This window comes from Podarcis raffonei, chromosome 17 (genome assembly GCF_027172205.1).
Source record: "Podarcis raffonei isolate rPodRaf1 chromosome 17, rPodRaf1.pri, whole genome shotgun sequence".
NCBI lineage: Eukaryota > Metazoa > Chordata > Lepidosauria > Squamata > Lacertidae > Podarcis > Podarcis raffonei.
In genome coordinates this window covers 22,540,672-22,829,029 of record NC_070618.1, presented here as the reverse complement: position 1 = coordinate 22,829,029, position 288,358 = coordinate 22,540,672, and the positions used below count along the sequence as shown (strand labels likewise).

The window sequence follows — 288,358 nt, the reverse complement described above, 5'->3', positions numbered from 1 at the left end:
CCATACAAGTTCTTGGGTCTCAACCACAGTCTATTAGTCTATGATGCAATGATAATAAGTGTTAATAACTGGAAAACTAAACATAGCATTGTTAAAATGCCATCAACCATAAAAATACCCACCCTAAACTTACTTGCGTACACTCTGCCCATTTCATTATACAGTGGTACCTCGGGTTACAGATACTTCAGGTTACATACGCTTCAGGTTACAGACTCCGCTAACCCAGAAATATTACCTCGGGTTAAGAACTTTGCTTCAGGATGAGAATAGAAATCGCGCAGCAGCGGCGCGGTGGCGGCAGCGGGAGGCCCCATTAGCTAAAGTGGTGCTTCAGGTTAAGAACAGTTTCAGGTTAAGAATGGACCTCCGGAACGAATTAAGTTCTTAACCCGAGGTACCACTGCACTGGGGAAGGAAAGCAGTCCGTGTGTATTTGACGAATTCTTCATGCTTTGCAAAACTGCAGATAAGTTCAGCTGGGAAATGTTCCAAAAAGAGAGCCAAACTCTTTCAAAATAAAAAAGGTTTCAAAATAGTTTTCTATTTTCTTCACTTACAAGGGGCAAAAGTGTTGTCTTTTGTCTTTTTTTTTTTTTTAAGGAAACGCAGCAAGACTTCAGAAAGATTAAGTCATGTTTACAAGGAAAAATGAAATCCCCCCGGCTAAATGTTATGATGTGTGTGCAGAGTTTCAGCTGAGTTCTCTCCAATAGGCACATGCAAAGCAGATGGCAAACCATCACGTGCTTCGTATAATATATGCTACCTTTTAAAAATGTCTACTTGCTGATGCATTGCTGATGTTCTTACAAAAAGCAACAACATCTGCCAAACGCACTCTTAAAAACCTTATGGTTCTGGATCTTGCAAGTCCAAAACCAGATGATATTTGCATATACAGACTGTGCTGAATGTAAGGATGAATGTGTTTCGACTATTATAAGCTCCAGAGTGGCCACAAGTAAAATTTTCATTTAGCTTGTGAAGTCAGATAAAGGCACAAATTTCACATTAGAAAATTCAATTTGCATTAATCAACCATCTTCACTCTACAGCCTATGGTGTAACAGATGTGCTTTTAGGTCTTTTTTACAATGAGCGAAAACAATCAACTGACAAAACTGCTGAAAAAGATATGCGTAGCAATCACATTTGGCTAAGAAGAGTCTTCAGAATGCATTCAAATAGACTGATAGTTCTGATGCCTATAAATGGACAAAAATGGAAGCTTTTCGGAAAGCTCTTCTGTCATACATCTGTCAAGAACGTTGGATTGTAGCACAATATGAACACCAAATTGTTCATATCCTTCCCTGGTCTTCTTCCAGTTAGTTCCACCACCAACCTGCCTCGTTATCTCCTTAATTGAATCTGTCTTTCCTTCAGGCTTTTGACTTTGGATCATAGCGAGTCTTATATCCCAGTGAATGCTGGGCAAGATCCAACATCACACCAGTAGATACAACAGGACTTCCAACCTTCCAGAACAGATTTTGGTACATGCAAGGGGCTGAAGTAAAAATGGTTTGTGCAAGCAGAAGGTTGTTGTGCAAGTGGGATTGCCCTTCTAACCTGGTGTTGTCTAGTTTGACCAACAATGGTTCAGAATGATTGCAGTCACACCTGCAGCAACCTAATCCTTTTGACTCAGGTGTGGGGAACCTTTGGCCCACCAGATGTTGATGAACTGCAACCCTAATAATAATAATAATAATAATAATAATAATAATAATAATAATTTATTTATACCCCGCCCATCTGGCTGGGTTTCCCCAGCCACTCTGAGCAGCTTCCAACAAAATATTAAAATACAATAGTCTATTAAACATTAAAAGCTTCCCTAAACAGGGCTGCCTTCAGATGTCTTGTAAAAGTCTGATAGTTGTTGTTCTCTTTGACAGCTGGTGGGAGGGCATTCCACAGGGCGGGTGCCACTACCGAGAAGGCCCTCTGCCTGGTTCCCTGTAACTTGGCTTCTCGCAGCGAGGGAACCACCAGAAGGCCCTCGGCGCTGGACCTCAGTGTCTGGGTTGAATGATGGGGGTGGAGACACTCCTTAAGGTATAGTGGGCCAAGGCCATTTAGGGCTTTAAAGGTCAGCACCAGCACCGTGAATTGTGCTCGGAAACATACTGGGAGCCAATGTAGGTCTTTCAAGACCGGTGTTATGTGGTCTCGGCGGCCACTCCCAGTCACCAATCTAGCTGCCGCATTCTGGATTAGTTGTAGTTTCCGGGTCACCTTCAAAGGTAGCCCCACATATAGCGCATTGCAGTAGTCCAAGCAAGAGATAACTAGAGCACCAGACCTAGCAATGTCCTGGGATGATGGAGGTTGCAGTTCAGCAACAGGTGCAGGGCTGAGTCAAACACATCATCACCATCGTTTAGTTGTATACTACCTTTCCATAGTTCAATCCATGCTCAAGGTGGATTACAGCATGAAAAGATTTACATAATCAACAAACACAAAATGTGCAAACAGTAAATAAAACGCATCGGAAAGTACGCAACCCAATGGAACAATTGCCACATAAATTATAGTAAGATCTAAAAATAATGAATGAATATCAATAACAACAACAAAACACCCTAAATAATGCCACAGCCCATGAATATGTTCAGCCATCCACCTGTCCTCCTAGGCCAGGCGGAAAAAGGCCTGCAAGGCAGAGATAATAATAATAATAATAATAATAATAATAATAATAATTCATTCATTCATTTATTTCCCTCCCATCTGGCTGGGTTTCCCAGGACTCACAGCCAAGATGGTCTCTGGTCTCTTAAGCAGCCTTCGCTTCTGTAGCTGGAGCCAGTCAGTCAGTCAAACAGCCAGTTAACTAGTGAATTTTGCACTGAGAAGGTGGGGAATTTATTAAAACAGCCCCTTTAAGCTCAGTCCTTTTATGTCACCCCTTGGACATGAACAGCTGATAAGGCCATTCATTCTGTTTGTTATATGGGCAGCCCCCTCCCCTGTTTACACAGGTTCGATATTGGTGCTACATCGCACTGAAGTCGGAAGTGACCTGGAAATGTCATAAAGACGTCACTGAAAGGTCACTAAGAGGGCGAAAGGGGGGCGGGGTGGGGGTGAAACAGGGTGTTTGCAGTCTTCTTCAATGGGTTTCAATTATACATGATTTCAATGATGTGTGCGGTGCCCTTGGAACGTAACCGCTGCATAAACGGGGGGCTGCCCATACTATTGGGTGAAGAAGACCCCACTGAAACTTCAAAAGCAGCCACCCCCAAACTTGGCCCTCCAGCTGTTTTGGGACTACAATTCCCATCATTCCTGACCACTGGTCCCATTACCTAGGGATGATGGGAGTTGTAGTCCCAAAACATCTGGAGGGCCGAGTTTGCGGATGCCTGCTCAAAAGGGTTCGGCAAAACAGAAGAGGCCACCTCAATCCATGCTTATATCCGTAGTCATATTCACACCCAAGAAGAAGATAACAGAGACTGACCTGTACATTCATGTTGCAGCCCTTTGCCATAGTATCCTTTTTCACAGATGCACTCAAACTGGCCCGTGTGGGTCCCACATTTGCAGCTCGCCATGATATCGCAGCAGCTTTCGCTCCCTTCGCAAAGGTAGGAACAGTAAGATATGTCTTCTTGGATGTAGCTACCAGAAGGCAAATCTATAACCGCACAGAGGGTGGGTTGGGAAGGAAACAGGGTTCCAAACAAACAAGTGAGTTAAGAGGTAATACTCGTAACTATAGTGAAAATAGTTTTTTAATCAGGGACATTTTAACTTGGGGTGCAAAACCTGAAACGAACCGTAAGGATTTGCTTTGAATTTAATCCACATTCTTTGCTCAACTCTTAATGAGGCAAATATTTCATTGGCTACAAAGGAGAAATTTGGCGGCAGGTTGGGGAGAAGAGCTCATTAGTTCCTCAGCGATGCAACGATCCATTCATACATTTCCTCCTCTGCCCTTAAGCACCTACAACTGTATGTTGATTTATAAGGACCTGACTCACTGGATAATTCTTCTACATGAGACTCAATTAAATAAATATAAGCTGCAGAAGAACAGAGCAGAAATATAACTTGTTCTTGGTTGCACCATATGCTGGTGTATAAAATTAAGACATCTCCATTCTAGATAGCCTCTCCTCCTTCCGGAGGGGAGGGGTTGTGAGCGGGAGCTGTTTCCCGCGTTGGCAGGGGGTGTTCCGGCCCCCTGCGTCAGCTGTCCCAGCTGCCACGCCACACCTCCTGGCAGCCAACCAACCGGGTGGAAGCTGAGGGGGCGGGGTTTAGCCGCTCATATGTGGTTGCACTTGTGGTTGGTTGCCTTGGTTGTCCAAGGGGCCTGGTAGGAATTTTTATCCAACTTGCAAATTGGCACCAGCCATTTGGTTTTTCGCCTACCTCATAGGTAATCGTCACAACTTTCTGGGTATTGGCGGTTAGGCATTGGAATATGTTTGTGTATTGGAGGGCAGGGTGTGGCCATTGCCTACCCCTCCACTTTATGGGTATTCCGTTAAAGGAATCTGGCAGTTGTGGATCCTGTCCAATGCCCTTGCTGGTGGCTAAGGCCATGGCACGACCCCCAGTGACATCAGGGGAAGCTTCCAGTTGTATTTGCATCAACAAGCTCCTCCTACCGGTGGTTAACCCTTGATAGACTCCCCCCTTCCTGAGGGGGTGGAGTCACGCTCTGTTGTTTTATCCAGTGCCTAAGCCAATACCACTCACATGCTGTAATCAATAAAGTTGTGGCCTTTTTTTTAGCCCATTAACCTAATATACGGCGTCCTTGTGTCTTTCTTATCCTTAAGCGGGTGGCCAGTCCTCGACTCACAAACTTATTCTGAGGCTCTTAGGGGTGTCTGGTTTGACAATTTGCAAAACTGATGCAATTTAAGATGCTTCATGTTTCAAAGCATTATTTAGAAAGCACTGCCTGATTCTTAGAAGGTGTGATCAACTTTGATATCAGCTTATTAAACAGTAATTCTTTTCCTGGCAGACAGTACATTGTAAAGTACTTAATAACATTTGCAGGTTGAAGTAGTCCATAGACTATTCATGAAGTGTTTGAATTTGCACAGGAAGTCAAAGAGTTACCCCTCTGAATATCTTACCAAGTTAATCAGATAAAGCCCTTTTTAGTCAAGTGGCCCAACAGGAACATCATAGGCAGTGCTCTAAATGTTTGTTGTGGCTTAATAATGATTTCGGTGGTCGGAGAGGCAATCCCAGGAGTGTTTGTTTTTATAAAATATATTTCAAGACTGCGCAATTCCAAAAGCACCCAAAGGCTTGAATTTGAGCCTTGTGCAGATGCTCATTTCATAGACCGCAGGGGTTGGGCTAGATGGCCGTCCCAACTCTACAATTCTATGATTCTATATGTAGAAAGAAACGTGTGGAGGAGGAGTAAAGTGTGTTCTCCTTCATGGAGAGCATGTGTTGCGGTGGGGGCTAACAAGACACCCACTGTTGCTGGGCAGGAAAAGGGTTGGCCACCATTTTAATTGAGTCCTTCTTGTTGCTGGAGAGATTTATATGTTGCCATTTTGTGATTGACAGTCATAGTCTTTATATGCCCTGTGCGCAGCGTTGAGCTTCCTCTTTTCACTGCGCACATTGGATCATCCGCCCACCCTCCCTAATTTTAGGGCGTTTTTTTGCGTTTGACCTTGCTATGCCTGTCATGGGGTTGTCTGCTCTTGGGGCAGGGGCCCGGTAGGAATTTTGTCCATTTGGCTGATTGGCTGGAGCCATTTGGTTTTTGCCTACTGCGTAGCAAATCGTCACAACTTGTAAGGATGCGGTTAGGCATTGGTTTTATGAATTGGTTGGTGGAGGGGTATGGATTGGCTGTGCCTGCCCCTCCAATGCTGCTGCTGCAATGGTATTCCATTAAAGGAATCCAGGTGCTCACCACGCTCTTGTCCGAACCCCTGTCAAGGGGCTAGAGCCCCTGGGAGCATTTGGGGAGAGGTGAGGTCATGGTACCCAGCTCTGTCTCTCTCCCCAAAATGTTTTCCCTTTCTGACTTCACAGGCCTACGAATGTCAATCTGACCCCGTGTGGGGTCAGATAGTCGCAACCAATGCCTAAGCAACCACTCACATTTCATGTATTTTAATAAAGTTGTGGCCAAAATTATGCCAAAAACCTCAAACAAAAATCATGTATCAATTGTGTGTTATTTGTGGGGTGGCTTGGGGACCTTGACATGCAACTAGGATTGCATCGGCTGTCCCCAGCTCCTGACCTATGGACATTAGTATACCACCCAGAGTATTTGGTTTTGTGAGCACTGTACAGACGTCGTTGTTGTTTTGAATTATAATTATTATTCAAGGTGCTGATTACACAAGAGCACGCATAGACCTGAATGCTAAAGCAAGTGGAATCTAAATGTGTGATGTGCACAGAAGTGGCTCACTAGGCAGGGAGAAGATGCAACACTAATTTCTCCACAGGTGGAAGTAATAATAATAATAATAATAATAATAATAATAATAATAATATATTAATTATATTATTTATACCCCACCCATCTGGCTGGGTTTTACCAGCCACTCTGGACAGCTCCCAACAGAATAATAATAATAATAATAATAATAATAATAATAATAATAATGTGATAAAACATCAAACATTAAAAGCTTCCCTAAACAGGGCTGCCTTCAGATGTCTTCTAAAAGTCAGATAGTTGTTTATTTCCTTGCCATCTGATGTGAGGGCGTTCCACAGGGCGGGCGCCACCACCGAGAAGGCCCTCTGCCTGGTTCCCTGTAACCTCACTTCTTGCAGTGAAGGAACTGCCAGAAGACCCTCGGAGCTGGACCTCAGTGTCCGGGCTGAACGATGGGGGTGGAGACACTCCTTCAGGTATACTGGACCGAGGCTGTTTAGGGCTTTAAAGGTCAGCACCAACACTTTGAATTGTGCTCGGAAAGAGTGTAGATGGCATGTTAATGCACTAGCAGAGACAATTTGGTGTCCCTGCCAGCATCTTTGCACTACATCGACCTCCCCAGCCCCTCGCGCTCCACTCCTTCCCCCTCCCAGTAAGCAACAGCGACCCACCTGCCTGGGAGGTATCATAGCAGCTTCACTTTATCTGGCAAGTGGCTTCTACACATGCATAAATGTGAACTGGCCACACCCGTTGCTGGCATGTGGTCTTCAGAGGGATACTTAATTGTCTGACCCAAAAAAAGAGCTAGCCACCCCAGAGTTAAGGTAAATCTTACGCTCAGAATGGCATTCACAGGCCTCACGCTTGTTTTCTGTATGTTTGGGTTTAGCATTACTGCATTTGTGTATCTAAAAGGATGGTTTCCTTCAGCGCCAGAATTTTTAGTTGATCAACGATTTGATCAGGATTTCCTTATTAATGTAGAATTCAAATAAATAACAGAAGTTCAGTGCGGTGACAATATTTCTGAATGCCATGAAAGTATTCTACGTGAAGTGGAAGGTGTTCCATTTTATCAAAATTCAACTGGAAGGCAAGTACCTTCGTGGAGGGCTCTGCGAGCCAATGCTTCAAACTCTGCAAAACTATGAAGCAGGTAGCAATGTTCCTCCTTCGGGTGAGACGCCATGTCGTTCAGCTCCCGAATGTTGCCTTGCCATATCCCAAACGTGAAGATCTCGACTCCAAATTCACGCAAGGACGCTGCAATGGGCCTGGGGTCTCCTCCATTGGAATAGCCGTCGGTAATAAGTAATATCACCTTGGAAGCATTTGCACGGGAGTGAAGCAGTATTTGCTGGAAGAAAGGGGGGAGGGGAATAGCATCTCAAGGCCAAGTGCAAGCAAACTGGTGACCTACTCATGGTCTTTTCAGCCAGGGGGGCACTCCCTTTAGTTACACTGTTTAACTGCAGCTTTTGCAGGACCACCCAGCAGTAAGACCGTAAGATCAACAAGCTTTCAGCAGCCAGCGTGGTTAAAAAGCCAAGTACTACTGACTCACAGTTCACACACTTATACTCAGCCTTAATACAGATGCTATTATAGCTTAATACAGATGCAATTATAGCATAATACAGATGCTATCAACAGGTCTTACAGGCAGTTTCTTATAATGAGAAGTCACCCACTTTTGTAAAAAAGCAAACCCAGACACAATGATCTGACATTCACCACTAGCTGAAATTGCAAATATTTTTTATCAGTCCTTAAAAAACTCTGACTTGAAATATTAGATTACCGTAGATGGCATAAGAGCATCACACTAGATTAGCTTGGTGAAGTATCAAGTGAAGTTGCATGACTGTTGCTGATGCCAGCTGAGTTAGATCTGTTCTCTGAACAAATGCACTGCATTATGGGGTAGAATCATAGAACTGTAGGGTTGGAAGGGACCCCTGAGGATCATCTAGTCCAGCCCCCTGCAATGCAGGAAGATGCAGCTGTCCATTACGGGGATCAAACTTGCAACCTTAGGCATTATCAGCACCATGCTCTAGCCAACTGAGCTATCCAGAAAAAGGACAACTTGATGCAATATAACTGTGATTTGTGTATATATGTAGGAAAACATTTGGGGACCATACAAGCCCTCTTCAGGAGGTCTACTTATGTGTAAAGCCAAAACAGGAGCATACAGAGTTGCAGTGGAAACCTCTGAAGGGGCGGCGGCGCTCCTGTGGTTGTGGAGATTCCTATAGTATTCAGAACTGTAATAGGAATTTTATGGTCTTAGAAATATGGCAATGTTCATAACTGCACATACATAGATCACTGCAGGAAGGCCAACCTGGAACCATTTTGATTCCTAAACTGAGCAAATGTTTCTCTGCATGGTCAAAGTGGAAAAGCCTCCCCATTGTCTTTTCCTTCACAAATCCTGCCTTAAGGGTGTTTGAATAAGTATTTATTACTACAAAAGAATGGCCAGGCTCCTCAGGCAATCCAATCAAGTAACCTGCCAGACAGGAAATAAACAAGGATAAGAGAAAAACAATATTGAACTTTCTGTTTTAAGACCACCTTTTCTGTGATGTATCTGAGGGGTGGTCTTAGGTTACACCCCTTCTGTGATGTATGCATAAAGTTTCTGGGGGTGGTCTTGATCTAAAGGATGGGAATTTCAAAAGTCTTTATAAGCCCTTGCACAGCATTTCCTGCATGTGATGGGAGCACCCTGTTGCAACAGATTAATAAAGATCAAGCTTACTAGCTGCTTTGCTTCTTAATATTCTCTGGTTGGCCTCTGTTATTTTCTCCTACCAATAGGGAACCTATGTAAGGACTCTATATGGGCTCTTGGATACCCCATAAGGGAAAAGGGCATATTTTTTATTTACAACAGAACCCATATCTAAACTGTGCACAGAGCTTTCATGAGTTCCCTCCCACTTCAGAAGTTTGCTCTCCAACTCGTGGAGGGTGACTGAGCTAAGTTGCTCATTCCCACTCTCTCCCCTTGTGTACTGGTTTTACACAGAAGGAGAGGTAAAAAAGGTAAAGGTTAAGTCCAGTCAAAGGCGACTATGGGGTTGCGGCACTCATCTCGCTTTTCAGGCCAAGGGAGCCGACGTTTGTCCACAGACAGCTTTCCGGGTAATGTGGCCAGCAGGACTAAACTGCTTCTGGCGCAACGAGACACCGTAACGGAAACCAGAGCACCCGGAAACGCTGTTTACCTTCCCATCACAGTGGTACCTATTTATCTACTTGTACTGGTGTGCTTTCGATCTGCTAGGTTGGCAGGAGCTGGGACAGAGCAACAGGAGCTCACCCCGTCACCAGGATTCGAACTGCCAAACTTCCGATCGGCAAGTCCAAGAGGCTCAGTGGTTTAGACCACAGCGTCACCCGCGTCCTTCCTACAGAAGGAGAACCTAAGGAGGGCCACACACACAAATGCTCCCCCCCCCACTGGAGGTCATTTTCAGTGATGCTGCTCAGCTGTGGAGAAAGGAAATAGCAAGTTGGAATGTGGGGAGACAATTTGATAGGAAACAGAATAATTTATCACCTTCTGCTCTAAGAAACAGGCCACCTTTGCTTTGGGAGGACAGAACCAGGTTAAAACATAAGTTCTCCTCCTCTGTTTTGGCCCCACGTAGTTTATGCCCCCTGAAATTCTGATACACAAAATTTCTCTTTATCCTAAGTTTTGCCCAGAAGTTCATTTAGGAGTCACCTGTGGGCAACCTCGTTGTGGGGCCTAATTATGCCTCTCATAAACAACAGAGATTACATATATGCACTGCATTTTTAAACTTTCGGGTCATGTTCACATGTTTTGTTACTTCCTCAGCTGAAAATTCCAATATAGCCCCAGCTGCCTCAGAGTCAGACAGTCCTGGCCGTCCTCCATTGGCTCCAAACAATGGACCCACAAGGTGGGTGGGGTGGGGGGTGTCGAAGGAAAACAAGAGACTGTGGTTTCATTCCAAGCATTGCAATATTGCAGCTGAAACTACTATGTCCAAAACACATAAAACACAAGCAAGACCTTAGGGTGTGACGAACCTCTGCTAATCTTCATATTGTACTAGAAGTACAGAATATTAGAATACGTTCTTAGTTACTCCTTTTTCATATACCAGAAAGTCCTACCTTTGCCATTAAACCTGAACGGCGCCTATATTTTATATGGTGTTTCTTTCTTTTCTTTTCTTTTAAATAATTTTTATTAAATTTTCCATTTTAACAATCCAATCAAATCACATTAAATATTCCAAATTATACAAATACATATCATATAGTCCGAATAGTCTGCCAAATTATAATTTTTTATTGGGACTTCCCATGCTTCAAGTTCAGTGGGGCTCTGATCATCTTATGTCTCTACTGCCTTGAGTTTCCAATAGTTCCTTTAAATTATCCTGTTGTTACCCTTATATGGTGTTTCTTTCTTTCCTTTTTTAATTAAAACAATGCATTTTTTAAAACAACATCTAGAAGGCCACAGGTTTACCAACCCCATTTTTTTCCTGTTGAGAAGATCAGCCATCATTTCATACACCCCTTCCCTTAAATTTCATGTCATTTTTTCCAAGGACATGTCAGCAACATGAAATGTGTTTGGTGTGAAGGAATGTTCCAAGGGGAAGAAATGTTTATTTACATGTCCACAGTAACTAAGGACCCACATTAGAGTGGCTCTGGTTAACACAATGAATATATTTACATTGTGGCAATGTGGGACAAAGTATTTTTGTACCTGAATCCAGTGAGATAACAAGGATATGCAAGATAATACAATTACTAACATATTTTTGAGTTTATCTGGCTAAGTATTCGATCTCTTACAACTGGAAGAAAACACACTCCACGGTAGAAGAATTTAGGGTGAATGTGCCCCATAAATCTTAAATAGTAAAATGCTGAAGCAAACTTTGAAATCTGGTCCAAAGTGATTGTAAAAAATTCCTTAAACTCTCTTAGAATTAACCGTGCAATTAGGTCTCTTAACACTTTGTAATTGATTAACCTGTCAGTTCAAAGTCTGCTTTTTCAGTAAATGTTTTTCTTCACTCCACTAGGAAAAACTTAGCTATTTTTCTTTCTCGCACCGCTAAGTAAAGATAACTAATTGCATTCCTTCCTTCAGCACAGCCAGCAACAGTAATATGACTGCCTTTGTTTCTTCTATCACAGGGAGTAATTGCACGTCCCAGAGAGCAGGAGATAAAACAACTCAGTGGCTATTCTTGATCTCTAGCAAGAGATCTCTTGAAAGAGCAACACCAAGGAGTCTTCAAATTAAAATTGTATTTTAAAACAAAGGTGGATAACTAAGCACAGAAAACTAGGCTGTAACTGTATCATAAATCACAGAGCAGTGACTAACCTGAATACTCATTTGCATTAATTAATTTTCATCTCCTTTGCTCTACCTTACAAATACAGTGCTACCCTGGTTCTCAAACGCCTTGGTACTCAAACAACTTGGAACCCAAACACTGCAAACCTGGAAGTAAGCGTTCCAGTTTGCGAACTATTTTCGGAAGCTGAACGTGCTACAGTTTGAGTGTTACGCTTCTGTTTTGAGTGCCACACTTCCATTTTGAGAGTTCCGCTGAGGTCAGTCTGTTTTTGCTATTTATTTTATGTTTTTGTTTTTGTTTTTGCGGCTTTTTTGTTTTGTTTTTGCGACTGTGTGGAACCCAGTTCAGCTACTGATTGATTGACTCTGTGACTGCAGTACTTTGTTTATCGCTTTCATTTTATGGAACAATGGTCTCGTTAGATAGTAAAATTCATGTTAAATTGCTGTTTGAGGGCTTGTTTTTAAAAGTCTGGAATGGATTGATCCATTTTGCATTACTTTCTATGGGAAAGCATGCCTTGGTTTTGGAATGCTTTGGTTTTGGAATGGACTTCCCGAACAGATTAAGTTTGAGAACCAAGGTACCACGGTATTGAACTTGGGTAGTTAAGACAGCCAAAAGCTTGTCCTTCCTTCTAACGTCTGGATGGAATAACTTTGCATTGTTGATTTCAGCTAAGATCAAAGAGCAGGTGCCAGCAAAAATCAAAATGCAGGAAAAACCATGCAGCCAGCCAATGCCTCTCCATAGCTCCATCCTTATTTCAGTTCAGCTGGTGATATATCACGAATGCTAAAAACCAAATATTGACCAGCCCTAATGTATTATCACCTTAAACATAGCACTACTGCATTGGCATTACCCCAGGTGGACATGCAGTGTAGTGGACGGAATATTGGACTTGGCCCAGGAAGTCTGGGTTGAAAGTTCCATTCAGCCACAAAGCTCCTGCTCAATCTTGGGTGAGTGACTATCAGGGGCTATTCAAACTGGCTGACTCGGCTTTATAAAATGCAAGACATCCATTAAACGTAGAATATGCGTTCTAAACTTTGCAGGCCAGGAATAAGGCCTTCTGCAGCAGAATTCTATTCATTTCTAGTCAGAAGACTTGTGGGTCTCCTATGACCACTTTTCTGAGAGAAAGCTCCTTTAAATTCAATGGGGCTTGGATTGATTTGTGGCCTTTTGACCATAAGTCAATGGGTTACGGCTACAATACTCCAGAGCTCCTACCACACCAGTTGTCCTTTTGTTCCAGAGGAACAACAGTTTACATATCAATAGTCTATAATGCACTCCCATAAAGATTTCGGGTATATTTCGGAGAGCCTCTTGAAAAAAAGGATTTGAGTCTTTCTGTGTAAAAGTAATGAAATAATTATTTTTAGATTTGGGGAAGCAAGTGAAGATGAGTGAATAATTAAAGTTAGGCGTAAAGGATAAATATCACAAAGGAACCACAAGGAGCATAGGTGTAATACAATGGTGTTTAAAAATAGAGGACAGTGGCATAATAGCTCACAAGAAGAGAAAAAAGGTGGTTGTTACATTGAAGTGCAAGTTCCTCTATTCTTTCCAGTAATGGCATTTCAACATAATAGAAGTCTTCTATAATCCCTACCAGGACAGGACAGTAATGTTTGTATCTCCAAGTTGCAATTTGTCTGGCAAGAAGATTCACAAGGTAAGAGCCCCTTAGAAAACGGAAGAGATAGATTAAATATCAAGAGAGAACCAATTATATCTGGCTGAGTCAATCTACAGCACACAATACTTCATTATGAGAAGATGGTGATTCTAGCATCCTCATTTTAGTGGATCAATGGATTATGTTGGGAGGAATTGTATCATGATAACAAATCACATTTAAAATAAGTAGTGGTCCAAATCAGGACAAAATTATTTGTGCTTATGGTCCACTGAATTCAACAGGCCAGCTTAGTTGCAGCTACCGTATTTTTTTCTCTATAAGACTCACTTTTTCCCTCCTAAAAAGTAAGGGGAAATGTGTGTGCGTCTTATGGAGCGAATGCAGGCTGCGCAGCTATCCCAGAAGCCAGAACAGCAAGAGGGATTGCTGCTTTCACTGCGCAGCGATGCCTCTTGCTGTTTTGGCTTCTGAGATTCAGAATATATTTTTTCTTGTTTTCCTCCTCCAAAAACTATGTGTGTCATATGGTCTGGTGTGTCTTATAGAGCGAAATATACGGTAGTTTCTGCCCCATTAATTTCAATGGGGCTTTAGTGAGACTAATCTGTCTTGGATTTGGGCCAGTGTGTTGAACTTTGTGACACTGAAATCAGTGGCAATTCCTCCAAGTTCTCTTTTTGAGAGATCTATGACCATGGGTGTCAGGATGAAATGAGTAGATTATATACCTCTGGAGATACTGTTCTAGACTGCAAAGGCTCTATCTAGCTCTAAAGATGTTGTACTGCAATTGCTAATGTTTATACCGATGTTCTGTGTGATTATTGAAATGGAATTTGTGAAACAGTAACTAAAACGAATTTAAAAAGAATCAGTGGCAAAATATCCTAGAGATAATGCTATACCTTATGATAATATACCAAACGGATTCAGACCAATTCCTTGCTCCTAACCACACTGGGCAAAGAACACTTGGGATATTCCTAACTGGATTTGAAATCTATTTAGATACACCGAGCATTGAACAAGATCAATGATATACAGTGGGGTTGCTGTCTCTGGTACCCTGGAAGATGCTTTCTGATATGCTGATAAGTCAACGTAGTTCTATGAAGAATGAATTACCCTTTGCTCCTAAAAACCAACAGAAATTCCCAAAGAAATAAAGGTTACTGAAAAATAATTCCAGAGGAATAGTTGGGTTAAGTCTGCTGCAGTTATAACTACGGAATGTTAAAGCAACGGAAACTAACAAATTTATTGTGATATAGCCTTAAAGGTAAAGGGACCCCTGACCATTAGGTCCAGTCATGGCCGACTCTGGGGTTGCAGCGCTCATCTCGCTTTATTGGCCAAGGGAACCGGCGTACAGCTTCCGGGTCATGTGGCCAGCATGACTAAGCCGCTTCTGGCGAACCAGAGCAGCGCACGGAAACGCTGTTTACCTTCCCGCCGGAGTGGTATCTATTTATCTACTTGCACTTTGATGTGCTTTTGAACTGCTAGGTTGGCAGGAGCAGGAACTGAGCAACGGGAGCTCACCCCATCACGGGGATTCGAACCGCTGACCTTCTGATCGGCAAGTCCTAGACTCTGTGGTTTAACCCACAGCACCACCCGCGTAATGAGGCTTAAAGAGGTAAAGGGACCACTGACCATTAGGTCCAGTCGTGGCCGACTCTGGGATTGCGGCTCTCATCTCGCTTTATTGGCCGAGGGAGCCGGCATACAGCTTCCGGGTCATGTGGCCAGCAGGACTAAGCCGCTTCTGGCGAACCAGAGCAGTGCACGAAAACACCGTTTACCTTCCCACCAGAGCGGTACCTATTTATCTACTTGCACTTTGACGTGCTTTCAAACTGCTAGGTTGGCAGGAGCAGGGACCGAGCAATGGGAGCTCACCCCGTCATGGGGATTCGAACCCCTGAGTTTCTGATCGGCAAGTCCTAGGCTCTGTGGTTTAACCCACAGCGCCACCCGCGTCCATATAGCCTTATGTCATAATAAATTTGTCAGTCTTCAAAAAAAACTTTTTTGGGGTGTGTGTGTTTTTATTTTAAAAATTAGCCACTTAGCCACTTCGTGAATTGCATGCACTCCTTTGCATCAAGAACTGCAGAGCTGTATGGGTGGAATTGGACCATTTTGAACCATTGTGAATACAAGCAGCAGAATCCTATGCACGTTCACTCAGAAGTAAGGAGCACAGTGTTCAAGCATGTGGCTTACTCCCAGGAAAGTGTGCACAGAATTTCAGCATAAGAGAAATAAGCAGACAAGATAGTGGTGTCATAAATGCTCTTATGCAGCACTACTGAGCATATTCACGTAGAATTAGACCCCACAGACCTCAACAGGACTGACTCCCTACTAAGCTCGCATTCAATGGCAGCCATACCCACCTGAAATTTGTGGATTTACTTGCAAATTTTGTTAGTGTTAAGGTAGAAAGCAAGAAAGACATTTTACAAGTAGATCTATATTCAAGTAAGTGATGATTTTTATATTTGAACCACCCTGAGACCTGCGGGTACAGGACGGCATGCAAATTTAATAAATAATAACAATAATAATATATATTTGAATTGGGAAATGCATCATTCAAACATAAATTATAAAAAAAAAATTCATTACCTCTTACTTATTCCTGCTTAAATAAAAAAAAGTTCCTACGTTAACATAAACAATTTTTTTTTTACCTTTTTCATACAAAACTCCCTGGACCTGATCCAGGCAACATTAAGCAACAGTGCAATCCATGTTTACTCAGAAGTAAGCCCCTCTGAGTTCAATGGGACTTGCTCCCAGTTAAGTGTGTGGGATATGCAGCTAGGTTAAGCTCTACTGATTTGAGTGAGACATGAAAGTATTTAACTTTGCCCTATATTTTATGCACATCGTTAATAATAAATGTATTTGTGTAGGACATGTTACAGAGGATATTTTTTTTAAAGGAACATGATTAAGTTGCCGCATAAAAATAGGATAATTTTAATGCCCCCAAGCAAGAGACTGTGAATAATTTCTGTCTCACAGAGCAAATAAAAGCCTTAGCTTTACCTTACACTTTTGAGATGACAGAACAGTATCAAGATTGCTACTGAACCCTGATTCAATTTCTTCACCTGCTTAGTGGATTGTTGTATTTTTTATGTTTGAGCCACCTTGGGATGTTACATGAAAGGCGTTATACAAATACCTAAAGAGTCATTTCTTAAATAAAAGCTGCCACATTCCACTTTACCACATGACAAATGCCATGCAGATTTCCAGAGATCTTCTATGATATACACTGTGTATATTATATATGTGATGAAGTAGGCTCCAGGCCACAAAAGCATACACCATAATGAATTTGTTATTCTTTATAGTACCACAAGCTGTCAGGAAAATGGTTACAGTCAAACCTTGGTTCCCGAACGCCTCCATTTTGGAACGTTTCCGTTCCCGAACGCTGAAAACCCGGAAGTAACTCCTGTGGTTTTCAGAAGCCGAACATGCTACGCGGCTTCCATTTTGAATTTCTCTATTGTATCGAGGCTTCCACTTTCAGTTTTCGGTTGACGAACGTTTCGGAAGTCGAATGGTCTTCCGGAATGGATTACGTTCGACAACCGAGGTTTGACTGTAGTACATGTGATCATAGCTTTCCTCAATAAATAAAGGCTCTTACGAAGTGGTTAACGTGTGTTGAATTATTACAGCTGTTAACGCGTTAGGCAAGAGAAATGCATCTAAACATAGAAATAATATTACATGCTAAAACAGGTAACTCTCATTACTATGGTGAAAATGACAATTTGACAACTCTGAGGCTCAAAAAACGGGTTAGATGCTGTCCTAAGTATGTATCGATGTAATTTCATGATCTGAGTGTTTTAACCGATTCCTATTCATTCAGTGTTGATAATCCTGGGAATCATTTTCTTAACCCCCCTCCCCCCAAAAAACCTTGATGCAGCAAGGACTTTATTAGCCCAGAAGTGGAAGCAACAGTAACTACCAACAACTGAAGAGCGGCAGACGAAGAGGATGGAATATGCAGAGCTGGCGAAGCTGACCGGGAAAATCTGAAAACAGTGCGATCAAGCTTTCCAAAAAGACTGGGGTAAATTTATACAATTGCAAACAATTAAAAACACTAGCAGGATTGGCTTAAGAATACTTGTAATGATGATGGCTCTACCTCTTTACATATTCTTTTAAAAATATGAAATGGTGCATTCTAAACAGGAAGAAACACAACAGCGATGACAAAGTAAAGAATTACAGTGGTGTCCAAACTTTTTTCAAAAAGGGCCAGATTTGATGAAGTGAAGGGCCGTGAGGGCCGACCAAAGGGCCAACCACAGTTGTTGACCTTTTTTTAGGAAATAAACTGCCACGGGGGCCACTTTTCAATATCGCAATGTAACACTATACAGTGGAACCTTAGTTCTCAAATGGCTTAGTTGATGAACAAATCGGCTCCCGGATGCTGAAAACCCGGAAGTAGGTGTTCCGGTTTTCGAACGCTTTTTGGAAGCTGAACATCCGACGCGGCTTCCACTTGCATGCAGGAAGCTCCTGCAGCCAATAGGAAGCTGCGCCTTGGTTTTCGAACGTTTCAGAAGTTGAGTGGACTTCCAGAACAGATTATGTTCGAGAACCAAGGTACCACTGTATATCAAGAGGGTGAATTGGCATTTGAACCAAGGGACGCGGGTGGCACTGTGGGTCAAACCACAAAGCCTAGGACTTGCCGATCAGAAGGTTGGCGGTTCGAATCCCCGCAACAGGGTGAGCTCCTGTTGCTCGGTCCCTGCTCCTGCCAACCTAGCAGTTCGAAAGCATGTCAAAGTGCAAGTACATAAATAGGTACTGCTCCGGCGGGAAGGTAAACGGCATTTCCGTGCGCTGCTCTGGTTTGCCAGAAGCAGCTTAGTCATGCTGCCCACATGACCTGGAAGCTGTACGCCGGCTCCGTCGGCCAATAAAGCGAGATGAGCGCCGCAATCCCAGAGTCAGCCACGACTGGACCTAACAGTCAGGGGTCCCTTTACCTTTACCACTATATCACAATGTTTGGGTGGCAATACATTGTGGTGTTGAAAAGCTGGTATCACCCAGCCCCACATCAGTGCCCTAGCTACCGGGGGTGGGGAGGCGGGAAGAGAGCTAGTTGGTTTTTGCCCAGGTGAAGCCTCCAGAGGGGCGCCATTGAGGCCCCCATCCTGTATTCGTGTGTATGCAAATGCGCAAGGCGGGTGCCACACTGGGTCTTTGACCTGGGTGAAATGAAGCCTAGTTTCACCCTGAAATTGCATGTGACACTACATCTCTATGTACATATCAAAGCTACATAGGTGTTTGGTAGTGTAGATGTGTTTATTTGCCTATGTGTGCTGAAAGTATTCATTTTGGAGGTAACAATGTTTCCCGTTGGAAGTCAGCAAATTTCACTGACACAAGTTTTGTTCAAAACTTATTGCTGTTACTTGAGTACCTTCTGTAAGCAACTTGGCTTTGCCTGCTAAAAGGCTTCTGCAACTGAATTGGTGCCAGAGTGAGCTGTATGTTCAGTACCAGTCGCCACCACAAATATAGAATGAAGGTAATATACGCAATTCCTGGTGTGCATGTTGCTCAGATTTTGTGGTGTGTGCATTCTGAAGATACGTGTCCCAAATTTGGAAATCGTTGGGACTCAACTTCAAAAAAATTTGAAATTCAAGATTTTTGAAGGTCTTGGGGGGCCCATAATGCAAGCATCAGAGAACTAAACACTTACGGTACTTTTGTCAAATTTAATGTATCCCTATAAAAATGTTTACGTGGAGGGAACATAAAGGTAAGGCCCACCCCATAAAATCAGTCATATGATGTAGCACATGCACACCATTTTAATGTCCATCAACCTTGGCCCCCCCTCCCTCAAATATTTTATGGGGAGGGGGGCAAAGGGACCTCAGACCCTAAGGGCTGTCTCCTATGCATGAGGGTCATGTATTCCAACCCCTCCTGCAATGCAGGAATCTTTTGTCCAATGTGCGGCTCCAACACACAACTCTGAGCTTAAGAGTCTCGCGCTCTAACCCCTTTAGAAATATGGGGAGCTGCCTTGTACCGAATAAGACCATTGGCCTGCCCAATCTCATTGGCCTATTCTACCCTTGACCGTAGCTCAGTCGGTAGAGTCTGAGACTCTTAATCTCAGGGGCGTGGGTTTGAGCCCCACCAGTGCCGGATTTATGTATAAGCTAAGCAAGCCATAGCTTCTTGGGGGCCCCAAAAAAAAATTAAAGGGAAAAAAACACCTGGATGTACATTTCCAAAATAGAAGATAAAAAACAAATAAAATAAAGCCTGCATACAACAAGAGTGTTTTGTGTTGTGTAGGCTCCTATGATGTAAGTCATGGGCCCCGTCTGCTAGCCTGCTCCCTAAAATATCTCAGGTTTGCTCATTTCATTGGGTGGACGTGGGTGGCGCTGTGGGTTAAACCACAGAGCCTAGGGCTTGCCGATCAGAAGGTCAGTGGTTCGAATCCCCGCGACAGGGTGAGCTCCCGTTGCTGGGTCCCTGGCTCCTGCCAACCTAGCAGTTCGAAAGCACATCAAGTTCAAGTAGATAAATAGGTACCGCTCTGGCGGGAAGGTAAATGGCGTTTCCGTGCGCTGCTCTGGTTTTGCCAGAAGTGGCTTAGTCATGCTGGCCACATGACCCGGAAGCTGTACGCCGGCTCCCTTGGCCAATAAAGTGAGATGAGCGCTGCAACCCCAGTGTTGTCTGCGACTGGACCTAATGGTCAGGGGTCCCTTTACCTTTTATATATAGGGTGCCTACATTCTGGTTGCATGGCAACATGTGCAAATGGCTTGAGATACCTATTAGGTCCATAAATTACCATATAGCATATATTCAACACAAAAAACAGCGACAATTTGTTTTTGACAAAGGACAGCTGGACATATAAAGGGCCCCATTACCTTCAGTAGCTTAGGGCCTCATCAAACCGAAATCTGGCCCTGAGCCCCACACTGAGCAAAAGTTTCCTGCATTGCAGGGTTTGGGGCTAGATGATCCTTGTGGCCTCTTCCAACTCTACAGTTCTCATGCTCCACCAGCTGAGCTATCTGCACTGGAGATGTCAGGGACTGACCCTGGACTCTTCTGCTTGCAATGCAGATGCTTTGTCTTTGAGCAGAACATCTAACTCCAAGGAGCCAAGGTCTCTTCGCTGCATCTAAAATATTTGAGGGCTCCCTCCTTCCCTCAAGTTGATGGGCATCGGCAGTGCTATTTTTCTAGAAAAATAGGTGCCACACTTCTTCTAACAACAAAAAAGGAGGTTCCAGTCCCGGGTACCATTGAGTACCCCCTGGGGCAAAAAGCACCAGGTATCGCCATTCAAAGAGTGGTCAAGAATGCTGCCGGGGCTTACTTGGGCCTCCCAATATTTTACTCAAGTTGGCACCTCTGGGGCCCCCAATGAAATCTTTGATGGGGCCAAAAAATGTATATTAAATCAATTATGGGCATTGTCATTCAAATGGTGTGGTGTGCCGGACATGTGATTGATTACGCAGGAGGGGGTCTTGTTGTTGTTTAGTCGTTTAGTCGTGTCCGACTCTTCGTGACCCCCTGGACCAGAGCACGCCAGGCACTCCTGTCTTCCACTGCCTCCCGCAGTTTGGTCAAACTCATGCTGGTAGCTTCCAGAACACTGTCCAACCAACTCGCCCTCTGTCGTCCCCTTCTCCTTGTGCCCTCCATCTTTCCCAAAGGACGGGGCTTACCTGCCCCCTAACATTACATTCAAGTCACCCTCCCTGCTGGAGGGCACCACGTTGGCACCCACCCTGCGCGTTCCGACGTTACGCCCGCCACTCACCGCCGCTTGCTGGAAGGCGCCCTTGGTGTAGGTGCCGCCCCCTCGGTAGCCGATGGCCGGGATCTCCCTGCCGAGCAAGGCGCACTTGTGCTGCTGCCGAGCCCGCGCCGTCGCGGGCGAGATGTAGTCGACTCTCGGCACCACGTTGTTCTTGGACGAGAAGGTGACGAGGGCGACGCGCGTGGCCGTGGGCACCACGGGGAAGTCGGACAGCAGCTTCTTGACGAAGCGCAGCTCGCTGCGGAAGTTGGCCTGGCCCACGCTCGACGACTCGTCCACGAGGAAGACCAGCTCCAGGCTCCCGCTCCGCTCCCTCAGGCGCCGCACTTGTCGCTTGAAAGCCCGGCCCAGCTTCTCCACTTTGCCCTCCGTCGTCGCCGGCGAGGGCGACGCAGAGCGCGCAGCCAGGGAGCTCAAGTCGACGGGGCGGGAGAGGCTGAGCGGCTGCGGCGGCGCCCAGCCCCACACCAGCGACGCGCCGCCCCACAAGTACACTGCCAGCAGGGGCCACATCCCCCCGGGTCCAACTCGGATCGCCTCCCCCCCCCCAGCTGCGCGCGTCGGACGCCCCCTCGAGTTTCTCCCCTCTCTCGCGCGCGAAGCCCTTTCTTTTTTGAGAGCGCACGTGGAGAGATAGAGAGCCCTGGGCGCGCTCGGCAGCGGCGTCTAGCCTCTGACTGCGAGGAAGAAGGAAAGCGCTGCCGTCCCTCAAGCCCTTCCCCGACGTGTTTCTGAAAAGGAGGAAGAAGGGGGCACCGGCGAGAAAGAGAGAGGAAGCTCGGTCCTCCTCCTGCTCCTCCCCTTCGCTCAAGTCGCGGCTGACTCCGGATTCCTTGTCACCCGAGCGCCGTCGGTGTCTGCCAGGCTGTCAACATTCCCGGCGGCGCAAACACATCGGCACCGAGGCTTAAGCTCTGATTGATCCCATATGTCTGGCAGGCAGCGCCGGACGGAGGGGAGGGAGGGAGGGAGAGAGAGAGGGGCGGCGAGAGGATGCCGGGCTCGAGGGATGCATCCAGATACCACGAGTGCCACGGTAATTGGAAACACTTTGTAGCAGCAGGCGCAGCGGGAGACCCGGGAGGGGGGGTGGCCGGTTGGGGGGGGGAGTGTGTGCTTGGCTGGAGCGGGGGACGCCACCTCCCGCTTCCAGGAAGCCTCCTATCTCGCCCAGTGTTTTCCCAGGTCCCTTATTTCAAAGGAAGGCAAGTCCCAGAACATTGGGTTGTAGAGCTGGAACGGTCTAGTCCAATTCCCCCCTGCAAGGCAGGAATCTCGGCTAAAGCATCCAGGACAGATGGCCAGCCAACATCTCCTCGAAAACCTCCAAGGAATCATCAAATCATAGAGTTGGGAGGGACCCCTGATGCTCATTTAGTCCAACCCCAAACAAGGCAGGAATCTCAGCCACAGCATCCAGGTCAGATGGCCATCCAATCTCTGCTTAAAACCCTCCAAGGAAGGAGAGTCCACAACTTCCCGAGGGAAGTCCGTTCCAAAGTCAAACAGCCCTTACTGTCAGAAAATTCTTCCTGGTGTTTAGTCAGAATCTCCTCTCTTGTAACTTGAAGCCATGGGTTCGAGTCCTACCCTCCAGAGCTGGTCTCCTATCTCCTCTGAGTCTCCTCTTTTCCAGGCTAAACATACCCAGCTCCTTCGACCATTCCTCATAAGGCCCTTGATCATCTTGGTTGCCCTCATCTGCACACTTTCCAGCTTGTCAACATCCTTCTTCAATTGTGGTGCCCATATAAATGGATACAGTATTCCAGGTGTGGTCTGACCAAGGCAGAATAGAGTGGGACTATAACTTCCCTTGATCTGGGCACTAGATCAGTTCAGTGATCAGCCAAAAAGAAATAAACCCCAGTGCAGCTTGAACTGCTCCTATAAGGGTTTCTCAAACTTCAAAAAAGTTGCATTTGAGCCAGAGTCATAGAATTGTATAGTTGGAAAGGAGCCCAAGGGTTATCTAGTCCAACCCCCCAAGGTACCGCCTTCAGCTGTTTTCTAAAAGGCAGATACAATCAAATCTTGGTTGTCGAACGTACTCCATTCCGGAAGCCCGTTCGGCTTCCGAAATTTTCGACAACCGAGGCATGGCTTCTGATTGGCTGCAGGAGCTTCCTGCAATCAAGCAGAAGCTGCGTCAGACTCTCAGCTTCCGAAAAACTTTCAAAAACCAGAACACTTGCTTCCGGGTTTGCTGCGTTTGGGAGATGAAACGTTCCAAAACGGAAGCATTTGGAAACCAAGGTTTGACTGTAGTTTTTATTTCCTTGACATCTGATGGGAGGGTGTTCCACAGGGTGGGTGCCACTACTGAGAAGGCCCTCTGTCTGGTTCCCTGTTCCCTGTTCCCTTCACTTTTTGCAGTGAGGGAACCACCAAAAGGCCCTTGGAGCTGGGCTTCAGTGTCCAGGCTGGACGACGAGGGTGGAGATACTCCTTGACTGATTTCTCAGTGATAACTTGTTTATCCATCTTCCTTAACCTACTGCCCTCCAGATGTTTTGGCCTGTAACTCTCAGCCCAAAGTCTAAGGCTGGTATATGCAGTGAGGGAAAGGATTTTGGGTGGAAGGAAAGCGTGGCCTAAACGCAGCCTCTTTCTTTAGTCTCAGACATATGATAGAATGGCAAAATTGACTGGACCAGATTGTAAGCAGCTTTGGGTCTAGATAATTTCTGTAGAAAATATTTATTTTCTTTTAAAGGCGTGTTTGTTGGTATGTCTCCATCCTTTTACACGTTCTAAACCAGCAAAATGTTTAATCTTACCTAAAAGTATATGCAGGGATATGCAGTATATGTGCTAAAAGAAAAAAGGGGGGGAAAGGTAAAGGACCCCTTGATGATTAAGTCCAGTCAAAGGTGACTATGGGGTTGCGGCACTCATTTCAGTTTCAGGCCAAGGAAGCCAGCGTTTGCCTGCAGACAGCTTCTCTGGGTCATGTGGCCAGCATGACTAAATCACTTCTGGAGCAACGGAACACCGTGACGAGAACCAGAGTGCATGGAAATGCTTTTACCTTCCCGCTGGAGTGGTACCTATTGATCTACTTGCACTTTGACATGCTTTTGAACTGCTAGGTTGGCAGGAGCAGGGACTGAACAACAGGAGCTCACCCCGTTGCGGGGATTCGAACCGCCAGCCTTCCAATCAGCAAGCCCAAGAGGCTCAGTGGTTTAGACCACAGCGCCACCCACATCCCATACCTGGGCACTCATAGGCAGCAGTGAACATCACACCAAAATGCACATGTCTGTTGCCAGAGTACTTACTGATCAAGCCTCTGGACTTTTTCCCCTGTTTAATGAATTAAGAAAACCTGCGCAACCACTATGAAGATGGCATGAGACACACACACACAGAGGAATTAATGTTTTCTTCTACAGACAATGGCTGCTGTACAATACAGCCTCCAGGTCTCTGAAAAGCTATCATCTGTATTCAGCCTTAAGATGCTTTTCTACAACTGCATTTTTGCAGAGGTTGCTCAGGAGTTCCCAGTTGACTAGGCCATTTTATTAGCCAGATGAAATACATGTTGCCCTACAACATTATTAAACTGTTTCACTCATTATAACTACATGTTCTGAAACCGCTTACTGTCAGGACGTGACAGTTCTAGTGCTGAGAACCGCTAACTGTGAAAATGTGGCAGTTTATTTTAATCTCAGCAACCTCCGCACATGTGCAAAGCTGAAAAATCTAGGAGACAATTATACATTAATCCTCCTCATACAGAGATTAATGAAAATTCACATTTTGCCGAGTGACGGGATTCTCGCCCCGCTGATCCTACTGTCATCGCACATCCAGTTCTTCCCTTTTCAGCCCAATAGGACGCTGTGTGTCAAAAGGTTGATGGCTCAGTGGGCCGTAAGACAAAATATAATTTATATGTATATGCATGATTAGTTAGGGCAAAGGCAATTTATCCTTTAAAAATAGATTCAATTGCAAAACAGAACGCATGATTCCGGAGGATTAAGGAAGGAGGAATTCCACTAAGATTGTCAACTTCAGTGTCACAAAGGCATGGCTTGGAAACAAAGAAAACGCCAAGGCAGTTAAAAGAGAAGAGGGAGAAATGTTGCTTTTTTAAGGGAGGAATTCGTGTGCCTGGCCTTCTTCTTGACGGTGTTTGAAAATGTGCCGATACCCCTGTTGGTCACTATTTCAAACAACACTCCGGTGATTTACATTAGTTCAGCATGGGTGGTATACTCAAAGATGCAGATCTTTGTGTTTGTAAATCTACCCTGTTCACATTGAAATTGGGGAATGAGTGATGAGGGAATGAGCCCTTAACTTTCCCATGACTTACTTTATTGCTCATTGTCTAATGACGTCACTTTTCCTGCAGCTGCCAGAAGTTAGCAAGGAGGTAAGTTGTGGGTGGAAGGAGGTACTGTGGTCTAAACCACTGAGCCTCTTGGGCTTGCTGATCAGAAGGTCGGTGGTTTGAATCCCCACGACGGGGTGAGCTCCTGTTGCTCTGTCTCAGCTTCTGCCAACCTAGCAGTTCGAAAGCACACCAGCACAAGTAGATAAATAGGTACCACTGCGACGGGAAGGTAAACGGCGTTTCTGTGCACTCTGTTTTCTGCCATGGTGTCCCGTTGCACCACAAGTGGTTTAGTCATGCTGGCCACATGACCCAGAAAGCTGTCTGTGGACAAACGCCGGCTCCCTCAGCCTGAAAGCAGAGATGAGTGCCACAACCCCATAGTTGCCTTTGACTGCACTTAACCATCCAGGGATCCTTTACCTTGACCTTTTCCTCTGTATCCTTCATCCATGTGCCCATTTTGCTCTTTAAGTATAACTTGCTTCAGTTACTCATGTGCTAATAAGATCCAGACTAGGCTACTACAGTGCACTTCATGTTCAACTGGTACAAAATGTTTGCCATCTAAATGTTGGTGGGAGACAGGAGGTCTGAATATGTAATGCCGATATTGTAGCAATTGCACTGGTTACTGGTGTGGCGATCACACAGGGTCCCCGGACGTTTCAACGTCTATTGATCCCTGTGCCACCACTTTATTTCTCACTGCCACCACCCAGGCCCTACCTGGTACCATACTGAGTCCAGTCAGATTTAAATTGGAACATAAACTTCTGTTTATTTATTGCAGTTTAACAAGCGGGTGGTTTCATAAACGGTATCGGTCAATTACAATCATGGGGTGCCTATCCAGACCTATAACTTCCGCTACCTGCTCTCACTCACTAAACCACCTCTCAGATATTTACTTGTCTTCCTAGCTCCTAACTGTTCCTGACTCAGCTTATTTCGCTACACTAACTCAACCTCCCCACAGACTCTATCCCCATTCACTCCCACTCTAACCAACCACCCAACTGCCTATGAACTCCCCCTTTGCCCCCCCCAAGCTGGTTTTATAGTCCCTCTGACTCCACCCCCCAGGTTCTGATTGGGTAACTTGTTTAACTATTTCACCTCCAGCACTCTCATATGTTAACGTCACAACTGGCGTATTTTTTTGCACTCAACTTAAAGAGCTGGTCCCCCCCCCCCACTTCAGGACCCGGTTACTGGAAGGACTACTTACACCTACATCAAGTTGCCCTTGTATTGAAATCCACTGCAGAGACCATCTTTGAATGCCCACAAATAACATCAATTAGGATGGCACTCACTAGAGAGGGCCTTTTCGGTGATGGCTCCACATCTTTAGAACGCTACACATTGAGATATGGTCTTTCCTTTCAATTCAAGTTTTTAAGTGGACTATAAAAGCTCAAGTATTCTACCTTGCTTTTTCTTGATGGTGTTAGGATGCTTCAGCTGAAATTATTTTTTAAATTTTTTTATAGCTGGGCATAATGATACGGTTTTATCTAATGACAATTTGTTTTGTCTAAAATGACTTGATTTTATCTTACACATTTTAATGATATTTTCTATATTACAATCAGCCTTGAGAGGGTAATTACTGTGAAAGGCGACCCAAAATACTTTTAATAAATAAACCCCCCTGGTTTCTTAGTGATTGGCTCAGAATCAGATTTAAACACACAGATCTACCCCCATCATTTGCAATTTGACTTCAGCAATAGTGTCATTGTCAAACTTTGCCAACGTCATTCAGGCACACCGATTTAGTTACACATGTTTAGGCACTCAACTGTTTAATATCAGATTTTTGTACAGCAGTATACTTTGGCTCTATGCATTTTGGAAAAAAGCCAAACTAGAAGTTGGGAGAGGATAATGATATGAAAAAATAATGACTTTTAACCCACTGGACGTACATCTAAATAACAGATCTTGAATACTTTATTTTCTAAATTCTTCCAATTGCACTGAATTCTCCCCCCCACCACTCCAATCATGCTTTGCATTAAATTCCAGATTCCCTTGCATATCTTGGGTGCAATAAATCAGTATGGTGACACTAGAAAAATCCTCAATCCAGAAAGTAATCTTAAAAGCTAAGTTCCAGAGCTCACTTAAAGGTAAAGGACCCCTGACAGTTAATTCCAGTTGCAGACGACTCAGGTTGCGGCACTCATCTTGCTTTACAGGCCGAGGGTACCGGTGTTTGTCCGCAGGCAGCTTTCCAGGTCATGTGGCCAGCATGACTAAGCCGCTTCTGGCAAAACCAGAGCAGCGCTAGGAAATGCCGTTTACCTTCCCACCGGAGCGGTACCTATTTATCTACTTGCACTTTTTGGCGTGCTTTCAAACTGCTAGGTTGGCAGGAGCTGGGACCGAGCAATGGGAGCTCACCCTGTCACGGGGATTTGAACCGCCACCTTCTGATAGGCAAGCCCAAGAGGCTCACTGGTTTTAGACCGCAGCACCACCCGCGTCCCACCTACATAGAAGCAAATTTCACTAGAAGCCATGGGACCTACTTCCAATCAGAAACATTTAGGGTTGGCATACTGTGTTACTCTATATTTGGAGACTGGCATGTCTAAGCCAGAGTGCTGTAGTAGTTAGTGTGGTAGACTAAGTCCTGGGAGACCACTGGCTGAAATCCCCACTCAGCCCTTAAGCTCACTGGGTGACCTTGGGCCAGTCAACATCTTTCAGGCTAATCTACCATATTATAAGGTTGTTTTTGAAAAGAGAAAGTGGGGTGTCAGGGACTTAAAGCATGAAGAACTTGAGCTCCTTGGGAGAAAAGGTGGGATATTAGGGTTGCCATACATCTGGAATTTCAGGGACATAGCCAGGATTCACCCACCAAAAACCCAGGCATGCGACAAGCCATGTCAGAAGTGTAGATTTTTTGGCGAATTTCAAAAAATTCGGGGGGGGGGGGGAGGTTGCAAACAAAGCTGAACAACTACTTGGCAGCTTGGTCAAACTCATGTTTGTAGCTTCGAGAACACTGTCCAACCTTCTCGTCCTCTGTCGTCCCCCTCTCCTTGTGCCCTCCATCTTTCCCAGCATCAGGGTCTTTTCCAGGGAGTCTACTCTTCTCATGAGGTGGCCAAAGTCTTGGAGCCTCAGCTTCAGGATCTATCCTTCCAGTGAGCACTCAGGGCTGATTTCCTTCAGAATGGATAGGTCTGATCTTCTTGCAGTCCATGGGACTCTCAAGAGTCTCCTCCAGCACCATAATTCAAAAGCATCAATTCTTCGGTGATCAGCCTTCTTTATGGTCCAGCTCTCACTTCCATACATCACTACTGGGAAAACCATAGTTTAACTAGACGGACCTTTGTTGGCAAGGTGATGTCTCTGCTTTTTAAGATGCTGTCTAGGTTTGTTATTGCTTTGTAATTTAATTAAAGTAAAGGTAAAGGTAAACCATTAGATCCAGTCGTGGCCGAATCTGGGGTTGTGGCGCTCGTCTCGCTTTATTGGCCGAGGGAGCTGGCGTACAGCTTCCGGGTCATGTCGCCAGCATGACTAAGCCACTTCTGACGAACCAGAGCAGCGCACGGAAACGCCATTTATCTTCCCGCCGGAGCAGTACCTATTTATCTACTTGCACTTTGACGTGCTTTCAAACTGCTAGGTTGGCAGGAGCAGGGACTGTGCCACGGGAGCTCACCCCGTCAGGGGGATTCGAACCGCCGACCTTCTGATCAGCAAGTCCTAGGCTCTGTGGGCACCAGTCCTTCTGTGGCCACCCGCGTCCCTTTAATTAAAGTAGTCATCAAATTAACCGGAGACCTCCCATTTCCTTTCTATGCCAATGAAAATTGCATAACTGCAAGCTTGTTCTTGCATGCGAGGAGAGGTTATTTTCAGTCACGATATCAAGTGCATTTATCTGGAGCTTAATTTTACAGTGGGGGGGGGGGGAATGGACTTGATGTGTTCAAAGCCACAAAAAGTAGTACAGACCTTAAAATACCAGTTTGTTCTGGGTTGCAAAGAGGATGTCGAATCTGTTTTGAAACGGCACTCCAGAGAAATTATGGAGTGTAATTCCTAAAATGCAAATGAGTTTGTGACTCACTTCCCCGGTACCAGAATTGCTATGGGTTGCTTTTCACATCTTCATACTTAGTGCCTAAACATGGCAATGCCTATTAAAATGGTGCCATCTGGCTTCAGTTAACTGCGGGGGGGGGGGGGGGGAGTGAATGAGGATCACTTCAGAATGGCAAAAACAACAACAACCCACCACCCATGGGGGGGGGCACATTTAAAATACTTGTACCAATCCAAATCCAGGCATTTCTTAATGCTGTTCAGTGCTTCTAAAGGGACATAGGCTAGGGGCTGCCAACCTCTTTGAACTAGTGGGCACATTCCAAATTTTGACAGAGTACTATGGGCACCAATCACAAAATGGGGGACAGGGCATACCACAAAATGGTTTCTGTGAGGAGGCATGGCATAATGCAAAATTAGAGTCTGCCCATTCTACCTCATATTTTCCTTGTGAAGTCACACATGTCCTGCTAGAAGAGAAGAAGAGTTTGGATTTGACATCCCGCTTTATCACTACCCAAGGAGTCTCAAAGCGGCTAACATTCTCCTTTCCCTTCCTCCCCCACAACAAACACTCTGTGAGGTAAGTGAGGCTGAGAGACTTCAGAGAAGTGTGACTAGCCCAAGGTCACCCAGCAGCTGCATGTGGAGGAGCGGGGAAGCGAACCCGATTCACCAGATTACGAGTCCACTGCTCTTAACCACTACAAGAGACTTAGGGTCATGGGTTTGAGCCCCATGTTGGGCAAAAGATTCTTACATTGCAGGGGGTTGGTCTAAATGACCTTCACGGTCCCTTCCAACTCTAGAGTTCTTTGATTCTAACCCTCTTTTCCCCAGTGCAAATCCTTAACCATAGCTTAGGCTGCCATCTTATACTCAACAGACCCGCTTTGCATATGTTTTACGTTTTGCATTTGCTATTTTTTGGGGTGGGGAGAAAATTTGTTAACATTGTGTTGTGCTCTTTGCAGGAAAGTAAGTTCTAGGGAGTACTTGATGTAAGGCGAACACACCTCTGGAAAGATGCAGGGGGGAAGTTGGTTGCAAGGGGGGAAAGGAAGGCCAAACTCGGAAGAGTCCACAGACTACTAGAGCATGGGTAGGCAAACTAAGGCCCAGGGGCTGGATCCGGCCCAATCACCTTCTAAATCTGGCCCGTGGACGGTCCGGGAATCAGCATGCTTTTACATGAGTAGAATGTGTGCTTTTATTTAAAATGCATCTCTGGGTTATTTGTGGGGCATAGGAATACATTCATTTCCCCCCCACAAATATAGTCCTGCCCCCCACAAGGTCTGAGGGGCAGTGGACTGGCCCCCTGCTGAAAAAGTTTGCTGATCCCTGTACTAGAGAATAAGACAGAAGCAGAAAAAGTATGGTACAGGAGATGGAAAAGAAGCAGCTATTTAGGACCTCAGGGATTCCCATTGCCTGGTGTTCAAACAACTCAATTATCAGTCACAGTTCTGACTTCACTCCTTGGCTAAAAATACTGACAGGTGGGAGCAGCCAGGCTGACTGCTCAGAAGGGGTTGCCTGCACATTTTGATTCCTAACTTTCTAGGAGGGCTAGAGATTATTTTTCTCAATGAAAGCTCAAAGCCCTTGCCTGTGGGCACCAACAAAGGCCTTCATGGATGACCTGGGGGGTGCCAGGTTGCCAACTCCTGCCGTAGACACATACACAATCTTTCCTATGGAGCATTTGTACGCATCTTAAAAGCAACTTCAGAAGTGGTCCTGAGTCATGCTGTCGCCTAGACCGATAAACCACACATGAAATTAACAGGATGCTCTTATTGCCAGGCTCTTAAAATGGAACCGGAGCATGGCTGCATAGCATTTGACATAGTTGAAGCCGTTCTTCATGCCAAATGTGGGTTTTTGGATTATTCCATTTCCCTGACATGTTTACAGTTTGACTGGCTTCATAATTTCTGTCAAATTCTGTTTGACTGGCTTCATAATTTGTATCAAACCCATTTACTGTTCACATAATATATATATATTATGGATTTTTTTAAAAAAAATATTTATACTTTTCAGATACATACATTTCATGGATTTTACAATCATTTCTACATTTCAAAACTTGACTTCCTTCCTCCTCTTTCTGCGGTTCCTTACATTTATTTTTAATATATTCTGCATCTCTAAATTAACTTATTTATTTATCTTCTTTATATATATATACTCTTATGTAGCTGCAGCTTATTACAATAATCCTACCACTGTTTACAATTTATCTGTAAATATTCAATAAACCATTTACATTCTTTTATAAAAATTTGTTATCTTGATTTCTTATTCTTCTGGTAAGTTTCCCCATTTCTACATCTTCCATTGGTTTTTTGGATCCATTTTTCCTTTTCTGGGACTGCTGCTTCTTTCCATTTTGGGGCAAGTAACATTCTTAATGCTGTAGTTGCATAAATGAATAAATTTCTATACAATTTAGGTAGTTCTATCCCTATAATTCCCAAGAGAAAGGCTTCTGGGTTGTTGTTTTTTTACAAACATTATTTTAAACATCATTTTCATTTCATTGTATATCATTTCCCAGTAAGCCGTAAAGGTAAAGGTAAAGGACCCCTGGCAGTTAAGTCCAGTTGCAAACGACTCTAGGGTTGTGACACTCATCTAGCTTTACTGGCCCAGGGAGCCAACATTTGTCCGCAGACAGTTTTCCCGGGTCATGTGGCCAGCATGACTAAGACGCTTCTGGCAAAACCAGAGCAGCGCACAGAAACATCGTTTACCTTCCCACCAGAGCAGTACCTATTAATCTACTTGCACTTTGACATGCTTTCGAATTCTAGGTTGGCAGGAGCAGGGACCAAACAACGGGAGCTCACCCCGTCGCGGGGATTTGAACCACCGACCTTCCGATCGGCAAGCCCAAGGCTCAGTAGTTTACCTTAACCTTCTTACAAGGCTCAGTGCTAAGCCTTAACCTTACTACAAATAATAAATTGTATTGGGAAAAAGAAAACCTATGTAATGTAACAACTGCAAAATCTCATGACTCCAATTAAGGTCACCGGAATGCGGAATCATTGCCTTGTCAGTTGGTTAACTCGCTATAAAAGTGAGCCTGTGTGAGTCTTCAGTAGGGATAGGAGGATTGGCTGGTTGTTTTGCCATCGTTTTGCTCAGTGTGGAGATGCTGTGTCTGGAGGATTGGGTGAAGACAGACAAGCTATAATGTATCGACTGTTTTGAAGGACTTTTAGAAGCTAGAAGAACCTCTCTTGGGCTCAAGGGAGAGAAACGCATTGTATTGGACTTGATATGCATCAATGCTACTGCTTGTTAATAGTTGCCATCCTGAAAGTAAAGAGTTATCTTCAAAGTCTTGTGCATGGCGTGGGATGTAATCCATTGGTACAATCAAGTGCAACATTCCTTATTCCCCTAGAGTGGGCACAGGCAGGGGGACATCCGGTCAGTGTAACTTCCTGTTCCTCTGGTCTGGAGCATCTTCCCCCTGCATGTGACCTGGGAGATGGGCGTGGCTCTGGCTGACTCCATAAAAGAGCCGAGTCACACAGCTATTTTCTCACTTATTGTTTTTCTCATCTTGCTTGCTGATCTTTTGCTACTATGCTGCTCTCCTGCAGCCATTTGTTGTCTTAATGCAATTTTGCTGTATGCTGGCTCTCAGACAGCACATGAGTTCAGTCTCCATACGAAATGAACTCACAGTTTGTGTAACCACTAAGTAAAGCCTGCCTTTCACGGATCAAACCGTGAACTGAAATGTGAGTAAACTTTTTGCTACTTGACTCAGAAAGACTCTTGTGTCTTTATTCCATTAAGAGGGATCAAAAGGGGACACCAGGTAAAAGGCGAAAGATTTATACGATCTGAAGAGAAACCAGAACTTGGGGGCCACCAGGGGGCGCATTGGAAGATGGCCGACAATAACATCTCTCCGACCCACACGAGGTAATTAAGAGGCTGATATGGGAGTATGCAGCCTCCCTTGCCCCCCCAAGGGAATGGGGGGGGGACTGCCTTGCCAGCTGTGTCCATAATTCACCCCTGGATTCGAAAGAAGGGGGTGTGGGCACTTGGCACGAAGCCCTCGGGTGAGGTCAGCTTTCCCTGACGCTGTCTCTAATCGCGCACTGGTTCGCATTAGCTCGAAACATATAATTGGAAATATATAATTGGAAAGAAGCTAATGCACATACATCAAGTGAAGATCGGGAGTAAAGACTGCTGATTAATGGGATCTCTGTGAGCGGAGCGACGGGCTGGACAATAAATCAAGTGAAGAATCATCATTAAAAGATTGGTATGTTGGAGTGAAACGGAAAGGGGGGGAGGAAAAAACTTTTCTTTTTTTGGTCTTACGTGAGTACCAATAACCCTCCCCTCCAGAGAGAAGAATCATTGCAAATTACTAATCACAAGCAGGAGATCAAGAACTGTGTGGAAATGAATTACTGATCAAAGAAAGGACTGGTGGAAACATCGGGGAATGGAAATAAAGTTTTATGACGCAGTTACAAATGGAGTTTCGTTAAGACAGGCTTGCCTATAGGAGGACAAGGGGGAGGAGGACCAGGGTCATCGGAATGTGAATGTATGGCTATCGGAATGTGATCTTGACCTGGCAGGGCCCCCTGAGATATAGATTGGCAAGCCTGTGGAAATCAATGGACAGACTGTGGAAATGTTTTTTACGGAGGTGTGGAAATGGCGTCTGTCCTTTATGTGATATGACTCTTGGAGAGTGTAAAACCCACACAGGAGATGTTTGTTTTCAACCCGCTTGTGAAGATTATCAGAGATCACAAAGAAAGGAATATATGATAACAACAAGAAGATGAGGAAAATAACAAAGAGACTATCTGGACAGAACTGGATAGAACTGTTTAATTAAAGCAGCAGCAAGAGTGATGTTTGGATCCCTTTCGGAGCTTGAAGTTTGGGTACCCCCAACAAAATTTTAAAAATCTGGCTGTATAATTTGGAACTAATGTGATTTGGAATTAATGTGATTTGATTGGCCTGTTAATAAAAATTATATTTTAAAAAAACAAACAAAAGGGGACACCAGGAATAAACTTAACTGAGAGATACAAACGAATCTGCAAACTAGCTTCCAGCTATATTGAGGGGAATTTGCTCTGCTACATCACTTACTAGCGTGAGTGAAGGTGTGCTGGTCCCGGGGAGGGGGGTGTTACCGTGCGGTGTGGTCTGTGTCCGGTCCAAGGCTGAAGTGGGGTCCAAGGCAGGGAGTCGGGCGTGGTCAGGAACTCTGGCAGAAAGCAGGACAGGGTGCCGGCAGGAACAGGTAACAAACGATGTTGCTCCCGCAACCTGGGACTGGGTGGCTGGCCTTTATCTCCTCTGAGGCATAGGGCGGCCCCGGTCCATAGGTGACTCGCCTCTCCTGGCCTGGAGGCGAGCACTCCTCCTGCGAGAACTTAGTTCCCTCCGCCTCTCTGCCCTGAGCCTCTGCAGCTCCGGAGAGGCTGGAGGGTTACTGGACCCAGAGGCAACCTCACCTTCCCCTGACAGGGCTGGGAGAGGAGCACCTGCAGGCAATGGGTCCTCCATCACCCCAGGAGCCAGAGCGGATTCAGGTGGTGTCTGCTCCTGAGGATCCGGCACAGGGCCCTTCAGGTTCAAGCCCCTGCCCTGGCTCAGCCGGCCCTGGAGGAGGGGACTCCAGTGCAGGATGGGATTCCTCAGGTTCAGCCTCTGAATCAGATTCCCAGGCCATCACAGAAGGAAGGATAATGCTTATCCAATATACGCTTTCCTACTATCTTTAACATTCCCACACATGGAGTCTACTTCATCACTAGGGCTTTGAGCATGAAGCTACTGCATTGCTCTGCACGACTCAGAAAAATAGCCATCCCTCAGAACCAGGAGATCTCATTTATCCTGCAAAATAGAAACGTATGCCTTCCCTGATGCAGATGGATAACAGCTTGCCGATAGTGAGGTCCTGATTGAAGGGAAATTGGAACTTTGGCCTGTAGCTCGTGCTCTTAAAACCGACGCAGTCCTGCTTGTAAGAAAAATGGGGGACGGGGAGTAAAGCCAGAGTTTGGAGTTCTATCTATTTTGGCTGCAGCACAGCTGCTCTAAGTGCATGGGCTGGGGTCTATGACACACACATGGACCGCCACGAGAGTTCAAGGCTGCTGTGCTTTAATCGGTGGCGATGGATGCTCTGGACACATGCATTGCAAGCTCCTGACGTGGGAGACAACAGCTGCCTCCACTCATGGAGTAAAAAATCATAACATTTTGTACAATTGTTTTAGAAGCCCCTGACAGGCATCCAAACAGAACAAGGGGGTGATACTGTGTCCCATAACCTTATCCACTCAAGTTTGAAAACGAATGGGCTTTCCGTGTAAGTCCACAAGACAGACAGTGTGGCCTAGTGGATGATGTCAGGCTTGACCCGTAAGGCCAAATGTGAAGCTCACTGGGTTTCTTTGGGCCAGTCACCACTTCTTCTTCTTCTTCTTCTTCTTCTTCTTCTTCTTCTTCTTCTTCTTCTTCTTCTTCGGTGATCTCTCATAGCCAAGTAAGATTGTCTTCCACAAACACTGTTTTAACTGTGAGTCCTTGGGTGACTTTGGAGGCCAATTCTGGATCCACACATCCTTCCACAGTGGGGACATAGGTTTCCGGGCAGGAGTTGATTATGGTGAGGGTTTGCCAAATATGCCTTCCTCTTAGCACATTTCTTCATTTCGTCCTGAGTTCGAGCGTCTTCAAAGCCCATGACACCTTTGGTAAAGGCTGTTCTCTAATTGGAGCACTTGCAGGCCAGTGTTTCCCAGTTGTTGGTGTTTATACTACATTTTTAAAGATTTGCCTTGAGAGACCTTTTTAAACCTCTTTTGTTGACCACCAGCATTATGCTTTCCATTTTTAAGTTCAGAATAGAGTAGTTGCTTTGGGAAACGATAATCAGGCATCCGCACAACATGACCGGTCCAACAAAATTGATGTTAGAGAATCATTGCTTTGACACTGGTGATCTTTGCTTCTTCCAGTACACTGACATTAATTCGCCTGTCTTCCCAAGTGATGTGTAAAATTTTCTGGAGACACCATTGATGGACTCTTCCATCAATGAAAGGATAAAATGGGGAAGCCCATGTATCCTGTCCTAGTGACTGGACTAGGGGCTATCTAGTGTGCTGCCCACCGGATGTTGTTAGGGCTTTTCCACACTTGTGCTTGTCCCGCACCTATAAAGCACAGGTCTGAGATGTTTCCCTTTTGTCGCGCCAATTTCCCCAGAAAAACTCAATTGGAGCAAATGTCAATCTGCAGAAAACCTGATCGGTGTTTGCTCCGATTCAGTGGTAAAGAGCAAGTTTGGGGACAACAGGTGGGACAAGTGGTAAAAAGGTAAAGGTAAAGGACCCCTGGACCGTTAAGTCCAGTCAAAGGCGACTATGGGGTTGTGGTGCTCATCTCGCTTCCAGCCCAAGGGAGCCGGCGTTTGTTCACAGTTTTCCAGGTCATGTGGTCAACAGGACTAAACCACTTCTAGTGCAACAGGACACCGTGACAGAAGCCAGAGCGCACAGAAATGCCATTTACCTTCCTGCCACAGTGGTACCTATTCATCTACTTACACTGGTGTGCTTTCAAACTGCTATGTTAGCAGGAACTGGGACAGAGCAAGGGGAGCTCACCCCGTCACGGGGATTCGAACTGCCAACCTTATGATCTGCAAGCCCAAGAGGCTCAGTGGTTTAGACCACAGTGCCACCCGCTCTTGGGACAAGTGGGTGTGTGGACGAGCACTGAGACCCCAACTCCCATTAACCAAGCCTATTTAGGATGGGGATGCATTTAAACCTGAAGAAATAATGAAATTACCCCTTGCTTGTGACAATCAGGCAGCCAGAAAAAGCCTGCTCTATGTTTACATAAATGGTAAGTTCCTTGTTTTCTCTCCTCAAATTTATTTTATGTTTCTTTTCTTTTTTAACTTCGTAAAATAACATTTCCCCCCTTGCCTGGTGTGCAGCTGCCCTGGCTTCTTTTGTTGTTGCTATGTTGTCTGTTTGGTGTCCGGTTTCTGGTTCACGTTGCCAGGCCAAGATTGTCTTTACTTCGTTACTACTTTGCTCGTGTGAGTCACGGCAAAAATAAAAAAAGCCGCTTCTGTCGAACCAGAGCAGCGCATGGAAACACCGTTTACCTTCCTGCCAGAGCAGTACATATTTATCTACTTGTACTCTGACATGCTTTCGAACTGCTAGGTTGGCAGGAGCAGGGACTGAGCAACGGGAGCTCACCCCGTTGCGGGGATTCGAACTGCTGACCTTCTGATCGGCAAGTCCTAGGCTCTGTGGTTTAACCCACAGCGCCACTCGCGTCCCTTATTCAGGTATAGGCAGCCTTGAAATCTTAATCCATTCTAAAATTGTTCACTAATTCAGTAACTAAAGATCTTATCAGAAGCTTTCAAAGATCCTAGAAAAGGCTTGGTGGCTTTAAACCAGTGAGTCCACCCTGTAAGAATCAGCAAAGACGATCAAGTGCTGAGATTTTGCTGCCCTCCAGTGGCGCTGCAGTGCAAATATACAAGCTGTAACAATTTTACTACAGTAGTACCTCGGGTTAAGTACTTAATTTGTTTCGGAGGTCCGTTCTTAACCTGAAACTGTTCTTAACCTGAAGTACCACTTTAACTAATGGGGCCTCCCACTGCCGCCGCGCCTCCGGAGCACGATTTTTGTTCTCACCCTGAAGCAAAGTTGTTAACCCGAGGTACTATTTCTGGGTTAGCGAAGTCTTTAACCTGAAGCGTATGTAACCTGAAGCGTATGTAACCCGAGGTACCACTGTACTACATGTTTAAAGATTTGCCTTGAGATAGTCTTTAAACCTCTTTTGTTGACCACCAGTGTTATGCTTCCCATTTTTAAGTTTGGAATAGAGTAGTTGCTTTGGAAAACGATAATCAGGCATCCAAACAACATGACCAGTCCAATGAAGTTGGTGTTGAAGAATCATTGCCAACACTGGTGATCTTTGCTTCTTCCAGTACACTGATATTAGTTTGCCTGTCTTCCCAAGTGATGTGTAAAATTTTCTGGAGACACCGTTGATGGAATCTTTCAAGGAGTTGGAGATGGCGTTTATAAGTCGTCCATGTTTCACAAGCATATAGTAAGTTTGGTAGTACAATAGCTTTGTAAACAAGCATTTTGGTTTCCCTGTGAATGTCCCAGTCCTCAAACACTCTGCACTTCAATTGGGAGAAAGCCGCACTCGCAGAGCTCAGGTGATGCTGGATTTCGGCATCAGTGTTGGCCCTTGTGGAAAGGCAGGAGAAGTGATTGACATTTTCCAACGTTGCGCCATTGAGTTGGATTTGTGGTGCTGCAGAGGGGGTTTTTTGTACTTGTTGGTGCAGCACTTTGTTTTTTTGGATGTTGAGTGATAGGCCAAGCTTTTTGTAAGCTTCTGCAAAGATATTTAGGATGGTTTGGAGGTCATCCTCTGAGCATGCACACACTACGTTGTCATCAGCATACTGAAGCTCTATGATGGAAGTTACGGTAACCTTACTCTTTGCTTTCAGCCTGCTCAGAGTGAAGAGCATTATAGCCCAGTAATGATAGTGAAAAATAGATGCAAACTTAAATTATTTTGTAGGAATACTATTATTATTTTTTGAGAGAGTAATTTGACTAGGGCCTTCTTGGTGGTGGCACCTGCTGTGATGGCCTGGGAATCCGATTCAGAGGCTGAACCGGAGGAATCCCAGCCTGCACAGGAGTCCCCGCCTCCAGGGCCGGCTGAACTGGGGCAGGGCCTTGATTCTGAAGCGCCTGCACCTGTGCCGGATCCTCAGGAGCAGGCACCAGGTGAATCCACTCTGGCTCCAGAGGTGATTGAGGACTCAGTGCCTACAGGTGAGTCTCTCCCTGGGCCCAGTAACCCTTCAGCCTCTCCTGAACTGCAGAGGCTCAGGGCAGAGAGGCGAAGGGAACTGGTTTCTCCCAGGAGGAGTGCTCCCCTTAAGGCCAGGAGAGGCGGGTCTCCTGGGGGCCGGGGTCACCCCTGGCCTCAGAGAAGATAAAGGCCAGTCAGCCCGGTCCCAGGTTGCGGGAGCAACGTCGTTGTTGAGTACCTGTTCCTGCCCGGACCCAGACCTGACCCTCCAGTGTTCCTGTCCCCGCCCGGCTTCCTGCTTCGGACCTCGCCCCGCTCCTTGTGAACTGTTTCCAGGCTAGTGACCCAGGACTGGACTTTGACTACGCCAACGGTAACCTTCCCCCTGGGACCAGCACAGTTTGCTCCCGCCCCACCCGCACTCCCCCTTCGTTGGGGTGCGTTCGGGAAAAGCCAGAAGCCATGGCCGACCAGGCAGCTGCGCTGGTGGCATTGGCCCAGGAGAACCAGGCCTTGACTCACACCGTGCAGCAGCTCAGCGATGCGGTTACGGCACTTCAGCAGCGGTTGGACGCCCTACCGGTTCCTGTGGCCGACGCCCCAGCTCCAGGCAAGTACCCAGTGGCTTTGCCAGAAAAATTTGATGGGGCCCCGGCCAGCTTTCCCATGTTCCTCGCCCAGGCCAAGTTGTATATTCAGGGACGAGCCCGGAACTTCCCTGACGACCGCACCAAGGTGCACTTTTTGATCAGTTTGTTAAAGGACCAGGCGGCCAAGTGGGCATTGCCGCTGCTCAGGCAAGACTCCCCCTTGCTGACAGACTATATGGGGTTTTGCAACCATTTGGAGGCTGCATTCGGCAACCCCCAGAAGGATAGTCAAGCCAACCGGGCAATTAGGCGTTTGAAACAGGGCAAGTCCACTGCGGCTGCCTACACCATGGAATTTCGGCTGTTGGCGCAAGACTTGTCTTGGAATGACTCTGCACTTCGGGACCAGTATCTTGAGGGACTGTCAGACGAGATACTGGACCAGTTGGCCATGATGGATCGTCCCACCACGCTGGACGCCCTTGTCTCAGCAGTACGGACCTGATGCGCCACTCTTACCCTGCACCTTCTATTCCCGCCACCTTCTTCCGGCGGAGCGTAACTATACCGTGTGGGAGCGGGAACTACTGGCCATCAAGGTGGCCTTTGACATCTGTCGCCACCATCTTGAGGGGGCACGACACCCGGTGGAGGTGAGAACCGATCACTGGAACCTGGAGTACCTCCAGACCACCCGCAAGCTGAACCAAAGGCAGATCCGGTGGGCGTTGTTCTTTTCCCGGTTCCAGTTCCGGATCCGCTACATCCCTAGCTCCCAAAACCAGAAGGCGGATGCCCTGTCCCGGAAACCTGAAGACAACGCAGACACGGTACAGCAAGCAGTACCCACCACGATCCTACCACCGGCTGCGTTCCTGGCCACCCAGGAAGCTGAGCCACTGCAGGCTCGGGTGCGGGAACAGCAGCGGGTCGACGCTTGGGCACAGGAACGACTCCGGGAACTGGCCAAAGGGTCATGCCCTCAGTATCCGGGGCTGGTCTTGCATCAGGGCCTTCTGCTGCACCACGGTCGCCTGTACATCCCGCCAGGGCCACTGCGGGCTGAGGTTCTCCGGATGACCCATGATGCCCTGGCAGCAGGACACTTTGGGCGGTATCGGACCACCCATCTGGTAAGCCGTGAGTTTTGGTGGCCCCGCCTGAAGGCTGACGTGGCTCGCTACGTCGCTGGTTGTGATGTCTGCCGGCGGGCCAAGGGCCCTACCGGGCGACCCCCCGGCCTACTTCAGCCATTGCCAGTCCCACCACGTCCTTGGCACACGGTTTCGCTGGACTTTGTAGTGGACTTACCCCCGTCTCGTGGCTGTACCTGCCTTCTAGTTTTCTCCGACCATTTCACTAAGATGGTGCACTGTGCCCATCCGTACCCACAGCTAAGGAAACCGCTCAGCTGTACCTTCAGCATGTCTTCCGCCTGCATGGCCTACCTGAGCGTGTGGTGTCCGACCGGGGCGTTCAGTTCACATCCCGGTTCTGGCGAGCATTGCACCAGACCCTCGGGACAGAAGTCTGTCTCTCATCAGCCTACCACCCACAGACCGATGGCCAGACGGAACGGGCGAACGCGGTGCTGGAGCAGTACCTCCGGTGTTACTGCAGCTACCAGCAGGATGACTGGGTCGACCACCTAGCATTGGCGGAGTTCGCCTACAACAATGCTGTGAATGTGTCCACCCAGCAGACCCCGTTCCAGGCCAGTTACGGTTATCATCCACGGCTGTTTCCGGATGTGCTGCCGGCATCCGTGGTCCCTGCAGTGACGGAGTGGCTTCAGGAGCTCCAGTCCCAGCAACAGCTATTGATGGAGCAACTGCACCAGGCCAAGGAGGCGTACAAGGCCCAGGCCGACCGCCACCGCCAGGTGGGGCCGGAACTCCATGTCGGTGACCTGGTATGGCTCTCCACTCGCCACCTCCACCCCTCTCGACCTTCGCAGAAGCTGGACACCCGTTTCACCGGCCCGTTTCCTATTGTGGACCAGGTCTCGTCTGTGGCATTCCGTCTCCGGTTGCCCGCAATCCTGAAGGTTCACCCGGTCTTCCACAGGTCCCTTCTGAGTCCGGTGGCCCCACCCGACGAGTTCCACCCGAACCATCCCCGACCGCAGCCAGTTTTGGTTCAGGGGGAGCCTGAGTATGAGGTGGAACGCATTCTGGATTCCCGATACCGCAGGGGAAAGCTACAGTATCTCATAGACTGGAAGGGGTATGGACCGGAGGACCGTTCCTGGGAACCAGCAGCCAACGTCCTCGCGCCTGCCTGCCTCCAAGATTTCCATGCGGCGTACCCCAGCAAGCCGGGTCCAGACCCTCGATTGAGGGGGGGGCCTGGGAGGGGGGGATGGTGTGATGGCCTGGGAATCCGATTCAGAGGCTGAACCGGAGGAATCCCAGCGTGCACAGGAGTCCCCGCCTCCATGGCTGGCTGAACTGGGGCAAGGCCTTGATTCTGAAGCGCCTGCACCTGTGCCGGATCCTCAGGAGCAGGCACCAGGTGAATCCACTCTGGCTCCAGAGGTGATTGAGGACTCAGTGCCTACAGGTGAGTCTCCCCCTGGGCCCAGTAACCCTTCAGCCTCTCCTGAACTGCAGAGGCTCAGGGCAGAGAGGCGAAGGGAACTGGTTTCTCCCAGGAGGAGTGCTCGCCTTAAGGCCAGGAGAGGCGGGTCTCCTGGGGGCCAAAGGGGAGAGATTGAAGGGCAGTTGTGTTACAGGGAGCCTCCGAAAATCTTGCAAAGCAGTTCCTCTTCCGGCAAGGAGGAAAGCCCCACCTCCAGTGGAGAAGAGGTGAAAGGACCAGAGGATGCTAGGAAGAGCCTTAACACCGAGCCTGAGCAAGCCGGAGAGGCGGGAAGCACACCCTTGCCAGCACCCATCCTGCAAAGTAGTCTGAGGTGCAGGGAGGGGCGGAAAAGGCTGGGGGTGATGTGACTTTTATGTTGGGGGAGGTACAAAAACAGACCACTCCCGGATACTACTAGCAATTGAGCCAGATATGAACTTATGACACTCTTCAGTGTAAATAGTTTGCACCCAAATAAAGCCTGTAAAAGACAGGTTGGAGTCTTGCCTGGTTACTCTCCAGCAACCGCAACAGCACCTGACAGGTTGTTTTAAACATTTTTTTTCAACTCATTATATATCATTTCCCAAAATCATTTTCTACCTTATAATTCCACCACATATGATAAAAGGTGCCTTATTTTCCCTTACATTTCCAGCGTACATTTGAGCATGTTTTGTACATTTTTGCTAATTTACTAGGAGTTAAATACCACCAGTACATCATTTTCATATAATTTTCTTTCAGCTTATAACATGCCTGTGAATCCCAGTTTCTGGAGACCACAGGAAGGGAGAGATGCTCTTGCACTCAGATCTTGCTTGCAGGTTTCCCATGGACATCTGCTTGGCCACTTTGAGAAGAGGATGCAGGAATGGATGGACCACTGACCTGATCCTACACGCTCTTCTTAAGTTCAACTTATGATCCATTTGTGGCTGGCTAAACCTCACATTATATTCTTAGCTTGCTCCTAGTGACCAGGTCATATGAGGTTCCATCATCGCAGGGTGTGTCCCTCCACAAATGAGTGATGGTGCATCCAAACATGATCCAGGGCCATGGGAGACCACCCATTCTCCATTTGGAAATGCATACCAAAGAAAAACAGCCAAACATAGACTCAGTGGTAATATCAATCCACACTTAGTTCTTAATTGAGTACAGATGCACAAACAAACTCTACCCAGGACCTTCCCTTGCCAGGCCATTCCTGAAAATCCTAACCCATCTTTCAAAACGTCTCCCCATGGTTGTTATGGGACCTGCCCGAGAATTCACAAGAACTGGTGAAGCTTCCAGAAGGCTTGTATCTGGGGCCTTATCAATCAAAAGTTCAAACTGAACCCAGCCTTCTGTTAGCAGCAATTTTCTCTTGCAACGTAGGGACTCACCCTTTCAATGAAAAGCTTTGTGGATCACAAAGTCAACCAGCAGATGTCAGCGTCGGTATAGAGATTTCAGCTGGGAGTTCCAGCAAGGAAGAGAGGTTTAATATTCAGTGTGTCGCTTTTACTGTTTAGCCTGAACTCAAGGAATCAATTGTTTGGTGAAAGACAACATGTCAGTACTGATGGAGTTGGGAAATCAAAGCTAGAAAAAGAAAAAGAAAACATATACATCCAGCAGACTGTGCGATGCAGGGGTGAAATGAGGCAAGAAGAATCCACTGGGATTTCTGCTTATGATTGCTAAATGATAAATGTTCTGGAAGAGTAGGCCATAGTTCAGAGGTGTGTCTCATATTTTGCAAGCATAAGGTTGCAGGTTCAACCTACAGCATCTCCACGTGTAAAAGGATCTTGGGTATCAGGGCTAGGAGAGACTTTGGGGCCTTTGGAGAGATTCTGCCCCAGGCAGTATAACTTCAGATACCAGATGCTGGACAAAATCAGCAGAGAAGGGTAAGAAGAGCTCAAGGAGCCCTGATTTGCATGCAGAAGGTCTCAAGTTCAATCTGTGGCATATGCAGTTGAGAGGTTCAGGTAGCAAATGTAAAAAAGTAAAGAACTTCTGGGAAATGATATATAATGAGATGAAAAAGATGTTGAAATACACATTCTTAAAAAAACCAGAAGCATTTTTACTTGGTATTATAGGTCAGGACATTAATAGGTAAGATGTTAAATTGTTTTTATATGCAACAACTACGGCAAGAGTATTGTTGGCCCAGAAATGGAAACAAGAGGAAATTCCAACGAAAGAAGAATGGCAGATGAAATTAATGGACTACGCAGAATTGGACAAAATGACAGGAAGGATTCGAAACCTGCGGGACCAGAGATTTACAGAAGATTGGAAGAAGTATATGAATTATTTGAAGAGCAACTGTAATCAACAAATTATGCTAGTAGGATTACAAGAAGTTTTGTAAGGAGAAATATACGAAGTGTTACAAAGTATAAAAAGATAGAGATATTGGTTATGAGTTTGAAATGTAATAGGGAGGATAAGAAATGCATACTGAGAGATTAGATTGGAAAATTTCCAGACAGGATTGATGGAAGTCAAAAATTTGAATAAGATGTAAAAGTATGTTTAATTACTGTTGAAAATGATATGTTAAAAAAACTAATAAAAATTATATTTTTTAAAAAAGAGAGGTTCAGGTAGCAGGTGATGGGAAAGACCTCTGCCCCCAATTCTAGAGAGGTGTTGTCTACCATCAGCAAAGAGCAGTGCTGGCCGAAATGGACCCAAGGTCTGCGTCAGCTTTGTATGTTCGGAGAAATCGAAGTGTTCTGTTTCACTTTCATTACAGCAAAGAGAGATTCAGGAAAGCTCGGGCTGGCTATAAAAAGACCTAACACTTGTGTCACTTCGAGATTGCTCTTTGGACTTGGCAGAGGTCTCCTTAGCTACTCAAAGCCTAGCAGCTGGCTCATGGCCTTTGTTAGTGGCTGATCTCATTGTACTCGCTCCCAGGCAGGTGTCCGCATAACATAAGCCAGCCTCGCTGCCAACAGCCTTCTTAAAATGCTTCTGTGGCAATGGCTTGATGAGAAAAGTAACTCCTGCTGGAAAAACAGAGGCAGACAAAGAAAGTTGTTTTGTTGATGGGAGAAATAAATGGCTTTGCGGTCAGAGAAGATGGGAGATGATCACAAATGGTGGATTGGAAGCCAATCTTCCTTCCTTCCTTCCTTCCTTCCTTCCTTCCTTCCTTCCTTCCTTCCTTCCTTCCTTCCTTTTATTTAGTTGTTTTTATTAGTAACTCTTAGAAATAATCTATCTTGTAATTAATGTAATGACACCTGTAATGTGGAATTAACTGTGGTAACTATGGATATATAACAGATGGATTATGGTAAAAGATGGAGAAAATTTAATCTTAAATATGAAATTCATAGCGCGAAGGAGTTCCGAAGGTTCAAAAGAACCTTTTACTTTAATGTTTGAAATGGTCAAAGTTAAATGTATAAAATTGTGTAAAACCAATTACAAAATTATTTAAAAAAGAAATAATCTATTTTGGATTGATAGATCAAACTGTTAGCTGTTTTTCAAAGGGAATCTTCAATCCACGCAGAGCACCCGCCAGCAGTCTGGTGGAAGTGTACAGTGGTACCTTGGTTGTCAAACTTAATCTGTTCTGGGAGTCCGTTCGACTCCCAGAATGGTTCAAAAACCAAGATACAGCTTCTGATTGACTGCAGGAGCTTCCTGCACTCAAGTGGAAGCCGCGTTGGACGTTCAGCCTCCGGAAAACGTTCGAAGACCGGAACACTCACTTCCAGGTTTGCGGTGTTCGGGAGCCAATTTGTTCGGGAACCAAGCCGTTCGACAACCAAGGTACCACTAAACATGAACAGACAGCCATTTGAGGCTCTTTTCCTTTTAAAATACGAGTGAATTTGGCAGAATCTACAATATCCTGGTCACATTGTGTTCCTTGCTTTCCTAATTGTGACAGGTCTGTGGACAGTTTCCCCTTTGAAAGAACATATTTCTGTTGTGCAATCTCCCTGCTCTCCGCCCCCCCCCCCAAAGCTCAACAACTGAAGAAATATTGGTTTCTTAATTTTGGGTCCAAAAAAAGGTGTCATTTTATACACAGAAAAATACAGTACTCCCAATTCTATTATCCTGTAAACATTTGGGCCAGATTCTGCCTAGGCGCTGCTGGTCCCCAGAGTAAGGGCAGGGTTAGATACAGCGAGGAAGCTGACCCCCCCCCCCTTTGGAACAGATTTCAGTGGGACATGACAGTCTGTTGTTATCTGCTTTCTCAGAGCAAAACAGCTTGTCCTTTCTAAGTATTTGTATTTGCTTCAGCAATGCTCACCATCCCAGGCAATGATGATTTATTAGCGTCCAGAAAGAGCAAGGTCCATCAAAGGCTGGGAACACAGCCCAGCACAACACACCCTTCAATCTGGTCATCAAACTCCCCTTTGCAAAATATATAAATTTTGGAGTGACTGCAGCACACTCGAAAGCAAGCAAGATCTGGTCCTGCCAGGCCCGTCAGTTTCAGCTGCAGTTGCATCCTGACTCTCTTTATAGCCAGTTCCACGTAGACGCGCTTGTGGGTGTTTCGTTAAGATTCCTGTTTGGCAACTCGCACAAACCCTTAAAGCAGAGACAGCCAATGTGGCACCCTGCAGATGTTGCGTGGCGAGTTCCCGCCCCCCACCAGGATAAATAAAGACACGAGACACCATAATTTAAGGTTAATTGGGCGAATTAGGCCACAACTTTATTGAATTTCAGGAATGAGAGGCATTGGCTTAGGCATTGGTCCTAACGACTATCCGGCTCCAGCCCATTTGCTGGAGACACGGGGAAGGGTTAACCTTATATCGGGGGAGTCTCCTGCCGAGGCACGTCGACTAGGAGCTCCCCCGGGTCACCGCTCTGGGGCGTGCCTTTGGCCCTCACCTCCATAGGCTTCGGGACAGGGCCACGCCCCCCGGAGTCCTTTAACGGACCACCCTAATAAATGCTGGGGGGAGGTGATGGCGTTCCTCCCCCCCACATCCTCTTAACCCCTTCTTACCAATGCCTACCGCCAATGCCGAGAAGTTGTGACGAGTTGCTACGAGGTAGGCGAAAAACCAAAAGGCCAGAAATCGCCAATTGGGAAAAATTCCTACCATGCCCCTTGCGGCGACAGGCCGAAGTCCATAGCAAAGTCAAAGACCTACCTAAGCCTAGTTAAAGGGAGGGAGGGTGGGAAAACGTGGGGGCGAGCCGGCGAAAAGAGGGTGAGCCCCCTCTGCGCCGGCCCTAAATAGGGCAGGCCACGCCCCCCAGCCAGCCAGCTGATTGGCTGGCAGGGGGGGGCAGACCCGACCGGGATTCCCCTGCTCTCGCGGGGGCTGGGACCAGCCCCCGCTCATGTGGGGTGGGCGTGAAGCCCGCAACCCCACCTCCTGGGCAGGCCGGAAGTGGCTTTGTTGAACAACAACTCCCATCACCCTTGGCTGTGCTGGCCGGGGCTGATGGTGTCATGTGACAAAGGTATTTGCGAGCAGAAGCAGTAAAGGAGTCTAGAAATGTTGCGAAATGCTGAAAAGCTGCAGAATCATTTAGCATGCTGAATCACTGTCAGGGGCATCTTACCCGCAGGGCGCCAAGGTGCCAAATTCTGAAGGGTGCCAGGGAAGAGGCGGAGGCTGGACGTGGCGCCTCCCGGCATCAGCTCGCCACCCGCGCCCGCCTCCGTCATGCCGCGCCGAAGCAGCGCAGCGCCTGGAGCCTCCGCCTGCCATGGCCAACCTGGCACAAAGTGTCCAGCTGAGCCAGCAGGTGCAGCGTCCAGCCTCTTTCTCTTCCCCGCCAGAGAAGCTGCCCTCCAGCCGCTGCCTGCCTCCTCCAGCCCCGCAAAGCTGGGCGCATCGCCGGCAGCGCCGTCCTTCCTAAAAAACGTTGGCAACTCTTGGAAAGGGGAGTGGGCGCCAGATATGCTTATGTTATGTACTGAGTTGAATAGGATCCAAACTGCAGCAGTCTGATTGGTCCTAGAACAATAGGATCCAAAAGGCAGCAGTCTGATTGGTCCTAGAACAATAGGATTCAGAATGCAGCAGTCTGATTGGTCCTAGAACAATGCAGCAGTATGATTGGTTGGCAGGAACTACCCAATCATGCTCCAGATAGAAGTGAATCCACAACCTGATTGGCTTACAGTAGAATTCCGGAATTAGCCAATCATGTGCAGCCCATTGTGTAAATAATGTATATAAAGCAGATACTTTGAGGGGACTTTCATTCATTCCTCCTCACCACTATGAGCTGAATAAAGAGCATGAAATCACTTTGCGACTCTGAGTATATTTCAGCTTAAGACGGCCCTGATTACTGTGACTCATCTTGAGGATGACTCATTCTCTGTATAAGTATTGTATCTGCTTGCAGTCAGACACAGTGTCTCTCTCTGTGTGGTGGAGCCTGTGATCCGTGAAGCCAGTGCCCAATGGAAACTCTGTGTATGCTCTGAAGATAGTTTAATCTTCTGTTCACTATGCTGTTATTTGCAAACAAGTTTATTTTAACTCAGTAAAGCTTTTATTCTTTTACTGAAGAAAACTCTGCATTATTCATTTACGCTGCACGTCAGATGGGATCTGTAGTCTAACAGTCACCTTGGCTACCTCTGCTCTAAGGCACAGGTGGGCAACGTGTGGCCCATCCCACCCAAAATCTCCTTAAATTGCCTCATTCTTTCACCCCATCAGAATGCCTTTCTTCCTGTTCGTATCCTCCTTATTTTTCACATATTTTAATTTGTGTGTCCCCCCCCCCCTTCCCCAGCCCTTTCTATATAGTTTCAGAAGAATTTTGATTGTTTGGGCATTTTGTCTGATAAAAAATGCATTAAAAAACATTTTCTTGATTGCAAAAATAAGAAAGCTTTTGTACCAGCTGTCTGAGAATGGCCGCTTACACGTTTTTGAACATTTTGGAACATTTTGGAAGCTTCTGGAATGGATTTCGTTTGAGAACCGAGGTACCACTGTATAGCGGACCTGAGTTATCTCAATTTGTATGACTGTTGCTGGCATCATAACAAAATATGCTCTTGCTCCCTGGGCAGCAGTTTCTGACCAGCAGGTTTTTTTTACAGCTATCAATCTTCTAGTTGCATGACTCATTTCTCTTTTTTGGGTTGGGGGATGGAGTTACAAACTTGGTGGATCAGGGGAATGGTGCGGACATAGTGTATCTTGATTTCAGTAAGGCTCTTGATGAAGTCCCCCATGATATTCTTGTGAGGAAGCTGGTAAAATGTGGGTTGAATGAGGTAACTGTTAGGCAGATTTGTAGCTGCTTGACTGGCGGAACCCAAAGAGTACTTATTAATGGTTTCTCATCATCCTGGAAAAAGTGACAATTGGGGTGCCGCAGCGTTCTGCCAAACTGGGAGGGGTAGCTAATGCTGCAGAAGACAGAATCAGAATTCAAAATGATCTTAACAGATGGAAAAACTGGGCCCAAGCTAAGAAAATGAATTTCAATAGGGAAAAATGTAAGGTTTTGCACTTAGACCGGAAGAACCAGCTGCACAAATATAAGATGGGGGACATCTGGCTTACTAGCAGTACATGTGAAAAGGTTCTAGGGGTCTTGATGGACCACAAGCTTAACAAAAGTCAACAGTGTGATGCAGCAGCAAAAAATGCCAATGCTTCAATAGAAGTTTAGCTTCCAGATCCAGGGAAGTAATTGTACCACTAATACCACTCTATTCTGCCTTGGTCAGAATACCACTCTTAGATCCGTCAAGTGTCCCTATTTTCCAGGGATGTCCCTGATTTAGAGAAGCCGTTCCAGTTTCTGATTTGATCCTGGAATGTCCCACTTTTCATTAGGATGTCCCTGTTTTCACTGGAGAAATGTTGGAGGGTATGAAGAAGAAGAGAAGAAGAGTTTGGATTTGATATCCCACTTTATCACTACCCGAAGGAGTCTCAAAGCGGCTAACCTTCTCCTTTCCCTTCCTCCCCCACAACAAACACTCTGTGAGGTGAGTGGGGCTGAGAGACTTCAAAGAAGTGTGACTAGCCCAAGGTCACCCAGCAGCTGCATGTGGAGGAGTGGAGATGCGAACCCGGTTCCCCAGATTACGAGACTACCGCTCTTAACCACTACACCACACTGGCTGACTGGTTATCCAACCCCCAAGCCATCTGAAGACAATTCTGTATAGGGAAGGAAGGTTTTTTAAAAAAAAGTTTCATGTTTTATTATGTTTCTATATATGTTGGAAGCTGCCCAGAGTTGCTTGGGCAACCCAGTTAGACGTGGGGGTATGAACAGTAAAATTATCATTATGGAATGGGACTTCTTTATTTTAATCAGAGTAATGTTGGAGAGTATGCACTCTATTCTGCCTCTGCGTAAGTAAGGTGGCACCACGAGAGAGGGCCTTTTCTGCAGTGGCTCCCCATTTGTGGAATGCTCTCCCCAAGGAGGCTCACCGGGTGCCATATTTTTAGGCGCCAGGCAAAAATGTTTCTCTGTAACCAGGACTTTGACTGATTAACAGCCTTTTAAATCTACACGGGTGGCGCTGTGGGTTAAACCACAGAGCCTAGGGCTTGCCGATCAGAAGGTTGGTGGTTTGAATCCCCATGACAGGGTGAGCTCCTGTTGCTCGGTCCCAGCTCCTGCCAACCTAGCAGTTCGAAAGCACGTCAAAGTGCAAGTAGATAAATAGGTACTGCTCCGGCGGGAAGGTAAAAGGCGTTTCCATGCTCTGCTCTGGTTTGCCAGAAGCAGCTTAGTCATGCTGGCCACATGACCCGGAAGCTGTACGCCGGCTCCCTCGGCCAATAAAGTGAGATGAGCGCCGCAACCCCAGAGTCGGCCACGACTGGACCTAATGGTCAGGGTTCCCTTTACCTTTTATGAGTTATGGGTCTGTTTTTGTTTCATTATGTATTTCGTGTTCTCGTTTTGCATTTTCATGTTGCGAACTGCCCTGGATGAAAGGCCGAGACTTTTTCCTTTTTGTTCAGCCAAAACTTGCTGGAATTCAGTTCTGGCACCTCTCAGGTGGGCGCCATTGCCCTTCTAAGAGAACAAGGGCGCGTTCCGGCACCTCTTTTTCTAGAAAAAACAGCACTGTGAAAGGCGGTATACAAATTTAATAAATACAAATGAAACGTGAAAGAAGAACGCTGCGTTGGTTGGCTCTTGGCCACAGCAGAGGCCGGGCATTTTCTGTTGCCCTGGCTCCAGCTATTATATTAGAAAGGCATCGAGGGCATTGTCTGCTGCCGAATGTTTGCTTAGAAGGAATTCTAAAGGGATTTGTGTTCTCTTGTTTCATGAGCCCCCACGTTTTGATACTGACCTAAGTGGAAGCACAGCAGCTGGTCTTGTCCATCACTGCAAGCAAGTGCAAGGATTCCTGATTATACTTAGTACCCACAGCAGGGACAGTGGCTGAGAGGGACGTTGCAGCAATCCGTGCTTCAACGGGAAGCCGCCACGAAGGAATATGCCTGCCTTTGGCTGAAGAAGACATATCCCTTTCTCCCTCCTGGATTAATCATGAAAGACGCTCTCAACATTCCACTGGTCCATTTCTTCACTCTTGCGGCCTTCAGCTTGGCTGAGAAATCTCCTAAAGGTTGGTGTAAACAAATGTCCATCTTCTGTTTTCTTTGCCTCCAGTTTTATACTTGCTCCAAAGCCTGTGATCGATATACAAGCCGCAGAAATTTTCACGAGGGAACTCCTTTCTCCCAGCACTGTACCTGTGATTGCCTTCAAAGGAGAACCGGTGTCTCTTTTGTGTTTGCAAAACTGCCGTATCAGTGGCGCTGTGATGGAGGAAGGAATTTCTCTGGGCTGTTTGCGTGGGAAGGCTGCTTATCCTCCGTATCGTGTTAAACACAAGTGATAAGACAGAAACCTTTTTCCTGTGCTGGAATATGCTCCAGCTAGCAATCCTTTGAGACTAAGTCCCACTGAACTCTGTGCGACTTGCAAGTAAATAGATAAGACTATCGGGCTGCATGAGATAAATCTTCAGAAGTGTGCCAGATAGGAAGATATAGGGATGCTTGAGGAATTTGATCTTTGCCCATTCAGTGCAAGCTAACTGATGTGATTTGTATCTCCCAGACCAAGGTGTGGATTAGAATTTAACAGTGCAATTCTCTGCGTGTTTGTAAGCCCTACTGTGTTCAACAGGGCTTTCCTCTACTTAAGTTTGCATGGGACTGTAGCCTCATCTGTTTATCCACTGACTTTGGCACTCCTTGCATGATTCAGCTACAGAATACGTCAAATATTTATTCTGAAAGCCCATATAGAAATCACATTCAGAGAGAATACACATTTTAAAAGATGCATTGAAATACAGATCGATAGACAGATCTTCTCATATGGCTATATATGTTTCATACACACAGATCCAAATATTCATTGCAGCCTTGTGAACAGTTAAAAGCATTCAATTTCAGTCGGACCTATTCCTGCTTTATACCGTATTTTTCCATGTATAAGACGCCCCCATGTATAAGATGCACCCTATTTTGGGGGACTCCAAGATTAAGAAAACACCCCTCAGCTCTGCCCATGTATAAGACGAGCCCCAATTTTAAACCAAGTTTTTTGGTAAAAAACCTAGTCTTATGCATGGAAAAATATGGTATGTTTTATATCTACCTATGCATTTGAAGATGTGTAACTATATCTCTTAAATATATGCAATTGCATAGAGTTTCATACCTCTATGGTGCATGATCCAGTTTAAACTTTGACGGACTTCATTTTTTAATTTTCAGACTTCAGTTTGTAAATGATGACTTCAGCTGACATTTTACAGATCTGTTTAGGGCCCAATTGACACATTTCTGGAAGTTTGGTGATCCTCCCCCCATTGTTCTCTTTTTTTAAAAGGCAACTCTGAGAGAGGTTGACATTGAAGAAGGAGGGCAAGTTGTAGAAAAGGAGGCTGCTTAACTTTCTGTCTGTTCAGCACCTTTTGCATGTCGAGGACTCCCAAGACACCCCCGAATAAAAACACGGTTCACACATCCTTTTTGTTTTGGTTTTTGGCATAATTTTGGCCACAACTTTATTGAATTACAGTATGTGAGTGGTTGCTTAGGCATTGGTTAGCGACTATCTGTTACCACTTGGAGGTAGGAACAGAACTGACAACCGCACCCCTGAGGAAGTCAGTAAGGGAAAACAATTTTGGGGAGAAAATAAAGCTGGGCGCCAGGCTCTCCCTTCTCCCCAAATGCTCCCAGGGGCTCTTGCGTGGCCCTAGCCCCTTGCCAGGGGTTCGGACAAAAGCATGGTGAGCCCCTGGATTCCTTTAATGGAATACCATTGCAGCAGCAGCATTGGAGGGGCAGGCACAGCCAACCATACCCCTTCCACCAACCAAAAATTAACCAATGCCTAACCACAACCTTGTAAGGACGCGGGTGATGCTGTGGGTTAAACGACAGAACCTAGGACTTGCCGATCAGAAGGTCGGCGGTTCGAATCCCCGCGACAGGGTGAGCTCCCGTTGCTTGGTCGCTGCTCCTGCCAACCTAGCAGTTCGAAAGCACCTCAAAGTGCAAGTAGATAAATAGATACCACTCTGGCGGGAAGGTAAACGGCGTTTCCGTGCGCTGCTCTGGTTCGCCAGAAGCAGCTTAGTCATGCTGGCCACATGACCCGGAAGCTGCATGCCGGCTCCCTCGGCCAATAAAGCGAGATGAGCGCCGCAACCCCAGAGTCGGTCACGACTGGACCTAATGGTCAGGGGTCCCTTTACCTTTACCTTTAACCGCAACCTTACAAGTTGTGATGATTTGCTACACAGTAGGCAAAACCGAAATGGCACCAGCCAATCAGCCAAATGGTAAAATTCCTACCAGGCCCCTGCTCCAAAGCAAATGACCCCATGACAGGCATAGCAAGGTCAGCGCGAACAAACCCTAAATAAAGTGAGGTTGGGCAGTAATCTGATGTGTGCAGCAAAAAGAGGAAGCTCAACGCTGCGCGCAGGGAACATATATAGCACCCCCATCAATCAAATAAAATTGCAACAATAAATTTCCCACAGCAACAATTGAAGGTGTCCAATCAAATTCCTGGCCATCCAAACTAAGCCGCTCAGCAACAGGGGATGTCATGGTTGCTCCCACCACAACACGTGCTTTCCATGAAGGAGAACCCGCTTTGTCTGTTCAACACTGTCCCCATATTCAACCCCCCATGGCTTTCTCCCCTGTGAGAGAGAAATTTGGAGAGCCTGTACCTTTCCCTACTTAGCTGAGAAAGCAGATTGACAGGTGAACTTTTGGGTGGACATATAGCAGAAAGGGGACGCGGGTGGCGCTGTGGGTTTAACCACAGAGCCTAGGGCTTGCCAATCAGAATGTCAGCGGTTCGAATCCCCACGACGGGGTGAGTGCCCGTTGCTCGGTCCTTGCTCCTGCCAACCTAGCAGTTCAAAAGCACGTCAAAGTGCAAGTAGATAAATAGGTACCGCTCCGGTGGGAAGGTAAAAGGCGTTTCCATGCGCTGCTCTGGTTTGCCAGAAGCGGCTTAGTCATGCTGGCCACATGACCCGGAAGCTGTATGACGGCTCCCTCAGCCAGTAAAGCGAGATGAGCACCACAACCCCAGAGTTGGTCACGACTGGACCTAATGGTCAGGGGTCCCTTTACCTTTACCTATAGCAGAAAGGGAAAGAGTTAGCAGCCACTTTTCTGCTCTTGGTTACTGCCTGCCAAGCTATGATTTTCATTTAAAAATTCCCCAAAGCAGTGGATGAAGCAGATACTCAATTGCACGTAGCACAGAGGTTGGCCGCTAAGACCATGGGTTGTGCAAACAGTTTTTATCAGTTCAGGATGAACACTACTTATAAATTATTTTTCACATGGTGGTGGTGGTGGGGAAATGTGCTGGGAGGAAGATTTACACAAATATTTCAAAGAAGTGTTTGTATGAACTTAATTAAAATACTGGCGGTAAGATTGTGCCCACAATCCAACTGCATAATGCTGTCAACAGCTTTTGTAAATAGAACAGGCTGAGTCACAAGTTGAAAACATTAACTCCTAATTAGCTGCCTGGCCCACAAAAACTGGTGCCATGGCAGATTTTGTTGTCTAAGTGCGAAGAAAGAAAGAGTTGTATCCAGCTAAATCATTGTGCATAAGGAACAACTTCCATGGGTACAGCAGAAGAGAAAATCCACTTTGAGTGTGGAAATGATTTAGTAGCTGGATGCAACCCCCCAAAATGGATGGCATTCTTTCCTTAACTATGCACGAAGGAATCGTGATCTCTCAAAGAAACACCCACACTTGAATGATTATTTTTCTTGAGAAAGCAAAAGGATGTCAGGCTTATGTGGATCATCATGTGTCACACAAGACTTTTAAGATGCAAACAAGCTGTCAAGAAAACCCTAGGAATGTCTTTTTTTGCAAAAAATTGGCTCAGTACAGAGCTCCAGTGAGAGAATGAATATTAGATCCCACATACCCTCCAACATTTATCCGATGAAAATAGGAACAGCCTATTCTATAATAATAATAATAATAATAATAATAATAATAATAATAATAATAAAATAATAATAATAATAATAATAATAATAATAATAATAATAATACAGTCAGACCTCGGAACTTGAACGTAATCCATTCTGGAAGACCGTTCGACTTCCAAAATGTTCGAGTTCCAAGGCACGGCTTCCGATTGGTTGCAAGAGCTTCTGCACTCAAGCGGAAGCTGCATCAGACGTTCGAGTTCTGAGGAATGTTTGAAAACTAGAACACTTATTTCTGGCTTTTCGGGGTTCGGGAACTGAAACGTTTGGCAACGGAGGCGTTCAAGTTACGAGGTTTGACTGTAATAATAATACAGTGATACCTCTACTTACAAACTTAATTCGTTCCGGAGGTCCGTTCTTGACCTGAAACTGTCCTTAACTAGAGGAGCGCTTTCGCTAATGGGGCTTCTTGCTGCCGCTGTGCCGCCGGCACACGATTTCCATTCTTATCCTGGGGCAAAGTTCTCAACTCGAGGTAACTCTTCCAGGTTAGCGGAGTTTGTAACCTGAGGTATTTGTAACTTGAGGTACAGTGCCACTGTAATAATAATAATAATAATAATAATAATAATAATAATAATAATAATAATAGTAACACCCCCACCCACCTAACTGGGTTGCCCCAGCCACTCTGGGAGGCTTTCAACATATATAAAAACATAATAAAACATTAAACAGTAAAAAAACCAGTTCCCTCTGCATGGCTGCTTCAGATGTCTTCTGAAGGTTGAATAGTTACATATCTCCTTGGCTTGGGGGCTGCGTAACTCCATACTCTCTAACATTGATGAAAATTGGGACGTCCTAAGGGAAAAGGTCATTCTAGGATCAGATCAGAAAGTGAGACGGTTTCTGTAAATCTGGGACTGTCCCTGGAAAATAAGGACACTTGGAAGGTCTGGATCTCAAGGACCGCAGGGATCCCAAAGGATCCTTCCTCTTACCATCATGTGATCTGTTCCCTATGGCTGAAAACCTGAGTAGCGGTGGGTCGATCTCACCCACCGCAGCCCCTGCTGAGTGGCGCTTAGAAAACCAAGCAACCGTCCCCCAAAATAATAAATAAATTCCAAAATTGCTCAGTCAGTTTCAAGGCATTTCCAGACCCAGTTCAGATGACATCTTGTTTCTAAAGGATGTTCATCAGGATTGTGGCAGGATCTGGCTTCCTGACCAAGTGTGCCCTGAAACACCCTTCCCTGACTGCTGCTGTATTGTCAGCTGATGCCGAGACTTTGGTGACGATGGTGGCAGCAAAGGAGCGTCTCTCTTCTCCCTTTTTGCCCACTCGCTCTCATTTTTAATGGTGGCAGGGAGACAGGAAGAGGCAGCCCCCCTGCCATTGCATAAATAAATGGGTGGGAGGAGAAGGGACATTCAAAGGGGAAGGGCATTCTCCAGCTTGGATTACAATCCAAGCCAGAGAAGAACTTTCAAGGGGGAAGGTGACGCAGTTCAGAATATTGGTGCGCTTTATGGTGCGCTATATTTGTATCCTGAACTAGGTCTCTGGCAGGGCCGTCTTAAGCATATCTGGCGCCGTGGTGCAAAGCTCCCTCCAATGCCCCCCCCCGTTTCCCAGAGTTGTTGACCTTCTTTTTAAGGACAGCGCTGCCGGTGGGGCTGGAGGAGGCGGGCAGCGGCTGGAGGGTTGCGGGCAGGGACTAGATGCGGCGGCTCCCAGTTCAGCTGGCTGCTTCGTGCCACGGTGGCCATGGCAGACGGAGGCTCCGGGCGTGGTGCTGCTTCGGCACAGCATGGCAGAGGTGGGCAAGTGTGGCAAGCCGATGCCAGGAGGCACCACGTCCAGCCTCCACCTCTTCCCTGGCGCCCTCCAGAACTTGGTGCCCTGGTGCCCCACGCCACTAGCCTTTATGGGTAAGATGCCCCTGGTCCCTGGGACATTTTGCAACAACATCCCTGGCAATGACAAGGAGCTGCAGTTCCCAGCCTACTCCTGCTGAGCAAACCTGCAAGTTATGCCTTTGCAATCACATATTTTGCTCTCTTCTTTTATATATACATATAATTTTTTATTGGTTTTACATAAACTTTATACATTTTAACTTTAACCATTTCAAAACATTAAAATAAAATGGTTATATCGAACCTTCGGACCTCCCCCCCCATCGGAATCTCCGTTACGACTGAGCTGATAAAGCTCGTCCTCCAGTCGAGTCCTTCGGAATCCCCTCCGACAATAATTAACGACCTGAGCCTTTGATGAGGCCTCCAGGCATGTTCCCATTACGCAGGAAAACAAAGCAGCAGAAGTGATGAGATTTATGGCTACATCGCTAAGAGTTTTATGGCTAGCTACGCAGACAGAAAAGCAATCATCCTCTCTCTGTGAGAGCAGAGAGCAACCGAAACAAACAAAGGAACAGGAAACCAGTAACGTCACATCCGTCTCCTGTCTTCCATGAGACTTCCAGCAGTCTGGAATGTGTGGAATACAAAACAGAGTCTTGTGACTCCAAAGCACTGCACAGTGGCAAACAAACTAACACCTCCATGGGTTTCCTTTTCCAAAGAAAATATATTCTTTCTCCTTTTTCTGCACCTTTTACCATTATCTATCTGTTACATATTCAAAGTTTCCAAAGTTCATTTCACATTACAAGTGTCATTATATCCCTGCCAATGATTTTAACTGTTTACGATATACGATATACGATATACAATATCTTTATTGTCATTGTCCCATGCAGAACAATGAAATTGAAAAACTACATAAAACTACATAAAAACTACATAAAACATTCAAAAATGTTTACAGTGGTCTTTTAAGTATATTAAAAATTATTCTAGTCTTTTAAAAATACTTGATCTTCCTGGTTTCTGATCTTTCCCATCAGTCTCTCCATTTCTGCATACTCCATCAGTTTAGTCTGCCATTCTTCTCTGGTCAGCACTTCTCTCTCCTTCCATCTCTGTTCTAGAAGCATTCTCGCTGCTGTCGTTGCATACATAAACAGTCTCTTGTCTTCTTTTGGTATCTCTTCACCTATTATACCTAACAAAAAAGCTTCTGGGGTTTTTTAAACAAAAGTTTTATTTCTTTTTCTAAAAAAAAACAACTATTGACAATTTTCACATAACAAATTATTCAAACAAATCATCTTCATTATCCCCCCCATTTCCCCCCTCCCACCTCCCCAACAAACCCTCCCTCCCTCCCTCCCTCCCCACTACGACTTCCCTCAGCTCCTCTTTCTGATTTCTCAACCAATTTTAACTTCTGCATATTATAAAATTGTATACATCCTTATCTTATCTATCTACTATGTTAACCCTCAATAAATTTGTGTACGTTTATTCAAAACCTGCCAAGGAGTCCAACTAAACAAGTTTTCTTAAACATTTTCTTTAACTCATTGTGTATCATTTCCCAGAAGCCTTTTACCACTCCACAAGACCACCACATATGGTAAAAGGTACCCTCTTTCCCTTTACATTTCCAACACAGATTTGAACTAGTTCTATACATTTTCACAATTTTACTCGGTGTTAGGTACCAACGGTACATCATTTTCATATAGTTTTCCTTCAACGAACAGCCTGCTATATTCATATGTTACTTTTTTAGTGGCAATCTTTAAAAACAAATCCTCATTGTTATGTACTGAAGTTCTCACCCTGGGTCAGCAGGGGAATACTATAGATAGTTTTCACTCAGGTCCACATATGCAAATAAGGGATCAAAAGTGACGTTCAGTGATTGGATAGTTACAGAAAGTTGTTACAGTTATGTTGTACTGGAGCTCTATATAAGCAGGCTGGCTGAACCCTTCAGTTCAGTTCGGTTCTGGCCTGTGAATAAACAAGAGCTGTTTGAAGAATTGCTGTGTCGTCTGATATGTTCACCCACAATTTAGCACTCATTACTGAGGATTTCATTAGTGGGATCTCAGGTGGAAGCTGGAGACCCAAACCAGTATGTTACTAGACCCATTTGAATGCATGCCAGGGAACAGATAAAACTGAGAAAAAATCCAACCGTTAGGTTCGACCATCCCTGATCCAGGTCTCATCCATGCTTAGGGCTTTCTAAGAGACAGATGTTTTGACTCTCAAGCGTAAACTTGCCTCACTCATGATGCCCATTTGGTAATTTATCTGTAAGGAGGGCAGTGTTTTAGCATCCTTGGATGGTCAGGGGATTCTCCCAGCTGCTTGTAGCATTCTCTGTTGTGTGCTGTAGAGAAAGTGCAAAACGGATCTGTCAGCAATATCTAATTTGCCCGGCACTGGTTGGATGTCTTTGGCAAACATACATTGAAAGAATTGTTTGCTGTGTGCCTTCGTACGCCAAGAAAAGGAAAAAGAATTCACAGGAGGCGCCCTTTTGATCTCCATTAATCATAACTTTGTGACAAGATATAAAAGTATTTACAGTTCTCCAAGGCCTTGGATTAAACAGGGTGTTATATATATATGTGTGTGTTTGTCAGCTGTCTCACAAAATCTGCTACACCTCCAAAGAAAAAGAAGCGAAGTATGCCCTGTATTTGGGAAAGGGGGGAGAAAGTCAACTTTGTTTTCATTTTAACGAGAAAGTACCTCATTCGAACCTTGCAAAATGGAATACAACTACCTGTCAAGTAAGAAATTCTCCTAATTTTCTGGTGCAGTTCTCTGACCAAATAATGTAAATACAGGAAGGTTTACATAAAATTGCCCCCATTCAAGGAAATATCACTAGAGCGCATCGTATTAGGGAAAAACACTAGGCAAAAAATGTGCATATTATTAGTCAAAACAGCATAAAATGGATTATTAGGAGATGTTTGCATCAAAATGCTGATGCCAGTTCTTATCTCTGAAGTTCTAAATGGCCTAGGCCTAGGGGGCATCTTCTGCCGCAGTAGATTCATCTTCTACACTTAATATTTTTTAAATGAGGTCTTGCTCATTTCTACCATTTTAGGTTTTGCACACATCAGCAATTAACTGAGAATGGCATTGCAAAATTTGGAGGAGTGCCAGTTTCAGAGAAGTGTGGTTTTTGAAGGATGGCTGTCTTTCAATTCATACATTGCTTTGTAAAGTGTACATTGGGTAGGATTGCCTTTAAAACTGAACTGAACGGGGGGGGCACCAGGGGCGCATTGGAAGATGGCCGACAATACCGTCTCTCTGGCTCACACAAGGTAATTAAGAGGCTGATATGGGAGTATGCAGCTTCCCTTGTTGCCCCAAGGACATGGGGAACACTGCCTTGCCTGCTGTGGCCATAAATCACCCCCGGATTCGAAAGAAGAGGGTGAGGCTACTAAGCACAAAGCCCTTGTGTGGGTCCGGCTCTTCCGGACGCTGTCTCTGATCGCGCACTGGCTGCAGCAGCTCGAAATAAACAATTAGAAAGAAGCAAATGCACATATTTCAAGTGAAGAACGGGAGTGAAGACTGCTAATTGAAGTGACCTCTGTGAAAGTAGAGCGATGGGTTGGATTTAACGGAATATAGCATGAAGAAGATACATCAAAGGTTCAGTATGTCGGAGCAGGACTGGATGGGGGGGGGAAACTTTTTTACTTTTCTTCTATGTGATTAACCAATAACCCCTCCCCAGGAAAGAACCGTCGCATAACTGACCTAAGCAGGATGATTAAAAACTGTGTGGAAATGAATTACTAACCAAAAGTTTGGCTTATGGAGATCGAGAAAAGAACAAGGGCTTTTGATGACGCAGCAATAAAAAGGGAGTCACCATCTTGGCAGGTTCTGTCGAAAGATTGATGATCGGGAGGAGGAAGCTTTGTTTTCATATTGGCTTCCTGGCAGAACCTCCTTAGAGGACTGAGAAAGGGAGTGACAGACCTGTGAAAATTTAACGAGTAGACGGTAAGAGTGTTTTTCTTTATGGAAGTGATGAAATACGGTAGCCGTCTGAATATAACTCTTGGACGAATAGAAAAACCCACACAGGATTATAAATTTGTTTCAACCCGCTTGTGGAGACTATCAGAGGTCACAAAGACAAAGAGAAAGGAAAAATATATGAAAACAACAAGAAGAGATGTGAAAAACAACAAGAAAGGACTGGATAGAATTGTGAACATTATTTGGACAGATTTGTGGACATTAAAGCAGCAGCGACAAGAGGATTGGATCCCTTTCGGAACTTGAAATATGGGTACCCCCAACAAAAAAATTAAAATTCGGCTTTGTAATTTGGAATCTATGTGATTTGATTTGATTGGTCTGTTAATAAAAATTATTTTTTAAAAAATAAAATAAAACTGAACTGAACGGAATTTCTCCCTCATCCCAAATTACCTGATTGTCTCTTCATTGTCCTTCATCTTGATAACTTTCAGTTGGGTGTAACTGGTTTTGTCTTCTAATTTTCCCTGAGGGCTTGCTTTGTGCATAAAAGACAGGTATATTTCTTTTGAGTGAACTCAAGAGTCTACCATGAACGTGACTAGTGTTCTTAAGCCATCTTTCTTTTTCCTCCTTCTGTTTGCAGCGCCCATCATCGCCGCTTCTCTTGAAACAGTGGATGCCCAAGTCGAAGAGGTGGCCATCTTTGAGTGTGTAGTCGAGGCTTATCCTCAGGCAGAGATCACATGGACTCGCAATAACATTCCCATCAGGTAAAAATTACGTGGGCAAAAGATGTTGGCATCGCCACAAATGAATTAGCGAAAACCGATGCAAAAATACTGTTATAGATTTAAGGAGGGGACCCCTCCCTAAATCCTAGAAATTAATAAATGCTAGGATTCGGGTTATTTGGGATATGAAAGCAGAATGCAAGCTGCAGAGGAAATCCTGGCCTAGCTTATGCAAAACAACATGACTGAGCTACAGTGATCAAAAGAACAATCCATTAACAATACGAGAGAACTCCTTCTCCCTTGCCCGGAGCATAGCTGTCAACTTTTTCCTTTTTTTGTGAGGAATCCTATTCGGAATAAGGGAATTTCCCTTAAAAAGGGGGGAAAGTTGATAGCTATAGCCCTGAGGTGTGAACAGAGAGTGGGGATTGGAAGGTTGCCAGGGTAACTGCTCTGGGAGCAAGGGTGGCTGAGAGGAAGGAGGAGGAAGAAGAGCTGAGATCCATCTTGGGCAGGTTGGCTGAAGGGTGCCTGCACTGCTTTGCGGGTTACCAGCACCTCTTGAAAGGACTATGGTGTAAGATCTGGACTCCTTCCAAATAAAATAAATATTTTATTCATTCATTCAATTTATACACCATCCTATGCCCAGAGGTCTCAGGGCGGTTCACAAACAAGACCACAACATATAACATCAAACCAAAAACAATAACTCAATTAACGCCCCCCCCCAAAAGAGCCACATTCTAAAAGGAGATTTGATGTCAATAAGATCAACCACAGGCCTGGTTAAAAAGGAATGTTTTTGCCTGGCGCCTAAAGGTGTGTATTGAAGGTGCCAGGCGAACTTCCCTGGGGAGAGCATTCCACAGCCGGGGAGCCACTGCAGAGAAGGCCCCGTTCTCGTGTTGCCACCCTCTGGACATCTCGAGGAGGAGGCACACGAAGGAGGGTCTCAGAAGGCGATCTCAGGGTCCAGGTAGGTTCACATGGAAACAGGCGGTCCTTGAGGTATTGCGGTCCTGAGCCATTTAAGGTTTCATAGGTCAAAGCCAGCACTTTGAATTGGGTGAATAAACCATTTTTTCTTCATGCCACGACGGTCTCTGCCGTGTCTTCAGTTCTTCAAAGGAGCACAGATCCAGTGTGATTACCTGGGACCCCATGGGTTCTTGCCACTGCAAGAGAGAGGGGCAGGCACCCAACATTTGTAACCAACTTAAGCTCCACAGCTATTTTTCTGCCAGTTATTACTCCCCATCCTAAGTTTGTATTTGCTGGTGCCGCACATTAATTTCCACACATTTTTGAAAAAAAGAAAATAGGTGTATGCCTATTTCACATATCTGAATGTGATAAGCCCACATTTCACAAGTGAATAAGCTCAGGTCTGTAATGTGCATCTTTTAAAATGCCCCCTTTAATGCACTTAAATGTATTTTCCAGGTTCTTTGACACACGGTATAGCATAGAGAAAAATGGGCAGCTCCTGACCATTCTGAGTGTGGAGGAAAGTGATGATGGAGTCTATTGCTGCACCGCAAACAATGGCGTAGGGGTACCGGCAGAAAGATGTGGGGCATTGCAGGTGAAAATGAGTGAGTATATACCCGCCATACTGAACGTATAGTTGGCTTTGTCCTCACATGAAAAAGAAATGGCGCTGTGAAATTTTCCATTGTGAACTTTAAAACGTTTTTCCCCCAGAGCGTTTTTTTATAGCTGTGTAGATGCAGCCTATGTTTCAGTCTATTTCTGCCCTTGGGATGCATCTGTGATTTGGGACATGGTTATGAATTGCTCATAGCTGTGGCAGTTGCTTCATGAGACACCCAACTTCGGGGATGTGTAGTCAGGATAACTTACAGTGAGCCAGTGTAGTGTAGTGGTTAAGAGCGGTAGCCTCATAATCTGGTGAACCGGGTTCGATTTCCCGCTCCTCCACATGCAGCTGCTGGGTGACCTTGGGCTAGTCACACTTCTCTGCAGTCTCTCAGCCTCACTCACCTCACAGAGTGTTTGTTGTGGGGGAGGAAGGGAAAGCAGGGTATAGAATGCTTTCTAAAGGCACCGTGTCAGCCAGCTGCCATTCCGGTTCTGCCTCCCCGTCTCCCATTATTTCCCAACTTTTCCCTCATCTGCCTCTGAGCTGCGACCTCCCTCAAACCCCTGTTGTAAATCTATACTGTCTCCCTCTTCCTCCTCCCTGGAAGGTTCAGCCTGGGGAGACGGTCTCCACCATTCCTCCCCTGCCCAGTCCCTGACAGGGGTTTAGGGAAAGCTTTGTTTCTGATCTGAACTATAAGAAAGTGAATGTACCTAAATAGTGAGAGTAAAACAGGGCTGTTGTCTCCCCTACCCTCCTTTTTATAGTCTTACTTGACTTTTGATTATGTGTCAGCTATCGCTATCTCCATCTCATTTTGACCTTTTTCGTTTTAGAACCCAAAATAACCCGCCCACCTTCCAATGTGAAAGTAATAGAAGGCCTGAAGGCTGTTCTTCCATGCACCACGATGGGAAACCCCAAACCTTCAGTATCGTGGATCAAAGGAGAAAATGCTATAAAGGTGAGCAACCCGTTTCAGGTGTGAGTGGTGGCTCTGGGTTCAAAATACCCTTATTGACCCATCGTCTGAAAGCTCCTTAGCCCTGGAGTAAAGCAAATCCCTTCCTTTCTCTCTCTGGGCCTTTTTTTTTTTTTGTGGCAGGAAAATGCTCGGATTGCTATTCTTGAATCAGGCAACTTGAGGATTCATAATGTTCGAAGAGAAGACAGTGGTCACTATTGGTGTATGGCAAAGAACAGCCTTGGGACGGCGTACTCAAAGCCTGTAACTTTGGAAGTGGAAGGTGAGTGATCCATAATAATAATAACGTCACTAACATGCCACATAATCATATTAGCAATGATATGTAATCACACGGTCTGAAAAGAACTGAATATGCTGTGAGATGCGGGTGGCGCTGAGGTCTAAACCACAGAGCCTAGAACTTGCCAATCAGAAGATTGGCGGTTTGAATCCCTGCAACGGGGTGAGCTCCCATTGTTCGGTCCCAGCTCCAGCCAACCTTGCAGTTCGAAAGCACATCAAGTGCCAGTAGATAAAAAGGTACCGCTCCAGCAGGAAGGTAAATGGTGTTTCCATGCGCTGCTCTGGTTCCCCAGAAGCAGCTTTGTCATGCTGGCCACATGACCTGGAAGCTGTCTGCAGACAAACGCCAGTTCCCTTGGCCAGTAAAGCAAGATGAGCGCTGCAACCCCAGAGTTGTCCACGACTGGACCTAACGGTCAGGGGTCCCTTTACCTTTTATGCTGTGAGAACAATGACAGAGATAGAAGCAAACACACCTTATGGGTAATGTATAAGTGGAACCAGAATCAGCAATTTCTAGGCAGTAGCCATTGGCTTTTGTCTCTCTAAATGAGCCTTCATGTCCTCAATCCAATATTAATTGGCAGAACTTTCTGACTGTAGCTGGGGAGGAAGCATTTTGAGGTCCATCTTGGGCACTCTGCCATGTTGGACCCCTGGTGACTACAGTGGTACCTTGGTTATCAAACTTAATCCATTCTGGGAGTCCGTTCAACTCCTGAAACCATTCAAAAACCAAGGTTGGGCTTCCGATTGGCTGCAGGAACTTCCTGCACTCAAGCGGAAGCTACATCGGACCACTGCAGAGAGGCCTGGCGTCGTTCAGCCCCTCACAATTAGGGGGCTCAGCTCCTTTCCCCCATACTTTGGGGGGAGGTGAAGTAAGGTGTCTCCAGCCCCATAGGAGCTGGAGCCTATGATCACCACCCAACCAACCACGACTGCTCTCAGTCTTCTCTTCTTCAGGCTTAACATAAATATGCCTACATTTACAAAAATAAGAATTTTTTTATTTTTATGGTACTTCCAGCTGTGACTACTTTCCCCTGTGCACAATCATCCATATTTGATAATGAGTATACTAACTAACCTTGCCCATCTCTTTTTAATACTTTCCTATAGATTATTATTATTTGAAGTTGGCAGCACTTTTACAAGAATTTATTTGCTTCTAAATGTCCAAAATATTCAAATTCTGAACACTATGTCCTTGATACATTCCTCCCCCGCACTTAAATGATTTCTTAATTTATAAAACTGCCACTAATGGGGACGGTCTGCTTCAAAATAATCTCTTTAATTCGCTCCGACTAATGCACAGACTGTTCTGCACTATGTTGCAAAATCGTACAAATACAACACTTCACCCGAAGGGTTTATCTGCTTGCAGTACTGGAATGCTCATTCTAAATAAACAATGATGAAAGGGATACAGACTAAAGGCCTTAAAAGTCTTCTGCAGATGTTCCAAACTTGCATTGCTTCCCCCCTTAAGGAATTATGATATTTTAACACAGCTCCTGCTTTAATTCTCCCTCCTATCAAAATTAAGCATTGCACTTAAGATGCGGTCGTGGTAGTAAGTAATTTGGTAGGTTATTTAAAAATAAAAATTAATAAATTGTGGCATATGTAGGGCTTGTTTGTTTGGAGAACTTGGAACATTCATCTCTTTTATCAATTTCTTTGTTGTGCAGTTCTTAATGAGAGAAATGCAACAGACGGAGGTATTTTCAGACCATGTGTGCTGTGTTTTAGTGATTATAGCATTAATGATCTTTGCAGTGGCAATATTCCAACCCGTCAACTCTGTTTGGTTGATGACACTAACAACAGCTCAATGGAACTGATGGAGGAAAGAGAACATATGAGAAATTTGGCATGGGCGAATCTTGCAAGCCACTGTATACTCGGTAGAGCCCCATTAATCAAACACGATTTAATCTAAACACCACGTTGCACAAGTTCATTCTGTGCGTTCACTATGTATTCACCGCACAGAGCAGTATAAATGTAACCTCGCGTGGCTGGCATACCCATTTATCCAAATTTCCAATTATCTGAATGATTTGGAAGTCAGCCAGGATAAATGGCTGCGCGTACCTCATTGGGAAATGGCTCCCCCTCGCATACGCAATCTGCATGGTTTAACAAAGTGCACGTCTTAAACAGGGGGCTTTGTAACAATTATGAAGATGCATGTGGGTGTCACAAAGCTGTGGCAGTCTCAGAACCTCACGGTCATCTGCAGGACTGTGCTTTCCACATTACAAAATCCAGAGAAACTAGAGAACTCGTTGGGCTCAGTCCAGCGTGTAACAAAAAGCAAAGTCTGTGTGAGAAGGACTTGATATGTGGGCATGAATGATGGCACCTAAATGACTTCAGCAGATCTATTCTGGAAAACAGCCATGCAAGAAATATGTAAAATAACTAAGCAAGTATTAGACATCACCCCAGAATTGTCCCTACTAAACATCTTCCAAGACAACGATGCCCATTTACACCACAAAGAACTCATAACCCACCTACTTTCAGCAGCCAGAAACACCATAACCAGACATTGGAGAGACCTGTCAGGAGTAAGCATGGACCAATGGTACCAAATAGTATGGGAAACAGCCCTACTAGAAAAATTAACCAATAAACTGAAACTGACACGGGGACAAACAGAAGATGGCTCTCCTTTATCACATACACAGCCCAACAAGACAAAGACAATAATCCACCAACAGCATACAAATCAATATGGCTAACCTGATCCAAAACACCCACCCACCCCACTCACACACGAAAACAAAGAAACAATCACACCCTAGGCCAACCCCAACCTCTCTCACCACCAAAAGAACACAAGTGAGCAGCACAAGCAACGCTGACACCAAACCCTACATACATTAAGCATAACAGAAACATCGCCACCCAACCCAACCCCCACCCATCTTCCCTCCCTCCACCCCTTCTTCCCCCCCTCCCCCTAATGTCTCAACAAATGAAACGGATTTGTAAAAACGTTACACAGAAAAAATATGAGAGAAAAGGTAGCACCCTGCTTGTGGTTAACGCTTAGCTGGAATGAAATATTCAACGCAGCAATAGAGAAATTAAAATAATAATTTATTTGTCGGACAAATAAATAAGAGGCACAGTGGTATATGGTTACCAAGCTCTGGCCTGCCCTCCTGCCATTATGGCCAGCACTTATATTTCCTCAGTCCAGCCCCCTTTCTCCTCCTTTGTCCAATCAGCCTGGTTGAAATTCCTATTGGCTGTTTGCTAGAACCAATCATAAAAGATACACCCATTTCCTATTACCTTTTATGGGAGACAGAGAGCTATATTTTCTTCTACTTATAAATGGCAAACAAGTAGCCATACATCTTACATTAGCCTCGACAAGGCACCTTAATTACCAGATCACCTTTGCCCCCTTCATTCTAAAATAGAGCAGATGGCTAAAACAGATGGTGGGGTATTTTTATCTGAACAGATCTTTTGTTCACCTTTTCACACACAGCATCAATGAAATAAGTATCTAACATAAGAATCTAACATTTATCACTTTCCTTTGCTTACTGCATTTAGACAACAAAATATCATACATAACATAAGATAAATAACTTTTTAAAAGGAAAAGACCTTTGCAGAGTAAAAAGTCTCAAGTTTAAAAGGAACAAGGAACAGCTTAAAAAACGGCTCTTTACTCCCCCTCTTGCCAGCCAGATGCTTTGACCTTTTGGCTCTATATCTGATGAGAGGCCAAATGGTATTATTTTCTGTTAAACAATAAACCTTACTATTTACCAACTCTTAATTTAGCAGCTTTTATTACAGCTTAATTATATTCTGTAATATGTAGGGTCAGTGACCTTTTGCTCTCAGCCTTTTTATGACCGCAATAAACCAGAGGGGCCCTCTGTCTAAGAGCTGCCAGCTGCCTGCTGGTTTCCTGCCTCGAAAGAAACATTTTGTGAATTTTTAAGCTCATTTTTAAAATACAGGAATCTGATAAAAAAATATAAAGCTTGATCAAGAATACAGGCTTTGATCAGATGCCTCAACATTACACTTACTTCTGTAAAACAAGAAAATCTTTAATAAAAAAAATTAAAAAAAGAAAAAGAAAAAAGCAGATCTCGAAAGCTAACCCCCCCCCCCCGCTTAATCATTAGTCCTTGGCAGGGGACATGCAAGAACTGCAACCTTCACAATGAAGCTCAGAGAAAGGAGAAGGTCCTTCAGCTTCCTGGTCTCTTCTCTGGACCACGTAATGTCTCTTGACTGTCGTGTTTCTTCTCATGCACGCAAGTTGGCCCCGAATTCCTTGCTTAATTTGTTGTTGTTTAGTCGTTTAGTCGTGTCCGACTCTTCGTGACCCCATGGACCAGAGCACGCCAGGCACCTGTGTCCTCCACTACCTCCCGCAGTTTGGTCAAACTCATGCTGGTAACCTCGAAAACACTATCCAACCATCTCATCCTCTGTCGCCCCCTTCTCCTTGTGCCCTCCATCTTTCCCAGCATCAGTGTCTTCTCCAGGGAGTCTTCTCTTCTCATGAGGTGGCCAAAGTACTGGAGCCTCAGCTTCACGATCTGTCCCTCCAGTGAGCACCCAGGGCTGATTTCCTTAAGAATGGATGCGTTTGATCTTCTTGCAGTCCATGGGACGCTCAAGAGTCTTCTCCAGCAACATAATTCAAAAGCATCAATTCTTCGGCGATCAGCCCTCTTTATGGTCCAGCTCTCACTTCCATACATCACTACTGGGAAAACCATGGCTTTAACTATAGGGACCTTTGTTGTCAAGGTGACGTCTCTACTTCTCAAGATGCTATCTAGGCCTGTCATTGCCCTTCTCCCAAGAAGCAGGCGTCTTTTAATTTCGTGGCTGCTGTCACCATCTGCAGTGATCATGGAGCCCAAGAAAGTAAAATCTCTCACTGCCTCCATTTCTTCCCCTTCTATTTGCCAGGAGGTGATGGGACCAGTGGCCATGATCTTCGTTTTTTTGATGTTGAGCTTCAGACCATATTTTGCGCTCTCCTCTTTCACCCTCATTAAAAGGTTCTTTAATACCTCCTCACTTTCTGCCATCAAGGTTGTGTCATCTGCATATCTGAGGTTGTTGATATTTCTTCCGGCAATCTTAATTCCAGCTTGGGATTCATCCAGCCCAGCCTTTCGCATGATGTATTCTGCATATAAATTAAATAAGCAGGGAGATAAAACACAGCCTTGTCGTACTCCTTTCCCAATTTTGAACCAATCAGTTGTTCCATATCCAGTTCTAACTGTAGCTTCTTGTCCCACATAGAGATTTCTCAGGAGACAGATGAGGTGATCAGGCACTCCCATTTCTTTAAGAACTTGCCATAGTTTGCTGTGGTCGACACAGTCAAAGGCTTTTGCATAGTCAATGAAGCAGAAGTAGATGTCTTTCTGGAACTCTCTAGCTTTCTCCATAATCCAGCGCTTAATCCTTGCTTAATGGAGTTAGATAAATGTCCGCAATAAACTTGAGGGCAAGTCGCTTCTCAAGTTGTCTAATGTGCATCTCCAAACCCTCATTTGCTGTGTTAACAGAATGTTGGGCTTGGAACGGGGGAGGTTTTTTGTATGTGGAAATTGGCAGTGAGAGGGTACTTAATATTTCCCACGCGAGCCAGTTCTCCCCCCGAAAGGGCTGCATCTGGTTATTTTTGCCCCCTCAGCTGGGCTTGATTTCAGTGCTGGAGACCAGCAAGGAAAAATAAATCCATACAGCCTGGGGTGCATTTGCAGGGGAGAATAATTAGTGTTGGTGGAAACTGGTATCCCCTAATGTGCACTGGTTCTTTCTTTGTCCAAGGAGATCCTTGGAAGACTATGGTGGTATATAAATGTCATAAATAAATTAAATGTTATTGGAGAGACGAAGAAAACACAGTGCTTGGTTCATCTCCTTTTGTTGCTGTGTTTGCGGGAACCTTGGGAACAAATGAATTTTTGGTTTCGATCAGAGCGAGATTTCATTTAGTTCGCTGCCCAGCCTGTGTCTTTGGCCTCCAACAGATGATGGGCCCAATCCACCGAGCCCTTCTTTTACGAAAGCCTTTCTCTGCCTCCACTTCTTTTAGCAGGAGGCTTCCAGATTGACCGTGTGAACTTCACAACAAGTTGCTAGGCAATAACTTGACCTCCTGTCCTGATTCACTTAAGACTTTGGGGCCCCATCAAAACTTTGCAGTGATGGTTGTTGTTATTGTTGTTGCCATTTTAATTATTCTTTACTATTTCCCTGAAGCATATTATCAAACTTTAATGGATATGCAGAACGCTGTTGGGGTTTTTTAGTCAGCACTGTAATATTTGCCGTGGCAAACTTTACAGAGGACAGAGTGCGGAGAATTAAACAAACGGATTTTAAAGCTTTGTGTCTGAGCATTATTTGTGGGATGTGAAACACAAGAGCAGTCAAGTACAACATTCCTAGAGTGAACATGTTTACACATGGGGAGGAATGTTTGTCCAGCCAGCAGGTAAACTTCCTGTTTCCTTCTGGGCTGGGACAGACTTCCTCTGCATGTGACTAGAGGTGGGCGTGGCCTCACCTGTGCAGGTAATGACAAAAGCACAGGGCAGGGCAGCCATCTCTCTCTTTTGACTACATGCATCGAAGAAGCAACATCTGCTTAGCCAAAGATGCCCTCTTGGCTTCCAGCCAAGAGAGGACAGAGGGACTGTCTCCTTATGAGATAGTTTCTAGGTATATGTTACTTTTCTAAGCTAAGTCTGCCTTCTGCCTTCTGGGATCCTATTGTGAACAGAATGATATGTGAGTAAACTCTTTTTATACTTTTGTAGAAGACTGTGTCGTGTCTTATCTTTTATGAGGGAATAAGGGGAAAATACCAGAACAGTTATTATAGAGGCTTTAGCGAGCCTGAGCAAACGCATCCGCTGCAAGTTTAAAAAGGGGAATGTTACTCTGCTAAATTGTGGAACTTGTTAACACAAGTTGGAAAAGGATATAATCAGACAATATATCCTCTCCTTCATCCCTGAACATTCCCACATTATTATTATTATTATTATTATTATTATTATTATTATTATTTGTCCCAGCGTGGTGTATTGGTTAGAGCAGGGGTAGTCAACCTTTTTATACCTACCGCCCACTAATGCATCTTTCTTGATGGTAAAATTTCCTTACCGCCCACCAGTGCTGGATGGAAGGAGGATTCAGCTTGTGCCATAGAACCCCCTACCGCCCACCTAGAATCCTGAAACGCCCACTAGTGGGCAGTAGGGACCAGGTTGACAACCTCTGGGTTAGAGTGTTGGACCAGGACCTGGGAAAGCAGGGTTCGAATCCCTGCTCAACCATGAAGCTCACTGGGTCACCTTGGGCCAGTGGCCATCTCTCAGCCTAACGCACCTCACAAGGTTGTTGTGAGGATGGAATGGGGAAGAGGAGAACCATGTATCCCACCTTGAGATCCTTGGAAGACTATGGTGGCATATAAATGTCATAAATAAATTAAATGATAATAATAACTTCCCCATGGAAGCCCGCTCTTTAATGCTTAATCGGAGCAAATAGCAATCCATGAAAACCCGAATTGCTACAGCGTTAAAGAGTAGGTTTTCCTAGGGGAAGGTGCAGGGCAAAACAAACAAGCAACCAACCAACCAACCAACCAACCAACCAACCAACAGCAATGCTTGGACTCAGAGCTTTAAAGTGCAAACCTGTACCTAGAAACTGCAGGGCAAAAGGGATGAATGGAGAAGCCCACAGTCTTGAGACATCTTTATAACAATTATTACGGTGTATTATTTCCTGCACTTGAGTCATCAGATGCTCTCGACAGCTGAGCCAACATACTTGGCTTACCTTTAACTTTATACATGCGGCTAAAGGCTCCTTTACGTGCGCGGAACAAGGTCTGGCATGAAAAGAACTTCCTCCCTCATTTCCTTAGGAAGGTAATTCGAACACATCTTATCCTTCCATGCACTTGCCTTTAGGGATTTGCTGCTGCGAATATAGAAATGAGTCGTTGTATTACATGGATTTTCTACAGGGACGCCAGACAAAAATTCTTCACATGTTGTTTCAGTCTCTGTATTATGGATGTGTCTGCAAAGGTTTCTTCTGATAATCCACTGGTGGAATACATGCAGTATGATTCCCCACAACCACCACAGCTAAATGAATCTGCAACCTATTTGATTTACAGGGGCTGGCTTGATTCTGTAAGGCAGGGAAGGGGAACATCTGTTCCTCCAGATCAGGGCAGTCCAACACACATCCCGAGGGCCACATGTGGCCCTTGGGGCCTTTTCTGGCAGTCCTCTTTGCCTGCTCAAGCAGTAAAAGATGTAAAAAGAAGAATAGAATCATAGAGTTAGATGACCCCGAGAATCATCGAGTCCAACCGCTTGCAATGCAGCAATACGCAGCTGTCCCATATGGAAATCAAACTTGCAACCTTATCAACACCAGGCTCTCACTGGCTGAGTTATCCAGGCATGATCGGGGATGCAATTTTGTATAATTTATTCATGCAACAGAAGCCAGCTTTTTGACACAAACCTTTATTTTAGCATGATAGATAGTTTTGGTATTTCTTTTGTAGGGTATGCATAATTCTGTGTACATAATTCTGTGTACAGGACTGTAGAAAAAACACACACACACACACGAGTGGACCCTCTGGTTACATACTGCTCTGGTTACGTAACTTTCAGGCTACGAATGCAGCAAACCTGGAAGTGTATTCTTCTGGGCTTTGCCACGTGTGTGCAGAAGCAGGCCTTTGGTTATTGATTTTTCAGGGTGTGCACGGACCCCCGGAATGAATTAAATCCGTAACCAGAGGGTCCACTGTATATGCGCAAAAGTACAACAAACTGAGGGACGTGGGTGGCGCTGTGGGTTAAATCACAGAGCCTAGGATTTGCTGATCAGAAGGTCGGTGGTTCAAATCCCTGGGACGGGGTGAGCTCCCGTTGCTCAGTCCCTGCTCCTGCCAACCTAGCAGTTCGAAACCACACCAGTGCAAGTAGATAAATAGGTACTACTCCGGCGGGAAGGTAAACGCCGTTTCCATGCACTGCTCTGGTTTGCCAGAAGCGGCTTAGTCATGCTGGCCACATGACCCAGAAGCTGTACGCCGGCTCCCTCGGCCAGTGAAGTGAGATGAGCGCCGCAACCCCAGAGTCGGCCACGACTGGACCTAATGGTCAGGGGTCCCTTTACCTTTTACAACAAACTGACACGTTGGTAGTGACGCCCTCCTTAAGATGAATACCCTATCAGATGTCAAAAAGATAAGCAACTGTTTAACTTTTAGAAGACATCTGAAGGCAACTCTGTTTTAATGGTTGATATTGTATTGTGTTTTTAATATTTTGTTTGGAACTGCCCACAATAGCTTGGGCAACCCAGTCAGATGGGCAGCATATAAATATTATGATTATGCTTGTTTTTTGCTTTCAGTAATGATTTGGTTTTACCTTGGATTAGCTTGACTTTCATCTGTTTGATGAGCTTTCCGACAGAGAAATCCCCTGAGTTTTGACCAGTGGCTGACCATGAATATTAACCACAACTTTGTCTTCTTCCATATACAGTTTTCGCCCGAATCCTGAAAGCTCCCGAATCCTACAACGTCAGCTTTGGCTCTGTGGTGACGCTGCGATGTGCAGCAACAGGCATTCCAACCCCTACGGTGACATGGCTTGAAAATGGAAAAGCCGTAAGTGTCTTTGCAGTTGGTGGGAACATGTGTGATTCTTCAGCTGAGGTCTGCAGGCCACATGCTGTCAGCTGGACCTTGAGGAGGCTGGGGAATGAAAAGGAAACATGCAAGAAAATGCCAAAGGCTTTTGCAAAGTACCGTAAATAGCGATGCTGAATGAAAACTCAACTCTTTCTACCTTCCGACGGAGCTAGACTGAATGACTTATCAGTCTTGTATCAGTTTTGACTGACACGTAACTAGTTGATGTGAAGCGTGCACAAAACTTGGAAGAATAATAATAATACTAATTATTAAAAAATTGTCCAGTAGCACCTTAGAGACCAGCTAAGTTTGTTCTGGGTATAAGCATGCACACGAAAGCTTATACCCAGAACAAACTTAGTTGGTCTCTAAGGTGCTACTGAACAATTTTTTTTATTTATTTTGACTGCGTCAGACCAACACAGCTACCTATGAGAATCTATAATACTTATTAATTATTATTATTATTATTATTATTATTATTATTATTATTATTATTATTATTATTATATCCCACCCATCTGCCTGGGTTTCCCCAGCCTCTCTGGGCAGCTTACAGCATATATAAAAACACAGCAAAATATCAAACAATAAAAACTTCCTGATACAGGGCTGCCTTCAGATGTCTTCTAAAAGTTTTGTAGCTCTTTATCTCCTTGACATCTGAATGTCTCTCACACTTTCATTCTTTTTCATTCATCTTGCTTGTTCAGTGCAGCCGCATACCCTCCAACATTTCTCCAATGAAAACTTGGGATGTCCTATTTCATAATAAGAATAATTTTATTATTTATACCTCGCCCATCTGACTGGGTTTCCCCAGCCACCCTGGGCGGCTTCCAGCATATATAAAAATTTTTTTTTTAAAATAAAATTTAAAAAACTTCCCTATACTGGGCTGCCTTCAGATGGCTTCTAAAGGTATTCTATAAGAATACCATGTGTCTATAGGAGGTGGGGAAATAGAAAATGAGATTGATGGGGATTGAATGGAATGAAAGCGAACATGGCTGGCTGGAACTCTGAAAAGGAGCACTTTGCCCTGCAACCTTCTGTTGCAGGCCCCACTTGCACTTCCTTAATTTTGTTGAACTTTGTTATCAGTTACAAGGCATTGCTCTCTCTCTCTCGAAGGAATGCTACGAACTGAGTGCATGGGGACCCACGATAGGGAAGTATCAGCTTTCCTGCCAAAGTACCGCTCTCTACACCCATTGTCAGTGCAATGGGTGTAAAACTGGATCTGAATTTGTAGCCTAAATATATACTTGATCTTGTCTCAAGTTTAATTCCTAAATTGATTTATTTTTTTAAGGATTAAAAAAAAGCGATTTCTTGAGAGTGAGTGACAGGATTTTTGTACGAAATAAATTGTCATAATTTACAAGGGTCTCACATTTCAAGTTGAAAAGCTGCCCGGACTTAAAAATGCAGTCCCTTGCAATGTTCACGAGGTTTCCTGCAGCTATTTTCTCCTCGTTTCCACGGTGCAAATGGCAAAGAGTGCAGTGCTTAACTGTCTTTCAAGCTGGTCTGAAGTTAGCTGTGCCAAGGCAGTAAGGGATTGTTATTACCTAATGGGAGCTTGGCGACAGCTTGCCCCTAGAACTGAAGCTCTTTTCAATTCTCCCTGCGTTTATTTCCCTGTCCCTGTGAGTTCTATCAGCGAACGTGGCAAGGGAAGTCTCCTTGGCTGTGTGGTCCAGGCTGAGAGCGAAGCCTTCTGACTCAGCCTTCCGAGTTCTCACATTTCCTTTCCAAAATCTGCAGCCAGGATGGAAAGCCACACACACAAAAATTTCCCTGACTTGACAGGGTCCCTTTAAGACGAAGAGGAACAGAAGGGAAAGGAAGTTTGAGGGGCCATGTTGGCGCTACCAACGGCCCATTCTTAGGTGTTAAAAAAAAGAAGGGCCAAAGCCCAGAAATTATCACACTGCAGAATAGAGGTTTTAAAGGTCAGAAGTAAAATCTCTCACTGCCTCCATCTCTTCCCCTTCTATTTGCCAGGAGGTGATGGGACCAGTGGCCATGATGTTAGTTTTTTTGATGTTGAGCTTCAGACCATATTTTGCACTCTCCTCTTTCACCCTCAATAAAAGGTTCTTTAATTCCTCCTCACTTTCTGCCATCAAGGTTGTGTCATCTGCACATCTGAGGTTGTTGATGTTTCTTCCGGCAATCTTAATTCCGGACTGGGATTCATCCAGTCCAGCCTTTCGCATGAAGAATTCTGCATATAGGTTAAATAAGCAGGGAGACAATATACAGCCTTGTCGTACTCCTTTCCCAATTTTGAACCAATCAGTTGGCATGACTAAACGACTAAACAACAACAACAAGGTCAGAAGGCCTATACCTCCATTGCTCCCTCTGATTATTCTATACCCAATTCTCCCCCCCTCATCATTTTTGTTTGATTTTACAATGACCACTCTCCACATTAAATGGGGGGCACCCTTTGCTTTTCCGGGTCACCCTCAAAGGTAGCCCCACATAGAGCACATTGCAGTAGTCCAAGCGGGAGATAACCAGAGCATGCACCACTCTGGCATGCACCCAAAGATATGAGGGCCATCTTCAAATATCTTAAGAGCTGTCACATGGAAGATGGAGCAAGCTTGTTTTCTCCTGCTCTGGAGGATAGAACTTGAACCCATGGCTTCAAGTTGCAAAAAAGGAGATTCTGACTAAACATCAGGAAGAACTTTCTGACAGTAAGAGCTGTTTGACAGAGGAACGGTCTCCCTTGGGAGGTGGTGGGCTCTCCTTCCTTGAAGGTTTTTAAGTAGCAGTTGGATGGACATCTGTCCTGGATGCTTTATCTGATATTTCTGCATTGCAGGGGGTTGGACTAGATGATCCTTGGTGTCCCTTCCAACTCTATGATTCTGTAAATCTGGATCTGGTCCACATTGTCATATGTTGTCATACGTGTGGAGGAAAACCTTAAACGCATTGCAGAGTTCAGCAAAGTTCCAAAAAATAGACCAGAGGCAATAGTCATAGCTGTCAACGTTTCCCTTTTTTAAACGCTTCCCTTAATCCGAATAGGATTCCTTGCAGGAAAAGGGAAAAGTTGACAGCTATGGCAATAGTACTTCATTCAACAGAGCTTTACTTGTGCTGAAGGCAAATGTAGTGTAATGGTTATCAAATCCAATACAATGAGGTTTGGCTCAGTCCATACAAAATCCAGTCGCAGCATTTATAAACTTAACTCACAATAAGACTAAACCTTAGCACTAAGCATCCTATGTACAGAAACAGAAACACCACACCAGAAAGGAGAGAGAGAGAAGAGAAAAGGTAAAAACCCAGGCTCCTTCTGGCCTATATTTATAGTCACCATGACCTCACTTGGGAGAAAACTAATTCAAAGCAGCTATACTCAGCTTCTCTGAAGGTATAACCCAAACAATCATTAGCCCTTCTGCCCCTGCTTCTCTCATACAGAGAAACTTCTAGTAGCTTCTAGAATTAATCAGAATAGGAAAGCATCAGAAAGATCTTTACACATGAGATCAATACTTTCTGCACTAAGAAATGCAATCTGACACACATGTCTTGCTGAAAGCGCATCATTGACCTCCTCCTTGACTGCAGGGAAATCTGCCTTTATCCTATGGCAAATAAGGAAAAAACAGTTTAAACCTGGGACTTTATTAAATCTGGTGCATTTGCCTCTGACACTATAGCACCTCAATGAACTCAATCAGAACTGGGTTCATGCCCTTGAGGAAATTGCTTCTGCACACTAAATCCAGAGAAGTGATTTCTGACTAAAAGAACGACCTGGTTAAATATTTCGCTCAATGAAATATTTGGACAGAAACGGGAAACCTGACAACCTGTGGATTAATTGACACCGGCCCTTTGTCACCAGACCAACTTCTGGCTTGTTCCCAGTATTTGTACAAGCATGCCTATTAATGTAGGAAATATGTGCTCCTTATGAAAGCGAACAAGTGGCTCTAAATGCTGGTGTGAATCAGGGCAGGGTATAAAATATTAGCGTTAAATCACTGGCTCTTCAACACCTTCTCCCTTATTCGTTTCCTAGGCAAGAGAGCCACATTAATGTACTAATATTACAGGTTTAAATCATTGGTCCTAACCTCACAGTCCATGTCCCCCCTTTGCAAGCAGGTTGGTTATTTATAATTAAAAACAGTCGTAGTCTACCATGCTACATATGAAGGGACTATGAGAGTAATCTAGTCCGACCCCCGGCAATGGAGGAATCTTTTACCCAACACGGGACTCAAACCCACGACCTTGAGATTAAGAGTCTTGTGCCCTATTGACGTTTTAAGTTGCTAATAATAATAATAATAATAATAATAATAATAATAATAATTTATTATTTATACCCTGCGCATCTGGTTGGGTTTCCCTAGCCACTCTTGGCGGTCTTAAACAAAATATTAAAAATACAATAAAACATCAAACTTTAAAAACTTCCCTAAACAGGGCTGCCTTCAGATGTCTTCTAAAAGTCAGATAGCTGTCTATTTTCTTGACATCTGGTGGGAGGGCGTTCCACAGTGTGGGTGCCACTACCAAGAAGGCCCTCTGCCTGGTTCCCTGTAACTTCACTTCTTGCACTGAGGGAACCACCAGAAGGCCCTCAGTGCTGGACCTCAGTGTCCGGGCTGAATGATGGGGATGGAGACACTCCAGGTCTACTGGGCCGAGGCTGTTTAGGGCTTTAAAGGTCAGCACCAACACCTTGAATTGTGCTCGGAAATGCACCTGGAGCCAATGTAGGTCTTTCAGGACCTCAGAAGATGATCTCAGGGACCGCGTAGGTTCATAGGGGAAGAGGCGGTCCTTGAGGTATTGTGGTCCTGAGCCATTTAAGACTTCATAGGTCAAAACCAGCACTTTGAATTGGGCCCGGAATCTAACTGGCAGCCAGTGCAGTCGGACCAGGATCGGTGTAATATGCTGAAACCGTCTTGCTCCGGTGAGCAACCTGGCTGCTGAATTCTGCACCAGCTACACTTGTTTTGCTTCTATATTCTGATGACCTGCGGTTTTTACTCAATACATCTGAACCGTCGCTCATTTGTTTTAGGTCTCAGCAGGATCCATCGTAGAAACTGTCAAAGACCGAGTGATCGATTCCAGGTTGCAAGTCTACGTCACCCGGCCGGGTTTGTTCACCTGCATAGCAACGAATAAGCACAGCGAGACTTATGGCACAGCAAAAGCCGCAGCCACTATCAACGTATCAGGTATGCTTTTAGAGAAAGAGGCACTTGTGGGGGAATCAAATGTCCTTTAACTTCTGCCTGGGGTTTCGCTCGCACACAGAGAGAGACCTCATAGAAAGTTGAAGGGCTTGGCTTCCTTGTAATTTGCAGCAGGATAAATTTGATCTAGGAGTGCACCTCATTCCCGGCTGTTTCTTCCTATATTATTACACTTCAGAGGTTGGCACAGCTATAATTTCCGACATATTTGCTGCCGTCCTGGTTACGGTGTCCCAAGACACTCTGTAAACTCATCCAGGAGAAGGAAGTAACTGTGAGGAAGCACTATATTAATATCACCTAACAGCCATGTGAAAATAGTTCAGGGAGGCATGAACATCTTGAGTATTAATTACTTACATGAAGCGGGGACAGGTTGGTCCCAAAGGAAAGTACAGTGGTACCTCAGGTTAAGTACTTAATTCGTTCCGGAGGTCTGTTCTTAATCTGAAACTGTTCTTAACCTGAAGCACCACTTTAGCTAATGGGGCCTCCTGCTGCTGCCGCGCCACCGGAGCATGATTTCTGTTCTCATCCTGAAGCAAAGTTCTTAACATGAGGTAATATTTCTGGGTTAGCGGAGGCTGTAACCTGAAGCGTATGTAACCTGAAGCGTATGTAACCTGAGGTACCACTGTATATGGAATACCAAAGTGTTCAGGAAAAATGTTGTGGTTTCTCCCCCCCCCCCCCGGCCGTTTCCCATTCTGCTCACAATGTGTACAACACGACAAGGTGCAAAAATCACGCCGAGATTACTTTGATCTTGTGTGTGGTCTTCATTTATTTGTTATTTGTCCTTCGCCAAATGCTCCCAGTAATACCCATCCACCCTTGCCCCCCCCCGCAAATGCCACAATTCAAGTTAAGGCCGAATAAAATAATGAAATAAAACCAACATCAGAATGACCAGGCAGAGCTGCAGAGGACAGCAATGCGGGGGCAGAGAGGATATCCGCTTGACCAAAGGCCTGGCTAAAGAGGTGTGTCTTGACCAGTCCCTGAAAAGCATGCAGTGATGGTGCAAGACACACCTCAGAGGGAAGGGCAGTCTACAACTTGGAGGGGCCACCACAGAGAAGGCTGCGCCTGCTCAAACCCACAGAGCGTGGCAGCGTCAATAACTGGGCCTCCTCTGCTGACCCATGCAGCTCAGTGTAGAAGGGGGCGCCACTTCAGATATTTTTCTGAACAGTGATAAAACACGACGACTTGTATAGCTCCTCTAACTTCCGCTGGGAGCAGTGAGGCAGCAGAGAGGTGGGCAAGGTGCAAATGTATCGCCCTGACCTCCCTGCTGGTGAGGAACGGGAAGGTAGCATAGTGCCAGGGTCGTCTTAAGCATATCTGGTGCTATGGTTCAAAGCCCCCTCCCCCCGCCTCCCCCCCCCCGTTTCCCAGAATTGTCGACCTTTTCCTAAGCCTTTGCTGGTATCACTTTCCTCCCGCAGAGGCAAGCTGCACACCCGCCAGCCATATGGTTGATGGGGCACATCTGGCAGGCATGCAGGGAAAGGGGAGACTGCTGGCAAAGCCGCACAGCTTCCCCACTCGCTGGGGAGCCCCTGAGAGGCCAGCGCCCTGGCACAACGTGCCAGTAAGCCCAATAGGAAAGATGGCTCGGCATAGTGCCTTCACCGCCCATGGCAGGCTGCAACCCTAGACACATTTACTTGGGACATGGGTGGCGCTGTGGGTTAAACCACAGAGCCTAGGACTTTCCGATCAGAAGGTCGGTGGTTCGAATCCCCGCGACGGGGTGAGCTCCCAGTGTGGTGTAGTGGTTAAGAGCGGAAGTCTTTTAATCTGGGGAACCGGGTTCGCGTCTCCGCTCCTCCACATGCAGCTGCTGGGTGACCTTGGGCTAGTCACACTTCTTTGAAGTCTCTCAGCCCCACACACCTCACAGAGTGTTTGTTGTGGGGGAGGAAGGGAAAGGAGAATGTTAGCCGCTTTGTTTTTTTTTTTTTATAAAATTTTTATTGGCTTTTCAACACATATTATAAAACATTACAAACAACAAACACAAACAAACAAACATATAAACATGTATAATTTCATGAATTTTTTTCTTATACCCAATTTCAACGACTTCCCCATGCCTCCCTTTTCTGCATCCCTGTTTTAAACTTTTTCAGCAACCCCTGATCTAAATTACTTATAAATTCCTTTCTTCAACCCTTTTCTTTCCTCTTGTCCAATCATTTATCGCTGCAAATCTGCTATGCTTTACCCATGACATTTTATCACTCACTAATTTTGCAACAATTTTTAAGATAAAATTTAAATTTCTTCCAATCTTCTTCCACCATCTCTTTCCCTTGGTCACGGATTCTGCCCGTCATCTCTGCCAGTCCCATGTAGTCAATCACCTTCGTCTGCCACTCTTCCAGCGTGGGTAGTTCTTGTGTCTTCCAATACTTTGCTAGTAAAACTCTTGCTGCTGTTGTAGCATACATAAAAAACGTCCTATCTTTCTTTGACACCGATTGGCCTACCATGCCCAGGAGAAAAGCCTCTGGTTTCTTATGAAAGGTACACTTAAGCACCTTCTTAATTTCATTATAAATCATTTCCCAGAAGACCTTAATCCTTGGGCACGTCCACCAAAGGTGATAGAAAGTACCTTCAGTTTCATTACATTTCCAGCATTTATTATTGGGCAAATGGTAGATTTTTGCAAGCTTGACTGGGGTCATGTACCACCTATAAATCATTTTCATAATATTCTCTCTTAGAGCATTACATGCCGTAAACTTCATTCCGGTGGTCCATAACTGTTCCCAGTCAGCAAACATAATATCATGTCCAATGTCCTGTGCCCATTTAATCATAGCTGATTTAACCGTTTCATCCTGTGTATTCCATTTCAACAGCAAGTTGTACATCCTTGACAGATTCTTAGTATTGGGTTCTAACAATTCTGTTTCTAACTTTGACTTTTCCACCTGGAAGCCAATTTTCCTGTCCTGTTTAAATACTTCATTTATCTGGTAATAATGAAGCCAATCTCTTACTTTAGACTTCAGTTTCTCATAGCTCTGTAATTTCACATTTCCACCTTCTTGTTCTATAATTTCCCAATATTTTGGCCATTTAGATTCCATATTAAGTTTTTTGACTTCCTTAGCCTCCATTGGTGATAACCACCTAGGGGTTTTATTTTCCAACAAATCTTTATAGCGAATCCAAACATTGTATAATGCTTTCCTAACAATATGGTTTTTGAAACCTTTGTGAGTTTTTACCTTGTCATACCATATATATGCATGCCAACCAAACCTATTATTGAACCCTTCTAAGTCCAAAATGTCTGTGTTCTCAAGAAGTAGCCAGTCTTTCAGCCAGCAAAAAGCTGCTGCTTCATAGTACAGTTTTAAGTCCAGCAGGGCAAACCCCCCTCTTTCTTTTGCATCAGTTAATATCTTAAATTTTATTCTGGGCTTTTTGCCCTGCCAGACAAATCTAGATATCTCTTTCTGCCACTTCTTGAAACAGTCCATTCTGTCCACAATCTGCAATGTTTGAAACAAAAACAGCATTCTTGGCAAAACATTCATCTTAATAACAGCAATTCGGCCTAACAAGGAAAGTCTCAGATTTGACCATATTTCGAATGTTAGCCGCTTTGAGACTCCTTAAAGGGAGTGAAAGGCGGGATATCAAATCCAAACTCTTCTTCTTCTTCTCCCGTTGCTCGGTCCCTGCTCCTGCCAACCTAGCAGTTCGAAAGCACACCAAAGTGCAAGTAGATAAATAGGTACCGCTTCAGCGGGAAGGTAAACAATGTTTCCATGCGCTGCTCTGGTTCGCCAGAAGCAGCATAGTCCTGCTGGCCACGTGACCCGGAAGCTATACACCGGCTCCCTCGGCCAATAAAGCGAGATGAGCACCACAACCCCAGAGTCGGTCACGACTGGACCTTTACCTTAAGTACCATCAAACTTAACGTGGAGTTACTTCTGAGTAGATGTGGAGAGAACCGGGCTGTTTAAAGCCTTGTTGATGTCCAGTACCACCCCTTATCTGGTCTGCTTTAAACCAGGCAAGGCTAATAATGTCTGTATTCTCTGCCCCTTTCTTCCAAAACTGATGTGGGAGACAGACAATCGGATCCCTTTGTGGATTTTCCGATTTGCTCAGCGGGCATCACACAAACTGTTGTGGAAGTGAACTGAAGGGGGAAATAGACATACAGAAAATGCTTTGGGAGGATTTTTTGTTTTTGCCTCTATGGGACTCCTCATCCAGCTAGATACCTGTTTCGGAAGCTTGCTTCTGTGCCTCTATGCCTGTAACCAAATCAGGAGAACAACTTCTTCAGAGGGCAGGAGTAAAACTAGGCTTCATTTCACCCAAGTGGAAGACCCAGTTTGACTCATGATTTATGTATAAGCTAAGCAAGCTATAGCTTAGGGAGTATAAGCTAAGCAAGCTATAGCTTTTTGGGAGGACCAAAAAAATTTAAAGGAAAAAAACCTGGATGTATATTTCCAAAATATAAGATAAAAAAACAAATGAAAGAAAACCTACAGACAGCCACAGTGTTTTGTGTTGTTTAGGCTCCTATGATGTAAGTCAGGCATAGGCAAACTCCGGCCCTCCAGATGTTTGGGACTCCAATTCCCATCATCCATGACCACTGGTCCTGTTAGCTAGGGATGATGGGAATTGTAGTCCCAAACACCTGGAGAGCTGGAGTTTGCCTATGCCTGATGTAAGTCATGGGCCCCGCCTGCTAGCCCGCTCCCTAGAATATCACTGGTTTGCTCATTTCTATATATAGGGTGCCTACATTCTGCATGGACTGGTTGCAGGGCAACATGGGCAAATGGCTTGAGATAACTATTAGGTCCATAAATTACCATATAGCATATATTCAACACAAGAAACAGCAACAATTTGTTGCTGACAAAGGACAGCTGGACACATAATGGGCCCCATTACCTTCAGTAGCTTTGGGCCTCATCAAACCGAAATCCGGCCCTGCTCACATACACTGCACATTTGTGTACACAGGCAGGAGCCTCAGTGGTGCCCCTCTGAAGTCTTCACCCAGGCCATAAAAACCTGGCTAGCCCCCCTGCCCTCCCCCTCCCCAGCTATGGCACTATCCGAAGGTATTTTTTATTCTCTTCCCTCTCCTTAGAAACTTAAAAGAAAAACACTACGGAGCTCTTCCAAGCTTTATTTGTGTAAAGATGCAAATCTATTTTGCACTGGCCGTTTCACCTCTCTTTCTCTCTCTTTCCTCCTCTCACTCCCTCCAACGCAACTGCTTCTTCGGATGGACCTCACTCTTGCGCTATTAGAATGGAGGTAAGGGTAACCTGGAGATGGATTTTGTGTGACAAAAGATTGTGTGACACGAACAGGGCACATGGAACCACCTGCCAAGCAGGTCACAGACCCTTTCCTGCTGGGGTAGAAATTAAGGATATCGGAACAGAGTCAGACCTTTGGTTCCTCTAGCACATGGGTAGGCAAACTAAGGCCTGGGGGCCGGATCTGGCCCAACCGCCTTCTAAATCTGGCCTGCAGATGGTCCAGGAATCAGCGTGTTTTTACATGAGTAGAATGTGTGCTTTTATTTAAAATGCATTTCTGGGTTATTTGTGGGGCATAGGAATTCATTCATTCCCCCCCCCCAAATATAGGCTGGCCCCCAGCAAGGTCTGAGGGACAGTGGACCGGCCTCCTGCTGAAAAGGTTTGCTGACCCCTGCCACATCATTGGGTCCATTGACAGGCTCACCATGATTTCAGACAGGTTCTCCTCCTTGGATGATGCTAGGAGTGCTCTACCCATTAGATGGGAAATGTGCAGCTGCTCTTAAAGCAACAGCCACAATCTTCTTCTCGTCTCCCGTCTGAAATGCCTGATGTGAAACCATCCCATTGTGAGTTACCCCACTCAGGGGCATAGCAAGGGGGATGCAGTAGGTGCGCCCCCCCCTAGTTGTCAACTTTTCCCTTTACTTGCAAGGAATCCTTTTCAGAATAAGGGAATTTCCCCTTAAAAAAAAGGGAAACGTTGACAGCTATGGGCCCACCCCAGATGTCCCCACTGAGGGGGGTGACAAAATGGTGGGCGGCACAAACCGCTGGGCCTGTGCAGCGCACCCGAGCCAAGCGTCTTGGGCACCCCCAGGCTCCACTCTGTCTGTCCGCTGCCTCCCCACCAGCTGTAGGGCGGCTGAGGCCCTGTGGCGTGCCCCGTCCCTATGGGCACCACACACCCTATCCCTGCGGGTGCCATGTGCCCCACGCCGCCCCTCCCTAAGGGCACCGCATGCCCCATCCCTATGGGTGCTGTGTGCCCCACCCTGCCCCTATGGGCGGTTTGCCCTGGCCCTGGGTGCGCCACCACAGATGCCAGAGAGGATTCCTCCACCACTGGCCCCACTCTTGCTAACAGCAGTCTGTGGAGTGAAGGGTTTTAGGGTGTGACGAATTATAGGAAGCAGCGGAAAGGTGAAATTCCCATCACCACTTGGCAAAGGGAGGAAACGAGAAGCTTGCAAAGTGGTAACAATGCACGAGATTGTAAGTTACCATTTGGTATTCGCTCATTTGCAAACTCCTAAGCCTCTTAAACCAACAGCGTTTGAAGGATGGAAGGGATTAGGCTCCCTTTGGTTTCGAGCTAATATGTTTTAATTGTTATAGCAACCCATTGCTGTTGTTGGAGAATACAAGTCAAGTCAGCGTCAAATGTATTTGTTTTTAGCCGTAAGCTATTGCAGAGCTCTGGATAAAAGCAGAGGTAAGAATCAAAGTAAAACAAATACATAATCCGACCAAAATAAAAACGAAAACACCAGCATTGCAAGACCTACTCTTGATACAGAGACCCAAAATGAAATGGCACCAGATTAATCAAACCATATGGATCTTGACAATATCTAAGCACATTTCAGTCACAGCCAGGGCAAAAGTTGTGGATTGTGTGCCTCTTTTCAGTGCAAAGATTGTATGGGATCTCCTAGCAACGACTGTATGAAGAATTTGACTGGATCTAAAAAAAGGGAAACACATTTTTCAGTCTCAGGTTGATAATGTCAGAAAAGATTAAGATGCAACCTTAGTGTTGGCCAAAATAAACTAATTATGCATCTCTTACCTTTTTTAAAAAAATCCAGTTTTGTAATTGCTGCCCTAAAACTGATAGAACAAAAGCAAATAATTCATGGAAAAGCCTTCAGGATGAATCATTTTTCTAATCTTCTGAAACCATGTCATTTGCTTAACTGAACTTGATTGGATCTGTTCCATTAAACAAACATTTGGGAGCATGTCTTCAGGAATTTTCAGTTACATAAACCAACAGTTGAAAAAACTATTGAGTACACACTTTGTTCTGCCTGAAATATGCTGACTTGAAGCCTTAAATAAAACCCAAGACATGCTCTTCAGAATACTTAGGATGGTTGTAAAGATCTTATTCTGAAAAGATTCAAAGTTGATAGATCCATGTTGTTTTACCAGCACACCATTCTTGTTGGCATTTAAAATTTAGGCGACATATTGATACAATGATTTTTTATATTATTATTAAACCACACTTCTATAACAGAACAAGGTACTACAGTGTAAAAGGGATGTTCAAAACCAGGCAGAGACATCAGTAAAATTAATTCAATGAATGCAAGCGCTGCAGTTGTGTGCATGTATCATTCATGAAAAGGGACTGAGCTACACACAGGAGAAACATTAATCTTGGCTCGTCTGCTATGTCCACGGGGACATTGCACTGCTATCAGGTTACTGTCGTGATGAATCACTTCCTTTTCTGCAAACACGAGCAAAATTTTTTAATCCAACCCTGATCGTATCCCAGAAGAAATGGAGTCAAGGGAGAAAGTTGCAACCTTGGTATGGAATGCTGAAAAAGAGAGAGGGAGAAAAAGAAATCTGTCCCTACAGATGGAAAGCATATTTACACATATTGAGTGCTGGGGAAACTTTGAGTCATCTTGTCAATGGCAGGCAGCTCACATGCTTCAAGCTAATAAGTTGGTGATGGAAGTCAGCCGAGGGAAGGAAATATTTTAACAGAGGTGCAGATAGCTCCTTTGGCATTTCCTAATAATAATAATAATAATAATAATAATAATAATAATAATAATTTATTTATACCCTGCCCATCTGGCTGGGCTTCCCCAGCCACTCTGGTCGGCATCCAACAAATATTAAAATACAGTAATGCATCAAACATTAAAAGCTTCGCTAAACTGGGCTGCCTTCAAATCTCTTCTAAAAGTCTGGTACAGTGGTACCTCGGGTTAAGAACTTAATTTGTTCTGGAGGTCTGTTCTTAACCTGAAACTGTTCTTAACCTGAAGACCACTTTAGCTAATGGGGCCTCCCACTGCCGCCGCACTGCCAGAGCACGATTTCTGCTCTTATCCTGAAGCAAAGTTCTTAACCCGAGGTACTATTTCTGGGTTAACTGAATCTGTAACCTGAAGCGTCTGTAACCCGAGGTACCACAGTAGTTGTTTTTCTCTTTGACATCTGCTGGGAGGGCGTTCCACAGGGCAGGCGCCACTACCGGGAAGGCCTGGTTCCCTGTAACTTGGCTTCTCACAGTGAGGGAACCGCCAGAAGGCCCTCAGCGCTGGACCTCAGTGTCTGGGCAGAATGATCGGGGTCAAGACAGAATGAACAGCAATCATGCTTCTAGTTAGGTATGATCCTCCTGGCTTTTCTTTCATGTTGAGTTGGCGAGGCAATGAAGAGACCCATCTTTGAATTTCCATCTTCAACACTCCCTTGCTCTATAACCGGTTAGGCTTCAGAATGCCTTTTCTCTTCCTCTTTGTCTTAGAAACAGCCTCTCCCATTAGCCTTCACACATACAGGTAACATGCAGAGAGTGGAAGGGGCTTACCTGTGCTGGCCCCGCCCACTCCCAAAATCACTGTCCTTGCTGGCTTCACCATCAGCAATAAAATAAAATAAAATGTTCCGAAGATAGAGGTAAAAACGTAACCATAGAAAATACATTTGGGGGGTTTACATCAATAATCAAATAATAGATCTTATTCTAATTGCCCCTGCTAAAAACTTTGCAGTTTTTGCTGTCACCTGATCATCTTGATCTGCCAAGAGAAAGGACACCGTAACAGTGGTTGAGCAACCCAGCATGGACCACAGTAGAGGGGTAATAGCCTCACTCCTCAAATCTTTATAAAGACTGCAAGCCAGAAGGACATTAGCCACAGACTCAGTACTGCCAGCTCCACAGGGACATAACCGTTTTTCCAGTGGAATTTTTTGAAATTCCCTCAAGTACAGCCGAAGGCAGAATATTCAATCTTGCAAAAGTGAAAACGCGTCTGTATTTTGGAATTGTTAAATATTGCAAATAGGGCGCCAAAGTGTCAAAATGACTAGGTGGAAAATAATCATACCATGGACAAAATTTCCTTATTGTGGCCAGATTATTCTGTCACTCGATATCATAGACATAGGCTCTGTCTGGTTAAATTATTTGCTTTACGGAAGCCCAGTGTTAATAACTGTTGTGGTGATAAACCAGAAAAGTAAAGCTTTCGGCTGACAATTTTAGTCCAAGTGCTCTCATGACAATCTTGCAATACTAAGGGTGGTAGGCCAGTGGGGTTTAAATTTAGGCGAAGCCAATAATTAAATGTCCTACGCCAAGTCTGTAATTCAACAGAGGTGAGATTAGTCTCCAAGTGCAAGAAAGCATTTAGAATGGAACAGAAGCATCTGGATGGAACAGGGAAAAATTGCCTTAGGAACTTAGACTAAACCCATGAGACCAGGATTTAATTTCCTTCCTCAGGGCCTGTAAGACAGTGCTATTCTGCCTGGCTTTCAATTTTGATTTAGCCTGATCTTTTATTCCCCTTCCTTCCCTTCCCTCCCCTCCCCTTTTTATGAAGATTACCCGCTCTGGGATCCCACAGCTAATTCTCCCCTGGTCTCCTCACTGGCCCAAATAGGACTAATTTAGCCAGCTAGCCCTGGTGATCATCTACTATTTATTGGATGGATTTTCCCCCTAATTGATTTTTGAATTCTGAATTTATTGTTATTCACGTTTTATACTGTATTTTGTTGTTGTTGCATCAATTAAGTGTTTTAAAGTTGTTGTTAGCCGCCCTGGGCCCGGTTTTCTGAACTGGGAAGGGTGGGGTATAATATTAAAAAATATTATTATTTATTATTAAACAGCTTCTGTAGATCCAAAGGGAATGCCTGCCCAGATCTGAGCCCCATATAATAACTGTTCTAGGGGTTTAGCTTTAAACACTTCAAATGCTGATGGTATAGTCTGCAGATTTTTCTGCACGATTTGTCAACACTCAGAAATCCCCCCGTGTGTGTTTTTCTCTTCCCCATCAGACTCTACAAGGGTGATACAGGCTACTGCAGCACATACAGAGGAGAGGTGTGTAGCTCTCTGTTGGCCAAGGACGCCTTTGTTTTCTTCAACGCCTCCTATGGAGACCCAGAGGAGACCCAAGAACTGCTTGTCCGCACAGCGTGGGCTGAGTTGAAAACAGTGAGTCCTTTTTGCCGCCCAGCCGCTGAGTCCCTGCTGTGTCATTACATCTTCCAGGAGTGCAATCCCTCCAGGATCGGAGCTGCTCCAAAACCTGTTTGCAGGTAACACAAGTGAGCAAAACAAACAAACCTGATCCTCATCCCGCCCCCCACAATTTCACCACATCCTGCAGGAAAGGGTAGGGTACGCATGGAGAAATACAAAGAAAAATGTCGTATTTTTGGAATTACATTCCAGATTATATTTTGGAATTCCAATTATATTTTTCCCCAATGCGAGTTGGGGAAAATTTCCCCCCTCAAATATGAGTTGCTTTGAAATCAGATTATTTATTAATTGGCTATTGGCATTCACGATGACTGCTGTGTATAAATATTGCTGATTGTGCCTAAGTAGATGTGGAACAGGAAGTTAAGTTTAAATCATTAGTACCATCCATTATTGGAGACAAATTGCAGACGTTGTATGCTAGACATTCCTGAGTGTTTGGCAAGGCTTGGCTTGGTGTTTGTTTCATTCCCACCACCCACCACCCCTGACTGGAATGCTGCAAGTATCCTCAGCTAATTAGGGGATCAGTCCCAACGAACCGCATTGGGTTACTTTGGTCATTATTCCAGATCAAATGCGCATTTCATGACTGCATTTATGATGGCATTGATCCAAAGTGTCATTTCAGGTGTGCTCAAAAGGTCGAATCTGCTCTGTGGCATTTCTAGCTACTTTCCTCTGGGCCTCCCCGTCCACAACTGCTGTCATGTCATATCACAGACTGCTTTTGCCAGTCCCCAGGGGTTCCCAAAGCTATTTGCTATTCAGGAACCATCCCGAAGCGAGAGCCTTGCTGGGCATGCCGTACTTGGAACCAATCAGAGAGCTCCTTGGATCCCAGCCAGCAAACCCTTTCATCCAATGAATATATGCATTGACTCATAGGTCATTCTGAAAACGTTAAGCCTTCCCAAATCCATCCTAAAGCAGGGCTTTCTCCCCAGAGGCTTGCATGGGGCTGACCAGCCGCCGCTACCACCACCTGTTACTTCAAGTGAGAAGTGTGGCTTTGTGTTTTGTTTATAAGAGCATTTATCGGGTCATTTTTAGATGTGACCTCCAATAAATAAATAAACAGTCCTGTGCAATTCATTCTTTCCATATGACTCTGATTTCCCCACATAAAATGGGCAACCAGCAAGCCCATGTTTTCATAGGAAAGCAATGAAACCTGCCAGTGCTCCTTGCTATCGATGGAATACAACCTATATTCTTTCGTTGTTGTTAGTCAATGATTGGTGCATAGCTATTGCCTGGTAGGGAGCTAGTCGCTAGCATGTAGTGAGGAACCAGAAGCTGTTCTCTTGGATGAACTTCCTGAGTCATAACAGCCATGGGGCTTGTACCTGACTGTTTGCTATAAAGTGGGGATGGGATGGGTTGGGAGAGTGGGAAAGGAGGGAGTAAGTTGAGTAAATCCAGATATGGGCTCTTCCATACTGTTCCATAGTGACTACCCATGGAGGACTGGTTCACTTGCTACTTTCAACCATGGTTAACATCTAGCCATGGTTGGCTTCCGGTTCCTGTCTGCCTTAATAGAGGCACCTCCCACGACAGCGGGAGATCATTGGCAAAGAAAAAACAAGGATGATTGAGGGTAATTATCCTTGCAAATTCCCCCCAGGGACAGGGGGGATGGGCGGTTCGTCTCAGTACCTGGCTCTCGCTCTGGCATGGAATGCGAGAGGCAGGGAGGCACTGAGTGCAAAAGGATTTCACCTGCCGATAACCCCCCAACTCTGCCATTAAGAAGCCGAGTTTCTTCTGTTAATTAGAGATTAATTTAGCCATGGTTTAACATGAAGGATGCTGGTGCATTCAGCTGAAAAATCCCTGCTTCACTCCTTCACTGACCCAAACCTGGGTTGGCGGTTTGTGACTTTCCAAACAAAATCGCGAGTAATAGCCAAGGTTTGTTGTAGCCTAACGCTCATGGTTTGTTGCTGGCAATAAACCCGAAAGCTGGGTTTGGACCAAGTGACATCCCGATGCTTCTGGTTTGCTGCTCCCAGTTCATCAGGACCAAGAACACAGAGGGGACTTTTGAGCAGTGCTCACCAGCCTGCTCATTCTCATTTATAATTTCTCATGTCAACATGCTAGAGACTGTTCTGGAAACCAGATGGTCTCAACCAAAGCCACACTGTCTCTCCCACTCCCTCTGCTTTAGCCAGATACTTTCTCAGGGACTGTCTAAACGGGCTTTGTTTTTGAACTTTTTTAAAAAAATGTCAAACCAGAATTTCAGGAAAAACACCAGTGTGTTCTGTGCTACTGCCATGCCTTATCCTGAGAATGGAATTTTAATTTCTTTAAAGAAGGAAGTCCTATGTGAATATGCTTGCAAAATCACAGGACAAAACCTGTTAAACTTACTTGGGAGAGAAAGAGAAAGAAGCGCAGAAAACCAAGGAAATATTCAAACTATATTCTTGTCTGATCTGTGGAGAGGGCCTGGTGGCGTCAAATGCTTCTGGTAACATTTCAATGACACATAGAGTACCCGAATGCATCGCATGCCAGAAGCAACTTCCATTGAAATCAATGGTAAAAGAGTAGGGCAATGGCAGTGTCTGGCCAGATACTTAGCTAGCATTAAAAAAATCAGAATCAATGTAATCTGTACTGATTTACGCCACATGACGACTTTCTTGTATGCTGCTGGCTGTCCATAGTTAGGGTAATATTGTCGCCGTCACATCATTGACTGTGCATTCTGCTGTTGTTTGTGAAACACTCTAGAGAGCACTGTCTTGCTGTAAAGGATCTCTACTGCTTTAAAGAATGGCTTTCGATGGAAGAAAATGCCCGCAAAGGAATCTATAAGCCTGGATTGATGTTGCTTACCCTTCCCAAGTGCAACAGTCTCCCCAGCATACAGCAGGACCCCAATACTTGCACGAGGATCCCACAGTTTGGTAAGCAGTTCAATATGCAGCCTGTTGCGTGGCGAGTTCCCGCCTCCCCCCTCAGAAATAAAGACACGAGACACAAGAATTCGAGTTAATGGGTCAAATTAGGCCACAACTTTATTGATTACAGGAATTGAGTGGTATTGGCTTAGGCATTGGTCCTAACAACTAACCGGCTTCAGCCTGCTTGCTTGAAGACCGGTAAGGGTTAACCACCACTAGGGGGAGTCCCGCTGATGCACGTCAACTAGGACCTCCCCTGGGGTTACCGCTCGGGGGTGTGCCATGGGCCCACACCTCCATAGGCTTAGGACAAGGCCACGCCCCCCGGAATCCTTTACCGCACTACCCTTTTGTTTTGGGAGAAGGTGATGGCGCTTCCTTCCCCCCCTCATCTGCATAACAATACCCCTACCAATGCCTAACCGCCAATACAGGAGTTGTGACGGGTTGCTACGAGGTAGGCGAAAACCAAGTGGCTGGTGCCAAATGGAAATCCATTTGCCAAATGGAAAAATTCCTACCAGGCCCCTTGACGGCGACCAACTGAAGTCCATAGCAACGTCAGAGAGCCTAGCCTAATGGGTGGGAGGGGAGGGAAAACCTGGACAGCTGCAGCGCGGGAAAGAGGGAGACCCTCAGCCACGCCAGACCTAAGTACAGCAAGGCCACGCCCCCCAGGCCAGCCGATTGGCCGGCCCAGGGATGACGCGTCCGAGGATTCCCTGGTATCGTGGGGGCTGAAGCCAGCCCCCGCGAGTGTGGGGAGGAGCGTGAAGGCCGCGACCCCACCTCCTCCCTAGCTCGGAAGTGGCTTTGTCTCAACAAATTTATGTGGTGTAAACTTTATATTTTTTTTCCCCCTGAAGTTTTCCTCCCCCTGAAATTTCACACAAACATTTCAATACATAATAAAAACTTTTTTTTTACTTCCCCTTTCTCATCGTGTTTTAATATATGCCTTCTATCTATTAAACCTTAACAAATTTCCTATCATCTTCAATCCCTTTTGTTGCTCATAGTTCAAATCCTGCTCGCTTGTTCATCATATAATAATATTTCTTTAAATAATCCGAAAAGGGTTTCCATTCTTCCACAAAACCTTCGCCATTAGGTTCTCTTATTTTAGCAGCTAACTTTGCCAGTTCTGCATAATCCTTTGACTTGCTTGTCCAGTCTTCTTTAGTGGGTATTTCTGTTTCTTTCCATTTTTGTGCGTAGAGATTCTCCTTCCTGCACTTGTAACATACATAAACAGCTTAATCATCTTTTGGGGAACTTCTCTCCCTATAATCCCCCCCCCCAAAAAAAACTTCAGGATAGTTGTTGTTGTTTACCTCATCATATATAATCTCCTGCGATGTCCTTGTTTTCTTACAAGTCCACCACATATGAAAATAGGATCCATCTATCTGGATGACAAAGGAGATGGTGTTGGACTTTCGGAGGAAGAGAGGGGAACTTGCTCTGTTGTATATCGGGGGGCTGTGTGGAGACAGTCTCTTCCTTTAAATTTCTGGGAGTTTACCTTAGTGAGGGCCTCATTTGGAGAAACAATATAACTCAGGTGGTCAGAAAGGCCCAACAGAGACTCCATTTCCTCAAGGTCTTGTGAAAGAACAATGTTAAACAACAACTGATGACCTCTTTCTACCGGTCCACAACAGAAAGTGTTCTCTCATATTGTATCACAGTGTGGTATGCTGGCCTGACAGCCACGGACAGAAAGTCTCTACAGAGGGTGGTGAACACAGCACATGATCTCATGGGCTGTCCCTTGACATCACAAGGGATCGTTGCCTTAGGAGAGCGAGAAAAATTCTCAGGGACGATTCACACCCTAGCCAGCACTTCTTTAATCTTCTACCCTTGGGCAGGAGATATAGAAGTATAATCAGTCGTACCAAAAGGCTAAAAAACAGTTTCTTTCCGTGGGCTGTTAGGCTGCTGAACGGAAAATAATATAGTGCAACTGACTTTCGGGGTTGGTGTGTTTTCGACAAGCACACAGGGTGCAATGAGATTGTTTTCTGGGTGGGGAGGCTCAATTAATTTCATTGTACACAGGTTGTACATTGATAATAAAGGTATTATTATTATTATTATTATTATTATTATTATTATACTTCCAGCAGTTATTAGGAACCCCCTTATACCTTTTAGCTAATTTATTAGGTGTTCATGGGGTGTAAACTTTAAACTGAAGATAAATGCTGCAAGCCCTCTAGGGTTGCTATCTTAGCTATCGTCCTGGAGAGCTTGCCTGGCCTTCCTTCCCAGTTTGCTTTGGGAAGCAAGACTCTACTTTTGCTCCAGAGCAGGCAGGAAGCGCAGGAGTGTCAGGATCTCAATGCCTTTATAAAAGCATTGCTTGCTAACTCTTCTGGGCCAGGAACCTGTCACAACTAGCTCTGCTCCGCCGTCCTGTGAAATAAGCTAAATTTCAGCATGTAGCATGTGAACATGTTTGAACCACCTTTAATCTAGGGGCTCTGTGACCCTTAGCAACAGCTTGACACACAGAAAGCAGAAAATATTCATGACATGGAAATGTACATCAGTTTTTGCAAATGTCTTCAGCCTTAGCTGAAGGCACAGCTGTAGCAAGTGGCTGAAAACTGCTGAAATTGGCAACCCTCTAATCAGAGCATGGGGGGGAGGGACAGTGCTAACACCACCAGAGAGCGACATTTCAAAATCTTTCTGATGCAAATTGATGACATCTTTGTGTCTTTTTCCTTCCTCAGAGCTTAAAAAGGAGGATATAACAAGTGAGTGGCTCTCTTTGGAATCTGCGCTTTACCGGAAATGTTTTGTGGTTGTTGCTGTTCTTTTAATTTATCAGATTTTCTGCAGTAACGGTAAATCGGGATGAAACAGGACAATAACAGGGGAATGGCGTTTTGATGATGATGTGGTACAAAAAAAATGCAAGCCTCGACAGTGCCAAGCACTTTATAAGCTGCTTTGTGGAAGCACCCAGCGTTGCACTAATATAATAAGAATTATTATATAGCTTGGTGTTTTGTTATATTCATATTTATTAAATTTGTGTACCACCCTATACCCACAGATTGCATATGACTGTAGGGCATTAAATTTGATTCCATGCCAGCAGTCATGTTTCTGTGCTATATTTTTGGATGCGGTCGAAGACTTAAAGGGTGATAAGAAGGCTGCTGAAATGGGTATCACGGCATTTAGAGTGGGCAGGGGAACAGAACATACCGTAAGCAGAGCTTTGCTGGATCAGGCCAAAGGTTCATGTAGACCATCTTCTCACAGTGGCCAACCTTGTGCCTGTGGGAACCCTGCGAGCAGGAGCTGAATACTAAAGCACTCACCTTTACCAGACTCATGCTGACATTTCCCGACTCGGCTACTCCTAAAAAGCTCCTGAAATATAGGGCCCTCTTACAGGGCTGTGGGTTAAACCACAGAGCCTAGGACTTGCCGATCAGAAGGTCAGCGGTTCAAATCCCCGCGACTGGGTGAGTTCCCGTTGCACGGTCCCTGCTCCTGCCAACCTAGCAGTTCGAAAGCACGTCAAAGTGCAAGTAGATAAATAGGTATCGCTCAGGCAGGAAGGTAAACGGTGTTTCCGTGCGCTGCTCTGGTTCACCAGAAGCGGCTTAGTCATGCTGGCCACATGACCCGGAAGCTGTACGCTGGCTCCCTTGTCCAATAAAGCGAGATGAGCGCCGCAACCCCAGAGTCGGTCACGACTGGACCTAATGGTCAGGGGTCCCTTTACCTTTACCTTACAGGACTATAATATTGAGTTGAGGCGAGTTTTTAAAGACACAGAACGAAAACAACTACTGCCAAATTTGTCGTATTGCCGGACTGACCCCGGGCAATCAATGTCCTCTTTGTCAGAGGGCCCTTGCCCTAGGCCCGTGGTCCATTCGGCAGGGCCGTTAAGGATGGATACGCGTGGTGCACCCAGCCATAACACTCCCTCCGAGTGGAAAACCTTAGAGCAAAAAGGCCAGCTACATAAAGAATGCCAGCCCAATCTAGATAAGTCAAAGACAGGACACTCCAGTAGCCCCTTGGCTGATCTCGAAATTCACCATCCATTACCCCGGCTGGAACCCCATCAGCCATCGCCAAGTGACGCTCCTCCCAAGGGAAATGTGACACACCTTGACCTGTGATTTCCAGTGACTGGTAAAAGGACATTCTAAGAGGTTCGGCCCAGCTGTTGTTCGTCAGGAGGGCATTGAGATAGGGGCAAGCCTTCTGTTCAGCCCAGTGGGATGTGGCACCTTGCTTTACGATTCCGTTTTCCTCTGTTTCTCTTCAGCAACTTGTTACAAAGGCAATGGGTTAACCTATGAGGGTCCTGTCAATGTCACCACCTCTGGGATTCCCTGTCAGAAGTGGAATGAACAGGTAAGAAGGTTTATTTGAAGCTGGAGGGCGGTGATGGTTTAAAGCAGATGAGGCAGGGATTTGTCCAGTTGGAACTCATCAGAGCTCACCAGTTCTGGCATCTGTCAAGTGGACGCCATTATAAGAGAACAAGGAAGGCGTTCATGGTGAGTTCTGGCACCTCTTTTTCTAGAAAAACAGCACTGACTTGAGGTATACCTGGGAGCCAGTGGTACAAATCACTTCCATGGAAGCAGGTCCCATCACCAACCAGTCCGTCAGACGTTTAATTATTGTTTTTCAAGATGCCAACAGAATTTAACACACTCTGATAAAGCATTCGTTTTCATTATTCCTTGTCACCAGGTACCCCATTCACACCGGAAAACCCCTCTAGCTTTCCCGGAGTTGTCCAATGCAGAAAACTATTGCCGCAATCCAGGGGGTGAAAATGCACAGCCCTGGTGTTACACGAGGGACTCATCTGTGAAATGGGAATACTGCAACGTGCCTCATTGTGGAGATGGTGAGAAACCATAATGTACAGTTTATAGCAAAAGGTGCTGCTTGGGTGTTGATCTTATTACGCGTTGGCTCTAGTCTAGTCGTTTTCATTTCATTTTATTTATTGAAATGCATTTCTGAACCACTTAATGTTGAGAAATCTTTAAACCGTTAGCCCCGGAAGCTGCAGATGCGTTACTTCAGAATGTTTAGCGCTGCATTTTTTATTTATTTTTTACAATATGTGGTGCATCCAGTTTTAGCTGGCTTGTTTTGAATCAATAAATTGTGCTGAGAGATGTGGCAGGCATGCCGTAGATCTGAGCTGCGTAGCGCTATTGATAGCTTTGAGCCAGTCTGCCAGATATCGGAATGCAGAACCACGAATCTATCTCCCCGTCTATTTCTGATGTTGAGGCTGTCAGCACCGTTACTCATGTCGCCAAAATTGCACCACCTGCATGCACACTCTGGAGCCCTCAGCAGGCTTAGGGGAACTCCAGAGTTTGCAGAAGTACAGAAAATCTATAAGAGGGCAAATACCTAAGTGGGGGAGAACCCCCAAAACAGCCCAGTGAGCATTCAGTGTGCTCAGTGATCATGGAATGTTGACTGACTCAGTGACCCTCGTGGTCCCTTCTAACTCTACAATTTTATGATTCTATGACAGCTGCAGCTGGAAAACTGATGGGTTTTAGTTTTGTTTTTTTAAGAATGGAATGGTGTGTAGTTTCTGGGACCCTGAACATTAACATTTACACACTGCAACATTTCAGTTTGCAAGAAAAGATACCGTAAAGGACAAACTGCTCGGTTTCCAACGGTTTCCAACATATATAAAAACTTAATAATACATTTTTTAAAAACTTCCCTATACAGAGCTGTCTTCAGATGTCTTCTAAAGGTCGTAAAGTTACTTATCTCCTTGGCTCAAGGGTTGCTTAACTCTATACCCTCCAACATTTCTCCGATGAAAATAGGGATATCCTAAGGAAAAGTGGGACATTCCAGGATCAAATCAGATACCAGGATGGCTTCTGTAAATCTGGGACTGTCCCTGGGAAATAGGGACACTTGGAGAGTCTGTATTCAGGGTTCCCTGAGAAGAGGGATTAAGCATTAAACCACCCTGAGAATTGTCACTCTTTGATGGGAGTAGGGGTCTCCTCATTGATAGAATACATCTATAAAAGCTATGTCTGTGCTAACTTAAAGGTAAAGGTAAAGGGACCCCTGACCATTAGGTCCAGTCGTGGACGACTCTGGGGTTGCGGCGCTCATTTCACTTTATTGGCCGAGGGAGCCGGCGTACAGCTTCTGGGTCATGTGGCCAGCACGACTAAGCCGCTTCTGGCGAACCAGAGCAGCGCACGGAAACGCCGTTTACCTTCCCGCCAGACTTATCTACTTGCACTTTGTGCTTTCGAACTGCTAGGTTGGCAGGAGCAGGGACCAAGCAGCGGGAGCTCACCCCTTCACGGGGATTCAAACCCGACCTTCTGATTGGCAAGTCCTGGGCTCTGTGGTTTAACCCACTGTGTCCCACTGTGCTAAGTTAACATTTATCAGATAAATAAATGGCAAGCAAGCGCTCTCAAATTCCCTGTTTCCCTTTCAGCATCTTTGACCCAGGAAACGACAAAGTTGAGTGCGGCTCCTCCACGTTTCCCCTTTCCCCCCTCTTCCTCCCCGACATACTCTATGACTGTCATTATCTCCATCATCTCCAGTTTTGCGATGCTGATCATCCTTGTGATCCTCGCTCTCGTTTGTTGCCGGAGGCGCAAGCAGCTGAAGAACAAAACAAGGTAAGATCTGGGGTTTCCTTGGATGTAGCCTCCTTCAGAGAGAGATGCCTTTAAGTAAAACTCCTGGAGAGGGAGAGGGAGAGAGAGAGGGAGGGAGCTTCACGAATCATGAATTGTGCAGGATGTTTATGTTAGCCAGATTTAATATTTTTCCCTCAATGATAGTGAGAGGAAGATATTTAGCTCTCCCAAAATCAGAGCGTCTCTGCAAATGTAGTAAACAGGAACCTGATACTTTGGAGCATATTTTCTTTTCTTGTGATTTTGGCATTTATGCCAGAAGCCAATTATTAGAGGCCTTACAACTCAATAGGCTGACTTCTACGCTACCAACGGTTCAGAACCTGCTTTCAGACAGTAATGATCAAATTACTTTAATAGTGGCTGAATTTTTGAGTGCTGTCCATGTAGAAAGACTGGGCCATTATAAAGAGATTTAGTGGTTGTATTGTATTATTTATGCAAATTGATTTTCTTTGGAGTTAAAGATCTGACTGGGTCAAACCTTGTTATGTTGAGTTAATATTTTCCATAATTTGTATACGGTGCCTATTTGATGTGTGGTTTGCTATGCCTATTAAAGGATATTTGATTTGATTTGAGAGCGCTTCATTCCATTAATTTCAGCTTTGAAACGGTGCTTACAGTTGAAACTGCAGCGCTGATTTATTTTAATACAAACGAGGGGTAATTTTCTTCCATCACTTTTCTGTGCCAAGTAGAGCACTTGCTGTTTCCATTGTGAATATGAACTCAAGATGTCATTGCAAGTCATTGTTCTCATGACGGGCGATTGGTTGCAGCAGCCAACAGAAGATTGGCAGTGGCAATTGGCCGTGTGATTCGTTGCTGCGCCAAGGCCTGCTTATGATTGGCTGCGCCAATTGGAGGTTGATGCCTCGGCAGCATCAAGGCATGCTTGCAATTGGCTGTGGGCAGTTGGGCTTTTTGCGGCGAGCGTTCAGACAATTGATGCCCGGGGAAATGAGTGCGATTTGCATTGGTGGGCAGGCTGTAGAGCGATTGGCGGTGGTGACCCTCCCAAAAAGAAGCTCTATAACACTTGGCGATCTCCCCACCCCCAAAAAAGCTCAAGAACTTTAGGCAATTCTCCCCACCCCAATCTTTGTTGCGGTCCAAAAAATTAGGGGTCATCTTATACATGGGGAGTGTTATACACGGAAAAATATGGTATTTGGGTTAAAACGCATACAAAAATTCATATTTTAGGATAAATGCATGAGCTGTGTCTATTGTGAAAAAGTGCGTTTAGAGGGTAATGTGAACATTATACACTTCTTTTTTGTTAAAAAAATCAGATTGAAGCAGAAATTGGTTGGAAAGGATTTATGAATCAGCACATGCGAAACGATTGTGGACTAGAAATAGTCAGGCCTATCTATGCCTAGTTGAGGCTGGGTCACAACAATTGCTCATATTAAAAACAGACTCGTGTCATTGGCTGAGGTAATGCACATTTTGACCCTTGACCTTGAAACCCTTCTCTCCCCATTTTGGTTACCACCTGTCTAACAGACATACTGAAGGCATCTTGCCTTCGTACAAGAACTTCTCCAGTAACCATTTTCTATGTTTGTTCATGAACGATTCTCTTAAATGTGGTAAAAATAGGGTTTAAAAATTTGCTCAAGAAGCTAGCTAAGCAGAATAGTCAAGGGGTCGCGCCAGCCCTACCATTAGGCAGAGGGATAAAGATATTTCAGGGATGGGGAGATTCTCAGTAAGATGTAGAAGGGCATTGGATATGGGCAAGGTTAGATTACAATAGAGCAGTGTATTTTAGGAGCAGTTGTTGTAGTTACCTTTTTATAACTCATAATAACTATAGCAGTCTTCCCAACACGAGGCCACATAGCTGCCCTTTGCTGAAGTAAAGGGAAAGTATTTTTGGCACATTTGACTTATGTATATAGGCCAGTTTAATTGTCACTCAGTGTGAAGAACTAGGAATACAGATGTTTCTGGGGACCAAAGGGAAGGGATGGCACTTTTTCCTACATAAATTGTACCCCTGTCAACTCTTGGAATAAAAATAGCTTCATACAGATATCCCATCCTTTATATATTTTTCATGCACTAATTATTTCCACATACACCTCTCTGCAGACTGACTACTACAGTTGATGTTTTTGAAAAGTTGCCTGCTGGTGCTATTTGATCTCTCAACGAGGGTCCCCTATTTTAATTGTTGCTGTTTCAAAGGCATTGCTTTATTGCATATTTTAATTATGGATGCTTACGTTTTGATGTTTTAATAGGATTGTTTCTTGTGTTTCTTTTTACTTGTGGATGCATTCAATTACTGAAGTTTATTTTTAATACTTGTGTAATTGATTATTATTTTTACTGGTAAACTGCTTAATATCCACAGCAACATCATCATCAACGTTATGCTTGCTCTAATCTTGCAACAAATCTTCCATCCATTGTTTCAGGGAGTCAGCACCCCCAGCCCTGACAACACTTCCTTCTGAGCTCTTATTGGACAGATTGCACCCAAATCCCATGTACCAGCGCATGCCTCTACTTTTGAACCCAAAGTTATTCAGTCTGGAGTATCCACGGAACAATATCGAATATGTGAGAGATATTGGAGAAGGCGCTTTCGGCCGGGTCTTCCAAGCAAGGTAAATGACCAGCTGTCATCTCTGGTCGTTTCTGTTTACATGAACCCCAATGTTAGACACGTTTTCGGTCTTCGTTTTTCTATGTTTTGATGAACTAGCTAAGCAAGGAATAGCCATTGCCCCCAAAGGCAGAGGTCAAAAAGGCATTTAACTTGAGCTGAGGCATGTGCAGAAAACGGTGTCGCTCGTGGTTGCCAAACCACATGGGCCAGCCTTGCAGCTGTGTTGCTCTCCTGGAAGATTTGTTTTCAGATGGGCAGGAGGCCATTCTCAGGCATTTGACAATGATGTGACATTTACTGTATCCACACTGCAGCTGTCACACTGCCACATGTCCGGAGCGGGCGATAAGAGAACTGGAAGTTTGCTTTGGAGACTGGGACTTCCTATAGCTACTGGGTAGTAAAACACCCTGACGTTTCAGCAACAGCTGGGCAAGTTGGCTTTGGGATGGCTGCTACATCTCCCCAGGCAGGCGTCTCCTCCTATATAATGCCATACATAGGGACAGCACGGAGATGGCATCCCCATAGGCGTGGCCATGGGCCAGCTCAGACATAAATAATCTCAGCTGAATAAAGGGAGGGTTATTAAGGCAAGAGGGAGTGCAGGTGCCACTCTGAGGCTGTCAGTTTCCCATCTCCTTCTGAGCCCCATCTTGAGGCCAGATACACTCAGATCATGCTAGGACGTGGGAAAGGGATTTCTAAGCAGGGCTCCTGAGCCTAGTTTGGGAATATTCAGGGTGCCAGGAGAGGATATATTGTTTATAACTTGCGCTAGCAAGTTTCTTTATGTGGCAGAGTTAGTTCCCCTTTCTTACATGCACAGCAGATAGCTGGTTGCAGGCTTGTGTAAGCCTCTCACTATTAAACAATTCAGTCTGTCTAAGATTGAATTAGGAGGGACGTGGGTGGCGCTGTGGTCTAAACCACAGAGCCTAGGGCTTGCCAATCAGAAGGTCAGCAGTTTGAATCCCCGCGACGTGATGAGCTCCTGTTGCTCGGTCCCTGCTCCTGCCAACCTAGCAGTTCGAAAGCTCGTCAAAGTGCAAGCAGATAAATAGGTACCGCTCCAGTGGGAAGGTAAACGGTGTTTCCGTGCACAGCTCTGGTTCACCAGAAGCTGCTTAGTCATGCTGGCCACATGACCCGGAAGCTGTACGCCGGCTCCCTCGGCCAGTAAAGCAAGATGAGCGCCGCAACCCCAGAGTCGTCCACGATCAGGGGTCCCTTTACCTTTAAGATTGAATTGTGCATTCCTGGTAAGTTCCCTTTAACCCCTCTTAAAAGAATAAAGACACAACAATCTTATTTAAAGTCAATAAAAGAAGTTTACTCAACATCATCAGTTCACAGTTGGATTCCTGAAGGCAGACTTAGTTACAAATATGTACATGTGGATCTACCCCATATGGGGAATAGTCCCAGTGCTTCTGCTAGCTAGCAGAGCACTCGTAGCTAAAAAGCTGGTCCAACGAAGAAGAGAGAGAAAAAGAGAGAAGGGAGAGAGTGCTGCATGACTCGTCCTTTTGTTACCTGGACAGGTAAGGTCACGCCCACCTCTAGTCACATGCAAGGGAAGGATGCTCCAGCCCAAGAGGAACAGGAAGTTTATACTGGCTGGACCAACATCCCCTTGCATGTCCATTCTAGGAAAACAAGGAATGTTGTATTTGACTGCTCCCAGTGGATTACATCCCACACCTCGGATGGTGGCTAGACAAGCAGCAGAGGAGCAGGCACAGTGCCCGTTCTGGCACCAGCTCCATGGTAGGAACCCCTTCGCTTGTTGCCCAACTGTCTTGTGATGGGGACTGCAAGGGTGCAGGAACCTGCTGCCACTGGTAGGTTAACAAGCTAGCATCCTTGTTGCTGCCACAGAACTGGTGCGGCACAAAGAAGGCTGAAGGTTTGGCAGGCTGGGAATTTATCCTGGCCCTGGTTGCAGTGCCAAGCGCCGCTATTGGGCAGTTGGCCTCGCACCCAGGGGACGATCTCCAAATCCTGCCACCATTGGGCGATTTGGCGGCAGGAGGATGATCTAGCATGCGATATGCCATTTCACAAGGGAGGCCCGGGGCCCTCCCACAAAACCACCCACCCCAAAAGGGGCAAACAGACATATTTGAAATACCATTGGAAAAGTCTGCAAACACCCCATTCTGCCCTGCCTCTGCCCTGCCCCATTCCGCCCCCTTTTGTGACGTTTTCCTGACCTTTTCACTTCCAGGTTTGGCACGATGGGCATGTGCGCAGTCACACACATATTGAATGTGCGTAAATGGGGAGTTGCCTGTACATTATCTGCTGCAGCACCGCAGCAAGCGAAATAATGTAGTTAGCGTCAGAAGCTGAACCGCAGCAGAATGGAAACAGCACAGCGCTGCAAGCAATGAACCTGGTTCAGAAAGGAAATGGGTGCCTCCTTCTATTCATACCTGTTCCTCTGCGGTTGCAGCCTGTGGACATCAAAGGGAGGCAGAGGCAGAGACAGTTATGTACAATAGCCAGCAGCTGACACACAAAGTCCTCAGAGCTAGATGCACAATTGGTGTTTATGAGGAAGTGAGAGAGAAAAGTGAATGGTGTCACCAGCCAGCAACTTATCCCTTAGGTTATATATGGGAGATGCTGCTCTCTGCTGTCGGGGACAAAGAATGTCGCACCAGAATGGGATGGGCAAGATCCTAGATATCAGCTGAGCAGCTCATTCCACCCCATTCTGGTTTCACTGTCACACAATCCTGAATCCTTTCTCTCCCTTTCTCTCCCGTTGCATGCCATTATGGCAAGCATTTGTACACATTTTGTGTGCATGTCTTCCATAAAACATGCACTTTTATTTATAGCACACACTTCTAAATACTTTTCTGTGTAATCACCAGTAACTGATGCGTTTTGTATGCATATTTTGCATTTTTCATGTGGGTGCACGTTTGCTCACTGAAAATGCATAGCAAAAGGGATGCTCTCGTTTTCTGCAGCTGCGCGTGACTTTTCTCTCTGCCTCGTTCCCTTTTGTTCTCCTCCTCTCTTAGGGCCCCTGGACTGCTTCCTTACGAGCCATTCACGATGGTGGCTGTGAAGATGCTCAAAGAAGAAGCCTCAGCAGACATGCAGGCAGACTTCCAGAGAGAGGCGGCCCTCATGGCTGAATTTGATAATCCAAACATTGTGAAACTTTTAGGTACCAAATCTGACTTCTTCTTCTTCTTCTTAAAACCATCAATATGCATTTTTTATTGTTATGGACCCCCACACACACACCTTATCCCACACCAATGGCTCAAAGACTGGACTTAACCATCCAGGAGTCCGTTACCTTTTTATCTTTTATCTCATCAACTGCATGCCATAAGGTAAAGGTACCCCTGCCCGTACGGGCCAGTCTTGACAGACTCTGGGGTTGTGCGCCCATCTCACTTAAGAGGCCGGGGGCCAGCGCTGTCCGGAGACACTTCCGGGTCACGTGGCCAGCGTGACAAAGCTGCATCTGGCGAGCCAGCGCAGCACACGGAAACGCCGTTTACCTTCCCGCCAGTAAGCGGTCCCTATTTATCTACTTGCACCCGGGGGTGCTTTCGAACTGCTAGGTTGGCAGGCGCTGGGACCGAGCAATGGGAGCGCACCCCGCCGCGGGGATTCGAACCGCCGACCTTTCGATCGGCAAGCCCTAGGCGCTGAGGCTTTTACCCACAGCGCCACCCGCGTACCTACTGCATGCCATAGCCAAGAACAAAACAGCGTTGTGCAAACCAGGCCTCTGACACACCTGGATGCATGTGTGAAACTGATAAATTAATTAATAGAATTATTGAATTGGAAGGGACCCTGAGGAGCATCTAGTCCAACCCCCTGCAAGGCAGGAATATGCAGTTGTCCCACAAGGGAATCGAACCTGCAACCTTGGCGTTATCAGCACCATGCTCTAACCAATTGAGCTATTGGTTTAAAAGAGGTTAAAACTCATTGAAACTCAATTAAAATTGTGCTATCTGTAGAGCTCCGGAGCCAACTGCCTAACCTGTCGCCATGTTAACCGGAAGTCCTTGATCTATCTGTCCGTGTGTGAACTGAGTGTTCTCCCAGAATCCTTTGCAAAAGCAGAGCTGCCTCTCCTTCCTTCTTTCTGATAATGCCTAGCGTAACACAATGCATGATTTGATGTTATCATGCTATGCCTCCTTTCTCCCCGTCAACATCATAGGTCATTGGGCTGGTCAGCTGCAAATCTCTCCAAATGAATATGACTGGTTCTAGTAATCAATCCAAACAAAGTTTATTTTGCTAGCAATATTGTCAAGCCAGAAGGTTTTTTTCGGGGGGCAGGGGGAGGTGTTACAGAGGGGTTTGAAGTTAGTTCCTCGGGCCCAAGTGACTGTGTACATTTCAGCAGGAGAAAGGGGAAACAGGAAGTGGACACTCAGTTGGAGAGATCCCTTTGTTTATTATCACCATGTTGGATAAATTAGGAAAGGCCAAAGGAATCCATCAGTTTCATGTTGCGGGGGTGTGGGACTGTTGAACATCACTTGACCCGAGAACCCTTTTACGTGCATACTTCTTTTTTAGCTTGGACCAGCTGTTTTGGAAATGCGAAATGTCTGTCTCTGTCCCGTCCCGTCCCCCGTCCCCCAATGGCGAGAAGGAGCGAAAATCCAGCCTCAGTGACTAAATGGGGCAGAAATGTCCATCAGAACATCAGAGGCTTAAATGTACTTGCACTCTTTGTTCACTTTTCATACTCCAATTTTTAGGTTGAATACGAGCTGTATAAGGCTGTATACTTCAGCAATTCATATTTCAAAAGCTGCACAATTGCACAATGTAATCATTTAGCTCATTCCAGTGGTTAATGCTCCAGCAGCTGAAATCTGTAAAAATCCTGAACAGCTATTAGCTGGCATTAAAACAAGAGATTTGAACATGTGGGAGAAAACCATAAATGCAGCCAGAGATCTGTTAGCAGGAGCACCTATTGTACGAAAGAGGCAAACCACTTTTAAAATAGAACAGTGGTTAGGCTGTTTGGCCATAGAAGCCAAAAGAGCAGTAAATTCCCCTACTTTATGTATTGCTCTCACCAAGGTGCACAGACCCTTTGGATCCTAAACATTAATCTTCCAGATGAAATGAATCAATTGCTTCCTTTTGGGGTTTTTTGGGGGGTATGTGTGTGTTATGGTGAGACATTGCATTTTACATGTTGTGTTTCTGTGCTTCAAGCGCTGGCCTTTTCTACAATTCTGTTTTGCTTTCTTGCTCGTTTCTTTGCACATGTTAGCAAATTCAGGACCTCTAGGGCTCGACCTCCATGCAATAGGAAGGAGCAGGCATTGTTTCATCACAGCTTTAGCATTCCTTATCTTCCTTTTATGTATTTGTAATTTTGGGAATTGTCAGTGCCGAAGAGCCTTCATGCACAGCCTTCAAAGGAAAAACAACGAGGGTACAGTGTTGTGAGCAAGGCTGCACATTTGAGAGGGCCCAGGCAGGAAGGGACTGGTGGTTCTCTTCCCAGCAATGGTACTAACACAATTAGTACATACATTGGTGCCATGGTTATTCGAACAACACTAACACATTTATTGAACCATGCAGTGGCTTTGTACGACGCAACTTGCCCTTCCAGTAACTCAGTATCATAACATGAGTTATCATTGATCTTGTTAACAACAGAAGCAATAAAACTCCTAAAACCCAGAGTTTGAGTGTTAGTAGTTGCAATTCCAAGTTGCAATTGCAATTAACCAGTTGAGGAAGCATTTTATGGACTTCCTTTATTAAATAGCTAACTGCTGGACATCCTCTGTAGGGGTGAAAGAACCTATAAGATTATTATTATTTTATTATTATTTTTTTAAAATAATATTTTTATTAAGTTTAACAATAGAAAAATAGGACAATAAAAACACAGGAAAACAATATAAAACACAACAATACAAACTTTCACAATACATAAAATACAAACATTTAACAAGAGGGGGAAAAAACAGTCAACACACAAAAAATAGAATAGGAAAAAACACAAATCACTCTTTTCTAGTTATTTATCTTCAATTAACTTATTTTCCTGACTTCCTCATGCCTCCCTTTTTTATATCCCTTTTTAACAATTAGTTCAGCAAATTCATATCCTACTACTTTGTCCTTATATATTTTACCTCCCAAATTTCAAGTTTTTATCTCTTATTACTAGAACCCCTTCATTTTAAGATTATTATTATTTTAATGCCTGCATATCATGGCACGTTAAATAGCACCTTGCTATTGCCGACAAGCTTGTTGGCCTGCAAGCAAGCAAATATTTATTGCATGTCTATCCTTGATTTCAGGGGTGTGTGCTGTTGGAAAGCCCATGTGCCTACTTTTCGAATACATGGCCTTCGGGGACCTCAACGAATACCTGCGCAACCGATCGCCACGCAACCTCTGTAGCCTAAGCAACAATAACCTTGACATGCGGATCAGGCCCTCGAGCCCCAGCACGCTCGGCCTCTCGTGCACCGACCAGCTCTGCATTGCCAAACAGGTGGCAGCTGGCATGGCCTACCTCTCGGAACGCAAGTTTGTGCACCGCGACTTGGCCACCAGGAACTGTTTGGTGGGAGAAAACATGGTGGTCAAAATTGCAGACTTTGGTCTCTCCAGGAACATGTACTCGGCAGACTATTACAAAGCCAACGAGAACGACGCCATTCCCATACGATGGATGCCCCCTGAGTCCATCTTCTACAATCGCTATACGACTGAGTCTGACGTCTGGGCCTACGGCGTGGTCCTGTGGGAGATCTTTGCCTTTGGCCTGCAGCCCTATTATGGGATGGCTCACGAGGAAGTCATCTATTACGTGAGAGATGGAAATGTCCTCTCTTGCCCAGATAACTGCCCTCTGGAACTGTACAACCTCATGCGCCTGTGTTGGAGCAAGCTCCCTTCTGACAGGCCGAGCTTTGCGAGCATCTATCGCATTCTGGAGCGCATGTATGAGAGGGCAGTGGCAGCTGATCACGCATGAACTGTGCAATGAGGGCAGCTTTTCATGGCCTCCTCTCTTGAATGACTAAGCTTGGGTGAAAGAAGGAGCCTGGACCTCAATATATCAGCAGGATCAATTGTGCCAACACAGGCTTTGTAGTTGCTGCTTAGGCAACATTCCCAATAGGAAACTGAAGCAAGTGTGGTTGTTGACTTGAGTGAAGGCCGCAACTTCAGGAAGTGTCACAAGTGTATTTTGAAAATAACCAGCAAGGACACTGTTCTTGAAATGTCATTTTTCTTTTCTGTTTTCTTTTAAAACTTTTTTTTATCACGACTTTCTGTTATGCCAAAAACCACGGCGTTCAAAAATAAAATCCACTACTACTAAAACAAGATCAGAGAATAAGCTAAACGCAGCAGCAGAATTTCAAATACAATCAATTGAAAGAGGAAACGAAGAGTTTGGAGGGGGGGCATGTTGGATATTATAGCAGGAGCATTCAGAACAATTCTAAAAACCCAACTCCTTCCAGAGCAGGAAGTTCTTCACAGGTCATTTTGAACATGTGTCTATATCTCATGTCTTGATTTATCCTGAGTCACAACATTGCTCAATCTGATCAGGCGGGCAAGAGTACAGGGTTTCATCTTGTATGTATTTTATTGGAAAATTGCTTCCAAAATGTGTTTATTAGAAGAAATTCGCACAGATGCAAGGGTTGTTGTTTTTAATTGCAAATTTGCTGCAGAAATATGGAGAACTGAATTTAAGAATGGAGAAATCAATTCCTTGTATACACCTTGTTCCATGAGGGACCATTTTAGATGTGTGGGTTAAGAACAGAAAAGCACTGATCGGTGTCCTGCAATTCTAACCCCCTTTAAAACCTCGTTCATTTATTTTGTCTGAAAATGGAATACACTGTATGTACTGACTGGCTGCAAATCAAATGAACATGCACGTATATTTCTGTGCATCCATCACAGGAGACACAGAATTTTCGGGAACTTTAGATGTGGGGAGGGGGAGCGATGTCTTGTGTAAACAAACAACTTGGTGGTGAATGAGCAGAGCTATACACCGCACGAAGCCAGCAGGGTTATGTGAATGAAAAGAGCGTCATTCACTCTCCTTGGCGGTGAGATCATTGCCTTCTAAATTTATCAGTTTTCGTTGGGGGAGTTGGATTCAGTTCACAAGACGGGGATGCCAGGGAATAAGGCAGTCGGAGTTGGGTTACAGCGAAGGGGACTTGGAAGTCTTTGGTACCCTGCCGATCATTAGCAGGATGATACAGCATGTCTCCCAGAAAGGAATAGCAGGGGAACGGGAAGTTCTTAACATCCAGACATGTGACAGTCTGTTGAGCGATATGCCAAGTGCACTTGACCCCTAGAGAGAAAAGCCTGCAGAACTATGGAGGACCTTGGGCTCCTCTTAGCTGCCGTTTGCAACCGCCACAAAGTCCCAAGGCACATACTGACAAATGGTCAGGGACCGCAGCTGCCCTGGTTGCAAGGCCTTGAGCAAACACGCAGTCACCCAGACAAGAATGCCTTTGCACATATTCAGATAAATGTGTAAACTTCCTGAGCTGAAGTTTAGGGCCCTGCCCAGGACTGGAAACTTCATGCTCCCATCTCTGTTAGTCATTTCTCTCTGTTCCTCCACCATTCTAGTTTACATAATCAGCTGTCAGCCAGCACTCAATCACGCCGTTCAAAGTTTGAGTTAACTCTTCATTAGCAAAAGCACAATCTCCACACACTTAGCTGAGGCTCAGGCCTAATGTAGGTCTGGCCCCATGAATCAGCTGCCAAGACTGAAAGTTCCTGCCTCCCCACCTCTCTGTCCCCTCCTCTCCAGGGCTTTCCCCAAGCAATTGGAGACTGCGTCTGCATGCAGTCTGCCTCTGCTCTGCCCTTTTCAGCTCTCTTCTGGTTCTGTGAGACAAGGTGGGAGGGAAGCTTGTTACAGCAGGAGGGGGAGACCCCTGTGACTCTTCACCAGCCTGACTCATCTCTGCCTCTTGGCTTTCCTCCTCCCACCCTCTTGCTTCCATCTCCCCCAGTTCACAAAGCTCTGTTATCTCTTCATCTTCTGACACCTTCTCTTCCCAGTCTTCTCCCTCTGGCCACTCATCATCGTCCCCCCACCAGTTCCCAGACTCTGAGCCTTCTTCTCTTCGGGGTTCCCCAGCTGGTTCCTCCCACCCATTCCTCCAGTTTTTGACATCAGATGTGATATGGAATCTCTCAGCCCTTCTGCATGGTGTGGAGGAAAGAGATTTTTTCCCCTTCCTCTCTCATAATTCTAGAACTTGGAGGCATTTACTGAAGCTGAAGGTTGTAAGATTCGGGAGAGATGGAGGATAAGTCAATCAATGGCTTGGTGGCTATATTTTCACCTCCACTTCTCTGAATATTAGTTGATGGGAAGCCCAAATGAGGACAGTGCTGTGCTCAGGTCCTGATTTCAGGTTTCCGGGAGAACTGAATGGAGCAATGCGTGAATTAGAAACAATTTCTTTGATTGACACCTTTCCTTATCCTTTGTTCATCTGCAAGCCCTTGGACTCTTGGGATCATCTCCCACCCCTTTCTCTGATGAAGAGTTAACATGTGAATATTACTGAGATTTCCAGGCACTTCCATCCCTGATCTCAGCCTTTCCCGCCCTTCCAGTTGCTGCTTTTAACTTCCACCTTCCCTGAGAGTTGCTCATGCTGGCTGGAGCTGATGGGAGTTGTGTTTCCCAGGTTGGGAAAAAATGGCCTTTCCAATCTGGCACCCTGTGTCCAAAAGCAGACCTCTCTAGGTGCTATCTGGAAGCTCAGAAGCAGGGTCCAAAGGCAACAGTTGCCTTGCCTTCTGGGTCCCAGTACGGATGAGGGCAACACATAAGGTTGAACATCTTCTGCATCTGGAATGGAAAACCTGATGTTGTAGAACTCCCAACTCCCATCAGCCTCAGTGAGCTTGTCCAATGGTCAAGGATGGAGAGAATGTTAAGCTAACTTTGGAGGCCACAAGTTCCACAGCCCTGTTTGGCATCCTTCCAAACTGGCTGCTCTACATATATCTTTAAAAAATCCAGCTGGGTCTATACACCAGCGACAAAGCCTTTATCTCAATGTTATCTCATAAACACAGTGCTATAAACACTCTCTTGGATCCCGGAGGAGGACAAGCTGCAGCATCTCAGTGGCCATCATGTCTTGCCAGTGACCTTCCATGACACAAACCATTGCGCCAAGCAAAACGAGTGCGTTGTTTATTCTGAACCATATGTTGACTCAGCACGAAGCAGCACAAATATTTTTCTTGGCGAGCTCGCTGCACTATGAAGCAGATGCTTCAAAACAATGTTCCTTTTTCCACACCAGCCTATGTCGAACAAGCCCAAGGGTTTACTTATTGGACGGCAGTGTTTAAAAAGCGTTGGATAAAATATTATGGCATACTACATACTAGACGGTTTAGGTTTTGGATATGAAAACAAGAATATATGGTTCAAACGATAATGAGCTCAGAACAAGATTCTGATTCAGGGCAGAGGAGTTTGTTTTGTTCTGTAATGGGGAATCTCAGGCACAGGAACTGAGTGCGGCCCCCCAGGCCTCTCTGCCTGGCCCTTGCAACTCTTCCCAGGCTTCACCCCTCTGTGGCTGTGCTCTTCCCCCTCCTCAAATGTTTATTCCTGGCTGGAAGTGTGCTAATGATTTTTGCTTGTGTAAGGTTAGGTGTAAGTGTCTGGAGGCAATTGGAGGGTGGAGGGTGGCTAATAGATTGAGGTTGAATCCCAACAAGACAGAAGTATTGTTTCTGGGTTACAAGGGATGGGCAGGTATGGGGGATTCCCTGGTCCTGAACGGGGTAACTGTGCCCCTAAAGGACCAGGTGTGCAGCTTGGGAGTCATTTTGAACTCATAGATGTCCATGGAGGTGCAGGTCAATTCTGTGTCCAGGGCAGCTGTCTACCAGTTCCATCTGGTACGCAGGCTGAGATCCTACCTGCCTGCAGACTGTCTTGCTAGAGTGGTGCATGTTCTGATTATCTCCTGCTTGGACTACTGCAACGCGCTCTATGTGGGGCTACCTTTGAAGGTGACTTGGAAACCACAACTAATCCAGAATGAGGCAGCTAGACTGGTGACTGGGAGTGGCCACTGAGAACATATAACACCGGTCCTAAAAGACCTACATTGGCTCCTAGTACGTTTTTGAGCACAATTCAAAGTGTTGGTCTGATCTTTAAAGCCCTAAATGACCTCAGCCCAGTATACCTGAAGGAGTGTCTTCACCCCCATCGTTCTGCCTGGACACTGAGGTCCTCCTCCAAGGGTCTTCTGCTGGTTCCCTTACTACGAGAAGTGAAGTTACAAGGAACCAGGCAGAGGGCCTTCTCGGTAGTGGTGCCCTCCCTGTGGAATGCCTTCCCATCAGATGTCAAGAAGATACGTAACCATACAACCTTTAGAAGACATCTGAAGGCAACCCTGTATAGGGAAGTTTTTTATGTTTAATGTTTTGTTATGTTTTTGTGTATTCTGGAAGCTGCCCAGAGTGGCTGGGGCAACCCAGTCAGATGGGCAGGGTACAAATAATAAAATGATTATCATTATTAGGCAGGGAGATAGCTGTTCCAGACTATTCAATGAACTTCCTGGCTAAGCAAGGATTTGATCCTCAGTTAGCCACATCTGCTGCCAACTATCCAAACACTACAGTAATCAGTATTTCCACTCACAACTTTCTCCTGTTGTATATATTTGTATTCAGACTTGGTGATGAAGGCCAAGATTCTATCTCCTACAGTATAAACACTGCAGCCAATAATCTGTGCCACTGGCTACTTGACCTCCTCTGGGGGCAAGGGTTTTGCTCCATGATTCAGCCACAGATGTCTGTTTGGATGGGAAGGTGGTTAGATTGCCATTCAGAGTATAGCCAATCCTAGCACACTGTCGAATTACACCCAGGAATGAGAAGGCCCCTTCGCTTTCCTTCACTCTCATGTTCCAGAGAGTGTCCCATCCATTAATACTTTTAGTTAGTTCAAAAATATACTGGTTCTGCATCTCATTGCTTTGTTTCTAATGATTAGGCATTTATTCCAGAAAAATGCCTGGCTACGATAAGAAAAGATGTTTAAAGTGATTATACCTTTTAAAAAAACAAAAAACCTGAAGCTTTTCTCTTAGGCATTATAGCGATATAAGTTCCAAAAAGATTATTAAGCTGTTTATGTATGCAACTAGGATTCCGCATGGAAGGAAGAAGAAGCTCCCACCAAAGAAAAATGGATAAGTAAAGCCATGGACTATGTGGAATCAGCAAAGCTAACAGCTAAATTAAGGGTGTATCTACACACAGGGGGAAAACCCCCACTATTAATAAGTCAGAAATTAAATTGTTGTAACAAAAGAAAAAAAATACTATGGAAAATTGCTAAGAATTCTTTTTTGCTTTACTGTGCCATCTGGTGTTGCACGTTTACAACGCATTCAAAACACTGTTTTTTTACTAATGTAGCTGAGTCCTAAGAAAACCTAATGATGATTGTTTTGCGGAAGAATGGAAGCCTTTTTCGGACTGCTTAAAGAAATATTATAGTATGATAAATCTGCAAGCAGGATTTGAACTATGAGCAACTGAAGGAATTGGCTATTTTTCTGAATCATGCAGAGTGATGCAGCAGTTTCACCCTCAAAGCCCTAGTGATGGAGTAGTCTCCACACACAAGGCTTTGAAGATGACTCTTCATGGCAACTATTAACAAGCAGTGCTATTTATGCATATCAAATCCAATGCAATGCATTTCTCTCCCTTGAGCCCAAGAGAGGATTTTCTTGCTTCTAAAACTCCTTTGAATTGGTTCATAAATTACATCTTGTCTGTCCTCACCAATTCCTTCAGACACAACGTCTCCACACTCGGCAAAACAATGGCAAAACAAACAGCCAACTTCCCAACTCCCATCCAGACTTCCTGGTTTAGTTATGTCTTCCTAAAAGAAGGGGTGAAGGGGCTGCAAGGAGGTGGGAAAAGCTTGAGATTTGTTGTTGTTTAGTCGTTTAGTCGTGTCCGACTCTTCGTGACCCCATGGACCAGAGCACGCCAGGCACTCCTGTCTTCCACTGCCTGCCGCAGTTTGGTCAAACTCATGCTGGTAGCTTCGAGAACACTGTCCAACCATCTCGTCCTCCATTGTCCTCTTCTCCTTTGCCCTCCATCTTTCCCAGCATCAGGGTCTTTTCCAGAGAGTCTTCTCTTCTCATGAGGTGGCCAAAGTATTGGAGTCTCAGCTTCAGGATCTGTCCTTCCAGTGAGCACTCAGGGCTGATTTCCTTCAGAATGGATAGGTTTGATCTTCTTGCAGTCCATGGGACTCTCAAGAGTCTCCTCCAGCATCATAATTCAAAAGCATCAATTCTTCGGCGATCATTGGCTTAATCAGCTGAGATATTATCATCTGAATGGGACCAATGGCAAGCTGATTTTAAGACATACACACATCCCTGCCATTTGGTGAGCATCTCAACACAATGAACAAGGCAGATTTCAGAACAGTCCAGCACCATTGTTGCAGAATTTCTCTTTGTTCCCCCCCTAAAAAATGTTGACCTTTTATACTTTGGCTACCCTACCTGCAACATCTGCTTCGTGTCCCATGTTGGAAATAGTTCTGTGACACGAGGTGATTATGTATGTGCATTTTTGAGAAACATTCAGCTTCACCTGAAAGGTTCGCCATTGTATTATTGGCTTCAAGGGGAGCAGAAATAGTGTAACGCTGACAGTTTTTTTGTTTTTAAAATCCCACCTGGGACTCCCACGTTCTGGTTTTTATAACATTGGTGGTTCTGCAAGATTAAGATTTATGGCTCCAAAGGCAAGGAGCGGCAGAAGCTTTTCCCTTGCACTCATAGACTGTTAACACAGATTTATGAATTGTTTCATGCTATTGCTAAAGTTACATAAATGTGGCCTGTGGCTGACCTTCCTTGGCAGCTTCCCGGGTTTGCGACAGGAGATCTATTCATTACAAAAATGTGTTGGGATCCCAACCATTTGACTGATCCTAGACACTCGTTTTTCAGCAAGCTGGATACAGCAAACACCATGAAGCTCTCCTCTGTAGAATGTCACTCCCTGAGAGTTGCATACCTCTCCTGGCAGATGCAAGGCATAAGAGGGCCTCAAAACACATGCGCACACAAACGCTTTCCATTAGAATTCCCAAGTGAGCAAAACATGATGTTCAAGTACCTAGGAATTCCACAGCACTTATTGGCAAAAGGTGAAAAAACAATTAATTCTGTACCTCTTTCTCTCCCTCTCTCCGATCAGCTCCAGAGGGTATGGGGCCCCCCAAAACAGATTTAGTAGGGAACATGGAGGGACAGGGGGAGAATGTTCCATTGCATAAGGAGAAATTATCACACTGATGGAATGTTCTATGTTGAATACAACTGCCCCATCCCACAAAAAATGTTATTTGCTTTAATAAACTTTTTTTTTAAAAAAAGACAACTTTACATTGATTTTCATAATCTTTGCAACACTCTGAACTTCTCCCTATTTTTCCCAATGAGATCAGTCACCATTGTGGTTAACAGAAATATAAATTGACGAGCTGCTTCCTGGCAGGAGATATTCCCCATCAGATACACTGCACCTCAGGGTGGGGCGACCTCAACTTGAGACACAATGATTTTCAAGAAAAAAACTATAATAATTTATAGTTTTGGCCTGTGTGGCTTTTTAAAAAATCCTCCATGGCTTAGCTATCTGTTTATTTCATTCTCTCGTGTTTCCCGAAGGTTCTAAATGAAGGTCTCCAGTTTTAAAGGGGACCAGAGTTCAAAAGATCTCCTTCCAAAGTCGATATCCAGCAATCCTTGTGTGGCCTTTCAGACCACACACAAGCTGTTTTATTGCACGCAAGAGGCAGGCTTCCAGAGGCGGCCGAAGGCCAAACAGGCAATCACAGAATTAACCATAACTGTTAAGCATAGCTCAGTGCTAGAGGAACAGCTTTACAGGCAGAATGTTGCAGGTTCAATCCCTACCATCTCCAGGTGGGACGAAGAGGGATCCTTTATCAGAATCCCTGGAAAAGTGCTGCCACTCACTGCAGTAAGTTTGTGCATTTAATGTTGGGAACTATTATGAGATAAAGGTAAAGGGTCCCCTGATCATTAGGTCCAGTCGTGGCCAACTCTGGGGTTGCGGCGCTCATCTCGCTTTATTGGGCAAGGGAGCCAGCGTACAGCTTCCGGGTCATGTGGCCAGCATGACTAAGCCGCTTCTGGCGAACCAGAGCAGCTCACGGAAATGCCGTTTACCTTCCCACCGGAGTGGTACCTATTTATCTACTTGCACTTCAATGTATTTTCGAACCGCTAGGTTGGCAGGAGCTGGGACCGAGCAACGGGAGCTCACCCTGTTGTGGGGACCTTCTGATCGGCAAGTCCTAGGCTCTGTGGTTTAGCCCACAGCGCCACCCGTGTATCTGTGTGCAAAAGTCGGAAATTGGGCCTAGCTACCGGAATATTATCAGCAAAAGTTGATATTAGATTATTATTAAACACAGCTTAAATTTCACTTAGTGTACAATACACTTTCATATTGTCAACCTCAGTCCCAAACCATTTCACACACTGCCATATATGAAACTCTGGGGTCTACACAGATGTCCTTATTTTATTGGAGAGAAATGCTGGAGGGTATGGAGTTATCCGACCCCCGAGCCATCTGAAGGCAGTCCTGTGTACAGGGAAGGTTTTTTTTTAGTGTTTTATTATGTTTTTATATATGTTGGAAGTCTTCTTCTTCTTCTTCTTGATTAGGGCGTCCCTATTTTTATCAGGGAAATGTTGGAGGAGATGCATTTTTGGTTCCTCCATAATGTGGGAACTTCTTTTGTGATTCAACCAACCTACGTGATTCAGTTATTCAAATGATGCTGAAATTGGGTGGAATCCCTCCCTAATGACTCCTACATCCCCCTGGTTAACAAACAAATTAGATTTAAATTATTAGACCAAACAGAGGGGGAACTAGTAAAAACTAGAACCGCTTTATAATTCTGAAATCTTTTTGTAGCTCCAGCACCACATTGGTAATGTGTGAGTCAGTCTTCTGCACGCACTTTTTGAACCACTTTGTTTTCCCTCCCTAGAAAGGATGTTTCAGCAGGGAGTGTTGAGCAGAGCAGAGTTAAAGTTTATATGAAATTCAGGGGGCATTTCATCACACAACCAGCTTAAATCCAAGAAGCCTAGGTGAATTTAAACAGCACACATTCTCCTGATAACCTCCACGTCAAGTACTGTTACGTGAACTTCAAAGGAATTTTTAATAAAACCGTAACATCTTTGATCTATATTTATAAAACTGAGCTCAAGTATAAAGTGGATCATGTAAAATAGGAAAGCACATATACGAAGGGATTAACACTGGAATGTGCGGATGAGCTGCCTGGAAACTGAGCCAAGAAAGAGCAAACACACACTTTAAAACCAAGGTAACACATTATAGTCCTTCCAAAGAGTTTCCCAATCTTCTTTAAGGCCTGATTTAAACATCTATCCAGCCGGGCAGGTGACTGTGGGAACTTTGAAGCTGTTGGTATTTTTGTGGGTGAGATTCAACAGCATACCTGCAAAATCAATTTTGTGCGGTTAAAGTGGATTTGGTGCTTTTGAACAACAAATCTGCTTTTTCCAATTAATTTTTTTTCCAGGCATGGGGAACTACATTGGGATGTGTGGAATATCTACTGTTTGATAGTACGCTGTATAGTCTTCCTGCAAACAAACAAGGATGAACGCTCAGTAAACAGGTCATCTGGAAGTGACCTGCTTAAAGCATAGCCCTAAGAAGAAGGCCATTTATTTGCCTCTTCATGCTATTTGGACCATGCGTCTTCACAAGTTTTTTGCTCCACTCAAAAGATGCAGATTGTGTATGCTTAATACAGTGGTAGCTCCGGTTACGAACTTAATTCGTTCTGGAGGTCCGTTCTTAAGCCGAAACCACTCGTAACATGAGGCACGCTTTTGCTAATGGCACCTCCCGCTGCCGCCGCGCTGCAACTTCCACTCGCATCCCGGGGCAAAGTTTGCAAACGGGAGCATCTACTTCCGGGTTAGCAGAGATCGTAACCCAAAGTGTTCACAAGGGGGATGGAACGTAACATGAGGTTCCACTGTATGCTGTCCCTCTTGTCTGTGCAAGGGGAATGCCTCTTCAAATAATTTTGGGCGTACTTTTCAGAGTGCTTGGAAGGAAGTTGTGGGTTTTGGGGACACACACAGAGAGGAACAGCTGCCACCATTCCTCAGACAGAAGCTGCTGCTGCTTTTGCACACTAGAACTGTCAATGGCTTCTGTAAATAATGTCGCTGCAAAGAAGGTGACAATAGAAGCATCTGCTGGAGCAAATGGCCTTCCATAAATGGAATGACCCATTGGAATGAATGCGCCTTAGTCACATTTATACAAGACGCATCCCTTATGTGTCAGAGGTTGTGCGTCCACTGGGAGTCGGGGCTAGCACAGTTCTAAGAAATAGATATATTGCACTAAACGCAATCATGCTACAAGTCTTAAAGGGACATAAAGATGGGATGGATCTGGAGGAATTCTCGTGTGTGATGTGCACAGTCAACTGGTTTTTAATCTTGACGTTTGAGAAACCATTTGCTAACCACTACACTTGGCCTTTCTATTTTGATCTAGCCTGCCAGATTGTTTATTTCTTCAGAGGTCGCTCTGTGCGAAAGATCAAAGAGCAGCCTTGGAATCTGCATTTCTGCTACTGAGAGAAAAGAGGCATGTCATCATATTAAGAGTTGGTCCTTAGGTGGGCCTCCCTTCTCCTTTGAGGACCACCTCCTCTTTCTTCAGCAACATACTGAAGTGTTGGGCTGCCTTTGGGAATAGAATTATTAGGAACATTCCCGGCTCATTCATGCTTGCCAACAAAACACAAGCGGGGAGGGAGTTCCTTATGAACGCTGATAAACAAGCAATGGAGTTAACATTCTCTATGGTTGCCCACAATGTGCTTTGATGTTCTGTGTTTGCGAGACAGTAAGGATGGCTCTTGTAGGAGCAGGTGACCACATGAGCCAATGTGCCTGGGGACAGCTGTCCAAACTCTACCAACAACCCTACAACTCATAGGGCAGCACAAGGGGGAGGGAGGCGCAGTGATATGCAAGATGGGTTGAAGGTCTGCTTGCCTTTCACTAGAGAAGATTTAATGTGACAGCAACAATCGCAGAAGAGGTAGATGAACAGTGAGGTGAAGCTACGGATGAGTGCACCTGTCAGTTTCGGTTCCTATTGGTTTCTCATTTTTCATTCTTAAGCTCAGTTCTTCAAATTTCCATATCAGTTCGTGGGTGTGAGGTTTAGTGTTCCCTTCGTGTATACATTACAGTACAGTCGTATCTTGGAAGTCGAACGGAATCAATTCTGGAAGTCCCAACTTCCAAAACGTTTGAAAACCAAAGCGCGGTTTTCGATAGGCTGCAGGAAGCTCCTGCAGCCAATCAGAAGCCGCGGAAGCCCCATCAAACATTTGGCTTCCAAAAATAGTTCACAAACCAGAACAGTCACTTACGGGTTTTCAACGTTTGGGAGCCAAAACGTTCGAGAACTAAGCTGTTCAAAGACCAAGGTATGACCGTAGAGTCTTGCCTATACATCTTACTGTTCTGGATATAGCTACTTTTCTACTTATTTATAAACTGCTTAATTGCCAAAGTGGCTTCTAAGCCATTTATATGATTTCTATAGTTGTAGTATAGAGGAACATTTTAGTTCTGCTTGGTTGAGGGATGCCAAACAAATCCAGTGAATGATGACAGGCACATGTACATCAAACATTACATATTCATCGAGAGAACTTTATTAGTGGCTTAGCATGGAGGGCATTTTAAAAAAAAATCTAACAGTCTGACTTCTTCATTAGGCAAATTACATAAGTAAAGAACAATGGGTTCATTGCTTTTAATTTCATTTCATATTTGCCATCTCACAAACTTTTGGTTAACTGGCAGGTGATTTCTGGGTACCTTTTGGTATGATGAGCCACACTTCTCAGTTACTTTCACTTAGGATATTACTAAATATTCTATGTTTGTACATACTCTTTACCTTTTTGACATTGCTATACGTTGTTCTTAGAAATCTACATACTCTACCTCACAAACATGGTACTATCTTGAATGTGTTGCTCCAGAACATTAGAATGAGGGATCTATTTTAAGCAAAGGTCTCAAGCAAATGTTCTGTCCGATGTATGCAGATTCTCAGCACAGAAGGCCTGCAAATTTGTTACTGATGTAGCGAGCTACACCAATATCACAACGGTCCCAAATTCTTTTTTCCTTTTTTTTTTAATCCTTAGCCTTCGCTATAGAGAGCTCTTTATATTTAATCTCCATCGAGAGATTACAGTAATGAAAGCAAAGGCTTAACTCTAAATCCATTTTTCTAAATAACAAATCTTGTTTGTAGGAACAGAATACTAACAGATTTTCATTGTGATACTGATTTATGTTGCCTGTAAAACAAAAATCAAAACCAAACAGAAATTGGACTTTGAGTCAAGGAAATAGTTGGATGACAAGGAAAATTAGGGCCGAGGTGCAAAAGCACTCAGAATTTGCCACCTCTTTCTTAGGTAGCAAATGTGGGGTTACTTTTTTGTGTGTGTGGGCGGGGAGGGGTGACTGAATTGGTTCATCTGATTTCCGGTGAGAGTTGCCTACCGTAGAAAGATTACCTTTTCCTACATCTTAAAATACGCTGTCTGTGAGGGTGATGGTGGTGATAAGTTCCATCTCTCTACCAACTGCCATTTGAACCTTAAACCTCAGTGAACAGTGAAAAGAATATGAGATCCAGTTGTGGCATGAGTGGAGAGAGGCCTGCTGTTGCCATTCTCACAGTCAGTGGCTTTAAAAATAAAGAAAAGACGGAAATATCCCTACTAGATTAAGCATTCCCCACTGGAACTAGATAAATCTGTCATCCCCCTCAATCCTGTCACAGGCTTTTTTAGGGCGAGTAAGAGGAAAACTGGCCACATACATCCCAGACCTAAGCAATATGAAAAATCAAAAAGAAATATCTCCCACTCTGTGCAAAACAGCGAAGAAAATTCCTTCTTTTAAAAAAAGTTTTACTTTCCCCCAAAAGTAAAATCCCTTTAATTAGAAGACTTGACACTACAAATACACTTAAAAAACATACGCATGGTCATGCTTCACCTTAGCCAATTTGAAGGTGGCTCTTTCAGAATTTTATAATCCACCACATGATCTGGCCATGAGAAACTTCTTAAAACTTCCAGTATATGTCACGCAGATTGCTTAATTCTTTACTAAAGAACGCTAAATGTCTTGGGGGCAATATACCCAGTCACCAAACAACTTTTAATTCCCACCGATTTCAGTGTGAGAATTAAGCACATCCATGTCTTCAACAAGCCTGCTTTCAAACTCTAGTAAATCAAGGGAAAGACATTCATTTCCCAGCCGCTATATTGACAACTGTAGTAGTAAAACAGGTGTTTTTCATTGTTATTGGCAGTGTAAATAAAAATGAAGGCTACAACAGGTTTCTGTCCTTGCCCTGAAAATGTCCATCACAAAGCATGCTGATGGGGACAATTATTAATGAAATGCATTTTAAAAACAACAACAAGGAGGAAGCCTAAATTTCTAAATGAGAAGGCACTGAAGCAGTTATTAAGCTTAATTAATTGGAGATGCTTTCAGTTAGGGCCATCACAAAAATATCATCTGATGAAGGCTAGTTATGAGTAGCTTTAAAAATGGCTTTCCCAAACGTTTGTCAGCTTCCCAGTGTAAGCAGCTCGTTTTCTACTTCCACCAAGCAGAAGATAAGAACAAAACAACAGTGAGGCTTCTAAAGACTGGGCAGTTTTTGTGGACTGGGCACTGGTGAATAAAGTACTATCGTCCATTAGTGATTAAAGTAGAGCTTAGTAAAATTGTTATTCTCCTCTGCTTCCAAGACCTCCAACAATGTTGTCAATTGTTTTATAACTAGTAATCCACCCAGCACTAAATTCTCATGTGTGGGTGTCTTGTTTTTGTTTCCTTAAAAAAAGAAAAACAAAAAAAACCCTTTCAGTTCAATTTCAAACCACAGAGTGATCATTACTACACACTCCAGCCAAGATGGTGTGGTTGAGCGAAGAAGCAGATCGGTCAGAGCCTTCTGTTGGGCCATTGGCATTTTCGTTCCGCTGACAACAAAGAATCTGTTTGAAGGTCGCGCTCATTTCCTTGTCCCGGTAAGAGTAGATGATGGGGTTCATGGCAGAGTTGAATTCAGCAAGTAACAAGAAGAATTTTTCATATGCCAGGACATTGCACTGCGGGCAACAAACATCAAGGAGCAGCAAGACTAATCCTGGAGTCCAGCAGATTATAAAAGCACCTGGAATGAAGAGGGAGAAATATGAATATCTCACGAGTAAGACTATGGGCTAAATTGAACACCTCAAGCATAGACAGAAGATTATTATATCTGATTAACTGCCTTTATAAAGACACTGTGCTGAAAGTGTGTTGCTCTACAAATGGTCAACTTACAGGATCTGTACCAGCTACAAAGGGAGTCAAGCAAGGATGAATTTTAGCTCCGGGACTCTTTAACCTATACATAAGCGACATGGTCCATCTCCATGGTCTAACATCTCCAGAGTTCCATGCCCCTAAAGTGGCCTCAGAACCAATCTCTGTACTATTATATGCTGATGGTGCAGTTCTCTTATCCCAAACAAAAATAGGCCTAAAAAGATTGATAAGAGAATTCTCAGTGTATTGCCAGAGAGAACACCTGGTCGTAAACTATCAGAAAACCAAAGTTATGGTTCTCTCAAGAAATATAGGCCCCACAGTTGGCGTATGGAAAATCAGCCAATCAAACAGGTCAAAGCTTTCAAATATTTGGGCCTTATCTTCCAGTCCACGGGGTCATGGGGAGCACACCTTTTCTGCATATACTGTAATGTTTTACTGTTGCTATGGCCATTGGCTAATGCGAATAAAGTTTTATCTGTCTGTCTGTCTATCTATCATCATGAATAAACTGAATAAACATTCAGTTATGTTTATTACTTTCAATAGGTCTACTATGAGTGAAGACTAGTTAATCCTCAGCTTTGTGTGGTAGGCTAGGCTGAGATATCGATTAGCACAGAGTGCTTCAGGACTAAGCAGGGATTTGAATCCAGTATCTTGGTGCTGCCCAGGTATTTTTAGAAGCAAAAAATAATAATAAATACTACGATTTTTAAACGGACAGTGAAATTTATAAGTTTGGACCTGTCATGCCAAAAATTGGCTGAAGCTACACCAAAGTCATCTTTGGGTCTGCCATTTGTTTCAAAATGGTGGCCAGCATCCCAAAGTTGTCAAAGACCTCCCCTCACCCCCATTGGGAACTCTCATGCCAAATTTGGCAGTGGTACCTTAAGAAGCGGCTAAACCTACAGAGAACAAAGAGACAAACCATATTCCAAAATACATGTTGTAAACCTCCTTGTGACCATTTTTGGTGAAAGGTAGTATAGAAATATTTTGAGTGAACAAACAAGCCTCAAAATAGGAAATAACCCATTTCATATGCCTTTCAGGGAAAGTTTGCAAGACACATTCAGTGGAACATGGGATGCGATGAAATGGGGGAGAAGCAGGGACAGTCATATTTCTGATCCGTGTCAGTTTTTGTACTGGTTGGTTCACTTCCGTCCTCATAAATATGTGAATTAAAAAGTAAAGCATGAAAAGCCACATTTAAATTTGCATTTTATCGCAAAATACATTTTTAAAATGTATTTTATCTCAACATACGCATTTCTAAAGGTATTTTATCCCAAAATATGCCATTTAAAACACAAACAACATTTCGGTGTCGTCGTCCCCCGCCAATAAATGCATTGCAAAATTTGGATAAGTGTGGAATCTAAAAGGTAGGAATGTTCCAACCTGTATATTCATTCAGCTTGCCCAAATATGCTGTGGTATGCTCCCCTAAACCTCAGGGTGTTTGCAGCCCCCTTTTATGCCAGATGGCAGTGTCTTCAACTCCTCTTGGCACGAAGAGCCTCAGCTCATCATAGGGTAGGACAGAAGACAGCCTCTCTCTTTCTGCTCCCTCCTACAAACCATTAGCCACGCTCAAAATCTTCCTTACAGGTGTGTTTATGCCCGCTCCACTACACCTAAGCTTGCTTTCTCCGGCCTCGTCACATAGGCAGACCAAACAAAATTCTCCTCTAGCCATAATAATGCCATTTTTCCTGAGGACTGTGAGAAAAGTAACCTTCGTACTCTTGCATTAATCAGATTCTCCTTTTTACATGCTTTTGCAGAGGTGGCCATATGAAATGAATGATTCTATCAAGGACTGACCTTCCAAGATTCTGGGCCACTTACTATAAGTGAGCAAAAATCTAATCTATTATTTGACTTGGGAACATATCCCTTCAAAACAACTATGTGGATTTCTGGAGCACAGCTTCTCAACATCTATTAAAATACCTGCAATAAAGATAAGCAAGATTACCTATTGTCCCCACATTTTGGGGGGTGGGAAGCGATTTAGCTTATCCTTGAAGGCAATTGCTGTATTGAACTGTTTAAGCAAGCCAGAGATAACATAACAAGAAGGTTGTTGGTGGTGTATGCATAGGAATGGTTTTCCCAGTAGTGATGTATGGAAGTGAGAGCTGGACCATAACGAAGGCTGATCGCCAAAGAATTGATGCTTTTGAATTATGGTGCTGGAGAGTCCCATGACTCTTGAGAGTCCCATGGACTGCAAGAAGATCAAACCTCTCCATTCTTAAGGAAATCAGCCCTGAGTGCTCACTGGAAGGACAGATCGTGAAGCTGAGGCTCCAAGACTTTGGCCACCTCATGAGAAGAGAAGACTCCCTGGAAAAGACCCTGATGTTGGGAAAGATGGAGGGCACAAGGAGAAGGGGACGACAGAGGACGAGATGGTTGGATAGTGTCTTCGAAGCTACCAACATGAGTTTGACCAAACTGCGGGAGGCAGTGGAGGACAGGGGTGCCTGGCGTGCTCTGGTCCATGGGGTCATGAAGAGTCGGACATGACTAAACGACTAAACAACAACAACATGCATAGGAATAGTTCAGTTGGTAGAGCACAATACTCTTAATCTCAGGGCCATGAGTTTGACTGCCACATTGGGAAAAAGATTCCTGCATTCCAGGGGCTTAGATGGCCCTCATGGTATATATTCCAACTCTAAAATTCAAATATGAATTTGAATATTTCAACACATGACTGAAAAGCAAGAGCTGCAACCATCTTGAAATGAAATCCATACGTAAATAAGGAAAGAATACGGCATGCTACCGGCTCCTGGGCCAAAAATATGAAAAGGATGAAAATAGTTGTCTCGGTTCTCAGTGGATCACCTCTCAGCATGGAGATGCTGGATTGTTAGGATATTTCCGTTCCACCTTAAAAGGGAGCAGGATGTTTGTATAACAGCCTGCGTAAGTTCCTGTCTCACAGGATGTTTATGTTGTAAGTTCGTTTCGATTTTGGCTGTTTTGCCTGAGCAGTCAGAGGAGACGGTCATGATTTCTTTGTTCTGACCAACGCCTAATAAACTGTAAATATGCATGTTCTGCTCTCATGCTGTGCAACTTCTGTTGTGTGAATTCTGCTGATAGAGTGTGCACAAGTCCAAGAATGTGGCTATCTTTTCTTGAGGCTTCGTGTCGCTACAATTGCTAGATACTGCGTGACTAAGGGAGGTCGATGGATCGTCCGGCACCGAGCTTGGGCTCAGATGGATTCTATCTCCCTGGCAGTATCCCAACAACAGGTTTCGGGCCCAGATTCACGGCACTTGCAGGAGAGTAAGACTGCGACAGACTGCTGAGGTATGTGTGGGAAAAGCGAAAGCAGAGGCTTTTCTGTTGCCGCGGCAGCCCCTTTGATGTCCGGCAAAGACTAATTGGCCTGGGAGCCGAGCCAGAGGCATCGTGATTTATGGGCTGCCGAGATAAGAAGTCTTAGAACGCATAAAGGCTCACGGCTAAAGTAAAAAGCTGGAATGGAGTTTTTCCAAGCCTCTGAAGCTGCTGAGTGTCCTAAATTAAATCGGGACAATTATGAGACCTGGGCAAGATGGTGTGAGAGTTTGCTGCGTCAGTTTGGAGTCTGGCATACTGTATTTGAGGCCACTCCAGTTCCTCGGACAGAGAAATGGCAGGGCCAGGATTCGAAGGCCATGGATATTATTGTCTTATCCGTCTCTCTGGAGGAAATAAAGACGCTTGCTGGAAATCTCACGGCACGTGACATGTGGGATGCTTTGAAAAAGGCCCACCAGCCAATAATCCCAGCCCAGTGTTTGAATGCATCGGAGGTCCTGGCTGTTTCCCAGAATGCTAGTGAATGCAGGGATGCTGAGGGCACCGGTTGCAAGCTGCAGGGGGAGAAGACTGCGACGTCATCCCAGGCAGCATTCCAGCCTCCAGGGGGAGCCAAGGAGTCGGCAGCTGAGAGCTCTGTTTCCCGTGAGAACCAAGGTCAGAGCCTTTGCAGAGGCCGGAAGACCAGATGTAAACAGAGCAAGATGCTTGCAGGTGGCCAGGAGCGGGGGGGCAAGTTGCAAAAGCCCATGCCAGTGGAAAACAAGGCTATGTTAGCTGGCACAGCTCCACCAAAGGCTAAAGGCACGTCTGATGGCCAGGAGCAGGGGGGCAAGTTGCAAAAGCCCTCGCCAGTGGAAAACAAGGCTATGTTTGCTGGCACAGCTTCACCAAAGGCTAAAGGCAAGCTGCAAAAGCCCACGCTGGTGGAAAACAAGGTTTTGTTTGCCAGCAAATCTGCTTCGAAGGGGAAGGCCAGGTTTATTGTTGACTCTGCGGCCACGCGCCATCTCACCAAAGACCGCCATCTGTTCATCTCCTTCACACCTCAAGATGGAGAGGTCCAGCTGGCTGATGGAAGGACTTTGCAAGCTACAGGAGTTGGGACTGTGAAACTTGAAAGTCTGCATACTACGATTAGTAATGTTCTTTTTGTTCCAGGAGCTGTGGACAATTTGATAAGTGTACCACAGCTGACTGGGCGTGGTTTTGAGGTATCCTTCAAGAAGACTATCTGTGTCATCAGAAAAGGCAAAGAGGACATGTGGCATGCAAAGTTGATGGATGGTTTGTTCTGTCTAACTTATGATGACAATGGTGTTGCTATGTCTAATGCTGATACTTGTTGTGTTGCACAAACTAACAAGGTTCTTCATGCAGGATGCATTCACGATGCACATCGCAGATTTTGTCACCTCTCTTGGCAAGCGCTAGCCAAGATGCCTGAGTTGGTTGAAGGTTTGGACATCAAACCTTGCAAATTTCACATGAAATGTGTATCTTGTGCAGAGAACAAGGTGAAGGTTGCTCCAAAAGGCAAGGAGTCTAGCAGGCAGGCTTCCAAACCCTACCAGCTAGTTCATGCAGACCTGGTAGGTCCTCTAGCGCCCTCTTTGGGAGGAGCAAGGTACTTCATGGTTCTAATTGATTCTTTTTCCAGGTACATTCATGTGTTTATGCTCGAGCAGAAATCGCAAGCATTTCCTAAGTTCAAGGCATTCTGTGCTTGGTTGGAGAATGCTCATAGTAAACGGATTGGTTGTCTGTTTACTGATCGAGGCGGGGAATTCACTTCTCAGCAGTTTGAAGCTTTCCTGACTGACTGAGAAGGGAATCCAGCATGACTTGTCAACGCCTAGATCGCCATGGATGAATGGGCTTGCGGAGAGAGCAAATCAAACGTTGCTGCAAGGGATAAAAACCTTGTTGCATGATGCCAACCTCCCTGAGAAGTTTTGGGGGGAGGCTCTCTCGAATTTGGTTTACACTTTTAATCGCAGACTGTCATCACCTATTGGCGGCACTCCCTATGAGAAAATGTTTGGTAAGAAACCTAACACCAAGCACTTGAGAATCTTTGGTTCTGACATGTGGGTGCACACCCCACAAAGCAACAAGCTTGGGAAGCGTGGGGCACATGGTTTGTTCATGGGGTACGAAAAAGGTGCATACAGAGTATGGATGACTAACTCTAAATCCATAAAGTTCACAAGGAGTGTTGAGTACAATCCTAAGTGGGGGGAAAATGTGGGAATTTTCCAGAGTTACCCAGAGGAGGATGAAGGTGATGTGAAGAAAGCAGATCATGCTGAGAAAGCTGAGGAAACTGAGGATGATGATGGTGATGATGATGATGATCAGAGTTCGGATTCCAGTTCAGTGGGCGGCGCTGCTGCTGCTGTCAGTGACAGTGATGACACAGCAGACTACAAGAGCGCAAAGGCCTCAGTCAGACCATCTGATGAGTCTGACAATGAACTGGAAGAACCACTGTTCACCATTGGTCACTATTCTCCTAAGAAGGAGGAGATGAGTCCAGAAGACTTGCGTCTGGTTCGCAGGTCTGAAAGGGCGACCAAAGGCAAACCTCCAAAGAGATTTGCTGATGAGTTTGCTAAGATGGCAACTGCTGTTCTTAGTAGCTCAGAGAAGGTGTGGGAACCTTCAAGCTTCAAAGAGGTCCAGGAGTTAACCTCTAAAGATGCTGAGCCTTGGCTTAATGCCATGAAGGCTGAAGTTGATTCCTTAAACAGGAACCAGACTTGGGAACTGGTACCGGTAGTCCCAGGAATGAGACTGGTTGGCAGCAAATGGGTCTTCAAGGCCAAGACAGACCAGAATGGCAAGGTTGTCAGACACAAAGCCAGATTGGTTGCCAGAGGTTTTTCACAGGTACCAGGGCAGGATTACCACGAGACCTACTCACCCACGGTCAAATATGAGAGCATTCGGCTGATGCTCAAGATCGCTGCGGAGGAGAAACTGCATGTTTCCCATCATGACATTAATACAGCTTTTTTGTACGGGATTTTGGGGGAAGAGCTGTACATGCTTCCACCTGATGGAATGCAGATACAGAAGGGAATGGTCTGTAAACTGCGGAAATCCTTGTATGGTCTCAAGCAGAGTGCCAAGTGTTGGAACACAAAACTCACTGAAACGTTGCTTTCTCTAGGTTTTCACCAGGGCAAAGCTGATTCGTGTGTGTTTGTCAAGGAGGAGGGGCAAAACAAACTGTATTGTTTATGTTTTGTTGATGATCTTCTGATGTTTTGGAAGAATCAGGCTTTTTACCAAAGCACCCTAGCTCAGCTGAAGGAGCACTTTGACATGAAGGATCTTGGTGAGGTATCCAACTATCTTTCTCTGCAGGTGGAGAGGGACCAAGCAGGTAATTTTCTGGTACACCAAACACAGAAAATTACTGATGTATTAACCAGGTTGAATTTGGTTGATGCAAACCCAGCAGACACACCGATGGTGACAGGTTACCAGGTAGACAGTACTGCTGAAGCGTTTTCTGACACAACGCTGTACAGATGCATTCTAGGCAAGTTGAATTTCATTGCTAGATGTTCGAGACCTGACATTGCTGTAAGCACTAACCTGCTTAGCAGACATGCTAACAATCCTACTGTTCAGGATTGGAAAGCTCTGAAGCGCATAGCCCGGTATTTGAAAGGGACTATGCACTACAGGCTGAGGTTCACCAGTCAGAAGACTGGAGGTCTTGAAATCTTTGCAGATGCGAGTTTTGGAAGTGACACCACGGATGGTACAAGCACTTCTGGAGTATGCTACATGTACAACCACTGCCTGTTTGACTGGTTGTGCAAAAAGCAGACAACAGTTAGCCTAAGTTCCTGTGAAGCAGAACTCAATGCTCTGTCATTTTCACTCATGGATTGTGAATGGTTGATGCAACTGTTTAAGGACATTGGGGTTTCTGTGAAATGTCCTATACAAGTGTATCAAGACAATAGATCTTGTTTGGCTTTGCTAAACTCAGAGAGTTGCAAGCAAAGAACCAAGTACTTGCAGATTAAGCTACATCGTGCAAGAGAGTGCATTAAGAAAGGACTCATTCAGGTGTCCTACATGCCAGGAAATGAAATTCCTGCTGATCTGTTGTCTAAGGTTGTTAACAGAGAACAACTGAAGGTTTACGCACAAAGGTTGCAATTGGGTTGAACCACAGGTACTACAGGTTACACGGAAAGGGGGAGGATGTTAGGATATTTCCGTTCCACCTTAAAAGGGAGCAGGATGTTTGTATAACAGCCTGCGTAAGTTCCTGTCTCACAGGATGTTTATGTTGTAAGTTCGTTTCGATTTTGGCTGTTTTGCCTGAGCAGTCGGAGGAGACGGTCATGATTTCTTTGTTCTGACCAACGCCTAATAAACTGTAAATATGCATGTTCTGCTCTCATGCTGTGCAACTTCTGTTGTGTGAATTCTGCTGATAGAGTGTGCACAAGTCCAAGAATGTGGCTATCTTTTCTTGAGGCTTCGTGTCGCTACAATTGCTAGATACTGCGTGACTAAGGGAGGTCGATGGATCGTCCGGCACCGAGCTTGGGCTCAGATGGATTCTATCTCCCTGGCAGTATCCCAACATGGATAACAAGGCTCTACACTGCAGGTTAATCCCCATGGAAGCCTTAAAACAGAGGTATTCAAGCAGTTCAATTGCCAGGGGCCCATTGCCATGACAGATCCCATTGCTGACAGTGCACTGACATACATAGCTATCCTGTTCCCCAAAGGTAGGTTAGGCTGAGAGTGACTGGCCCAAGCCCACCTAGTGAGCTTCATGGCTGTATGGCGACTGGAACCATGGCCTTCCAGGTCTTATGGTGTCATGTTCCAGTTCATGGGTGATCAAAGTCCTGGCAGGGGACATCAGGACTGGGGGCAAGATGGCAGGGTGGGAGCAGGAATGGGTTTCCAGAAGCTAGGAGTCAGGAAGCCAGGAGTCAGAGGGTCAGAAAGCAAGGAGGCACGAAGTCAGGGGCCCGAGGATCAATAAGCAAGATAGGGAACATGTTGCTGTGGCAAAGAGCCGAAGGAAAATGCTGACCTTATACCCCTTCCTGGCTCTTGCCACCAGGTTCTGTGAGTTACCAATCGGCCTCACCTGCGTGGCCGCACCTTGCCTCTTCAGAACAAGCTTAGGAAGGCCCCAGTCCTGCAAAGTCCTATTGGTCACAGGGCCCGGCTCTTGCACGCGCACCTGACATATGGTGACATTCCAACCACAACATCACATTGATCTGACGCTACTTAGAGTGTTGCTGCTGCCACAGCCAAGTAAATCCTCCAGGACCTACTGATAGGTGAGTAGGCTTTCTCAAGAGCACAATGCCTAGGGACCACTCAAACCTGGAACTGGTCCCGGTTCCCAGAATAAGAACAGCTCCATGAAGTGCTGCTCAGTAAACCAAACAGCCTGAAAGATAGGTTTTCCATTGTTATGTTTCTTCCCCTGCAATGTGCATATATATGGTATGGCATGACTCACTTTGCATGACACAACAGCTAGATTCAACATGCCTGGCCGCTGCTGTGGACAAACTAAGACCCGATTTAAATGTTGCACCAGGGATGTGAGAAAAACCCATGTGAGGTTCTATGCAAGTTGGTTATATCACTCATGCATGCAGCTTTACTACATTATGGATCGACGATCTCTATAGGTGTTCAGTACATGGTGACTGTGGTCTGGGTCAGTTGAAATAAGAAGCAGCAGGTAGAATGCCGTTAAGTGTCTTGTTTTCTTTTGGTTTTGTTTTACATTTCCAGTGTCACCTTTTAATCAGGCCTAAGCATGTGCTCCAGGGACGTGGGTGGCGCTGTGGGTTAAACCACAGAGCCTAGGACTTGCCGATCAGAAGGTCGGCGGTTCGAAACCATGTGACAGGGTGAGCTCCTGTTCTTCGGTCCCTGCTCCTGCCCACCTAGCAGTTTGAAAGCACGTCAGTGCAAGTAGATAAATAGGTACCGCTCCAGCGGGAAGGTAAACGGTGTTTCCATGCGCAGCTCTGGTTTGCCAGAAGCGGCTTAGTCATGCTGGCCACATGACCCGGAAGCTGTACGCCGGTTCCCTCAGCCAGTAAAGCGAGATGAGCGCCACAACCCCAGAGTCGGTCACGGCTGGACCTAATGGTCAGGGGTCCCTTTACCTTAAGCATGTGCTCTAGATAGAACATAGTGGAGGTTCTTTTGCTTACAATATGCAAAGGGTTCTCCAAGGATATGAAATCTGAAATCCAAAAGCTCAAAACTATCCCGTTTCAACTCTTGTACTAATTGCAATGGGACAGTATTCTTATTTCAAATGACAGGGTAAGAGTCTGTTTGAAAAGTTATCCAACAAACAGCTGAAGTATCTCTCAAGCCTGACACATTTTATTTTTCTTATGGGGTAGGATTATCTGGTGACACAGGAATGTGCCTGCCCTTTCCAAATCACACACCACGGGGAGTCTACTATTCTAGGCTACTCCCAGTTCCAAAATATTTCATCCCTTATTCCTGAACATGAAAAGTAGATCAGCATTTTTCATGAACCAAAAAAGGATTATTATTTTTTTGTTTCGCTTGGAGAAGGAATCAACGAGGCAAAACTAGAAGGAATGAACAGATGGTGCCAAGGTAATGAAAACCTTGAAGGTGAGCATGGCAGAAGGGAAGTTATTTCAAGGCTTTGATAAAAAGAGAGAGAGAGAGAGGAAGCATTGGAAAGGGCTCAGTTACTCCTACATAATTTATACCTCCTGGCTCCTAGACCTGTCTTATCCTTGTAATCCAAAGGAATCTTGTTTTTATCATCATTGCTTCCAGATTCCTAAACAAGGGATAATAAGGCATGGGAAGAATGTTTGCAAATCCAAAGTTGTAGACCAATTAGCTTCATCCGTGGAGTGAAGCAATGAAGTCTAATGGGCATGGTTGAGTTGGGGCTGACGGGATCCCTATGTAGGCTTGAGAAGATGGATGATATAACAATTGGATTGATACGTGTAAATAAAATAGGTTACCTAATTCATTCACCACCTGCTCAAGACTGCCTGTCAAGTAGCTCTGGCCTACTGTGGGCTCGTCAGTACTTTGAACGTATGTTGCAGCAATTAAAAAGGACCTCTTTATACTCTGACTGCAGTTGGGTTGGGCCTAACCCACAGGTCAAGGCAAAGTCATGTGAAATTGACCCTAATGACCAGTCACCCAGAGCGAGGGGGGAATATGCCTGAAGCTTTTCCACAAATCCAACTTGGGAGTTTCTTCTCCATGTTTCAAACTAACATTTATTTCCGTCACATGTTTTGGGACAGGAGTGATGCTCAAAAATACTTATCAGCATGCTTAGCATAAAAAAAGAAATACGGAAAAGCCAGGAACATTGTGTTAAGAGGAAGGTTTTTGCACAAAATAAGGTTCTGGTGATATCCCTCTGCTGTGCCACTGATTTCTGCACAAACCATATCACATTATATTCTAAGGTTCACAGTATAGCTTAGGCAACACCACTCACATCTGAGCTGTGCTAAGTAACAGGCTTCACACATATAGTGGTACCTTGGTCCTTCAACTTAATCTTGTTCCGGGAGTCCATTCAGCTTCCGAAACCATTCGAAAACCAAGACACAGCTTCCGATTGGCTGCAGGAGCTTCCTGCACTCAATCAGAAGCAGTGCCGGACATTCGGGTTCCGAAAAATGTTCGCAAACTGGAACACTCACTTCTGGGTTTATGGCATTTGGGAGCCTATTTGTTCGGGAGCCAAGCCTTTCAAGTACCAAGGTACCACTGTACATGTAATGATTTTTATTTTTTAAAAGAACCCATTAAAACAGTCTTCTTTTATGGAGCAAAAAGCTATAGTTCTTAGGGTGCCACGTAGAATGGAATTTATATTTCAGTATCAGTTGGGGAAAACTGAAAGCACTTCAAATGCTAGGGCTGGATTTCTTAATGACGCAGGCAAAGTAAGTTTTCATTCTTCAGTTAACAAACTGAACTGCTTAGATAAACAGAGGAACTTTAAAGAGAACAGAAGTATTTGAGTTAGGACAGACAGGATTTTCAATGGTATCTAAAACCAGAAAGATAATGTGAAACTAATGTTATGAATGAGGCCCAGCTGTTGTCAAGACAATTTGAAGCATTTACCCACTACAAAAGTTATAATGCAGTCCCCATGGAATCCCATCCCTGCCAAAACTCTGACACTAACAGGAAGTGTTTTTGTGTCTTTATCATCTTTTATCAGTTAAGCAACTTCTCTGCTATGCTGCTTCAGTGCAAATGCTATTTAAAAAGTCTGAGATATGGCATTAAAGCATATGAGGCATTTGGCTAGTGTTGGCGCCTATAGATTATGACACAAGTTTTAATTTGATGCTCTATGAGCAGCCAACTGGGGTTAGAAGGGGACTATTCTGCTGTTTTCAATTTCTGCTGGCAATGTGACTATACACCAGAATAGGAGATATAGTTAATGTAGAGCAATCTCAAATTAAAGAACATCAGGAATAGTGGTGAGCTGGATAGAGAGGGTTGAGTATCACAAAAAAATTCTCCCTTCCTCAGCTATTTTTGTGTGAAAGTGTTAATGGGGTTTACTAAAGCAACTGGGCTGACCCTCTTTGTCTTCCTCTGTTGCACTGCATTGGCAGTTTCCTTGGTTTCATCAGTGATGGGGCAATACATTCGGGCAAATATCTAAGGCATCTCAACTTTGCCCTGTTGAGAAGGCAACCGACACATTGCCATGTCCCTGCACCATTCTGATGATGATCATTACATTTATATCCCGTGTTTCCTCCAAGGAACTCAATGTGGTGTACATAGGCTCACAATAACCATTTAAGTAGGTCAGGAGAGAAATTCAATTTAGTTTGCATTTAAAGGTGAATCCAGCTACCTTGCACTTTCTGAAGCAATACATGAACTGAAACACAGGTCTTAGTATAACCACTACACACCACACGTGGTGGTGCTCTGGTCTAAACCATTGAGTGTCTTGGGCTTGCCGATCAGAAGGTCGGCAGGTCAAATCCCGGTGACGGGGTGAGCTCTTGCTGCTCTGTCCCAGCTCCTGCCAACCTAGCAGTTCAAAAGCACACCAGTGCAAGTAGATAAATAGGTACCACTGTGGCAGGAAAGTAACCAACGTTTCTGGTTTCTGTCACAGTGTTCCGTTGCGCCAGAAGCGGTTTAGTCAATCTGGCCACATGACCTAGAAAGCTGTCTGTGGACAAACGCTGGCTCCCTCAGCCTGAAAGTGAGATGAGCACCGCAACCCCAGTTGCATAATGAGGAAAACGGCACCAGGTGGCAGCACAGAGGGAAATCACAATAACGGGAAACAGCCATAGAAAAAGAATATTGGGTTTTTTTGGGCGTGGAATAAGACTGAAATCCTATGTGCACTTAATATTTAAAGTGTGACTTAATTCCAGGTGGGTATGTATAGGGTTGTACTACATGTCTTATTAAACTCAGTGAGGCTCATTTCTTAATAGGTTCCTTTAAGGTTGTCTCAGTTCTGACCTTGTGGGAGGGGAAATGGGGGAGGTCAGGATAAGCTGGAAGTTCCAAGGTTTTAGTTTGCCACACAACACAATAGACCCTAGCTGTTACTCTTAGCCATGTGTTTTTGTGTAACTCAATGTACTTCTTGCTCTATAAGCTCCTCCAGTATAATGGAAGTTTGGTTGCTTCCAGATGGGTGCTTATTGTTTGATCGGTGCTGCTCGTGCATGGAAATTCCCCACAGCTTCCATATGTTGGCATCAAACTGGTAGTCTGTATTTCCCCCTCACTTAATCCTGATGGGCCCTTTCCACAGAAAATACAACCAGTTATTTTAAAAGGGAACCTGTTGCCAAAAACCCATTTACAACATCTGTACGCTCCTTCTACAGCAGGCATCCCCAAACTCGGCCGTCCAGATGTTTTGGGACTACAACTCCCATCATCCCTAGCTAACAGGACCAGTGGTCAGGGATGATGGGAATTGTAGTCCCAAAACATCTGGAGGGCCGAGTTTGGGGGTGCCTGTTCTACAGTATTAAGTTGCAAGCATCCTTCGTGCTGGCAACCCATACATCTGGATACTCTTGCTAATTCATTTAAAATGTTGAGACATAAGGGATTTTGCGTGAGTGCAAGCAGTTGCACTGGGTGATCTTCCAGCTTTCTGAGATACTACTACCTGAAAAATGTGGTTGTTGAAAATCGAGCATGAGGAAATTCGTGAAGCACTTTCTGTCTTTGGCACGAACCAAAGTACTGCCACTCATTAGGCATTGGCCAAAATAAAGGCAGGCTAATTAAAGGATGCAGATTACAGGCCTGGGAGCAGAAGGAATTCAGGGAGCCATTCATCGCTTCTGAGCTACAGTGTTGAACTGGGTCCATTAATTTACTGATAGCTGAATCAAACAATGCTCAGCGGTCCCACATTTCTAAGCACTGTTTTGGAAAGCACCACATCCCTGTAAAAACACAACATCTAAAAGGGTTGCCATCTAAAGCTGCTCCTTAACGCACTGATGGAGCTGACATTTTCCCACAGCAAACAACAATGGTCTAAAAGGGGCATGCTATTTTCAGAAAAATGGCAAGCAACCCTCTTTTTTAAAAAACCATTCCCCAGATGAAAACATGCAACTTAGGCAAGCTGAATAGCTTAACCACCTTTCAGGATTTAATCCAAATACATTCAAAACACTACAAAACACTTGCCAATTTTGCTTTAAGGACAGTAAATACACCACCTCTGTGAATGCAGAGGTATTTTTGAAATTGGGGCCACTGCTGGAGGAATCTCCGTGGCAATGAAGCAGCAACACAACCATGTTATTGCAAGATCTATGGCTCACCACCAGAGGTCACCTGAAGCACAAAGTGAAAGTCAGAAATAATTGGCTCAAAGGCACTATTCACATTTGACTTCTCAAGTGTGTGATAACTATATCTAAGAGCTTTGTAATTTCTCTAGTTTATCCATCACAGGGCAGGGGGCTACTTTTAAAGCCATTAAGTATTATATTTGCTACTATTTTTTAAAATCCATCTTGAAGTTCAGCAATATTATATTTTTTATTATTATTATTATTATTATTATTATTATTACTACACATTCTTTATTGGTGCTGCCTGGGAACTTGACCCGAGGGCAAAGCAAGTCCTTTTGAGTAATCTCCATGATACTGATGGGGATGCCCTTGTTTTCATTTGCACCAGTGAACCTCTGGGTAGATTTGAATTCAAGCGACAAACCCCAAACTATAAGGCAGCCTGTGCACTGGAACAAATTAAAACCACCTTTCTTGCTTTTATGCTTTTAAAAATATAGGCCTGCCAACATTTCCCTGTGTTGTTGAAGTATCGTATTTTACTAATGCTTTCATGTCATATTGACATTCAATCCAAAGCACATATTGGCCTATATTTAGAGCCAGCTCTTTCTTAGCTTTAATATAAGGACTCAGTACTGTACCACAAAGGTTGGACTCCAACTCTCATCAGGCCCCCAACCAGCATGACCAATGGTCAAGGATGCTGGGAGCTGTAGCCCATAAGCACTTGGAAACATTCCCCACTCCAGCCATATAAGAACAGTGTTAGCAGTGGGCCAAGGATGCGACTCAAGAGCTAAGGGGTTGGTCAGGTTGGATCCCACCAAGGGTGGAAGTCCAGGGGGGGCACACAAATCGTGTCTCACTGGCTCTCGGAGTGGCTAGGAGCCCACCTGCCTGCTCTCTGGGCTGCTCCTTCGCTGCTCTGGGCAGCCGAGAGAGGTGCGTAGGCTCCTTTGTCCGCCTTGGCGGAGGAATCCGGTTGCTGGCCTGGGCCATTACGGGGCCCCCGTAATGTCAGCCACAGGTGTTATCAAAAGTATGGCTGGAGCACCCAGTGAGCCTGGGATGGAGAGAGCAGGCAAGAGCTGCAGGATGAGGAAAAAGCAAGGGAAGGAAGAGGAAGAAGGGAAGGCAGTGAGTGGAGGGATGGATGGAGGCAGGCAGGCCGACCAACAGTGTAGGAGGAGTGGAGGCGGAGTAGGGCAGACCTGACCCCAATGGCCGAGTGCGAAAGGCAACAAAAAGTTCACTTTTTGAGTTTCTGGTCCATGGCCTCTCCCATAATTGTTGTAAGAAGCTGCCTTATAACGAGTCAGCCCATTGGTCCATGTGCTCAGTATTGTCAACACTGGTGATGACTGCCTCCCCTCAGGTTTGAGACAGGGTATTCTCAGCCCTACCTATAGATGCTGAGGGTTGAATCTGGGGTCTTCTGTATGCAAACCAGGTACTCTGCCAGTGAGTTCTGGCTCAGTAATTTCTATTAGTAATTTCAACAGCACTTTTCATTCAGCGTTAGAGCTCAGATACTCAACGAATAACTCTGAGGCCACATTAACTTTATACTCACCTCTGCTGGTAGGCACGCCTTTGTAAACACCCTTAATTGAGTTCTAATTAATATTTTCTGCAAGGAGGAGGAATATATCAGAAAAGAATAATATCTCCTTTAAGAATGTATGGGTTCAGTGGTGACCCTGCAGTAGTTTTCCTTATTTGAAAGCCTTTATTCAGTCTCTGTTCTAGAAACAGTCCATTCTGGAAGTATCTCTCAGTTTACAACTCATTTTTTGATATTTTGATATATATTTTTAAAGAGGGATTTAAGTGGGTCAAGTACAGCCTGTGAGCCCCAACGCACTCCTTAGCATTCCAGAGTTACTATGGAAGTTTTCCACTAAAGAGAGGGGATTTTAAATGTAAGAGCAGCCATGCCATGTGGAAAAGCAATGGAGGCTCCTAATGCTTGGTTGAGCTGAAATAACAAGCACTGTTGATGAAAAACCCAGCTAAAAAGAAATTAAATAGTTCTTCTCTATTCAGCAGCCATCCACTCAAGACTGTCTTTTCTCCAGCTTCAGGTTTTGCCTAACTCAGTAAAATCTTCTGGAGCTGTGCTATATCTCAGAGATGGTGGTTAAGTAAATAATAATAGTACTACTATTAATAATAATAATAATAGGCAGATGAGTGCAAAAAGAATTCACCCTAAATGGGGGGGGGCAGCATGGGGGGGAGCATAGTGCACAAAGGCAAAAAAATACAGCCACCAAGGAATCTTGCTGCAGCTTACACATCTGTTTCTATCATTAGAATTGTAGCTGCCACTCATAGAACAATAATTTTTATGTCCTTATGGGTTTGCCTGCAATTCAGATGGCAAATATAATAAGAAACACTGAAACAATAACATGAGGTCATGAATTAACCGTTCAGGGGCTGACTCAAGATTTGCTAAGACTTTAGAATGTTGCTTTAGCACACTCTCAGTTGCTTGGAACTGATGATACCCGTGAAAATAGTATGCAGATGTATGTTAAGGATGTGGACCTAAGCTTAAAATTTAGCCACGCCCTCTTTATTTTTGATATGGCTCTTCTGCCTAGAATTCCCACAATGGAACTGAAGAGTTTCCCCACACCATTAGTTATAGACTCTGGTCCAGACTTCTATCATTGCTACACTTCTGTACTGCACCTATGACATTTTCTGAAAGCTCTTAATTTTATTTGGGAGGAAATACACTTCTTTCTGGACCATAAAGAAGGCTGATCGCTGAAGAATTGATGCTTTTGAATTGTGCTGGAGGAGACTCTTGAGAGTCCCATGGACTGCAAGAAGATCAAACCTATCCATGCTTAAGGAAGTCAGCCCTGAGTGCTCACTGGAAGGACAGATCCTGAAGCTGAGGCTCCAATACTTTGGCCACCTCATGAGAAGAGAAGACTCCCTGGAAAAGACCCTGATGGTGGGAAAGATGGAGGGCACAAGGAGAAGGGGACAACAGAGGACGAGATGGTTGGATAGTGTTCTCAAAGCTACCAGCATGAGTTTGACTAAAGTGTGGGAGGCAGTGGAAGACAGAAGTGCCTGGCATGCTCTGGTCCATGGGGTCACGAAGAGTTGGACACCACTAAACAACAACAACACTTCTTTCCCTGATGCATCCTCACCTGTTGTAAACCTTGTGTCAACTGCTCCATGGGAAAGTACCATAGGCTCTCTACTGCTGGAGGAACCTCATTTCAGAAGCGCATGAGATGTCAGCTGTCCATGGTTCCTTGGACAATTTTGAATGAAAGATCATGTGAGAATGAGCTGGTGTGGATATCCAAAGATTATTAGATCTTCTTGGCCCTTTAGTTTTGTTTGGTTTCACAGCTTGTCACCACATCTTTCTCTTTTTTTATGAGTAGCAATGCTACAGAGCCTTCGTCACCTCTGAAAGACAGCTGCTTTCCTGTGGTTCCATTAACACACAGTATTATCTTTATTTTTTAAAGCCAACAAAGCATCACACTGCCAGATAACACAGAATGCTCATGTCATGACCTAACCTTCCCTCACTCCAGTCAAATATTCACTTTAGCAATATACCACCTTTTTAAAAGTAAATAAGAGTTGAAGGCGGAGAGGAAAACATAAGCAGGAACTCGATCAGTTCTGACATATTCACTGTTAAGTTGTGGGTGAACATTTCAGACGATACAGCGATTCTTCAAACAGCTCTTCTTTATTCACAGGCCAGAACAGAACTGAACTGAGGAGCTCAGTCAGCCTGCTTATATAGAGCTCCAGAACTACATAACTGTAGCAACTTTCTAAAACTATCCAATCACTGAACGTCACTTTCGATCCTTCATTTGCATGCAAACTATCCAATCACTGAACGTCACTTTCGATCCTTCATTTGCATGCAAACTTTCCAATCACTGAACGTCACTTTCGATCCTTCATTTGCATAAATATCTACAGTATCCCCCTGCTGGCCCAGGGTGAGAACTTCAGTACATAACATTCACAATTCGTAAGTGGAGTGCCACAGGGATCTATCCTGGGCCCATTGTTGTCCAACGTCTTTGAAAATGACTTGGATCAAGGAATTGAGGGGGTGCTCATCCAATTTACAGATGATACCAAACTGGGAGGGTTGGCTAATGACAGAATCGGAATTCATGATGGCCTTAACTGATTGGAGAACTGGACCAAAATGAACAAAATGGATTTCAATGTGGACAAATGTAAGGTTCTACACTTAGGCAGGAATAACCAGCTGCAGAAACAGAAGATGGGAGGTCACCTGGCTTGCCAGGGGTACATGTGAGAAGGTTCTAGGGGTCTTGATAGACCACAAGCTTAACGTGAGTCAATGGAGTGTTGTAGCAGCAAAAAAGGCTAATGCTATTCCAGGAGGACCTTTGTGAAAGTAAGAGCTGTTTGACAGTGGAACAGATTCCCTCAGAAAGTGGTGGACTCTTTCACTGGAGGTTTCAGGCAGATGTTGGATCTGTCATGGATGCTTTAGTGGAGATTCCTGTATTGCAGGGGGTTGGACTAGATAATCCCCAGGATTATCAAGGGTTGACAAAATAGAAACAGACATCCAAATTTAAAGCTGCTGTAGTACTTTCCACTCAGTTGCAGCAGCACTTCTTGAAATTCTCTCCCTCCCCTTTTTTTTTATAAAGAGCAATTCACTGAACAGGTTTCCATGACCTCATATAGATACTTTACTGAAAATAAATACCTTCCACTAATCCTCATTGAGGCTATGAAAATGTAGCATTTCCTTGAGCTGTACAGCAAACAGAGAGTAAGGCCTGTATGGTGAAATGTCAGCTTCAATCTGCTATGACAGCAAAGGGTTCTTGCTTGTGGGGGGAGGTCGGAAGTGGGAAATAGTCAAAACTCCAGCATGCCTTGTTAAACTCTTTCCTATTGGAATCGCCCTTAGCTGATGCGTTGCACTGCTGGAATTACTGGGTCATCGAAAACAAAACTTTCTTTTTGTGGAGGAATGCAATAATGAAGGTGTCCCTGCACCATATTCAACACCTTAACTTGTAGCTTGTCAGGAATAAAGGTGCTTGTACTACTTTTCTCCTGTCAACCTAGCAGTTTGAAAGCACGCCAAAGTGCAAGTAGATAAATAGGTACCGCTCCGGCGGGAAGGTAAATGGCGTTTCCATGTGCTGCTCTGGTTCGCCAGAAGCGGCTTAGTCATGCTGGCCACATGACCCGGAAGCTGTAGGCTGGCTCCCTCAGCCAATAAAGCGAGATGAGCGCCGCAACCCCAGAGTCGGTCACGACTGGACCTAATGGTCAGGGGTCCCCTTTACCTTTACTTACTATACTTTTGGGCCAAAAAAGTAATTTTCTATAGCTTTGCATTGAATTAATTATTACTGTAAATCTCCTGTAAAGGTAAAGGTACCCCTGACCATTAGGTCTAGTCGCGGACGACTCTGGGGTTGCGGCGCTCATCTCGCTCTATAGGCCGAGGAAGCTGGCGTTTGTCCGCAGACAGCTTCCGGGTCATGTGGCCAGCATGACTAAGCCGCTTATGGTGAACTAGAGCAGCGCACGGAAATGCCGTTTACTTTCCCGCCAGAGTTGTACCTATTTATCTACTTGCGTTTTGACGTGCTTTCGAACTGCTAGGTGGGCAGGAGCTGGGACTGAACAACAGGAGCTCACCCTGTCACTGGGATTCTAAGCATTGACCTTCTGATCGGCAAGCCCAAGGCTCTGTTGTTTAGATCAAAGTGCCACCCGCGTCCCTTTACCTTCTTTTAATTGTTTTTTCCTTTACAAATATCAACATTAGCACTCATCACATTTTAAAATGGGCAATTTTTATAATATTTCTTCTAGTAACAACAGATATGGATTAACTGGATCTTGTACTTCATTGTTCCAACAAATGATAACCAAACTCATTTTTTTCTACAAATATTGTCATTCATTTTGCCTTCTTTTTCTCTAATTGTGCCTGTCAGCTTGACCATATATAGACAATTTCCCATACCTTAGAAATCCAAATGTCTCTAGATGGTGGTTTAGGTTTCCCCCCATGTTTTGACAAATTAGCATTCTAGCTGACATTAAATAAGACCACCTTTTCAAAATCTTCCTCAGATGTAGTAGCTCTAAGATAACCAAACAAAATGCCAACTTGATCCCATAACCAAGGATATTTCTTATTTCTTGTAAAACAGCTTGCCAAAAGGTCTTAATTATGGGACATTCCCATAACACATGATCTGTACTGGACGCTTTACATCTCCAACAATGATCGGTCCAAGTTGGATAAATTCTATTCAGTCTGGCTGGTATTAAATCCCACTGAGTGATGGTTTTACCAAGAAAAATCCTGAAGATTCTTACAGAAGGTAAATCATGGAGTATTTTTCCATATCCATTTTTCTACTGGTATTATTCTTAGAATGTCTGCCTGGTAACTGTTACTAAGCGTTTCTGATTCCGCAATGATTTTACAAATCTGTGCTAAAGTTCCTGGCAACTGATTTACACTTGTAATTAACAGTTCAAAAATTGTATAATTTATTACTAACCTGTATCTTCTTTTTAAGTTATTTAACATATGCTTTACTTGTAAATACTGGAGAAAACCAGCTGTTCTATTTGGTGGCATTTTGACTAATCAATCTTTCATTGAGGTTCTTTGTTTGACCAGCCTACTTTGCTTTCAGTTTCACAAGTGATTTCAAACTAAACTCTTAGGTGAATTATTGTTAACAATAATGATGATCAGGCAGCAATGAAAACAGGTAATATAAAATATAGGAGGAGACTAGGATACATGCTTTTTAACAGAACATGTGGGTATAAAACGAAGCTATTGTGCAAAGGAAGAAACCATCCTCCTTTCTCTCTCACTCACACACTTCAAAGTACTTGGAATACCCACTCTTAACAGGCATTCTTTCACTGCAGCTGTGCAAACAATGATCTGCTCCATTGGCCATTCAAAAACCCTTACAAAACCCAGTTATCTTCCAAAATCTCAAGGAACACCAACGCTGCTGTGTCAGAGGTCCTCTTGGGAGCCAAATTCAATAAGGTGAATCTTTTATTAAAGACAGTGGTCCCTGTCTAGCCAATGGGCACATATACATGTCTGTACAAAATTTATTCATGCGGCGCATTATTGCAATTGACTCAGTATTCATCTCATCATTTAAGTCGCTGTGTACAATTATTTATGGTGCGAAGCGTGTAGACAGAGACTCCCTCTCCCTTTCTTGCAGTACTGAACCTCAGATCGTCCACTGGAGCTGAAGAGTGATGAGATTCAGGACAGACAAAAGGCAGCATGCAGCGAAACTACAGAATTCAGTACCACAGGATGTGGTGGTGACTTGCTCATGCAAAGTAAAGCAGGAGAAGGCTATCAATGGTTAGTAGGATCAGAGGCAGCTTGCCTCAGTTACAAGCTGTTGGGAGACCACAATATGAGTGATGGCTATTGCCGATATGCCTTGCTTTGACCTTGTGTGGGGGAGGGGAGGTGTGGCCACCACCTGCCCCTCCATGCTTAAGGGTATTCCATTAAAGGAATCCGGGGGTGTTGATCTAGTCTGAAGCCCTGCTGGGGGGCTAAGGCCTTGACACGACCCTGACGGGAACACCAGGGGGAGCTTGAGTTGGTTCGCATCGACAGTCCCCCCCCCCCACCGGTGGCTTACCCTTACTGGGACTTCCTGCACAATGGGCAGGAGTCAGATATAGTCAGGTCCAATCAATGCCTAAGCCAATACCACTCACATTCTGTAATTTCAATACAGTGGCACCTCGGGTTAAGTACTTAATTCGTTCCGGAGGTCCGTACTTAACCTGAAACTGTTCTTAACCTGAAGCACCACTTTAGCTAATGGGGCCTCCTGCTGCCGCTGCGCCGTCGGAGCCCGATTTCTGTTCTTATCCTGAAGCAAAGTTCTTAACCTGAAGCACTATTTCTGGGTTAGTGGAGTCTGTAACCTGAAGCGTATGTAACCCGAGGTACCACTGTAAAGTTGTGGCCAAAATTTGCCCAATAACATAAACCTAATATCCGTGTCCTTGTGTGAGTTATTTCCAACGAGGGGGTGGCTGCGGGGTCTCGACACGCAACAATATGAGTGATGGCTATTGCCGATATGCCTTGCTTTTGGGCTCTCCATAGGTAGCTGGTTAGCTACTGTGGGAAAAAGAATGCTGGACTAGTGATAAGACAGCTTTCATTTTATGTTCATTGCTCCCAGTGCATAAGGGGACATTTATTAAATGGCCTAGTTTTCACATAACATTAAGCCATGGTTGATTAAGAAACCACAGGCTAGCCTCCAGATGATCAAACAAACCATAGCCTGTCTCTTCACAGCTTGATCTGCCTTCCAGCTGCTCTCACACCTTATAGTTTGGAGAACTTCTGGGGTGTGGTGGTCAAACAAACTATGGTTAAAGAAATGTGGATGGGTTTGTTCAAGCAGAATGCCAAGCCATACTTAAAACAAACCACAGTTTGTAAGGCAACAAGAAACTATGGCTTCAGATCATGGTTTATTGGCAGTAGACAAACCAAAGGTAGGTAGCTGTGTTGGTCTGTCATAATAAATAACAAAGATGAAAGATTTAAAAAAATATTGAAAGATGTTCCAGTAGCACCTTAAAGACCAACTAAGTATAAGCTTTCTAGGTATGAGCTTTCATGTGTATACATACTTCTTCAGATACTCTGAAGCAGAGGTTACTATAACCTTATAACTGTTGATGACTGTTGGTTCCACAGGGAAGGGCAAGGGATTTTTAAAGGGATAGATGATCAAAATTAGCTTTAGCATGTATAATGGGACATGAATCCAATCTCTCTATTCAGACCAGGTCTCTCCATAGTTTTTAGTTTGGTAATGAGTTGTAATTCAGCAACTTCTCTTTCAAGTGTATTTCTAAAATTCTTTTGCAATAAGACATCTACTTTAAGATCTTGTATAGAATGTCCTAGGAGACTGAAGTGTTCTCCTATTGGTTTTTCTGTTTTATGATTCCTGATGTCAGATTTATGTCCATTTATTCTTTGGCATAAGGTCTGTCTTGTTTGTCCAATATAGAGAGCTGAAGGGCACTGTTGGCATTTTGATAACATATAAAGTTGGAAGTAGATCACTTAAATAGGCCTGAGATGGTATGTTTGATGTTACTGGGGCCAATAATGAAGTTGTCCGGGTGTATGTGGCAGCAAAGTTGGCATCTAGATTTATTACAAAGTTAAGTATGTGGGAAGTGAGAACTGGACCATAAGAAGGCTGATCACCAAAGAATTGATACTTTTGAATTATGGTGCTGGAGGAGACGAGAGTCCCATGGACTGCAAGAAGATCAAACCTATCCATTCTTAAGGAAATCAGTCCTGAGTGCTCACTGGAGATCCTGAAACTGAGGCGCCAATACTTTGGCCACCTCATGAGAAGAGAAGACTCCCTGGAAAAGATGTTGGGAAAGATGGAGGGCACAAGGAGAAGGGGACGACAGAGGACAAGACGGTTGAACAGTGTTCTTGAAGCTACCAGCATGAGTTTGACCAAACTGCGGGAGGCAGTGGAAGACAGGAGTGCCTGGCGTGCTCTGGTCCATGGGGTCACGAAGAGTCGGACACGACTAAACGACTAAACAACAACAAGTATGTGGGCATGGTTGGCACATAATGCTAAGCCAGTTTAATAAACCATGGTTTAGTACTATGTGCAAACCAGGTGAAAACATTTGTTATAGGGGTGCCTCAGAAAATGCCCTCCCAATGACAACGGTTCCAACACTGTTCCAAAGTTTTTGTAATGTGTGATGTGGCCAGTCCACTGCAAATTTCCTCCATGCCCCGTTAGTGGCATGAGACAGAGCTGTGTTTAAGTGGCTCCTGGGCTGCCTAGCTAATGTACTGAGTGCATTTTTATTTGTCTTGGAAATTCCATAAAACTAAAAAAAAATATATAGTCTTTTAACACCTGAATCCTGGACAAATTTACTCAGAGGGACTTGGATCCAGGAAAGGATGCCTAGTATTTCAATCTGAAGCACAAGTAGACTGCACCAACAATGTTCCCGTAAGCTCACTTTTCTAAAGCACATTTCAGATTTAAAACTTTTCTGCTAGGCTTTGAATCAGTTCCTGACCAAGGTCCATTTTCATTCCTATGTATGCTATATAAATCAATTTCTATGTAAGCCCCAGAGCAAAGAGGCATGCTATGGAGAAGGAGTTTTATGTTCTCCATTACTTTAGCTATTTCAAAAGCAGCCTTGTTAAAAAGAGAAAAGGGCTCAAACTATGAAATCATTTCCTTCTGTTTAAAATATTTTACTCGGAGGGGGGGAAACACAAAAAGAACATGAATGGGGGGGCATCTCTTCTGTTTTGACTTTGCCCCAAGATTAAACATTTCAGCAATTCTGTGGGATGATGCAGTGTGCCAGCTCCCGACTGCTCCAGCCAGAGGTTCAAGTCATCTTAGTCATAAGTCAAAACAATGAACCCTCTTGTGAAACTCGATTGGATCCCACATCACTCATGCCACCAGGAGCAGATTTCCCCCCATCTGGAGAAGGGAAACCATCCTATTGGAGCAAAGCGAGGCTGCAAAAGAGATGGCAGGCACAATGTTAGGCATTTACTGGGCAGATAAACAAGATTCTCTTGTTTGGCCCTTCTGTGAATACAGAGGGGATGGATGAAAACGCTTTTCTGTTCATTGGAAAGATCCGTGCCCCCCACCCCCAATCAACTATACTAAAAAGGGAATTACTTCAGAGAGAGAGAAAGAGAAGTTGCCTGTATACAATGTGGGTTTAAATGGATTCACAGGCTCTTCAAAAACGAAAGCACTTAACCTCTGATCTTAAACTCGTTGCACAAAAGCACATCTCCATGACATGAGTGCAGCTTCCTTTTTGAAGAGCCACCATATTCTATACATGCAAGTGAAGATCATACAGTGGTACCTCGGGTTAAGAACTTAATTTGTTCTGGAGGTCCGTTCTTAAGCTGAAACTGTTCTTAACCTGAAGCACCACTTTAGCTAATGGGGCCTCCTGCTGCTGCCGCACCGCCGGAACACGAATTCTGTTCTCATCCTGAAGCAAAGTTCTTAACCTGAAGCACTATTTCTGGGTTAGCGGAGTCTGTAACCTGAAGCATATGTAACCTGAAGCGTATGTAACCCGAGGTACCACTGTATTTCGATTGTCGTTAGGACAATCTCCTCCTCTTTCAATATCCAAAAACTATTGTGATGGCTGAATGACTTGCAGCATCTCCCAATTATGTTCCTAGCTGTGTGAAGGGAGAACTCGCACACTTCTTCATTCTATCACATGTCTAAGGCATTCTTTGCCACACATTCATGCAACAGACATTAAAATGCCATTTATCCAGTAATCGGATTTGGTGTGTACCTAATTCTCCCAATATAAAAAGAGTTAAGGCAGCTCAAACTTTGTTTAAAAGCTAGTTGCGGGGACTTTTCCTTTAAAAGAACACAAATATTTATTTTCCCCCTTTCCTCCTTCACAGCAAGAGCCTTCATTTTGTCTCAGATAACAGATGCAACAACCAGGTGCTGGGGCAATGGAGAAGCCGGAATACTTCTCTCTCTCTCTCTCTCTCTCTCTCTCTCTCTCTCTCTCTCTCTCTCCACACAGTATTGTATACAAGGTTTACTGATGCATAAAGCCAAAAGTTTATTTGGAAAAATCCATGCAACATGCGGATAAACATTCAGTAATCTTTTCCACACGCATGTCTGAGAGCATATATTAGGCCTATTTAGCTTTTCCAAGACTAGGAAATACAGTCTTGGCAGAGACAGATCGCTAACATTGCCATTCATGCTGTACAGAAAGAAATGCCTGAGGTAGAATGCAGAATTTTCCACTCATTTGCTCTTTCAATGATGGCAGCTCTTTAAAAATGAGGGATAATTGGCAGCTTGACCTTCTACTCGGGAACTCCATTAAAACATTTCAGTTTGGAAGAACCCAATTGCTTGATAAGTTATGGAAGTCTAAATCTGAAAGTCCAAACAGAAAGTATTATGCTCCCACTTCTCTGAAGCCTACTAAACTGGTGATGAACACCATACAGCCATGCTTCTGACAAAAATAATGTATACTTGGGGTACTATTCAAATTTGTTAATTGTCTGAACAAAAACTACAGCTTTTGGTTGGCAGGCAGATATTGGGTAGCCAGTACAGTGGTACCTCAGATTAAGTACTTAATTCGTTCCGGAGATCCGTTCTTAACCTGAAACTGTTCTTAACCTGAAGCACCACTTTAGCTAATGGGGCCTCCTGCTGCCGCCGCACCACCGGAGCACAATTTCTGTTTTTATCCTGAAGCAAAGTTCTTAACCTGAAGCACTATTTCTGGGTTAGCGGAGTCTGTAACCTGAAGCGTATGTAACCCGAGGTACCACTGTACAATGTGGTGCTTAGAGTCCAGTTTCAGACTAGGACTGAGGAAGCCTAGTTAAAATTCCCACGCAGCCATAAAACTCACAGGGCTAGTCATAGTCTCTCAGTCTAACCCATGGGTAGGCAAACTAAGGCCCAGGGGTCGGATCTGGCCCAATCGCCTTCTAAATCCGGCCCATGGATGGTCCGGGAATCAGCGTGTTTTTACATGAGTAGAATGTGTCCTTTTATTTAAAATGCATCTCTATTTGTGTGGCATAGGAATTAGTTCATTCCCCCCATAAAAAATATAGTCCAGTCCCCCACAAGGTCTGAGGGGCAGTGGACCAGCCCCCTGCTGAAGAAGTTTGCTGACCCCTGGTCTAACCTATCTCACAGGACTGTGAGGATAAAATGGGAAAACCACATACAGCACCTTGAGTTCCTTGGAGGAAAGGTAAATGTTATGTACTGAAGTTCTCACCCTGGGCCAGCAGGGGGATACTGTAGATAGTTATGCAAATAAGGGATCGAAAGTGACGTTCAGTGATTGGATAGTTTTAGAAAATTGTTACAGTAACATTGTACTGGAGTTCTATATAAGCAGGCTGACTGAACCCTTCAGTTCAGTTCTGTCCTGGCCTGTGAATAAACAAGAGCTGTTTGAAGAATTGCTGTGTTGTCTGATTTGTTCACCCACAACTTAACAGTAAAGAATATAAACCTAATAATAAACAGTGCTATATTCAGATATGATGTGACAGATCTCAGTAGCTATTTATTCTCAATGTGTTCAGAACTCTGTAGAAGTGTTTACAAGTTTTTAATTATAAAATTGCTTAAGCTTTCGTAGAATTCTAAAAATATGGTCTCAGGAAACCATCAAACACATTTCTTTCTTCTCCTTATTAAAGAAAACTACCATATTGGCCTGAATATAACCCACACTATTTTCCAAAATTCCAACAGCGAAAAGTTTAAAAGCGGCTTATATCCATGACCTTATGCCACCGGCAAAGCGGCGTGGCTCCCCCTCCCCAGAGAGCAGCCTGGGGCAATGGTACTCAGTCCGCCCACCGCTCCCAAGCTTTCTCTAAGCCGTTGGAAAGAAGGAGGAAGGAAGCAGCCCAGGTATTGTCTTTTTTCTCTCCCCCCCCCCTTCAATTTAAAAGGTGCGACTTATTTGCAGGTACGGCTTATATTTGGGGCAATACGGTAATGTTTTTATTTTATATATTTAATAGTAATTATCACCTCTGAAAAACCAGGCAACCTCTTCTTGTAAGCCATCAAAACAACATTTGCACTTGGCATCCCCTGGTATTTGTGTAAAAGGTAAAGGTCCAGTCGTGACCAACTCTGGGGTTGCGGTGCTCATCTCGCTTTATTGGCCGAGGGAGCCGGCGTACAGCTTCCGGGTCATGTGGCCAGCATGACTAAGCTGCTTCTGGCGAACCAGAGCAGTGCACAGAAACGCCGTTTACCTTCCCGCCACAGTGGTACCTATTTATCTACTTGCACTTTGACGTGCTTTCAAACTGCTAGGTTGGCAGGAGCAGGGACTGAGCAACGGGAGCTCACCCCGTCGTGGGGATTCAAACCGCCGGCCTTCTGATCGGCAAGTCCTAGGCTCTGTGGTTTAACCCACAGTGCCACACGCTGTTTAAACATGCCACCCATGTTTGTGTAGTGCAGTCTTAAACATGCTTATTTAGGTCCCATCTGTGCTATGTAATGACTGCTTAAATTGGTATAATATTGCTTTAAGCATATAGTGCAGATGGGGCCTTAGATAACGGCCAGGTGGTGGCATTCACCTGACCCCAGGTTGTCTGTGTCACTTCTGCTTTCTGGGAGGTAGAGGGGCAAGGCGGTGGTGAGGTGCAGACGCACTAGCAAGAGTGCCAGACTGGCTCTGTTGGTGTCTTTGCAGTGTTGGCCTTGCCCCTGCACCTCCACCTTCAGGTAAGTGGAAGTGGTGCAACTGATGAGGGATCAGGTGAGTGTTGTGGCTGCACCATGCCATCCGCTACTTCTTAGAAGTAAGCAGTGCTTCTAAGTGCAGCACAATCCTGAACTTGTTTACTCAGAAGTTAATCCAGCTCAAATCAACAAGCCTTATACCTTAATAAGTGGAATTAATTTTTTCCCATTTGTGTTGATATTTATGTCCTGTCTTTCTATGCCAAAGGCAAAGTCAACTTAGTATCTCTCCTTGAAATTAGTTTTCACTCATAGTCAAACACCAATTCCTGAAAATCCTCTTCTTTAGTTTTAACTTCCAAGATTTTTAGTATAACAGCTGCCTAAGTTTCCTGTATTTCTTACAATATTGTTTGCAGATATGTTAAGGGGAAAAGAGGGATAATCTTCTTTTCTATAGCTAGCAAAGTTATTTTTAACAGCTTCATAAACAGAAGTACATCTCAGTCCCACAAACAATAGTTAGTAAAGTATAATGGACCATGATTAAATTCACATCCCTGTGCATGTAAACACTGGAGAGAGACTGTAAAATGAGGGCTGCTGCTGCTGAGAGCTATGTGTGTGTTTAAATATTTTGAAAGCCACAGCACGTGCTGGCTCCGGTCCTAACAATTACTATCAAAACAATGTAAGAATCATCACTGTTACTTAGTGAGGCTTAGTCGGGTATGACTAACATTAACATGCAAAGCCTTTGTTATATTTTCAGCAGGGGAAAATGAGCATTTCACTCCTATTAACTGCCTGAAGGTACATCCAGCTTTCAGAATGCAGTTATCTTCATACTGAACCAACAGAATAAAAGGATGCTGAATAAAAGCCAGCAAACCATCTGGCGCCAAGACATGCTAAACTGAACATGCTAGGCATTAACTATCAAACAAAAAGACCCAAATATAATATCTTCAGATAGTTATTTTGTTGTATACCATACCAGTGCCTTCTGGCGGTTCCCTCACTGCGAGAAGCCAAGTTACAGGGAACCAGGCAGAGGGCCTTTTTGGTAGTGGCACCCACCCTGTGGAACGCCCTCCTCCCACCAGATGTCAAAGAGAAAAACAACTACCAGACTTTTAGAAGACATCTGAAGGCAGCCCTGTTTAGGAAAGCTTTTAATGTTTAACAGACGATTGTATTTTAATATTTTGTTGGAAGCCGCCGAGAGTGGCTGGGGAAACCCAGCCAGATGGGTGGGGTATAAATAAATTATTATTATTATTATTATTATTATTATTAAACATGAAAGGGCTTTTTTATGCCTTAAAAGTTAAGTGTCCCTTCCAATGAGCAAGGAGGAAGCCAATGCAGTGAGCCTCCTTTCCACAGTACAGTGGTACCTCAGGTTAAGAACTTAATTTGTTCCGGCAGTCCGTTGTTAACCTGAAACAGTTCTTAACCTGAAGACCACTTTAGCTAATGAGGCCTCCTGCTGCCGCCGCGCCGCCGCCGCACAATTTCTGTTCTCATCCTGAAGCAAAGTTCTTTACCCGAGGTACTATTTCTGGGTTAGCGGAGTCTGTAACCTGAAGCGTCTGTAACCTGAGGTACCACTGTACTTTAGTAGCATCAATAGCTGGAGCTCATGTGGAAGGCCTTCCACAATTGCAGCGGCACTTCCACCTGCATGATAAATGCTGGATACAGCTGGGGTGCAGGACAGGGGGAAGTTAACTCTGTAACTTGTACAATTTAGAATGCTCTTGTTAAGTATTGATGAAAGTGATCTTATAAAAATAGGAATGCAAACTGAGCAAGTCATTCATCCCAGCAGTCTATGACTTAGAAGACTTAGGAGTAAACAGTCACAGAACAAGGCACAACTGAAATGTGTATTTTACATCATGAAATACTTTTAACACGCAGCATTTTCTTGAAATGCAACACAACAAGAGTATTGACGGGGAACGAGTCCTCCATCTTCTCAGCAAGGATTGAATGGTGTCCCATTGGGATGGCTGTGAGAAAAGAAAATCTGCCAAACGTACTCACCAAGCACAATGACCACAGTCTTCAGAAGACTCATCATGGTATCCCGATTCCTACGTGGTCCAGAACTGTGCCTAGACATTCTCATAGTCCTCTGGCGCACGTACCCAAAGATATGAGCATACAAGACCACCATGACTACAAAGGTGACCAGGTTGAAAATAGCCCAGAAGACCAAGTAAGAGTCACTATAGAGTGGTGCCATGTTGGAACAGTGGGCGAGGTCACAGATGCAATTCCAGCCCACACTTGGTATGGCGCCCATGACAATAGCCATAGTCCAGATGACAACAATTACCACCACCACGCGCCGATTGCTCATCCGGGTATGTAGCTGCATGCGGAACACTGTGATGTGCCTCTCAATGGCGATAGCCAGCAAGTTGGCAACAGAGGCGGTCAGGCTAGTGTCAATGAGACCCTGGCGAAGGAGCCAGGTGCTTACAGTCAGTCTTCTAGTGTTGGGTCCTGTGTTAAACATTAGGTAAAAATACGCCAGCCCTGCAAAGAAGTCCGCAGCAGCTAAGTTAGCCATTAGGTAATAAATAGGAAAGTGGAAACGCCTGTTGACGTAGATGGCCACCATAACTAAGAGGTTGGCTAGCATGATGAAGACACATACTGTAATCCCGAGGCCCATCACAAGCTTGCTCACAGTGTTCCATTCAGTGGCTAGGTACTTCCCACTTCTGTTGTAAAAGAAGGCAATGGTTTCGTTGTAGTAGCACTGGGGTTCGCTCATCACTGTAGACTGAAAAGAAGAAGACAGAGCAGAATTAGAAGTTAGGCTATGGAAGTACTGCAGTGCTAGAAAACTAAAGACCACAAGAACAGGCAATCAAAATCAAAGAACAAAACCAAAAAAACAAAACAAAAGCTTTAAAACTATGGTTATAAAAAAAGAACGTATGGAAAATGACATGTTGGTGGAGCTGAATCTGTCTAATTTAACAGGTGGTATAGTATATGTCAGATCTGCAGTCACTGGTATCCATTTCAAATTTACCAATTTTGTTCTAGATACTATTAATATATTTCCACAAGAAGTATATGCATTGAATAGGGATGCTGGTGAACCTATCTGGGCTCAGGTCTGGAAACAACGCCTTGCCTCCAAAAAAGAAAAAGGGAAAAAACTCAACACATTCCCAAGCCCCAAGTTATAATCTGAGCCAGAGAAGAATTCCCAGTTTCACGCCTACCCTCCACACCAGTCCATGCAATTCCCAACCCACCTTCCTCCATCCACTTTAAAGATAACTTACCAGGCTGCTGAAGGCGAGAGAACTGGTAGGGCAAGGGGGGAGAGATGCGGGGAGGTTTGCGTCACATAACTATGTGCCAGGACCAAAGACCTGGCGGACCAGATGGACCTTGGGAGAAGCTGCAGGAGATGGAGCTCATATGCCCAAGAGACTTTAATCTTGTCCTGGAGGGATAGATTCCTCTAATTCTCTCTCCCCATGTGCTTCTGCTTTCAGTGCCACTAAACTTGGCCAGTTATCCTTAACGAGAAGGGCAGTCCAGGGCATGGGACTTGTTTTGGAAATACTGTAGCTCAACTCATTTCTGAGCTGAACTGACATGAGGGAGAGGGAGGTTGCCCATCTTTAATAGTAACGTGTGGTATTGAACAAAAGTTACCTCTATGGTTAAAAAAATATGTAACCGATAAAAGCCTTTTGAGCTTAATTAATTTCCCACCTTGCTGTCTAGTCAGTGGTCAAATAGATTGCGTAAGAATTACAAGCCACTGGAAGAGAAAATTCAGCTACCGTATTTTTTGCTCTATAAGACGCACCAGACAATAAGATGCACCTAGTTTTTGGAGGAGGAAAACAAGAAAAAAAATATTCTGAATCCCAGAAGCCAGAACAGCAAGAGGGATATGGCTTCTGGGATAGCCTCTTGCTGTTCTGGTTTATGGGATAGCTGCGCGCAGCCTCTCCCGGGCAGGGGGATGAAGGCTCCCTCAAGAGCCGCACTCCCTTTAAAGCGCACGCGGAGCGTGTGTGCGGCTCATGGGGGCTTTTCCCCTAGGAGGGAGAAGGGCAGCCCTTCTTCCTCCTTGGGGAAAAGCCCCTAAGAGCCGCACACATGCTCTACACAGCTCTTTAAAGGGAGCGCTGAGCAGAGCCTCCAGCCTGCATTCGCTCCATAAGACGCACACAGATTTCCCCTTACTTTTTAGGAGGGGGAAAGTGCGTTTTATAGCGTGAAAAATACGGTAATTAGGTTTCACACCAGTACTGCATTAACTATCACTGCGCTACAAATGTTAAGACTTTTGTTAATAAACAGTTTTATTGTATTTTTCTATAGGTACAAAACAAGGAAAGCAACAACAAAATCAAAGGAGGGGAAACCTAAAAAAGATAAAGAACCAAACATCTCCTTAGGCATGCATGGTACAAAAGGATAGCAATGAATGAATAAAGTAGTTCAGATACATAGCACCCTCAGAATTAATGTGAGGAAAACAAAAAGTGTCCTGACAATTTAAATATATATCATTCCAGTTTATGCGGGGTAGCTTGTCCCGTACAAAGCTAAGGAACATCTTTTGATGAAATGGTTGCATGCTAGGGACGCGGGTGGCGCTGTGGGTTAAACCACAGAGCCTAGGACTTGCTGATCAGAAGGTCAGCGGTTTGAATCCCCGCCACGGAGTGAGCTCCCGTTGCTTAGTCCCTGCTCCTGCCAACCTAGCAGTTCAAAAGCATGTCACAGTGCAAGTAGATAAATAGGTACCGCTCTGGTGGTAAGGTGCACTGCTCTGGTTTTCCAGAAGTGGCTTAGTCATGCTGGTCACATGACCCGGAAGCTGTACGCCGGCTCCCTTGGCCAATAAAGTGAGATGAGCGCTGCAACCCCAGAGTTGGTCACGACTGGACCTAACGGTCAGGGGTCCCTTTACCTTTACTATCAGTTAGCGAACTCCAAGTTTCCTTGCAGAATTATAGTTCTAAGGCTTCTTTAAGAAAAGGGAACAACTGCTAAACTAGTTTTGTCTGTAATGTAATTGTGCCTTCTAGTGTGGCCATATGTATGCATGCTGTAAGTAATTAAGAGAATGCAATGTGTAATATATGTCTTCTAGCAGGATTACACCTAAGAACATCAGTGGATTTCAGTTTCTAGCTAAAAGACTATGTGGAACTAGCAAGTCTGAAAACTATTCAGTGGAAATCTTACAGGAGCTGAAAAGTCAACAGGAGTATGCAATCTATCACTGCCTCTGTAATAGACTAAGTTATTTGAAAGGCTTCAGCTAAGAATATCCCAGCACAAAATATTGCCTACTTTTTTCAAAGTTAATTACATTTGTACCTTGGAAGTCGAATGGAATCCGTTCCGGAAGTCCGTTTGACTTCCAAAACATTCAGAAACCAAAACCTTGGAAGCTTCCGAAAATCGTCCGGAAACCAGAACGCTCACTTCTGGGCTTCCATCATTCAGGAGCCAGTTTGTTCAAGATCCAAGGTATGACTGTATAAGCAACAATTTTTATTCCGAGACAATGCTGTGAACAGATCCTGATTAAAGGATGCAATTCACTGGGTTTGCTACTCTCGGCTGTGTCACCTATTTATGGGTGGTATTTAAAGGGGGGGGGACCCTATTACTTAGGTGCAGAAAACGTAAATTCTCAAGCCTGCTTGCTCTATCCAGCTGCATGACAGTAAACCTTACACTGTATAGACCGTGGGCAGAGGCAACATGAAAATTTCATTTTATGGAATCCATGCTGTTCTCTTCTGCTCACGCTGTCCATTAATGTTTGTTTATCTTTTGCACCAACTATCTATCTCCATTATCCTCTGGTTCTCTTCATTCATTCCATTCGCATAATAAATTTGTGTATATTTATATTTAGACATTTTTAAAGTACCAGAACATACCACTTTCAGTCATTTCGACTATTTATATCCCCCGCTTTTGGTTTTGCAAGGACAAAGAAGATTTGCACTGTAATGGGCTGGGAGTCAAACACTTCTGTCCTTGGCAAATATGTACTGAGTTGTATGTCCCCTATATTGCCTGGCTTACTTCAAGTGCTGAAAAGTCACAATAACCTAACAAATAAATAAATAGGAATGAAGAGCTGTAGTATGAGAAAATTGGATTGTGGTTTCCTGTTCTTCTGATAAGCTTTAAAAACTTGCTACTGTTCCTAAATTTTGGTTCAAAGCAAATGGTATGCTAGGTTGGATTTCAGTAGAAATATATTTTTAAACCTTGAACATTGTGAGATAGGGACTTTTTCTTCTTTGTGAAAGGAATTTAAAAATAAACAAACTCTAAATACAGTCTATTCAATAAAATATAAGATACACAAACTGTAATTTATTTTAAGAAAATAACAATATGCCAAATAAGATTCCATTATCCTTCAGTCATTGATCCAGCCAGCTACTATTCCAAAGCAGTCAACAACTGCAAGCAAACAGTTCTTCCAGCTAAAGTATTATGTAAAATATGGCCACAGATTTGAACTCCAAGCAGAAGGCATTTTAAGACACCATCTTCTTGATTCTATGTTTACTTGTTTTATAAAAAGCAAACCAACTATTCGCCTTTGAAGGAAGTTCTGGTTTCAACATCTTGGTGTTTGAATCTTGTCTTGCACCTCCTTGCTAGTATTTTAGAAAGCAGAATATTATTGTTCCTATCTTCAAGGACGAAAGGAAAAGTTCAAGAAAATCCCATTATCTATTTTCTCCTATTTGCATTTTAGTTTGAAACCTGAGTATATAATATGCAGCAACTGTCGAAGAAAGTTATATGAGCTGGACAGTTGTGTGTGACAGAGCAGCTTGTCCAAAGTGTGCATTACCAAAAAGGGATTTTTAGCAACTGGGAGTCCGTGGAAACAACTGTGTGTCAAGGAGGTCAGAGACCTCTTTGGAAGCTATGATTACAAACCATAAGAGACCCTGTTGGAAGCTATGATTACAAACCTCCACAGACTGCCAGGAAAAAACCAAATAGGGTGTTGACCTTCCTTACTATTTATTCATTGTCAAATTACTACAAAGGAACAACAAAATGAAAATAGCTTGCGAGAAGGAGAGAAATAGAACATACACAAGGAAGTCATATTGTCCTTAACCCTCAAATGGCTTTTTTCTTGAGAAAGAGTGACGGAATAGCCTAAACTCAAAGTGCCACATTCCCTAAGGGCTACTTCCAGTATTTTATCACTGTCATTTATACAAATAACATAGCACACTCTTTCATCAGGGTTGACATTGTGTTAAGCTGAATCCAGGGCCAGCATACAAAAATAGTGGTGGCCAAGACAGTTATGACCCACACGACACACACTCCCAAGGAATTTATGGAATCAGCAGAAACCCTACTGTGCTTTTCTGGGTTACTCCACCTCTTGCCCTCCCTCCTGCCACACTTCCTTTTCTGCTGTGGTGTCAGAAGGCCAAGCATGGGTCTCATTCCCTTAGAGGCGGGACAGCCCTGTCACACTGATTCAAACCAGAAAAAAACAACAACGCACTGCCTATTCTGGCCTTATATAATCAAGCTATGATTTTTAAACGTGGTTAGCATTCTCAAACTCACAGTCTCCAACTATGTAATAAAACATGCTAACTATTATTCTGTGTATATTATTATATATTATTCTGAGAGCCAGTGTGGTGTAGTGGTTAGAGCGGTGGACTCATAATCTGGTGAACTGGGTTCGATTCCCCGCTCCTCCACATGAAGCTGCTGGGTGACCTTGGGCCAGTCACACTTCTCTGAAGTCTCTCAGCCCCACTCACCTCACAGAGTGTTTGTTGTGGGGGAGGAAGGGAAAGGAGAATGTTAGCCGCTTTGAGACTCCTTTGGGTAGTGATAAAGCAGGATATCAAATCCAAATTCCTCCTCCTGTGAATTGTTCAGCAAACAGCAAGAGAGAAGTCCATGCCCCACACAACTGGCTTGTGGGGGCGTGGGGAACCTGTAGAACCTCCAGAACAGCAAGTGGGGGAGGTATAACAACAACAACAACTTATTATTTGTACCCCACCCATCTGGCTGAGTTTCCCCAGCCACTCTGGGCGGCTTCCAACAAAGATTAAAAATGCATTAAAATGTCACACATTAAAAAACTTCCCTGAACAGGGCTGCCTTCAGATGTCTTCTAAATGTCGGGTAGTTATTTATCTCTTTGACATCTGATGGGAGGGCGTTCCACAGGGCGGGCGCCACCACCGAGAAGGCCTTCTGCCTGGTTCCCTGTAGCTTTGATTCTTGCAGCGAGTTAACCGCCAGAAGGCCCTCAGCGCTGGACCTCAGCGTCCGGGCAGAACGATGGTGGTGAAGACGCTCCTTCAGATATACTGGGCCGAGGCAGTTTAGGGCTTTAAAGGTCAACACCAGCACTTTGAATTGTGCTCGGAAATGTACTGGGAGCTAATGTAGGCAAGATTGTTCTGAAATGCTTGTGCAGTGGAGGTGTTCAAAACAGTGCAAAGTTGAGTAGATCTGCACATCACATTTAACCACAGTTTATTTTAAACATTTGCTCTTCTTCATCTTCAGAGAAACAAACCACAAATAATGAGAAGGCCTTCTTGTAGTTTGTTTCCTCTGGTACACCAGGAGTAGGGGTGGAGCAGCTTATTTTAAATTATGGTTTAAAGTGATGTGCAAGTGGGTTTTTCAATGCTGCCTGGTTTTTACAGACATACACTCCTCAGTATGAAATACCATAACACTCAGATGGTAATGAACAATCAACTTGTGAAACTCATGGAATGGCAGAAAAAGTAAGCAAAGCTATTATCCAGACCCCATTAAGTTATATTTCCTTTGGACAGGAGACAGAAGGTTTTAGGGGGCATGATCACACCACTCAACTTTTTACTTTAAAAAAAATCTTGGCAGTATACTAGACTCTTGCAAACATAGATGACATTCAACTAAGGTTTACTTGCTTTGATGAACCTTCCTAGGGGAAAAAAATATGTAAACAGCATATACAACTAAGTAAACAGAAATCTGAAGCCTTGGAAAAAATGGGTTTTCTATCAGTGACCCACTGAGGTCAGGTCAGGCAAGGAGACCACAATTTCATTATAGCCTTAGTGTTCAATATATGCATTACGTGCTAACTATTCCACATCATGAAGGGGAAAATACTTGGCATTCTATAAAGCATTGCTTTTAGAGGCTGCCCTGGTTGTTTCAATTTGTTTGCTTTTCACATATTTTCCATCTTATCTTAAGCCACTACAATTCATCTTCATGTAACTTTGGAAGGTTAATCATTTGGGGGTGGGGGTGGGGTTTGACGGGAATGAATATAAAGTGCAATTACTCTGCTGACAAGCATATTCTGTAACAGGCATACCAAAAGTGAAAAAATGCTGTCAGAGGATTACTTCTCAGGATACACTACTCCTTAGCAATAACATGCACTGTCTACACATTACAGAATTTCACGAACATCTTTATCAGTTTACAGTTTATCGACTGTACATTTTACAGTGACAGTTTATCAACATCTTGGATATATGTTTTACTTCAAAATCATCTGAGAAAGGCTTCCCTCATTTTGTCCTTTAAGAATGGCTATAGACATTTCACAAAGCTATATCTGTGTTGGCTTCTAGCCAATTTACCTCCTGTACTGCAAAACCAGATATGGTCCTACCTATACTACATTTGCAAAATGTTAGCTGAATTAAGTTAAGTCCCACCCCCAAAAAACACCTCAGAAACCTTATCAGCGGTGGTAGCTAGAAAAACCTTAAAATATGTCACAGCTTGGGGTCCTTTTCAGCTGACCAACTGTCAACTATCGCCATTTAGTATGGTACATGATTGTTTTACAATGAGAGCTTAGAAATGTAAGCTTGACAATTGCACAGACATAAAAATTTAGCAGCAGAGCTTAGTAAAAATCTTGTAACTGTTTCTGCTTACCTCAGTTAGCTGTGGTTGTGTGATCACAGAAAAGGGAACTTCGGCTGAAGGGTCTGCCATGTTTAGTGGTCTGTTAAACCCCTTCCTTTCACGTATCAGATGTTTAAATAAAGTCTTGAGATTCTGAGTCAGTTCTCAATCATGCTGACATTTGGGCCTAGAAGACAGAAAACACATTTTAGAACCTTAGAAAAGTCAAAAGAAATTACGTACTAGGTGGATTAACGCGACAAACCTGTGTGAATAATCATTTACCCAAAAAACAACAACCTAAAACTAAACAAAATACCATTTTTTAAACATAAAACAAGAAAGTTGAACATAAAAAGACCAAGTGCTACTTCCAACAGCTGTTTTCACCCAACATACACAGCAATACATTATTTCACACAAGGAGAAAACCTACATAGATTTCAGAAATCCTTAAAAGATGCATATTCAAGAGAAATCCTTAAAAGATGCATATTCAAGTTAGATTTCAGAAAACCTTTAATGTGCTAAAACTCCAGTTAAGCAAAGCTGTAACTGCAAAGGATCTTAAGTGTTTTGAGATCCCAAGTACAGTATGCCCCAACTTACGCTGGGTTTACATTCTGGGGAGTGCGCCTAAAGCCTAATCCACATACTGTATAGTCAAAACACATTGGGTTCAGTGGGAGGTGGGCCTGCCAAAGTCCTTCTCCTCCTGGGACGCTCGCTCCCTTTCTCTTTCTCTTTCTCTTTCTCTCTTTTTTTGCTAAGTGCATAGAGCTAAATATGCGTAATTTGCAGGCTTTCTGTATACAAATTTGCAATTGCAAAGTATATCGCAGAATTGGGTGGTGCGTGTACCAGCACCAGTGTAGGATACAAACTATCCCTTCGATTTTGTACTGCAGCCACTGCACCTCAGCTCATATTTGACACAGCTATATTTATGAAAATCTTTAGATATTTATATGCAAGTAAAGTTTATGTTTTCGTTTTAGCCAACTGAAAAATCCTGGGTATTGAAATGGGTCTTGCTTCTTTGAGCTACAAAAGTGCTGAACTCTGTATGCTCTCCTGGCATCCTTCTGGACCGTCTAGAGGAGCTGGAAGCAATGTTATGCAGTGGTTCCGCTCCTTCCTCCTGGGCCATGTCCAGAAAGTGGTGTTGGGGGATGAGTGTTCGGACCCCGGGTCTCTCACTTGTGGGGTGCCTCAGGGCTCCGTCCTCTCCCCCATGCTTTTTAACATCTACATGAAGCTGCTGGGAGAGCCCACCAGTATGGAGCTGATACCCGACTCTACCTCTCCTTCAAATCAGAACCAGTGAAGGCGGTGAATGTCCTGTGTGAGTGTCTGGATGTGGTTGGCAGATGGATGGTGGCTAACAGACTGAGGTTGAGTCCTGACAAGACAGAAGTAATGTTCTTGGAGGACAGAGGGTGGGCAGGTATGGGGGACTCCCTGGTCCTGGGTGGGGTAACTGTGCCCTTGAAAGACCAGATGCACAGCCCGGGAGTCAATTTGGACTCACAGCTGTCCATGGAGGCACAGGTCAATTCTGTGTCCAGGTCAGCTGTTTACCAGCTCCATCTGGTACACAGGCTGAGACCCTACCTGCCCGCAGACTGTCTCACCAGAGTGGTGCATGCTCTAGTTATCTCCTGCTTGGACTACTGCAATGCGGTCTACATGGGGCTACCTTTGAAGGTGACTCGGAAACTACAACTAATCCAGAATGCGGCAGCTAGACTGGTGACTTCCGCTGGGATCATATAACACCGGTCCTAAAGGATCTTCACTGGCTCCCAGTACGTTTCCAAGCGCAATTCAAAGTGTTGGTGCTGATCTTTAAGGCCTTAAATTGCCTCGGCCCAGTATGCCTGAAGGAGAGTCTCTACCCCCATTGTTCTTCGTTCAAGGGTCTTCTGCTGGTTCCCTCACTATGAGAAGCAAAGTTACAGGGAACCAGGCAGAGGGCCTTCTCGGTGGTGGCACCCTGCCTGTGGAACACCCTCCCATCAGATGTCAAGGAGATGAGTAACTATATAACTTTTAGAAGACATCTGAGGGCAGTTCTGCATAGGGAAGCCTTTTACAGTGGTACCTCGGGTTACAGACACTTCAGGTTACAGACGCTTCAGGTTGTAGACTCTGCTAACCCAGAAATAGTGCCTCGGGTTAAGAACTTTACCTCAGGATGAGAACAGAAATCGCGGCAGCATGGCGGCGGCGGGAGGCCCTATTAGCTAAAGTGGGACCTCAGGTTCAGAACAGTTTCAGGTTAAGAATGGACCTCCGGAATGAATTAAGTACTTAACCCGAGGTACCACTGTACAGTGGGTGCAATGAAACCAACTTGCACTCTCTCTCTCTCTCTCTCTCTCTCACACACACACACACACACACATCTCAGTGCTCCAAGCCACAATCTGAATGATCATCTGACTTCAGTTTGTATCTAAAGATTCCACAAAGTATCTTCCAAAGTAAAGGATTTTAGACAATCAAGTATTTTTCAGTTGAGATTGTCTGAGTTGCAAAGCTCAATAGCTCACTGGCATTAGAGAACTTACCCAAGTCTATTGAAACCGAGCTACATATCACTTCAGTGAAGATTGCTAACAGGTTTCATGTAACGGCTGCAAAATGTGCAGATACAAATGCATGGAACTTAATTCCATGACAGCTGACAAATTCTTCAGCGAAAGTGAGCTCCTGCAACAACCTTTTGCAGGGTATTCCCAAGCCCCAACAGAACGCTCCTGTTCAGGACACCAGACAGCCTTGAACAGAAGCTTTGTACTACTGTACTATTTATGGCTTGCAGAGAGCATTTTTTTCTTTCCACTATTTCTGTGCTGTTCAATAAAATGTTAAATGTGTTGGTATCAGAGCTTGCTTTCACCCTTCACTCAGCGCAAGCACTTTATTTCTCTATAGTAAGTGGGGGAGCATAGGGTGATTTTTAAAAAAAACCTCACGCCCTCAATTTCCTCCTTTGTCCTTTTCTTAAAATGACACTTAACACATTCTGTGTCTCAGCTGCCCTCAAACACAGACTTTATTGCTAGACTTGCGCAATCTGCTGACTTCTTGAAATATACTCAGAGTCGAGAAATTTCTCTTTAGATAAACATACCCAGATTCAGTTCCTTCCTAGCACTATGTTACTGATGCTCAGGCAATGCTAGTTTATTACCCAGGACATTCTTTCCTCTGATTTGTTGTTGTTTTAAAAAATGTTGAGAACTTCCCATACTGATTATATACGGGCATTAGCCCATTAGATAGATAAGTGGTATTTGCCATGGTGCTCATAGTACAGATTGATTAGCACCAAGAAGGGTCCTTTCTTTAAATATCTTTCTAGCATTACTAGCTGGGACGCGGGTGGCGCTGTGGGTTAAACCACAGAGCCTAGGACTTGCTGATCAGAAGGTCGGCGGTTCGAATCCCCGCAACGGTGTGAGCTCCGGTTGCTCGGTCCCTGCTCCTGCCAACCTAGCAGTTCGAAAGCACGTCAAAGTGCAAGTAGATAAATAGGTACCACTCCGGTGGGAAGGTAAACGGCATTTCTGTGCATGGCTCTGATTCGCCAGAAGTGGCTTAGTCATGCTGGCCACATGACCCGGAAGCTGTACGCCGGCTCCCTCGGCCAATAAAGCGAGATGAGTGCCGCAACCCCAGAGTTGGTCACAACTGGACCTAATGGTCAGGGGTCCCTTTAGCATTACTAGTGATGCCCAGTGAGAGCCCTGCTTTTCTGAGTCAGATTTAAACACAAATCAACAATCTTAAGCATCACATGCCATGGTGGAATCTACTTCCGCCTCCTTCTAACACACGGTTGTTATAACGCATTTTCTTCAGAGTCTTACACACTTCCCAATATTCCATGAGCAAGGAAATTTTTTCAGCCTGAAGGCTATATTCCCTCATGGAAAATCTTTTGGGGGGGGCAGGGCCAAAAGCAACATTGGGCAGAGCAATAGATCCAACTCTTGCCTTTGTAGTTGGCTATAAGTGAGAGCTGGAGCATAAAGAAGGCTGATCGCTGAAGAATTAATGCTTTTGGATTATGGCGCTAGAGGAGACTCTTGAACGTCCCATGGACTGCAAGAAGATCAAACCTATCCATTCTGGAGGAAATCAGCCCTGAGTGCTCACTGGAAGGACAGATCGTGAAGCTGAGGCTCCAATACTTTGGCCACCTCATGAGAAGAGAAGACTCCCTAGAAAAGACCCTGATGCTGGGAAAGATTGAGGGCACAAGGAGAAGGGGACGACAGAGGACGAGATGGTTGGACAGTGTTCTCGAAGCTACCAACATGAGTTTGACCAAACTGTGGGAGGCAGTGGGAAGACAGGAGTGCCTGGCGTGCTCTGGTCCATGGGGTCACAAAGAGTCGGACACAACTAAATGAGTAAACAACAACAACAACAATATTCTAGCCACACACACACACACAATGTAGAGGTTTCAATTCTCCATCTAGCAAAGTGAGAAGCATTGTCAAGAGTTCAAGGCCACATTTCAGCAAAAAATGCTCAAGAATGATGAAGAGCAGGGCCAGTAAGGGCTATGGCCTGAGAAGAGGGTCAAACAGGAGACTGTAGGGCTACATTCATCCCCCAGGCCTGAGGTTCCCAATCCGTCATTCTTCTTCAAAGGTGCATTATTTATTGATATTTTTCAAGCATCGTGGTCAGGAAGAATTTTATTTTTCTTATTAGGTGTGGAAGGATAAATAAATGCATGTTCCACTCATGCTTCCAGGTTTGTTTTGAGAGGCAAAGTACCCAAAGGGCAAATAGCATGTTCTAGGAGTGATGACCTTCCATTCCTGAACTCAGTTTAGCTATTGCACCTCTATTCTTCTCCCTTGCCTCTACACACCACAGCCTCTCCCTTGACCTAGCAAATCTGCATGAAGATCCAAACTATCCATTCTGAAGGAAATCAGCCCTGAGTGCTCCCTGGAAGGACAGATCCTGAAGCTGAGGCTCCAATACTTTGGAGTTCCAATACTTTGGCCACCTCATGAGAAGAGAAGAGAAGAGAAGAGAAGAGAAGAGAAGAGAAGAAGAGGTTAAAACCAGCACCTTAAACCTGACCCTGTACTCCACTAGGAGCCAGTGCAGCTGCTATAGCACTGGATGAATGTGGTCCCACGGTAAGGACCCCGTAAGGAGCCTCGCAGCGGCATTCTGCACACGCTGGAGTTTCTGGGTGCAGACAAAAGGCTTTTATGCAAAGTGGTAATTTAATATGTAATACATAGAGAGATCCCCTAAGTAGCTGAATAGCATCTATACTGGGCTGCTAATGACTTTCAGAAAAACAATTAAATGAATAGCAAATATTACTAGATTGATTCCTGGGAGTACACAGAGCTTTTGACCATCACTTCTTGAAGCATCACCCTACCTACTTCCTAAAAGCCTAAGATGCCAATCCAACACCACTGCAATTGGAGCTGGGGACACTTACAGGAAAAATAAGCTTTCAGTTAATTGTTCACTAACTTTTGCAGAAAAGTTACAGCACTTCAGTAATAATTTTGTGGCTTCTCTGCAGCAAGAAGCCTTTGGAAATTCATGTTATTTCAGATCCTTAGAACTGTTTGGGGGATAAAATGAGATAAGAGGCCTGCTGCACACGGTGATTTAAAAACAACCAATGACTGATTAATGCATGTCCAGAAAATGTGCAATTGCACACACATGTACGGTGCAGAACCTGGAAGTGACCCAAAAATGTCACTCAACGTGTCATAAAAAGGGTATAATGGGGCATGGCAGAACAGGGTATAACAGGGTGGGACACATGTCTATGTGCTCCACTGATGTGCACAAGGGCCAGGAACAGAACCCCCATATGAAATGGTCACCACCTGTATTTATTTTTATTTTATTTTATTTATAATAATTTTTATTGATTTTAACATATAAATTATAAAATGTACCACGAAACTTATCACTTATACAATCTTTTTAGACTTCCATCAGCACCTCTGATAATCCACCGTTTTATCCACTTCTTATACATTTCTTAACTTTAAATTGCCTTTAAGTCTTTTAACAAATTATCCTTTCCTTTATCTATTTTTGCAATACTTCCAATAATACTCCTCATAGAACTTCTTGTAAACCTACAAACGTTGTCTGGTCTTCACAAATACTTTTCAAATAGTCTGTAAATTTACTCCAGTCTTCCGTGAATTTCTGGTCCCGCCGGTTTTGAATTCTTCCTGTTAATTTATCTAATTCTGCATAGTCCATTAACTTCATCCTCCATTCTTCAATCATCGGTAATTCTACTTGCTTCCATTTTTGTGCTAATAATATTCTTGCTGCTGTTACTGCATATAAAAAGAGCTTACATTCATTTCTATTTATATCACTCCCAACAATACCCATTAAAAATGCTTCTGGTTTCTTTATAAATGTATATTTCACCTGTATTTATTTTTAAATGTATACTGCATTTTGCCAGCTCTACAGAGGAGTTGCTCAAAGTGGCATACAATAAAGAGAAACATAAAAGCAACAATGACCCACCCATGAAAACACAAATGATAAAGAGCAGCACAAACAAAAACACTAAGAGGAGCACCAGCAATCAAAACAATCTAGCAACAGAATCAAAAGCTTGTTTAAAAAAGAGTATTCTCAATTGCTTGCAGAATATAAATAAAAACATCTTTGGTTTAAACCTTTAAAAAGTAACTTGTGAAGAGGCTTCAAGTAACTTTTTTAACGTCAGTAAACATTTTGCGTTTCTCTGAAAAAATGATACTAATATTCAACCTTTCTTCCTCCACCCCACAGGAATACATTTTGTATTCACAGAGCAGCCTGTGCGCCATACATGACATCAGTCAAATTATGAATTGATGCTTTGTGCACAGATACGGAAAACAGCACTGTTGTGAGCTATTAGTACTACCAAAATGCTTTTCAAGCTCTGCTGACTAGAATAAGCAAAAAGTTGCATCAGAAAAGAGTAGGATATTTTAAGAGCTCAACAAATGGGCCTGTGCGTGTAGGCAGTAAATGGGGCCTCTGAAGCAGATCACATGGTATAGGCAAGTTGGTTTGAATTAAGGCAGTCCTTCAACTAACCCGATCTTAAACCACTTAGGTCTTTAAAGGTACAGTGGTACCTCGGGTTAAGTACGTAATTCATTCCGGAGGTCCGTTCTTAACCTGAAACTGTTCTTAACCTGAAGCACCACTTTAGCTAATGGGGCCTCCCACTGCTGCTGTGCCGCCGGAGCACAATTTCTGTTCTCATCCTGAAGCAAAGTTCTTAACCCGAGGTACTATTCCTGGGTTAGCGGAGTCTGTAACCTGAAGCGTATGTAACCCGAGGTACCACTGTAATCACCAGCACTTTACACTGGACACAGAAACGTATTGATAACCAGTAAATAAAGGCACAATGTGTCCCAACTGTCTACTACCAACCAGTAATCAGGCACATTTTTCTGAAGAAACGTAAGAAGAACATCAGGCCAAAGGTTGATCTATTCCAGCACCCTGTTCCCAGTGGCCAACGAAATGCTTATGCAAGCCCACAGGCAGGACCCAGAACCTTATACACAGAGTCTCTAAGAGCTAGCTCATTCGTACATGATTTCGTCTAATCTACCTTTAAAGCCTCCTAAGTTGGTGGCCATTATTACACGCTATCACGATTGTAGAAACTGCAGTAGCAAGCAATCTTTGGGTATAAAACTCTTCACTTAAAAGATATAGACATATTTTTGTCATTAACCTATTGCGTGTTGAGGTCCCCAGGGCCACCCCAATAACTCACACATCACACAGAATTTTTGTTTAAGATTTTTGGCATAATTTTGGCCACAACTTTATTAAAATACAAATTTGTGAGTGGTTGCTTAGGCATTGGTTGCGATTATCTGCCCCCACCATGGGGGACAGACTGACATTCTGCACGATGTGAAAGTCAGAAAAGGGGAATACACTTGGGGGTAGCGACGGAGCAGGGAACCTGCCCTCACCCCAAATGCAACCAGGAGCTCATTGCTATGGCTCGAGCCCCCTTGACAGAGTGGACAAGCAATAGTTAGCCCCCAATTCCTTTAACGGAATCCCTCGCAGCAGCAGCATTAGAGGGGCAGGCACAGCCAATCCATGCCCCTTAACCAACCAAACCATAAACCAATGCCTAACCGCAACCTTACAAGTTGTGACAATTTGCTACGCAGTAGGCAAAAACCAAATGCCCCCAGCCAATCAGCCAGATGGACAAAATTCCTACCGGGCCCCTGCCCCAAGAGCTGACGACCCCATGACAGGCATAGCAAGGTCAAAGCGAACAACCCTATTCTAGGGAGGGAGGGAGGGGCAATCCAATGCACGGTCGAAAAGCGGAAGCCCTAGCCTCGTGAAAGAAGTTTTAGCATTTCTGGCTGTCAATCAACAAATGGTAACATTAACTTCTTCCCAACAACAAGGGAAGCCCCAATCGCATCAGTGGCCAACGGTCAATTAGCCTGCCCCCAACTTTGGAGTGTCCTGGCGGCCCCCACCGCAACACGTGCTCTTTCTCAAAGTTAATGGCACTGGACTGGGGTAATGCAGCTTCAGAGTGCTTATCAGCATTCTAGAATAATTAAACCAAAACCCATAATCCAAACATCTTCAACTGCAATTGTTTGTTATAATGCTACTTATTAAGGGGCATTCAATATCTTTAAAATTAAAAGCACTTCTGAAAGATTTGCTGTAGGGGACTATTTAAAGTGCTGTAGCGCTCCCCAAAATAATAAAGAATAGATACAGTATAAGTAAAATGTTCCACTGTTCTAATCTTGACACCCATTTGGTTTACATCCACATACTGTATGTAACCTTTTACAGATACTGGCAGCTGAATGAACTATTTTAAATTCTCACCTGCCTCTGATTCTGGCAGGATAAACAGTGATAAACTTTATTAGAAATATGTGGAAAACAATCCCTTCTCCTTTGTGCACTGAATTGATTTCTATCTCAAAGAATAATATAAAAATTAACTTAAGCAGCATATTCCCCAAAGCTTTGTGTGCTCACTAAAAAATAAATAAACGAATGATAGGTAAGGTAGTGTACTTTACAGATGAATGGATACAGCTGTAATTCAAAGGTACTTTCCTCAATTAGGTTGCAGACCAAGATATTCTGAACTCAAGATTAGCTACTGAATAATCTGTAACCGTTTAGCAGACAGTAACTTCACTGTGGCCATTAAAATGGAAAAAAGGGTGATGGGCATAATTCAAACGCAGGCTGGGCAGCAATAGGATGGGATGGAGGAGCATAGCCAGCAAAGAATTCAAAGCCTGGGCAGAAGATGGCGGCAAAGACTAGCCTGGACCGTTATGCCAGCCTGGAGGTGGTGTAGAGACTATGCCTGGATTAAGTCAAGTGATGACAGTAGGGCCAGCTCAGGATACAGGAAATCCCAGGCAAGCTCAGCCCCTCCCCTGGAACACTCCAAGTTGGGTCTTTCTGCTGGCAGATAGTTCAGTTGGTTAGGAAGCTCCATTTGGTGAGTGGAACAGGGCTCCTGCCCTTCAGAGTGATACTAGTGTCACTCCACTGGCAGGGCTGGGCAAATGGGTCTGAGGGCCCTGAAGGAAATACAGGCCTGATTTAAAGCTCCAAAGTGGGGTCCAAAGTAATGCTCTTGTTTTTCTTTCCATCCCATTCTTCAGAAGCCTTTGTAGGTGATGATAGGAGGGGAGAAGAAAAGCTACATCACTTCTCTCCTCCTCCAAAAAGGATTTCTGGGAAACAAAGGAAGCTGACTAAAGTAAAGGTAAAGGGACCCCTGACCATTAGGTCCAGTCGTGGCCGACTCTGGGGTTGCGGTGCTCATCTCGCTTTATTGGCCAAAGGAGCTGGCGTACAGCTTCCGGGTCATGTGGCCGGCATGACTAAGTCGCTTCTGGCGAACCAGAGCAGCACACGGAAACGCCGTTTACCTTCCCGCTGGAGCGGTACCTATTTATCTACTTGCACTTTGACGTGCTTTCGAACTGCTAGGTGGGCAGGAGCCAGGACCGAGCAACGGGAGCTCACCCCGTCACAGGGATTCGAACCGCTGACCTTCTGATCGGCAAGTCCTAGGCTCTGTGGTTTAACCCACAGTGCCACCCGCGTCCCGTAAGTAAGCTGACTACCACCACCCTTAAATGTTTTTTTCCCCAAAACCAAAAAAGAAAAGAAAAATTACAAACATCAAATTCAGCATCCATATTCATTTCCTAGCACAAACCTGTTACATGATTAACTAAATCAAATATACATAATTACTCTAAACGTCTCTTTGCTGTATACAAATACATCACAGTTAGAAATTTTATATTTAAACTTTTATCTTATAAATAATTTTTCAAATTCCCCCAAACCCCCCACGCCCCTTCACCCATGTGTGATCTTGATTTTTTTGCTTCTTCCAAAATGTTTGGGGTTTTGTTTTGTTTTTTTGCTCCCAAGCATTCTAAAACGAGAGAAAAAGGGAGGGAACTAGGTCACCACATGTGTCCACAGATTGCTCCAGCATAGTTTCTACCAGAGGGAATGGGGGTTACTTCACAGCCGGTGTGAAAGGTTGTAGGCCTTGGAATTACTATTTTGACCAAGTCAATAACATTTTGAACTCTTGAACGTGATCTCTATATCATTTAATAAACAGACAAATGTCATTTATGAAAGCACAATTCTGATTTGCCTAAACTTCCAGTTTTAAACTGTGAGAGTGTCTCTTTTGTGGTCCGATGTGCATAAAGCAGGTTGTGAAACTTAGCAAATGCCCAAAAATTAACACATGCCTAAATTTGAGGCCCTCTCTGAGCCTGAGTCCTGAGGCCAAATGACCCTCCTGAGCCCCTTCTTATAAGGTCTGTGTGCACCAGAAGATTGTGGCAGCGGGCACAGACCTGCTTTATCCTCATGTTGTTGTGTAGTCGTTTAGTCATGTCCGACTCTTCGTGACCCCATGGACCAGAGCATGCCAGGCACCCCTGTCTTCCACTGCCTCCCACAGTCTGGTCAAACTCATGCTGGTAGCTTCCAGAACACTATCCAGCCATCTCGTCCTCTGTCATCCCCTTCTCCTTGTGCCCTCCATCTTTCCCAACTTCAGGGTCTTTTCCAGGGAGTCTTCTCTTCTCATGAGGTGGCCAAAGTGTTGGAGCCTCAGCTTCAGGATCTGTCCTTCCAGTGAGCACTCAGGGCAGATTTCCTTAAGAATGGTTAGGTTTGATCTTCCTGCAGTCCATGGGACTTTATCCTCATGTGTTGTGTCAAATAGACACCCCTAGAGAGAACCCCATGGAACACCAATGGGCTTGAACCCGTGACCCTGAGGTTAAGAGCCTCTTGCTTTACTGACTGAGCTATACCAGCATTAATAGATTAATAGACGCCAAATAGATTGCAATGCGGTATCTTAAATAAGGCATCTAAAATACTAATGACCAATTAAAGTTTGATTTTACTTGTTAGGAATACAGCTGCTACCTCTCAGTGGAACTGAGCCTAACTCTATTTCCCACTTCTTCTGAACCTGCCATCTAAATTCTTTAATCTTTTGTAACCTAGTAATTAGATGTATTTCCATCAGGCAAAGTAGGCGGTAGTCTGGTTAACTAGAGTCTAGTGCATAGGTTAAGGCAGTAAAACATTACCTCAGGCTAAGGAGCCAAATTGGCATTTACATCCTGGATTAGTGTTTTATGGCCACATCAAAGAGACATTCTTCCATGCGAAGGAGCTTCCTTCACAACTATGTACACAGTGTAAAACAACCTTCCCAATCATTCAATCAATCACTGAGAATCACTGAGAATACACCTGCCTTGCGGCACTTGCAAGAGGCACACTAACATGGCAACTGTTCTGGAAACTGGGACAATCGGGAAATTTCAAAATCGAAGCGACTGTGAAAGAGCTTTTTGTCTGTCATGCTGTCTTGTTATTTTCTGACTCACACGTTCCATCTCTCATACGATGGCTTAGAGAACCAGGCAGGGTGATGGGAGTTGCAGTACAAACATATATTTGAGGGACACTATGATTACCTAACCATTACTGCAAATGTTAATGTTAAGATCAGTACATACACAATGGAGGGAACATAAGCATAATGGTCTGGCTGCAAGACCTCCTAAGCTGATACAGTCATACCTCAGGTTACAGATGCTTCAGGTTGCGGTTTTTTGGGTTACGGACCGCCAAAACCCGAAAGTACCAGAACGGGTTACTTCCGGGTTTCAGTGGTTGCGCATGCGCAGAAGCGCTAAATCGTGCTTTGCGCATGCGCAGAAGCTCCGAATTGCAACCTGTGCATGCACAGACGCGCCGCTGAGGGTTGCAAATGCTGTGGGTTGTGAACGTGCATCCCGCACAGATCACATTCACAACCTGAGTGTCCACTGTATAGTACTTGGGAGTGTTGGACTGGGACCCTTGCCCATCATGCTCACTGAGTGACCTTGGGCCAGTCACAGCCTCTCAGCCTAACCTACCTCACTGTGTTGTTGTGAGGATTAAATGAGGAAGGGAAGAACCATGTATGCCAACTTGAGCTCGTTGGGAGGGGGGAAGGTGGGATGTAAATGAAATAAGAATTCAACCTTGGGTTCCCAGATAAAAATTCCACCCCATCTGGGGACCACATGAATGTGCATGTCAGCAAAAAGGCCCTAGGTGGATCAAAGGAATTGCAAGCTCCTCTCTAGAAGTCTGCCCACCTCCTTAGCTATCTCACCAAGTCAATGTTTATGCGAACCAGCTCAATGTCACAAGAGACTAGGGCCCTGCGGGACTTGACATCTTTCCGCAGGGCCTGCAAGACAGAGCTGTTCCGCCAGGCCTTTGGCCAGGGCACAGCCTGACTCCCTCCCTCGGCAATCTTCGCGGAGCTCTGGCCCAATGGTGGCCAGTGGCTTGAATTTAATTAATTTTATAATGAATGATTTTAGAGTGTTGTTTGTGTTGTACTTTTGTATTGTTTTATTGTTGTTAGCCGCCCTGAGCCCGGCTTCGGCTGGGGAGGGCGGGATATAAATAAAATTTATTATTATTATTATTAATGGTAACAATGGAGGGTGGGTGGGGGGATTCCTACACTACCAGGGAGGGGAACATCAACATTCAGAAAACTCCTGATGTCCTAGTCAATAGGAAAGGTCATGATGGCCCACATATGAAGGGTACTACAGTGGTGCCTCGCAAGACGAAAAGAATCCGTTCTGCGAGTCTCTTCGTCTAGCGGTTTTTTCGTCTTGCGAAGCAAGCCCATTGACGGATTAGCGCTATTAGCGGCTTTTAGCGGCTTATCGGCTTAGCGGATAAGCGGCTTAGCGGCTTAGAAAAGGGGGGGGAAGGAAAAAAACCCCGCAGGAACTCGCAAGACATTTTCGTCTTGCGAAGCAAGCCCATAGGAGATTCGTTTTGCGAAGCACCTCCAAAACGGAAAACCCTTTCGTCTAGCGAGTTTTCCGTCTTGCGAGGCATTCGTCTTGCGGGGCACCACTGTATTAATTATATCATGCAGAGCAGTAAGACAACTTTTGTAAAAACTCACAATAAAACCACACTGATATGTGTATGAGGGGAGAAAACGCACAAGGCTTACTTAGGGCTGCAATACATCAAAAATAACCATGATTTGCCTGTCGGAAATGGCGTCTGGGTATGAAATGGGCTGAAACATCTGGGAAAACCCAGGCATATGGCAGCTCATAATGTTGAAAAAAACTCCACAACTTTGCCAAAAGAAATATGGCAACCCTAACTTACTTAAATAGTAATAATTAAAAATGTGAGCTTATAGGAAAAGTGCAGGTCATTTTTCCTAAAGGTTCAAATAACTTCTCATACCAGCAAGTCTGAGAACCTTCAAGTATTGTAGGCCAGTATTATTATCTACATACTGAGGAAGAGCTGAGCTGTCTAAAGCCACCTAGTGAATTTGTGGCTGAGTCAAGATTTTTCATTTTTGCTAGAACAAAGTATTTGGTCCAACAGTTTTCAAGGAGGTGCATCAAAAACCATCACAGAAGACTGGATTAGTTTTGGGTGAGGGGGAGGCTGAGTGAGTAGCAAATTTCTATTTACTTTGTCTTACCTTATTAGGTATGTCAGAGGCTCCAATTATTTTTCCTCTTTCCTTATTAAACCCTCCCCCCAAAAAACATTACTGCTTGAAGGGTTTTTTTGATGCTACAGTATTTGATAAGACAACATTTTGGAAAATTCATCACTCCCCCCAAAATAGCTAATTATCCTATGTGGAGGACAAATCGCCTGCAAAAGCGTGGGAGGTAAGATATTTGGCCCAGCTTTAATTTGAACCAGGAACTTCTTGGTTCATTCTCTAGGGGAGCACTTAGCGAGTACCGTATTTTTCGCTCTATAACACGCACCCGACCATAACACACACATAGTTTTTAGAAGAGGAAAACAAGAAAAAAAATATTCTAAACGAAACAGTGGATGTATGATTTTTGTGGTTCATGCTGTGGCCACAGACATGTGATCTGACGGTGAGTTTGGGGTAGCCCAATGCAAAAATCCTGAGGATCCATGTGGATCCATGCTTTGTAACCACGTTTTTGCACCACTGCGGCCCCAGGCAACAGTGGGTGCGTGATTTTTGGGGTGCAAGATGTAGCCATGGACATGCTATGTGATCTGATGGTGAATTTGGGGTGACCCAGTGCAAAAATCCTGAGGATCCATGTGGATCTGTGCTTTGTAACCACGTTTTAAGTGAGGAGGGAAGGAAAAGCACTCAAGGGACAAGGGACATGCGTGGGGTGTGTGGAGAAGGATGCTGTTAATAATGCAGAAGAGGGGTATAAGAGGAGAAGGCTCCTCTCCTCTCCCGCTTTGCTCCTTTAAAGCAAGCAGGCTCTCTGTCCCTCTCTCCTCCCCACTCAGCGGCTCTTCTCCTGCTTTGCTGTTTCAAAGCAAGCCACGGAGGAGGGAAGGAAGGGGAACCATGGATCCTCTGCTCACGGCTGCAGCAGATCCCCCCACCATCCGTAGGCATTCGCTCCATAACACGCACAGACATTTCCCCTTACTTTCTAGGAGGAAAAAAGTGAGTGTTATGGTGCAAAAAATACGGTAATTCATTGAATTCAGCAGGACTTGTTTCCAATTAAGCATACATAGGACTGGGCTCTTGAATCACTATGTTAACTCCATTTTCATTTTCATGCTCTAGTTCAAAAACAGGGTAACTGTATGATTAAGCGTAATGTACACAATCTATGGAAATTTAGCACATTTTTTTTTAGCCAACCAATTATCTGTCCACAAAAGCTATCTTTATTTAAGCAACTTATGCTGTTTAAGTTGAAGATAAGGAAGAAAAAGAAAACAGAACAGATGTTTTCCATACTTTACTGTATCTTCATTTATTTTAAAAAAGAGGGGCGAGGAGGCTAATGTGACCTATTTCCAATGCTTACATTTGTTATTTTGAACATAGTGCTGAAACCGTGCAAATTAACTGGCAATCCTTCCACGTCTTTTAACGCAGCTATACCATAAAGATAAACCAAGAAAAACAAAATCTAAATCCTAAGAAATGTAAACAGCAAGAACAGCCGTTCTTTTTCAAGAGGTGCTGTTTTCTTCACAGCCGCAGTCAATACTGGGCTTGATCCAAGCATATCTGAGATGCAGCAGTTTAAAGGAATCACAGAACTTGCAACTTTCAAAACCGATTGCAAAACAAGATTCTTAGCATAGCAGCTCCACATCATGGAGCTTAAATCATGGCACAGAACAAAAAAGTAGGGGCTCCATATTACATAAAATCACAGGTGTTCATAGGCAAGGAATTTCCATCTACCTCAAGCAAGCAAGTCAAGCCACGGATGGCAGTATACAACCTTTTACATTCTTTAGCCAGTACAACCAGATAGTAAATTATTTCCTAGCAACTAAATATGTCTATAAATTACGGGATAAAAAATACCAAGGCTCTGGTTCGCCAGAAGCAGCTTAGTCATGCTGGCCAATATAGCGAGATGAGCGCCACAACCCCAGAGTCGGTCACGACTGGACCTAATGGTCAGGGGTCCCTTTATCTTTACCTTTAGCTCATAATTACTGAGGAAAAAGCTTGACTGCAATTCCTGATTCAGATGAAATGCTAAGCCAAATCCTACCTTATGTAGGTAGCAAAAATGACCAGGAAGGAGCAGAGCAGCAGTGAACTCTCTTCTCTGGGAGCTAATAAGACTTCCATGTCCCTGCTAAGCCACAGTTTAGCTTAGCACAGGTGTAGGCAACCTAAGGCCTGGGGGCCGGATGCGGCCCAATCGCCTTCTCAATCTAGCCCGCGGACGGTCCAGGAATCAGCGTGGTTTTACATGAGTAGAATGTGTCCTTTTATTTAAAATGCACCTCTGGGTTATTTGTGGGGCATAGGAATTTGTTTATCCCCCCCCCAAAAAAAATAGTCCGGCCCCCCACAAGGTCTGAGGGACGGTGGACCGGCCCACGGCTGAAAAAGGTTGCTGACCCCTGGCTTAGCATGATGTTTAAACCAGGCCACTGTGAAATACAGATGCAACCATATGAAAATGCATACTGAAAAGAAACAATTCTGCATTGTGTGGAAATATCACACATTAAAATCCCACAACTAAATAAGGACTAGTTCATCCTTAAGTCTAGTTCATCCTTAAGTTCCTCTGGCTTGCATTATTCATCTAAAAGTTAAGAGAAAGTAGAGGAACATTCCAAACTAAAAATGGTATAGTCGTATACATCACTATAATATCTCTAGTCATTTCTGTGTCATATTAACTCCCTTGTGCTCCCTGAAATTCTAAATTTCAGAAAGCAGGGCAAAAGAGTTATTAGACTACAGCACGGTATGTTTGAAGCTCGAGGTAATGAGTTATACATTTATAAGCTTGAAAATTAATAGATTGCTACTGAGAAACTCTGTGAAATCTGAGATTGCAGTCAAAGGCAAGAAATTCTGTAAGAGATCTATGGAAATTAAGGCTGTAATCCAATGCACATTTGCCTTGGAATAAGCCCCACTGAATAAAGTGGGGGCGGGGAGCGGGTTTGAACTGTGAGCATATACAGGCCTTACCTATGTAAGCACAGTGTGTGTTTTTTTCAAGTGGCCATGCAGAATCTACAGACCTACAGTGCTTTTTTTTTTAATTAAAAAGGTTAAGATAAGCTAAAACTACACTTCTGTGTTTGTATAAATAGCAGCCATGACATGAATTCCATGAGCCAAAGTTCCAAATGCTAAAAACAGATATATGTATATATTTCCTGCATGATAGCCACGCAAGACTTTTGGCCCACAACAACCCCAGCAGACTCCAGAGCCAACAATTTTCATTGCCAAACTGAAATCAAATTCCCCAACCTGGAAAAATGAGTCACTGTAGAGCAGAACACACAATGCAACAAAAATATGTTGGCACCAACGAATGATTTCCCACTCCCTGCTCTTAAAGATATATATATAGAGAGAGAGAGAGAGAGAGAGAGAGAGAGAGAGAGAGAGAGAGAGACCTATATCATCTATATCTATATCAACTATATCTATATCTACATCTATCTATATCTCCAAGTCAAAAGCACCTAGAACTTGGTCAAATGAAAAACTTGGTCAAATGCACAAATGACCAAAATAGGGGTGGTGCATTTTACCCAATATTTGAGTTTTGATTTATTGACATTAAAGAAATGGCCTAGAACCACTGGCTAGACCTTTTTGAAAAAGCTTATAATTGATGTATTCATTCATTTACTATGTTCCATTTCTTTTCCACCATTTGCCAAACACACAGCAAGGGTAACAAAAAATTAGGAAGAAGAGCATCATTGTACCAACTTGCTCAGATTCCACAACCAGATTATTGACTGAGGTCAACTTATTGGGAACATGAAACTCCCTTCCTTGTTATGATAAAAACATATTCGCCGGCTGACTGTTTCTATCTGAGCACAATTCAAAGTGCTAGCCATGACCTTTAGATCCTTAAATGGCTTGGGATCAATATGAACCTTCATGGGTTTAAAGACTCTAAAGACAGGGATGTGAGGATGTGGAGGTTTGCAGGCTCAGGCACCCCCTTCCAAGAGAGGCTGTTTTGGCCCCTTCTCTGATGGCATTCTAGTAGCAAGTGAACTGAACCTCCTTGTTCAGGCAGGTCTTTGGTCTGTTGCAAACCTCTTCCTATGTTCTTAACTGTGGGGCAGCCTCTCTACATTCCCATGCTTGTTTGTAATTGGCCCATTGGTGATACACTTCGTTGATTCTGAAGGTCATAATATAATGAAGAAAATAAGTTGGTCTCTGAAGAATGTAGATATAGATATGCAGGACTTCATAGCTCCAAACCAGTAGTGTCCAAAACACAATGGGGAACTAACACAGCTCTTTTCTGTGATCAAAAGAGCTGGCACGTTCTATACAAACTGATGCTCTTGAACAGTCACCAATGACAGTTCACATCGAGCACGCAAGTGACAACAGACTACCTTGAGGTTACAGAGGCATGAATTGTCGTCATATCCTGGTCAAATAGACAAGCATGTGAAAGGTGTCAAACAAAATTATTTCAGTCTAGTGTGGTTCAACTTCAGTTAGCTCACCTGCTTCCAAAATGTCACCATGGCAAGAAACACAGACTCTGTAGGACCCGGGTCAGATTAAAAAGAAGCACAGCTGGGTGACACCAGCATATGAATCCAAACCTCCATGCAATCTCACTACACAGTCAAAAGCAGTGTGAACAAGATGGAGCCCTCTAGGAGTTCAATGGGAGTAAATGGGGTAGAGATGCACAGCTGGCCATTTTAGCCCTCTGTCTCTTCTTAAGCCCTCTGTCTCTGTCTCTACCAGTGTGGTGTAGTGGTTAAGAGCGGTAGTCTCATAATCTGGGGAACCGGGTTCGCGTCTCCGCTCCTCCACCTGCAGCTGCTGGGTGACCTTGGGCCAGTCACACTTCTCTGAAGTCTCTCAGCCCCACTCACCTCACAGAGTGTTTGTTGTGGGGGAGGAAGGGAAAGGAGAATGTTAGCCGCTTTGAGACTCCTTAAGGGGAGTGAAAGGCGGGATATCAAATCCAAACTCTTCTTCTTCTTCTTCTTCTTCTTCTTAACTGAAATGAGCAGAAATCGTAGACTTGTGACACAGCTCTGGAGTATGAAGCCTGCAGGAAGATCTAATGATCGGTGCCAAGCAATGGCAATTCTAAATTGGCATAAACCAAGAAACACAATTTCTCTTACTTTCCCCCTCCGTGCAGGGTTAGCAAACATGATGCCCTCCAGCTGTTGAACCACAACTCCCATCATCTCTGACCACTGGCTATGCTGGCAGGGTCTGATGGAAGTTGTAGTCGAGCAAAACATCTGGAGGGAACCACGTGGTCTGCTCCTGTCCTAGCGAGTGAAGCCAGCGATCATAAATCGTCAAGAGCTGTGGCTGTTCCCATTATTGTTTAGGGAAATCCCTAAAAACAGAAATGTCATGATTTAATGGGCAGAAATGTAAAGCGGAAGAGATCCTATCAACATGTGTTGGGATGGATTAATATAGAAAAACACTGTATCTAAAACAGTCAGAGAACATGTAGAGCAACTTGCACGAGTGTGGTACTCTCCAGATGTTTTTACTACAACTCATATCAGCTTGAGTCAGCACAACCAATGGTCAAGGATGATGGGAGTTGTAGGTCAAAACAAATGTTAGGCACCCTAGGATGATTTAGAGACTTCACTTGAAGTTAGATTCCCAATTTGACTCACAGGAGAGGGGGGATAGAAATACAGTGGTACCTCGGGTTACATACGCTTCAGGTTACAGACTCCACTAACCCAGAAATAGGGCTTCAGGTTAAGAACTTTGCTTCAGGATAAGAACAGAAATCAGGTTCCGGCGGCACGGCAGCAGCAGGGGGCCACATTAGCTAAAGTGGTGCTTCAGGTTAAGAACAGTTTCAGGTTAGGAACGGACCTCCGGAACGAATTAAGTACTTAACTCGAGGTACCACTGTATGGATAAAGATGGTCAACTTTGATTTTAACCTTTCTTTCTTTCTTTCTTTCTTTCTTTCTTTCTTTCTTTCATTTCCAGTTTCTTCTTCTGATCTAGACTATGCCTGGTTATCCTTGTTCAGCCTCTTCAAGCTTAAGGAAATGAAATTGGACAAAAGACTTCTGTGTATACATTCTTATCCTGAGCTCCTCTGCATTTTTACAAAATCATGCTGATACTTTTTTCTTCTTCTGTAGTTAAGCAAGCACATGTATAAAATAGGAGAAAGCACGAAAGGACTTAAATCAGCCCAGAATTTGTGACGCTATGAATATTAATTTTAAAAGTATGCAGCATTTAGTCCACGCAAGCCTCATTGCTTTGACGATTATTTCAACTAAAATGCTTTGTCCAAGGCAAGACAGCTTATGAAAATGCAGTGCTTGAAACATACTCTATCTACACACGTTCCTTTATACTTAGCAGACCAAACGGTGCATATTTAAGACGAAGTCCTTATTCAACTTTTAATAAACTAAGGCCGCAATATTACACATATGCCTGGGAATAAGTTCCATTGAACTCAGTAGGACTTACTTCTGAGTAGACACGCGTAGGATTGTGCTCTAGGAGTAAAACTCTGTTTACTTAAGAGTAAATTTCACTGGCTCAGTATGATTTATTTCTGAGTAAGCAAGCCTGGGATTGGGCTGCACAGCTAATTAGGACCAGAAAGAGGCTTATATTTCATGTTAATGGAGAATTATCATCATACAGTGACTAAAACATATCAGAATTGTCTGCTGGGGGGGGGGGAGAGAATCAACCATTTGGCAACTTTTCAACCACCCTGACTGCAAGAATAACTTAAGGTGGTTAAAACGTGCTGTGGGATTTCTAATCCACACCCAACAATATTGTCATAAATTGCCGAAGCAAGGAAGCTGACAACGGGTTAATTCTTGAGAACTGAATCCTTATGCATTTCCAACACCTCAGCTTAGGCTGAGAGCAACACTCCCAGGGTGTCGCCACTCTTTAAACTTCAAAAATACCATATGGCTCCAAGGAGCGGAGGTTGGGGGGAGAGGAGTAGGGAAATACCTAGGTTTGGAAACCTATTGCAGAGTAACAAATTCCAAAGATTTAAAAATGGGATCTTAAACCTTAAATTCCAAAACTGGGCGCCTAATTTTTATTTTTTTTACCCCCAAGGGGAAGAACTCAAAACTCCCGTTTGGAAAAACGGGTGCAGAACTTGCAGAGAGTTGTGGTTCTTGCTAGACAGAGGAAGAATCTTGTTTACTATGCAGCAAATTTCATCTTAAACAAGGATACTCGAGATTGCGTTGGGGAGCGGGGAAAACGACAGCTTGACTTGGAACGAAACCACTCACAGGGGTGCCAACTTGAATAAAATATAGAGGGGGGGGGCTGTAAGCCCCACCCCACATAATCCATCACAAGGCGCACAAACACCATTTGAATGGCAATGCCCATTCACGGGGAGGGGGCACCCCCCAAATATTTTATAGGGGGGTTAGGGGTGCCACCTTGGAATAAAATATTGGGCGACAATAAGCCCCGCCCCCACATCCCAAGATCGGCAATGCCCGTTCACTAGGGGATGGGGAGTATTTTATAGGGGTTTTAGGGGTGCCAACTTGGAATAAAATATTGGGAGGGGGGCAAGTCAGTCTTGCCCTGGATAATCGATCACATGACACCATTGGAATGGCAATACTGTACAGCCCACCCACTTTTTATTGGTGGAACCCCTCGAAATTTTGGGGGTGCGCGCGCGTAAGATGACCCCCCCACCCTCGGAGTTGTCTCCTGACCTCTAGGGCCACTAAACTTCCCCACGAAGTCGCCCTCAAAGCCCCGAGGAGGAGAAGAAAACGAGCGGATCCCTCCAATCGCACCCATTTAAAACCCAGCGACGTGGAAGGAAAACCCTTTTTTCCCCCTTACCCCCCTGGCGAAATGGAAGCGAGAGAGGAATAGAAGAAGCTATTCGAAAGCAGGGAGAGAAAGCAGACATTCTTCCACCGAGGAGGGAAACTTTTTTGGCGGGGTGGAGAGGAAAGGGATTTTTAAGACCGACGCCTGGAAAAAAAAAATGATTGCCGAGTATTAGAGAAGCCGATTTCCACCCCCAAAAAACTGTGTTTGCCCCCCACCCACGGAAAAAACCCACCCACCCCCTTACCTCCCTCCCTCCCCCCCCCACTCCGCGTTTACCTGGGCCAGGCGATGCGCCCCGCAGCCCCACGGACGGGCTGAGCCGGAGGCGCGTCTTCCCGCCGCCTCTCGCTGCTAATGCCGCCGCTGCCTTGTCCCAAGTCGGCCGCCGACTCCTGCCGCTCACTTCGCGGCGGCGGGGCAGCGGGGAGGAGGAGGAGGAGGCGGCGGCGTCAGCAACACCATCCTCTCTCCATCTCCATCTCTCTCTCGGAGGGGACTCGGAGGCGAGGCTGCGCTCCCGAGCAGAGCGGTGGCTGCGGTTGTGGGGCGCTCAGCCTCGAACTCCCCTCCTCGCCCTTCTTCTTCTTCTTCTTCTTCTTCTTCTTCTTCTTCTTCTTCTTCTTCTTCTTCTTCTTCTTCTTCTTCTGGGCTCCGCGGCTCTAGCGCCTTTCTCCCCACCCTGCTTTGGAGCCGCGTGCCCTGCGCAAATGGCGCTGCTGTCCGCCTCTCTCTCTCTCTGAGGGGGAGAGTTTTGAGGGTTAAGTATAAGCTGGATTCACGTATAGGCTAAACCAGGCTATAACTTAGGGCCCCACTCTCTTGGGGCCCCCCCAAAATAATTAAAGAAGAAAAGAAAACTGGATGTACATTTCCAAAATACAAAATATAAGATTAAAAAAAACACCTACATACAGCAACAGTGTTTTGTGTTGTGTAGGCTCCTGTGATGTAAGCAGCATGTCCAACAGGTAGGTCGTGATCAGGTAGATCACTGGTAGATCATTGGCTCCCCCCAAAGAAGCTGAACAACTGTGGCTCCCTAAAAAAAGTCAACTTTTTACCTCCTCCCTGAAAAAAAACTCAACAACTTTGACCCGAACCGCCCCCCCCCCCCCAGTGAGCCTTTCTCCTTCCTAAATTGTGTCTGCACAGACGCAGACGGCGGAAATCACTTCTGCACAGATGCAGGTGCGGGAACTCGCGGGCGGGTGTGCTCACACACACACGCAATCCGGCCCACGGAGGGATCCAGCCCTTGAGAGGTAAACCTTGCCGACCCCTGGCGTAGACAGGATTTGGGGGTATAGTATAGCCAGAGACAGTTTGACACGTTTAAGAAATCCACCTGGACAGAAGTTTTACCCCTGAAAAAGAGGACGTGTCCTGGAAAAAGAGGACGCATGGCAATCCTGTAATACCATCTCCAACTCCTCAAAAGATTCCATCAGCGATGTCTCCGAAAATTTTTCCATATTACTTGAGAAGACAGCCAAACTAATGTCAGTGTAAAGGAAGTAGCAAAGATCACCCGCGTCAAAGCAATGGTTCTTCAACATCAACTTTGTTGGACTGGTCGTGTTTGTATGCCTGATTATCGTCTTCCAAAGCAACTGCTCTATTCTCAACTTAAGAATGGAAAGCAAAATACCAGTGGGTAACAAAAGAGGTTTAAAGACTCTCTCAAGGCAAATATTAAAAAACTGCAGTATAAGCACGGATAACTGAGAAACACTGGCCTGCGAGTGCTCCAATTGGAAAACAGCTTTCCCCAAAGGTGTTGTGGACTTTGAAGAAGCACGCACTCAGAACGGAAGGGAGAAACGTGCTAAGAGGAAGGCACACTTGGCAAACCCTCACCGTGATCAACTCCCACCCGGAAACCTATGTCCCCACTGTGGAAGGACGTGTGGATCCAGAATTGGCCTCCACAGTCACTTACGGACTCACCGTTAAGATCATGTTTATGGAAGACAATCTTACTCGATTATGTGTGATTGCCAAAGAAGAGAAGAAGAAGATGATGATGATGATGAAGAAGAAGTGTGTGCTCCCTTTACACAAGGACTGTTACCCACCAAAGGTGCCAACTTGAATAAAATATTGGAGCAAGGGCAGGTAAGCCCCACCCCATAAAATGGATCACATGACATAGCACATGCACACACCATTGGAATAGTAATGCCCATCAACTTTGGGGGGACAGCCCCCTCAAATAAATAAGAGACCTCAACCCGTAGGAGTTCAGCCACCTCCGCTTGACCTTTCACTAGATGCAACCCATCAGCGGTGTCAACTTGAATAAAATATTGGGGGAGGCAAGTAAGCCCTGTCCTGCATAATAGATCGCATGATGTGGCGTGAACACACCATTTGAATGGCAATGGCCATCAACTTTTGGGGGAGGGGAAGCCCCCTCAAATATTGTATGGGGGGGCATGAAGGGACATTGGTCCCCAGGAGTTGGCTCCTATGTTCCCCAGCCACCTTTGGTTACAGCCCATTATTATGATTATAATCCTACTACCGCCCCCCTGACACCCCTTACACACCCAAAACATGTACAGTGGTACCTCGGTTTACGAACTTAATCCATTCCAGAAGTCCGTTCTTAGACCGAAACCGTTCTTAAACCGAGGCACGCTTTCCCTAACTAGGCCTCCCGCTGCCGGTGCCCTTCCACCGTTCAGCTTCCATTCGTAGACCAAAGTAAAGTTCGCTAACTGGAACACTACTTCTGGTTATGCGGAGTTCATATACCGAATAGTTTGTAAACAGGGCTGTTCTTAAACCAAGGTACCACTGTAAACATAGTTTACTATTATTATTATTTATTGCTTGCTTTTCACCATTAGGTCCCAAGACAGGTCACTATGGCGTAAAATACAATATTAAAAATAGTTCAAAACAAATTGCAGTCACTACTGTAGTAGGTTCTAAAAAAATACACCTTTCAAGTGTCAAAGGTCAGGGTGTGTTTCATTCCATTCACTCTCCAGGAGTTTGGACTTGCATGGATACATCTGAAGTAGCTCTTCGTATGCCTATATATATACTGTATAGATAAAGGTAAAGGGACCCCTGACCATTAGGTCCAGTTGTGACTGACTCTGTGGTTGCGGCGCTCATCTTGCTTTATTGGCCAAGGGAGCCGGCGTACAGCTTCCGGGTCATGTGGCCAGCATGACTAAGCCGCTTCTGGCGAACCAGAGCAGCGCACAGAAACACCATTTACCTTCCCACTGGAGCGGTACCTATTTATCTACTTGCACTTTGTGCTTTTGAACTGCTAGGTTGGCAGGAGCAGGGACTGAGCAACGGGAGCTCACCCCGTCACAGGGATTCAAACCGCCAACTTTCTGATCAGCAAGTCCTAGGCTCTGTGGTTTAACCCACAGCACCACCTGCGTCCCTATAGTAGGTCCTAAAAAAATACACCTTTTAAGTATCAAATGCCAGGGTGCGTTTTGTTCCATTCACTCTCCAGGAGTTTGGACTTAAATGGATACATCTAAAGTAGCTCTTTGTATGCCTATATATATATATATATATATATATATATACTGTATAGATACAGATATATAATTTGACAAACAAGAAGGAATTCATCAGTGTCTAACTGATACTAAGTTGCAAGCAGAACATTAAGAATAAAATACAATTCAAGTCTGTTAGATTGTTTGTTAAATTTTCTAGTTACTTTATCCTGCCCAAGGCAAGCCAAAGCAACTTACAACCAAACAAGCATTTGCACAAAACAAAGTTGCACAACAGAAACACTGAAATATAACCCAAAGGAGGCAAGAGAGCCAATGCATACATTACCGATGTGGCATGGGAGCCTCTTCCCCATGGTCAGGTCCAATGCTGCTGTGCTACCATTTCCTTGGAGGAACCACATGGTCATGAGAAATGATGTTTCTTCCAAAGCCAACTTCACCCAATACTGTATAGCCATGGGAAGGAAGCAAAGCTATACTTGGCCCTTCCTACAGGTGTTTCTAGATGGATGTTCATTGTGGAATTGGTTTCTGCCATCTACGTGATGTTGTCATCAAAATGCCAGCTCTTAGCTATACTTTGTTTAATCCAGATGTACCCATTCCACAGAAAAACTGATTTAAAAATAATCCGTTGTACATCTGCAATCACTGCTGGTGTATAAGCTCATAAGAACTTTTTTTAATGGGCGGTTTGTCACACGTGACTTACCTAAGCGTGATCCGTGCGGGAAGCACGTTCGCAACCTGCAGCGTTCGCAACCCACAGCGCTGTGTTTGCCCATGCACGGGTTGTGATTCGGTGCTTCTGCGCATGCACAAAGCGCAATTTAGTGCTTCTGCGCATGCACGACCACCGAAACCCGGAAGTAACCCATTCCGGTACTTCTGGGTTTTGGTGAGTCTGTAACCCGAAAAAACACAACCTGAAGTGTCTGTAACCTGAGGTATGACTGTAGAAGCTTCCATCCCCCTCCATTGTGAAACATGGTTACTAATGCTTGTATTTGTGTACTCTTGTGCACAAAACCCGGTTGGTTTTTTTTTTAAGGTGCATATACATAGGTGCAGAATTACCTGCAGGTATGCCCTGGTTCTGAAGAGGATTGGGTGGGGTAAGAGTTGATTGAGACAAGCGACAAAAAACAACAACACTACCTGCATGTTTTTTGTCATACTTTGTCCAAGCTGTGGATTGCAAGCTGTAGAATAGCAATTGATCCTGTGGCTGAAAATATGTCAATGTGTGGATGCTCGCGTATCAATTGCACATGCAAAATAAAAAATAAAAAGTGGACCTGAATGATCTGTTTGCAATATATGATCTCTGCCTGGAAGTAGCCCAGGTGATTCCTCCATCAAGAGTTCTGCTCATCAGTAACTAATTTTACAGGAGGGAATGGCAGCTTCCTTCCATGATCTGCTGTTCCCGCAGCCAACAGTAGGTCTATTTGATACCTTTCTTGAATCTAGGAAGGAGAGTTGGTATTTTTAGGGTGCAAGATGTGGCCATGGGCCTTGAGTTGGTGATCCCTGATTTAAATGTTACTGGAGTGACATGCAACTAGATTACAAGGGAGTAACTCTTCAGACATTGCTTTAATGGATGGAAGAAGCCTCTAGCTCTCACTGGGCTCCATTTTTCCTGTCTGTCAGCTGCGTGCTCAAAATACTATAAATGTGCCTGCCCTATAAACTTCCTTCTGCTTTCTAATAATTCATTGTGTGTTATTCTTGTTCTAAAATAACCACAGCTTTTCATTCTTTATTTGGTGGAGTTCATATCCACTTGGTTCAGTTATTCACTACATCCCTTTTCATTGTCAGTGTGTTCCCATTTCTTCTTCCAGGCAGCATAATATGCATTGTTTGCTTTCAAAATGAAAAATGAGAATCGCCATAGCAAGAATACTGTACCAGCATCAGTGCATATTGTTTATGTACAGTTTGCACAATAAATCTCAGATTAATTCATGGAACCGGTGCAAGAAGGGATGTTTTTTGTATTATTTAATTTTACTAATTGAAAATACATATGTGTGAATATAAAAAAAGACCATGTATTTTACATGCACAAAAGTTTTATTATAGACCTCTTTGAGTATGTTATCTCCCTGCTATTATGTTTTTAAAAATCAGCAATGCTGTGGACCTCAACCTCTTCATCTCTTATTAGGTAGGCTGAATGTGAATGTTAGCTGTCCTGTATAATAAACACATAAAGTCAAGGTTAATCATCAGCTGTGAATAGCCCCAGATTACATAAAGAATAAAAGCTAAGCTGGTTTATCAGTATTGGGTCTGTCCCCAAGGAAACTTAAATTGCTTAATACTATTAGATTGCTGGAAGTAAAAACATGCCTTTCCTTTCCTTTCCTTTCCTTTCTTTTTGATGGAAGCTAAATAATGAAGGGACGCGGCTGGCGCTGTGGGTAAAAGCCTCAGTGCCTAGGGCTTGCCGATCGAAAGGTCGGCAGTTCGAATCCCCGCGGCGGGGTGCGCTCCCGTTGCTCGGTCCCAGCGCCTAAATAATGAAGCTAAATAACGAAGGGACGCGGGTGGCGCTGTGGGTAAAAGCCTCAGCACCTAGGGCTTTCCGATCGAAAGGTCGGCGGTTCGAATCCCCGTGGCGGGGTGTGCTCCCGTTGCTTGGTCCCAGCGCCTGCCAACCTAGCAGTTCGAAAGCACCCCTGGGTGCAAGTAGATAAATAGGGACCGCTTACTAGCGGGAAGGTAAACGGCGTTCCGTGTGCTGCGCTGGCTCGCCAGATGCAGCTTGTCACGCTGGCCACGTGACCCGGAAGTGTCTGCGGACAGCGCTGGCCCCCGGCCTCTTAAGTGAGATGGGCACACAACCCTAGAGTCTGTCAAGACTGGCCCGTACGGGCAGGGGTACCTTTACCTTTACCTTTAAATAATGAAGTAGTATTGACTAAGGAGTTCACAGAGAATTTTTACTTCATATTAAGGTATCTGCACTTTCTAATTTATAGATAAGGGTAATAGTTTAATGAAATGCCTCTCTGCCCCCTCCCCACAAAAACCTTCTGAAGCATCTGTCCTCAAGCCATCCAATCTTTGCCAACCTGGTGCCCTCCATTTGTTTTGTCCCATGGCACAAACATCTGCAAGTTGCAAGCTGTGTGCATGAAAACTAACCCTCTGGCTCCATTCCCATCAATCAGCTGTTCAGCAGAGACCAAGTGACCTGCTTAAAAGTGCAATAAAGTCGTACCTTGGAAGTCAAATGGAATCTGTTCCGGAAGTCCGTTCGACTTCCAAAACATTCGGAAACCAAAGCATGGCTTCTGATTGGCTGCAGGAAGGTCCTGCAGCCAATCGGAAGCCGCAGAAGCCCTGTTGGACATTTGGCTTCCAAAAATAGTTCACAAACCAAAACATTCACTTCCGGGTTTGCAGTATTTGGGAGCAAAAACTTACGAGAACTAAGCTACAGTGGTACCTCGGGGTACTTACGCTTCAGGTTACAGATGCTTCAGGTTGCAGACTCCGCTAACCCAGAAATAGTGCTTCAGGTTAAGAACTTTGCTTCAGGATAAGAACAGAAATCGGGCTCCAGTGGTGCGGCAGCAGCAGGAGGCCCCATTAGCTAAAGTGGTGCTTCAGGTTAGGAACAGTTTCAGGTTAAGAATGGACCTCCAGAACGAATTAAGTACTTAACCTGAGGTATCACTGTATTCTAAAACCAAGGTACGACTGTATTAGAAGCTCAGCTACAGTGCCAGATTAAACCCTGTGGAGGCGCCTAGGGAGTCAAGATCTTGGGGTTTCCCTCACAAATTATGTCCCAATGCGTTTTTTGTTTTACTAACCAACAAGATCAAGATCAGATCAATATTATTTTGATCCATTGTCTCAAGGGCCCTAAAAGGCCTGGGGCCCATAGGCCAGTGTTGTCTACTTTGCTCAGCTAGAACGCACAAATCAAAATGGTACCACCGGGCAAAGAGAATGTCAGTATTGTTAACAAGCAGAGTCAAAGAAGCTATCAGAGGTAATAAGGCTTCCATGTTAGAGGAGCAGAAACTTATGCACGGCGCAGAAAAAGTGGACAGAGAAAAGTTTTACTTCCTTTCTTAATATCTCTAGAACTTGTGAGCAACCAATTTCTGCAGACTGTTGGAATATTCAGGACAGAAAATCCTCTGTCACACTGTGCGTACACAATTCAATTTCCTCCCACAAGAGGTTGTGATGGCTACCAACTGAAATGGCTTCAAAAGAGGTTTAGACACATTCATGGGGCATAAAGACTATCAAAAGCTGCTTGACATGAAGGCTTGCACCGTCCAAGACATTAGGTGCTTCCACACTGTTGCTATTTTGGGTGCGATTCAATCAAACCAGCTAATTCAGGTTGCACAATTATAGCTGGTAGGGAGGTCATGTGCAACAAACCTGTTCTTATGAGCTGCGTGGCTATACTTTGCAATCTTTTTTTGCAAGGTATGTAATTACAGTTTATTCCTCTTCAAGGAGATCTTCCGTAGGCAGAAGCTCACACTGCACGAAGATCAAGTGCTTGCAGCTTTCATATTTATTGCAAAACTTACTGAAGAGAACAGGTAAAAAATATTGTGTTCCCCTTCTCCATCAAAGCAGAGATAATGCTCCAACATCTGCTCTTGCAAATATACAAAACATTGTTACTACGTATTGGAATTGCATGCATGCATATTTTGAAAGGCAATTGCCCTTTTATGTTTGAGGCTTTGAATAGCTGTAAGATAGGGCTTGCGGTCCAACTGTTTGTTGACATTATTTGCATTATTTTTTTCTAGAATTACTGTGCTCTTTTTGTCTTTATAGGACGCGGGTGTCGCTGTGGGTTAAACCACAGAGCCTAGAACTTGCCGATCAGAAGGTTGGCGGTTCGAATCGCTGCAATGGGGTGAGCTCTCATTGCTCGGTCCCTGCCCCTGCCAACCTAGCAGTTCGAAAGCACCTCAAAGTGCAAGTAGATAAATAGGTACCACTCCGGCGGGAAGGTAAACAGTGTTTCTGTGCGCTGCTCTGGTTTCCCAGAAGCGGCTTAGTCATGCTGGCCACATGACCCGGAAGCTGTACGCTGGCTCCCTCGGCCAATAAAGCGAGATGAGCACCGCAACCCCAGAGTCGGTCACGACTGGACCTAATGGTCAGGGGTCCCTTTACCTTTACCTTTTGTCTTTACACAGTAAAGACAGATCGATTTTTGAAGGATCTGTTCAAATGCAGTGTTTCCACCCACCCAGCAATGGAGTGATAGTAGGGAGAAATGTTGTCTTTTGCTCTTACAGAGTAAACAGGGGTCCTTATCTCTGATCTCAGCACTTTGGTACTTCACCCTCAGATTGGAGATAACAGATCCCTCAGACTGCCTTTCATAAAAACGATCTCCAAAGAGTAGGCAGAGGATCTTCTATCTCAGATTTCAGTGCAAAGTGCCACAGCGCTTAGTTCTCTACCTTTTTCTTTTTTTAAAAGGTGGCCTTTCACTCACCTGCAATAGACTGAAGGAAACCTGCTTTTTATATCCCGTCTCAGTGCTGTGGTGCTTAGCACTGAGGGGAGAAATAAAATCCCCTTCTGACTGCCCTTTAGGGAGGATGGCTGCATGCACACCACATATTGTGAAAGCACATTTAAAGTATATGATTTTCCCTCAGTGATCCTGGAAACCGTTGTTTGTTAAGAGTGCTGGGAACTGTAGCTCTGTGAGCCATGAATTACAGTTCCCACGATTCTTTGCAGGAAACTGAGCCAGTGTGGTGTAGTGGTTAAGAACAGTGGACTCGTAATCTGGTGAACCGGGTTCGCGTTCCCGCTCCTCCACATGCAGCTGCTGGGTGACCTTGGGCTAGTCACACTTCTCTGAAGTCTCTTAGCCCCACTCACCTCACAGAGTATTTGTTGTGGGGGAGGAAGGGAGAGGAGATTGTTAGTCGCTTTGAGACTCCTTAGGGTAGTGATAAAGCGGGATATCAAATCCAAACTCCTCCTCCTCCTCCTCCTCCTCTTCTTCTTCTTCAATGTGCTTTCAGTGTACAGTATGTACACAGCCAATGTCTAAATAATAGTCAGAGGGATATTTTATACCCCATTCAGAGGGCTTTGGTCTGGTCTCAGCACTGTGGTGGTTTCAGCTTAGACTGGAAGGAAATGTTCTTCTTGTTGTCCTTTAGGATCCTAACCCTAACCCTTTAGGATCACAAAAGAGTGATCAGAGAGATATTTTATCTTCTGATCAGTGGACCCATCTACAGCCTCAGCACTGTGTTGATTTGCACTGAGCAGGGCCGGCCCACCCAGGAGGCAAGGTGAGACGACTGCCTCGGGCAGTCGAATCCACAGGGGCAGCAGATCCCAATGTAGATCTTTATTCCCACCTTGTTCCTGATGCAGATCTTCACTCACCTCCTTTTCTCCGGTGGGAAGGAGGACACCGCTTTGTGGTTCGCCTCAAGTGCCAAAATGTCTTGGGCTAACCCTGGCCCTGAGATATAAGATCCCTCTGGTGTCCATTTATTGTGAATTGCATTTTGTATTTTATTGTTTATGTTAACCAACCCAGAGAACCTGATTGGAGGGACAGTAAACAAATATAACAATAGAACACACAAATAACAATGTCCCAGCATCATTGGTTTAGATTCTCTGATGTCAATGAAAGGTTGGACAGCTAGGCAGCTGAAAGTTAGAATGTGGAAAACCATGGTATTTGAATTCTAGGATCCATGAGGAATTTGTGTTTTATTGAACCAAATAACTGCTGCCTCCATGCTATGGGCCGTCATGCAACACCTTCTCAGCATAGATTTGTTGAGTGGTTTTCCAGTCTTCAGATGAAAGTAAAGAGACAACAGTTTCTGCTTATGTATGAGATTTCAATCAGCTTCTTGCATATGGGAGAAAGGGGAAACCATATGTTTTTAAAATACTTAATAAATTTAACTTCCATTACATCAGGTATACACAGCTTTAAGAATGAAGCATATTTATGTAATTGTACACAGATGCGCACGATGTGATTAATTATGAAAGCTACCCCTGGCATCTTGAAGTCTTAAAAGCTGGAGGAAGGAACAGATTCCAAATGAATATTTTTGCACTGACTTAGATCAAAAGTTCATTTTATACAAATATGTGAATTTAAAAGAAAGCACGGCATTTCCTACAAATCCGGAAACTTGTGAAAGTCATACCTTTCCTAGATTTGTTACTCAATTCTGTTCCACATTATTTTTTACTTCTTAAAAAAAATTACTTTGTTTGAGTGTCTGATTTATGCTCACAAAAGGCAGGAAGATAAAAACTAAGATGAAAAGTCTGCTTTCTGCCCACTCAATGTCTGTATAATATTACAAGGTTCTTTTAATGTTGATTTTTCGTTTTGAGGCTAATAACTTGAAGCACAAGAAATTTAATTAAGGCTTTTAACTAGATGCAATCTGTTTTATGTATGGTCAGAAAGCCTAAATCCAGATTCCCCCAAACGTGTCTGACCATAGTTGTCTTCCAACCAATCTATTAGAAATTTATTAGAAAAAGCCATTGTTTACCAGAAACACATAAGCGGTTCTGAGAAAGAAATTAAAGTCAGAGCATATTTTAATGATTTCTGATTGCCATTAGTGCCACACGTTACAGAAAATGGTGATGTTCAGCAAGTATGATTCACATAGTATTTCTGTAAATGTTTTTTCCGAGATTTAAATTGGATCTATTATATTTACTGTCAGAAATTACTAAAAAAAAGCACTTAGTGAAGGCTTGGCTTCCTTCCCTTTTAGATTGATCTAACCAAATAATTAGCAGGGCGACAAAACAAAACTTAGTAGCTATCTTAGAATGACAGAGAGACCGAGAGAGAGAAGGAAGTGGATGAGGAGAGATCTCAGGGGCCAACTTTGTAGGCGTTGGAAATTTTGCTATAAGTTCTCCCAGTTATAGACTTTGAAAAGCCAGGAAGAGGAACAAATTGGATCAGGAGCATAGCTCTGAGGGAAGAGAATTTCACTTTGTGCCATTAACCCAATATAAATCCCTGCCCTGAAGCTGCTATCAGCCATGACATACCCTCCAAAATTTCTCTGATGAAAACAGGGATGTCCTAGTCCAGGGGTCAGCAACCTTTTTCAGCCATGGGTGGGTCCACTGTCCCTCAAACCATGTGGTGGGCTGGACAATATTTTTTTTGGGGCGGGGAAATGAACAAATTCCTATGCCCCACAAATAACCCAGAGATGCATTTTAAATAAAAGCACACATTCTACTCATGTAAAAACATGCTGATTCCCAGGCTGCCTACGGGCCGGATTTAGAAGGCAGTTGGGCCGGATCCGGCCCCTAGGCCTTAGGTTGCCTACCCCTGCTCTAATTAAATGGTAAAGAGAGAGAGTTCTCCCAGGGAGAGCGGCAGAGCAAATGGGAAACTGCTGAAAAAGCAAGCAGCCCATGGAAAACCACTTGGACCCACGTTTTCTAGTTGCGGAGTAAGCAAAGTGTGGAGGAGACCTCAACATTGACAGCCTTTCCCTTCCAGATTGTTGATGAACAATACCTGTGCCTACATGGTATGGGTTGCTATGAAGAGTATACTCTTCAATTGCGAGCTCTGGAATTTGCTGTTTTTGCTCTATCAGAATGACAGCACAATTCTACACACATTCACTCAGAAGTAAGTTCCATTTCGTCCAGCGGTGCTTACTCTCAGGTAGAGATGGCAGAGAATTTCAGGCTGGTTCACCTTTATGTGCAAATCTACCTAATTCACACTGTCCAGAGCAATGCAGACCAAAATACAGATAACCTTCACAATTCGCATGTCCCCAATTTTGCAGTGCAGTTCTCTACCTGAATCCTATGGACAAAATTGCATATAATAATAATAATACCTTTATTGTCAATGTACAACCTGTGTACAATGAAATTAAATGTGTACAATGAAATTATACTCAGATAAAGTGAGCGTATATGTGCAGATATGAGTGAAAATAACATAAAAAATGAATTATAGTAGGGGAATTTCATGAAAAAATAGAACAATATGCTCACATAAAGTGAGCGTATATGTGCAGATATGAGTGAAAATAACATTAAAAACAAATTATAGCAGGGAGAATTTCATGAAAAAAATATTGGGAGAACAACATTAGAAGCAATTTTCTGAGAACTTTTTTTTTTAATAGCAAACTGATGTGGAAATGTGGAGAAGAATGGAAAAAATGAGAAATGTAGGGAAACAAAAATGGACATATTTGCCCATGCACAGTCTGAGGTGAGTGGGAAAAGGGGTTTGCTGCTAGATACATGAAGACTCCTTGCCTTTGAGGAAGACCTATGGTCAAAACATGTTTGTCATGAATCTTCATAAAATAAGTTACTACTTCCTTTGTTCCTCTGTTTTTGTTTTTGGGACCTGAGTGAGTCCTTGTCCCTCTGCTCCAAGGCAGGGCTGCTTTCTGGTCAATTAAGTTAAAGAAGGATGTATTTAATGTAATACGTAAAATCTGTGACTTCTTTTGTTTACTGGGCAGTCAGAGCTAAGAGGTAGATTAAAAAGCATGCCAGCAATTGTTTAATATGATGTATGGTGCTGGAGGAGACTCTTGAGAGCCCCATGGACTGCAAGAAGATCAAACATATCCATTCTGAAGGAAATCAGCCCTGAGTGCTCACTGGAAGGACAGATCCTGAAGCTGAGGCTCCAAGACTTTGGCCACCTCATGAGAAGAGAAGACTCCCTGGAAAAGACCCTGATGTTGGGAAAGATTGCGGGCACAAGGAGAAGGGGACGACAGAGGACGAGATGTTTGGACAGTGTTCTCGAAGCTACCAACATGAGTTTGACCAAACTGCGGGAGGCAATGGTGCCTGGCGTGCTCTGGTCCATGGGGTCATGGGGTCATGAAGAGTTGGACATGACTAAACGACTAAACAACAACAACATTGTGCTGTGGATTTATTACTTTGATTTTGTACCTGCTGGTTTCATGAAGGCCTTGGCTGAAGGGAAAACAATCTCCTTGATCCTTTCCTCAGTGCTAAAGGAAGTACCAACCCATATTTGTAAATCCTTGGCGGAACACTGTGAATTCTGAAAAGTCTAACATATATGTTTTTTTCTTTTCTTTTAAAGCCAGCACATGCTGGTTGCTTTGTTTTAACTCCCCTGTAGTTAACAAACTCACAGGAAACTCACACAGACAAGTAATTTGAAACTGATCTGTAACAGGAAGTCTAGACTAGTATTTCACATGTGCAGTAGAGTTTATTTCTATCCATTTTCATGATGGCTGTTTTCAACAGAAGCAGGATTTGTTCTTTTGGAGAACGGGATCTTTCCAGGCCTAGGTGGACTTGCATGAATAATTTGCCATCTCATTCTCTCCCCCCCTTTTTTTGCTGCTGAAATTGCAGGATACATAATGTCTTCCACCGACTATGGTAACAATGGAAATGTATGAACACTGATGGACTGGGAACCCTCAAACTTTATAGAGATTAAAAATAGCGAAAGGGTTTAGCATGTGTGAGGCTGTAATATTAACCAGCTACAAAGTGTTTTGATATATGTAGTTAATGAAAGCCCTTGCTTGGAGGTATGAGTGGGTCATTTATGTCTGCACAATAACAACCCCAGCCAGGACCATATGAATGCCAGATGGCTGGAACTGTTCCATTCACCAACTGATATATCTTCATTGTTTTGAATTTGATTTTGTAGCTTTTTTGCCGCCAGTTATTCAGTCGCAGCCTTTAAAAGTCTTGCTAATTTCTCCCATAAATTGCAGGCCATTCTGCATCCTGCGTTCCTGTGTCCCATTGGTGTTACTGATGCGTAGGGGATGTTGCAATTGACCAGCACTTTTGGAAGGGCAATTGATGCCTACACGTAATTCAACGTTTCTTGTGTTTCACTGGGACTGGAATTCTTTGCGTCTTGTTCATGACTTTTGCCACTGACCTTGGATTGGTACCTTTACATATGATACCTTTATTTCCTTAGTTGCACTGATTTGTGTGTCTTGTGGGATAGACTTCATCATAAGTGTGGAGGGCGAGGGAGAATCCTCACTCTCATAATAATACAGTGGTAACTTGGTTCTCAAGGGATGCGGGTGGCGCTGTGGTCTAAACCACAGAGCCTAGGGCTTGCCGATCAGAAGGTCGGCGGTTCGAATCCCTGTGATGGAGTGAGCTCCCGTTGTTCGGTTCCAGCTCCTGCCCACCTAGCAGTTTGAAAGCATGTCAAGTGCAAGTAGATAAATAGGTACAGCTCCGGCGGGAAGGTAAACAGCGTTTCCGTGTGCTGCTTTAGTTCACGGCTTAGTCATGCTGGCCACATGACCTGGAAGCTGTCTGTGGACAAACGCCGGCTCCCTCGGCCTATAGAGCGAGATGAGTGCACAACCTCAGTCATCCACTGGACTAAAAGGACAGCTTTTTACCTTGGTTCTCAAACGCCTTGGCACTCAAACAACTTGGAACCCAAACACTGCAATCCCAGAAGTAAGTGTTCCGGTTTGCGAACTTTTTTTTGGAAGCTGAACGTACTCCATTTTGAGTGCCACACTTCCGTTTTGAGTGTTACAATTCCTATTTGAGTGTTACGCTTCTGTTTTGAGTGCCACACTTCCATTTTGAGTCTTACGCTGAGGTCTGTCTGTTTTTGCTATTTATTTTGTGTTTTTGTGGCTCTTCGTTTTTTGTTTTTGTGACTGTGTGGAACCCAGTTCAGCTACCGATTGAATGATTGATTGATTGATTGATTGATTGTGTGTGTGTGTGTGTGAATGCAGGACATTGTTTTTCGCTTTCATTTTATGGATCAATGGTCTCGTTAGACAGTAAAATTCATGTTAAATTGCTGTTTTAGGGGTTGTTTTTAAAAGTCTGGAACGGATTAATCCATTTTGCATTACTTTCTATGGGAAAATGTGCCTTGGTTTTGGAACGCTTTGGTTTTGGAACGGATTAAGTTTAAGAACCAAGGTACCACTGCACTACAAACTGGGATTGCTCAATAAAGCTGACCGGAACTCACCACCACAAATTGGGATTCAAACCACTGACACAGATGGCTTCCAAAAGAATGAGAGAAATAGAGGACAGTTCTACAAGACTGCAACCTGGCCCATACCTACCTGGGAGTAAGCACCACTGAACTCGGTGGTTATTTCTTCTGAGTGCACTGTCAGGGGACAGGCGAATCTGATCATTTGTCTCATTTTTACACTCTTAAACTTAGCTCTCCATACGTCAATGTCAGTTTTTGTTTTAAAAATTGCAAAGCAATTTCCCCTAACAATGGTATGTTATTTCCACCAATATATGCATTTCTGTGCCACACTTGACCCTGATATAAGCCTTTCGGTATGCATTACTTGGCTAGAGGAGGGCAGTGCAAAATTCAGGAAAGTACAAATACCAAAGGATGCTTGTGTTATGGTTCACACATAGTTTTGGAAAGTGGGGATTGGGTAGGTTTATATTTGCATCTGAACTGTATCAAGTATCTGCCCCATCCCCGCTGTCCATATCTATTAGGACTAATAGCTAGATGGAAGTTCTGAGTACAGAAGCTGTCTTTTCTGAAGAACAGAAGATCAAGATCACCTTCATAGGTTGCCCCTGTGGAGATGGTAGCACAGAAACAGCGGCACACGTCCTCCTGTCTTGTACTCTCTACAAAGACCTGAGGAACGAGATCATCACCCCACTTGTACGAACCACCCCAGGGCACCTAACCACTACCACAATGTCCTTTCTTCTATCAGATCAAAATGAGCAGATAACAGCAAATGTTGCCAGGTTCATAGCAGGGGCAATCAGAATAAGGGCCACTAACTGACGGCTGATTCAGGACTTTAAATTGTGCTCTTATATCAAATTTCCTTTTCTGCGTATACTGTAGTGTTTTACTGTTGCTATGGCCATTGGCTAATGCGAATAAAGTTTTATCTTATCTTATGTTATCATAGGTTGCCTGGAAAAAAAGTACATGATGGAAATGACAAAGAAAAAGATAGAATAATAGAATCGTAGAGTTGGAAGGGACCCAAGGGTCATCTAGTCCAACACCCTGTAATGTAAAGGAATCTCAGTTAAAGCATCCATGACAGATGGCCATCTAACCTCTGCTTAAAAACCTCCAAGGAAGGAGAGTCCATCACCTCTTGTGGGAGTCTGTTCTACTGCTGAACAGCTCTTACTCTCAGAAATTTTTTCCAAATGTTTAGTTGGAATCTCCTTTCTTGTAACTTGAAGCCATGGGTTCGAATCCTACCCTCCGGAGCAGAAGAAAACAACCTTGCTCCATCTTCCATGTGATAGCCCTTGAGATATTTGAAGATGGCTATCATATCTCCTCTCATTCTCCTCTTTTTCCAGATGCTGGAATAGCAGAGAAAAAGATGCTTATTTTATGTTTCTATCATTTCTCAATTTCACATTTACAATTTAACCTGAAAAGATGCTTGGCTATGTTGGCTTGAGGTTTTTCACCTCCCTCATCTAGACATACAATTTCTTTCGGCGTACTTTATGACAGAAAAGTGCTAATTTTATTTGAGGACCATGTGAAAAGTAACACTTTGACACTTTGCATGTCGTTGGTTACAGACATGGAAAATTAACACCACTAGACCCTAAAATATTATTTCACACTTGCCATGAATTTGTAATTAGTGGAAAATTAAAAGGATGCATATGGTTCCTTTAAAAAGAAGGAATTGGATACTGAAGAGATGTCACATTTGGCAGAATTTGGATACATGCTTCTATGGTGCAGGGAGGGGAAGAAAAAAGAAAGAAACTAATGAATGACAAAGAGATGAAAACTGAATTCACTCATTTGGGTCCCCCTCAAAGCCTTGGCCCTCTGGGCATTCTAAAACATGCTAAGTGTTGGGAACGTGACAATAATACTTCAACAGTTTTGGTACATGTGGTTTGGAAAGATATCAATGCCAGGATCATTTGCTGTGTCTTTTAAATCCAGAGCTGTCCTCCAGTCGCTTCATGCATTCTTTGATTTGGAAGCTTCCTAAAATTGCTAGGCCTTGAACTGCCAGGCCTCCACTAACAGAAAAGTGTTTTATTTTCCAATTTCCAAAGTCTCATCTTGTGCTTGTAACTGAAACTTAGATGGAAAATCATCCAGATAAGCCCATTAAAGAACAAATAAGGTTGACCATGTGAGAATTCCAGCCCACAGAGATGGATGTTCCTTAGGTAAAGGGTAAAGGGACCCCTGACCATTAGGTCCAGTTTCGGACGACTCTGGGGTTGTGGCGGTCATCTCGCTTTATTGGCCGAGGGAGCCGGCGTACAGCTTCCGGGTCATGTGGCCAGCATGACTAAGCCACTTCTGGCGAACCAGAACAGCGCACGGAAACGCCGTTTACCTTCCCGCTGGAGTGGTACCTATTTATCTACTTGCACTTTGATGCGCTTTCGAACTGCTAGGTTGGCAGGAGCAGGACCGAGCAACGGGAGCTCACCCCATTGCAGGGATTCAAAATGCCGACCTTCTGATTGGCAAGTCCTAGGCTCTGTGGTTTAACCCACAGCGCAGGTAACAAATTAAGAGCAAGTCGGGTGTTAGGAAAACAGGAGTCATCTTGAATTCGCCCATCCTATATCTGTCGTCCCTTATATTAATTAAAACGTATATGGTAACCTAACTAGAAAAGAGTTTATGTTGTAAGGTTTCCTTCTCAAACAAAGCCACCAGACTTATTTATCTTGTAAGCGGCCTTCATGTGTTCTTGTGCTGTTATCTAATTCACGGTTCAGGCCTGGGAAAGTGTGAGTTATTGTCTTGATGCTTGGCGACCTATTAGAAGAAGCCTTATGTCATCCACTTCCCCATGAAATCCTTCCTTCTCACTTCAAAGTCTCAGGATGCCCCATTGAACGCCAACACTGAAACAACTTTGGGATGCTTGCTTCCTGTGGGAGCAAAGCTCATGTAGCACTAAGGTAGCAAAACACCACAAGAGCTGTGCTTAGAATTAGAGGGTGTACCATAGTCTGCCTTTTTGAGAAATGTATGGTCTAAAGCTGGTCCAAATATCTCCCCTCTCATACTTGCATGGGATAATTCATTGCCCGCAGAAGTGTAATATTTATGGCGGGTGAATTCTAAGACTATTCAGGGTAGGTGGACAACTCTGTCAATTTTGGTTTCCCTCAGTTTCTCATGTTTCCAATCTTAAATTCAGTTGTCCATATCTCCACATCGTTTTCATTTCTTTAAAAGTCCTCATGAGAATTCATCAGCATTTGTGTGCAATTTTCTCCTAACAATATACATTCGTATGCAATTTTGCTTAATATACAACTTTTTTTGCAAAGCACTTTCCTCTAAAATAGTGCATTTTGGTGTGTTCTTTTCAGGAATATATGCACTTTAATGAATGCATTTACCCCAGAATATGCATTACAGTCATACCTTGGGTTGAAGTAGCTTTGGGATAAGTATTTTCAGGTTGCGCATTGCGGCGACCTGGAAGTAACGGAGCGTATTACTTCCGGGTTTCGCCGCTCGCACATGCACAGACGGTCAAAATGACATCACTCGCATGCGCAGAAGTTGCGAATCGTGGCCCGTGCATGCGCAGATGCGTGTTGTGATTGCTTCTGGATACGAACGGGGCTCCAGAACGGATCCCGTTCGCATCCAGAGGTACCACTTTATTTAGCTGGAGAACTTGCATAGAGGGTCCCTCCAAGACAATATGGTACCTGAGGCGAACCATAAAATGGCACCCCACTCTCCACAAGGGAAGAAGGGGTTAGTAGAGATCTGCATCAGGAACAAGGAGGGGAATCAGGAGGAGAATAAAGCTCTAAATTGGGATTCGCTGCCCCTATGTATCCTGCCACTTGAGGCAGACACCTCACCTTGCCACTTGGGTGGGCCAGCCCTGCTTGCAAAATTCAGAGAGGTGAATTTCAAAGGATGGCTGAATTTCAGTTCTCATATTTTTTCAGAAAGAGCAAATTAGATGGGCTCACATTTAAATGTGAACCAAATCAAATTTCTCCCCCATACATAGTGGGTGGTCTTAATCTTTAAACCCCATGTGACTGAGGATATTTCTTATATTTCTTATATAGGATATTCCTTATATTTTCTGAGAATCCTCCAGAAAAACAATCTCTCAGAGGACCTGTTGATGGCATTTTAGCATTGCACTGTGGAGAGTGTATTAACTTATGGTCTGTGTGTGTGGTTTGGGAGCTGCACAGCCAGGGAAAAAACAATGCTGTCCAGGGTTGTAAAGACTGCAGAGAGAATAATTGGGTGCACTCTTCCCACCTTAGATCAAATCTATGCTGCCAGGTGCCGTAAGAAAGTGCCGGAAATAGCGCAGGATAGTACGCACCCTGGAAATGATCTCTTCCAGCTTCTGCCTTCTGGAAGAAGGTATAGGGTTATAAAGACTAGGACTAGCCATCTGAGAAACAGTTTCTACGCAAATGCAATTCTGGTTCTAAACGCAGCATAAAGGGTCTCTATAGTATAGTGTATTTTAAAATGGGGTTTCGGAGTTTTTAGGGGTTTTTGAATGTTTTATGTAGTTTTTCAGTTTCATTGTTCTGCATGGGACAATGACAATAAAGATATCGTATATTTTAATTTTACCTAAATGAGGAGGAGGAGGAAAAATCCTTGCTGCCACTGCGAATGAAGAAGATGTTGCTGTTTTTAAGCATCTCCTCCTGAAAACATGAACGGCACAGCAGTCTTGGAGCAGGCCTATTTACCAGGACGTTTTCTCTGTTGCTTATGGAATCTTTGGTTTTATTTCACATTAACAACACCGAGTCCCACATTCTACAGGGGAACGAACACTTCATAGCTGAGCTAAGGGTAGAATACAAACGAGAAAAGCATTTTCCAAACAATGCAACCTCTCAACTTTGCCCACATTATTTTGTTGTTTGAAGGAAATAAGTAGCATGCCATCTGGGTGAGCGGCCCCATCACCAAGGGAATATGTAAATCCCCATTCCGACAAACACTTCCTGTCCTTCAGGAAGGATGAGTGCTTTCTACAGGAACTCTGGGGAAGAGTGTCACAGCTAGAGATAACATGAAGGAAATGTAAACTCTGGTCCCTTTCTCCCAACCACCCATCCTAATTACCCACCACAGCTTCAGTTATTTAACTGAAGGTCATAACCCTACTCAGATGGTATTTCGCCCTTAGGAATGGTTGGCGGTCAGCTTCAGATCCATCTGTACCTTCTCCCTACTCTCCTGACTGTGTTTTGCACGTAAGACCACAAATAAATGAATGATACGGAGCTCTTGCCTCAGAGAAACTGGAACCGCCATCAGTGCTTTTTCTGGGAGTGCATGCAAAATACCCTTTTGGTGGCAAGGCATTAATTAGCAGAATGGGCCCAAGTAATCAATATTGGCACTAGCAATGTTTAACCTTTACCTTGAAGTGTTGTTTACCCCAGAAACCCCCACCCTCACCCCCCAAAAAAGCATGGACTGTAAAAACTATATCCGTGGTCACCATTCTGGGCAGTGGTGCCTTCCCTGTGGAACACCCTCCCACCAGATATCAAGGAGAGAAATTAACTATGCAACTTTTAAAAGACGCCTGAAGGGAGTCATGTATCAGGAAGTTTTAAATGTATGATGGGTTTTATTTTATTTTATGTGTGTTGGAAGCTTCCCAGAGTGGCTGGGGCAACCCAGCCAGATGGGCACAGTGCAAATAATAAAATTATTATTACTATTACTATTACTATTACTATTACTATTATTATTACAGTGGTACCTCGGGTTAAGAACTTAATTCATTCTGGAGGTCAGTTCTTAACCAGAAACTGTTCTTAACCTGAGGTACCACTTTAGCTAATGGGGTCTCCTGCTGCTGCTGCGCCGCCGGAGCATGATTTCTGTTCTCATCCTGAAGCAAAGTTCTTAACCCAAGGTACTATTTCTGGGTCAGCGGCGTCTGTAACCTGAAGCATCTGTAACTTGAAGTGTCTGTAACCTGAGGTCCCACTGTATTCGGGTTGGCTTGCTTTTTAGACCCTTGTACAAAAGTTATTTTTCCTTAGCCCCTTTCTCTTTTTGAAACTGTCAAATGAGGCTGGATAGGTCAGTTGGTTACAGCGTGGTGCTATAATGCCCAGGCTTCAGGGGGTGGAATAGAAGATCTTCAGGGTCCCTTCCCACTCTACAATTCTAGGTTGCTCAGAAACTATGTGATAAAAAATATGACTTTCTGCACATGTGCAGGCTGACCCAACATGTGCAGACGCTCTTTCAGGTTAACCCCATCCACTTGATAAATCTGTTTATGACTGTCACCCCACCAAGCAACTTTTGTTTTCTCAAGCATCCTCTCAAATTGTATCATATCCAGCCACTTAATTCTTTAATAGAAATATTTTACGTATGCCACTGGGCAATACTTGTAATTAGGTCTCCAGGGCAGAGACCCAAATAAATTTAGCCAGACTAAAGTCGCCTTGAAATTAATGGGAGGTAAATTAGTTCCACTAACCCTATCAATTTCAATAGTAATTGATGATTGCTTCTTTGATTAGCTAAGGCTAGTTACTTGAAAACATATCAGTCTTATTTTGCCACCCAATCAGAAAAGTTAATTTATCCATACGGTTTTTATACTATTCCATATAATAAGTAGTTTGCATAAAAGCATGAAATATAACAAGGGCATTCAGTTAAGTTTCCTAGCAACTTGGTAGAAGCAGAGCAAAGCTATACATTCGTACCTTGGAAGTCGAATGGAATCCGTTCCGGAAGTCCGCTCAACTTCCAAAACATTAGCAAACCAAAGTGAGGCTTCTGATTGGCTGCAGGAATATCCTGCAGCGAATTGGAAACTGCGAAAGCTGCGTCGGATGTTCGGCTTCCAAAATTAGTTCGCAAACTGGAACACTCACTTCCCTGTTTGCGACAAAACGTTCGAGAACAAAGCTGTTCAAAAACCAAGGTATGACTGTATATCATAGATAAAACTTAGCTGCGTAAGAAACAACAAAATTGAAATTTTAAGAGTCTGAATCAAGGAAAGTGTGAGTAAATGACTCTCTCTTAGTGGTGAAGCATATGCTAAATGCTCCATAGATCTCGGAGCAGTTGTAAACATAAAATTACAACATAAAAGACACAAAACACAAAATAAAAATAAGAGCAAAGCCAAACCAATAACCCCCTGCTCCAACAACACATTTAAAAGAACAGCAGATGTTAACCAGCCAAAGGCCTGGTTAAAGAAAACTGTTTTTGCCTGGTGCCTAAAAATATATAATGAAGGCACCAGGTGAGCCTCTCTGGGGCAAACATTCCACAAGTGGGGAGCCACTGCATAAAAGGCCCTTTTTCTGGACCCTCTGGACCCCTCACGGAGGAGGCACATGAAGAAGGGCCTCAGGTGATGATTGCAGAGTCTGGGTAGGTTCATATGGAGAGGGGCAGTTCTTGATATTCTGTGAAGGACACTTGCTACCAACAGCAAAAGTGCGTGCAGGAGCCAGGCCCTGTGACCAATAGGACTTTGCAGGACTGGGGCCTTCCTAAGTTTGTTCTGAAGAGGCAAGGCGCAGCCTCACAGGTGAGGCCGATTGGTAACTCACAGTACATGGTGGCAAGAGCCAGGAAGGGTTATAAGGTCAGCATTTCCCTTCACCTCTTTGCCACAGCAACATGTTCCCTGCCTTGCTGCGTTTGGTTTCTTGCTTCTTGATCCTTGGACCCCTGACTTTGTGACTCCTTGCTTCTTGATCCTCGGACCCCTGACTTTGTGACTCCTTGCTTCTTGATCCTCGGACCCCTGACTTTGTGACTCCTTGCTTCTTGATCCTCGGACCCCTGACTTTGTGACTCCTTGCTTCTTGATCCTCGGACCCCTGACTTTGTGACTCCTTGCTTCTTGATCCTCGGACCCCTGACTTTGTGACTCCTTGCTTCTTGATCCTCGGACCCCTGACTTTGTGACTCCTTGCTTCTTGATCCTCGGACCCCTGACTTTGTGACTCCTTGCTTCTTGATCCTCGGACCCCTGACTTTGTGACTCCTTGCTTCTTGATCCTCGGACCCCTGACTTTGTGACTCCTTGCTTCTTGATCCTCGGACCCCTGACTTTGTGACTCCTTGCTTCTTGATCCTCGGACCCCTGACTTTGTGACTCCTTGCTTCTTGATCCTCGGACCCCTGACTTTGTGACTCCTTGCTTCTTGATCCTTGGACCCCTGACTTTGTGACTCCTTGCTTCCTGACCCTCGGACCCTTGGCTTCCTGACTCCTGGCTTCTGGACCCCCCTTCCTGCTCCCACCCTGCCATCTTGCCCCCGGTCCTGACGTCCCCCGCCAGGACTTCGATCGCCCGTGAACCGGACCGTGACACCTGGTAAACTCCTAGAGCTGGTCGTACCCACCACAAAGTGTGTTCTCCTTCATGGAGAGCACGTGTTGCGGTGGGGGCTGCCAGGACACTCCAAAGTTGGAGGGTGGGCTAATTGATCGTTGGCCACTGATGTGTTTGGGGCTTCCCTTGTTGTTGGGAAGAAGTTAATGTTGCCATTTATTGATTGACAGCCAGAAATAGTAAAACTCCTTGCACGAGGCTAGGGTTTCCTCTTTTCGCCCGTGCATTGGATTGCCAGTCCCTCCCTCCCTAGAATAGGGTTGTTCGCTTTGACCTTGCTATGCCTGTCATGGGGTCGTCTGCTTTGGAGCGGGGGCTGGTAGGAATTTTGTCCATCTGGCTGATTAGCTGGGGCCATTTGGTTTCTGCCTACTGCGTAGCAAATCGTCACAACTTGTAAGGTTTGCTGTTAGGCATTGGTTTATGGTTTGGTTGGTTGAGGGGCATGGATTGGCTGTGCCTGCCCCTCTAATGCTGCTGCTGCAAGGGATTCCGTTAAAGGAATTGGGAGCGAACTATTGCTTGTCCACTCTGTCAAGGGGGCTCGGGCCATAGCAATGAGCTCCTGGTTGCATTTGGGGTGAGGGCAGGTTCCCTGCTCCGCGTAACCCCCAAGTGTATTCCCCCATTCTGACTTTCACATCGTGCAGAATGTCAGTCTGTCCCCCATGGTGGGGGCAGATAGTCGCAACCAATGCCTAAGCAACCACTCACAAATTTGTATTTTAATAAAGTTGTGGCCAAAATTATGCCAAAAATCTTAAACAAAAATTCTGTGTGATGTGTGAGTTATTGGGGTGGCCCTGGGGACCTCAACACGCAAATGCCCCCAATATTTCCAGTGGCGGAATCAGCCCCGGATACACAATACTCAGTGAAACGGTTTGGAGCACCAATGTATATAATTTAATTTGAATCTGTTCTCTAACAAGGAGTCTGCTGAGCTTAAAAAACAAAACAACAAACCTTCATCTTTCAGCTTGGAAACGTCTGACTGAAACACCCCCCTCCCAGCACCCCGCCTGCTCTACAAAGGCAGAGTGGAGCCTCACAAACGGCACACTGCAAAAACTGTAAAAGGCCCGGAAGCCATAAAATAAGCACAGCTGTATTCCATAAAGTCTCCCTTCGGTGCTGAGGCCACTGTTAAACTGGCTGGATGCTGAACACTTTAGCATTTATTTCGATAATTTGCAGGGGTAATAATTTCTAAAGAAGAGCAAAGACCAAACCAAACCCAGACCTCTCTTTTGCTAAATTCCGCCAATATAACTTTAAGGACATTTTGCCAGCCATATTTGAGGACTCCCCATAGCCAATGAGGCGACGTCTTCTGTGCACCATGGGAAATGGAACCAGGTTTCTTCTATATTAATTTTCTAAAGCACAACCTCCTGAGGCCCATAGCAGTTTAAAATATGTATATATGATCAGTGCTTTTTTCTTGGGGTGAACACAGGGGTATGCATACCCCTAAACATTTTGTGAATCTTTGTACTTTTGTCCATTTACTGTATTTATTTTCCCCGATTTGATCTATAAAATGGTGATTTTCTTGAGTCAAAATGAGAGTACCCCTAAACATTTTTTTAAAAGAAAAAAAGCATTGCCTCTAAACATTTTGTGAATCTAAGTTCTGCCTCATTGAGGGGTAGTATTTCAATATGAGTAGGAGAATGATAGTACCCCTAAACATTTTTTAAAGAAAAAAAGCACTGTACCGTGGTACCTCGGGTTAAGTACTTAATTCGTTCCGGTGGTCCGTACTTAACCTGAAACTGTTCTTAACCTGAAGCACCACTTTAGCTAATGGGGCCTCCTGCTGCTGCCGTGCCGCCGGAGCACGGTTTCTGTTCTCATCCTGAAGCAAAGTTCTCAACCTGAAGCACTATTTCTGGGTTAGCGGAGTCTGTAACCTGAAGTGTATGTATCCTGAAGTGTATGTATCCCGAGGTACCACTGTATATGATACATGTGTTTGCATATTTGCAATTTAGTTGTGCTTAAAGATGGAACTAGGTTTGGTTGGCAGAAGCTGGGACCGAACAATGGGAGCTCACCCCATCGCAGGGATTCAAACTGCTGGCCTTTCGATCAGCAAGCCCAAGAGGCTCAGTGGTTTAACCCACAGCCCCACCCAGCTTCTGCCAACCTAGCAGTTCAAAAGCACACAATGCAAGTAGATAAATAGGTACTGCTCCGGTGGGAAGATAAATGACGTTTCTGTGTGCTGCTCTGCTTTCATCAGAAGCGGCTTAGTCATACTGGCCACACGACCCGGAAGCTGTCTGCGGACAAACGCCGGCTCCCTCGGCCTTTAAAGTGAGATGAGCGTCTCAACCCCAGAGTCGTTCGCAACTTTACCTTTACATTTAAGGATGGAACTACATGACAAAAATCAGTTCCCTGTTTGCCTCAAAAATGCTAATCTGAGGAAGGGGATGCATTTGCAGGAGAGAATTGGTGGCTGGGTTCCCAGCCCTTCCCAAGCCTGATTATCTTCCCCTGTAAATGTATGCAAGCTGAGTTTTGGCTACACGTGCGCGCGCGCGCGCACACACACACACACACATACACACAAACACACACACACCTCCCCCTCCCTGCAGCTTGTAGGTAGTTAGACCCAGTGACAATTTTTTCACTTGAGCCTACAAACTGCCTGTAGTCACTTTGGATGAATGAATGCAACATACAAAGGTCATCCATGTGTATGTGGTGCAAAACGTATTATCTAGGGATTGAAAATAGGTAGTTAACAGTCCCATTTAGCCAAGAACTGCTGGACTATTTGGGGCAGAGCCCTATACTTGAGAATTATCCATCTTTCTCAAGAATTAAAGAGCACAGCTGGTTCTTGTATTTTTAATAGCCGAGGACTGTTTCTTCTCCTACCTGGAAAATGTATCTGGCAGAGCAATTTTAAAAGACGATCCCCTGGCGATTTTCAAGAAATGAGGCACTCCCTTTCTCCCTGCAAGAAAACAGGATGAAGGGAGCCCATAACAAAATGTGCAGGAGCAGAAATGTTCCTTCATTAAGGGAGCAGTTCGGTGGAATGAGTGAGATATTCTGGCAGTCCAAAGGTTAAGGCAGGGTTTTTCCTGGCTTCCGAAGACTGGAGCATGCTGTCTTCGGAATTAAAATGGGGGACGTTCTTCACTCTTACACTCTCGACACATTTAAGAAGTACTTAATATAAATGGAGCCCATCTATGTTCATGAGAATCATTCTTCTGCATGTTGTCCTCCATTGTGCATTAAGATAATGAAATCGAATCCAGTTAGTTCTCCAGACATTCCAAGTGTCCCTATTTTCCAGGGACAGTACCAGATTTACAGAAGCCAACCCGGTGTGTCTAATTTGATCCTTTAATGTCTCACTTTTCCTTAGGATGTCCCTATTTCCATTGGAGAAATGTTGGAGGGTATGGAGTTATGCAACCCCCAAGCCAAGGAGATAAGTAACTACACAACCTTTATTTGTTTATTTGATAATTTTTCTTTTCATGTCTCATTTTACAGATATTATCACAAAAATAAATTTACACAACCAATTTAAAATATCAAATCATCCGCCCTCTTTCTGCGGTTAATTATGTTATATCTTTTACCACGGCACATCCAATTCATTTCTATGTACTGTTTATCCTTTATGTACTGTTTAGGTTATTCTCACTGCACATTCTTATGTCAATTCTACAAATGATTTCAGTTGTTTGCCGTCATTAATCAAATATTCAATAAAGTTTCCCCATTCTGTATTGAAACAGCCCTCTTGTTGGTTTTTTAATCTTCCGGTAAATTTTACCATTTCTGCATACTCCAACAGTTTTTGTTGCCAATCTTCCTTAGTTGAAACTGTTTCCTCTTTCCATCTCTGGCCATATATCATTTGAGCAGCTGTGGTAGCATACACAAATAATTTCCTTTGGGTACCTCCAAACCTATTACTCCTAAAAGAAAAGCTTTGGGGTTTTTAGTGAATGTTATCTTACCTTTATTTTCTTTGAAGAAATGTTGGAGGGTATGTTTCTGTCACTACCTGATGATGCAGGTGGTACCTAACTCCTACTAAATTACAAAAATGTATAGAAAGAAGGCACATTTTACCACATGTGCCCAAAGATGGAAGGAGGACAATCCACCTACAAAAGAAGAATGTTTGATAAAGATGATGGACTGTGCCGAAATGGTGAAAATAACTCGGAAAATCAGAGATTTAATAAAGAATGGGGAAATTTCATAAGTTACTTAAAAGAACACTGTAAACAATTAAAAACATTGGCAGGATTTTTTTTAAAACACATACTTGCAATGAAGCAAGAACTATGGTAAGAATTGAGTTTTAAGAAAATATGGAGAAAATGATACGATGCAGTTTGAAAAGAGTATCTAGGGAAACTGTGGAGGGAAGTCTTGGGATTCTGAGAATCCTACTTGTAAAATGACTATGGTTTATGTGTCATGACAATTGTTGAAAGTGAAAATGAATAAAAAATTATATATAAAAAAGAAGATGGAGGTGGTTTTCAACTGGTGGCCCCAGAGTTATGAAATAGGTGAGGCTCCATTGGCAATGACCATCTGCTGGCTCTTGAGGACACAGTTGCTTCTTCTTCTTCTTCTTCTTCTTCTTCTTCTTCTTCTTCTTCTTCGTCGTACCCTAACCATCTGACTGGGTTGCCCCAGCCATTCTGGGTGGCTATTGCAAGTGGCTATCTGATGTTCCAGCTTGAACTTCCTGCTTTGGTTGTTGATTGTATGCGTCCTGCAATTGGTTTTGTACTCGTAAACCCCTTAAGAAGCCGTGGCGATTAAGTGGCGTGCAAATTTAATAATGAAATGAAAACGAACATGCCTCCTGATCGGAAGCAGCAGATCCTACCAAGAAGCAACGGTCAGCCACCTCCGAGTTCTTCTACATCAGGAAGCAATTCGACGGTCAGAACTCACCCCATGTGAAATTATTTGCCCTCAGCAGAGGCTGCTTGGGAAGAAGGGAGGTGAGAGGCAGGAACAAGCATTTTTCACAGAGAAGGTTCCAAACTCCCAGCATTTCCACTATTGGCCAGAGGAGATGATACTGGAAAAGATGGGAAATAATCAGATCTTGGATAAGGCAAAATTCTTGCAAACTCTTCAGAGATGGAGCTGATAGCCTCTTTTTAGAGTGGGTGCTTGAGCTCACGGGAAATTAAATTATTGCTTGCAGCTCACAAACAGCAGTGTCATGTCCAATAACTTAGGAATTTCTAGGTTAAGGTCTTAGAAGTAGACACAGGCAAACATTCCATCCACACTTAATTATTTCAACTATCCTGACTCTTAAACCTACATCATCCTCACTGTTTTCCTTATAACTCTCCCGGCCTCTTTTGTTTATGCTGAAATTTGGAGAGGATGCAGACGCAGGGAGAATGTCTAATTTTGTTTAATTTTTAATTATAATTTTTATTTATACAGTATACATCACAACAATTATTTTGCCAAGTTTCAACATTTTCAATTTCGACTCCCTTCCCCTTCTTTCTGCAGTCCCTTACGTTTATTTCTGTCCTTTCCTGCATACTCCAAATTGTCTTAACTTACTCTTTTATTTGTCTATTCTAATCAATCTATCTTTCTATCTATCATCTATCTACATGCACTGCAGGTTTTTACACTAATCCTGCCAATGTCTTGATCTGTTTACAGATTGTTTGTAAATACTCAATAAACCACTTCCATTCCTTTCTAAAAAGTGTTTTGTCTTGATTTCTTATTCTTCTGGTAAGTTTTACCATTTCTGCATTAGTTTCTGTATCCAATCTTCTTTTGCCGGGACCTCTTCACCTTTCCACTTTCAAGCAAATAACATTCTTGCAGCTGTAGTTGCATAAATAAAAACAATTCTAAACTGTTGGGTAGTTCTAATCCTATAATTCCCAAAAGAAAAACTTCTGGGTTTTTAAAATGAATGTTATCTTAAACATCTTTTTCAATTCATTATAAATCATTTCCCAGTAAGCTTTAACCTTATGACAAGACCACCACATGTGAAAAAGGTACCTTCTTTCTCTTTACATTTCTAACACTTATTTGACTTTGATTTATACATTTTTGCCGATCTACTAGGCATTGGGTACCATCTTTATAGCATTTTCATACAATTTTCTCTTAAACCATAGCACGCTGTAAATTTTATATCCTTGTTCCACAATGCAAGGAGACTGTCTAGGCCGGGGCAGACAAACATCTCCTTCATATTAAACTTTGGCTAGAAGCGGGCTTTTCTTTTGATTCCTTGTAGAAGAACCCCCTCCTACCAGTTGTGAAAGGTGAGCAGAAGATCAAAGGAACCAGCCTCCAAGTTGCCAGACAGCAACGTCACCGAATACAGATGGAAAATCCATTATTCCTCCAAAAACAAACAAACAAAAAACTGAACAAGCCAAAGCCTTGTTTAATGGGGTTTGGGGCTAGCTTGGACGGAACATAAGGAGCTATTTACACATCTCAGCCATGTTGTTTGTTCTGCAGAATATTTTACTCACATCCTGGCAGCCCTAGGCCGTAGCCTGGCTTAAGGCTCATGTGGCTCACAGCTGCTTTAACACAGCTGTACTAATAGTGCTCGTCGCACGCTGATTTTTACTGCCCACTTGCACCCTCTTCTCCAAGCAGAAGGGCTATGGAGATCATTTTTACAGCTTACGCTACAACAGCACAGACAACACATTAAGGTTATGGGTGCAACTTCCCCACAGTTAGGCAGGCCGTATTGTAACGGTTTGCCAAGGAAACAAGAACCAGCCGTTTCGTTGGGGAAGGGGAACATTTGTTCCAAGTTCCAATACGTTCACTATTGAACTTATAGCAGTGGCGTGCGACCAAACGTTTCGTAGGGGAACAGGTAGGGTGTCCGATATTTGGCAGGGAAAAGTACAGAACAGCTACGGACCCTCCAAGTGTCCCTATTTTCCATGGACAGTCCTGGATTTACAGAAGCCATCCCAGGTTCTGATTTGATCCTGGAATGATCCGCTTTTCCTTACAATGCCCCTATTTCCATCAGAAAAATGTTGGAGGGTTGTCCAAATCCCAAGCCATCTGAAGGCACCCCTGTGTAGGGATGGTTTCTTTTTAATGTTCAGTGTTTTAGTGTTTGTGTGTGTGTGTGTCTGTTGGAAGCTGCTCAGAGTGGCTGGGGCAACCCAGTCAGGTGGGTTGAGTATAAATAATATAATTATTCTTGTGGAATAGGATGTCCCTATTTTCATTGGACAAATGTTGGAGGGCAGCCAGCTATGTTTTAAAGCAATTCCTATATTTAATCTGCAAACTGCCTTGAGTCCCTGTCAGGGAAAAAGATGGGCTATACATAAACATAAAAAGATAATGAATAAAAAATATCCAACAAAGAAAGTAATGTTGTTAAGAGGATAGTGCAATCATAGAGTGACAGAGACAGGGAGTTTTAAGCCAGAAGGGAAACCTCGCCCAGGAGTGGGCACTACACAAAGAGGCCTGCTGTTTGAGGGCCCCCCCTTATCAACTGCAAATACTACTACTACTACTACTACTACTACAACTAATAATTTATTATTTATACCCTGCCCAAAGTTACACAGCAGCATGGGATTTGTAGTGTTTGTTCTCTATTGACTTAAGCGTCTTGTATATCGCCCTCTGCCAACAGGCCCCAGAGTGATAAATGTATAAAACGATACAGGCTGCTTAAACATCACCAAACCAATTAAACCCCACTAATGAGGCAGAAGTCTGAAGCCAGAGAGAATACAGTCGCTTAAAGGGCAGATAGAACCTGAGGAGGAAGGCCTCTATATGAAACCATCTATGACCCAATAAAGCATATCAAAGAATCGCTGGTGCTATGGAGACCTTGCAGTATCAATATTTGCTCAGGGGGGAAATGCGTTATCACTCAAGCCGGCAGCACTCATGAAAGCAAACCGTTGCATGTTTATGTGATAGGAGCCGTATCTGGCACCAAACCAGCATTCACCGTTGAAAACCAGTGCAGGCACAAAGGAGTTCCTGAACATCTACTTCAGTAGTCTGAGAGTACTCCTGGATTCCAGCTTGTCACTGAAGTCTCAAGTGGTTTTTGTGGCTAGAAGTACTTAATAATAATTGTAATCATAATAATATTTATACCCTGTCCATCTGGCTGGGTTTCCCCAGCCGCTTTGGGTGGCTACAGTACATATAAAAACATAGCAAAACCTCAAACATTAAAAACATCCTGATACAGGGCTGCCTTCAGATGTTTCCTAAAAGTTGTGTAGTTCTTTATCTCCTTGACATCTGATGGGAGAGCGTTCCACAGGGAGGGCACCACCGCAGAGAAGGCCCTCTGCCTGGTTCCCAGTAGTTTCACTTCCTGCAGTGAGGGAACTGCCACAAGGCCCTCAGTGTCGGGGCTGGACGATGGGGGGTGGAGACGCTCCTTCAGGTCTACTGGGCCAATGCCATTTAGAGCTCTAAAGGTCAGCACCAACACTTTGAATTGTGCTCGGAAACGTACTGAGAGCCAATGTAGGTCCGATGTTATATGGTCCTGGCTTCCTTTCCCAGTCACCAGTCTAGCTGCCGCATTCTGGATTAGTTGTAGTTTCCAAGTCACCTTCAAAGGTAGCTCCATGTAGAATGCATTGCAGTAGTCCAAGCGGGAGATGACCCGGGCATGCCCCACTCTGGCGAGACAGTATGTGGGCAATCATAGATCGGGGGTAACCTGGTCTCAGTTGTCCATCGCCCAGTAACTTCCTGTTTGGACTACTGTAATATGCTGTCTGTGGGGCTGCCCTTGAAAATGGCCCAGAGACTTCAGCTAGGGAAGAATGCAGTGGCTAATAGGACAGTCCGATAGGACCCTGTGTCACTAGCCCTGAAAAAGCGGCACTGGCTGTCATTGAATTTGAGGTGTTAATGACCACTCCCCACATTAAATGGGGGACACCCTGGACCCTATGCGGCACCATTAGCACAGGCTTGGCTTTGCCTCCCCCCAGGTGGGATACCTGGAGGTCTCCACCTACCTCAGTCAGTTGCCCAATCCCGCCTGAGGAGGTGTTGCCAAGGTGATCAGGCCAGATAGGGGGAGGGACTACCTGCCCACACAATAGGGGGAGGATCTTACCTGGGAATCATCAGTTGGCTCCAGAGCTTCTCCCACCCTACCCACCCTCAGTTCAGACTTCTTTTGCAGTTTAACCTTTTCACCACAGGTACGCGGACACTGCTACGTCAAGGTCGCTGTTGAAGGGCCGGAAAGGAATTTTCCTGCATTGGCAGGTTTGCCTTTCCCGTAGCAAAACGTCACAACTTTGCCGGTATCAGGCCTTGGGCGGAATCCTTTAGTCTATCTTCCCTAAGGGGGGGGGGATGCAGCGGTTCCCCGTTAAAGGGGTTGTTTGAGGGGAAGCTTTGGCCATACGCCTAGAGGTCATCATTGCTCTCCCCTGCGACGGCAGTGTAATGGGGGCAGACTTTCTCTGCTTGAACATATGTTCTCCAGAGCCAGCCCATCCGCCCCCTCCCTCCACACACTGGATAGACCTGATGTCCCCCAGATCCCCTGTAAGGGACTGGGAGGGATAAAAGCCCAATGCCTGAGCCAAGGTCTACCCACATCTGAAACATAATAAAGTTGTAGCCAATTTTAATTCCATAGCACATTGTCTTGAGTCGTTATTCCACACGGGGGCCGCCTAGGGTTTGGGGGACTCTCCCTATCTACACAATACTAGCATATAAAGACCTAACTGTCTTAAAACCCTGGTAGGTACTCAGAGAAGACTTTGCACAATATCAACCACCTCAGTCCTAATAATAATAATAATAATAATAATAATAATAATTTATTTTTCCCCCACCCACTCTGGGCGGCTTCCAACTAAAATACAATAACCTATTAAACATTAAAAGCTTCCCTAAACAGGGCTCCTTTAGATGTCTTCTAAAAGTTTGGTAGCTGTTGTTCTCTTTGACATCTGGTGCAAGGGCATTCCACAGGGCAGGTGCCACCACCGAGAAGGCCCTCTGCCTGGTTCCCTGTAACTTGGCTTCTCGCAGCGAGGGAACCGCCAGAAGGCCCTCAGCGCTGGACCTCAGTGTCCGGGCGGAACGATGGAGGTGGAGACGCTCCAATGGCAGGTGAGGTCCTGGTGATGTCACCACGGGGCCTTCCCCATTGGTCAAATGTCCTCTCTGGTGAGGTGTGTCTCACGGCTTCCATATTGGTTTTCAGGGAAACATTTTTTAAAGTTTTTATTTATACTTTTCAAGTTTATACATTTTATCAGTTTTACAATCAATTTAACATTGCAAAATTTGACTTCCTTCCCCCTCTTTCTGCGGTTCCTGAAATTTATTTCTCAATATCTTCTGCAAATCCAAGTTCATTTAATTTGCTCATTTATTTGTCTACGTTAAATACATACTCTTATGAAACTGCAGGTTATTACAATATTACAATTACAATAATGTTTTTAATCTGTTTGCAATTTATCTGTAAATATTCAATGAACCATTTCCATTCTTTCATATTAAAAAATTGTTATATTGATTTCTTATTCTTCTGGTAAGTTTCGTCGTTTCTGCATATTCCATAAGTTTTTATATCCACTCTTCCTTTGCTGGGACTTCTGCTTCTTTCCACTTTGGGGCATTCTTGCTGCTGTAGTAGCATACACAAATAAATTTCTATACAATTTAGGTAGTTCTGTCCCTATAATTCCCCAAAGAAAAGCTCTGGGATTATTATTTTTTACAGGGTAAGAAATTGAAAACATTCCTTTTTACATAAGCATTTGATGGCTGATAAACAATGCAGCCCTAAGATTACTGGCTGAATTTGTTAAATTGTTTCTAGAATGTTTGTAAGTTGTTTTTAGAATGCCAAACACTTTCTCCTCCACCTCCTAACGAGCTTGGAATGATGCATTTAAAAGCAGAAATTCATTGACTCCAGAGAGCTTTATGGGTCGCCCTTGCCTCAAACTCTCTTGCTATATATATCTCCTGTCATAAGACGAATCCTCGGCAACATTGGAGACGACGTTCATTCACAACTTGCAGCTGTTTGACTTCTGGCCAAAACGAGATTCCCAAAACCTTATGCATTACGAAGCGTCAAGGTCCCAGTCGAGCTCCCTAAAGGGCAGGGAAGGAAAACATGTGGGTGGAAATATGGATTCTTGTGCGTTGTTGCTGGCACGGCGGTGGGCGTTTTGGAGCCCTTCTGAGATGGGCTGACATTTCACCTTAAAGCACTAAGCCTTCAGCGCTCCTGATGTTAATGTAAACAATTAATAGGAAGAGCTGTTGGCCTCAAGAACCACGCTTTTTCCTTTTCTGTTTTTGGCAGCGTTTGGGGGAACTAAGAAGTTCAGCCATGCAGTTCTGAGAACTTATGTCACAGGGCCATTCCATCAGCAAGATTTGGCTCATTCCCGCCCCCCTAAACTGTTTCCATCCCAGCTAGTTCTTGGTAACTTTAAGAACTAGTGCCTGAGTTTGCTTGTTTCCCCTCCTTCCCCATTGCCTTTTCCGTTTGTGTCATGTCTTTTAGGTTGCAAGTCCTCTCTCCCTCCTTTTTAAAATCAATTTGTAAGCTGCTCTGGAAGCCTTTTCCACTCAAGACCAGGGGGAAAATACTTTAAGTAACCAAGGAGCTAACCTTCTAGCTTTTGACAGGCAGAGAGAGGCGAGGACGTAGAGGAAGGGCCTTAGTTCAGTGGGTGAGCATCTGCTTTGTAGCATAGCTGTCAATTTACAGATTTGAAAATAAGGGACCAGCAGCCTCAAAAATAAGGGATCAGCAGCCAAAATAAGGGATTTTCCAAGCACATGTTCAACTTCTGAGCCCCTACGAGCCAAAGGCAGAAAGCCTAGCCAGCAGCCAAACGAAGCCTCAAGCCTCAAGGAAAACCACCGTCACCTCTCCGCTGGGAAGCGCTGAGCAAAGGCGAGTCCCCAGGCAACGCAGCCGATTTGATCAGCACAAGACATGCAAGCCCCACCCCCCAGTCGTTCTTAGACTTCTTATTGGGTGAGCAACGCAGCCAAGCAACACAGTTGGAGCCTCCCTCCTCCCTGGCCGGCAAGGAGGGAAGGAGAGGAGCTGCTTCCTTTGAAACCCGAGAAATTTAAGGGACATCATCAATAAGGGACAGCAGCGGGACACGGCGCTGGGATAAGGGACTGTGCCGCTAAATAAGGGACGCTTGACGGCTATGCTTTGTAGGCCGAAGGTCTCAGGTTCGATCTCCAGCATCTCAAGTAGGGCTGGGGAAAGTCCCCTGCCCGAACCCCTGTCCGTCAATGTCGACAATACTCATCTAGATATTAATATGCAAGATGTTAAATTGTTTTTATATGCAACAGCGGCAAGGAGAAGAAGAAGAAGAGTTTGGATTTGATATCCCACCTTTCACTCCCCTTCAGGAGTCTCAAAGCGGCTAACATTCTCCTTTCCCTTCCTCCCCCACAACAAACACTCTGTGAGGTGAGTGGGGCTGAGAGACTTCAAAGAAGTGTGACTGGCCCAAGGTCACCCAGCAGCTGCATGTGGAGGAGCGGAGACGCGAACCCGGTTACCCAGATTACGTGACTACTGCTCTTAACCACTACACCACACTGGCAAGAGTATTGTTAGCCCAGAAATAGAAGCAAGAAGAAATACCGACGAAAGAAGAATGGCAGACAAAATTAATGGACTATGCAGAATTAGATAAAATGACAGGAAGGATTCGAAACCTGCGGGACCAGAGATTTACAGAAGATTGGAAGAAATATACAAACTATTTGAAGAGCAGCTGTAATCAACAGTGCACTACCCATATATAAGATGACCCCAAATTTTGAGCATGATTTTGGAATAAAAAAACATGGTCTTATACATGGAAAAGTACAGTAGTTTAAAAGTAACATTTGAAATGCATTATTTTAAGGGAAGCTGCTTTGAAAAAACATGAGACATCATTTCATAAAGAAATGTGCATATTTAGAGAAAATTGTGGCAAAATACTGGCACTGTGGGGCCATGGGGTTGGTTCCTGCCACAAGTTGGAGATTGTTATTGGTGGCTGCTGCAAGGGCTGTTGTTGATTGGCTGTCGCTGCAGCAATTGGGCAGGTGATTTGCTGCTTTTTTTGGCATTGGGACAGACGATAGGTTGCATTGTTGACACGGGCAAGCAGCATTGTCAGTCTGGTGGCTGAGTGATTTTTGGCATTTCCCCTGAAAGAAAGCTCAACAACTCTGACCCCTCAAAAGCTCTACAGCTGTGGGCAATTCTCCCCCCCCCAAAGCTCAACAACTTTGGGGAATCTCCCCCCCCCCAATTTTCTTAATTTTGAGTCCCCAAAAATAGGGGGAGTGTTATACACGGGGGCATGTTATACACGGAAAAGTGTGGTAATTTATGCATTTTAATATACTTTGCCCTACTCCATGCTTTGTTGAACATATTACTCAGCTAGAGAACTGCTCTGAAAAATTCAGAGAAGGGTGAATTGTTAAAAGATGGATATGTTTCACTTTGCATATTGTTTTGGAAAATGCAAATCACATAGATTTGCCTCTAAATGCAAACTGATCTGAATTCCTCCTTCATCCCTAGCCCTTGGTCAGATGATCCAGTAGGGCTCTTTTTAACGTTCTTAAGACATTACCAAAAAAGAAAGAAAGAAATGAGTTGTGGAAAAGCTGGTGTTCAGTTTCTACCTTAATTTTATAGGCTTGGGAGGTTAGTTTGAGTGAATACCCCCAGACATTTGGCAGTGTGTTCAAATCCAAAAAGAAGCACTGATGAGTTAGCCAATTCTGATTGTTCCCAGCTGTGGCTAAGGCTGTGTTTCTGTCATGCAAAACCTGTTGCGTTCACCTGTATACAGCTATTATGTTCCCCACATTGAAATGTGCATAAGGCTCACTTAAGTAGCATGAAAAGAGCTGTAATTTGTTGCAGTTGTTACCTTTTGACCTATTCACAAATTTGTGTTTAAGAGATGAAACTTACCAAACCTCTCTCTCCCTCTCTGTGTTTAATTTTGTGACAGGAATCTTGGGCATTTCAGCCCTTTATTAAATAAAACAATTTCACAGAGATTTTCAGAATTTGTAAATATTCACAATTAGGGGTAGACTCATAGAATCACAAAATTGTAGAGTTGGAAGGGACCCCAAGAGTTATCTAGCCTGGCAAAGAAGATCACACACAGGTGGAGGGAAGTACTGGGCTGTGGGGGAGGGAGGTGAAGGGATTAATTGAAATTGTTAAAGATTGGTATAGGATTTAAGAGATTTAAATTTCCATAAAGCTTCTATAAGGAAAGCAGAAAGCAGTAAGAAATATCGAGTAAAGGTATTGGAAAGGAGGTCAGTGTAAATGAAAACATGAGACTTACGGTTTTGCTATATATGATTTTATTTTGGAGTTGTCTCTTGTAAAGAATGTATATTATGTGAATAAAATAATAATTAAAAATAATTAAAAAAGGAGTCATCTAGCCCAACCCCCTGCAAGGCAGGAATCTCAGCTAAAGCATCCATGACAGATGGCCATCCACCCTCTGCTTAAAAATCATAGAATCATAGAGTTGGAAGAGACCACAAGGGCCATCGAGTCCAACCCCCTGCCAAGCAGGAAACACCATCAGAGCACTCCTGACATATGGTTGTCAAGCCTCTGCTTAAAGACCTCCAAAGAAGGAGACTCCACCACACTCCTTGGCAGCAAATTCCACTGTCGAACAGCTCTTACTGTCAGGAAGTTCTTCCTAATGTTTAGGTGGCATCTTCTTTCTTCTTTCTTCTCCAAGGAAGGAGAGTCCACAACCTCCCAAAGGGAGTCTGTTCCACTGTTGAACCACTCTTAGGGTCAGAAAGTTCTTCCTGATGTCTAGCTGAAATCTCCTTTCTTGTAATTTGAAGCCATTGGTTCAAATCCTACTCTCCAGAGCAGAAGAAAGCAACTTTGCTCCATCTTCCATTTTGACAGCCCTTGAAATATTTGAAGATGGCTGACATATCTTCTCTCAGACTTCTCTTTTCCAGGCTAAACACACCCAGCTCCTTCAACTGTTCCTCATAAGGCTTGGCTTCTAGACCCTTGATCATCCTGGTCGCTCTCCTCTGCACATGTTCCCACTGTTTGGACAGGGTGGGCCCTAAAATGTTTTGTACTTTAGGGGCACAGGGCAGCACCCCAAAGTTCCCTATGTGAGACAAACGGGCAGAATTTTGGCATGCAAAACTAGAGAAGACCTAGTAGTTTCATTGGTAGGTTCTGGGATAAAACAATTGAGCCATGGGTGGAGCCATGCCACAAGCTGGTGGGTGGAGCCTGGCAGAATATAGAGGACGGATGGGGAACCACAGGGGTTTGGTGGGGGTGTGAATGTGGTCCCCCAGGGCTCCTAATCCAGCCCTCAAGACTCTTCAACAGCCCTGACTCGTCTCCCAGATGCATTCTGATATCTGAACCATAGCTGTCAACTTACAGATTTAAAAATAAGGGACCAGCAACCTCAAAAATAAGGGATCAGCAGCCAAAATAAGGGATTTTCCAAGCACAGGTATGTTCAACTTTTGAGCCCATCCGAGCCAAAGGCAGAAAGCCTAGCCAGCAGCCAAACGAAGCCTCAAGCCTCAAAGAAAACTACCGCCACCCCTCTGTTGGGAAGCGCTGAACAAAGGCGAGTCCCCAGATAACGCGGCCAATTTGATCGGCACAAGGCATGCAAGCTCCACCCCCCAGTCGTTCTTAGACTTCTTATTGGGTGAGCAACACAGCCAAGCAACACAGTTGGAGCCTCCCTCCTCCCTGGCCAGCAAGGAGGGAGGGAGAGGAGCTGCTTCCTTTGAAACCCGGGAAATTTAAGGGACATCATCAATAAGGGATAGCAGTGGGACATGGCGCTGGGATAAGGGACTGTCCCGCCAAATAAAGGACGCTTGACAGCTATGACCCGAACATATCCACGGTGACCAGTAGGGATACTGCCAGCAGTAGCTTCTGCCCAACCACCACCTGGGAACATTCACTGGAGCTCTTCCGGGGCACCCTGCCATTCACTGAGCTTCCCCATTGGCTGGACCTCCACAATAAGGGCAGTATATCTCTAAATGCAACCTTCCTTCCCTGTTCTTCATGAGCTCCCCCAGAGATATCTGGCTGGACACAGTCGGAAGTGGAATAGTTGATTTGTGGAATGTTGGACTGAGCCATTACAGCTCTATTTATATCTGGAAAATAGGCTTTTTTTGATGATGATGATGATGATGTTAGAAGGTTCGCTTGGGGATGTGTCATGTTCTCCTCCCCTTTCCCCTTGGAGCTGATTATTGATTCCTCATAAACAAGAAAGCCTGCGATAAATGGATTTCTGTGGGCACTTGGGGTGGAGTGGAAATAAACTTCCTCTTGTTAACTGTTTCCAAATTTCCCAGTAGCTAACATTCCTTTAAAGATCCCAGCCCCCTGTCAATTGGGTCTCATTTCTCTTTGGAGTCAGTTTTGGCTGGTCTGTAGTGCCACCTTTGACCTCCAATGTGAATTCCATGAAAAAGACCCATTCAGCTTATCTTTCATATCTCTGCATTTTCATCGTGGACACAAGCCAGGGGTTTCCTCTTGCGACTGATGGAGAGGCACGATAAACAGAAGACATGCATTCCCGAGACATTCTCTTCTTTCCCCCTTTCTTCCTGTTGTGTGTGTATGTCTCTCTGTGTGTGTCAAAGCCTTTGAAAGCCTGTCATGTAGGATGGAGATATATTGCTTGTGGTCTGGACTGGAACTGAAAGCAGATATTCACCATTCTCCCTCTTACAGATCATTTGGAACATGGGCTGGCAACGAAAGCTCAAAAGGCAAGCCAATTCTTGGACGCTGAAAGGAAAATCGGAGACTCGGTTCCCATTGTAGCCCTCAGTTTTAAGTTACATTGTTTTATAAGAAACGGAGAACATCAAACCTGGACATGTTTGTGCTGGTAAATCAACATCTTGTAGGAACGAATATTCTGAGGATCTTATTCCTGTTTGCTCAGGAAAAAGTCTCACAGGTACAACTGCAGTTACCTCCTGCCCAGTGGGTGTGGTTAGGACTGCAGTCTGTTCAGAATTCCCCACTCAAGTGTTCCTCATAAGGCTTGGCTTCTAGACCCTCAATCATCTTGGTCACCCTCTCTGCACACGTTCCAGCTTACCAATTTTGTTGTTGTTTTTAGTCATTCAGTCATATCCGACTCTTCATGACCCCATGGACCAGAGCACGCCAAGTACTCCTGTCTGCCACTGCCTCCCACAGTTTGGTCAAACTCATGTTGGTAGCTTCGAGAACACTCTCCAACCATCTCATCCTCTGTCATCCCCTTCTCCTTGTGCCCTCCATCTTTCCCAGCATCAGAGTCTTTTCCAGGGAGTCTTCTCTTCTCATGAGGTGGCCAAAGTATTGGAGCCGCAGCTTCAGGATCTGTTCTTCCAGTGAGCACTCAGGGCTGATTTCCTTCAGAATGGATAGGTTTAATCTTCTTGCAGTCCATGGGACTCTCAAGAGTCTCCTCCAGCACCATAATTCAAAAGCATCAATTCTTCGGCGATCAGCCTTCTTTATGGTCCAGCTCTCACTTCCATACATCAATACTGGGAAAACCATGGCTTTAACTATACGGACCTTTGTGTGCAAACACACCTGTCCATTCTTTCCTTCTTTCTTTATTTTCTTTCGGCGGTTGGAGGATGGATGGCAGCTAACAGATTATGGTTGAATCCTGACAAGACAGAAGTACTGTTTTAGGGGGACAGGGAGCGGGCAGGTGGGGGGGTCTCCCTGCTCCTGAATGGCCCCTGAAGGACCAGGTGCACAGCCTGGGACTCATTTTGACCTCACAGCTGTCTATGGAGGCACAGGTCAATTCTGTGTCCAGGTCAGCTGTTTACCAACTCCATCTAGTACACAGGCCGAGACCCCGCCTGCCTGCAGACTGTCTCACCAGAGTGGTGCATGCCCTGGTTACCTCCCGCTTGAACTAATGCAACACCCTCTACATGGGGCTACCTTTGAAGGTGACTTGGAAACTACAACTAATCCAGAATGCGGCAGAAAGACTGGTAACTGGGAGTGGCCGCCGAGACCATATAACACCAATCCTAAAGGATCTTCACTGGCTGCCAGTGCATTTCTGAGCACAATTCAAAGTGCTGGTGCTGACCTTTAAAGCCCTAAATGGCCTTGGCTCAGTATACCTGAAGGAGTGTCTGGACCTCCATCATTCAGCCCGGACACTGAGGTCCTCCTTCAAGGGTCTTCTGGCGGTTCCCTCACTGTGAGAAGAGAAGTTACAGGGAACCAGGCAGAGGGCCTTCTCTGTGGTGGCACCTTCCCTGTGGAATACCCCCCCATCAGTTATCTGAAGGCAGCCCTGTATTGGAAGCTTTAAAATGTTTGATGTTTTTATTATGGTTTTTAGATATGTTATAAGCCACTCAGGGTGGCTGGGGAAACCCAGCCAGATGAGCGAGGTATAATAATAATAATAATTTTAACAACAACAACAGCAACAATTATTATTATTATTATTATTATTATTATTATTATTATTATTATTACTATTATTATTATTATTTCAGTTCCTTCCAGTTACTAGGGCAAGATTTGGAAAGTTGCTGGAGGGCTTCATTTTGCCTCATCAAATATTATGGCACGGGAGTCTGATGCTTGACCTCTTTGTTGATCTTTCCAGTAGCTTTATTGCAAGAGAAATTTGCTCAAGAGAACAGCTTGGTACTGTTGGGAGACAAATGCCACAGATGGCACAGAGTACAGAGCAGAAGGCTAGGTAAAGTTTGTAGTTTAAAAGGGGGCAGATCTCTCTTGACTATGGTGAGTGATGTTTCAAGACAAACAAAATATCTGATAGCTTTGCACAGAGAACAAAGAATGCTTAGGAAACAGTCGTGTGGCTTTTCGAGTCCTAAGTTCTCCTTCTCCCTTTGATGCCTGAAAAAAATCCCACCTGGTTTAATGAAAATCATGCAATTTCAATGAAATTTTATTATTATTATTATTATTATTATTATTATTATTATTATTAAAGAATTTACCAGCTAGCTGCAAGAAATATGCTGGATGTTTATTTTGTTGATTTTTCATATTTCACATGCAATTATAGCCTGCTATTGGCTATGTTTTTCACACAAAACATTGCATGAATGTTTTCTGAGAAAATTTACTAGTCATACTGGAAACACTTTCAGCTTTCTTGGGGGCAAAAGAACCCCGTATGTTTTGACCAAGGATGAACCTCCACAGGGATCTCTGAGAAATTTCACTGGGCTTCTTAGATTCCTGTTGACTGCCCTCAACAATTCTCAAATTTATCTTGAAGGCGACTCCCCAGATTCATTTTGCATTTCCTATTCGGCAAATTTCCAGAGACAATCCTGGTGGTAATACTTTGCATGCAGACGACTCCAGGTTCGCTCTCTGGGACCTACAGTTTAAAAAGAGGATTAGGTACAGGCACTGTGGTGTAGTGGTTAGAGGACCTGGAAAACCAGGGTTCATATTCCCCACTCAGTCATGAAGCTCACTGGGTGATCTTGGGCCAATTCCTGCCTCTCAGACTAGCCTACCTCAGGGGGTTCGGGTGAGGATAAAATGGGGTGAGGGACGCCTTGCACACCTTGAACACCTTGGAGGAGGTGTGATTAAGTGCAATAAAATAAACAAAAATAATGGGTGATGTGTTACCATGCTTGCTCAGACATGTGAAGCTTAACCCATTTTTAAAATTTTTAATTTTATTTTGACAAAGTAATAACCATAAATAAATAAGAATAAAAATGTGCACCCCACCACTGAGACCATTCCATTGTAACTCCCCAACCTCCCAAAATTTCAACATCTCTTGTGATGGTTTGACCCCTTTCCGTTTCAACAGTACAAATTCTACAAACACCCTCCATATCTCCTCAAAATCATTTCGTCTTACCTTAATGGCACATGCTGATTTATCATTTAAGGACTACTTTTAAGGCCTGCATTTCTGCATTCAGGAAATGAGCCCTTCTGTGACAGGAATGACCAGGGGATTTTTAGCTGATATGTGCTCATGGAACCATTGTTTCCTGTTTAGGGAAGTTTTTAATGTTTGATGTTTTATTGTGTTGTTTTTATTATTCTGTTGGGAGCCTATTGGGTGGGGTATAAATGAATAAATATATTATTATTATTATTAATTTCCCTCTGCACTCTGGCTTCATTCTGCTGGTCAGGTTACTCTCTGTCCAGTAGAGCTGATTCAGGAACTTTGTGAATATAAACAGGAGGACAGCATTTATCATTTTACAGTGATGGCCAAACTTGGCCCTCTAGCTGTTTTTGGACTACAACTCCCATCATCCCTAGCTAACAGGACCAGTGGTCAGGGATGATGGGAATTGTAGTTCCAAAACAGCTGGAGGGCCAAGTTTGGCCATCACTGATTTAAGATAATTTAGTTGAGGTAAAGCACTTGGGCAGTGATAGAAATGGGAATCAGAGCTTTCCCTGAAATTGTGTTTTTGTTGGTGTCGCATGAAACACCCCCCCCCCAATCATTCAGTTTGTACAAAGTTCACACACTCTCTCTCACATACTACTGTTATAAATTCATAGAAAATCAACCATACATCGGATCTGCACTGTTCCACTTTTATTTTACTCCATGAAGGAAGGACTACAAAATGGGGAAGGTTTGATACAGGCCAACCATAATCCCTTGAGCATACCAGCACATACACAGGAAGCCCTGTCCAGTTGCTATGCCAACCCTGATGGTCCTAGACAGAAGACCATCAAGATCACAAAGTACTTGCATATGGGAGTGGATTCAGCATGGACTGGAACAAAGGACAATGATCAGCTCTTCCCTCTGGGGGCAGGAAACTGCAAGCTCCCCTTTGTCACCTGGAAAGTACTCATGGGGAGGGGGGAAAGGAGGAACCAGCCAGGCGACAAGACACTCAGGTTACCTCCACAACTCCTCCCTCAACCCCTCCTAGTTGTGATGTAGTTGTGATGTAGTCTTAGGGGTGTAGTTTGGGGGATTAGTAACTAATAAAAGTTGGGGTCTTCTTTTGTTCTGGACTTCCATTTTGCTTCATCTTGTTGCGGGTGGGAGTCCTGTCGCGACAGTATTCAATAAAGGCCAAGCCTACAGCCTGCTGTTTTGCTCCAAGTTATCCTGGTTGGTGTCTTTGTTTTTGTCCAAGGGAGCCCTCGGATTTTTCCGTTAACATTGGGGAAGAAACTTAAAAAACAAAAACAAAAAACAAGTTCAACCTAATCAAAGGATTTAAAGTTTTTCAGGGGTGGGCGAAATCACACGCATACCAGAGTAGCTCTGCTCTTTGGTGATGGGTATCCCAGTAAGCATTATCCAAGTTTCTTCTTTGAAGAGCCAAGAAAGCTGTCCCAATTTTCTCAGCTAATTTGTATCATTTTGGTCTCTAGGCCAACAAATCGCCATCCATATCATCAGCTTACCAACACAAGAAAACAGAAATTGCTTTCATTCGCTTCACTCTTCATGCTCCGGCTGTGCAATTACTTTGGGGGGCGGGGAGGGAGAGTTTTACAGGCCACCGCAGAGCTGTGGAATAAAGAGCCGCAATGTGTGAAGCCAAACAAACGGCAGCTTTGTCCTTTGGCGACCTCGAGGGCTGGTGTCACCGTGATTATCTGCTCTTGTGTCAACGTTGCTTCAACAGGACCTCAGTAGCAGTGAGGAAACTGCCGGAAGGAGCAAGCACTGCCAGGAGGTGGAGGCGGAGAGGAAATGTTCAAAAGGGATCATGCCCTCCGTGCTGCCAGCCCAGGAAAACTGGTTGCTCAGCAGTAGAGCATCTGGCTTTTCATGCAGGTTCAAACCTGGCATCTTCAGGTAGGGTTGAGCCTGAAATTGTTTCCCACCTAGAAGCATGGAGAGAGGCACCCCGCAGTCAGTGTTGAATTACCATATTTTTTCGCTCCATAAGACGCACTTTTTTCCTCCTAAAAAGTAAGGGGAAATGTCTGTGCATCTTATGAAGCGAATGCTGAGTGGAGGAGGGACGGACAGGAGCCATGGCTCCCGTCTTCCCTCCTCTGCAGCTCGCTTTAAAGCAGCAAAGCGGGAAAGGAGCTGCTTACACGGGTGTAAAACAAGCACAGCGGGAGCCGTGTAATCCCTCCGCCCCCGCGCTTGGCCGCCCCCTTGGGATGACGCTCGCATGGGTGACGTCCGACGTCCCCACAGGCGATGTGCTGCCACGCAAGACCCTCCCTCTGCCTCTGGTCTTGCCATGACAGTAGTGCCTTCCTTTGCAGAAGTGTGAAATTTGAAGGGCGGCTGTGGTTTGGTCCTTGTGTTGTGTACGAAGGTGTGAATTAGGTAGGTTTGACTTTAAATGGGAATTGAATCAGATTTCTCCATCATTCCTCCCTCATATGAAAGCCCCCAGAGCTCACTGCAATGAACAAAAAGGAAGAAAGTCCCACTTCTTTTGGCTTTATTAAAATAATTGTGTAGGGCCAAACCATACAGTCCTTAGATCTAAAGGACTCAATGTGGGAAGCTCACATATTTCCATTGCTTGCCCCCCCTTACTAGGGGATAAAGTCTCTCTTCATTTGTTAATGATAGCGATGATGGTTCTTAATGCCACTGTGGACTGCTGTTCACTTTACATGGTTGAAATATTATTCTGATATACTGGTAGTTTATTAAATAGTTTAGTACAACATTTGATTCAAAATAGTTTTTTTCTTGTTTTCCTCCTCTAAAAACTAGGTGCATCTTATGGAGCGAAAAATACGGTAAGCATAGTGAAATTGCAGCTGAGAATCTTAAAATATATGTGACTGACACTCTTCTTTGAGAATTAAACCAATGTCCAGAGTTTAACATTGAAAAGCTTTACTTGCAGAATCTTATTGATGAATTAAAACAATATTTACAGTCACAAGCTTTTTCCAAGCACGGGCTTACAGTCTCTTCTTCCAACTTCCAAACAACTGTATTTTCCTTCCTTTCCAGAGCTCCGCACTCAGCCTTCTGTATCTCAGTTAGGCCATGCCTTGCAGCTCCTAGAAGAGATATCCACTTTTACCTTCTCCTGAAGCTCTGCTCTCTTTCTTTCCTCCAGAGAAGAAGCACTACAACACTCCACTCAACTTAGAAGTGTTCACAGTGGATTCTAAAACAGAGTCACCTTGCTACACATAAAATGGAGTCTCTTCTTCACTAGATACCTCCCGTGTGACCAGCAGTGGCCAATCACTAACTACTACAGAACTCTCTAAAATTCAGTTACCAACCAGTCAAATCTAAACACATAGTAACGCATGCAAGGATTTGCAATTTCAGTGAATTACATTACTATACTTAACCGTCAGTGTATACAGTTTTGAGTTAGATGGACCAATGGTCTTACTCAATACCAGGCATGTTCCCAAAATCCTTGCTTCCTCAGTTTTCAAAGTCAGGCGAATCTTCAGTGGGTGGAATCTGTTATGAACAGATCTCTTCTAAACTGTGCCTTGAACAGCAGTCCAAGGTGCAGATATTAGAAGGTGATGCAGAAAAGAGGGTGAAGTCATGTGCACACCACTGGCCACCTCCCATTGCCCTCTCAAGCTAGTCCTTCTGCATCCAGATGCTGCTGTACTACAACTTCCGTTATCCCTGGTTATTGACTATGTTTATTGGGGCTGATGGGAGTTGTGGTTCAACGACATCGGAGTGCCAGAGGTTCCCCACTCTAGCCCTGTGAGAAATAAAAACAGCAGCTTGCACGGCAAGGATTTTAATTGCTAAAAACTGGAAAAAAGAAACTGTGCCAACAAAAAAGGAATGGCAAGACAAACTGTTAGAGTATATTGCACTGGCTAGATTAACAGAGGCAATTAGAGATCACACTAGACAAGAGTTTCAAAAAGCATGGGGAAAATGCAGAGAATACTTCACAAAACAGTGCCCTAAAATACATACCTGGACTTGTTTCGATTAATGTCTGCAGGAGACTTTGTGGATACTTAAGTTATAATTAGAAAAATCTTAATAATTATTCACAAAGGAAACAGTTTATAAGAAGTAAATAAGGAGGCCAGATACAGGATAAAGGAAGTCTTTTATTTCGTTGTTTGTATTGTTGTATGTTATGCTCACTGTATGTTATGTTCACGTTTAATGAGGGTGGATTGTGTATTGGGGGTGGGGGTTTATGTTTTGTAAATAAAATTCCAATAAAAATTATTAAAATTGAAAACGGCAGCTTGCAGAAACAGCTGCCCAGCCTGGGTGTGCAAAACTAGTGAGCTTTGGCAAGGTGTTATGGCCTCAGCAGCTGCCTCATGTTTTTGAGTTCTGATCCCCAAGGGTGTCAGTGTGTTTTTTTTGGGGGGGGAACCATAACAGAACCTTGAAGATAATTGTTCTTCCCCTTTTAGGAAAAAAAGGTAAAAGACCCCTGGACGGTTACATCCAGTCAAAGGCGACTATGGGGTTGTGGTGCTCATCTCGCTTTCAGGTCAAGGATTCGGTGTTTGTCCACAAAAAGCTTTCCGGGTCATGTGGTCAGCATGACCAAACCACTTCTGGAGCAACAGGACACTGTGATGGAAGCCAGAGCGCATGGAAACGGCATTTACCTTCTCGCCGCAATGGTACCTATTTATCTACTTGCAGTGGTGTGCTTTCAAACTGCTAGGTTGGCAGGAGCTGGGACAGAGTGATGGTAGCGGGGATTCAAACCACCGACCTTCTGATCGGCAAGCCCAAGAGGCTCAGTGGTTTAGACCACAGCACCACCCGCGTCTACTGCAGCATATACATACTGTACACATGCAGCATAGGTATACTGAGAAGTCGGGATTGATGGCAGTCCCCATTAAGTGTGCACGTAAAATTAACCACACCTGCTTATGATTGTCACATGATGATAATGCAATTTTCTGCACAGAAGCAGCTGAGGAATGTATGGAGTTTTCCTTTAAAATAACCAAAGCTACAGATTTTGGAAGCTTATGGTGGAGGCTCTCCCCTCCATATCCTTCCAGGAGCTGTTTCTTGTGCTTTGTTTTAAATAAGGAAGCATACCTGCGGCTTCTTTCCCCCCCAAGGGCTACATCTCACCTGTCCCAATCATCAGAACCACTCCATTAACTCATTTCCTCTTTAGACATGGCTTATCTGACCCTGTAAGATGAAACCTTCCACAAACAGCAGATGGCAAAACAAACCCTCCAGCTTTAGCTTTTGCTCTGAAGTTTGAAAATGCCAATTGGTGGTGCTTTGTCTTTTAACAAAGGATCTGCAGGTGGGGTCATCAGGAGGGGAGACAAATCCAATTTTCTCCCCCCTCCCCACACCCATCCCAACAAAACACTTATCAAATAACTACAGAAGAAGAAAGAATTAGAAACTTTCTAGAGAAATGCCCAAGGCTCCTTGGTCCCCCCCCCCCCCATGAATAGGGTATCACTTGTGGGATGTAAAAGTCTGTTTTTTAAAGCAAGCAAACAACATCTCTGGAATCCTGAATGCAGTTCTGAATGTGGAGACCATGGGACGAGTGCATAACTTGTGCTTCCTCTTCTCTCTGCATTTCTGCAATATCTGCAGTAAAGAATATAAGAAAGAGCCTGCTGGACTAGGCTAATTGTCAGGTGTGTGTGCAGGAGCCAGGCCCTGTGACCAATAGGACTTTGCAGGACTGGGGCCTTCCTAAGTTTGTTCTGAAGAGGCAAGGCGCAGCCTCACAGGTGAGGCCGCTTGGTAACTCACAGCACCTGGTGGCAAGAGCCAGGAAGGGATATAAGGTCAGCATTTCCCTTTGGCTCTTTGCCACAGCAGCACGCTTCCTGCCTTGCTGTGTTTGAACCTTGAACCTCCTTGAACCTCGGCTTGTTGACTCCCTGCTTCTTGATCCTCGGACCCCTGACTTCGTGATTCCTTGCTTCCTGACCCTCGGATCCTTGGCTTCTTGACTCCTGGCTCTCTGACCTTCAGACTCTTGGCTTTCTGACTCCTGGCTTCTGGACTCCCGTTCCTGCTCCCACCCTGCCATCTTGCCCCCAGTTCCAACGTCCCCAGCTGGGACTTCGATCACCCATGAACCCGACTGTGACACTAATGGTCCATCTAGTTCATAATCCTGTTCTCACAGTGGCCAACTAGATGCCTGTGGGAAACCGAGCACAGCAGCCTTCTCCCGTCCTGTGGCTTTCAGAAACAGGTCTTCAGAAGCATTAATGCCTCTGGCCAGAACATAGTCATCATTACTTGTAGCCATTGATAGCATTATCCTTCATGAATTCCACTCCATAACTCAAGCATCTCATCATGGAGACAGTGAGATCAGTGGTGTGCACGACATGAGCAGACTCCGCAAGTGTCTTTATTTTCCAGGGATAGGCCTGGATTTACAGAAGCCTCCCCAGTTTCTGATTTGATCCCGGAATATCTCACTTTTCCTTAGGACAGCCCTATTTTCACTTGAGAAATGTTGGAGGGTATGGAGGGTACAACCCATGAGCCAAGGAGATAAGTAACTATACAACCCTTAGAAGACATCTGAAGGCAGCCCTGTATAGGGAAGTTGTTTTCAATGCTTAATGTTTTATTATGTTTTTATATCTGTTGGAAGCCACCCAGAGTGGCTGGGGCAACCCAGCTGGATGGGCGGGGTAATAATAATGAAATTATTAATATTTTTATTTTTATTATGGAATAGGGCGTCCATATTTTCATCAGAGAAATGTTGGAGGGCATGTGTCAGTGGTGCAGCTCATTGATTCAGGCACACAGTGTTCATGCAGAGAACTGCTGAACAGAGCCATTTATTTATACATTTATAAATAAATGTATTTATTTATTTAGGGTACAGAGTCTACAAGGCAGCTTGCATATTGTGATTATACTGTACGCTTTCCTTTTAAAAGTTCAGAATAGAGTAGTTGCTTTGGAAGACGATAATCAGGTATCTGCACAACATGACCAGTCCAACAAAGTTGATGTTGAAGAATCATTACTTCGACACTGGTGATCTTTGCTTCTTCCAGTACACTGATATTAGTTTGCCTGTCTTCCCTAGTGATGTGTAAATTTTTTCCAGAGACACCATTGGTGGAATTTTTCAAGGAGTTGGAGATGGCGCTTATAAGTGGTCTATGTTTCACAAGCATACAGTAAGGTTGGTAGTACCATAGCTTTGTAAACAAGCATTTTGGTTTCCCTGTGAATGTCCAGGTCCTCAAACACTCTGCACTTCAATTGGGAGAAAGCTGCACTCGCAGAGCTCAGGCGATGTCGGTTCTTGTGGAAAGATAATTGCCCAGGTAGAAAAAGAATCCTTACAACTATAGTTTCCCCCTCACAGAGCTCCCAGCTTGCCCAACAAACTACAGTTCCCATGATTCTTTGGTGAGGTCATGTGCTTTAAATGTGCACCAGATGTTCTTTGAATGTATGGTGCTGTTGATCTGCCCTTCATGGCAACACACCCACATTCCTGAACTTTCCATTAGGCTTATAATGGACAATATTACATGGCAATAAACAAGCAACCAAACGAGCTTGGACTTGTTGCTTTCTTCATTGCCTCTGAGGTCTGCGCCCATTAATACCACCCTTTTTTCATCGCCTCCACCTCTTTTATGTACAAATATTTATAAGAAAAGAAATCTATTGTGGCGACGAGGAAGGGAAAGATAAATAAGAGGTGCCTTCTTGCTAAAACGTTCTGGAATGTTCTTTTCAAAATGGTGAATTTGCATAACATTAAGGGAATAAGGCGTTCGCCGTGAGAAAAGGAATGAAAAATTGAATCCGCTGTCAGGTTTGTTTGTGTGTGTGTGTGTGTGTGTGTGTGTGTAGGGTTGCCAACTTTATTCCTGGCAGGACTTTTGTGCCTTTTAACAACCGTGTGACATGCAACCATATCTGCAAGAGCCTCGCTTGCTGAATTTTCACTTGTGTTGCAGCTGTCTCTCACAAACAACATAGCATCACTTCCGTGGGGCATTCTATCCCAAATTAGGCAGGAACGTCACCGGACTGAGAGCAGCCTATTTGCCACTTGAAGTGGTTGCAAAGGATTTTGTTAAATTTTGTTTTGAAATGCCTCCTGACCTTCTAAACCACCTTGTCTTTACAATGAAGCACACCCATCCCCGAGAGCTCTGAAAATTCACCCTTGAAAAGGCATCTCTGTAAAGAAAAAGAGCATACATTGATTTCACCCATGTCAATGTAAAGACCTGTTTCCACTGAGTTGTTGCTTTTTGTTAGTTTCTTCAAGGGAAGGAAGAAGAGACCACACATCAGCATCCTCAAGGCTAGATGTCTCTTCCTCGAGCATCTGAGAGCAGGAGGAAAATCCCTCTGGATGAGACAAGAGGTCCATCGCGTCTGTTTTCAACAGTCGCCAGCCAAATGAAAAATGGACTTGCCATAGCTTTCCATAGTACAAATTACGCAGGAGTCAAGTGGGCGGGCTATCTAGCACTAAAAACCAATTTCCCAACAAGGCTCCCCAAGCCAGTTTCTTTTCTGCTTTCATCTCCATTCCCCTCCCCCTCAAAAGTCATGCAACATTTCTATAAAACATTCCAGCTGTTGACATTTTTTTTTGGCCTTCATGTTTTGGAAAGCACCCACCACGATGAAGCAGAAGAGACTCTGTATGTAAAACGGAGGCTAGAATGATCCACCATAAATATATAAACAAAACAAAACAACAAAAACTCAACATGCATTCTCCAATAGATTTCATGGCGTGGGTGCTTCCTGATGCAGGGATCAATATGGCAAGTGGATCATTAAGAAATTGGAAACAATTTGGTGCCTGCCCCTTAATTTATCCAATTTCCCCTAGAAAAGGAAATCTGATTAAATGGGGTGGAAGTGGGGAGAGAAAGTGATGATATTTTGATAACCAGTAATATTGTAAAGGTTTTGGGGGAAAGGACATTAGCATCAAGCATTAGCACAACATACATTGTGAAGTAGTAGTAGTAATAATAATAATTAATAATATTAATATTATTATTATTTATACCCTACCCATCTGGCTAGTTTGCCCCAGCCTAAAACACCCGCACCTGTTCTGCAGGATGGAAGCCGCCCTTGCTGAAAATAATTATAATAGCAGGCAGGTGGGTCAAGTGGAAATTCGCCACACGCAACGGTAAAAGTAGCCTGAGGAATCACTGAATTAAGTCTTGGTATTGCTACAGATTGGGGCTGTGTCCTGCGAATCACCTGAGTAAGGAAAAAAGCAATACCAGGCTGGGCGTGCCATGCCAAAAGTGCATTGGAGGTGAGGTTCAAGCTGACACATGAAATAACTATTTGCACATACATGCCTTGAATAGGCTAACATGTGAAATACCCACATTTGCATATACTGTACATGCACCGAATAGACAAGTTTGCTTTTCAATTCCGCAGAAATAATCCATTAAAAGAGAAACAGGGATTTTGTACATCCCTGATCTGAACTCTGATCACAGGGAGAGTGATTGGCACGTACAAAGTCCCAGGTTGAGTACAATGGATAATAGACAGCAGAGGAGACCCAAGAAGGTCTTTGCCTGAGACCTCAAAGAGTCAACATCAAAGCCAAGCGAGGGTGTTCTGGTCCAGGAGGACCATTGTTCTGACTCAACACAAATGAGCTCCTAATAACAGGCAGGAAGAATCATCATTCCCCGCTTGGATCTGTGGACATCAGCCCACAATTCCAATATCACAGAGAAAGTTAGCAGGGCAGGGCACCCAGCTAGTGTTGACAACTGCCTAAAAGTAAAAAGGTAAAGGACCCCTGGACGGTTAAGTCCAGTCAAAGGCGACTATGGGCTTGTGGCGCTCATCTCACTTTCAGGCCGAGGGAGCTGGCGTTTGTCCACAGACTGCTTTCCGGGTCATGTGGTCAGCAGGACTAAACCGCTTCGGGCGCAATGGGACACCGTGACAGAAACCAGAGCGCACGGAAATGCTGTTTACTTTCCTGCCGGAGCGGTACCTATTTATCTACTTGTGCTGGTGTGCTTTTGAACTGCTAGGTTGGCAGGAGCTGGGACAGAGCAATGGAAGCTCACTCCATTGCAGGGATTCGAACCGTGACCTTCCGATCGCCAAGCCCAAGAGGCTCAGTGGTTTAGCCCACAGCGCCATCCGCGTCCCGACTAACAAACAGTTAGTGGCATGTGATTAGTGGTCTAGGGGGACTAGGCTAGTCCCCTAAATGTTCCTGGTAAATTAATACTCTAATTAATACTCTAAAACCTGGTGCCTCCTTCCCAAGCTTGGGAAGTTTCTGCCTGGCTTAGGGAGGAAGGTGCAATGTTCATGCGTGCAACATTGGAACATCACGTGCATGATGTTACCCCCTCAATTGCCCTCACAAGCTGGTGCCTCTGGCCCTAACTGTTCCCCTGTGAAAGATTTCACCACACGCTGCTGCAGAGCCTAAGAGCCTCTGTGGCAGTAACTTCTTGTATAAATGATTGCTAGTGGGTGGTCTTGTTGCTGACGAAACGTCAGCAGCTAATGGATTGAGGTTGAATCATGACAAGACAGAAGTACTGTTCTTGGGGGACAGGGGGCAGGCTGGTGTGGGGGACTCCCTGCTCCTGAATGGGGTAACTGTGCCCCTGAAAGACCAGGTGTGCAGCCTGGGAGTCATTTTGGACTCACAGCTGTCCATGGAGGCGCAGGTTAATTCTGTGTCCAGGGCAGCTGTTTACCAGCTCACCAGCTCCATCTGGTACGCAGGCTGAGACCCTGCCTGCCCACGGACTGTCTCACCAGAGTGGTGCATGCTCTAGTTATCTCTCGCTTGGACTACTGCAATGCGCTCTGTGTGGGGCTACCTTTGAAGATGACTCAGAAACTGCAATTAATCCAGAATGCGGCAGCTAGACTGGTGACTGGAGTGGCTGCTGAAACCATATAACACCGGTCCTGAAAGATCTTCATTGGCTGCCAGTACGTTTCCAAGCACAAGTGTTGGTGCTGACCTTTAAAGCCCTAAACGGCCTCAGTTCAGTATACCTGAAGGACTGTCTCCACCCCCATCATCCAGCCGGGACACTGAGGTCCAGCGCCGTGAGCCTTCTGGCAGTTCCCTCGCTGCGAGAAGTGAGGTTACAGGGAACCAGGCAGAGGGCCTTCTCAGTGGTGGCGCCTGCCCTGTGGAACACCCTCCCAGCAGATGTCAAGGCAATAAACAACTATTTTACTTTTAAAAGACAACTGAAGGCAGCCCTGTTTAGGGAAGTTTTTAATGTCTGATGCTGTATTGTTTTTAATGTTTGGTTGGAAGCTTCCTAGAGTGGCTGGGGTATAAATAATAAATTATTATTATTATTATTATTACTGTGTGTCTTTTATTCAGCGACACATCAAACGGCGCATTGGATGAACTTCCTGCAATAGTCTTCTTCATGTAAGCGGCTGGTGCTCATCAAGATAAGGAAACAATTTCTCTCTTTATTCAGCAGCAGAAGTCCCATATAAAATTCTAAAGATGGGAATGGAACAATCAAGAAGGCTGCGGCAGCCCTTGCAAGCCCCCCACCCTCTGTCTATCAGTGCAAGGTTTCACAACATGGTTTTATTGTACCCCCTCCAGTGAGCAAAATTGCTACTCTATCACCACAAATGAAATTCAAAGAGAATCTGTGGGTCTCTGGGGCAAAACATCAGAGGAATTTTGACGTCAGGCTAGGAGGCTTTGATGAGACCTAGCAAAATTTTCTTTGGATGTGGGCGAGTTCTGTAAATCACTTGGTTGCTGCTGGATTTCGGCTGACACAAAGTAGAGTTGGAGGTTCCTCCTTGGAAGAGACCGAGGAATTTTGAGGAAAGCCGAAATAGCTTGAATAACAGTGGCCTTTCTCGTGTGCAGCATGTCCTTAGCTGAGAGGTTTCCTGGCCGGTTTCACACATTATGAAGAAGTGTTGAAAACAGAAGCACCAATAGCGCTTCCTCCTCTTATTCTGTTTTGAAACATGCTACCACTTGAAGGAATAACTTTTTCTTCCAACGCCTATGATGAGAAGTGTCAATTTCCTCTGCCTCTGAACCTTGAGGAAGACAGTTTTGATTCCATCTGCACTATACTGTTACATACCCTGATCTTTGAGCAGTGAGAGGTTCCAGCATTTGCCCAAAGTTTGGTTCCCTTGGAATGAAGCTCAGCAGAGATTGTGCTGTCTTTTGGATATATTGTTTATGTTACACATCTATGCATTCTGGATGTAGGTTGGAGTGGCTCACAAAATGAACACCTCCTCATGGAGCTGGGACACTGAGGAGAGAGAAGACTAGAACATATATATATATATATATATATATATATATATATATATATATAATGTTTAGGATGACCAGCAGCTTCTGGGTTTCTAACAAAGGTTTTAAATGTCACCTGAATTAGAAATCAAGATAACAAACTTTTTATAAAAGAGTGGAAATGGTAAATTGTAAACGGATGAAAACACTGGCAGGATAATAACCTGCAGTTACATAAGAGTACCGTATTTTTCCATCTATAAGATGCCCCCCATGTATAAGACGCTCCCTATTTTGGGGGACTCAGGTTTGAGATGCCCCCTAATTTTTCACATTCTTCTTTAGGAAAAAACCACTATTCTTATACACAGAAAAATACGGTATCTATTTAAAGATGATAAATAAATGAGTAAATTAAGTGAATTTGGATATGCAGAAGATATTAAAAATAAATTTAAGGAACCGAGGAACCACAGAAAGAGGGGGAAGGAAGTCGAGTTTTAAAATGATTCAAAATGATTGTAAAATCAGTGAAATGTATGTATCTGAAAAGTATAAATAATTTTTTTGTGTCACCTGGTTTTTGTCGATTGTAACAAACTGATTATTTGTTTATTTACAATATTCACTGCCCACTCTTTTTGTTCTGTGAACCGCCCTGAGACCTTCGGGTATAGGGTGGTATATAAATAATAATAATAATAATAATATATATATATATATATATATATATATATATATATATATATATATTGCATCTCCATTAGTTACAGCTTTGGATCCACCACGGAGCGAGTTTGTCTCTGGGTCTCCAGCTTCCAGTCTGCTTCCAGCTCAGCTAACACACACAGACACACAGCTCTGGATTTTGTTTTTCTACCTTGCACCTAGGTGTGTGTGGGGAAATGCCCACTCATTTGCTCCATGGCACAGATACGTTTTGTGAAGAAGAAGAAGAAGAAGAAGAAGAAGAAGAAGAAGAAGAAGAAGAAGAAGAAGAGTTGTAGTAGTTTGGATTTGATATTCCGCAAGGAGTCTCTACCCAAAGGAGTCTCAAAGCAGCTAACATTCTCCTTTCCCTTCCTCCCCCACAGCAAACACTCTGTGAGGTGAGTGGGGCTGAGAGACTTCAGAGAAGTGTGACTAGCCCAAGGTCACCCAGCAGCTGCATGTGGAGGAGCGGGGAATCGAACCCGGTTCACCAGATTACGAGTCTACCACTCTTAACCACTACACCACACTGGTGAGAGGAAGGTACAGTCATACCTTGGATCCTGAACGCCCTGGAACTCAGATGTTTTGGCTCCCAAACACCGCAAACCCGGAAGTGACTGTTCCAGTTTGCGAACGTTCTTTTGGAACCCAAACAACTGACGGGGCTTCCACAGCTTCTGATTGGCTGCAGGAGCTTCCTGCAGCCAATCAGAAGCCACGATTTGGTTTCCAAATGTTTTGGAAGTAGAGCGGACTTCCAGAACGGATTCCGTTCAACTTCCAAGGTATGACTGTATATAAATACGTTTACGAAACAACAACAACTTGGGCTTAGTGTTTTGCGTGAACTAGGGTGGCATTTTGCTTCTTTGCTGCAAGACGAAACTTCTGTCCATTCTAGTTACAAAGAGAAACAACCAGAGCAGAGGAAAAAACAACTGAGAAAAATCTGGACCGGCTTCTGGTAGCTAATGGGTGGAACTCATTTGTGGGCCTCACCCATTCCATTTTGCTGAGACTATGTATCAGGCTACTTACAGCGAGATAGGAAGTAAGATAAACATCCTTTCCTCTTGAGAAACAGACTTAAGCAGCAGAAATGCAGAATAATGCAGAATGCCTTACAATCTGCCCTGTGTTCCGCTTCTGTTACAGTGGTATTCCAATTCTATTTGTGTATTTGAAAATAGGATACTCAGCTTTATTCATAAGTTTCCGGAAGGCTGACAAAAGCATACAATCAGTCAGCACCAAACTCCCCATCTAGCAATGCTACTATTATAAACAAGTAATATATATATATATATATACTTATGAAGTCCTAACTGAACTGAACATCACTGAAATGCAAGACTGTTAGAAAGGATCCGAAGCCTACGAGACCACAGATTCACTAAAGACTGGAGTAAATTTGTAGACTATTTGAAAAGTATATGCGATGAACAAATAACGTTTGTAGGTTTGCAAGAGGCTCTGTGGAAAAAAAATATTAGAAATACTGTAAAAAAGGGAATAAGAGGGAGGGGGTTTTTAATAAAAGGCAATATTAAATTAAGAAATGCGGAAGAAGGATTAAAATGGAGGATTTGCAGAAGAGCTGAGGGAAGCCCCAAAAAATGTATTTGTGAAAAACTTTGTTATGTGTTTTTATATTTTTGTATTGTAAAATGAATAAACATATTAAAAAAAGGAAGAAATGCAAGACTGTTAAAAGTCTGCAGAGAAAGGAAAGTTCTTTTACCTCATTGCCTGAGATTTACATTTAGGCAAGCTTTGAGATGTATGGTTTGCAGTAAGATCAGAGAATGATAATGTCTAATTTGACCTAGCTGTTTAGTGACTCTGTTATCGCAATAATAACAGAGACGAAGTCTTGGTTTTCATTTCATTCGTTCAGGCAGAAGCTTCAACAGGCATTTAATCTAGCACCATATTTATGTTGTGAAATAGCACTAGCCACAGCGATCCAGCATGCAATTACTGACACCCAGTTGGGTGTCTGTCATATCTGTTGAAAGAAGAGTGCGGCTCATTACAGTGGAGGGGACTGTATTTTGAAGTAGAGTGAAATTAATTGGTCTGCCAATGGAAAGCAAACACTGTCACCTTTCAAATGGGCATCATTTTTCCCTGCCAGTGTGCAGTAGCCGAGCAAATCAATTTTGCACTACCTTGAAGGAAAGTCAAAAGTTCAAACAGCATGCCATTGTTCTGGGGGAAAGGTCTGTTTTACATTTTCATAAAACAGCATAAAATGCGCAGGTGCCAAGACCAAGTTGTTCGGTTTTCTCTTGATATTGCAGCCAACAACTACAATGGGTAGAGTGATATATTATAGCTTTCTTTTAATAGCTCTTTTTTAAAAAGCACCGTTCATTTGTTTACTTTTTACTTTTACTATTTTACTTCTCTCGCTCTTCCTCACCCTCCTGCCATTATCTGGTCCTTATGTGCACTTTAAGGTGGTTTTTTAATATATAGAATTGGTGCTCTTCATGGTTCCCCCCCCCAGCACACACATGATGTCATTGGCATAAAAAAAAAAGCCAGCTCATATTTTCCTCCCGTTTAATTGGGATTCAGTAAAAGGTAAAGATAAAGGGACCCCTGACCATTAGGTCCAGTCGTGACCGACTCTGGGGTTGCGAGCTCATCTCGGTCTATAGGCCGAGGGAGCCGGCGTTTGTCCGCAAACAGCTTCTGGGTCATGTGGCCAGCATGACTAAGCTGCTTCTGGCAAACCAGAGCAGCACACGGAAACACTGTTTACCCTCCCGTCGGAGTGGTACCTATTTATCTACTTGCACATGACGTGCTTTCGAACTGCTAGGTTGGCAGGAGCAGGGACCGAGCAACGAGAGCTCATGCTGTCATGGGGATTCAAACCGCCGACCTTCTGATTGGCAAGTCCTAGGCTCTGTGGTTTAACCCACAGCGCCACCCGTGTCCCTGGGATTTGGTAGGTCTGGGCAAAATCTGAGTTTTAAAAGAAAACAAACCTGTTGCCAGTGACTTACGTGCAGTAGCTGAACAATCCAGTTGTGATATTAGGAGCCTTCCCATTATACCAAGTTCAATGAGGTTTACCTTCCAAGTATGTGGGCATACGATTGCAGCTGAGTGGCTCGTACCCTTGGAAATTAATCCACTGTTGCCATATCTATTGAGTATTGCAGGTATTAAAACTGTGCAGTTTGAAGTGACTGGAAGCATGAGAACTGACTCCTTTTGGAAAGAAATCATTGTCCGGACCCATGAAAATATTATGCAATTGCAGATCTCTGATATCAAACAGAAACATAAAATGAAACATCCAAAAATATGCTTACAATATCTTGTGCTGTCCAGCACGAACTCAGCATCTTAGAAATATGAAATAATCCAAACAGACCTATAAGCAAAGCTCTCTCTCTCTCAGCACCCATTTCTCCTGGAGCTGTTTTCCCTGAGAGCTTTGTTTACATCTTCATGCCACACTGTCTTGAAACAAAAGACCCAAAGGCAACTCACTTCAAAATACCTTTGCAGCCCTCTATAGGGAAGTTTTTTAATGTTGCATGTTTTATTATGTTTTTATATGTTGGAGCTGCCCAGAGTGACTAGGGCAACCCAGTCAGATGGGAAGACTATAAATAATATCATCCTCATCCTCATTTTTATTGTTATTGAATAGGACATCCATATTTTCATTGGAGAAATGTTGGAGGGTTTGATGTTTTATCGTGTTTTTAATACAGTCATACCTCGGGTTACAGAAGCTTCAGGTTGTGTGTTTTTTGGGTTGCGCACCGCTCCAAACCCGGAAGTACCAGAATGGGTTAATTCCTGGTTTTGGCACTCGTGCATGCGCAGAAGCACTAAATAATGCTTTGTGCATGTGCAGAAGTGCTAATTGTGAACCACATATGCGCAGACGTGGCACTGTGGGTTGCGAACCCTGTGGGTTGTGAACGTGCCTGCCGCAAGGATCATGTTTGCAATCTGAACGTCTACTGTATGCTGTTAAATATTCTGAGTTGCCCATAGTGGCTGGGGAAACCCTGCCAGGTGGGTGGGGTATAAGTATTTTATTTTATTTTATTTGCTGGTCCAGGGCTTGCAAAGCCTCACCTGACGCAGATGTTATGGAGAAAAACAGCTGGGTGTCATCAGCATACAGGTGACACCTCACCCCAAATCTCCTAATGATGTGATTTAACCACCAACCTTCTTCCCAGGAAACTCTGAGAACAGGGGTCTCCTACCAGCTCTCAGCACCCTTAATAAATGACAGGTCTCAGGATTTTGAGGGGATGCCATGACTGCTCAAAGTGGTATGTGCAAATGTGGCCACAGCCCCAAGTTTCTTAGGCTTTAGGTCTCTTGGCATCTCCCAGCGCTTGTGTTTACATCTCTTGTTTGTGATGAGTCCTTAAAGTTGAACAGAGGCATCTCGGCTTCACGGAAACCTCCCATGTGAAAGGAATGGCGATCGTTCTCCAGTACAGATTAAGCAATAGAGAGATGAGACCACAGAACAGACCTTGCTGCCTGACGTCAGAAGCCGCAATAGTCATTGCTGTACGGCTACAATTTCCATCCAAGTAAAGGGCAGCCAAGAGTATTTAAACATCTAAGACATAAATAATACTCATTTGCAGTATCGGAGGAAGTGTTTGTACGGAGAGGCAACCCTTAAAATAAAGAATGAGCCATGGATTTTAGCTATGTTAAGAGAGTCGATGCAAACATAATTACAGAGTACATGAACAACTTCCAGAAGTCAGTAGGTGGTTTCCTTTAAACTTGCTCTCCGTTTTCTTTTTCTGAGCCCCTTCCTCCTGCCGGTTGGCAATTTCCTTTTCTGTTTATGTATCTGTTCCTTTCCAGCTTGGTTTCTCTCATCCACTCGCAAATGTGGGCTTTTAAAAAAACAACGACTGTGCCTGGCATCACCCCATGCCTTTTCCTTCTTGGTCTGAGCTCAAGATCTGTGCCTTCTTCCTCTTGGCTCTGTGAGTTATATCGAGAACTGGCTCCCATTTGCTTGACTCCCTTTGTTCGGCGTCCCCTTCCTTAATTCCCCCCTCCCCATTCTTCAAATGAAAAGATTCCCTCTCATGCTCTTGTCTCCTAGGGTTGCATTGCTTTGAAGTGGATGAATCAACCACAGAGACAAATGGATTAAGCCTCTAATGTCTTGGCATGGCAGTGGATTCCAGCAGCTGCCGCTGGGTTCCATGGGCACAGCCTTCCCTAAGGTAGTGGAGCCAGCAGTGTCCATTGCAGCCGCCTCCGAAAGATGCACAATTTGTCCATTCAAGTCAGTTTCTCAGCAACGGCATCACTCTACGTCTCACTGCAGTCTTTACTTATTCGCAACCCACTTCCCAGTATCCCCTTCCCCACCGCTGCTCCTTGCACAAGATTGTCTCAGCGGATGTACAAAGAAATATTCCTCAGCTAGTTTTCACAGATCCATAAAAATCAAATCAAATCAAGAGGTCTGTTAGATTGGGCCAAAGGTCCGTCTATCATCTATCTATCATCTATCTATCTATCTATCTATCTATCTATCTATCTATCTATCATCTATCTATCATCTATCTATCTATCTATCTATCTATCTATCTATCTATCTATCATCTATCTAATCTATCATCTATCTATCTATTTTTTAACATATCATTTTCAACAGTAATTAAACATACTTTTACATCTTACACAGTTTTTTTGACTTCCATCAATCACATCTGAAAATTTTCCAATCTATTCACTTAATACAGTGGTACCTCGGGTTAGGTACTTAATTCGTTCCGGAGGTCCGTACTTAACCTGAAACTGTTCTTAACCTGAAGCACCACTTTAGCTAATGGGGCCTCCTGCTGCTGCTGCGCCACCGGAGCACGATTTCTGTTCTCATCCTGAAGCAAAGTTCTTAACCTGAAGCACTATTTCTGGGTTAGCGGAGTGTGTAACCTGAAGCGTCTGTAACCTGAAGCGTATGTAACCAGAGGTTCCACTGTATACATTTCTTACTTTCACTATTACATCTAAATCTCATAACTAATATCTCTATTCTTTCTCTACTTTGCAATGTTTCATATAGTCAAAATAGCTCCCCTTCTCTTGATTGGCTGGTCATGGTGTCAATCTGGGCTTCCAAGGGTGGGGATTGGCCAAGGTCCAATAGTGAGTTTGTCCCTCCCTCGGCATCTGAGACCAGTTCTGTCTGTTAAACTGGGAAATTCAAAGAGAGCTTCCTCTTTGTCCAAAGAACGCTTAGATGCGGATGTTCTAACATCCGTTGATTTCTTGCTTTCCTACGTTTCTTTGTTCTGAGAGAGAGAGAGAGAGCGCATATGTGTATCTCTGCCTTTGGAAATGGGGATGACTCAAAGACCCATTACTGCAACCTGGTAAGCTGAGGGTGCTTTTGGACAAACAACATCATGGGCCAGGTAGTGTAGGAAGCTTGTATGGTTATACTGGTATCTTAAAAAAAAAAAAGTATCAAATTTCCTTAAAGAAATATAAATTATTTTTTTAATTGTCTTCTATGCCATTCCCTCTCAGTCTGCCCATGACTACTTTAGCAAATATGCTACTGATTGGACAATGCATGAAACTCAGGGCTCTTTTTAATTATTTTATAAAGACACATATCTCTAAATGTGTTTTTTATTCAGAAAACTGCTGTGTGCTGAGGTTCAAGCCTTGCAGCCAATCTCACATTTTAATTGCCAAAGGACATTACAGAAATATCCCTTTGCAGATGGTGGGTCAGTGATGAGGCTTGCCTGAATTCCTGCAGAACCAAGTCCCATAAGTGGATAGACCGATATATTTTAATTTTATGATACGCCGGCCATGCTGGGCAGCTTCCAACACATATAAAAGCATAATAAAATGTCAAGAATTAAAAACTTCCCTATACAGGGCTGCCTTCAGATGTCTTCTAAGAATTTGTAGTTCTTTATCTCCTTGTGTGGTTATTTATCCCCTTGGCATTTACCCCCCTTGGCATCTGAAGAGAGGGTGTTCCACAGAGAGGGGGCCACTAGAGAGAAGGCCCTCTGCCTGGTTCCCTGTAACTTCACTTCTTGCAGTGAGGGAACTGCCAGAAGATCCTCGGAAGAGGACCTCAATGTGTCCAGGCTGAATGATGGGGCTGGAGATGCTCCTTCAGGTATACAGGGTCAATGCCATTTAAGGCTTCAAAGGTCAGCACCAACATTTTGAATTGTGCTCGGAAACATACTGGGAGCCTGTGTACTGTAGATCCTTTAGGGCCAGTGTTATATGGTCCTGGCTTTCAATGCTTAGTAAAGTCCCTTCTGGTGGTGTGCCCATCCCAGCTGTGTAGCTCGGTCCCTGCTCCTGCCAACCTAGCAGTTTGAAAGCACACCAGTGCAAGTACATAAATAGGTAGTGCTGTGGCAGGAAGGTAAATGTCTTTTTCGTGCGCTCTGGTTTCTGTCACGGTGTCCTGTTGCGCCAGAAGCGGTTTAGTCATGCTGGCCACATGCTGGCCACCAGAAAGCTGTCTTTGGGAAAATGCCAGCTCCCTGGGCCTGAAAGCGAGATGAGCGCCACAACCTCATAGTCGCCTTTGACTAGACTTAACTTCCAGGGGTCCTTTACTTTTTACCTATTTCATGACTGAGAGAACTGCAATAATGACCCACTGAGCGGTGTTACTGACATTCAGTGCATAGCTCCCCTGCTAGCGTATCGTCAGAAGGGAAGTACCGTATTTTTCGCTCTATAAAATGCACCAGTTTTTGGAGGAGGAAAACAAGAAAAAAAATATTCTGAATCCCAGAAGCCAGAACAGCAAGAGGGATCTCTGCGCAGCGAAAGCAGCGATCCCTCTTGCTGTTCTGGCTTCTGGGATAGCTGCGCAGCCTGCATTCACCCCATAAGACGCACACACATTTCCCCTTACTTTTTAGGAGGGAAAAAGTGAGTCTTACAAAGCAAAAAATACGGTATATTCACGACAGCACAGAAACGGCTGCTGCTTAGCTAACTGCAGTGTCTTCTGGCAAATGACTTCCAGGTCTGGTGGAGTTTTGCACCGGAAAACTACTGTGCTCCTTCCAGCCAGCCCGCTCATGCAGAGGGGGCAGGAGGAGGAAAACAAGTTGCGTTCTGCAATGATCCCACAGTGACTTCTGTTGTGCTCTAGGCCTTGGGGGCGGATGTCAGTCAGCTTCATTATCAGATTGTTGTCATGTGGCCTGCTTTTCCACATATGCGAAGGTAGCGCAGAATGTCATGCCCAGTCAGGGTCATGAGAGGACACCCTTTATCTGTACCCCCAGCTGCGTCAGCACTGGCTTCCTATATAGTCTTCTGAGAGGAATTTGAGTGGCTGGGTTTCACAGGCTCTTTCGAGGGATGAGTAAAGACATCTCCAGCTGCATCTCTGCTGTCAGTGCCTTGTTGGTCTTGCAGCGGCCGTGGGGAAAACCTCCCCTCCCCCTGGAAGTTCCCTCCCCCTGGGAGCGAAGATACTGTAAATGGCTCCTGGCTCTCTTTCTCTGTCTCTGTCTCTCTCTCTCTGTATTCCTTTTACATTAAGTGGGAATGTAAAAGGATGAAATACTGCTGCATAGAGGAACCATGTGATCCTCAGACTAAACACAGCGGTCTGTCTCTCAATGGATTTGCCGGCTTTGTTTAAAGAACTTGAAAGCTCATTTGTTGCTGTAACCTAACCCCTCCACTTTTCATTTCCCTCTCTATGTTTGGCAGAGGGAACCGGGTCCTCGAGGCTCTCCTCGATGCTGGAGAGAAAAACCCATAGCCCTACTACGGGCAGGTTGTGGTGTAAGTGGTTCAGAGCGGTAGACTCGTAATCTGGTGAACCGGGTTCGCTTCCCCACTCCTCCACATGCAGCTGCTGGGTGACCTTGGGCTAGTCACACTTCTCTGCAGTCTCTCAGCCTCACTCACCTCACAGAGTGTTTGTTGTGGTCCATGGGGTCATGAAGAGTCGGACACGACTAAACAACTAAACAACAACAAAGACCTTGTGTGTCTAATTGGCTTATGGAAGCAGTTCTGCCTGTACTTTTGAGGGAGTGTCGGCTAACTTGATTGACTAATTAAGAAAATTTATCCTATACCCATTGAATGCTTTTGCATCACCAGGCGATTTAAGAACGACTGAAAACAAAATAAAACAGTCTAAGAGATTCTTGTACCATGGAAGGAGTGGCTTCTATAACAATTGGAGGAAATGTGCTCTGACAAAATAATTCTGGAGATCAATCAAGACTCAAATGACATATTGCGGTGTAAAGTACCATTCAACCCATTGTGTCCCCCCCCCCCCGTTAAACTAGGTGAGATTGCATAATTTCTGGACTCGTTGAGTTTCAGTAGAAGACATGTGGCATTTAAATGTCTCTTCATTTCTGCATGGCGGCTTAAAATAATATTTGAGTAGGCTGAAAGCCTAGGGAGAAATGAGTAGCTTAGGCTGTTAGTCTTCACTGAGGCTTGGTATTTGTCTATTTTGTTTGCCAACAGGTATTCTGATATTGCTTATTCTGTTAAAAGGGATTTTCTTTTGTGCATTGAACCCTACTTCCTCCTTCCACCTCCAGTTTTTTTTATATATATATATATATATATATATATATATATATATATATATATGAATGATAGATGAAATGCCTACTTTTGGGACGTGCTCAAGTGGATTCATTCCAGACACCTTGAGCAATTATCTGACCAATAATCCCACTTCTCTAGAATCATGAGAAATTGGTTGGTTCAAAAGGAGAGTTATCTCTCTTTAGGCTTCTATTTCAGTCGGGTGACCTGATGCACTGTAGATTACCTGCTTCTGAAAAGCTCCGGCAGACTGTAAATAAGATTTTGGCGAGTGCTCTTGGGCATCTCAGTTTTCACAGAACACAGGCCCCCTTTCGAGAAATATCTGCCCTTCAAGTGACTGCAGTTTGGCCTCATTTGGTTAGGGGGTAAAGAAAAGAAAAGAAAAGAACCACATGTTCACTTCTCCAGAGTGAGTGGTAAAGATATTCCAGAGGCAGCTGTTCCAGGCATAGTACTTGGGGGAAGGGAAAAAATAATATTGGCGACAGATGATCTTTTTTCTCAAAGAAGTGCACTACATTTATAAATACAGAAATTTAGAAATTGAGCATGAGGAAGCAGGCAAACTCTGCTAAACTGTAAAGTAGCCTTAATGCCTGCCAGACCAAATGTCCCACTTTTCCTCTGTTTTCATCAGAGAAATGTTCGAGCCTATGGAGTTATGCAAGCCAAGGAGATAAGTAACTACACAACCTTTAGAAGACATCTGAAGGCAGCCCTGTCTAGGGAAGTTTTTTAATGTTTTTATTTTTATTTTTATTATTAGTTGGATGCCTCCCAGAGTGGCTGGGGCAACCCAGTCAGATGGGTGGGGTAATAATAATAATAATAGAATAGACTAGGATGTTCCTATTTTCTTCAAAGAAATCTTGGAGGCTATAATCTTGTATGATATATATACAGTGGTACCTCAGGTTAAGTACTTAATTCGTTCCGGAGGTCCGTACTTAACCTGAAACTGTTCTTAACCTGAAGCACCAATTTAGCTAATGGGGCCTCCTGCTGTCGCTGCGCCTCCGGAGCACGATTTTTGTTCTCATCCTGAAGCAAAGTTCTTAACCTGAAGCACTATTTCTGGGTTAGCGGAGTCTGTAACCTGAAGCGTATGTAACCTGAAGCGTATATAACCTGAGGTACCACTGCACCATGTTAAAAGTATCTTTAGAGCACAAAGAATCCTGGGAACTGTAGTTTGTTTAGAGTGCTGGAAATTTTAGCTCTGTGAAGGGTAAGCTACAGTTCCCAGGATTATTATTTTTTGGGGGGGCTAGGGGTTCTTGAAACGTTTGGTGTGTATACAGAGGTCCATTGAGCATCTGAACTGGGCCTAAGTAAGTTCTTTTCACCCCCAAAGCCACTGGTTTTCTTTACAGCCATGCTTGTGACCAAAACATTCAGTATTCAGCACCAGGTCTGTTTGCAATTTCATTTCAAGCCAAAATGGCAGGCTTTGAGGCAGAGGTGGAGCGAACAATGGAGGAGGAAGTTGGGAAGAAACGCAGAAAAATATGAAAAGTCAGAAGAATAAATACATTTAAGAACTCTGTGCCCAAAGAAGCAAAAAGTTTTCCATACACATTTTCGCGAAGTAACGTAGGATCTGGCTTTGCAGGCTTACAGCTGGCCTGTATTTAAACGATTAAGGAAAAAGCCGCTGATTAACCTCTCTTGGCTCAGAAGCTGACATACAAGCATATTTGTTACTTGTTTGAAAATGATCTAAAGTCCTGGCTCCGTGCAGAAGAAGCGCTACGGGGCGTGAGGCTAAGTTGGGGTCATGTGGAGTTACTGTTCCTCTTAGGACCGTAAGCAAAAACCGTGGCTGTGCATTCATCAGCGGAGAAAGCTACTTGAGAGAGTTAGTCCAGGGGAAACCAGCCAATCTCTTAATGGGGTTGTGAGGGAAAGGAAAGGAGATATACTTTTTACTATATGTAGATAGTGATTTGCTAAAAGCAAGAGATACCCAGGTCCCTCCTCTGAATGCATAAAAACCACCTATCCTCACAAGAAGAGAAGACTCCCTGAAAAGACCCTGATGTTGGGAAAGATTGAGGCCACAAGGAGAAGGGGATGACAGAGGATGAGATGGTTGGATAGTGTTCTTGAAGCTACCAGCATGAGTTTCACTAAACTGCAGGAGGCAGTGGAAGACAGAAGTGCCTGGTGTGCTCTGGTCCATGGGGTCACGAAGAGTCGGACACGACTAAACAACTAAACAACAACAACAACAATATTTCCAGACCCTCCAAGGATCCCTGTTTTCCAGAGACAGTCCCAGATTTACAGAAGCCGTCCAGGTTTCTGATTTGATCCCAGAATGTCCTGCTTATCCTTAGGACATCCCTATTTTCATTGGAGAAACGTTGGAGGTTATGAAGTTATGCGATCCCTGAGCCAAGGAGATAAGTAACTACAGTGGTACCTCGGGTTAAGTACTTAATTCGTTCCAAAGGTTCGTTCCTAACCTGAAACTATTCTTAACCTGAAGCACCACTTTAGCTAATGGGGCCTCCCGCTGCTGCGCTGCCAGAGCATGATTTCTGTTCTCATCCTGAAGCAAAGTTCTTAACCTGAAGCACTGTTTCTGGGTTAGCAGAGTCTGTAACCTGAAGCGTATGTATACAGTGTATACAGCCTTTAGAAGACATCCCCTGCAAGGGGGAAGTTTTTGATGTTTAATGTTTATGGTGTTTTTGTATCTGTTGGAAGCCACACAACAACAACAACAATTTCACTTCAGGGATGCGGGGTGGTGCTGTGGTTTAAACCACAGAGCCTAGGACTTGCCCATCAGAAGGTTGGCGGTTTGAATCACCGCGACGGGGTGAGCTCCCGTTGTTCGGTCCCTGCTCCTGCCAACCTAGCAGTTTGAAAGCACGTCAAAGTGCAAGTAGATAAATCGGTACCGCTCCAGCGGGAAGGTAAATGGCGTTTCTGTGCACTGCTCTGGTTCGCCAGAAGCGGCTTAGTCATGCTGGCCACATGACCCGGAAGCTGTACGCCGGCTCCCTCTGCCAATAAAACGAGATGAGCGCCAGAACCCCAGAGTCGGTCACAAGGGGACCTAATGGTTAGGGGTCCCTTTACCTTTTTATATTCACTTCATTATTATTTAAGATGCCCCTCTTTCTCCTCCTCTCAGTGGGAGAAGGATCCCGGTCCCTATACAGTGGTACCTTGGTTGTCGAATGGCATGGCTCCTGAACAAATCAGCTCCCTAATGCCGCAAACCCGGGTGTCCAAGTGCTCCAGTTTGTGAACATTTTTCGGAAGCCGAATGTCCGACGCTGCTTCTGATTGAGTGCAGGAAGCCCCTGCAACCAATTGGAAGCTGTGCCTTGGTTTTTGAACTGTTTCAGGAGTTGAACGGACTCCCGGAATGGATTAAGTTAGACAACCAAGGTCCCACTGTATCGTTCTCCCAGTGGCTGGAAATCAGATGAGAGGCACCCCACTTTTTGAACGGCAAACAGCTGAAAGGGAGAGAATTGGACACCTTCTTCTCCTTGCTGTTGCTTCAGTCAAATTTGCAGCTTCCTTGCAAATTCAGGGGTGGGGGGAAGCTGTGAAGAGGCTGATAATGTAGCGCCTTGCAGATCCTCTAGCCCAGCTCCTAGTTCCTGTTATAGTTATAGTTGTACTTATTGTTATTTCCTCAGGAGGTTAATAAAGGAACAACTCCCTCTGGCCTAAAAAGGTGATGATGCACACGGAGCCAAATGATTTGCTGCCTGTCTGAAATGCAGCAGCTGTCCAAAGCTGATCGACTCATCCTTCTCCAGCAGGTGCAGTCGCAGCTGGTAGAAATGGCAAGATATTCTTGGGTAAGGAAGCTCAGACACGTTGGAATAGGCTGTTCTTTCTTCCTCTGTGGGATATGCAGTGATCCAAGAATTTGTGCCTATTGAACAATTCTGTTCAAAATGATGTAGCATCAGGGAGAACTCCCCCCCCCCCGGTCAAATACACTTTGGAAGCAATTTGAAAGGACCTTTTAAAAACGAGCTAGCAAGGCTTTTTCTTGTCTCTTTTGAACAGTTCATTGCTATGCATGTTTATTTGGACAAGAAACCCTCTGTGGGTACGTACTAGTTAATAATAATAATAATAATAATAATAATAATAATAATAATAATAATTTATTATTTATACCCCGCCCATCTGGCTGAGTCTCCCCAGCCACTCTGGGCGGCTTCCAATCAAGTATTAAAACATGCAGAGGGTTAAAGCCTTAAATGCACTGTGTTTTCCACTTCCAGGAAAAGAATTCCCAGCACTTTGGAAACTTTCCAGCTCTCACCTGAGTATTTCAGACAGCTGTAGTAGGGACCCCCAATTCTCTGGGAAGATAATTCACTGTTTCTTGACTTTTAAAAACCATTCCCCTTCTTCACCCAATCCCAGCCCCCAAACACAACCCTTTCCCCCTGTTATTCCCCCAAAGCCCAGCCGTAGCCATCTGTTTGACAAATGAATGCACCTGAAAGGATATTACATAAGCACCTAGTTAGTTGCTAATCCTAGATTTTAAATTTCTTTTACAAGTGTCTTAAAATTACAAATTGTGCTTAAATAGGGTTAGACCGGGGAGGGGTGGGGTGGGGAAATGAAGGAATACAGTTCTTTCCAAACACACTGTCATTGTATATTCATGAATGTAGCCCAAGTCATTCCATTTTTTAAACTTTTAAGTCCGGTTGCTTCAATATCTTGGTGGATGAGTTACCCCAAGAGATGGACATTCAGGGAGTGCAACCCTCAATCTCTCCTTCTTGGTGTTGCATACCATCAACCATGGTATCCTTCGGGACCATCTCACAGGAGCATAAGAAGATACTTTGACAAATTTTGTCATTCCTGGGAGGCAGGTCCCAGATAGTGGTTCTCCTCCAGGGCGATCGACTTGTCAGGTGCTGCAGGGTTCCATATTGTCCCCGTATGCTTTTCAGTCACTCTGCTGTCCAGAGATTTGGGCATCAGTAGACTGATGGCACTCATCTCTCTATCTCCCCTTTTCGCCAGAGCCTAAGGATGCATTAAAGCTATAGTTAAAGCTATGGTTTCCCCAGTAGTGATGTATGGAAGTGAGAGCTGGACCTTAGAATCATAGAATCATAGAGTTGGAAGAGACCACAAGGGCCATCGAGTCCAACCCCCTGCCAAGCAGGAAACACCATCAGAGCACTCCTGACATATGGTTGTCAAGCCTCTGCTTAAAGACCTCCAAAGAAGGAGACTCCACCACACTCCTTGGCAGCAAATTCCACTGTCGAACAGCTCTTACTGTCAGGAAGTTCTTCCTAATGTTTAGGTGGAATCTTCTTTCTTGTAGTTTGGATCCATTGCTCCGTGTCCGCTTCTCTGGAGCAGCAGAAAACATTTCTCCCTCCTCTATGTGACATCCTTTTATATATTTGAACGTGGCTATCATATCACCCCTTAACCTCCTCTTCTCCAGGCTAAACATGCCCAGCTCCCTTAGCCGTTCCTCATAAGGCATCGTTTCCAGGCCTTTGACCATTTTGGTTGCCCTCCTCTGGACACGTTCCAGTTTGTCAGTGTCCTTCTTGAACTGTGGTGCCCAGAACTGGACACAGTACTCCAGGTGAGGTCTGACCAGAGCAGAATACAGTGGCACTATTACTTCCCTTGATTTAGATGCTATACTCCTATTGATGCAGCCCAGAATTGCATTGGCTTTTTTAGCTGCCACGTCACACTGTTGGCTCATGTCAAGTTTGTGGTCAACCAAGACTCCTAGATCCTTTTCACATGTACTGCTCTCAAGCCAGGTGTCACCCATCTTGTATTTGTGACACCTTAAAGGAGGCTGATCGCTGAAGAATTGATGCTTTCGAATTATGGTGCTGGAGGAGACTCTTGAGAGTCCCATGGACTGCAAGAAGATAAAACCTATCCATTCTGAGGGAAATCAGCCCTGAGTGCTCACTGGAAGGACAGATCCTGAAGCTGAGGCTCCAATACTTTGGCCACTTCATGAGAAGAGAAGACTCCCTGGAAAAGACCCTGATGTTGGGAAAGATGGAGGGCACAAGGAGAAGGGGGTGACAGAGGACGAGATGGTTGGACAGTGTTCTCGAAGCTACCAGCATGAGTTTGACCAAACTGCGGGAGGCAGTGGAAGACAGGAGAGCCTGGTGTGCTCTGGTCCATGGGGTCACAAAGAGTCGGACACGACTAAACGACTAAACAACAAGAAGGATGCATTGGGAACCATAAACTAATTACCTATCAGCTGCGAGTGACTGGATGTGGGAAAACATAGGAAGTGAATCTGGATTGAAAAAGGACTGCTGGATCATCAGGTAACCAGTTCTTCTGGCAATAGGTGTACAGCTTGTTTTAGACGTGGTCAGAGCTGCAGACTTGGGCTACAGATATGGGTGCCCAGCGTGCATTTTGGGGCCTCTTCCTCTGCCACAGGGCCTCTGTTGGTGCCCACCACCTTCTGCTGATGGCATTCTAAGCTGTTTATTTACTTTCATTTGGTTTTTCCATGTGTCTGTTTGCAACATTTATTGTTTGCTTCTATTACTTCTTTGAACAAAACCATTTAAAATTCAAAGCATGCAAAAAATAGGATTGCAGCCTTACTGCAAATCCCACAGGAGGAAAACACTTGGGCCCATCACCAATAGCCTAATTTTTCATCTAGTGGAAAGCAAGAAACAAACTTCTGCCCTGGCCAGTGTGAGATGATAGGGCCTGGGATGTGAATCTGCCACTCTGCTCTACACCAATTCCCTTGGGAATTGACTTCTCAGTTATTAATTTTTAAAATTTGTCACTATGCAAGTAACTGGTGTGCATATATGACAACAAAGTAAGGACTCAACTACATTAGTGAAGAAACAGCCATTTTAATGCACTATAAACATTCAACATCAGATGGCGCAAGAGAACAGGAATTTTAAAATGTGTGATTTTCCATAGAGATTTTTTTTCTTTTATTAAACTGATCAAATTTCTGACTTATTTATGGCAGGTTTTTCCCCTGTGTCTAGATCCACCCTAAGTTAGCAATCAATAGTAAAACAACAGCCATATCGAAAACCAGCAGGCCATGCTGAGTGCAGTGATAGAAAAATCTTTTCACAAAGAGGCAGAGTTACCTGCCTCCAAATGACAGCAGGGAGCAGGACTTTACGGATTTCTTTCAGCAGAGTCCTAGTATACCCGGGGTTGCTACTGAGAAGGACCTGTTTTATGTGGATGCTAATCGGGCCTCTCCATAAGAATTTGGAGCAGGCCCTCACCAGATGTTTCTCAGATTTGGGGAAGACAGAGGAGAGAGGGGTTTGCCACAGAGCATACACTAAACTGTAGCCAACCCTGGCTCAGTGTTAAATGTCTGTGTATGTTAGATATGTTTCCAAATACCTGGACTGTCACATTCACACATTTAGGTGTATACCTAAAAACACAGCACGTGCAGAGGCTTAGGATCAAACGGCGTATCACGGCACGTTTCCTCAGAAATCATAATGCACCTTCCCTCACCCCGGCAGTTCTCTGGCCTTCACCTAGAGTCTGTTATTTCCACGAGTAAAACTGTCTTTTATTATTTATGCATGAGGACGAAACGGAAATAGATATAAATACATATGAACAGCATGGCCCCAGAAGCGAGAAGCAAAAAGGCAGCATCCAGAAAGCTTGGTTTAGAGAGATTGGCAGATACTGTTCTGTAGTGAAGACCGTCTCCAGACGCCATCCATTCTGGAGCAGAGTTGAGTGCAGTCTCATTTTGCAGCGCTTTTTCGAAGAGCTGGTCTGGAGTTTGTGCCTTCCTTAAGAAGGGCGAGTGGCAGGACTCCTGAGGTTTTGTGAATTCACTTAGGAATGGGTTGTCTTTTGCAGGGTCCTTAGAAGGAGGAGGCCGGAGAGGTGTTTCCAAGTTAGGGCTGGGAAGAGCGGGGCGAGTGAGGCGATCTCCAGAACAGCAAGGTACAGAAGGACATTTTTCTGGGTGCTTTTTGGAACGCGAGGAAGCATGTTGTCTTCTGCGGTGCTTTTTGGTGGGTGAAGAATCTCCTTTTGCGTGCCTTGGGGACGAGAGGTCTTCAGGGCGCCCTTTGACCTTTTTTGAGTGAAAAACAGAATGGAAAGGTTTCTTACAGCAAGGACATTCAGCCTTGGTTTCCAACAAGTCCTGTGTACAAGAAAAGCAGAAGCTATGTAAACAAGGGTTTACATATAGCATATTGCCAAAAGTTCTGAAACAGAGAGGGCACGTGGAATATTGAGACGCATCAGGCGCCCTTATTGTCTGGTGCAAATCCTTTGTGCCAGCTTTGGGCGAAGGGCTTTTGGCCTCTGTGATCTCCTCATTTAGTGACATTGGATCTGTAAGTGAGAAGAGGAACATTTTAGCATCCGCAGTGCTATTAAGAAGGTACAGAACAAGGGTGGGGAAACTGTGGCCCTCTGGTATGTTACTGCGTTGCAATTCCTGTTATTTCTGGACTTTAGCAATGCTGGCTGGGGCGGAGGGAAGAAGGAATCCAACATGGAGGGTCACAGGCTCCCTTCACGTGGTACTGAGCAATTTGGCATGTAACCTTTACAGTGACCCACTGAACAACATCAGTATTCCCAACTGAGGACCTGAAACTTAAAGATACAGTCATATCTCGGGTTGAATGTGCTTCAGGTGGCGCGCTTTCGGGTTGAACTCCGCGGCAACCCAGAAGTTACGGAGAGCATTACTTCTGGGTTTTGCCGCTCACGCATGTGCAGATGCTCAAAATGATGTCACGCGCATGCACGGAAGCGGTAAAACGCGACCCACGCATGCACAGACGCGCCATCGCATCTTACGTTCTATTCAGGATGCGAACGGGGCTCCGGAATGGATCCCGTTCACATCCCGAGGTACCACTGTAGTGGCTTTTTGAAGGGTGAGGCAAGATTTGAATCCAAAGCTTCCTGCTACATATTATTATGATTATATATATATATATATATATATATATATATATATGTTGTTTTAAATCATAAAAAGTCTCCAACCGGTTTGACAAAAGTAAAGCGCAACAAACAAAAACAGTCTAAACCCAGAAAATTTTAAAACAGTGATAATACAGAAATAGAGTGGTACCTCTAGTTATGAACTTAATTCATTCCAGAGGTCCATTCTTAACCTGAAACTGCCCTTAACTAGAGGAGTGCTTTCGCTAGTATGGCCTCTTGCTGTCGCTGCGCCGCCGGCACACGATTTCTGTTCTCATCCTGGGGCAAAGTTCTCAACTCGAGGTAACTCTTCCAGGTTAGCGGAGTTTGTAACTTGAAGCATTTGTAACCTGAGGCGTTTGTAACTCAAGGTACCACTGTATACAAATGCTCACCCAGCAACATAATAATAAGGGCCAAGTCTTACCCACACCACTAAAAGGCAAGCGCCACCAAAGGAGGCATCATTTATTAACCAGTGGCCTGAATTAGTCTGGTGCCTAAAACTAACAAAGGTGTCACCAGGTGTGTTCTCCCTGAGAGAACATCCCACAGATTGGGGAGCACCAATGATAAGGCTTGTTCTCAGGTACTCACCCTTCATACCACTATTGGACTAGACTCAAATCTCGATCTCTTAGAGGCTGCGCTACACTATTGCCACCCAACAGCATACCCTCCAACAATTCTCTGATGAAAATAGGGACGCCCCATTCCACAGTGATAATTTTACTATTTATACCCCAGACATCTTACTGGGTTGTCCCAGCCACTCTAGGAAGCCTCCAACATATATAAAAACATTATAAAACATCAAACATTAAATAAACTTCCCTATACAGGATTGCCTTCAGACAGCTTGGGGGTTGGATAACTCCATACCCTCCAACTTTTCTCCAAGGAAAACAGGGACGTCCTAAGGAACATCGGGACATTCCAGGATCAAATCAGAAACTGGGATGGCTTCCTTAAATCAGGGGCATCCCTGGAAAATAGGGACACTTGGAGGGTCTGCAATAGCACCCAGACAGAAATTCAGGACAAATGTAGACTTTTGTATAGGCAAAGCTTCTAAGGCCTTATTTAGCTTTATATGTTAATAGCAGCCTTCTGGAATTAGAGGAACGCAAAATCTCACTACAGTTTTGGAAGGTTCTGTCTGGCATCTTGATTCAAAATGCCATCTGATTGTATCCAAATATAGATGAAAACCAGCTCCTTGATCTCAGGAACCATCAAGCAAGATTTGGTTACAGTATCTTAAGAGCTGTCCGAACGCATAGAGAACAAACAGCTTTCCAAAATGTACAGTAGGTTTGGTATTTAATTGCTAACCATTACCATTGCAATTAAACAATTGCATGAATTAAACAATTCCTCCTCATGAGGCTGGAGGAACATTGCCTGGCTGTGAGTCTTGGAGGTCGCTCCCTGCAAGGCCCTTTCCACCTGGCCTAGAGGCTGAGGCCCACACTCACCAGCCCTACTAAAGAGGCTCCTCATGAGGTCGGAGGAACTTTGCCCGGCTATTGTTTTATTGATTTAATATGCTGTAAACTGCTTTGAGATTTTTATTAAAAATATAAAGCGGTATAGAAATTTTAAAAATAAAATAAAAATAAATCTCTTAAGAGCTGTCCGAATGCATACAGAGCAGACAACTTTCCAAAATGTACAATAGGTTTAGTACTTAGTTGCTAACCATTACCATTGGAATTAAACAACTTATCACATGTTCATTCATCCCAACTTAGTCTTCTGTCCTCCCTTCCCCTCCCCTTCAACACAACCCTTGAAATTTCAAACCCACCCTAAAAAGTTCCGTTAAAACCTACGTATTTGTTATTGAATCTGTTACACATTCAGGCCTCTAAATATGCACAGCAAAGAAAGAAATCAGGAAAATTTGAATGAGAGGAAAAAAGCAGGGGGGGGGCAAGTAAAGCCGGGAAGAGAGAAAGCTCCAAATGATTTTCAACTAAAACCTTTTCATTCTGCATATACCCCATAAGTCTTCTTTATTCTTCTCTTACATAGTGGTACCTCAGGTTACATACGCTTCAAGTTACATACGCTTCAGGTTACAGACTTCGCTAACCCAGAAATAGTGCTTCAGGTTAAGAACTTTGCTTCAGGATGAGAACAGAAATCGTGCTCCAGCAGCGCGGCAGCAGCAGGAGGCCCCATTAGCTAAAGTGGTGCTTCAGGTTAAGAACAGTTTCAGGTTAAGTACGGACCTGCGGAACGAATTAAGTACTTAACCTGAGGTACCACTGTACTTCGATTTTTATGTCACTGAAGTCTCATGAGATAAGCCAAGACAGTTTCATTAAGATCCAAAAAATTTATCGGGGAGTGGAATGGGGAAGGGGGAAAGTCATAAACCCTTAAGTCCCCAATGAATGATTCGAAAGCCCCATGACGGGTCCAGGAGATCCAAAAGAATTTTGACCAAACAGGTGAAAATTTCCTTGGGGGTGGACAATGAGGGGACAAGGTGTTCAGGCCTACCTGAAAATAGCAAGGATTGTTCAAGGTGTTACATTAGAAACCTGGGCCTTACATGGAATAATATGTTTTTTAATTTTAAAATAAATAAGCAATTACAATATACACAATAATTTCTGCTACTTTGGGGGACTTCTGGCTGGGAAGGAGAAACGTACATTTTAGTGGCGAAGTGAGTTGCTCAGTGAGTCCCTCAGGAGATGCACATGCGATGATGGAGGAGGAGCGATGCTCTTCAAGGTTCCAAGACGGTTAGAGCTTGTGAAAGCTCCAACTGTCACTCCCAGTCCCGGCAAGCGTCCCTATTTTCCAGGGATGTCCCTGATTTAGAGAAGTTGTTTCCCGGATTCTGAATGTCCCTCTTTCCGTATTTTCATTGGAGAAATGTTGGAGGGTATGGAGTTATCTGGCATGGGACGCGGGTGGCGCTGTGGGTAAAACCTCAGCGCCTAGGACTTGCCGATCGTATGGTCAGCTGTTCGAATCCCCGCGGCGGGGTGAGCTCCCGTCTTTCGGTCCCAGTTCCTGCCCACCTAGCAGTTTGAAAGCACACTTAAGTGCAAGTAGATAACTAGGTACCGCTTTATAGCAGGAAGGTAAACAGCGTTCCGTGTGCTGCGCTGGCTCGCCAAATGCAGCTTTGTCACGCTGGCCACGTGACCCAGAAGTGTCTCCGGACAGCGCTGGCCCCCGGCCTCTTAAGTGAGATGGGCGCACAACCCTAGAGTCTGTCAAGACTGGCCCGTATGGTCAGGGGTACCTTTACCTTTACCTTTATGGAGTTATCTGACCCCCCAAGCTGCCTGAAGGCCATCCTGTATAGGGAAGTTTATTTAATGTTTAATGTTTTATTATGTTTCCAAATATGTTGGGAGCTGCCCAGAGTGGCTGGGGAAACCCAGTCCAGGTGTGTGGGGCATAAATAAAATTATCGTTGTGGAAAGGGACGTCCCTATTTTCACCAGAGAAATGTTGGAGGGCTCAGCGCTTTCCGCAGAAGAAATCAAAGAAGCCATCTCTCACTGCTTTTTGCTGGCTATCTCTCCTGACAGACCTTCGGGAGTAATGGCTTTCAAGCAAGGACAGCTATCAGAAGACAGCCTGGTCCTGATGTGGGCAGCATGGGAACTTTTTAAAGCAAAACAAACAAGATTGGCAGGCTTGGGGAATGGAAAACTCTGGTCCTTTCAATAAAGTTCAGTAAGGTAAGTTGACAACCTTCTCCCAAAAATTCAGAAGAAATATATTTTTCTCTCCCAGTATATATATTTTTTGGGGAAGCTGAGTATCATTTTGCTACCAACCAACCAAAGTTTGAGAGCTAAAAAATATCTGCACAGCTCTAAAAATTACATTTTTGGCTAATAGGTAAGAAAAGCCCTTCTCACTTTTATGAACGCAACCCTTATATAACCCAAAGGTTACGTTAGAATATTGTCCTAGTTACCTGAAAAAGTTGGGGAAATGACTTTCTTTTGAACCAGGAGCAGCCTTTTTCTGGCACTATCAAATCAGATAGAAGTTTAGAATTTTTTATTATTATTATTATTATTATTATTATTATTATTATTATTATTACCCTGCCCATCTGGCTCGGCTTCCCCAGCTACTCTGGGCGGCTCCCAATAGAATATTAAAAACATGATAAAACAGCAAGCATTAAAAACATTTTAAAAATTGGGCTCTGCACTTAAGAACTCACACAGCCGTATAAAAACATAATAGGAACTATAACGACATACCTCTCGGCTTATTGAAAGCATCAGTCAGATTAGGAAATGTTTGATTCAGGTATAAGATGAGACTAAGAAATCAAAAGAGACATATCTCTTAATTTTTTAGGTTCTGTTAACATTTATGTAGATGCAGGAAATTTATTCCTTTGCCCCTCCCCCCTCCAAAAGTATATTGAATTAATTAACACTATATCTCTGGCAATAGGCAAGAAATTCAGCTCTGGAAAACAGCAACCATGGTATTTCATTGGAAACACATTGGTCACTGGAGGAACACAAAACCAAATTCAATAGATCATTAAAAACAAACAGCCAAGGAAACAAATGCATATTAAAAGCTTACTTCCCGAGGATAGAAATGCTGATCAAAAGTGTATCCAGTGCCAGATTTATGCATAAGCTAAACAAGCTATAGCTTAGGGCCCCACTCTCCTGGGGGCCCCTAAAAAAATTAAAGGAAAAAACCCTGGATGTACATTTCCAAAATATGAGATAAAAAACAAATAAAATAAAACCTACATACAGCAGCAGTGTTTTGTGTTGTGTGGGCTCCTATGATGTAAGTCATGGGCCCCACCTGCTAGCCTGCTCCCTAAAATATCACTGGTTTGCTCATTTCTATATATAGGGTGCCTACATTCTGCATGGACTCGTTATTTTGTTATGTGCAAATGGCTTTAGATACCTATTAGGTCCATAAATTGTAGGGGCGTGGGTGGTGCTGTGGTCTAAACCACAGAGTCTAGGGCTTGCCAATCAGAAGGTCAGCAGTTCGAATCCCCACAACGGGGTGAGCTCCCGTTGCTCGGACCCTGCTCCTGCCCACATAGCAGTTCGAAAGCACGCCAAAGTGCAAGTAGATAAATAGGTACCGCTCTGGCGGGAAGGTAAACGGCGTTTCCGTGCGCTGCTGTGGTTCGCCAGAAGCAGCTTAGTCCTCCTGGCCACTTGACCCAGAAGCTGTCTGCAGACAAACGCCGGCTCCTTCGGCCAGTAGTAGCGCTGCAACCCCAGAGTCGTCTGCAACTGGACCTAATGGTCAGGAGTCCCTTTACCTTTACGTCCATAAATTACCATATACTGTAGCATATATTCAACACAAAAAACAGTGACAATTTGTTGTTGACAAAGGACAGCTGGACATATAAAGGGCCCCATTACCTTCAGTTGCTTAGGGCCTCATCAAACCTAAATCTGGCCCTGAGAGTATCCCTACGCACATGTTCAGTTAAGAGAAGCAAAAAAAATGGGGCTCTTCTGATTTTGCAGCTGCTGTACCATGGGACTGAGATAAGGAAGAGAAGCAGTAAAGATATAATGAGGTGGGCCTGTGCTTTTAAGACAGGCCTGCTTTTCCAAGACAAAATCCAATTCTGGCTAAATTCCACAGGGAGAGAGATCTTAATGGGCTTGAGTGAGCAGGAAATTAGACAGAAAGGTAATTTCAGAGCCTTTTTTAACACATGGCACAATGTCATGTGCCAAGGAACTGCTCGCCTCCCTGTCTTTGACTTGGTTGTTTTTAGATGTTAAGAGAGCTTCCAGACTGTCCTCGGTTTTGGGTCGGATTCAGCCACATCTTGGCAAATTCAGGCAGCACAGTTAAAGGTGATTTCTCAAAAGATTGTACTTTTCATGACAAGGAGATGCATACCGGAAAGAGTGAGGCAACTCTTCTTCTTCTTCTTCTTCTTCTTCTTCTTCTTCTTCTTCTTCTTCTTCTTCTTCTTCATTACCATAATTTTGTATACCTATAACCATAGATCTCAGGGTGGTTCATAACACTTGCTTGACATGACGTCATCTAATCTTCCCACAAACAAATCAGGACGAATCCTCCTTAAATAGCCAGTGGCATGTCTTCTTTCTCCAAATTGGCATATATTGTCAGGGAACTGCCATCGGAGAAGCAGGAGGTGAAAGGGCTCACAGAGGCTGAGAGAGACTATTCAGCTGAGGAGGGAACCAGCAGGGGGAGAGGAGGAGGAGTTCCAAGGGAAAGTGAGTCGGAGGGAGGGCTCAGAGACACTTCCAGCGAAAATAGTGGGGAGGTTTCAGGACCTCCCATAGGGACACCCACTCCTCGCCGGAAACTGTCACGCCGAGAGTCCAGAAGACGCATTTCCGTTAAGGAACTTTTATGCTGGAAGAAGTTCCGTAAACGCCCACTGTCCGATTCTACGAGCGACTGATGGAGCCATGCTTAAGGAGCTCCGTCACAGACAGAGGTTTGTGGACTTAGCCAAACTCTGAGGGACTAGGACTTTACGCACAAGCAGCTCATCATCCCATCACATATATTATGTCTGCAAACAAACCAGGCTGTCAATTTAAGCTTTTGTGTTTCTCTCTCAAGTGATGTTTCTATATTTTGAAACGTTAACAATTCCCAGGAAGTATTTTTTGAAATGCTTGCTGAAATGTTGGTGTGTTCAAGGGGGCGTTTCTGAATGAGAACCCGTAGTAATATTTCTGAAATGGCATCTTTTGTATTGTGGGACTAGGAGTGAGATGTGTATTTATGACTGATATTGATTTAAAAGTATAAACCGAACGAGGGGTTTTTGAGGGGGGATGTTGCCTTAATTTTGATCTGAGCTGGAGAAGAATTTGGAGGAGAAGAATCTGAGCTGGAGAAGAATTTGGGGGCTTGTAAAGCTCACTTTGAGGTGGGCTTCACAATCCCCTGAAACTAGGGCTTTTCCCCCAGCCGGAACTCAGTTCTGGCACCTCTCAGGTGGGTGCCATTGCCATTATAAGAGAACAAGGGAGGCATCCGTGGTGGGTTCTGGCACCTCTTTTCCTAGAAAAATAGGAAATAACGATTCTCCAATGCTGAGAACTTTGTTGACAAAAGTGGCTGCCTGAGGACAAATATGTATAAAACAAAGAGAAGGAGGAGGACTGAGGCAAAGGAGGAAACAAAGTACAGGAAGAATATGACTTAAGGAACCTTGAATTTGCTGTACAGAAAGGAATCTGTCCAGAGATCCAGAGCCAATCTCTGCTAAGAGCTAGCCTAAACAAACACTAGATCACATGGTAAAAATGTTCTTGGTCTGAATGACTTCAGGACGTAGGTGGGGGAATCACATGGTTGAATGTATTCCCACATTGCCAGCAAAATCCCTGCATACTCCAGGAGGGAGAGATTTTCTTGCCTAAAAGAAAATCTCTCTAGCATTCTATGTGCAAGATTGTTTATTTATTTATATGCATTGAGGGTCCCCAAGTCATGTGGCCCATCACCTGCAGATCGAAGGGGTGCACTCTCAGTACAGCTACTGTTTTGGAATAGAAGATGGTCTTTTGCCCTGGTCTGTGGTACCCCATCCACTGTAATCACAAGCCTTCTGAAATCCCCTCGTGTGACCTTGCAGACAGTGGAACTGGGGAATGCGTTTAGCCAGGATAACGAGGTGAAGGGAGGATAATGCAGTCCTCACAAATTTCAACATGCAAATGAGGCCAGAGGGATGGGAAAGATTTGTGGAGCAGGTTGGACACAGGGCGATGGTATCTCTCTGTCTTTGTGGAGAAGCACCACTTTGTAGCGACATATCCTAGCAATGTCTGGTTAGTGCTAGGTATATGATTTAATTGACAACAGACAGAAATCTAATCCTGACCTCTTCCCACCCCCACTGCTCGCTTTTTTAAAAAAAGGTTCTCTGCAGTGAAGGTCTGTGAGGGTCAAAGGAGAGTTAAGGGGGTGATGGGAGTGAAATGATAGGTGCCATATGGTTTTCAAATGTGAAACAGATTGGAGGTGAAACATTGGCATGAATGCCACATGCTAAGCCCCATTTGGATGGCAATTTGTTGACCACCACTGCAAGCCTTGTCTGGACCACGGACACTTTTCTGGCTTGCCACTACTTTGATGCATCGGAGAATGCGATATCACAACTCAGAAGAATAAAATTAAATATACACAATCAGTTAAAACTGGTGGCGCTGTCCCTTCTCTGGCATATTTTGTTGTTGTTTAGTCGTTTAGTAGTGTCCAACTCTTCGTGACCCCATGGTCACGCCAGGCACTCCTGTCTTCCACTGCCTCCTGCAGTGTGGTCAAACTCATGCTGGTAGCTTCGAGAGAGAACACTGTCCAACCATCTCGTCCTCTGTCATCCCCTTCTCCTTGTGCCCTCCATGTTTCCCAACATCAGAGTCTTTTCCAGGGAGTCTTCTCTTCTCATGAGGTGGCCAAAGTACTGGAGCCTCAGCTTCAGGATCTGTCCTTCCAGTGAGCACTCAGGGCTGATTTCCTTCAGAATGGAGAGGTTTGATCTTCTTGCAGTCCATGGGTCTCTCAAGAGTCTCCTCTAGCACCATAATTCAAAAGCATCAATTCTTTGGCGATCAGCCTTCTTTATGGTCCAGCTCTCACTTCCATACATCACTACTGGGAAAACCATAGCTTTAACTTTACGGACCTTTGTTGACAAGGTGATGTCTCTGCTTTTTAAGATGCTGTCTAGGTTTGTCATTGCTTTTCTCCCAAGAAGCAGGCGTCTTTTAATTTTGTGACTGCTGTCACCATCTGCAGTGATCATGGAGCCCAAGAAATTAACACCTCTCACTGCCTCCATTTCTTCCCCTTCTATTTGCCAATAGGTGATGGGACCAGTGGCCACGCTTAGTTTTTTTGATGTTGAGCTTCATACCATATTTTGCGCTCTCCTCTTTCACCCTCATTAAGAGGTTCTGTAATTACTCCTCACTTTCTGCCATCAGAGTTGTCTCATCAGCCTATCTGAGGTTGTTGATCTTTCTTCCAGCAATCTTAATTCTGGCTTGGAATTCATCCAGTCCAGTCTTTCACATGATGAATTCTGCATATGTTAAATAAGCAGGGAGACAATATACTTCACTATAAACATCAGCGACTGCTGGCTCTGCTTACAGTTCCCCACAAAATGCCCACTGTAGTTGTTGACCAAGGGAAAACCAGAAAAGAGAAAATAAAACCAATTAAGTCAGGGTTAAATGTTTTTAATAGGTTGATCCTCTGCACTGTAGAAAGCTGAATTGACCCAAAGGTTTATCCAGAACTCATAGGTGCTTATTCATGTTAATGAAGGATGGCTGAGAACTTAACATTTTAGAGCACAAACTTAAGCATGTCTACTCAGAAGTAACATGGGATTTTCTCCTAGGCAAGTGCATGTAGAATTGTGAGATTTGTAGTACGGAAGCCACCATTCGAAGAATGTTAAATGTGAACACTACATTTCTAGTGAGATTGGAGCCAGCAGAACTTAGAGCAAGCGAAGAGCAACAGCCACAAAAATCTGTAGGTATTGCAGGCGGGATGGAGGTTGTAGCTTTCAAAACTCCTCTGGGACCAAGCCAACCTTTCATGACTGAAAAAGTGTCTGCTTGCCTGCTTTTTCTCTTTACAGGCTGGAGTAGCAACGAACAAAGGACTGGCCTGTTCCCAATCATGATAGAAGCCAGCCCTGGATGCATGAACCTTTTCAACTACTGTAGGAATACGAACCCCTGTCTCTCTTTTCCCCGTCCCCTAGATAAACATTTTATCCAGCGGTACCAATTATGCACCCCAGAAATGCTTCTTTCAAAGAAACGCCCATTGTTTGGTGAGATTGCCTTCCTACCCAGATCTTTCCATTGCTCCCTTGTCCCTCGTTGCTTGTTATTCCCCCCCTCTTTCTCCCCCCTTCCCCCCCTCTCTCGAAGCTTTGAAACATGTTGTTTCCAGATGTAGGCCCCAAGTGCCCTGTCAAGAGCTTCCTGTCCTGTTGAGTTCAGAGCGGATGGAATTACACAAGACTTGGCTGAAAGAATCCAATGCTCCATCTCCTTAATTAAACCCTGGGATTGCACAGAGGCTGCCCTATTCCTGGCAAGGACCCTCGCGCACCCCATCCCGCAACGTAGTAAACGAGCGGCTCATTAAAACCATGACATCCCCGCTGACGAGGTGTTCGAAACAAACATTTTCCCCTCGACAAATATACAGCCGACCTCCCCAATTAACTCTGCCACCTTCTCAGATCAGCCATTGAGGGTGGCTCACTGTTTGCACCGTTGCTGAGTCAATGGTGCTTTCTTGTATGGCAAGTTAGAGACTAATAATAATAATAATAATAATAATTTATTACTTATACCTCGCCTGTCTGGCCAGGCCTCCCCAGCCACTCTGGGCAGCTCCCAACAGAATATTAAAAACACAATAAAACAACAAATGTTAAAAACTTCTGGAAACAGGGCTGCCTTCAGATGCCTTCTAAAAGTCAGGTAGTTGTTTATCTCCTTGACATCTGATGGGAGGGCGTTCCACAGGGAACCACTTGGGCACCACTACCGAGAAGGCCCTCGGGTGCCACTACTGAGAAGGCCCTCTGCCTGGTTCCCTGTAACCTCACTTCTCACAGTGAGGGAACCAGCAGAAGACTCTGGAAGGAGGACCTCAGTGTCTGAGCTGAACAGTGGGGGTGGAGATGCTCCTTCAGGTATACTGGGCCACGGCCATTTAGGACTTTAAAGGTCAGCACCAACACTTTGAATTGTGCTCAGAAACGTACTGGGAGCCAATGAAGGTCTTTCAAGACCGGTGTTATGTGGTCTCGGCGGCCACTCCTAGTCACCAGTCTAGCTGCCACATTCTGGATTAGTTGTAGTTTCTGTTTCACCTTCAAAGGTAGCTCCACATAGAGTGTGTTGCAGTAGTCCAAGTGGGAGATAACCAGAGCATGCACCACTCTGGCAAGACAGTCTGTGGGCAGGTAGGGTCTCAGCCTGCGTACCAGATGGAGCTGATAAACAGCTGCCCTGGACACAGATTTGACCTGTGCCTCCATGGACAGCTGTGAGTCCAAAATGACTCCCAGGCTGCGCAACTGGTCCTTCAGGGGCACCGTTACCCCATTCAGGACCAGAGAGTCCCACACACCTGCCCGCCCCCTGTCCCCCCAAAACAATACTTCTGTCTTGTCAGGATTCAACCTCAATCTGTTGGCCACTATCCATCCTCCAACCGCCTCCAGAATAATAGGAGGTTTGATAGGCCCTGTGTTGTTGTGCCTTCTTCACAAGACAGCAATATCTCGCTAGGTAACCAAAGTAGATTCGGACAGCATTTCCCCACAGGGACGTTCCTAGGTTCTTGCCTGGGGCACAAACCCATGTGGCGGAAAGATGCCTAAAATTTGCACGTGCTGGTTTACATGTATAGAGATGCTTCTGGGAATTTAAGACTGTGTGTGACAGGGGTGATGCCGCCCACCCTATAAACAAGATTTGGAAAAGCGTGTTAAGTTTTCAAAAGTGGGGGGTGGGGCGGGGGGAGAGACAGATGCAGATGACCTGGGCCCCTCTGAGCCATCGCCTAACAACACCTCTGATTTCTCATGCTGAATACCTTTTGGTATTTGTGGCCAAAATTAAGCGTTTGTGTGTCGGTCAGAGCTCAAGCCATATATATAGTGTTGCAAAAGTTGGGTACCTCCCAGTGCCCCTAAAATTGGGTGGGTGGTGGTGGTCAGGTGAACCCCCAGAACTTTGGGGAGAATGGGGGACTATCATTCTGTCTGGTTTCATAATCCCTCTGGTTTAAATTCAGGTGTTGGTGAGGGATCCCCAAACCCTCTACCCCAGAAAAGTGGGGTGCTTAAATTGCCCATAGACTATAATAGAGCAAAGCCACATCACTGGGATGTTTTGGCAACTTAAACCCTCTGAGCTCTGGGAAATGGATGTGGGCAGTAAGGTCCTTTTGCCCTGGCAGCCTGGTCCCCTATTGAAAGCAGCAGGTAGCGAAAATAACATGAAACGAAAAAAATAAGCAGAAACAAATGAGTAATGAACTAAATGTGATTTTACCAAATGAGTAACGAAGCCATTTCCCCCTTTGATATTGTAAATGAATGGAGCAACAAACACATGCTGAGGACCAGCTGGGAAGCGGGGAAAAGACTATTCCTCTGAGCCACATACTAGTTTCTCCCCGGATTTGCAGCTGTGCATGTGTGAGAATAGGTTGCCCCTTTGATTTTTAAATGTTTTGAGAGCTGCTTTTCAGCCCCTGTTAAAGGCCAGAAGGTGAGATAATAATTCACTAAATAAATAAATAGAGTGGGATTCACTTAAGGCATCCCATCAGCGGAAGCCCTGTGCAAAGTTTTGTGCTTGCACAATGAGGATTCTCACTTCGGCAGTGTCCCCAAAATTGACTCAGTGGTGGTGGTCAAGAGAACCCCCAAAACAGCATATTGGGGGGAAGATGGGGGGCAGCATTCTGTCTGGCAAGCTGAAATCCTTGCGCTGACGGAACTTAGTGTGACATTGAATTCCTTCCATAATCTCCCCATTTCTGCCTTTTAATAGAAACCCGCTAAAACGTTTACACAGCTTCTACAATATGTATGTCCAGGCTTTGACTCGAATGCAGTTGTGAAGGAGAGGAAGTTTCTGATTTAGAGAGCAGCCATTGGGAATGTTTATCAGTGTGTGTCTTTGTGAGTATAATATTATATAGAGGACTTTATCGAGAAGTCGGATGTGTTGCCTTTGAAAATGGCAACCAAGAACTGATCTTGGTGATCTAAGAAGCGGTCCTTGGTTTTTATTATTTTCAAATCTTTGTGTGTTGTGGCAGCTTCTAGTTTAATTAAAGGTTTTTCATGAGATACCTGGAGCTCTAGAATTTTTATTATAATACATTCTAAGTTTTTAAACTTTATTGTGTGTGGTTGAGCACATTAGATAATTAGAAAAATATTAGATAATTACCTTTTAAATGCATTGGGCGCATTGTATAAACCTCTTTCGTGCCCAGTAAGTGTGGGATGCCTTTGCCTGGTGGCGCTGTGGTCCATGGATTGCAGCAAAATACTGGGCAAGGTTTTGCCCAGTATCTTCTCTGTGTGATGGGCTCATGGGAAAAAGCTGTCCCATGAGCCCTTGCAAAGGGGAGGTGAAAACCTATATAAGGCTGCTTCCCCTAGAACTCATGGCTATTTTGCTTGAGAGCTTCCTGCCTTCCCACCCACAGGATAGAGGCTTCACTGAGCAATTTTGGGTCGCTGGTTGACCTCATTGGGTCGTTCCCCCCCCCGCCTTTCCCTCAGTGCAATTATGGCCTTCCTTTGTTAGGCAAATGATGTTTGTACAAGGGTGAAATGGTATTGGGCAGGATCAACATAGTATGGGGGCCCCCATAAGGGACCTGAGAGAAGGATTGACCACAGCACCCCCAGGCTTGAGGTATCGGCCTGGTAGGAATCTGCACCCGGGTCGCCCAGTGAGAGCTTGCTTGGCTTGCACCACGGCAACGTTCAACTTTGGTTGACTCCCATCGCACAAGCTTGAAGCGGTCCAAACCCAGTGGATCCATTCCATCAACATGGGGCTTCTGGAATGATCGATTGATCCTGGCTCCAATGCCATGCCAACCCTTGCCCTGCCTGCTGTTGTTAATGAAGATTTGGCCTGATTTTACTCTATCACTGTTCTACAGTCTGCTTATTTTGCTGCTCTCATGGGTCACATAATGTGTCTTCCTGGGCAAATAAAGATTCTGTCCCTTTGGGGGCACTTATGAGATCTGTTAAGCTTGCTGTTTTTGTTGTTTTGCAGCTGATATTTGTATTTTAATCTTTTATTAATACTGTTAGTAACCTATCCAGAGATCAATGTAGTTGATGGTGACATATGACTGTTGTAAATAAATCGATATAGCCACATGTGATGGGGACTGATGGGAAAGAAAGTGATCCCTAAAGCATGAAGGCCTCGATCCATTTAGGATTCCGTGCTGCTATGTCCTGTTTTGCAACATAGCAACTTCAGAAGTTGCCTTTGATTATTTTTTGTGCAGACATCTACGCTCCATACAGAAGGAAATGTACTGAATGTTCTTCCGCGATTATTGTTCCACTAGGAAATCATTCACAGTAATACCCTGCAAGCAGAGTAATTACTATTTACAAAGATCTGATAAAGTCTTATATTTTCCATTAGTACTGGACTATACTAATTTCCTGTCTTTTTATAGTGTAGGCACTTGGGATTCCAACTCATTCTCAGAACTCTAAAACCATGAGCGGTGAAGAGGAAAAACACCCTTTTCTCTAGGATAGATGGTGGCTCACACTTCATCACAGGAAATTCCAGGGCGATGGAGGCAGGCCATTATAAAGCTTGGCTACCCGGTCCCAAAATTCTAGACTCAGCAGTGCCCTGGAAAATGCTGGGAAATAACTGGGGAATACCAGTTAAACCTGAAGTCCCACGTGCATGGGGAAGTACAAAGAAGAAATGGCTGCCTGCCTGAATTCAAGTAACCATGCAGGGCTTGACTCACTCTTCAGCCAAAACAGCCCCCAGCTGAGTGTAAAACACAGATCTATGCCGCAAGGCACGGGGAATAAAGATTGTTAGACCTTTAATGTCCCAGTGTTAAGCGCTTAAAATGCTGCTTCCCCCGCCTTTACTCCTCTCAAATAGATCACAAACTTAAGTAAGTTTAAATGCTTTACTTACAGTAGCCATAGGCACCTCACTCTTGTATCGTTCAATGCTTACAGCAGAAACAACGCAGGCAAGGTACTCTTGGTTACAAAATACAGAGGTTGGTCTCAGACACGTGGTCTGAGTCTGAAGTCCCAGCCGTGTGCTCAGCTTACACGGTTCAAAGTGGGGGGTGGGCGGAGAGATGAGAGAGGAACCGGAAACAAACAATACTTCCTCCCTAAAGGTAAAGCTCCTGCCAACCTAGCAGTTCGAAAGCACGTCAAAGTGCAAGTAGATAAATAGGTACTGCTCCAGCAGGAAAGTAAACAGCGTTTCCATGCACTGCTCTGGTTCGCCAGAAGCGGCTTAGTCATGCTGGCCACATAACCCGGAAGCTGTATGCCGGCTCCCTCGGCCTATAAAGCGAGATGAGCACCGCAACCCCAGAGTCGGCCACGACTGGACCTAATGGTCAGGGGTCCCTTTACCTTTGAAGGTAAGGCGCCTAGCTGCGCCTTCTTTAACAATTTACAGCTCTGTGGTCCTTAAACCCTTTCTTATTGGCAAAGACAGTTGTGTTTGACGGCATGAAATCTCCCACAGAAAGGGGAGGTGAAAGCCATCAACAAAATCAATCCTAAGGGATGGGATGAGAATGATCTTACATAGAAGACTGAACAGGAGTGAATGAAGTGGCAGATCTTCCTTTCTGCCACCTGTTTCTCACTCAGTGGCTCCTAGATGAAAGATGCCCACAGGGCTGCCGTTTCAGCAGTCCTTGTGTTATTAGTAACCAACGTCCGACCGGCAGGAATTGGCAATGAATTATCCACAAATAAGCTTAAATGTGACTGAACACCATTGTTTGTTTCTTTTGATGATGGGAGAATTATGTGAAAACAAAAAGATCAGAAGACAGGACTGAATTGCAATTTCCAAACTCGTTGATTTCCGTTTAAATGGGAAGTAAAAATCCCACTGTCCCGAGGGGAACAAGATCTAAAAAGCAAAAGGTTCAGAGTTACCTCCTTTTGTGATGGTTTTGAGCTTTCCCACAGGTAGTGATTACCAGTGACTCAGTAGACAGAGGCCTCCGGTCTGAATTCTTTATTACATGTTACTCAAGCAGTCCAAACAAACTCATCAGTTCTGGTAATATTACCTCTTCTGAAGAGCTAAGCTTTTGGAATCATGCAAATTGAGGCTTTTAAGAGAGATCAATAGACCCTTGCTTCTGAGTGGGATTTCTTCTTTCAGAGTGCTGTTTTTATTCATTAATTTCCAACTACATTCACATATTATAGGGATCAGAGGGGGAAGACATCTGAGTACACATAATATCCAAGTAATTTAACAAGCAAATGGTTCCACCCATTTTTAAAATAAAGCATATATTGTCACATGTATAAGAACCTTCATGACAAGTTTTCTCTTTATTTCTTAGGAAATGGGGTATTTGAAGTAAAACCTATTTTAGATGGAAAGGAAGAGTATCAACATGTGTTTGCATCAATAGGAAATAGCAAAGTAGTGTCATAGAGCTTCTTTATGCTGATGACAACGTAGTGTGCGCACACTCAGAGGATGACCTCCAGACCATCCTAAATATGTTCAAAGAAGCTTATGAAAAGCTTGGCCTATTGCTCAGTAGCCAAAAAAACCAATGTGCTGCATCAACAAACACAAAACCAACCCCTTTGCAGCACCACAAATCTAACTTAATGGTGTAATGTTGGAAAATGTTGATAATTGTTCCTATCTAGGCAGTTATATTTCCACAAGGGCCGACACTGATGCTGAAATCCAGCAATGCCTGAGCTCTGCAAGTGCAGCTTTCTCCCAATTGAAGTGTAGAGTGTTTGAGGACTGGGACATTCGCAGGGAAACCAAAATGCTTGCTTACAAAGCTGATGTACTATTAATTTTACTGTGCACTTGTGAAACATGGACCACTTACAAACGCCATCTCCAGCTCCTCGAAAGATTTAATCAACGGTGTTTCTGAGAATTTTTACATATCACTTGGGAAGACAGGTGAACTAATGTCAGTGTACCGGAAGAAGCAAAGATCACCACTGTCAAAGCAATGATTCTTCAACATCAACTTTATTGGACTGGTCATGTTGCTCAGATGTCTGATTATCATTTTCCAAAGCAACTACTCTATTCCGAACTTAAGAATGGAAAATGTAATGCCAGTGGACAACAAAAATGGTTTAAAGACACCCTCAAGACAAATCTTTAAAAATGTAGTGTAAACATCAACAACTGGGAAACACTGGCCTGTGAGCGCTCCAGTTGGAGAACAGCCTTTACCAAAGGTGTCATGGACTTTGAAGATGCTCAAACTCAGGATGAAAGGGAGAAACATGCTAAGAGGAAGGCATGTTTGGCAAATCCTCATTGTGATCAGTTTCCACCCAGAAACCTATGTCCCCACTTTGGAAGGACGTGTGGATCCAGAATTGGCCACCACAGTCACTTACAGACTCACTGTTAAAACTGTGTTCATGGAAGACAATCTTCCTCGACTATGAGTGATAGAAGAAGAAGAAGAAGAAGAAGAAGAAGAAGAAGAAGAAGAAGAAGAAGAAGAAGCAGCAGCAGCCGCCAAGAGGTTAGCACTCATGATTTTGGTACAACTCTAGCAGGGACTTGGAACGAACAGCGAGAGCTTATGCTTTGAACATACTCAAACCCCACAATATTCTGTTACCTTCTTTCCTCTAGTTCAGTGTAATGTGCTTCTGGTTGTAAGGTAGAACAGTGAACCAGGAGTTTCCTGCGCAGACATTCCCTTAGACAAGATTTATAGGGTCTGGTTTTCCTGCTTTCAATCATTCATTTCCTTTCTAAAGAGTCCATTCCCCTTCCTAGTCAGTTGCTTAAATTAGGGCCAGTTTGTGCCCTAATATAACACTACTTTTCTCCTCTTGTCTGTGACCTGTGTGTTTCAGTGCTGTTTTCTTTCCTGAGTCAGGAAGAAAGGGGCAGCTGGTTGCTGCCTTCTACTCATCGCTGTTATTTAACATCCAGTATGTTTGCTTTCCTTCCACAGCTGCAGTTCTGTTCTGCCTGCATTCAGTCTCTGACACCTTTGCTGGGAGCCAAATCCTGCTCATTTGCATGTGGGCAGCTCCATCAAGCTTTGAGATTTCCCAGGCATCCACAGAATTTCTCGGTGTCCCTCCACCATAATTTCTCTTGTTGGGCAGCCTCATTCCATGAACACATATTATTGGCACCCTCAGTTGAAAACAAACAAACTTTGCTGCAGAAAGATTAGCCATTTCATTTTAGGACCATACGTTTGGTTGAGATGAAACCACAAGGTATAAAGTCAATTTATCAGGATTATCCTGGCTTCAGCTAACCTCCCATTGCACCAGTTGTGCAATGCTGGCTTTGTGCTGGTTCACAGCACACATGTATGTGCTCACAGTGGTGCTAAATGGATCGTCCGTGCCATAGATTCATGTTCCCAGGGTTGGCCTTGGATAGACAAAAGTGGTCATAGATGCAGGTAAAGTGCCCCTTTGCCATTTGACCAACTTTTAAATACCTTTCTTTTTATTGCATTTGTAGCCCATTTTACAGCTTAGATGCATGATCCCAACCCCCCGTCATATAAGACAGTAAATTTGAATCAATGGATTTGTTAATAACCATTCACATATGTGCTGTTTAATGGATAAGAACATATGTTTTGAATTTTCTCATGGAGAAAAAGAAATGAAGAAACGTGAACATAATGCTGGCCTCTCAGATCAATCTTGCCAGTTTTCAAGTGAAGATGCAGTAGTGGTTTCAACCACTTAGTTGAATCACTAGCTAATAATAATAATAATAATAATAATAATAATAATAATAGTTTTATTATTTGTATGCCCCCCATCTATGTCCCAGCCACTCTGAGCGGCTCCCAACAGACTATTAAAAACATGATAGATGCAGACAACGACCGTCAGCAAATGAAATGTGGTTGCCTGACTTTTAGACCTGGAGCTGTTGCACTGAGAAAAGACAGCTGGGGAGGCCTCTTTCCTACCCTTCTCCCGCATCTTCCTCATCCAAACTCCAGAAGAAAGGCAGGAACCTTTAGAACAAGGAAGGGATGGCTTTTGAAAATGATGGTGTTTGTGGAACTGGCAAGATTAATGGCAAAGATTGGAGGCAAAAATGATGAAACATTCCCTGAGGACTGGAAACCTTTTATCGAGTATTTAAAGAACTACAATAGTGAGATGAAATTTTACAAATTTACTCCAGTCTTTAGAAAATACTTGATTTTCCTGGTTTGGGATCTTCCCCATAAATTTCTCCACTTCCGCGTATTCCATCAATTCCGTCTGCCATTCTTCTTTTGTTGGTATTTCTCCTTCCATCCATCTCTGGGCTAGTAGCTTTCTCACTGCCGTTGTTGTATACATAAAAAAGTATTTTATTTTCTCTTGGAAACTCTTCACCTATAATGCCTAGTAAAAAGGCTTCCGATGTTTTAACAAATGTATTTTTAAACATTTTCTTTAAGTCATTATATATCATTTCCCAGAAAGTCTTTACCAATGTACATGTCCACCATATGGAAAAATGTACCCTCTTTCTCTTTACATTTCCAACACAATTTAGAACGTGTTTTGTACATTTTAGCAATTTTACCTGGTGTTAGATACCAACAGTACATCATTTTCAGCAAACAGCATGCAGTAAATTTTATTTCCTCTTTCCATAATTTTCCCCAAGATGAAAGTTGGATATTATAGCCTAAGTTTCTAGCCCAATGTATCACCACTGCCTTAACTTCTTCATCTTTTGTGTACATTTTTGATAAGACTTTCACATTGTTTTCCAACAGATCAATATCAAACCTCGATTTCGTTGTGTCAAAACCTTTCTTTCTGTCAAGCTTAAAAACATCATTTAATTGGTGATACTGCAACCAATCCATCAACAATTCTCTAATATCCTCAGTCCCCCCCCCCCCCAGTTTTAATTGGTCTCCTGCCTCTTTTATTGAAGGGCATTCTCTGCAAAGGAAAACAAGACACATATGTGGCTGGCTGAACAAATCCAGCTGAATAAAGGTCTACGTTGAAATTTGCAAAGGTTTTTTATGGGTGAAAAATCAGTAAGATTTATTTTTATTTTTTTTAGGAATTAAAATAAGGAAAAGGTCTATTCTGGCAAAAGAGCAGCATGACAGCAATGGGGAATTTAGATGTGAGGCCTTTCCATCCAGCCTCCTCGCAAGGGGATGAAGTAACTGTGCCAGTTCACGGCCTTCTGTAGCTCATCATGTTATGAAATGCAAATTGGCAGAGGCGATGAAGAAAAGGACTGACACGCTGGCAGGAATCTCCTTGTTCGTACCTCTTCTCCTCCCTTCCACCGTTCTTTTTCCATTCTCTCTCCAGAAATGATTTCCCACCCCCTCTCCCCAGCCGCATGTCTGGAGATACCTTTCCTCTTTTGTTTGAGCAAAGGGCTTGTGGCATTATTCATATCCCAGAAAGTCCGGGAGGGGGGTGGAAGAGGTTGGAACATCTGGATTGCAAGGCGTCTCTCTTGCAGCATGGCCTTTGAAGAGGGAAACATTCTGTTTTCATTTTGCCCCCCCCCCGGTGTCATGTGACGTTCTGCTCTTTGTTAACCTTTCTAGCTTCTCTATTGGCTGGAAGTGTTGTTTCGCTTGGAGGTGGTGAGGGACAACCTCAAAAGGCAGTCGTGGGCCATTTGGTTAGAAAACTAAAACAAAGAGCTTCAGCCGATTTTTTTCTTGGGTCCAGATCCAGATGTGAGGCCGTCACAGATGCAAAGCACAAACACAGAAACCCCTGAGATGCACTTAGCATCTCATCAGAAAATAAATCAAGTGTAGGAAGGGAAGTGAAAAAGACATTTGTAAGGCTATCGAGCAAAAACCTGAACTATCTAAGCTTAAGGTAGGGAGAAAAGATATGAATGTGAACCAGCTATTCACCATAAAATGTCTTAATGTGGTATGAATTATCACCATCTATCAGATGCAAACGCACACACCAATCAAAGTTAAGCACTTTTAAGGGCCTTTGAGTTCAATAGCGGGAATCTAAGCCCTTTTGAAACTTCTGTTTAAATCATTGGACTTCAAGGTACTAAACTTTAATTGGATTGTGCCGGTAGGCAGGAATCCTGTGTAAGGAAATAGGCTGGTTTAGTTATGCGGGATTCATGACTCATTTTAACTCTTACAAATTCCATGAGTCACTCCATTAAGACCAGTGAATTAGTAACAGACAAAAGCATTAGTCAGTACACATGTGGCTATTAATTTCTGGTCATTAAAATGTGTCATATTGCTTAAATGTGTGTGTATCAGTCATCTGAATAGTGTGCCATGATGCCGAATATCTCAGATGAGTGTTTGATGATGTTTGATGCTCATTGTGGGTTGATTGCCAAACTGGACTTTAAAAAGAAAAAGAAAAAAGTCTGCTTTTCACTGTGTGAGTTTGTCCTTATTCCTTTTTATTTATAAGAGAGATTTCAATCATGACACTGAAATTTACATTTTACACTATCACTGGCATCACTGGCATCATTTATTAGACTTGCTATCCTCTTGTATCGTAGAGGTCTCCAAGTGACTTAACCATCATACTAGTCCTTATGAAGTCTGAGGTGTGTGTGTGAATCTTCTGAAAAGATATCGGCAAAGGCACCGTGCAGACCTCACTGGGGAGATTGTCCCACAGATTCATCCGCAACTGAAATAGTCCTGTCTTGTCTTCCTCTAAGTTTCCCTTGAAGAATTGGCCTGGCCTCAGATGATGATCTAAGAATCTGGGCAGGTTTATATGAAGAGAGGCATTCTAGAAGATCTTTCTATCATAAAGAGCTTTATATTTCAAAATCAGCACTTGCAACGGGACCTGGAAGATAATATTAATTTTGCAGTGCTTCCCTTCTTCATTAACTTTCTGGCTCAGGAACGCTGCTTTTAACCACTCGCCTGCACTGGGAATCAGGCTTTATTTATTAGCTCAGGATTTTCCACTGCACTTCAGGGGAACAAGGATTGTGGTCTCTGATGGTTTTTCTCAGCATGCTAGCTTTGTGATGGAGGACTTACAGTGACTTAGGCAAATTGATCCTTTCCTTTGTTCACTGAGCCAGAACAGGAGGCTCCACAATCAGGCACATTTTCTGCCTTTGTCCTAACCAATGAGTCTCACTCGTTTTTATTTGCTTGTTTTCACATAACAGAAGCTCATTAGCATTACAAGACCCCACGGGTTCGTATTTCCAACCCAGCAAATTCAGAAGCATATTTTGCTGCAAAAACCGACAAAGGGCACATCCACACCACGACCAGCTTGAACAAAAAGTTCTTCTTTCTGGGGTGATTCTGCGAATTGCAGCTGTGTGAGGATGATAGCAGGAGTCTACCAGCCATTCTCAACACCCTTAGCAAACTACAGTTCCCAGGATTGGCGTAGTGCCAAAACTGCTTGCACGTTTGCAAAGCTAAGCAGGGTCTGGTCTGGTTTCAAACTGGATGGGGGGCCGGGTGTTAAGATTCCTGCATTGCAAGGGGCTGGACTAGGTCTTTCCAACTCTACAATTCTATGATTCTTTGTGGAGGGAGCCCTGATTCTTAAAGTTGTATAAAAAATCCCTCTATCACGAACTATGAGTTTTCCTAATATAGTCCACCTCCTGGCTGTAAAATCTTCACAGTTAATGGACCCCAGCATAGCATTACATGCAAATATGTGTGGACACATATCTTGTGAAATAATAATAATAGTAATAATATATCTATACCCCGCCCATCTGGCTGGGTTTCCCCAGTCACTCTGGGCGGCTTCCAACCGAATATTAAAAACAATGCAGCATCAGATATTAAAAACTTCCCTAAACAGGGCCACCTTCAGTTATCTTTTAAAAGAATAGTTGTTTATTGCCTTGACATCTGCTGGGAGGCCGTTCCACAGGGCAGGCGCCACCACTGAAAAGGTCCTCTGCCTGGTTCCCTGTAACCTCACTTCTCACAGTGAGGGAACCTCCAGAAGGCCCTCGAAGGAGGACCTCAGTGTCCGGGCTGAACGATGGGGGTGGAGACACTCCTTCAGGTATACAGGACCAAGGCTGTTTAGGGCTTTAAAGGTCAGCACCAATACTTTGAATTGTGCTCAGAAACGTACTGGGAACCAATGAAGATCTTTCAGGACTGGTGTTATATGGTCTCGGTCACCAGTTTAGCTGCCGCATCCTGGATTAATTGCAGTCTCCGAGTCACCTTCAAAGGTAGCCCCACATAGAGTGCATTGCAGTAGTCCAAGCAGGAGATAACTAGAGCATGCATCACTCTGGTGAGACAGTCCGCAGGCAGGTAGGGTCTCAGCCTGCGTACCAGATGGAGCTGGTAAACAGCTGCCCTGGACACAGAATTGTGTGAAATGATAGGCAAATGACATGTCGGGGCACCTGAAACCAGAGAAAATGGTTTTGGGGCTGAATTTGGTCCACGGGGCTACTGGTCATCCCTTCCTGCATTCATAAATGTCTTGAGCGCTTCCTCAGGGTTTGACCCCAGGGGAAGCGGCGCATGTTATTGGCGTTCCATTTCTGCTCACGTCTCCCTTGAGTTTGCGCAGGTTTCAATTTCCTTTTGGTGCTTCTCGCACCTGATTAAACATTCACAAGGAGGGGGAAGTGTGGTTGCAACCCCTCTGGGTTTCTACAGGATGGGTGATTGGTGGAAAGAGATGCTAGCTGAAACCACTGAGGTGCTGAGCAATTTCCATCACACTTCATTTCGGGACTGGGTTGCTAGCGATTAAATGTGACCCTTCAGCACGGCAGCATGCGAGCTACGTGAAAATATTACGCTTTTCTTTTAACAGGCAGGCTTCATTTCCTGTAGCTTGCGGAAAGATGCCCATAGCTGACCAGCTGTGAATTTAAAGGAATCCAAGAGCCCTGGGTGTCTTAGTCCACTGGTCGTAAACGTGCTAACGTTTAATGGAGGCATAGAGCAGGGCTAGGAATTTTCTCAATGGTTCCTTCCCTTCCCCTCTGTGGGCTATGGCTGAGAGGCACCAGGAACATGCATCTCTAATGAGGAGAACATGATAACATTTTGAAAAAGGAAAAGGAAAAGAGCAGCCGGCCTTCTCATTGTTGAGATAGCAGCTAGGCTGGCCAGGTCTGCCTTCCATCAGAGCTTGACATAGGTTGTTCTCATAGAATCATAGAATCATAGAGTTGGAAGAGACCACAAGGGCCGTCGAGTCCAACCCCCTGCCAAGCAGGAAACACCATCAGAGCACTCCTGACATATGGTTGTCAAGCCTCTGCTTAAAGACCTCCAAAGAAGGAGACTCCACCACACTCCTTGGCAGCAAATTCCACTGTCAAACAGCTCTCATTTCCCTGCTCTCCTTTCTCTACTAATCATTTCTACAATTTTTTTCCCCTGTTGAATAAATTGAACCCGGTGTTTCTAATTGGTATCTTCCTGCTTTCCCCATTCATAAACATGCATTAAAGGGGGGGGGACCCTACAGAGCCAACTGGTTTTTTCATCTCTTTGCTGTCAACGAGCATCATATTAATACAGAATGCACACTTCATAAAGTATTTCAGGACCAGACTCTCTGCAGTGGGCCTCTCGCTAGCATAGCCGAGCGTGTTGTTTCAGGATTAGGGTGGGAATCAAAAGAAGCAAATGACATCTTCTGTTTTTCTTCCTTTCTGTTTTCCCTTCCTTCCCTCATACTGAGGGAAGAGCATGATTCAAATTTAGCATTCAGATTTGGGTATGATTATTGAGGGAGAAAGGAACGCCATTCCTCGGTGGCGCTGTGGCTCATAGATTACAGCAAAATGCTGGGCAACATTTTGCCTGGTATCCTCTCTGTATTATGGACTCGTGGGAAACAGCTGTTCCGTGAGCCCTTGCAAAGGGGAGAGGCAGAGCCGTCTTTCCCATAGGGCTTAGTGGTGCGTCGTGCCAGGGCGCCGGCCTCTCAGGGACGCCCCAGCAAGTGGGGGAGCTGCATAGCTTTGCCAATGGCCTCCCCTTTCCCTGCAAGCACGCCAGCTGCACCCCACCAACCATACGGCTGGAGGGCATGCAGCTTCCCTCCCAAGCCTCCTCGGGAGGAGAGCGATCCCCGCAGAGACTCAGGATGGAAGCTTCGCCCTGCCAACCATATGGCTGGTGGGTGTGCATCTTGCCTCCCAAGCCTCTGCAGGGATCGTTCTCCTCCCGAGGAGGCTTGGGAGGGAAGCTTTGCTCTCCTCCCAAGGAGGTGTGCTGGTCCCGTGGGTTAACCATGAGGCGAGGTCTGAGTCCAGTCCGAGGTCGAGGGTGCAGGGTGGAGGCAGTCCGTCAAAGCTGAAGCTGGGTCCAAGGCAGGGAGTCGGGTGAGCTTAGGAGCTCCGGCAGAAGAGCAGGACAGGGTGCAGGCAGGAACAGGCTACCAACAATGTTGCTCCCGCAACCTGGGACTGGGTCTGGCTGGCTTTTATCTGCCCCGAGGCATAGGGCAGCCCCAGTCCACAGGTGACCCACCTCTCCTGGCCTTAAGGCGAGCACTCCTCCTGCAGGAACTTAGTTCCCTCCGCCTCTCTGCCCTGAGCCTCTGCAGCTCAGGAGAGGCTGGAGGGTTACCGGACCCAGAGGCAACCTCAGCTTCCCCTGACGGGGCTGAGAGTGGAGCACCTGCGGGCAATGGGTCCTCCATCACCTCAGGAGCCAGAGCAGACTCAGCTGGTGCCTGCACCTGAGGATCCAGCACAGGTGGGGACCCTTCAGGCTCAAGCCCCAGCCCCGGCTCAGCTGGTTCTGGAGGCGGGGAATCCTGTGCAGGCTGGGATTCTTCAGGTTCAGCCTCTGAGTCCGAATCCCAGGCCTTCACAGGAGGCTTGGGAAGGGCGCAACTTCACTCCCAAGCCTCTGCGGGGATCACTCTCCCGCAGCGGCATGGGGGAGAGTTGTGCGCCCCCAATGGCTGGCAGTGCGTAGCTACGGCCACCCCAACACTATCTGTGGTAATTTGGGGGCGCTGGGCTGATACTTGCACCCTGGCACCGCATCTGCTAAAAACGGCCCTGGGGAGAGGAAAACCTATCTAAGGCTGCTTCCCCTTGAGCTCACGCCATTTTGCCTTGAGAACTGCTCACCCGCCCACCTCTAGGTCAGAGCCTTCGCTGAGCAAATCTGGGTCGCTGGTTGACAGGACCAGAAAGGATTTCCCCATCCTCTCAACCTGATTGGCACTTGGTTGGGTTTCCCCCCACCTTTCGCTCCGTGAAATTATGGCCTTTCCTTTTTTAGGCGAAGAACATTGTTTGTATGAGTGTGGAAATCGCATTGGGGAGGATCAACATAGTAAAGGGGGCTCCCCATAAGGACTGACCACAGCACTCCCAAGCTCAGTATTGAGGCATCTGCCCGGTGGGAATCTGCACCCTTCCATTCTTCCCTTTCTAGTTTTAAAGGTAAAGGGGCCCCCTGACCATTAGGTCCAGTCGCGGATGACTCTGGGGTTGCGGCGCTCATCTCGCTTTATTGCCCGAGGGAGCCGGCGTACAGCTTCCGGGTCATGTGGCCAGCATGACTAAGCTGCTTCTGACGAACTAGAGCAGCACACAGAAATGCTGTTTACCTTCCCGCCGGAGCGGTACCTATTTATCTACTTGCACTTTGACGTGCTTCGAACTGCTAGGTGGGCAGGAGCTGGGACTGAGCAATGGGAGCTCACCCCAACGCGGGGATTCGAACCGCTGACCTTCTGACCAGCAAGTCCTAGGCTCTGTGGTTTAACCCAAATCCACACCAAACATGTAATTTAAGATCTGGGAGAGCAAAACCGCCTCTTTCTTTTGTATCTGTAAGTATCTTATGTTTCATCTTTGGCCTTTTGCTCCCCCCCCCCCCGGACAAACTTAGAGATATCCTTTTGCCATCTTTTGAGGCAATCATCTTTAACTATTACTGGGACTGTCTGAAAAAGGAAGAGCATTTTTGGCAATACATTCATTTTATCGCTGCTATTTTTCCTAATAGGGAAAGGTTCATTCTGCTCCATATTTCGAAATCCCTTTTTATCTCAGACCACACTTTTTCATAATTGTCTTTGTACACATTTATATTTCTTGATGTTAACCATATCCCTAAATATTTTACTTTTTTATGAATTTCTATCTCAATGCTTTTCATCAACTCTTTTTTTCTCTTCTTCCTTCAAA

General features: G+C 44.4%; 4 protein-coding genes and 1 long non-coding RNA gene across 5 annotated transcripts in view; 2 read left to right on the top strand and 3 right to left on the bottom strand.

Moving 5' to 3' along the window:
* SVEP1 (sushi, von Willebrand factor type A, EGF and pentraxin domain containing 1) overlaps positions 1 to 22,232 on the bottom strand; it is a 128,201-nt gene extending 105,969 nt beyond the window's left edge. Inside the window, exons 1-3 of the mRNA XM_053372176.1 lie at positions 21,315 to 22,232; positions 7,511 to 7,766; positions 3,479 to 3,655 (exon numbers count right to left, since the gene is read on the bottom strand). Of these exons, the coding sequence (XP_053228151.1) occupies positions 3,479 to 3,655; positions 7,511 to 7,766; positions 21,315 to 21,827 (946 nt within the window). The 5' untranslated portion in view covers positions 21,828 to 22,232. The remainder of the gene's footprint in view (positions 1 to 3,478; positions 3,656 to 7,510; positions 7,767 to 21,314) is intronic.
* Positions 22,233 to 52,104: 29,872 nt separating this feature from the next.
* MUSK (muscle associated receptor tyrosine kinase) lies at positions 52,105 to 111,357 on the top strand. The gene is made up of 17 exons (XM_053370805.1): positions 52,105 to 52,407; positions 62,828 to 62,954; positions 64,365 to 64,516; positions 65,361 to 65,488; positions 65,630 to 65,771; positions 75,412 to 75,536; positions 80,644 to 80,803; positions 86,134 to 86,140; positions 91,198 to 91,461; positions 94,157 to 94,332; positions 97,074 to 97,097; positions 98,636 to 98,724; positions 99,070 to 99,229; positions 100,826 to 101,015; positions 103,472 to 103,663; positions 106,704 to 106,852; positions 110,001 to 111,357. The coding sequence occupies exons 1-17, from the start codon at positions 52,329 to 52,331 to the stop codon at positions 110,681 to 110,683; spliced, it is 2,847 nt and encodes a 948-aa protein (XP_053226780.1). The 5' UTR covers positions 52,105 to 52,328; the 3' UTR covers positions 110,684 to 111,357.
* An 11,192-nt stretch (positions 111,358 to 122,549) lies between these two features.
* Positions 122,550 to 186,133, bottom strand: LPAR1 (lysophosphatidic acid receptor 1). Its single transcript, XM_053370603.1, has 4 exons — positions 186,107 to 186,133; positions 163,840 to 163,996; positions 155,911 to 156,658; positions 122,550 to 125,136 (listed from the first exon to the last, which is right to left on the bottom strand). The coding sequence occupies exons 2-4, from the start codon at positions 163,897 to 163,899 to the stop codon at positions 124,835 to 124,837; spliced, it is 1,110 nt and encodes a 369-aa protein (XP_053226578.1). The 5' UTR covers positions 163,900 to 163,996; positions 186,107 to 186,133; the 3' UTR covers positions 122,550 to 124,834.
* Positions 186,134 to 259,302: 73,169 nt separating this feature from the next.
* Positions 259,303 to 264,149, bottom strand: LOC128404997 (uncharacterized). Its single transcript, XM_053371149.1, has 2 exons — positions 264,062 to 264,149; positions 259,303 to 260,789 (listed from the first exon to the last, which is right to left on the bottom strand). The coding sequence occupies exon 2, from the start codon at positions 260,782 to 260,784 to the stop codon at positions 260,005 to 260,007; it is 780 nt and encodes a 259-aa protein (XP_053227124.1). The 5' UTR covers positions 260,785 to 260,789; positions 264,062 to 264,149; the 3' UTR covers positions 259,303 to 260,004.
* Positions 264,150 to 266,909: 2,760 nt separating this feature from the next.
* LOC128404998 (uncharacterized) lies at positions 266,910 to 276,255 on the top strand. Its single transcript, XR_008328212.1, has 5 exons — positions 266,910 to 267,077; positions 270,880 to 270,935; positions 271,045 to 271,242; positions 273,992 to 274,122; positions 275,661 to 276,255. It is a non-coding gene; the product is annotated as an uncharacterized LOC128404998 (long non-coding RNA).
* Positions 276,256 to 288,358: the final 12,103 nt, after the last annotated feature.

Excerpts from the sequence above, each read along its gene's own strand:
- LPAR1 (XM_053370603.1), bottom strand. The coding sequence starts at position 163,899 with ATGGCAGACCCTTCAGCCGAAGTTCCCTTTTCTGTGATCACACAACCA. Across the intron at positions 156,659-163,839 it reads CACAACCACAGCTAACTGAG|TCTACAGTGATGAGCGAACC; the intron begins GTAAGCAGAAAC and ends TCTTCTTTTCAG. Across the intron at positions 125,137-155,910 it reads GACTGTGGTCATTGTGCTTG|GTGCTTTTATAATCTGCTGG; the intron begins GTGAGTACGTTT and ends TCTTCATTCCAG.
- MUSK (XM_053370805.1), top strand. The coding sequence starts at position 52,329 with ATGAAAGACGCTCTCAACATTCCACTGGTCCATTTCTTCACTCTTGCG. Across the intron at positions 52,408-62,827 it reads GGCTGAGAAATCTCCTAAAG|CGCCCATCATCGCCGCTTCT; the intron begins GTTGGTGTAAAC and ends TTCTGTTTGCAG. Across the intron at positions 65,772-75,411 it reads TGTAACTTTGGAAGTGGAAG|TTTTCGCCCGAATCCTGAAA; the intron begins GTGAGTGATCCA and ends TTCCATATACAG.
- LOC128404997 (XM_053371149.1), bottom strand. The coding sequence starts at position 260,784 with ATGTCACTAAATGAGGAGATCACAGAGGCCAAAAGCCCTTCGCCCAAA.